At 41.1% G+C, this 230,448-nt stretch overlaps 10 protein-coding genes and 5 long non-coding RNA genes across 30 annotated transcripts; 6 read left to right on the forward strand and 9 right to left on the reverse strand.

Moving 5' to 3' along the window:
- The first annotated feature begins 6 nt into the window (after nt 1-6).
- Nucleotides 7-2,602, forward strand: LOC147303356 (uncharacterized). 2 transcript variants are annotated; one of them, XR_015126959.1, is made up of 4 exons: nt 7-122; nt 202-300; nt 2,228-2,251; nt 2,348-2,599. It is a non-coding gene; the product is annotated as an uncharacterized LOC147303356 (long non-coding RNA). The 2 variants fall into 2 exon arrangements; XR_015126958.1 differs by having other exon boundaries at nt 7-300; nt 2,348-2,602.
- A 2,922-nt stretch (nt 2,603-5,524) lies between these two features.
- Nucleotides 5,525-6,224, reverse strand: LOC147303357 (major histocompatibility complex class I-related protein 1-like). Its single transcript, XM_086281251.1, has 2 exons — nt 5,969-6,224; nt 5,525-5,862 (listed from the first exon to the last, which is right to left on the reverse strand). Exons 1-2 carry the CDS (start codon nt 6,207-6,209, stop codon nt 5,525-5,527), a joined length of 579 nt encoding a protein of 192 aa, XP_086137377.1. The 5' UTR covers nt 6,210-6,224.
- Nucleotides 6,225-16,101: 9,877 nt separating this feature from the next.
- Nucleotides 16,102-17,048, reverse strand: LOC147303358 (uncharacterized). The gene is made up of 2 exons (XR_015126957.1): nt 16,799-17,048; nt 16,102-16,687 (listed from the first exon to the last, which is right to left on the reverse strand). It is a non-coding gene; the product is annotated as an uncharacterized LOC147303358 (long non-coding RNA).
- An 18-nt stretch (nt 17,049-17,066) lies between these two features.
- Nucleotides 17,067-21,069, reverse strand: LOC147303359 (uncharacterized). 7 transcript variants are annotated; one of them, XM_086280864.1, is made up of 11 exons: nt 20,855-21,069; nt 20,228-20,253; nt 19,883-19,918; nt 19,652-19,684; nt 19,466-19,555; nt 18,786-19,054; nt 18,571-18,673; nt 18,208-18,310; nt 18,076-18,128; nt 17,890-17,968; nt 17,067-17,668 (listed from the first exon to the last, which is right to left on the reverse strand). In XM_086280864.1, the coding sequence occupies exons 6-11, from the start codon at nt 19,037-19,039 to the stop codon at nt 17,133-17,135; spliced, it is 1,128 nt and encodes a 375-aa protein (XP_086136990.1). In that variant the 5' UTR covers nt 19,040-19,054; nt 19,466-19,555; nt 19,652-19,684; nt 19,883-19,918; nt 20,228-20,253; nt 20,855-21,069; the 3' UTR covers nt 17,067-17,132. The 7 variants fall into 7 exon arrangements, with proteins under 7 accessions (XP_086136990.1, XP_086136993.1, XP_086136991.1 ...); XM_086280867.1 differs by having other exon boundaries at nt 18,786-18,874; nt 18,983-19,555; nt 20,855-21,068; XM_086280865.1 differs by having other exon boundaries at nt 18,786-19,555.
- A 5,837-nt stretch (nt 21,070-26,906) lies between these two features.
- LOC147303360 (major histocompatibility complex class I-related protein 1-like) lies at nt 26,907-42,051 on the forward strand. Of its 2 annotated transcripts, XM_086280879.1 has the most exons (7): nt 26,907-27,174; nt 29,091-29,357; nt 32,716-32,994; nt 35,008-35,310; nt 39,564-39,662; nt 39,785-39,802; nt 40,252-42,051. In XM_086280879.1, exons 1-7 carry the CDS (start codon nt 27,129-27,131, stop codon nt 40,299-40,301), a joined length of 1,062 nt encoding a protein of 353 aa, XP_086137005.1. In that variant the 5' UTR covers nt 26,907-27,128; the 3' UTR covers nt 40,302-42,051. The 2 variants fall into 2 exon arrangements, with proteins under 2 accessions (XP_086137005.1, XP_086137006.1); XM_086280880.1 differs by lacking the exon at nt 32,716-32,994.
- A 4,810-nt stretch (nt 42,052-46,861) lies between these two features.
- Nucleotides 46,862-62,245, forward strand: LOC147303361 (major histocompatibility complex class I-related protein 1-like). The gene is made up of 7 exons (XM_086280876.1): nt 46,862-47,130; nt 55,870-56,136; nt 56,289-56,567; nt 56,690-56,992; nt 57,297-57,395; nt 57,514-57,537; nt 58,063-62,245. The coding sequence occupies exons 1-7, from the start codon at nt 47,085-47,087 to the stop codon at nt 58,110-58,112; spliced, it is 1,068 nt and encodes a 355-aa protein (XP_086137002.1). The 5' UTR covers nt 46,862-47,084; the 3' UTR covers nt 58,113-62,245.
- A 3,035-nt stretch (nt 62,246-65,280) lies between these two features.
- LOC147303362 (major histocompatibility complex class I-related protein 1-like) lies at nt 65,281-68,591 on the forward strand. Its single transcript, XM_086280874.1, has 7 exons — nt 65,281-65,403; nt 66,321-66,581; nt 66,774-67,052; nt 67,174-67,491; nt 68,015-68,116; nt 68,203-68,220; nt 68,323-68,591. Exons 1-7 carry the CDS (start codon nt 65,343-65,345, stop codon nt 68,376-68,378), a joined length of 1,095 nt encoding a protein of 364 aa, XP_086137000.1. The 5' UTR covers nt 65,281-65,342; the 3' UTR covers nt 68,379-68,591.
- A 15,797-nt stretch (nt 68,592-84,388) lies between these two features.
- On the reverse strand, nt 84,389-104,151 carry LOC147303363 (major histocompatibility complex class I-related protein 1-like). 2 transcript variants are annotated; one of them, XM_086280871.1, is made up of 7 exons: nt 104,046-104,151; nt 102,971-103,051; nt 99,288-99,554; nt 88,328-88,600; nt 87,200-87,517; nt 85,916-86,020; nt 84,389-85,708 (listed from the first exon to the last, which is right to left on the reverse strand). In XM_086280871.1, exons 1-7 carry the CDS (start codon nt 104,095-104,097, stop codon nt 85,641-85,643), a joined length of 1,164 nt encoding a protein of 387 aa, XP_086136997.1. In that variant the 5' UTR covers nt 104,098-104,151; the 3' UTR covers nt 84,389-85,640. The 2 variants fall into 2 exon arrangements, with proteins under 2 accessions (XP_086136997.1, XP_086136998.1); XM_086280872.1 differs by having other exon boundaries at nt 102,971-103,332; nt 104,046-104,085.
- A 6,018-nt stretch (nt 104,152-110,169) lies between these two features.
- LOC147303364 (uncharacterized) lies at nt 110,170-128,313 on the reverse strand. The gene is made up of 3 exons (XR_015126966.1): nt 127,867-128,313; nt 127,662-127,742; nt 110,170-110,274 (listed from the first exon to the last, which is right to left on the reverse strand). It is a non-coding gene; the product is annotated as an uncharacterized LOC147303364 (long non-coding RNA).
- rxrba (retinoid x receptor, beta a) lies at nt 127,864-156,239 on the forward strand. 6 transcript variants are annotated; one of them, XM_086280857.1, is made up of 14 exons: nt 127,864-128,182; nt 128,972-129,120; nt 131,508-131,743; nt 132,264-132,417; nt 132,511-132,690; nt 135,450-135,470; nt 137,272-137,432; nt 137,674-137,803; nt 138,786-138,918; nt 141,530-141,565; nt 143,353-143,444; nt 143,580-143,685; nt 144,496-144,665; nt 156,090-156,239. In XM_086280857.1, exons 2-13 carry the CDS (start codon nt 129,105-129,107, stop codon nt 144,641-144,643), a joined length of 1,413 nt encoding a protein of 470 aa, XP_086136983.1. In that variant the 5' UTR covers nt 127,864-128,182; nt 128,972-129,104; the 3' UTR covers nt 144,644-144,665; nt 156,090-156,239. The 6 variants fall into 6 exon arrangements, with proteins under 6 accessions (XP_086136983.1, XP_086136982.1, XP_086136985.1 ...); XM_086280856.1 differs by lacking the exon at nt 156,090-156,239 and having other exon boundaries at nt 127,869-128,182; nt 144,496-150,433; XM_086280859.1 differs by lacking the exons at nt 141,530-141,565; nt 156,090-156,239 and having other exon boundaries at nt 127,876-128,182; nt 144,496-150,433.
- Nucleotides 156,240-167,966: 11,727 nt separating this feature from the next.
- Nucleotides 167,967-211,259, forward strand: col11a2 (collagen, type XI, alpha 2). The gene is made up of 65 exons (XM_086280904.1): nt 167,967-168,547; nt 179,359-179,520; nt 181,525-181,735; nt 181,932-182,094; nt 182,231-182,353; nt 185,841-186,707; nt 187,937-188,056; nt 190,730-190,945; nt 191,806-191,859; nt 192,781-192,822; nt 192,925-192,987; nt 193,134-193,208; nt 193,561-193,647; nt 193,993-194,049; nt 194,152-194,205; nt 194,351-194,404; nt 194,644-194,697; nt 194,995-195,048; nt 195,153-195,206; nt 195,311-195,355; nt 195,848-195,901; nt 196,580-196,624; nt 196,808-196,861; nt 197,029-197,073; nt 197,863-197,916; nt 198,014-198,058; nt 198,217-198,270; nt 198,381-198,425; nt 198,591-198,644; nt 198,836-198,943; nt 199,338-199,391; nt 199,480-199,533; nt 199,660-199,704; nt 199,908-199,961; nt 200,249-200,293; nt 200,397-200,450; nt 200,593-200,646; nt 201,066-201,119; nt 201,284-201,481; nt 201,603-201,656; nt 201,944-202,051; nt 202,139-202,246; nt 202,388-202,441; nt 202,568-202,621; nt 202,845-202,952; nt 203,086-203,139; nt 203,241-203,294; nt 203,477-203,530; nt 203,614-203,667; nt 203,781-203,888; nt 203,994-204,047; nt 204,213-204,266; nt 204,483-204,536; nt 204,915-204,968; nt 205,209-205,316; nt 205,444-205,497; nt 205,645-205,806; nt 205,906-205,959; nt 206,068-206,103; nt 206,201-206,254; nt 206,336-206,621; nt 206,772-206,881; nt 207,188-207,256; nt 207,405-207,641; nt 209,123-211,259. The coding sequence occupies exons 1-65, from the start codon at nt 168,430-168,432 to the stop codon at nt 209,267-209,269; spliced, it is 6,186 nt and encodes a 2,061-aa protein (XP_086137030.1). The 5' UTR covers nt 167,967-168,429; the 3' UTR covers nt 209,270-211,259.
- LOC147303367 (uncharacterized) lies at nt 200,438-204,584 on the reverse strand. The gene is made up of 4 exons (XR_015126965.1): nt 203,219-204,584; nt 202,474-203,101; nt 201,928-202,256; nt 200,438-201,664 (listed from the first exon to the last, which is right to left on the reverse strand). It is a non-coding gene; the product is annotated as an uncharacterized LOC147303367 (long non-coding RNA).
- Nucleotides 204,852-210,352, reverse strand: LOC147303368 (uncharacterized). The gene is made up of 4 exons (XR_015126961.1): nt 210,244-210,352; nt 209,072-209,265; nt 206,747-206,895; nt 204,852-204,993 (listed from the first exon to the last, which is right to left on the reverse strand). It is a non-coding gene; the product is annotated as an uncharacterized LOC147303368 (long non-coding RNA).
- A 1,291-nt stretch (nt 211,260-212,550) lies between the features above and the next one.
- hsd17b8 (hydroxysteroid (17-beta) dehydrogenase 8) lies at nt 212,551-216,606 on the reverse strand. 2 transcript variants are annotated; one of them, XM_086280892.1, is made up of 9 exons: nt 216,507-216,606; nt 215,412-215,614; nt 215,219-215,335; nt 214,904-214,999; nt 214,045-214,130; nt 213,884-213,968; nt 213,582-213,624; nt 212,842-212,916; nt 212,551-212,748 (listed from the first exon to the last, which is right to left on the reverse strand). In XM_086280892.1, the coding sequence occupies exons 1-9, from the start codon at nt 216,550-216,552 to the stop codon at nt 212,729-212,731; spliced, it is 771 nt and encodes a 256-aa protein (XP_086137018.1). In that variant the 5' UTR covers nt 216,553-216,606; the 3' UTR covers nt 212,551-212,728. The 2 variants fall into 2 exon arrangements, with proteins under 2 accessions (XP_086137018.1, XP_086137019.1); XM_086280893.1 differs by lacking the exon at nt 216,507-216,606 and adding an exon at nt 215,997-216,151.
- A 3,607-nt stretch (nt 216,607-220,213) lies between these two features.
- brd2a (bromodomain containing 2a) lies at nt 220,214-229,197 on the reverse strand. The gene is made up of 12 exons (XM_086280847.1): nt 227,054-229,197; nt 224,258-224,561; nt 224,034-224,171; nt 223,669-223,819; nt 223,380-223,579; nt 222,778-223,260; nt 222,559-222,687; nt 222,243-222,434; nt 221,889-222,148; nt 221,488-221,798; nt 221,255-221,380; nt 220,214-221,098 (listed from the first exon to the last, which is right to left on the reverse strand). The coding sequence occupies exons 1-12, from the start codon at nt 227,083-227,085 to the stop codon at nt 220,971-220,973; spliced, it is 2,454 nt and encodes an 817-aa protein (XP_086136973.1). The 5' UTR covers nt 227,086-229,197; the 3' UTR covers nt 220,214-220,970.
- Nucleotides 229,198-230,448: the final 1,251 nt, after the last annotated feature.

Raw genomic sequence — 230,448 nt, forward strand, 5'->3', positions numbered from 1 at the left:
GCAGTATAACATAAATTTGATGTCAAGACTTAAGTCATTATATATTTTTGAAGACTGGATATGGTGATTAACACTTTGTTTGTTTGTGTCTGCAATTCCAGTTGACGAAAGCAATCAAAAGAGTAAGCATGAGTTAAATTCATTTGAAATAAAAACTGAGTTAGATAATTTGTTGAGTAAAAACTTTCTTTATTTTTCCAGAAGACTTGGAGACATTGAAGTACTCCCCCATCGCTGCACTGGTTCTTGCTCTCATCCTTTGTTGTTTAACTGGAGTTCACTTTTACAAAACGAATACTGGTAAGCAAACAAAACATTTAACTCAAATCTTCACATTATATACATTATATAAATAGAACCTCAGGTCAGTACAAAAATTAACATTTGGTTGTTCAATGTGAGATGAACAACATAACATGACATATGTCAATTCAATTCAACTGTTTTCATATAGCACCGAGTCACAACAACACTCAGCCCGCTTTATGTTGTAAGTCAGAGACCTCAAAATAATACAGAGGAAACCCCTAAAATCTGTCGACAACCTATGAATAAGCATTTGGTGGCACTGGGAAGAAAAAAACACATTTTTGACAGGAAGAACCAAACTCAGGAAGGGGCAGTTATCTGCTGCAACCAGTTGAGGGTGGAGACAAACACAGGGAAACGGGCCAGAAGACACATTATGGAAGACAGCCAGAGTTTTATCTGTCCTAAGCACTGGAAACCTAAGTTCTGCTGTTTTACTCTTTTTAATGAGAAGAGACTATCTCCTGGTAATCCTTTAAAACTATTTGTTCAGTCTTTTTCTAATTGTTTTGTTATCAGCTTTAACATTAGAATGGTAACTGAGGCCTGTAAAGTAAAAAATCTAGCTCTTGGTTTGTTTGTTTTTGTGTGAACATGGCACAGTGTCATGATCCTGGGTTTTCAACCAGCGTTTTCCATTCTTACAATTTCTGTCTGTTCTCTGTTTCAACTAATTTAGGCTTGGTTTAATATTATGCTTTTGCTTAGGCTGTTTTCTCCTTTGTGTTTGTTTCTAGTTCCCCTTAGAGTGACAATTTATGTTTTAATCTCTATTCTTAATACCATGATTAGCTGGGTTGTGCTCTTGACTTCTGGTTTGTATTAATTCCTTATTACAGTTATCAGCAGTTCTCTGTTCCCATTGTCAAGTCATCCTCGTCCCTGTTTGTGTTTCCGTTTTTTGTTATTTCCCATTTTATTTTTTTAGTCTTTGTCCCCTGTGTGCTGTTTAATTTTTCCATGTCTTGTCCTCCTTAATTGTTGTCAGCTGTTTTCCCACCTATTGGCCATGTGCTTGTTACGGAGCCCCGCAGGGGATATGGGAGAAAAAAAAATTAAGACGGACTTTTGCGAGATCTCGCAAAAGTCCGTCTCAATTTTTAGCTTGTTGTCCTATGGCTCTATTTATTCTCTCTGTCTCCAACTGTTCATTGTGGTTTTGTACTGTTTGTCGGTCCTTGCGTTGCTCCATGCTATTTTTTGGATTATTGAACTTACGTTTCCTACAGCATTATCTGTTTGCTGCCACAACTACAATATAAGTTAGTTTCAGTTAAGTTAATGGTTTTCCTTGTCTGCATCTTGGTCTACGCCACAACCTTACACACCATTTGCCCTTCTAGTGAATTTGCTAGAATGTCCACACATTGCAAAGCTTGGCAATGGTTTCCCACAATACAGTGAATGAACAGAATAAAATGATTGACAATGAATGTTCCAGACCAGCAATCTGAAAAAATTGTTCTGCTTTGATAGGTGTTCACACTTACTTATAATCAGTTAATCACATGTATTTAATTAGCAGCATCTGGCTGTTACTTACTATCTTAACTCCTATTGAAGCAGTAAGGGTGTACTTAGATTCTCACAGGACTGCTTCTGCATTTTTGTTAAATAATGACATGGTATAATAATGTATGTCACGTATTGTTGCGTACCTGATGTTTACATTATATTCTGATATCTAGTCTTATAAGGGTTATGTTGACGGAAGTTTTACTTTTGTTTAACTATAATTGAACATAATGTTGTTCAGGCTGGAGCGTCATTTCCTGTATATTTCAGTACTTTGACACAACAAGGGAAAAGTGTTAAGATTACAATCAAAGTGGAAGCAGTATTAGAATAAATGTTTTTATAAACCTCTAAGTGTGAGAGTTCAACAAGGGGACAGAGACATTAATTTTTTGTGTTTCAGATTTCTCCATAATTCTTCGATCTGGTAAGTAAAGCATATTCTGTTATTCTTTCTTATGTGATCTATGCTATTAACGTGAAGATTTTTAGTCTTTGTGATAACCATTTGTTCTTCTGGTAGATTATGCGTTGAAATGGAGAGAGCCATTACCTGGAATACAATGGGGACCCTGAAACAGGACGTAATTATAAGACCTTGACTTTACATATTGAAGTATTAATGCATTTGTTTTTTATTTACCATTGATTGATTTGCACACTGATATTGTTTCGCTGACTTGTTGAATGGACATTATATGCCTCACTGCTTGAATGCAAACACAAGGCTGTGTTTGTATATTATTTCAGTACAAACTGTGTTTTGAATTTATCTTTGTACTGTGGATTCATAACTGTGTAGACTCACAAATTATCATGGTTAGTGCTGGCCAACCGTGGGGATGTGAGGAAGAAGGACCCAAATGCTGGACTCTTTATGATAAACAGTGCATTTATTTACAGTGGTGTAAATAATCCACAGAATAATAAGTCCCCGTATGTTCCCTTGACTCCCGTGTCGTGTCTTCCACCCACAAGTCTGTGCTCCGTGCTCTTCCCCTCCTGTGTGTCCTGGCACCCTGTGCTCTTGTCTTTCTACGCTCCTTCCTGGATAAAATAACAAAGAAGCAACCATCAGGACACTCAACCACTGTGGGTATGCACTCATTTAACTTGGCTCACAAAGACCACTGATGTGGAGTCTCACACAACAATCCCGCGCCGAGGAGCGCTTGGCCACACTCCCCGACAAGGCTTCATTAGCTGCAGGTGTGTGTGATCATCCGCTTCAGGCATGGCCAGCCTCCAGAGGGTAAATGGCCTGATTTGTAAATGTACAGCTTTTCTAGTCCCTAAGAACCCCAAAGCGCTTTACACAACCAGTCATCCACATATTCACACAATGGTGATGGCAAGCTACATTGTAGCCACAGCCACCCTGGGGTGCACTGACAGAGGCGAGGCTGCCGGACACTGGCGCCACCAGGCCCTCTGACCACCACCAATGACCGAGACTGTCCGAGCCGGGGCTCGAACCGGCAACCTTCCGATTACAAGGCAAACTCCCAACTCTTGAGCCACGATCGCCCCAGATGGGACATAACTACCAGGCCTGCCTGAAACCCAGTGCTCAGCCACACTCACAGACACACCCACTTGCCTATACATACAAGCATGGAGAACACAAGAACAGCAGTACAGTGCAGCAAACATACATTATATATCAGTCCATAACTGCTCATGGATCCTGGGTCGCTCAGATCCAGGTCCCTGACACAAATAAAACTATGGGGATGTTTGAGTAGTAAGTAATGTTAGAGCAGAAATGGAAATGGGTTTATGGCTGTCATTTCTTCAAAGCTTGATTTGTTTAAAAAAAAAAAGTTTTCATCCTAAGTCTAAGAGATGGCAGCAGAGACTCTGTAAATCTTTTGGCTGCTCCCTTTAGGGCTCACAGCAGATTTTTGTCAGTGCGACTTGTCATACAGTCCCGATCAAAAGTTTAAAGACCAGTTGAAAAATGGCAAAAAAATCATATTTTGCGTGGTTGGATCTTCACAAGGTTCCAAGTCGAGCTTCAACACGCAACAAGAAGAAATGAGAGTGAGACAAAACATTTTTTGAGCATGCAATTTATTGAAAACAACACTTAAACTGAAACAGGCCGTTTTAAAGCTGATCAGAAGTTTAGGACCACACCTGCAAAAAACCCCATAAACTCTCCAAAACAGAAATCAAAGTTCCAAACATGAACTCAATAATGAGTAGCTCCACCGTTATTGTTAATCACTTCAAAAATTCATTGTGGCATACTTGATGTAAGCGTTTCCATGAGGTGAGTGGGAACATTTCTCCAAGTGGTGAAGACGGCCACACGAAGGCAATCTACTGTATGGAACTGTTGTGTCTGGATATGTTCTAGCCTTTTTAAAGGTATAATACGAAGTGATTATCTTTTTGTGTTTACAAACACTGCCCCGCTCAACAAGTGAGCAGTGTCGGTCAAACCAGTTAGAAGATAAATATAGAGAAGCAGCATTAGCAAAAAGCCATGAATAATACATAATTATCAGAAATAACATGAAGTGACAAAGTAAATATAACATATTTTTAATCTGTCTAACTTATAAACTTTTTATGTTTTATCTATGTTATATATGTGGGATGGGATTTATGGGATTTGGACAGCTGCATTCAAAAAGAACATATTTCTTCTTCACATACTAAATGCCAAATTCTATAACCTGTTTGTGTGTTTTGATTTTTGAGCTGGCTGTATATATTTTTAAAAAGTGCAAATTTGGGAGTATGGATTAAAACACAAATTCAAAAAATAAACTCTGCATTTCCACGACTGAGATCTCACCTTTCTTCTTTGGTAACGACTGCCACGATTACCACAACTGCAATGGAAACGATAACTAGAACAACGATTGCAGCTCCAATGTCAGTGGGATTCTCTGTTGAATAGAATATGGAAGGACTTTAATAATAGATTTGTGCTGTTACTTAAGAATAAGTGAAGAACAAATCAGTAAGGACCTGGTAGTTGATGCATCTTATATCTCTGATTGAAATAATAAGATTTATCAGTTCCACAGTTGGTACCTTATTACTTTTTGCTCACTTCAGTTATCTATCATGTGTCCCCACTTCAGTGAACCATCTTACTGAGTTGTTAGTAGTAGAGATTTGATTAGTAAATGTGGTAAAATTGGTAAAAGGTCAACATATCCAATATTGTCTCAAGCAACTTACACCATTATAGAAAGAAATCATCAATCAATTAATACTCTGTGGGAAAGCACTTTGCAAAACTGAGCAGAAAAAAGAAAAGTTGACAGGAAGAAACAGAATCAGGGCCATGACATGCTTATCTGCCACAGCAAGCTGGGAGAAAGTTTTGAGTGAAAAGATGATCATGGAGACACAGCAAGCAACATAACACATAACACAGGAAGAGATAATTGGGCAGTCAGGTCTACAGACCTGGAACATGAAGTCACAGAGTCAGAGACAAATGCACAAAGGAGAGTAATTTGTGTTTGCTGTCTTTTGTACACAAGACAAAAAGTTTATTCCATTAATTTCAAGGGTTTTGATGTTAATATTATTATACGTATTATAATAACTGGTATTGATGAATGATTACAGTGCTTGGTGAGAATCTTGTTGTCCTCTTCTAAATAAATAATTCTAGCGATTATGTGGAACTACTGAGTGCCAACTCAGTATGATGCTTTACGTTAATACTGTAGTATTAATAACTACTGTGTAAAAATGCTCCAGTCTTACTCATATTGGTCCTAATCACTGCTCGGTCCAGTTTGGTGATGATGTCATTGTTCACACTATAGAACTGAAACACACAGTGGTACCTCTCCCAGTCTTCAGGTGTGACTGATGAAACATTGAGATCAACACTCGTCTGAAAGGTCCCATCATTGTTGGAAAGGATCTCTCCCAGATCCACACCTTCATGAAGCTCCTCTCCATCTTTCCTCCAGAACATCACGGCTCTGTCAGGATAGAAACCTGTAGCGTGGCAGCTGACTGGAGAGGAGGAAGACTTCTGAAGGAGAGACACTGAAGGAAGAACTGGAGAGAGACAGGCAGTTGTTAGATTCTCGTTTGAATTTGACTCTGCTTTAAAATGCCATACATTTTCTCTTTTACAACTTCACATGAGATTCTGTAATTTTACCTGCTGTCTGCAAAAGGTTTCTCCTGTAGTGCACATACTTCTTTAAAAGCCCAGGGCATTCATTGTAATTTAATCTAGGTTTTTCAGCATCCCATCTCAGTTTGGTGATGATAGCCTGTGGTTTTTGAGCGATCCATGTCAGTGTCTGTAGGTCCAATGATAGAAAGCCTTCTCCATCATATCCATACTGATTGAACCCATTAATCTCTTCAGTCTCATCATCCCATTCACATCCATTCATCCTTTGCAAAATATGAACACCTGAAAAGAGACACGGTGACAAAAAACACGGGAAATTAGTGAGATGTCAGCAGAGCTCATAGCCGATATCAGATCTTTGTCATCTGATACAGACACAAAAAAAGAGGATCTCCTGTTACTAACATAAAAACCAGTCTATCAACTTAAGGACAGTGTCGAAGTGTCGCTTTTTTCTGCTTTTATTCACTGTTCTTATTTTCTTTTCACTTGTCTTCATAAACAATAAATCTCATTACTATCTATTGCATTGTATGCAGTAGATAGTAATATGTATGCATATATATAAGACTTATATATACGTATACATATACAGCAGGATGCAAAAGTTTGGGCATCCCACTGTAGATAGTTTAGTAGATCCGCCTTTTGCAGAAATTACAGCCTCTAAATGCTTCCTGTAGGTTCCAATGAGAGTCTGGATTGTGGTTGAAGGTATTTTGGACCATTCCTCTTTACAAAACATCTCTAGTTCATTCAGGTCTGATGGCTTCTGAGCATGGACAGCTCTCTTTAACTTACACCACAGATTTTCAATAATATTCAGGTCTGGGGACTGAGATGGCCATTCCAGAACGTTGTACTTGTTCGTCTGCATGAATGTCTTAGTGGATTTTGAGCAGTGTTTCAGGTCGTTGTCTTGTTGAAAGATCAAGGCCCAGCACAGCTTCAGCTTTGTCACTGATTCCTGGACATTGGTATCCAGAATCTGCTGATACTGAGTGGAATCCATGTGTCACTCAACTTTGACAAGATTCCCAGTCCTTGCACTGGCCACTCAGTCTCCAGTGTCAGCTGCTCACTCGCTCTCTGCTCAGTCACCAGTGTCGGCTGTCCACTCTCTTTCAGCTCAGTCTCCAGTGTCACCTTCAGCTCAGTCTCCAGTGTCACTTTCAGCTCAGTCCCCTGTGCCCCCAGTGTCACCCGTAGCTCAGGCTCCAGTGCCTCCACTGTCACCCATAGCTCAGGCTCCAGTGCCTCCAGTGTCACCCGTAGCTCAGGCTCCAGTGCCTCCACTGTCACCCATAGCTCAGGCTCCAGTGCCTCCAGTGTCACCAGTAGCTCAGGCTCCAGAGTCACCGCTAGCTCCGTCACTCATTCTGTCACCAGTCTCACACATTCAATCTATGCAGGGAGGTAATCTAAGTTCCAATCAGGGAGTTTCTCGCGCTTTTGCAGCTTCGGGCACAGTTATGCACTCCAGGGCCTCCCCAGAAGCTAGGTTTCAGTCCCCGGCTGTTTCTGGACCCCTGAAGATTAAGCAGCCCTCAGAGAACTACTCTGTGTCAGCACCGTCTGGGCAGAGCTAGTGCCCAGCTCAGCACCAATTGCCTTCGTGTCTGCCAGTGGACTCCATGCCTGCTGGCTTTGTGATGGCTTCTGCTGGAGGGTCCGTGGGACCGCTCCGGCCTTCGTCTCCTGTCTCAGCTGGAGGGTCCAAGGGATCCGTCCAACCTGTTGCACCGCCGCCTGCAGCGCCTCCGTCTCCGGCTTCCACGCCGCCGCCTGCAGCGCCTCCGTCTCGGGGCTTCCATGCCGCCGCCTGCAGCGCCATTCTCGCCTGGTCCAGCTTCAGAGTCTTCAGCCTCGCCTGCAGCGGCCTCATCATCCTCGCCTGCAGCAGCCTTTGCTTCGCCTGGTCCAGCTTCAGCTTCTGCTTCGCCTCCAGCGTCGCCTGGTCCAGCCTCTGTGTCTTCGCCTCCAGTGTCGCCTGGTCCTGCCTTGTCTGGGTCTGCAGTTAACCGGCCACTTTCCAGGCTATTGGTCGGGCGCCATGGCCGTCGTGGGCGGCCCCCAGACCCCCTTCGCCTGAGTCGCCACCGTTGCCGTCCGCACGGTCGGCCCCCAGACCTCTTTCGCCTGAGTCGCCGCCGTTGCCGTCCGCATGGTCGACCCCCTGAACTGTTTCCACATTGCCGCCGTTGCCGTCCGCACGGTCGGCCCCCTGAACGGTTCGGGCTCCTGTTTTGTTTTGCTCCGAGAGTCCTCCGTCCTCGTGGCTGGTTCGTCTGTGTTGTTCCCCTCGGTCTCCCTGCGTCTCTCCGTCCGTCTCTCTGTGTATTTCCTCATAACTCCCCGCATCTTCGCTCTGGTTTGTTTTGTTAGTTTTGCCCAGTTTAGGTTTTCCAGTTTCATGTTCACCCGCCATTTCTGTTTGTATCTACTCCTATTCAATAAATACTCACCTGCACCAGAGCTGCCGCATTTTGGGTCCTAACTTCAACTCCACACGTCCACCACCCCGGACGTGACACTGCCAGTATTATGATTTATTATTGTTAGTATTATGAGACCTGCAACCAAATTGAAATGGCTAAAATATGTAAAACATGTCAAAACATTTTTTTTCTTTTTGGTTCAAACACAAAAATAAGCTTCTTCAGTCAGCATGTATTGATCAGTCTCATCAGTTTAAACCTGCGATCAGTCCTCTCTGTTCTCCATTATCAACTGCTTTGTGTTTTCATGAACACACTCAGTTTCACTGCTCTCACTCCATTATTTTCCTGAAAATCCTAGCTCCTGTACTGCTGAGCTCAGACTCATCATTGAGCTCTGCTCTCAAAAACTGACATAGTCCGTGTGTGATTTAAGTGCTTAAAGCTTTTAAAACATGTTTAGCGCCATCTTCTGTCAGAACAGAATGTGACATCATCGAGTTGGTTCAATCAAATTCATCACATTATTTATTCAACAGAATTCATTTAGTGACGACATTTTAACTTAAGTAAATTAAAAGTAAATATAATTTTTAATATTTTGCAGCCTTAGTTTTAGTAGAAATATTTTAGCGATTATTTAAGATGTAAGGAAATGAGTGCAAAAAGAGATCTAATTGAGAATGTTTTCATTTTATCATCAGGATACTTAACCTTAATCTACTAAAGTTTCTCAAATGTACCAAAAATGGTCATAGGCATGAGCCGATATAATCAACACCAGTGTTGTACAAATGCTAAAATATTGTATGGACAATGGGTCCAATATTGTAGCATTTGTACAACACTGGTGCTAAACAATTACTCTTAGGGGTCCTTTAAAGTTTGATAGCTTTTCACATATTGTTACTGTGACAATAAAAATACATAATTAATTTGAAGCAATATTTACAGTACTCAGCATTTTTGAAAAAAGCAACAGAGATCTACAGATACTTTAAAATCCCCTTCTTTTTCACCTACAGCAGGAATACCATCAGCTTGTATTAAACATTCAGAAGTTCAGAACTTCTAGCAGTGGAATTAGCCTTTATTTTTTAACCTTTTCAGTTTCTCCCTCAGAGTTTCCTGTTGGTCCTATTGTTGGAGGTGTTGTTTTACTCCCCCTTGGATTCTTCATCTGGAGAAGAAACAATAATGGTGAGATTTAGCAGATTTTTACTCCAATTATGAATTAGGGATTAAAGCTTTTAATAGTTATAAGTGCTGCAGTTATTTAGGTGATATTTTTAGTGAGTTATTTGATCATTTGTTTTTGGTAAGCTCCAACCTGTTGATCATTTTGTTTTTCATTCTTCTGTCTGTATTTCAGTGTTCCCACTTGAACACAGTGTGTAATCTCCCTGTAAAATGCAGCAACTTGATTTTACTTTCTGAGCAACTGATATTCTTTCACTGTAACAGGAGAAGTTTCATTTTCTCTTCATTTGTCTCGACAGGGGAGGAGTGAAGGTTGGAATTGATTTCAAGAGTGCTGTTGTTTCTGAATAGGGTGTAACAACCACTGAATCATGCAGCATACACACAGTATGTATACAGAACACAAACAGAATGACTGCTGGTTTACTCTGAGGACTCTGTAATCAGTCTGGTCAAAAGATCCACCAGCATGTTGATGGCATTAACTTCAAACAGCTCCAGGATCAGCAGAGCGGACACCTTTCATGTTTTTTCATTTTTCTGCATCTATAACATACATTTATTGAATTTATCTATAGCTTAAATTTATTTCATAATTAACTGTTTTGTAACAACAGCGACTTTTACTAGTTACTACGTTGTGTTGTCTTGTTTGTGTTGTGCGCAGTGCCGAAATGGGACAGTTTCCAGTTTTGTTGGACTATTGTACTAGGTATGACTGTGCAATAAAGAGTTATCTTATCTTTAAGACTGTCTATAAACACAACTTTATAGGTAGATCAAAGTTTATCACCTTCATTATGACCGTGGTTATATTGTTCAGTTTCAGTTTTATTTGTCATATGCAAGTTAGCACAGGGTCATCATGGCAATGAAATGTATTTGACGAGCAGCAGACAGTAAATGAGCAGTATAGTAAGTAAAAAAAATAGTAAGAGCAAAATGTTTATAAAATATAGTAAAAAGAAAAAAGTTAACAGGATAAATGTGTATATATATATATATATATATATATATATATATATATATATATATATATATATATATATATATCGAAGAATCCATAGGTCCGTCATCCTATCCTAAGACAGCACAGAGGCACTAATCATGGCAGCACAAGAACAAGCTCTGAGTACAAGATCCATAGAGGCTGGGGTCTATCACACCAGGCAAGACCCCAGGTGCAGGCTGTGTAAAGATGCCCCAGAGACAATCCAGCACATAACAGCAGGGTGCAAGATGCTATCAGGCAAGGCATACATGGAACGCCATAACCAAGTGGCCGGCATAGTGTACAGGAACATCTGTGCCGAGTATAATCTGGAAGTCCCGAGGTCAAAATGGGAGATGCCCCCAAGGGTGGTGGAGAATGACCGAGCTAAGATCCTGTGGGACTTCCAGATACAGACGGACAAAATGGTGGTGGCTAACCAACCGGACATAGTGGTGGTAGACAAACAGAAGAAGACGGCCGTAGTGATCGATGTAGCGGTTCCGAATGACAGCAATATCAGGAAGAAGGAACACGAGAAGCTGGAGAAATACCAAGGGCTCAGAGAAGAGCTCGAGAGGATGTGGAGGGTGAAGGTAACGGTGGTCCCCGTGGTAATCGGAGCACTAGGTGCGGTGACTCCCAAGCTAGGCGAGTGGCTCCAGCAGATCCCGGGAACAACATCGGAGATCTCTGTCCAGAAGAGCGCAGTCCTGGGAACAGCTAAGATACTGCGCAGGACCCTCAAGCTCCCAGGCCTCTGGTAGAGGACCCGAGCTTGAAGGATAAACCGCCCGCAGGGGCGTGCTGGGTGTTTTTTTTTGTTTTTTTTTATATATATATAACATGACTCCAAAAAGCAACTCAGCACACAGTTGGTCCACCTCCAGAGAAAAGATGGAAATCATTATCTTACAGAGCTGCTACTTGGACCACACCTGACCAGAACCACATTAACAGCTGAGGGTGTGCAGTTACATTTTAAAAATATTAAATATTTTTAGTCTGCAAAAAAGATTTGGAACAAATTTGGGGTTTTTCCATTAGCCATTTTCGATTACATTTTATTTAAATTTATTTTAAATGGCATTAGTCATTGCACTTGTCAGTATAATTAATTTTTAACCGAAGTGATAATCAGTGATGGAAATAACGGTGTTACTTTTTTCAGTAAATAGTAACCTAACTAATTGCTATTTCTATCGTTACAACGCCATTACCATTACTAACAAGAAAATGTGGTGGGGACACGTTACTATTTTTCGACACAAATGCGGTTGAAGCTTTCTTGAGCTTACCGGGAGCTAAGGGGGCCAAACAATCGCACAAGTGCTACTGATTGGCTGAGAAAGAAAAATAGTCATGTTAAACAAACCACAATTTAAGATGACCTAGCAACCCCGAGTGAAGCGTACCTCTACAGCTGAAAACAGATTGTATCCATACTTTGAGGATCTGCTGAATTGTTTTTAATGGCACTTTTTTTTTTTTTTTTTGATGAACTGCGGATGATGATGAATTCCTCTTTATTGTAGAAACAGTCCCTAAGCTGTTGTTGCTCATACTTACTGAGTTCCCTAGCTACTTCCTTACTATGTCAGTAAGCTTTTTGAAAAGGAAGCTGCTGTAGATTTAAAGAAACACCTTAATTGAAGCAAAGGCAAAAAAATTGGAATGAATTTTATGTGACTGTAAAGCCAACAATAAGTGAAAATCCAAAAACGCCTCCAATCCTAATGATCTTCCCCCTCTCTCTCTCTGTGTGTGTGTGTCCTCACAGAAGGAAGGTCACGACAGGAGCTTTTTTCAATCAGTTTTTTACAAGAAGTGTAGCTCATACAATGGTATAAATGTATTATTTGCGATACTTTATAAATATGAACCTCTAAAGATTTTGAGTTCGTGCACATTGTGAATCAAGAATCTAAATATTTGTATCACAATGATTTCTATAAAAGCATTTTGTTTATGGGGATAATGTGACAAATCTTTTGTGACCCTATTAATGATCAATGGTAATTGAAGAGGAACCCTGGCTCTGGACATTTTCATGACAAGTGACAGGGCTGACATCTACTAACGAGAGAACATGTTTTATCATCATAAACACGGTGATAAGACGCATCGTTAAAGCGTCACTTCAGTAATGTTGACTCATGTTTTTTAATAGATGACTTAAAACACTAAACTCTAATTTCTGTGGTTATTTTAAGTTTACAGAATATAACATGTGGTAAGACGACGAGTTTTACTTCTCATGTTATGTGTATCTATTTATCATGTATGCTACTTTGCTCTGTGGACTGTAAAATGTTTCATTGTGTTCATGAAATAAACCAGACTTTCACTGTCTGCATCTTTTACTGTTTTTCTGCTTTTGTTCACTCCAAGTTTGACAAAACCTACAGATATCCAGAGTTAACTCACTAACAATGTGGAGCAGTCTCAGTGTATTTAGCTGCTTTTTCCCTGAACACAACCAATCGAGAGAAACGCCTGTAGGCCTCACTTTGGTCATTTTGAACGCTGAAGGAGATTTGTTCAATAGACACCTTATACTAGTGTTTCCTGCACTTAATCCATCACTACTATGTTCTATATAAATCCAGATTCCTTTTATAGTTTGCAGTGAAATTTGTTAAACCGTTGCTTAATGGGACAGAAGTACAAGTCGCTCTTTACTAACACATTTGTAGATGAGTTTAATGCTGAACAACACAGCTAGCAGTCTCACACACTCTTTAGGTTATTCAAGTTTTGTGTGTGTAAGGGTTTAGTCTATCAAACCTTACCCTTTTCTCCTCAGTATCACAACAGTATGACTCCCAAAGTACGGCTCAGTAAACAACCTATGATTCTAAAGCCAGAACAGAAAGATACAGTTGGAAGATGAATGATTGCGTTTTTATGATGTGTAGTAAAACGACCCCCTCTTCTTCTTCTCTGTGTTGTTCTTGTGTGTGTGTGTGTGTGTGTGTGTGTGTGTGTGTGCGTGCCTTAGAAGTCAATTAATACATTAGCCATACTTAAAAAAACATCTGAATTTCATTTAGAACTGAGATTCTAAGTTGTAAGGAGGAATCTTATGCACAGCCAGAAACATGTTTCCCCACTTTCACAATGCTGAGGTGACAAATCCACAACCCCCAACAAATGGTTTATTACACGCAGGTGTGAAGGGCAAGCTTTACTTACACAGCCTCACACACAGTAGATTTTTAAAGTTTTTTCTGGGTACAGTGGTTTAGCCACAGATGCAACATCCACTTTTGATAAAGATCACTCCACCTGTTTATTTCTTAAGAAATTAAGCATCTTTATTAAGCTCTTATTTATACATGTCTACACATTAATAGACACCGTGTGCTCTGAGACATTATAGTCTTCTACTTCTGCTTCCATTGGTTTGCATTTTAACCTCCCAACCTTTCAGGTTGTTATGAACGGCTTATATTTCTAACATTTTGTGATGTAAAAGTGAACCATGTTTTTTTTTTTTTTTAAATTTTCTGTTTGATGGAAGGACTTAAGACACGAGTTATTTAAACAATTCTAAATGACAGTGTGATGGCCATAGTACTTTATGTGGGCCAAATGTGTTAAGGATAATGTTTATCAATGTAAAATTGCAAAGAACCTTTGAATAGATTATAACATTTTGTAAACAGATACCTCAGAAGCTGTACTGGTAGATCTATGTATGTAAGGTAAAACTTTCCACAGTACTTCCACTTAAGTAACTAAACACATAAAGTCACCCTTACCAATAATCCACTGCTCCTTGAAGAAAAAGTAGCACAAACAGACAACTGACTGAGCAATGATAAGTAGAGCTACCCGAGGCCGATACTCAAGCAGAAGAAAATTAAAAGTTGTTGTTTTTGTGGCTCGAAAAATTAAAGAAAGTATGTTTAATAATTCAACAAGACCCGCACCTTCAACACATGTACATTCAAATTTTGGAACAGGCTCAACATTGCTGCTGTTCAATAGTTTTTATCCGTTTGAAAAAGTCATTTTACGGCTTTAATGTTTCCAGCTGATAAGGAGAATGAGTGCGTTTCAAATGTGCGTCCAAAGGCTTTAAACATCTGCTTTGTCTGTAACGACAGTATCAAACTACAGAGCATTGTTTTTACTAAAATTCAACATTTTCCGATGAAAATTTGGCTACTTTTTTTTTTTCTTTACTGTAACACGCACCTCAATGCCATTTTTAGGATATTCTTGGTGATCACATTTTTTCATATTTATGCTTTTGGCACTGAGGGTATCTAATACGCATGTTGTCACTGTGTTTGTACTACCAGCTGTGAGCTCTGCTTTTGCTTTGAGCAGTCTGTTTTTATTTTGTCTCGTGAGTGTGTGTGTTTTTCAAACGAGATCCTCGTCAGTTTGATTTTGTTACCACAAACTTTGTGTGAAGTTCACAACAGAGGTAAAGAGATTTAAACACCCCAGTTTAAGGAGGCAGGCAGGGGTTGAACCAGCTGCACAGGGCTGGTGAAGCAGAGAGTGTCGGGGGGGAGATGTGCAACAGAAGCAGAGGGAACATTTTACAAGATGATAAATGGCAGCTTTAGATGATTAAGGATTTGTTGACAAGATTAAAAGACACGTCCGTCAGAGTTCAACAACATTACAGTTTGATTAAATAAAAAAGTTTTTAGACTACACAAGGTTCATTTTCTGGTATGAAGTGGCATGTTTGTGCTAATGCTGACATTGGGGCTCAGAGTTCCTCTGTGTGTATATATTTGTGAACGTTAACTTGGCTAATGTCCAAGGGTTTGACTGCTTTCCTGTTGGATTGTATCACAAAGAACAGGGATAAGAGCACCAGTGGCCGTGCACACCCTCATCTCTCTCCTTCACCCGATCATTAGTGTTGGAAACCGGCATTAGCTCAGAGTAGATTAGACTTCAGTATAGTGCAAGTGATTTGATTTCATGATTATTTGATTCAGTTTTTTCTGTGTTCAAGCTCAATTACTTTAATAAAATATGTTGAATTCAAACAAATAAATAAACAAATAAACTGTGGACATTACCCTTTTAAACCTTTCTGAAACAAGACAGGTAAAAACCAGTGTATAAAAGTTTACATAGGTATAAATAGCTCTAACACTTTACTCCAGCCTGGCGTCCACACATGTGGACATCACATTTTGGGTTATTTAGACCAAAATACTAAATCTTGATCAACAAGTGCCTGATATACAGTTATGAGGACATTATACTGCAACTGTTCTATCGAAATTTCAAATTAATGTCCTCATATGTGGCTCTCATTTTTCTCAGAAACAAAAATTAGGTAAAAAAAACAAAACCTGGTAATTCTTTCTTTTTACATTCATCGGGTTCCAATCGGCCCAAATATCAAAGAGAAATTAAAAATGCATGCCATGGAAGATTTCGGGTCTTAGGGGGTTAAAATGACCAGACCCCTCCGGCCTGTTTTCCAGGCCACTAAATTAAACCCAGTCAATTACCAATTGAACAGAATAAAAACCTACGAGGTCCACTAATAGTCCAAAAGTCCAAATCTTTAATAGAAAAGACAGGCAGAACTCAAACAAACAATAATCCAAACGAGGAGCATATATAAACACTGGAAAGTAAATAATTATAAGTTATTAAATCAGACTAATTAAATACAGTAAAACTAATAAGGGAAGACGAACACACGGGAAATAAAAATAACAGTGTAAACATACCAAAACTCAAAATAAAACAGGAAAGCTACTACAAACCGAGTGTGACACAATTACATTCATATTGAAACATATGTGATAATTTTCTTTCTTTGTAGCATTTTTAAGATATGTGTTAGAACAGTCATTATGCTGTTTGGATTAGGAACCAATCATTTTTGCCAAATAGTTAACACAAACTTAGAACAACAATGAACAATTTTCAAGATTCTGATTTACAGAACAAACAAAAGTCACAAAAGGTTTCATTATTTAAGAGACAAGATCAAGTTTTTCACACAGGAATGAAATGACAGAATCCAGTGCAGCGGGGCCAAAGGTGTGTGTCAGCAAACTGAAGGTTGAGGAATCAGTCAGCTCATGTTTAAGATTGTGTTGGATTTTGAGAAGAGTCTGTCTGTTATTAGAAAGTAAGATTAACAATGTTACACCAATAACCCAAAAATGACGGGGAAATGACAAATAATACCAAAAAAGATACAACTTTCATATTGTTTTACTAACTTACTTTGTCATATCAGCACTTGAATGGTCGATGCCTTTACAGACCATGTCTGTTGTGACATCGCAGGCCAATCTTCCGGCAAACCCGAGGGCTAGCTCCCCAGCCTCCTCTTCACTCAGAACACTAAACACTGTTACTTTAGTTTTGGCCTTCTTAGGCCTGTCAAGAATCATTGCGGGCAGTTTGGCTTTACGGCCCTAAAAAAGAAAAAGTGCAAACACCAAAAGAGCAGAGAGAGACACACACACGCGCACAAAGTTAATTAAATGCTTTTGTTTACATGGTGTAATTGTGTATATGTTGCAGCAAATGCACAATTTCCAGCCACATTGTCACTTCATTGATACGAGTAACCCGGATTTATTTCAGGTGACATCAAAATCACGAAATGTATACCTACCCCAATCAAACCTCTGAAAACATGAACTGACATGTTCTCTGCGTTGATTCTGCGCTTGATCTCGTCTTCTGTTATTGTGTAGGTTTTCTTTTTTGAGCTTGGTACAGATAAGCGACCATGCACTCTGTAAACTGTACTAGTTCCTTCTGAATCAGTTTGGAATTCTGTATCTGCATCGATCCTGTCAACATCATCAGCAGCAGCATTATCTGTACTCAGACTTGTGCCGTATACTTCTGCTTCTTTTTCTTTGTCTTCAGTCTGTGTACCTTCATCTCTGACTGTCAGTCTTCCTATCTCACTGTTACTTGTCGATTTGCTGCAGATGTTTTCTCCCTTAGGAACTTTTCCTTTGTCATTCGCTGCCTGATGCTTTCCCTGATGACATTCTTCACTGGCTACTTCTATTGCTCCTCCTGTATAGCCACCCACTATGCTGCACAACTCCTTTCCCTCTGCTGTGCTGCACTGTGCTGTTACATAAAGAAGAATGATATAAACAGCCCTATATCAATTTAATTGTGAAGAGAAATCCCCACAATACGACACAGTTATGTCTAAAATAGTTTTGTGTAAAAACTGGATCTTGAAACGTCCACTTTAATTACACAGTCCTGGTGTGCAAAGGCAAAATTACGAAAAAAAAATTCACTTTAAACATTTTTGGACATTGTTTAGTTATATTGTGACTTACTCTCACAGAAGATACAGATGCCACAAACAGACTTTGAACAACGCATGTGCTTGTATGCACCACATTTCTGGCACTGCACCTGTGAATTTAAAAAAAAAAAAGAAGAAGAAATAAACAAACAAAAAACAAATGAACAAAGTCCATTAAATAAACAATCTATATGGCTAAGGACATGTCATAGTGTACCCGGTCTTTGGCTGCAATCACACACCAGCACTGACTGCACTTCCTAGTTCGATCTGCAAAATATAATTTGTTTAAGTACAAGTTACATTTTCCAATGTTAGAGAAAAAGAAGGCAGCTAATTTTATCTTTACCTATTGAGGAAAATAAGTAGTGGCAAAGTCGGGACCTGAGCTTTGTGATTTCAGTGTTGTACTCCTCCACTTGTGTTTTACCGTCAATGAGAGATTGGGCAAACTAATAATTGACGAAGAAAAAAAAAAAAAAAAAAGAACAAAAAGAATTAGATTAACAAAGAAATGTTTGTTTGTTTTTAAACCCCCCCCCCCCGAGAAAAAAAAAAAAAAACAGAGCAACCAAAGCAAAGCATTACTGCTGAAATGGTTCAATCTACAAAAAAAATTGAGATTTTACCATCCTGCCTCTAAGGCTTTAAAAACTGAATAGGCAAAAATGTAAACATTACTTATATAGGTTAAAGCTATAGTTTTCAGTACCATTATGACATGCACTCCACATGAGTTCCCATCCTGTTGATGTGGGTGGCTCACATGTGACAAGGTCCACTCTCCAGCGCAGCCTCTTGCTGAAGCAAATGAGCTGAGAGATCGCAGTTATTACAAATAAAAAGCATATAGAGAAATCAATAACCACGTTCGGTAATGATTTCAATTAAATTAAATATGTTATGTTAAATATGTTAATTAATTACCTCCAGTTTTTCAACACCGCACTTTTTCTGACCTCCAACTCGCCAAATGAATTCATATAGACTATGGTCCTCTTGGGTATGTCACAAAACTGTTTTGTAAAAAGATGGATATGGTAGGCTTGGGCCTTGAGCTTTCCTAATGAGGGACACTGAAAAGTATCATGCACTAGAGAGAGTGCAAAATCTGTGCAACTTACAAACAAGGTCCAGTGGCTGCCGTTTTCCAGACAGGCTCCAATCAATTTCTCATACATCTGAAAGATGTTTTTCTGGAAATAAAAATAATGTGACAAGTATGTTTTTCTGTCAAGAATGACACTGCAAAACTGCAAAAGCTTGTCAGGTGAGACTTGTAATTAATTCTGCAGATACACAAACATATAGAAAGTGTCATTTTTGGTTTACATTAATTAATTTCTATAGTGTGTACAAAACAAATCAAGACCACAGACTCAACACGCACCACTCAATTTTTGGTGTTCTTTATCAGTTGGCCAAGACAGAAATGTTTTAATCTGTGTGCATTGCTTTTGAGCAAGTCTTTACACAGAAAAGGTTTCAGAAAGGTGTTTTTCAGGTTCTTCTGACAAGGCTTCAATTTTGGAAAATGCTGTTTGTTTATAGTGGCAACTTATAAACCCTTTGTGATAAGAACATAGTTACCACAGTCCAAGTCATACCTTCAAAAAGTATGCACTTTGTGCTCTTGTGGACCCATCCAAAATTTTTCCAGTGATTTGGCTTGGTATTGGATAAATGTGAGGGAAATTCTATAAAAATAACATAAATACACCTATGTTTTCAAATACATTACAAAAAACGTAAACATGCTATGTCATTATGATCAAACAAGCTTTTCAACATACCTCACACTGCAAATAGATTAGGCCATCTATTACCTTATAAAACAAATAAATAAATACATATAAATAAAAACAGAACTAAGGAATACGATTCATTAAGTAAATTGTACAATAAAGTGTATTTAAAGCAGAATTTAACATTAGTTTTATGACAACATAAAAGGATTTTTATGTCAAGAGGTACCTAATCTGAAATGTTAGTCTGGTCAAACAGGGATTTCAAACTTGAAATACCAATAGAGTTTGGTCCAGCTACTCCCACAAGGTAATCTGTGAGAAAGCATATGCTGTAGTCAACAGATATCATTTTCTTTTTGCATGCTGCAACCATCATCCATTTCAGTCTTCTAGGAGCTTTGTCTGGTTGTAGTTCTTTTTTCTCCTCCTCTCCCCTCATCTATTAATTAAATTGTTTTCTGACCTTCCTAACTGTTTCCGACCTGTCTTCCCAATGTGATGTTTAAGCAATATATGTATGGTCAGAAGGGGGTGAAATTTTCATTGCAGTTGTACGTGTAACATTGCATGTGATAATAAAAGGCTTGATTGGTTGATTATTCAACATGAGTTGACATTTACCTGACATTGTGAAGGAGTCACAGTTTCTGTAAGGGTGTAAGAACATAACATGTGGATTTGTTACACTTCTTTTTCACAAGTTAATAACAATCAATAATTTTCATTCCATTATTTACAAGCTATCACACGATGTCCCAGGGACAACATCTACACGATGTCCCAGGGACAACATTTACACGATGTCCCAGGGACAACATCTACACGATGTCCCAGGGCAACTTCTACATGATGTCCCAGGGACAACATTTACGCGATGTCCCTGGGACAACATTTACGCGATGTACCAGGACAAATTTGTAAATTTCTGGATTACTGTTAATCTCCATAGAATCAAGAACTCATGTCCAGTTTCACAGCTATGGACCAGTTAATTATGTTTCCAGGTGATAGTTTGATTCATAGATTCAGCACACAACCATAAGTCTAGGCCTTTTAGTCCAGATTCTCTTCACTTATGTTTGTAAAATGATCAGGGAAGCTACTGCAATTTTGCCTGACCCAACCCCCGGGCCACGAAACACCCAAAAAGTTGGGGAACGCTGGTCTAGAGAACACTGGTTAGCTAATGCTGTCGTCAAGTAGCAAACAAACAGCAAGCCAAGTGAGGAACATATGTATAATGCTTACCGTTTATTAAAGGAAAGTATCCTAAATTGACTTCAAATTCGGCGGACAGGCGGCGGTTTTTCGCTTCTTCACTTGTATTTCGAAATAATCGAAGGCGGGTATTTCGAAGTCGCAAAGGAATGACGTCACAAGAAGGTGATTGGTCACTTGCAATGTTGAACCTGGAACAACATTAATTATGATGATGTGGGAACAATGCTGACATGAGGAAATCAGATCGTCCATTTCAACTGCCAAAAGCAAAGTAAATCCTTTTTTTTTTTTTTTTTTTGTGTCCCGTTTGGATCTTTAGCCATCAGAATTGTTGTCTTAAGGCCAAGAAAGATGCCAAGCGGATTTATTTTACCAAGTGGATCATCATGGCCTTGCCATATTGGTCCATTTGATTGACCTTTATTATAATTATGAATTTATTTTATTTTCAGTTGCTACAAACGGGACAGACATGACTGGGGGATAGGACAGGGAGAAAGAATGAAAGAAAGAGAGGGAGAGAAAGAAAACCAAAGGGGAGAAGAGACGGTGAGAAGGGGGGGAAGAAAGAAAACAAACAAACAAAAAAACAAAACACCTGGGTCACCTGTATGGAGAAAAAAAACAGAAGAGAAAGCAAACAACAAAGAGCAACATAATAAAAAAAAAAGCACCATTACAATAAACTAGCTAGCAGTAGATATCAGTAGATACTAAATAAACAAAAGATATTGTGCAGCACGCAAGATAGACAGCGCACAATGTGCTTTGAGGCAGCAGCCAAGAATACCCGTGTGTACACCTGTGTGCATACCTGTGTGGATCAGCATGCTTGCATTCCAAAGGTTTCTCCATGTAACGATCTGCTAGGGAGTGTGGGGAGCCACAGCCCCGTCCTCCAGGGTATGAAGCAGGTATGGAGGAGATCAAAACTCCAGACATCCAGAGGCCCCCAGAACACAAGAGACCAAGGAAGACCCACAGAGGGGCAGCCTTTCTCCTGAGATTCCTTCCAAAAATTCTGTACACGGCAGTGTTTACCTGAAGAATAAACTGGACTGGAGTCACAATTCAAATGCTTTCTACAGGAAAGCGCAGAGCAGGCTGTACCTGCTGCAGAGGCTCAGGTCTTGTGGAAAGACTCTGAAGTTGCATTATTGCACAGCACAACAATCAGAAAATATGCCTGCAATGTTAATGCCTTATTATAGTGTTTTCAGTAGGAGAAACTTTTTGTCACTAATCCAAGTGACTTCTTCAGTATCAGCTGACTGCCCAACCTTATAAACAGTACATCTGAATGAACAATGGGCTGTGAGGTTAGTTTCTTGATGATTAGTGTAGAGGATGGAAATCAGCCAGGACGACTCATGAAACGTGGGCCGACATCTTGTTGAATATAGGTGTGTAAATCCAAAAATGTGCAGCAGGTCAATTGATCACAGCCTGTACAATAAGAAAATCTACGTAAGGTCTTTATAGAAATTATTGTGAGTTATTAGTCTTTTCCCCAACTGTTTTTAGGGACCTCTACCCCCCACTGAATCCCACTTTAACCTCTCTCTACACATTTTCCTGTTTAGAGGCAAACACACCCTATACAATGTAGGCAACAGAAAACCGATTTTGTTTTCCTTCTTGGTCTCTGCTGATGTTCTGCTTACGTGATTAACTTTTCACTGACATAAAGTTGGTATTTCCATCTACTAATATTATTTTATTATTACACTGATATAGCACAAAATCCAGCTAGCTTTGCATAAAAATATGTGGTAGAAATATTCTTCAGTGAGATACTTTTACTTTTTGGCAAGAGTCTGTACATTTTCACTTTCTCTTGAATAAAGAAATTTAATCTGTACTTCAACTTTCCCTAGAGTATTTTTCAACGCCATTATCTGGACTTCTACTTAAGCACACAAATATCTGTACTTTTGCCACCTCTGGTCAAATTGTAGTGTTACAAGTCCTTGGATCAGAGACATTAATCTTTGTCAGTTGTACCATGAGGTTTAATTATTCAGTGACTTAATCAGGACTGTCTTACAATGATTTCTGAATAAACTAGGCTAGTCTATTATTGAACAAAGGGAAATTAAGTCATAATTTCAATTTCCTCAGCTCTGTTCACAAAGAAGCATTTGTATTTTGCAAAATATCAGCAGTTTTAAAGACAGGGGAACAAAAGTGTATAACACAAATGTTTTTCAGTGACAGTAGGCAGATACTTCTTGTTGTATCAAATCTTAACACAGTGCAAACTCTATGGAAACTGGTAAAATGGTGGTTTCTTCATGTGGCACAGCTCAGTACTCATTGGCAGTGTTGGGACTAACGCGTTATTAAGTAACGCGTTACAGTAACTACGTTATTATTGTGGTAAAGAGCACGGTAACTAGTTATTATGCCAAAATCAGGAACGCGTTAGTCGTTACTGGGATTTAGATAGGGTCGTTACTCGTTACTTCGTGTGGTGGCTATCGCGGAGCTTCCACAGATTCAGCAACATTAGCAAGTGGTGGAGGCCAGCAGGTGGATGAAGGAAAGGGGACGCAGAAGGAAAAGAGACCCGAGGCGGCCGCCGGTCCAAGTGTGAACTGAACTTCAGGTAAGAAGTTATGACCTGCAGTCTCTCTGGGTCAGATATGAACCAAGTTTAGGTGGAGTTTATTTTCGTTATTCTGACTTTTTCCGTACTGCGTGCTAGCTAGCATGACGAAGTTTCTATACAGCTGGGTGGTGCTATGAAGTTAATGATGCTGAACTTTATTTTGTTCATAAGTTATTAGAGTCCGTCCCGTCTGGTTTTCAGAGAAAATACTATGCGTTTCTTATTGAGGTGAAAAGGAACAGTTTGTCCCGTAATTCAGCTACAATGAAAAAGGCACAAAGCTGGAGTTATTCTGTGTCTTTGCTGCACAGCTGCCTCTTCTTCTCTCATTCTCCCCCCTCCCTCTCCTGTTTCTACTTCAATCATGAAAACTGATCAATGATCAGCTGATTGGCTCTCTTGTTTGTTTATCTCCCACTTTGCGCCGAAAGAGGAAACCAGCGGATGTCGTGCTAAACAACAGCAGCACGTTTAAGCTTGATCAGCTGTTGTTAGTAGAAAGTAATATTAAATAAATTCTATCAGCTGATGTTTGCTGGAGCCACAGCTGTAAACCTGCTGGTCATGATATCGGTTTGTATATGTGGTGAGATGGAAACATGAAGGTGAAACCAGGAGATGTCCTTACTGAATCATCAGAGCTGAACAGGTGATGGAGAAACAGGTTTACCTTTTAGGTGACATAAATGAGTTGAAGGGAAGTTATGAACTGTTTCTGAGAGACAAATAACACCAGGATCCTTTTTTATGTAGCTGACAGCTGGTAACTGTGCAGGGGCGGGTCTAGCAAAGTTTTGCCAGGGGGGCCAGGTAGGGCATTAACAGGGAGATGTGGGCACAAAGAAATACTTTTCTTTCTTATTCTCATTTAAAATGTCTCGCTTTTAATAAATAATTATCTGAATCTTACAACAAACGATTGATTGATTGATGCATATATACCATCAGAACAGTGTACATCACTGTCACAACAGCGTTTGTTTTCATTCAAAGGCTTTATGATTTTTCCTATAATGGTGGGCCAGTCTCTAGTCAAAATGCCCGGGCCAATTTTTTGTCCCAGTCCAGCCATGTAAGCAGCTCATCTGCAGTCTGGTGTTGCCTACATCTTCCTATTCGGAAGGCAGAATTTCCGAGTTCTGAGTACAATCGAAAGCACCACGACTGCAGTTTTTGTGTTGGATGTAAAAGGCACACATGACACTGTGACGTAGGCTAGAATCATGGCAGCAGTCAATGACGGTCCAGGCGTGGGATTTCTCTCGTGGAAATATGCACATTATTTTTTCCTTTCTATTGGTAGGTGGCACAGTGCACTGTGGCAAGTAAGCAAGCTAGGAGACTGGCAAAGTTATGGAAGCAAGAGAATTCTGAGTAAAACCAAAGTTACTTTCCCTAGTAACTCGTTACTTTGAAAGTAACGAGTAACTTGAAGTAACTGACTTACTTTTGAGAGAAGTAACTAGTAATGTAACTAAGTTACTATTTTAAAGTAACTTACCCAACACTGCTCATTGGGCAAAAAACCAAAAACAAAACTGTGATATTTCCAGTTTCTGTAGGGTCTAAAAAGCTTCCATTATTATTTCTTTCAACATTTCTGTATTGCTTCACAGTGTTAGCTAATAACAAATTATACAGTGAGTGCAGAATTATTAGGCAAGTTGTATTTTTGAGGAATAATTTTATTATTGAACAACAACCATGTTCTGTATGAACCCAAAAAACTCATTAATATCAAAGCTGAATGTTTTTGGAAGTAGTTTTTAGTTTGTTTTTAGTTTTAGCTATTTTAGGGGGATATCTGTGTGTGCAGGTGACTATTACTGTGCATAATTATTAGGCAACTTAACAAAAAACAAATATATACCCATTTCAATTATTTATTTTTACCAGTGAAACCAATATAACATCTCCACATTCACAAATATACATTTCTGACATTCAAAAACAAATCAGCGACCAATATAGCCACCTTTCTTTGCAAGGACACTCAAAAGCCTGCCATCCATGGATTCTGTCAGTGTTTTGATCTGTTCACCATCAACATTGCGTGCAGCAGCAACCACAGCCTCCCAGACACTGTTCAGACAGGTGTACTGTTTTCCCTCCTTGTAAATCTCACATTTGATGATGGACCAGGTTCTCAATGGGGTCCAGATCAGGTGAACAAGGAGGCCATGTCATTAGTTTTTCTTCTTTTATACCCTTTCTTGCCAGCCACGCTGTGGAGTACTTGGACACGTGTGATGGAGCATTGTCCTGCATGAAAATCATGTTTTTCTTGAAGGATGCAGACTTCTTCCTGTACCACTGCTTGAAGAAGGTGTCTTCCAGAAACTGGCAGTAGGACTGGGAGTTGAGCTTGACTCCATCCTCAACCCGAAAAGGCCCCACAAGCTCATCTTTGATGATACCAGCCCAAACCAGTACTCCACCTCCACCTTGCTAGCGTCTGAGTCGCACTGGAGCTCTCTGCCCTTTACCAATCCAGCCACGGGCCCATCCATCTGGCCCATCAAGACTCACTCTCATTTCATCAGTCCATAAAACCTTAGAAAAACCAGTCTTGAGATATTTCTTGGCCCAGTCTTGACGTTTCAGCTTGTGTGTCTTGTTCAGTGGTGGTCGTCTTTCAGCCTTTCTTACCTTGGCCATGTCTCTGAGTATTGCACACCTTGTGCTTTTGGGCACTCCAGTGATGTTGCAGCTCTGAAATATGGCCAAACTGGTGGCAAGTGGCATCTTGGCAGCTGCACGCTTGACTGTTCATGGGCAGTTATTTTGCGCCTTGGTTTTTCCACACGCTTCTTGCGACCCTGTTGATTATTTTGAATGAAACGCTTGATTGTTCGATGATCACGCTTCAGAAGCTTTGCAATTTTGAGACTGCTGCATCCCTCTGCAAGATATCTCACTATTTTTGACTTTTCTGAGCCTGTCAAGTCCTTCTTTTGACCCATTTTGCCAAAGGAAAGGACGTTGCCTAATAATTATGCACACCTGATATAGGGTGTTGATGTCATTAGACCACACCCCTTCTCATTACAGAGATGCACATCACCTAATATGCTTAATTGGTAGTAGGCTTTCGAGCCTATACAGCTTGGAGTAAGACAACATGCATGAAGAGGATGATGTGGACAAAATACTCATTTGCCTAATAATTCTGCACTCCCTGTATATCATACTGTTCTGTTTGTTTGCTGTGGAGTTAACTGAAACCAGTGTTAACTAGATTATCTTTAACATGTTTCCGAGTAGTCCTCAGCAGATGATATGAGAACCACATTTTAAACAAATAATACCCTTAACCTATAAATCAAAAGTAAAAGTAATCTAAAAGCAGAAACATGATGAACAGGTTTTTAATTATAGGGGAATTTGACAGAGAGATGCTTCATGGGTGTGACTGAGAGGCAGTAAAAGCAACAACAAAGCAAACAGAAGCAGAAAGGTGTACTTCATGCCAAACTCTTAACCTGCTTTCTCACAAATGACACGGACAGCACGGAAAAGTCAATTTCCACACATTGGAGCTTTAACACTTTTGTAGTGAGGATCACAAGTCACAAGTAGTGAACAGATTAAGGAGGAAAATAAACACTGCAACACAAAACCAGGAAAAATCAACCTCAGCAAAAACTTCTCGTCTATAAATTATATGCTTTTCCTCTTTGTGTATTCAGCATGAAGTTTTTGCTGTTGCTGCTTTTCTGCCACATTTCATCTTCAGGTAAGACCTTTTAAATATTTTACTTTTTTCTTTTGCATTAAAAGCAGTGTCCTGCAGTTTCCTATGGTTTATGATACCCTGAGTGTGGACACTTTATTAAGTACACTTTGACAATGATAGTTTGGACTGATTCAACACTATTCAAGAAAAGATCCATTATTGGATTGAGATCTGGTGATTTTGGAGGCCATTTGAGTTTAGTGAACTCATTGTAATCTTGAAGAAATAAGTTTGATGGGATTTGACCTTTGTGACATAATGTTTTAGCCTGCTGGAAGCGCCCTTCAGAAGATGGGAACATGGTCCACATATCCATAAAGGGATAGACATGGTCTCCAACAATTCTCAGATGGGCTGTGGAGTTGAGTTGTTATTAAGATACTCAAGTTCCGTGATAAAATATCCCCGTTACCATTTCACCATTACCACAGTCTGAACTGTTGATACAAGGCAGGATACATCAATGCTTTTGTCAGGGTTTCTGGGTCTTTGACCCAGTATTCTTAGTTCATGTTCACTGTTTATATTCTGTCTGCTTCACCTCCTGTTTTATTGTGTTAGCCTTGGTCCATGTGCATTATGTTCCGTCCTCTTCCCATTATCATTAGTTCATTATGTTCAGCTGTGTACTCACCGGTCTCTCATTATCATCATTATCACCAGTCTGTGTATTTAAGCCCTCTGTTCTACCCATTCAATGTCGGGTCATTAATGATGTATGTCTGATGTCAATGTCGTCTGTATGTCCAGTCAGTCAGTCAGTCAGTCAGTCCTTTGTTCATTCGGTCAGCCAGCCATTTCCTCCCTCTGTACCGTTTGCTCACTCCTTCGGCAATAAACATCCACCTTCACCTACCTGCCTGTGAGTCCAGCGTTTGGGTCCTCCTTCTCTCATCCACGACACTACCCTTGACAGCTTTCATGTTCTCTATGCCAAATTCTGACTCTATCATCTGCATTTTGCATCACAAATCGAGACGTATTGGATCAGGCAATCTTTTTCCAATCTTCCGCTGCCAATTTTTGTGAATCCATGTAATCTATTGCCTCAGTTTCCTGTTCTTAGCTGAAATGAGTGGCAGCAAGTGTGTCCCATCTGCTTCAAGTTTTGATGTGATGTTTGTTCAAAAATGCTTTTTTACATGTATTGGTTTTAACAAGTTTTTCTTTGGGTTTCTGTTGTTTTTATCAGTTCAAAGCATTATGCTGTTTTCCTTTGACCTCTGACATCAGCAACTTTTTTTCACCCAGAGAAATGCCGGTCACTTGATATTTTCTTTTTTGGACCATTCTTTGTAAACTCTAGAGACAAATTTGTGGAAAATTCCTAGTAGATCAGCAGTTCTGAAATACTCAGACCAGTATGTCTTAGAGACTTCTCTCTTAGATCACCTTTCTTCCTCATTCTGATACTTAGTAAGAACTGTAAAGGTTCATGTATTTTTCTTTTTTAACCCTTCTCTTAAGTGTTTTAAGAGAAGACATTAGAAGTTGATTTTGTATTTCAAATTTTCTGAAATCTTGTGTTTATGTATGCAAATTCATCTTTATGCAAGTATGCATTAATGTTCCTATTTTAAAGCTTGTTTTCTTGGCAGTGTAATAATAAACACTGGAAATTACATATTTAGAAACAAACACACAGGCAAATTGTATTTACAGTTAAAATGTTGACCTAAAATGTTACCATACCATGTTTTTTGACATAAGGATTTTTACATCAGTTATATAATGGCATTTGCTACAATTTTACCCATTTACTGGATTTTGTTTAACTATGGTATCTAAATAGAATATTATCTCATCAATTTCCATACGTAACCAGTGGAAACAATATGTCTGTTGGGTGTTTAATTATCTGAAGACTTGTTATTAGATGCTTCTAGTGTCTCATTCTGATATTCTGTTCTGTACAGTAAAACACTCCATGACTATTTTTTTCACTGCATCTTCTGGAGTCCCAAACTTCCCGGAGGTTGTGGCTGTTATGCTGAATGATGATGTAGAGGTCGGTTACTGTGACAGCAAACTCAAAACAGCTATACCCAAACAGGACTGGATGGAAACATTAAGAGATGAGGATCCAAAGTACTGGAAGCTGTACACAGGGGAGTGCACAGTGCATCAGCAACTATTTAAAGAAGAATTTCATGTTGTGAAAAAGCGCTTAAACCAAACGGGAGGTTTGTGCATTGAAGTTTGTTGATTTGGTTTTGTTCCACTAAAATAGATTACTCAGTGTATACATTGCATATCCCTGCTGTAGCTGTCTGAAGTGGAATTAATTTAACAAAAATGTATACCATGATATATTTTATGGAGTACCAGAAGATTCATGCATATTAAAATAGCAAAAAGGATCGTGCTTCAGTAATGGAATGTGAAATAATATACACATAATATACACTTTAGTAAATTCATGTTGCACAATGTGAGGTGCACATTTAAGCAGCATTATTCATTATTGAAGAATGAGATAAATGCCTTTGCTTTAGGTTTTTCAAATTAATACCTGAGTGTTTCTTAGTTTTACACTAGTCAGTTTGTCAGTTTAATCGTTTTCCTTATGTAGTCAAGAAAGAAATTAGTGGCCAGGAACATTACTAGTAACAACTCATCATATTAAACAGGTGCACAAAAATAAAACCATAGATGCATATATTATCCTTAATGCTGAGAAATGAAACAGGGACAAGGTATTGAACAGGTTTACTGAAATTTATTTGTATACATATACACTATTTATATATATATATATATATATATATATATATATATATATATATATATATATATATATATATATATATATATATATATATATATATATATATATATGTGTATGTATGTATATATATATATATATATACATACATACAGTGGGGCAAAAAGTATTTAGTCAGCCACCGATTGTGCAAGTTCCCCCGCCTAAAATGATGACAGAGGTCAGTAATTTGCACCAGAGGTACACTTCAACTGTGAGAGACAGAATGTGAAAAAAAAAATCCATGAATCCACATGGTAGGATTTGTAAAGAATTTATTCGTAAATCAGGGTGGAAAATAAGTATTTGGTCAATAACAAAAATACAACTCAATACTTTGTAACATAACCTTTGTTGGCAATAACAGAGGTCAAACGTTTACTATAGGTCTTTACCAGGTTTGCACACAGTAGCTGGTATTTTGGCCCATTCCTCCATGCAGATCTTCTCGAGAGCAGTGATGTTTTGGGGCTGTCGCCGAGCAACACGGACTTTCAACTCCCGCCACAGATTTTCTATGGGGTTGAGGTCTGGAGACTGGCTAGGCCACTCCAGGACTTTCAAATGCTTCTTACGGAGCCACTCCTTTGTTGCCCGGGCGGTGTGTTTTGGATCATTGTCATGTTGGAAGACCCAGCCTCGTCTCATCTTCAAAGTTCTCACTGATGGAAGGAGGTTTTGGCTCAAAATCTCACGATACATGGCCCCATTCATTCTGTCCTTAACACGGATCAGTCGTCCTGTCCCCTTGGCAGAAAAACAGCCCCATAGCATGATGTTTCCACCCCCATGCTTCACAGTAGGTATGGTGTTCTTGGGATGCAACTCAGTATTCTTCTTCCTCCAAACACGACGAGTTGAGTTTATACCAAAAAGTTCTACTTTGGTTTCATCTGACCACATGACATTCTCCCAGTCTTCTGCTGTATCATCCATGTGCTCTCTGGCAAACTTCAGACGGGCCTGGACATGCACTGGCTTCAGCAGCGGAACACGTCTGGCACTGCGGGATTTGATTCCCTGCCGTTGTAGTGTGTTACTGATGGTGACCTTTGTTACTTTGGTCCCAGCTCTCTGCAGGTCATTCACCAGGTCCCCCCGTGTGGTTCTGGGATCTTTGCTCACCGTTCTCATGATCATTTTGACCCCACGGGATGAGATCTTGCGTGGAGCCCCAGATCGAGGGAGATTATCAGTGGTCTTGTATGTCTTCCATTTTCTGATGATTGCTCCCACAGTTGATTTTTTCACACCAAGCTGCTTGCCTATTATAGATTCACTCTTCCCAGTCTGGTGCAGGTCTACAATACTTTTCCTGGTGTCCTTCGAAAGCTCTTGGCCATGGCGGAGTTTGGAGTCTGACTGTTTGAGGCTGTGGACAGGTGTCTTTTATACAGATGATGAGTTCAAACAGGTGCCATTCATACAGGTAACGAGTGGGGGACAGAAAAGCTTCTTACAGAAGACGTTACAGGTCTGTGAGAGCCAGAGATTTTCCTTGTTTGAGGTGACCAAATACTTATTTTCCACCCTAATTTACGAATAAATCCTTTACAAATCCTACCATGTGAATTCATGGATTTTTTTTTCACATTCTGTCTCTCACAGTTGAAGTGTACCTCTGGTGCAAATTACTGACCTCTGTCATCATTTTAAGTGGGGGAACTTGCACAATCGGTGGCTGACTAAATACTTTTTTGCCCCACTGTATATATATATATATTAGGGGTGCAACAATACACAAAATTCACGGTTCGGTTCGGTTCGATACTTTGGTGTCACAGTTCGATATTTTTTCGATACAAAAAAATGTTCATGCCTTTTTAATTTGTCATTTATTAAAATTATAAATATATATTTTAACTCAAACGTACAGTTTTTAAATTTAATGTTGCTGAAACAACAAAGTCATAAAAAATAAATCTATCTGATCGAGAAATCACTCATCGTTGGAAAAAAGAGTTTATTACAGAGAAATGGCTCTTTCCAAAATAAAAGCTATACTATACGCTTCTTCTGGGCTATACTCTGAGCAGCATATTAAACATATCAGGTCCCCATAAGGAGAATCATGTGCTAACGGCTGTCTAAATGACTCGGGTAAAGTTTGTAGCATGCCTGCTTGTTGTTTTTGTCTGCTTCCACTTGTCTTTGCACTAGGATGATGTGCAGTCATATTCGTTGTGTTCCCACTAGTGCTGTCAGCGTTAATCTTGTTGAAATGACGTTAACGCCACAACACAGCAAATCTCCGTTAATGAGCTACCGCGGATCGCCCCGTGAGTGGGGCTGGACGGCCAACACGTTAAAAGAGCTAACTGCGCTAATGCACTAGTTCCCATGTAATTGAGCATTGCATGGCACATCCAACATACTGTTTTACTTTAGTCCATGACACGCTTACCTTCAGGGTCATACTTCACATGAAAACCAAAATAGTTCCAAACAGCAGATCTGAATGAGGGTGGGGGAGGTTCAGTTTGCCATGTTGCAAGGAGAGCTTAACTTCTGCCTCTCTAGCTTGCCCTGCACTCAGTGAATCTGCGTTCGACTACTCCGCCTAGGCTGCACTGTCGAGCGCAGATCCACTGAGCGCTCAACACAGACAGCATCGTTAGAAGGAAAGTTGATAAAATAAATTAAAAATGTTGTATTGTTCGATACATATGCGTACCGAACTGAAAGTACTGTATCGAACAGCTCAATATAGATACGAGTATCGTTGCACCCCTAATATATATGACTTTGGCTTACTGTAGTCTGTGTGTCTTTCTTAGCTGTCCACATTTACCAGAGACTGACTTCGTGTGAATGGGATGATGAGACTGACAAAGTCAGTGGTTTTAATCTGTATGGCTATGATGGAGAAGACTTCCTAACGTTTAACATGGAGACACAAACATGGATTGCCCCCAAACCACAGGCTGTCATTATAAAACATTTATGGGACAATGACAGTGCTCGAAATATCTTTTTTACAAATTACATCAACCAAGTTTGTGTTTATACACTAAAGACCAATCTGAAATATGGGATGAGCTTTCTGCTGAGAACAGGTAAATTAAAAACTTGATGTAGTTTCATGATTTATCATATATATATATATATATATATATTAGGGGTGCAACGATACACAAAATTCACGGTTCGGTTCGGTTCGATACTTTGGTGTCACGGTTCGATATTTTTTCGATACAAAAAAAATGTTCATGCCTTTTTAATTTGTCATTTATTAAAATTATAAATATATATTTTAACTCAAAAGTACAGTTTTTAAATTTAACCCTAACCCTTGTGCGTGTTTTTTATTTTGACAGCGAATGCGCACCACTTATGTGCACCCCTGGTTATTTAGCTCGTCATATTGCAGCCACAGAAATTATTTTGTCCATGAAACCATAAAGCTGCACTTTCTTTTTGCCTTATAGTCTGATTTGTCATAACTTCTCCGTTTTGTGGTAAGCTTTTCTTTGGCTGTCACTTCTTCACCCTGACCTGTCTTATTTGGCTCAGCAGAACTAAAATAATATAAAATATATATCATATATCCTGCTGCTTTTACACACGCACTCACATAAGCTCAGCGATTCTCTGTGCGATCAACCTCTCACATGTTCAAGCTTGCTGCGGGAGATTTCACTTGTCATGTTTGCATAGTAAGCCAACGATTAATAAGACAATGTCAGAGGAATTGGTGCACAAATTATCATCACTCACAGATCAGTGCTGTCGCTCTCTATACACAGTTCGCACGATTGCAAAGTGAAAGCAAAAAAACAAGCGCAAATTCAAACGCGATTTCAATATGTCACATATTGACAGTGGCTCACCGATGCCAATGACATAATTACCCAGCTACATTTCTGAAAGAATGCAAAAGCATTGACATATATTTTTCCTTTCTACAATAGCCCGACGGGCAGGGCAGAGATAGATTTTGGTAGCCCGACTGAAAAAATCGCTAGCCCCGGGACGTCGGGCTAGCGATATTGCGAGCCCTGTATCTGATTGAGGAATCACTCATCTTTGGAAAAGAGAGTTTATTACAGAGAAATGGCTCTTTCCAAAATAAAAGCTATACTATCCGCTTCTTCTGGGCTATATTCTCAGCAGCATATTAAACATATCAGGTCTCCATAAGGAGAATCCTGTGCTAACAGCTGTCTAAATGACTCGGCTAAAGTTTGTAGCATGCGTGCTTGTTGTTTTTGTCTGCTTCCACTTGTCTTTGCACTAGGATGATGTCGGCGTAAATGTGCAGTCATATTCGTTGTGTTCCCACTAGTGCTTTCAAGTTAATCTCGTTGAAATGACCTTAACGCCACAACACGGCAAATCTCCGTTAACGAGCTACCGCCGATCGCCCCGTGCATGGGGCTAGACGGCCAACACGTTAACGAGCTAACTGCGCTAATGCACTAGTTCCCATGTAATTGAGCATTGCATGGCACATCCAACATACTGTTTTACTTTAGTCCATGACTCGCTTACCTTCAGGGTCATACGTCACATGAAAACCAAAATAATTCCAAACGCCAGATCTGAATGAGGGTGGGAGAGGTCCATGTTGCAAGGAGAGCTTAACTTCTGTCTCGCTAGCTTGCCCTGCGCTCTTCCTTCTGACGCTGCTGTCTGTGTTGAGCGCTCAGTGAATCTGTGTTCGACTACCCCGCCTAGGCTGCACTCTCGAGCCTAGGCGGAGTAGTCGAACGCAGATTCACTGAGCGCTCAACACAGACAGCATCGTCAGAAGGAAAGTTGATAAAATAAATTACAAATTTTGTATTGTTCGATACATATGCGTACCGAACCGAAAGCACTGTATCGAACGGTTCAATATCGATACGAATATCGTTGCACCCCTAATATATATATATATATATATATATATATATATATATATATATATATATATATATATATATATATATATATATACTTATATATATATATATATATATATATATATATATATATATATATATATATATATATATATAGCCTGCATTAAAATAATCATGAAGCCTATGCTTCCAATTAACTGTTAATTGATCAAATTTTCTCTTTAGAGCTTCCCTCAGTGTCTCTCCTCCAGAGGACTCCCTCCTCTTCAGTCAACTGCCACGCTACAGGTTTCTACCCCCACGGGGCCATGATGTTCTGGAGAAGGAATGGAGAAGAGATTCATGAAGGTGTGAATCATGGAGAAATCCTGCCAAACCATGACGGCACTTTCCAGATGAGTGTTGACTTGGACCTTTCAACAGTGACACCTGAGGAATTCGGGAATTATGACTGTGTGTTTCAGCTTTCTGGTGTTAAAAAAGACATCATCACCAAACTGGACAAAGCCATGATCAGGACCAACTGGGGTAAGACTGGAATAGTCTTATAGATATGAGAAAGACATATTCAGTCTTTTGTATTTGCTCTGTAGTTCAAATGTTTTCTACTTTTGTAGAATCTTGAAGTTGTTTCTGACCAGGATATGTCCGTTATTGTGCTCAAAGGAGCTTGCAAAGAAAAGCGTCTGGACTTCTTTAAGTTACTTGAAGACATTTCACCTCTCATCCGAGAAGCTTCCTCAGTTCCAAGGTCAAATGGCGGAGAGTCCCAGATATAAACCCAGTGGGAGTAATTGTGTATCCATTGTGTATCAGTAATCCGTTATTGTGCATTTTACAAAATTATGTTGGACTTTTTTAATTTGTGCAATACCTTCAGAAATATCCTATCTAGTATGATGCTGAAAAACTAGTCCATCCATTTTTTCTTCCAAGCCTTACAGTTGTAAAAAATATCATTGTAATTAATTTATTATCAGGTTGTCCTTAAAACTAATTGGAAAACCTTCAGTGTTAACAAACAAATGGATTACACGACAGTCTTTTCCCGTTTCATTTGTTAGGCTATGCCCTCTCTATTTCTGGTAATTCCATGGAAACCCAAACAAAACACTCAATAAGACTCTAATGCCTGGTTCTCAATCTCACAGCCCATGTCATCCCTACTTGTGGGCCGCATAATGACGTGAAGAAATATTTTTAAAAATAATTATTACAAAAATATGTTAATATGAAGTCAATATGAGCAGTATTAGAGTCATAGCCCTAAAGAATGTAGCCTCATGGGCAGTGTAGTCCAAGCTGCAGGGAGAATGTGTGGGACTCCCCCTCCCGTTATGTGTGTGTGTGTGTGTGAGGGAGGGAGGGAGGGAGGGAGAAAAAGGAGAGTCGAAAAGTGTGAGTTGTCCCAGGCCCCAGGACATAATTAGGACAAAGTTTATAATAAAAAACAAAATGCTTTATTATTGTGGCGGGACGTGGTTTGCGATGCCATTGCAGGTGAGATGGACTCACCAGCACGGCATCTACAATCATGCCTTGATGGCTTAAATCCTGTGCTCTTTTTGTGTTATTGTTGTTTTTGGTGGTGATGTGTACGGATGGCAGTGGGAGAGCTGCAGCCGTTGAATGTACTGTTTTAGCAACCGTGTGATTATTATAAGGGTTGTATTGTATTGTAAGGGTGGACAGCTCGCGGGCAGGACCAACTCGGGATGAGCCGGAGGCTGGCGTGCCAGCGGGACCTGCCAAGCTGAAGACGGAGGTCGAGGTGCGCAGGGGTCTTGCAATGCCCGAGGGCGGCCGGTCCGGCCTGTCTTCCAACAAAGGCTGGCACGCTCCGTGGTCCTGTGTGCTGGCTGCCTGCCCAACTGCCAGTGAGCCCCGACTCACTTCCATGCCTGCTGCGCCACCACTGTTTGCCACCTGGGTGGCCACCGGACCAGCTCCGGGGTTGCTACTGGAGACGCGGGGGACCCCTGGAACCACGTCGTCACCGGCGTCACTGGATGCGCGGGCGACCGCCAGAGTGGACACTTCCCCATCGCTGGGCCCTGGCCTGGGGCGCTGATGGTCCAAGCCGATTCACTTGCCTCCTCGCAGAGGGGAGAGTAGGTTCGGCTGAATGCCCCGCAGGCTTCAGAGAGGCGATGGGGGTATATGGTGGGGCGATGCCGCTGCAGGTGAAATGCATTCAACTGCACAGCATCTACAGCTTAAAATCTGTGCTCTGCTTGTGTTGTTGGTGGTGATGTGTATGGCTGGCAGCAGGAGAGCTGCAGCCGCTGAATGTACTGTTACAGCAACCGTGTGATTATTGTATGAATAAATAATGCTGCAAGTCATGTAAATGCCAGCAGCATTAATGGAGCACTTTTTGACATTGCCTGCAGTACCATGGCACAGGCCAAGCAGATCAGGTGGACAACCGCTGCATCAGTGGCGTATACGAAACAGGTCTGGCGGAGCTGCAGTACCAGTGATTCTCCATCGAGGAGAATGGGAGATCCTAGGTAGCTTGCCAGGTAGCCGGTGTAGGCATTGACATGCTTTGGTAGGTTTTTGGGGAAGGAGTTTCTCGGGCAGCTTGGCTGGAAGCCGACGTCAATGGAGACCCTTGAACTGAGCAGGACCAGGCAGAGCACTGACCACAGGTTTGTACCTAGCTGGATCAGATGGTGCAGAGACCTCTGGTGGAGGCTGGACAGGTGGTTGATCAGGTAGTGGTGTGGAGGCTGCAAGTGGTTGAGCAAGTAGCGGGTGGAAGTCACAGAAACATGATAGAGAAACAGTCTTTAAATATTTTGAGGTGAGGTTAACAGTCTCAGTCCTAATTTTTGTAACCTCAGGAAGCTTGAGAAAAACTGTCAGTTTCACTCACCCCAGGTGTCCGCACCAACCGAGTGAACTGTAGACTCCGGTGGTGCTTTTTGAAGTCCTTTTTTTTTGCCTTGGTTAGGGTGGGGATGAACTTTGAAGCCATGTAGAGCTGGTGAAGGAGTGGATTGCTTGGAAAAATGGCTTCCACGACATTTAGCCCTACTGACCTAACTTTGAGGACAGAAGTCTAGGGGCCTTTCTCAATATGCGTACTTGTGCGTTTAACGTTTAAGTTATTTTCAAGCAAGAATGTAGCTGTGTAAACTTCAAATATCTGCTCGATTTATCAAGATATCATATATTTCCAAACGCGCTCCGACGTTTTCGGAGAGGTCTGTGACCCGCCAGCTCCATAGCAGACAGCGAGGTCGAGGATCATTAGCGGCGCATCGTTTTCACCCCCGTGGTCTTTTCGCTACTCAGGTTAAACAAACCCCAAACCCCAGTAGCTGTCTATTGTATTGAGTGTCCACTAAAATAAAAATAAAAGCGTTCTAACATCTCACCTGCTTGTATTTATTAAGGTATGTACATGTACACTATTTTTATTAATAGAGATTTCACTACTGAGGTTAAACATGATATATAAGTAACTTAGATCACTTCTAAATGTTAATGTTTGCTTTATTTCAGTGTTTTATTTGTTCCTGAGTAAACCGGTTTGGCTGTGATTAGAGTTAAGCTTCATAACATATTACTCACAGTTAAATTAAGAGGGGATGGCAGAAAAAACTCCGGACCTGTGACATCATCAAGTACGCTGGTGTTCCAATTGTACAAATCGCGAGTCCGTGCTCGCGTTCTCGGCAAGTCCGTACTCCCGTGCGGTCTCGGCAAGTCCGGCCTCGCCGAGAACGTTGACAGTGAGTTGAGTCTGCTGAGACCATTGTGATTGGTCTGTACCGTCATATCTGCTGCAGACAGCATGGAGTGAAGACAGTGTGGACCTAAATGTGGACTACAGAGACAGAGTAAGATGTTAACAAAAGATGAGCCTTTATTTTGGGTTGCACAACTCGACAAATAAAAGCATGGGAAGAATTTGTTAGAGCTAACAAAACCTAAACTGGGGAAAGCTAAAAACAAAAAACACAAATTGAATAGAAAAAAACCCCGCAAAAACCTGAATCACAAAACTTAGGACCTGGAACCATGAAACTTGAAAACACAAGGGACGCTAAGCAGACACACCAACAACAGACAGAGGAGAACAGATGACTAAATACATGTGGAAAACAAGGGGATGGGAAAAAAGAGGGAAACACGGCATAGGCTAATCAGAAACAATGAGACAGGAAGAAAAACAAAACTGAACATACTACACACAGGATGAGGGACTATCAAAATAAAACAGGAAAAACAGGAATAAAGAAACAAGGATGACTAGATGTAACACAAGGAACACAGCGGAGGCACAGTAACAAAACCTAGATACCTAACTAGATAACTAGATACCATAAAATAAGCAGAGAATAACTAAGGTAGCTAGATATACAAATGACTATACCAAGAAAAAATGCTAATATCAAGGGATATTCCAAAAACAAAAAAAGAAAAAGAAAAAAGAAACATGCTTGGTTCCCCAGACCCAGGATCATGACACCAACAGATGATCAAATAATCTCAGACCTTCCATCCATACTTTGTGAGTCTCTGTTCCTTCAATATTCACGCTGTTAATGTGGTTTGCAGTTTGTCAATCATGTTCACAAAATCTTTCTTTGGTTTTCAAATAGTGCCTATAATCTGCTATAGAACAAAAACAAAAAGCAATTGGTTGAAAAGAGGGTTAATGTGTGAGTCATGTCTTAAGGTACACTATCGAACCCTTTTTTCTATGAGGAGTCAATCATTACAATTCTTTGTTTCCTTTTTTTATTTGTTTGTTTTGTTTTGAACAGAGAAGCCCTTTGACACAACCAATTCCATCATCTCTGCTGTGGCTCCTCTTGCTGCCACCCTCATAGTGGCTGCTGCTTTCATTTGCAAAAAGAAGAAAGGTAAGATGAAAAAAACACCTATTCTCTTCTCATCTTCTCTACTTAAATTTGATGCTTGGAAAATTCAGCATTTCTCTGAAATGTAATAAATAAGGGAAATATTTTTTTTCCTCTTGTTTCAGCTGAATGCCCTCCCTGTCGTGAGTAAAACCTATTCATGTTTTTACTATAATGAATAGCAGATTAAGAGTGAAAAGTCCTCCTTTGTGAATAAGCAAAATGTCCATGCCCATGATTTCAAATAATAAGGACACTGTATCCATAAGATTTTGGACTACATCAGAAATCTCCTGCCCCTAATCCCTGTATATCACTGCAGTTTGACACATTTCAGATGACTCTTGCTGTAAACTGACAGAGTGGGGGGTGAGCACAGATGGCTTACATACCTGCTGTGCACAAACATTAAAAGTCCACTTACTTTCCATTGTATTTTGCCAAGTAAAACACAAAATACAAAAGTAAGGAAATACTAAGAGTAATGACAGACGTGACTAAGAGTTAAATGGTAATAAAAACATAATTATACCAGCTGTTTATTAAAGAAAATTATGCAGCGTACGTAAACTCAGTTTGTTTTTTCTTACAGCTCCTGACAACATCTCTGAACTCTCTGAGAAACTGAATCCAGAAGCCTGATAAACACTCTGCACACAGTAAATTACCTTAGAAGAGCAATAGGTTAGGTTGTGATATCAACTAAAAAACTTTCTTAAAATTCAATGGTCAATGGTCAATGGTAACTTTCTTGAACTTTCTTAAAATTCTTGAATATTTCTCCATTATATTTAAGAGTTACTGTAAAGTCTGCACTTCTGTATATATGTATAAGTATGTTGTGGGTAACTGTCTTACATTAATTTTTTGTTACATCTTGACATTGAAATTCTGTAGTATCATGCATACAAAATGGCCTGTATTGTATATGTCTGTGAAGGTTCTCAGTCATCCAGGTCATCGTAGTCAAAGGAGCTTGCAAAGAAAAGCATCTGGACTTCTTTAAGTTACTTGAAGACGTTTCACCTCTCATCCGAGAAGCTTCTTCAGTTCTAAGGTCAAATGGTGGAGAGTCCCAGATATAAGCCTAGTGGGAGTATCCCCCCACAGAGGGATAGCGCTTTACTTAGTCCCTAAGGACCCCAAAGCGATTTACACTACATTCTGTCATCCACCCATTCACACACACATTCACACACTGGTGATGGCAAGCTACATTGTAGCCACAGGCACCCTGGGCCCACTGACAGAGGCGAGGCTGCTGGACACTGGCGCCACCGGGCCCTCTGACCATGTACAAAAGTGCCAGAATTTAAAGAAACAACTTGTTTTACTATAATTAGTAGTGTATGAGAAAAAAAAGAAATGTGTTACATGAAATATAAACCAATGAGCTTGTGGTAGGACTTGACCTTCACAGCTAAAGAAGTGCAGGAGACAGATGCTAGCCAGTGTAGCGAGTGATTTATTCACCATCTTGTGACCAAACAATATTTACAAAAAAATAAAAAAACTCAACTCCATAATTAACTCAGTTCAAATAAACATAACTGAACTTAAATTAATGGAAATTAAGGTCAAAATGCACACAGCTACACTGACCTGATCCTTTTTCTGAACCCCTGTATTCATCTGCTTAAATAGACCATTCACCCCAGGACTATTCCATTAGGTAGGTAGGATGAACATTAACATACTCCAACCTATCCTACTACCCTTTACTAGCAAAAAAAAAAATCTCTACGGTATATTCAATACATATTGCACCAATAAATCCATATCTGTATAAACACAGTCTACAATCAGCTTTATTAAATTACCAAGATTCTCCCTCCTTCTTCACCTGGTCTCTTCTTGTGACCTCAGATTAACCAGGAAGCTATAAATAAAGGAAGTAAAACTATATTTTCTCCTTTTGTTCCTGGAACACAGGTAGGTAAGGTGAGTTCAGACTAAACCAATTAACAGTTGAAATAAATAACATGTTAACTTAACAAACTTTGATTTAAACCAAGATGTTATGTTAATAATCTATAAAAGAGCAAAACATAAACAAACCTGGGATAGTAGGTTTGCCTATTGCAGACTATATATGAAATATGGTTAAATCAAAACAAGAATGTTAACTAAGAATATGGACAAATGGTGTTCTCACCTAGTGATGGCCAAATTAAGCTTTCTGAAGTGTTGAAGCTTGTATTGAAAAACGGTTCATTTCTCGAAGCTTTTCAACACAGTCTTCTCTGGTGACATCTGGTGGCCAAAAATATGAAGAGCAGCTTGAATCTACAAAATGAAATGGACTGCTTCATTATGATTGCCCACTCTACAGAGTGGAATTCTGTTTCATATTGGGCCACCGTTGTGTTGCTTTGACCATGTATTGGTTATTTGGGTTTTGTTTTTTGTTTTTTTGTTTTGTTTTGTTTTTTGGGGGGGGGGGCTGAAAAAAAATGTTATGTTTAATCAATAATTTTGATCAATAATCTTTCCTTGTTTAAATATGCGCCATGGTGTGGTCTTTCTTTACTTGTGACTTCTTGATCTTGGTAAATAAAATAACTGAAAAATACATATAATAATATACAGCACACCAAGCATTTCACTACATATCGTACTGTGTATGACTGTGTACGTGACAAATAAAATTTGAATTTGAATTTGAATTATGGAGTATGCTTCTGCTGTGAGATCCTGCCTCCATGTACTTAGGAAATTAATCACTGGACAGCTGGACAGGTATGTTTATAAATATCATTATATTAGGCGAAATTTCTTATACATATTTCTGACCTAAGGGTTGGATTTATTGTGAATTGGAAAGGGAAAATGCTTATAAACAGGGCTGGGTGTCATCACTGATTCTAGAATCGATTCGATCCACGATTTGATTCAATTTGAATCGGGGAAATTTTGCCTCAGGCAGTCCAAAATATTATAATTCTGATCACTTATCAGTACATATCCATATTTTTATATCTATAAAAATAAAGCTGAGACTTCATCACAGGTGTAAACATCACAGCAGATTCCTTTGTGCCAAAGTAACTCAGAATAAAATACAGAAAAACATGAAGGCAATTTTCCTGGCCTGGCTTATGTGAGTACAAGAAAACAATGATTAGAGTACAATGTCCTGAAGTTTGCTTAGATGAGAGGGTCCAGCTCTAGATCACAGGAATAGGAAAGGATTTGTGAATGTCTGTGTGTTTTAGGTTGGTTTAGCTATAGGCCTGAGTCTCTGTGTAATTGTGTAGAGGGAGAGGCACTGGGGGTCTGCCTGTCATAAAAGAAAATAGGAAGCCACAGTTGGGGGATGCTAGGACTGTATGGAACAGATAGGAAAGAGAGGAGCAGTCTGTTACCCTTGTCCCTGAATAAAGGCTCATAACTGTCACAACTTAGAAGTAGGTTTGCAGGAGACCCTCCCCATGCTTAGCTGTAAAAGTAAGACAATAAGAGGCCAGTGGCCCAGTGGAAACTGCCAAATGGAAGTAGAGTGGGGGTCTCAGTGTTTGTAACCTGATAATTATGGTCTGGAGGGGAGATGGACTTTTATGACAGGCAGGGAGTCACATATACAGAGACACACACCCAGTGTTTTAACTGTTACGACACACAACTCACGTGCACACACGCACAGGTATGTGCGCGCACACAAGCACTCACCTGCTCGCACATACATACACAAACACAGTGTTTTGGGTTTATAACACATCATGTGGGTTTACGATTGGGGGTCGCTTCTATAAAACTGCTTGTAACAGACAAAGAAGTTGAGATTTTTGCAGAGGGACTGCCGGGCCCTGTATATCTCCCCTTGTGGAAGGTGCATGAGTGTCTGAAGATGAATAAAGGTTTTGTGAAATAACTACTGAGTTCCGGTGTCGTCTCTGGAGGCCTGAGTAATAAAAAGAACTGGGGTGAAACAGAAAACGGAACACTTTTCATAGCAGATAACCTTAACAATATTCTGCAATAGAAAAAAAACGGAAGAAAACCATGAATCAGCATATAAACATTACCTGATGCTGCTGAAGTAAAGCAGGGCAATGTCACAGAGGTTTAATTAGAGATACAGCTAAGCATTTTGCAATTTCGCATGATTTTAAAAAGTTTACATTTCTTCAGTATTTAACAGCAGAAACGAGACTTCCTTGTCGGAAGTCAGTACATAACGGTAGACTTGTGGGTAATAAGCAAGCGAAAAATGCACTGAGAGAGAGAGAGAGAGCTGTGCATGAAGCCCTGACGGCATGTCGGGGCTTCATGCACAGCATGCCATCGGGTCAGAAAGGCGACATCTCTCTGATTCTGACTCTGTGCTTGTCCTGCTAGACCTCAGTTCCGCAGTTGGATACTGCTGACCATAATATTCTATTAGAGCAATTGCTTTGTATCATATCTATCTAATAGACTCCAATTTGTTCATGTAAATGGAGAGTCCTCTTCACACACTAAGGTGAACTATGGTGTTCTACAGGGTTCAGTGCTAGGACCAATTTACATTATACATGCTTCCCCTAGGCAGTATCATTAGAAGACATAGTGTACATTTTCACTGCTATGCAGATGACACCCAGCTCTATTAGTTATTGTCAGCCCTGAAATATGGTATCTAACCAGATTCTTACTCTGGATGGCCAGTAACACTGTGAGGAACCTTGGAGTCAAGATATGTCCTTCATCGCACATATTAAACAAATATCTAAGACTGCGTTCTTCCATTTGCGCAACATCTCTAAAATTAGAAATATCCTGTCTCACAGTGACGCTGAAAAACTAGTTCATGCATTTATTACTTCCAGGCTGGACTACTGCAATTCATTATTATCAGGATGTCCTAAAAACTCGCTGAAAAGCCTTCAGCTAATCCAAAATGCTGCAGCAAGAGTACTGACAGGGACTAGAAAGAGAGAGCATATTTCTCCTGTTTTGGCTTCCTGTTAAATCCAGAATTGAATTTAAAATCTTGCATACAAGGTCTTAAATAATCAGGCCCCATCTTATCTGAATGACCTTGTAGTACCATATCACCCTATTAGAGCACTTCGCTCTCACACTGCAGGCTTACTTGTTGTTCCTAGAGTATTTAAAAGTAGAATGGGAGGCAGAGCCTTCAGTTTTAAGGCATTGATTGATGGGCATATCATAAAAATCTTCCTAAAGCCCGTTGAAAGACTCCCATTAGGCCAATCTGTATTTTTGGGGGGTTGGTTCATTTTAAGTTATCTTGTATCCTACAATGTTAAACCAGATGCTCACTCTTGACATTAATTTTGGTGGTTCTCCAAGTATTCATGCCATATAATTATTTGGCCAGCTGTCTTTCTTGACACAACCCACAGCTATATGAACTGGGGATATTTCATATGTTACACAAACGTGTAAACTGCACCTCTACATATCCACTCATTAACATGCAGCGCAACAAATATCCATTTTAAATGATGAAAAATTTATTTTTTTTAATGTTCTAGAACATTATTGCTCATATTTAATTAACCATCATGTTAAAAGTGCTTATTCGTTAAAGTAAAATGAAAATGAAACACTGAGTAGATGAGATTGCTTTTAAACCCTACATGCATTGTGTATTATATGACTGTTTGTAATGAACTTAAATAAACAATTTACATTTTTAAGCAATAAATTGCATTAACGGCCTCTCTTGGCATTGGTTCCTGGACCCTCTGCTCCACCCTCCACCTGCAGCTAAGCCAATGCAACATACCACTGTGGTAGAAGGAATTAACTTAAACAATTTAAATAAAATAATACCATGATGATAAATCAGCAACATACTAGATTATGTAACACAGAAATTGGCAGACTGGATATGATGCAATTCTTTTAAAAAAAAGATCATAGTTGACTTCTCTGTAACTTTCTTGAAAACCTAGAGGGTAAACACAAATGCAGAGAGAGTTCTAACATTGACTCACTCGATTGGTGCAAGTTGCATTATTGCACAGCACAACAATCAGAAAATATGCCTGCAATGTTAATGCCTTATTATATTGTTTTCAGTAGGAAAAACCTTTCGTCACTGATCCAAGTGACTTCTTCAGTATCAGCTGACTGCCCAACCTTATAAACAGTACATCTGAATGAACAATGGGCTGTGAGGTTAGTTTCTTGATGATTAGTGTAGAGGATGGAAATCAGCCAGGACGACTCATGAAACGTGGGCCAACATCTTGTTGAATATAAGTGTGTAAATCCAAAAACGTGCAGCAGGTCAATTGATCACAGCCTGTAAATCTACATAAGGTCTTTATAGAAATTATTGTGAGTCATTATTCTTTTCCCCAACTGTTTTTAGGGACCTCTACCCCCCACTGAATCCCACTTTAACCGCTTCTCTACTTATTTTCCTGTTTAGAGGCAAACACACCCTCTACAATGTAGGCAACAGAAAACAGATTTTGTTTTCCTTCTTGGTCTCTGCTCATGTTCTACTTACGTGATTAACTTTTCACTGACATAAAGTTGGTATTTCCATCTACTAATATTATTTTATTATTACACTGATATAGCACAAAATCCAGCTAGCTTTGCATAAAATATGTGGTAGAAATATTCTTCAATGAGATACTTTTACTTTTTGGCAAGAGTCTGTACATTTTCACTTTCACTTGAATAAAGAAGTTTAATCTGTACTTCAGCTTTTCCTAGAGTATTTTTCAACGCCATTATCTGGACTTCTACTTAAGCACACAAATATCTGTACTTTTGCCACCTCTGGTCAAATTGTAGTGTTACAAGTCATTGGATCAGAGACATTAATCTTTGTCAGTTGTACCATGCAGTTTAATCATTCAGTGACTTCATCAGGACTGTCTTACAATGATTTCTGAATAAGCAAAGCCTAGTATTGAACAAAGGGAAATTAAGTCATAATTTCTAATTCCTCAGCTTTTCTCTTTGTTTGTTTCCTGTGGAGTTAACTGAAACCAGTGTTAACTAGATTATCTTGAACATGTTTCTGAGTAGTCCTCAGCAGATGATATAAGAAATACCACATTTAAAACAAATAATACCCTTAACCTATGACTCAAAAGTAAAAGTAATCTAAAAGCAGAAACATGATGAACAGGTTTTTAATTATAGGGGAATTTGACAGAGAGATGCTTCATGGGTGTGACTGAGAGGCAGTAAAAGCAACAACAAAGCAAACAGAAGCAGAAAGGTGTACTTCATGCCAAACTCTTAACCTGCTTTCTCACAAATGACACGGACAGCACGGAAAAGTCAATTTCCACACATTGGAGCTTTAACACTTTTGTAGTGAGGATCACAAGTCACAAGTAGTGAACAGATTAAGGAGGAAAATAAACACTGCAACACAAAACCAGGAAAAATCAACCTCAGCAAAAAGTTCTCGTCTATAAATTATATGCTTTTCCTCTTTGTGTATTCAGCATGAAGTTTTTGCTGTTGCTGCTTTTCTGTCACATTTCATCTTCAGGTAAGACCTTTTAAATATTTTACTTTTTTCTTTTGCATTAAAAGCAGTGTCCTGCAGTTTCCTATGGTTTATGATACCCTGAGTGTGGACACTTTATTAAGTACACTTTGACAATGATAGTTTGGACTGATTCAACACTATTCAAGAAAAGATCCATTATTGGATTGAGATCTGGTGATTTTGGAGGCCATTTGAGTTTAGTGAACTCATTGTCTTTTGTGTCCACATACTATTGCATTTGTTCTGCATTTACCAGAAGCACTAGAGGGCGCTAGTGAGTATGTTGTTGTTGCATGTTGTTGTATGAAGAAAAAATAATAAAAAAAGAGTTATCTCCGGTGATCCTCTGTTCCTACCTGTGTGTGTGTGTGTGTGTGTGTAATGCCTGCTGAACCAACACCACACAAGTGGTGACGAGTGGTGATGAAGTTATAGCTCTGCTCTCTTTGCAACCCCCGGGTGTTTTCCTGGATTGTCCGGGCAAACTGAAAATTCCATTTGCTGCATGAAAAAAGTTGTTCAATAACTACTTGCCTGCGATCGGGGCTAATGACTTTGCTATGGAAAGGAAGAAGGACCTGCTCATTCACTGTTTGGGAACGGAGGGACAACGAATCTACAGTGCCTTACCACTCGCTAAGAATGATTGCGAGGGATCCATAAAGGCTTTCTAAACATACTTTCATCCTAAAGTCAATGTTGTTCCCCAGAGATACCGCTTCAGGCAACGAGCCCAAGCTGTCAGTGAGTCTACAGATCACTACGTTGCAGCAATGCGTGAGCTTGTGATACGATCTAAGTTTGGAGCTAATGAGAATGAAATGTTGCGGGAGAAGACAAATAATGTTCGTATACGTGAAAGACTGCTAATGGAGGAGGATTTGATGGTTGTTAGAACTTTGGAAATTTCTAGGCGTTACAGTAACTATGTTATTATTGTGGTAACGAGCACGGTAACTAGTTATTATGCCAAAATCAGGAACACGTTAATCGTTACTGGGATTTAGATAGGGTCGTTATTCGTCACTTCGTGTGGTGGCTATCGCGGAGCTTCCACAGATTCAGTAACATTAGCAAGTGGTGGAGGCCAGCAGGTGGATGAGGGAAAGGGGAGGCAGGAGGAGGAGAGACCCAGGCCACACCCACCAGGCCTGAAGGCGCCTGTAAACCAGTGTACATACACAACTGCACCCATACACACATACACACACTCATATCTACAAGCATGGAAAAGAGCAGCAGCAACACCAAAAATACATACACTCAACAAAAATATAAACGCAACACCTTTGTTACTGCTCCCATTCCCCATGGGATGGACGTAGAGACCCAAAATTCATTCCAGATACACAATATAACCATCCCTCCCAAACAGTGGTCACAAATCAGTCCAAATGTGTGGTAGTGGGCACATCTGCTATATTGAGATAATCCATCCCACCTCACAGGTGTGCCACATCAGGATGCTGATCTGACATCATGAGTAGTGCACAGGTGTACCTCAGACTGCCCACAACAAAAGGCCACCCTGGAATGTGCAGTTTTGTCTCACAGCAAAATGCCACAGATGCCACAAGCAATGAGGGAGCGTGCAATTGGCATGCTGACAGCAGGAATGTCAACCAGATCTGTCGCCCGTGCATTGAATGTTCATTTCTCAACCATAAGCCGTCTCCACAGGCGTTTCAGAGAATATGGCAGCACATCCAACCGGCCTCACAACCGCAGACCTCGTGTAACCACACCAGCCCAGGACCTCCACATCCAGCAGGTTCACCTCCAAGATCGTCTGAGACCAGCCACCCAGACAGCTGCTGGAACAATTGGTTTGCACAACCAAACAATTTCTGCACAAACTGTCAGAAACCGTCTCAGGGACGCTCAACTGCATGCCCGTCGTCCTCATCGGGGTCTTGACCTGACTCCAGCTCGTCGCCGTAACAGACTTGTGTGGGCAAATGCTCACATTCGATGGCGTCTGGCACGTTGGAGAGGTGTGCGCTTCACAGATGAATCATGGTTCACATTGTTCAGGGCAGATGGCAGCTGAGAATGTCCCAGTTCTTGCATGGCCAGCATACTCACCGGACATGTCACCCATTGAGCATGTTCGGGATGTGCTTGACCGGCGTATACGACAGCGTGTACCAGTTCCCACGAATATCCAACAACCTCGCACAGCCATTGAAGTGGAGTGGACCAACATTCCACAGGCCACAATTGACAATCTGATAGACTCCATGCGACGATGTGTTGCACTGCATGAGGCAAATGGTGGTCACACCAGATACTGACCGGATCTGGGTCCCCAGACCCCCAATAGCGCAAAAAACTGCACATTCCAGGGTGGCCTTTTGTTGTGGGCAGTCTGAGGTACACCTGTGCACTACTCATGATGTCAGATCAGCATCCTGATGTGGCACACCTGTGAGGTGGGATGGATTATCTCAATATAGCAGATGTGCCCACTACCACACATTTGGACTGATTTGTGACCACTGTTTGGGAGGGATGGTTATATTGTGTATCTGGAATGAATTTTAGGTCTCTACGTCCATCCCATGGGGAATGGGAGCAGTAACAAAGGTGTTGCGTTTATATTTTTGTTGAGTGTATGATATCACCAGTCCATGACTGCCCAGGGATCCTGGGTCGCTCAGACCCAGGACCCTGACAGTAGTTTATTTTCGTTGTGCTGACTTTTTTGTACTGCGTACTAGCAAGCATGACGGAGCTTCTATACAGCTGGGTGGGTGCTATGTTACTGATGTTGAACTTTTTTTTGTTCATAAGGTTGATTATTAGAGTTGTCAACCGTCCGCTAAAAACCGGAATCGTCTCGTATTCAGAGAAAATATTATGCGTTTTGTATTGAGGTGAAAAGGAATGCAGTTTGCCCCATACTTCAGCTACAATGAAAAAGACACAAAGCTGGAGTTATTCTGTGTCTTTACGCTGCAGCTGCCTCTTCTCCTCTCATTCTCTCCCCCTCTCTCTCCTGATGCTACTTCAATCATGAAACTGATCAATGATCAGCTGATCGGCTTTTCTCTCTTGTTTGTTTATCTCCTACTTTGTGCCAGAAAGAAGAAACCAGCGGAAGTCGCGTTAAACAACAGCAGCACGTTTAAGCTTGGTCATCTGTTGTTAGAATTTATTTAATATTAATTTCTAGTATCAGCTGATGTTTGCTGGAGCCACAGGTGTAAAGCTGCTGGTCATGATATCGGTTTGGTTATCTGGTGAGAGGGAAACATGAAGATGAAACCAGGAGATGTCCTTACTGAATCATCAGAGCTGTGATGGAGAAACAGGTTTACCTTTTAGGTGACATGAATGAGTTGAAGGGAAGTTATGAACTGTTTCTGAGAGACAAATAACACCAGGATCCCTTTTCTAAGTAGCTGACAGCTGGTAACTGTGCAGGGGCGGGTCTAGCAAAGTTTTGCCAGGGGGGCCAGGTAGGGCATTAACAGGGAGAGGGGGGCACAAAGAAATACTTTTCTTTCTTATTCTCATTTAAAATGTCTAGCTTTTAAAAAATAATTATCTGAATCTTACAACAAACGACTGATAGATTGATGCATATATACCATCAAAACAGTGTACATCACTGTCACAACAGCGTTTGTTTTCATTCAAAGGCTTTATGATTTTCCTATAATGGAGGACCGGTCTCGAGTCAAAACGGCCAGAGCGATTTTTTGTCCCAGTCCAGCCATGTATGCAGCTCATCTGCAGTCTGGTGTTGCCTACATCTTCCTATTCGGAAGGCAGAATTTCCGAGTTCTGAGTACAATCGAAAGCACCACGACTGCAGTTTTCGTGTTGGACGTAAAAAGCGCACATGATGCTGTGACGTAGGCTAGAATCATGGGGGCGGTCAACGACGGTCCAGGCGTGGGATTTCTCTCGTGGAAATATGCACATTATTTTTTCCTTTCTATTGGTAGGTGGCACAGTGCACTTGTGGAAAGTAAGCAAGCTAGAAGACTGGCACTCTTGCTGGGTATCCAGTTACGGAAGCAACACATTAACAAGAGAATTTTGAGTAAAACCAAAGTTACTTTCCCTGGTAACTAGTTACTTTGAAAGTAATGAGTAACTTGAAGTAACTGAGTTACTTTTGATAGAAAGTAACAGTTGCATTCGGATGTGCAAAGGACTTTGTACATAAAGTGAAGGTACGACCTGAAGTGAAGCCAATACAGCAGAAACTTCGACGCTTACCCCTGTCAGTCCTTGATGCTGTTTCCCCAGAATTCAAGAACCTTGAGGAATATGGCATCATAGAGAAAATCGATGCATCTGTAATCACTAGAAGAAAGACTGGTGGCATACGCATGTGCGTTGATTTGAGAGAACCTAACAAAGCAGTGGTCGTTGACAGTAATCCCTTGCCACTGATTGAGGACATACTGTCTGAGCTGTGTGGGGCTGTCATGTTCTCCACCCTAGATCTTAAATCCACCTACCATCAGCTAAAACTACATGAAGACAGTAGAGGGCTCACTGCTTCCATTACACATGAAGTACCAGTAGTGCAGAGTTCCCTACGGGTTAGGTTCGGGGCCTGCAGTGTTCCAAAAGATGATGACACAAATTCTACGTGGCCAAAAAGGGGTGCAATGCTATCTTGATGATGTCATCGTATATGGAACTTCAGAAGCTGAAAATGAGGCCAACCTGCGTGCTGTGTTACACAGAATCAACAATGCAGGACTGAAACTCAATGTTGACAAATGTCAACTCTGTCAAACTACTCTGATCTTTCTGGGTCAAAAGATCGGTCCAAAAGGTCTGCTGCCAGATGATTCTCATGTCACTGCTATCCTGCATGCTCCGACCTCTACTGATCCTGCAACCCTGCAAACATTTCTTGGTTTGAGTGCATGGTACAGCAAGTTTGTGCCAAATTACGTGATTATTAACTACTCAGTAGTTAATTGTGCACAGCCCTGCTCTGGTGATGTTCAACCCCTCAACAGATGCCTCAGACTACGGCGTCGGTGCTGTTTTGACTCAACTTGACAGTAATGATGTAGAACTGACTGTCGCATTTGCATCTTGCAGCCTGTCTGATGCAGAGAGGAAATACTCAATCGTTGAGAAGGAAGTCCTGGCTTGCATCTGGGCTGCTAAAAAATGGCGCACATGGCTCTGGGAACAGATCACGAAGCGCTTACAACACTGCTGACTACTAAGGGCAATAACAGAGCTGGTCTAGGCATAGCCAGATGGTCAGCTCGCATGTTGGAGTTTGACTATGAAGTGGAATATAGAACTGGGTCATTGAACCATGTTGCTGACTGTCTATCTAGGCTCCCAATTCCCGAGACAGACATGGCATGTGCAGAGGATGTGGAGTCAGTTGCATCCATCCTCACTGATCTGAGTGCTGTGTCTGAGGATGACTTCCAGACTTGTGGTCATGAACGAGCGCATCGTCAGAGGTACACATCGATTGCTAGTGCCTGAGTCATTGCAGAAAAAACTCACTGATATAGGTCATGAAACTCACCAAGGCATTGTACGTACCAAACAACACCTGAGGGAATTGTACTGGTAGCCCAAAATGGATTGTCAGATAGAGACAATGATAAAGAACTGTGCAACATGCAGACAGAATGACAAGTCCACAGTCACCCATGATGCTCCACTTCAACCCATTCCTCTACCAGCTGCTGCTTGGGAAAAGGTGTCTGCGGACATCATAGGCCCTTTTGAAATTGCCCCTTCTGTCTGTAGATTTGCCATCACATTGTAGACTACTGTAGTAAGTGGCCTGAAGTAGCTTTTGCTTGCCGAGCTGATGCAGCTACTATCATTCAGTTCCTTTCTTTAGCTTTCTCTCGTGAAGTGAATCCTAAGACATTGATAAGTGACAATGGCTCTCAATTTCTCTCTGCTGAGTTTGTTGACTTTCTCAAAAGCAGAAGAATCCAACATCTGAGATCCTCAGTGTATTACCCAAGAGCTAATGGGGAAGTTGAGAGATTCAATAGATGCATTAATGACTGCCTACAGACTGCATTGATTCAAGGACAGCCCTGGAAATCGTTCCTGAGAACTTACCTAATGGACTACAGAGCAACCCCTCATTCAACAACTGGAGTTTCCCCTTCAGAACTGCTCCATGGAGCAGTTCTTGTCCTGGTGACAAGGTCAATCTTCCGCTGCCAATTTTTGTGAATCCATGTAATCTATTGCCTCAGTTTCCTGTTCTTAGCTGAAATGAGTGGCAGCAGGTGTGTCACATCTGCTTCAAGTTTTGATGTAATGTTTGTTCATGTATTGGTTTTAACAAGTTTTTCTTTGGGTTTCTGTTGTTTTTATCAGTTCAAAGCATTATGGCTGTTTTCCTTTGACCTCTGACATCAGCAACTTATTTTCACCCAGAGAAATGCCAGACACTTGATTTTTTTTTTTTCTTTGGACCATTCTTTGTAAACTCTAGAGACAGATTTGTGGAAAATTCCTAGTAGATCAGTAGTTATGAAATACTCAGACCAGTATGTCTTAGAGACTTCTCTCTTAGATCAACTTTCTTCCTCTTTCTTGGTAAGAATACTCGGTAAGAACTTCTGGAAGTTGTCTTGACCATGTCTACATGCCTAATTGCACTAATTTGCTGACTTCTGATGGGTTGATTAAATATTTGTCTTCCTGATGAAGTGGTTGGTCAGTGTATGTGTTTTATGTCTTATAAGAGAGTAACATTTCTTGTGCAGTAATTCAGTTTTTTGATTTTCTCATACTTCTTGCATTAATCATTATTTATATGAAAGAGTTTTAATATTTATTAGTAAAAAAGTTATGTAATAAATGTGGTTACATTCATGTGTTTTTCTTTTTTTAAGCATTATCTTAAGACTTAAGAGAAGTTGATTAAAAAAATCAATTAATACATAAATAAAAAAAATATGGAACATCCACAGGCGACATCCACACAGGTTTTAATTAAAGAATACATTTTCTATTTCATATTGTCTGAAATTTTATGTTTACGTATGCAAATGAATCATTATCTAAGTATGCATAAATGTGCATATTATAAAACTCAAGTTTTCGTTGTTTTCATGGCATCATCCATCCATCCATCCATCCATCTTCTACCACTTATCCGGGCCCGGTTCGAGGGTCAGCAGCTTAAGCAGAGAAGCCCAGACCTCTCTCTCCCCAGCCACCTCCTCCATCCTTTCAGGAGGAAGACCAAGGCATTCCCAGGCAGCCAAGAGATATAATCTCTCTAGCATGTCCTGAGTCTGACCCAGGGCCTTCTCCCTGTGGGACATGCCCAGAACACCTCACCCAGGAGACGCCCAAGAGGAGTCCTAGTCAGATTCCAAATCACCTCAACTGGTTCCTTTTAAAGTGGAGGAGCAGTGGATCTACTCTGAGCCCATCTACTCTGAGCCCATCCCAGATGGCTGACCCTCTCACCCTATCTCTAAGGGAGAGGCCAGCCACCCTTTGGAGAAAGCACATTTCTGCCGCTTGTATCCGTAATCTGTTCCTTTCAGTCATGACCCTAGGTGAGGGCAGGGAACAAGATCAAACCATAAATTGAGAGCTTCACTTTTCAGTTCTTTCATCACCACAACAGACTGGTACACTGTCCACATCACTGGTGCCACAGTACCAATCTATCAGTCAATCAGCTGCTCCCTTCTCTCCACACTGGTAAACAAGACCCCAAGATACTTAAAGTCCTCCACTTGGGGCAGAAACTGATCCCCAACACTGAACGGGCACTCCACCCTTTTCCGGCTGAGGACCATGGTATCAGATTTAGAAGTGCTGATTCTTATTCCTCCTGCTTCACACTAGGCTGCAAACTGCTCCAGTGCAAGCTGGACGCCATCACCCAATGAAGCTAACAGAACCACATCATCTACAACAAGCAGAGATGAGATTCTGAGACCACCCTAGTGATAGTGATCGTTTGATATATGAACCTGCAGCGGAGTTTAGGTCCAGACACGGCTAGTGACGTCAGACTGAACAACCGGACTATATTGAGCCGGTACCTCTCCACTTTACGCACTAACTCAGTCTCCTTTCCCACCACAGAGGTGACATTCCATGTCCCAGTTGCTAGTTTCATTACCTGGGCCCTTTTTCAGGTAGGGCCTGGCTGGGCCATAGACTAAGGCTCAGCCACCAGATCCTTTCCCTCGGGTACCTTCCCCAGGCTGGGCTCCAGGGCATGGTGAACAGTTCCTTCAACTTTTTGCTCATAGAGGGGTTGTCTTCACACTTTGGTGATGAATATTATAAAACACCTATTTAAAAACACACAAGAAAATTGTACAGTGGAACCCCGACTTACGAATATCCCATTTAACGAAAAATTCAAGTTACGAAGGCACTTAACGGCAATATTTCTGCCCGTGTTACAGCAAAATGCACGAAATCCGCTGGCTCTGATTGGCTGAGCCCAGAATGCCTTCCGAATCATGTGACAACCCCCTTGGCTTTCGTACTTGGGCTTCGCTGTTCCACTTCAACGACGTATTGTTGTTGCAGTTAGCAATTAGCCTATAGCCTAACGTTCACTCAAAAGGCGCGATGGGTGCTTCGACTTACAAAAGACCCTCGGGAACGAATTAATTTTGTAAGTCGGGGTTCCACTGTATTTACAATTAAAATGTATGACCTAAAATGGTACCATACAAGGCCTGCATTGACATAAGGACAGTTACATCAGTTGATCTTGATATTCTGTTTAACTTACAGTAAAGCACTCAATGACTCTTTTCTTCACTGCATCTTCTGGAGTCCCAAACTTCCCGGAGGTTGTGGCTGTTATGCTGAATAATGATGTAGAGGTCGGTTACTGTGACAGCAAACTCAAAACAGCTATACCCAAACAGGACTGGATGGAAACATTAAGAGATGAGGATCCAAACTACTGGAAGTGGTACACTGGGGAGTGTACAGTGCATCAGCAATTCTTTAAAGAAGAATTTCTGTTTATGAAGAAGCGCCTAAATCAAACTGGAGGTGTGTTTCTGTAAATATTTATTGGAATCAGTTTTAATGCTTAAACTGTGTTACTCACAAAAATATCACTGACAGTAGTTGTTGCAGTCTGTGAGTCAGTATGTCACTGTGGCAATCAGTTTGTCATTTACCACACTTTTTACTTTTCTCAGCTGTCCATATTTTGCAAAGATTCAGTCGTTGTGAATGGGATGAGGAGACTGAAGAAGTCAATGGTTTTCATCAGTATGGATATGATGGAGAAGACTTTCTAACATTTAACCTCGAGACACAAACATGGATTGCTACAAAACCACAGGCTGTCATTACAAAACATTTATGGGACAAAGACAAATTCAACAATGATTTTTGGAAGAAATTCTTAAAACAAGTTTGTGTTGACTGCCTTAAGATGCATATGAGCTATGGGAGGAGCTTTCTGCTGAGAAGAGGTAAATTAACATACCGTAAGATAGTTTTGTGGATTTTATTAAAATTTCTCTTAGCCTACATTAAAATAGTTATTACGCATATGCTTCCAGCTAGCAGTTATTTGATCAATTTTTTTCTTTAGAGCTTCCCTCAGTGTCTCTCCTCCAGAAGACTCCCTCCTCTTCAGTCAGCTGCCACGCCACAGGTTTCTTCCCTCACAGGGCCATGATGTTCTGGAGAAGGAATGGAGAAGAGATTCATGAAGGTGTGAATCATGGAGAAATCCTGCCAAACCATGATGGGACTTTCCAGATGAGTGTTGACTTGGACCTTTCAACAGTGACACCTGAGGAGTTCAGGAATTATGACTGTGTGTTTCTGCTATCTGGTGTTAACAAAGTCATCATCACCAAACTGGAAAAAGCCATGATCAGAACCAACTGGAGTAAGACTAGAATAATGTGTGATAGATGTGAGAAATACACATGCATGTACATATGCTCAAATTGCATTAAATTGCAAATACGTTTAGTTTCACCACTCTTTTCGACCTACCGCCTTTCTGTTTCTTGTATACAATTAACAACCTGAACCCCCCGATTTTCTTCCAATGCATATACCCTGCTGCAGAACAAATATCACAAGGAGTGGTATCTGAAAGTATCTGACCTGTTTTTTTTTATATCAGTAGTTAGTCCTAGTAAACCTTTTCTTGTTTTTGTTTTTTTTCGTTGTTTCGTTTTGAACAGAGAAGCCCTTTGATATGACTATTTCCATCATCTCTGCTGTGGCTCCTCTTGCTGCCACCCTCATAGTGGCTGCTGCTTTCATTTGCAAAAAGAAGAAAGGTAAGAGGGAAAAAAATCACCTAATCTCTTCTCATCTTCTCTACTTAAATTTGATGCTTAGAAAATTCATTATATCTGAGAAATGTAGTAAATAAGGAAAATATTTTCTTTCCTCTAGTTTCTGCTGAATCCTCTCTCTGTCGTGAGTAAAACCTATTCATGTTTTTAATATAATGAATAGCAGATTAAGAGTGAAAGATGCTTCTTCACGAATAAGCAAAATGTGATGGACACAACAGTCAGATAATCTGAAGCTTATTGAGTGATCTAAATATTGTGTTACAATGACGGATACCCATGATTTCAAATAATTAGGACAGTGTATGCATAAGTAATACATGTAAGCCAAACATTCAGACTTCAGAGTACATCAGAAATCTCCTGCCAATAATTCCAGCATATCACTGCTGTTTGATGCACCTCAGATGATCTTTGCTGTAAACTGACAGAGTTGGCGGTGAGCACAGATGCCCTACATACCTGCTGTGCATAAACAGTAAAATTCCACTTAAACGATCTTTATTTTGCCAATGAGTAAAGAAATACTAAGAGTAATGACAGACTTGACTAACAGTTAAGAGTTAAATGGCAATAAAAACAACATTATACCAGCTATTTATTAAAGAAAATTGTGTAGCATAAGTAAACAGTTTCTTTTTTCTTACAGCTCCTGACAACATCTCTGAACTCTCTGAGAAATTGAATCCAGAAGCCTGATAAACACTCTGCATACAGTAAATTACCTTAGGAGAGCAATAGGTCGGATTCTGATATAAACCATTTCATATATTGTGTTTAATAGCACCTGAAACAAAAGTTCTGTTTCTCTAATTACTCCTGAATGGCAGTCTCCAAAGAAACTCCACTATTCCTGCAAAAAAGACCTTGGAAAATTCTTGAATATTTGTCCACTGCGTTTAAGAGTTACTGTAAAGTCTGCACTTAAGTATATGAAGTTGGTAAATGTCTTACACAAAATATTTTATTATATATTAATATATATATTGAAATTTTGTGGTATCATGCGTACAAAACTGCCAGAAGTTAAAAAAACAGATTGTCTTAGTGTAATTAGCAGTGAGGATGGATAATTCCGTCTAGGAATTATGCTATGTTAAGTGATCAAGTGTTATGTGGTGATAAATGCCATCATTGGCTATATTCAGAGGTAGCTTTTTTTAAATCAGTGAATCAAATCGTTTTAGACACTGCTATAAAAATTAAGGAACAATTTAAAAATACATCAGATTTTAATAGGTGAAAAAATCTGACTGGATATCTATACTGACATAGACCGGGTAATGTGTTATTAAAGAAAGGACGCCAGCCAGCCTGGGAACATTGAGTTTAAATAGGCCATGTTACAATTAACTCCAGTAATCCCCAAACCACATGGTGTACACAAGATGTGCAGGGAGTCATCAAGCTGATAAAGGGGTCCATCAGGCTTGGTTAGCCTGTGGGACTAGTAGACCAGGCAGAATGAGGTCCAGGTGATAACAAAAGTAAATACCCCAGTGTTAGAGGCCATGGAAAAAACTTTAATCTGCTTTAAAGTGAATCTGGGAAAATGCCAGGCATCTTAGCAGGAACAACAGTGCTCTGCTCACACAGTGTGCAGTATGAGTAGGGCGCTGTAGACTTCACTTGACTATACAGTGACAGTGGAAGGAATACTTTGGGACCTTCTTAGTTCCTTAATCTCGGTAGTCCCCCACTTCCAGATTAGCTGGAAGTAGTGGTTGCGGAGAGGGAGGTCTGGGTTTCTTTGCTTAGGCTTCTCCCCCTGCAAGCAAGTCCCAGTAAAGTAGAAGAATATTCATAGCTGGATGGAATGTAAACTTAACTGATAATGAAAGATGATGGAGAAAAAATATAGCAGGTATCAAAGGATAGAATGTGTTGTGATGATAAACGGGGACTGATTGAAAACTGGCTTTATTTTCTAAAAGACAAAATGCAGCAGAAAAATCAGTGGATACACACAGCAGCAGGAGTCAATGCGACTCTGGCCCACAATATATAAAAAACATTACTTTGAAGTCAAACGTAATAGTGGGGTAAAACTGAGACAAATATGAAGCAAAATACACCAAAAAATAAACTACTGATAATCACTTATAATATTTAAATTCCCACTAAGATGGATCAATCACAAAACACTTACTTGTACAAAAGTACATTTTCCAGTGATTCTTGAGATAAGGGACAAAACATGTCCGCAGATAAAACCCAATTTTGTGGTTAAAAATATGCATACAACTGTTAACCCAACTGCCTAAAAGACAAACCAAGGCAATGTTTATACAACAACATTATGATTTTGCATTTTTTATACATATATATTTATTTTAAATGGTACAATACATTACCAGTACCTTAAAAATCCATTGTCCAGAAGCAGGTGTGATAATATTAAAATACAGAAAAAAAATGAAAAGTAATGTAAAATTAAACATCATGGCTCTCGTCACTAAGTATTTAAGTCAATACCTTATATAATATCAAAATATGACATTGAAAATTTATTTTTACATATTTTTTAAGTGATTAAAATCGTGTCCAGAGTTTTTGTCAACACCATCAGATTTTTTTTAAAAGTACAAAAAAATCAGGAATTATTGTGGGTAGCTTACACTCTGAGGACCCCTTTACCACTTCCTGTTTGATACACATGCCATGAGGTCACTGCTGTGATATTTTTTTGATTTTTATTTCATTTATGGCATACGTTTCTGATAAAACTCTGTGTCACAACCATAGTGCGTCAACACCAAAGTCGATGTAATCCAAGATTTTTTTTTTTTTTTGTAAAAAGAGTTTCCTTTAGGTAGATTATAAAAGCCATAAGCAAATGATGAAAAACAAGATGGCTTCTGTCAGAAAAACATGTGTTATGAGAGAAAGAAGGGTATTTTGTCAACACCATCAGATGTCAACACCATCAGGATTTTTGTCTGACGGTGTTGACCCTTTTTCTAATGGTGTTGACAAATGCCACAAAAGTGTGCTATTCACCATTTATATTAAGTTTTTTTTAACTAATATTTCAGATGTATTACTTCCTCTGTATTTTACTGATATTTCTGCTTTACAGATGTGTCAAATATTATAAAATTTGCCTTATCTTGAATCTCATTGTTTATGTATACATTATTAATCCTGTAGGAAAATGCTTAGTCCTCTGCATTTAACCCATTCACTCAGTGATGCAGTGGGCAGCTACCAATCCAGGACAGCCGCTGTTCGTTGGATTTGAACGCCCAACCACATCACTATGTACCAGCCAGCCCAACTTCAGTAACCCTACAGAAGTCACTACTGTTTAGTTTTCTGTCTTCATTTATGTTGGACGTGGTAGCAGAGCTGGTATATCATGTTTAGGTGGAAACAAGCAATCTAACTTCTAACTCTGTTAAATTTCATATATTCTGTTTTCATGGATGCCTGGATGTTACACCTGGTAGAGCAGCCACACTGATCATTTTATTAAAGATGAAAGAATTTAGACAGTTTGTAACTCTCAGTGATGCCGCAGAGTTCCTTTGACTTTGGGATCTGCAGTGGAGTTTGGACCTGGAAACGGCTAATGACATCAGACTTAATGGCCGGATAGCATTTCTATTGCTTAATGCATAATTGTGTTGTGAATATTCATCCTTAATCTGTAAAAAAGCATAAGGTTCAGAAAAATTATAGTAATTACAAAATGGTACATTTCAGGCTAGAATGGCAAAGGGGAACCTGTCAGTAGAGGAACGAAAGAGAAGGAACAGGGATGATCAAAAAAGAAGGAGAGAAAATTTAACAGCCAGCCTGAGTTGAAGAAAGAGTTTCTCATAAAGGAAAGGGAAAGATGGAGAAATAGAGTGAAAAAGAGAAAAATAAAGAACATCAGTGATCTGAAAGAAAGAGAAAAAAGGCAGAAGAGAAGGTTTTGGAAAAAAGCACAGAGAGTCAAAAGGAAAGAAAGTCCAGCAGGGTCTAAACACACAACCACAGAGAACTTTAGGAATCAAGGAGTAGTAGGCAGCTACTTGCTGGTGAACTATTAAGATGTAGAACTTAACATGTGCAAAAACAGAATTGTTATGATGTGTCTTGTGATATTACATAAGTTGTTCAGGCTTAATGGTCATTTTGAAAGAAATAATATCTTGTTTTCTATTAGTGTGTCACCACCGTCAGATTTGTGTCAGCACCGTCAGCACCTTGTCAACTCCATAATATGGAGTTCTTGTTTATTTTTCTCTTTTGGAGAACCATATATTTTCCTCCCTCATGATCTTCCAATAAAAATACGTAATTTTCTCAATAAATGTGTCATTTGCATGCTGCTTAATATGATTGTTTCTTATAGAGATTAAATACAAGCTTCTGAAAATATGTATGACTGTAACTCTAATAATAAAAAGGAATAATAATATAATAACAATCTTACTTTTAAACATGATATAATTCGTTTGAATACATATGACCCCGGGCTGATGGTGGAATTGAACTCAGGACCTTCTTGCTGTGCAGCAGCAGTGCTAACTACCATGCCAGCGTGCTGCCTGTATTTGCACATACTTAAAGGACAAAATGCAGCAGCGAACTCAGTGGACACACAGCAGCAGGTCTCTCTTCATCCTTGTTTTGCACAAGTAAAAAACACAAATTGGTGGTATAATTAATAAAAGGCAGTCTCGAATAATATTTTCCTCATTCAAAGTAATCAAAAAAAACTTAGGGGCCCTTTAGCCCTAAGAACTAATACTTAGGAATGTTGCAATTAGGATGATTTGAAGTTCTGTCTCCACATGCTAATTTAACTGAAATCAGCCATGTTCTTGCCAACCAAATTACGCTTCGTCTTGTAAATAAATATTGTTTCATTAATGCTAGTTCAAATGTCTTTATGAGTTAATAAAATATGAAATTGTCAAATCACAATTGTTTTTCTTATTTTTTAAGTTACACATGAAGATAATGTAAGCTGTAAAATCAGCAAGTTAATTTACAAACAAAACTCTCAAAAGTGGCCCGGCTGTAGTAGGTCTCGACCTCCCGTTAGCTTCGAGATGGTGGGTGTCAGATCTCCGAAAACGTCGGAGCACTTTTGCAAATATGTGATGTCTTGTAAACCGAGCAGATATCTGACATCTACACAATTACATTCACGGCTCAAGATAGCTTAAAAGTGTATTTTGTGACCCAGAAAGAGTAATATTACAACTAAGTAGCTGCTGCCATTGTTGGAAGTCCGTCTTAATTTTTTTTTCTCCCATGTCCCCTGCGGGGCTCCATAGCATCGGCGGCTCACCCACATGTTGCAAAAAGGGCAGTGGGCTCGGTACTGAAGCACTCATCCTCGTCGCCAATTTGTTACGTTTGTAATTAGGTAGCGGAGGCGGCGTCTGGGTTCAGCACTTTATTTCAGGCTTTACAGCGGCACTCCATCTTTTCTCTCGCCTGCTTTCTTCTTCTCCCCTCTCTCTTATCAGCCTCATTAGCGGCACCTCTGGTCTGACAGGGTAACATCGTGTAATAATTTGCCTCCTTTGTTATAGAACCTTGTCATGCAACACAGAGCACCTGTATAAAAAAGCCCAAAGCCGACTGTACTTCCTCAGGAGGCTGAGGTCTTTTAACATCTGCAGGAAGCTCCTGAGGATGTTTTACCAGTCGGTGGTTGCTGGAGTACTTTTCAAATCAAATCAAATCAAATCAAAATTTATTTATATAGCACATATTAAAACAACAGTGTTGACCATAGTGCTTCACAATCAATAAAAACATGAGACAGATAAAACAAACAATAAAAGAGAACAACAACAATAGGTAACAACGCAACAAGCTAAAAACAGCCAACTAGACAGAATCAAAAGCCAAAGTAAAAAAATAAGTTTTAAGACGTAATTTAAAAGACTGGATAGACTCGGCAGTGCGAATATGAACGGGGAGGTTATTCCAGAGTCTGGGTGCCACGGATGCAAAGGCCCGGTCGCCTCTCAACTTCATTCGAGTCCTAGGTTGTCCTAGGAGCCTGTGGTTTGACGATCTAAGTGCTCTGTTGGGATTGTATGAATGGAGTAAATCAGAAAGATAACTGGGCGCTAAATTATTCAAAATATTAAAAGTGAACAAAAGAATTTTAAAATCTATACGATATTTAACAGGGAGCCAATGTAATTTGGCTAAGATTGGAGTTATGTGTTCATGAATTCTCGTACCTGTTAAAAGACGCGCAGCTGCATTTTGAATTAACTGGAGTCGGCAAAGAGAGGAGTGTTGAAGGCCCGAGTAGAGGGAGTTACAGTAGTCCAATCTAGATGTAATAAATGCGTGGATAAGCTTTTCAAGGTCCTTTAAAGGAAGGAACGGCTTTGCTTTGGAAATCTGACGCAACTGGTAAAAGCTGTTTTTTACCACGGTGGACACCTGTTTCTCGAGTTTAAAAGAGCCATCCAGGAACACTCTGAGGTTTCTTACAGTGGACGAAAGATGGCTAGCGAGAGGGCCTAGGGCATCAGCTAACTGGTCTAGTGGAGTGTGGCTACCAAAGACTATGATTTCGGTCTTATTCTCGTTCAATGTTCAAGTCCACAGCACTTGCTACAGTATTAAACAAAACCGGGAAGTGATCTGAAATCCCAGAGTCCTCTATGTCCGTGATGCAAATATCCAGACCATACTTTTCTATGCTGTGGTGTGCTGGGGGAGCAGCACAGCAAAGAAGGACTCATCCAGGCTGGAGAAACTGATCAGGAAGGCTGGCTCTGTGGTCGGCATGAAGCTGGACACTCTGGTGACAGTTGCAGAGAAAAGGACACTAAAGAAACTGATGGACATTATGGACAATGCTGGGCATCCTCTGCACACGGCCATAAACAACCAGAGGAGTCTGTTCAGTGACATGTTGCTACTTCCAAAGACAAGAACCAACAGACTTAAAAACTCCTTTGTCTCACACACCATCAAACTGTTTAACTCCTCTCTGGAGGGGAGAGGGAGAGGAAACAGGAGGACAATGGAGGGGTGGACAACTAAGCTGTAGTGCCTTTTCACTGTGCAATACTTTTTGTTAACATCCAACGGTTGGGTTCCCTTGCTCGAACCGGCAACCTTCCGATTACAAGACGAACTGCCAACTCTTGAGGCACGATCGCCCCAGAGAAAACACATGATGAAGTTCACCTGTTGTTCATTAGATAAAGCCCTATTACATGCATATACTCAGTAAAAATACAGTTCCTGATTTATTGTCTCTGACAGTTTGTTTTTTTATTATTCAGGTCCTAGAATGTGTTTGAAGATCTGATAGGTTGATTCTGGTTTTCAGTTTCTTTCAATATCACAGTGTTTCAGTGATATTGTCTGTACACAAAACCCTTAAAAATGCATATCTGAGTCACCAACCTCCTATAATAAATTTGTTCATCTAATATAGCTCCATTTAAACAGTACTTTTAGTCCAGTTTGAGAGTAGCATCCACTGTTTGATCCTAATTACAAATAAAACATAGAAATTTAATTATTTCTGTGCAAGAGTATTTATACCTCGATTGTCTGAACCCAGCAATAGGGGATTACTTTAGTTTTACTAAATAATAATTGTTTAAATTTTGGCTTTTTTTTTTCAATTGTTTTTATTAAGCTAGGTAACATTTGTGACTCAACTGAAGCAGCGGAAGTAGCATTAATAGAAAATAAATCTCTCTAAAGTATCTAAAAAAAAGAGTTTCAGTTCTGTCTTGTTTGTTCAATGTTTTCCCATGGCATGAACACTGGATGCCATGGGCAAAACAGGGAGACTGTAGGAGGCACACAGTCTGTTTAATGTTTAATTATTTCTGACTCAGAGAACTTTGGCCCAGCCTAACAGAACATAGACTTTGGACAAGTCACCTTACCACTCCCAGTTTTTTTTGTTCTGTTGTTTTTCTTGTGTTAGTGAACGTGAAAATGGAAAAAAAGATGAAGTGTGTGCTCATATTACTCCTCTGCTGCCATGCTGCATCTTCAGGTAAGATCATATTTCAAGTTTTTCTTTAAAAAATATTTCTCTTAACTTCAATCGCAAGACAAGACTTAGTTTTACTAAGAGCTGTCGCCATTTTACTCATTTGTTGGTGGAGAGTGTCAACAACTGACATGGACTACTAACACTACCTAACTTGTCAAAAAGGCACAGGGAGATATTTAAGCATATAGAAGATGGATTTTAGATCAGCAGCTGTGGCTATGCTTTTACAGATGTTTTGTATCTTCTCTTGTGACATCCTGTTGTTTTTAACTGCACTGTAGCTGACAGGAAAGCACTACAGAGTGTTATTAAATACAGCAATACAGCGCATTATACACGTACAGCTAGGTTATTTACAATTGTGAGAGTTAACTTATTCTAAAAGCAAATTACTTGATCTTTTATCTTTTATTTTATCTTTTCATCTTACACCATTGTCTGCACCAGTGGTGGAAGTTGCACTCTAGGGGAGCTGTGTGTTTGTGACAATAAAAGCATTCTGTTCTATACTATTGTTAAGGTGGTCAGTGGTGGAAGGATGATGTGTGCACCCCTGAAATGTCACAGTCAGAGTGTGTGTAGGAAACATGTTAGTATTATCAGTGAATGTACTTTTGCTGTAGATGTGGATTTCAGAATGTGCTATATTCATTTGTATAATGGTAATGTATGTTTGGAGTAGTAGTAGAGTTAACGAAGAATTAGTAATAGAACTGTAATTTTAGACAACACTAACAGTATTTCATAAATGAGCAGGTTTCCAGTGTTTTTTCCCTCTAAAACTTTGTTGTAGGTTAATTTTTCTGCAAAAATGATTAATCTGAAACAAGTTTTAATTTATATTTAAACTTCTTAAATTATATTAAAAACTACATAATAGGAGTGTCTCTTAATTCAAAGTCCTCCCAATTTTACAGTAAAACACTCCTTGAAGTTTTTCTGCACTGAAACCCCTGGAGTCCAGAGCATCCCAGAGTTTGTGGCTGTTGCATTTGTTGATGAAGTTCAGATAGGTGACTTCAATAATGTAAGAGGAGCAGAGCCAAAGAAAGACTGGATTAAATTCTTTGAGGATCATCCTGAGCACCTGGAGTGGTATAGTTCGATATCTAAGCAGAGTCATCAGGTCTTCAAGGCTAACATTGAAACTTTCAGGCAACGTTTAAACCAAACTGACGGTATGGATTTGTTTCACCTTTTTACTGTTGAAATATTGTAATGAATTTTTAAAAATCAGTTTAATTTTAATTTTAAAAGTATTTATTTTTGCATTTGCATTGTTTATTTGTAGTAAAGGTGTAGTTTCAAGTATTAGCTGTGCTGGCATCTTACTGGTTTATCACAGTTACTGTTGCTGTCTCTCTTTTCAGGTGTTCATATCATGCAGAGGATGAATGGCTGTGAGTGGGATGATGAGACTGGAGAGATTAATGGGTTCAATCAGTTTGGTTATGATGGAGAAGATTTTCTAGTTTTGGACCTGAAGACACTGACATGGATCACTCCAAAACCACAGGCTGTCATCACCAAACTGAGATGGGATGCTTATAAAGCTCGATTAGAAGGAAATAAAAACTTTTTAGGCCATCGGTGCCCTGAATTTTTAAAGCAGTATTTGCAGTATGGCAGGAGCTTTCTGCAGACAGCAGGTAGAATTAGAGAATCTGATTAAATGTAGTCAAATAGAATTCATATGTATTTCTTGCTTCAAATGTAGAATAGAATACATTAAAAAAAAAAAGAATGTAACAACTGCCAGTCTCTCTCCAGTTCTTCCCTCAGTGTCTCTCCTCCAGAAGTCTTCCTCCTCTCCAGTCAGCTGCCACGCTACAGGTTTCTATCCTAACAGAGCCGAGATGTTCTGGAGGAAAGATGGAGAGGAGCTTCATGAAGGTGTGGATCCTGGAGAGATCCTCCGCAACAATGATGGGACCTTCCAGATGAGTGTTGATTTGAAACTTTCATCAGACACGCCTGAAGAGTGGGAGAGGTATGACTGCGTGTTTCATCTCTCTGGTGTTGAGGATATTGTCACCAAACTGAATCAAGCACTGATCAGAACCAACCCAGAGGGGAACATTAGAAAAGGTGAGATAAAAAGACTCATTCATTAATTTTGTTTGCTGATGCTGTGGATTGTCTAAAACGTAATATTTTAATGTTTTGTCTTGTTTTTTGTTTGGACTCCAAGAAGAACAGCTGCTACTGTCTGAATAACTAATTGGGATCCTAAAAGAGTATTTTTTTAAATGTTTGGTTATCATGATATTAATGATAGTCTGTCTTTTGTTCCTTATATGCAAGTTGTGACTGCTGTTAACATTCCTGAGATAACCCTTTTTTTAAATCCATTGTTTAGACTAACTATGACAGGAATACTGGAACTTATACATTTGAAAGTTTACTTAAAATATTCACAATTTATATAAACGTTTGTTACTTCTTTTTTGCCTTAGAGTTGGGGAGCTGTTACTGAATTTATTTGGATGTGTTTTTCATCAGTAGAGCTTGATGTAGATGTTATAGTGCATTGTGATTTATAGATTAACTAGAGATGGATGGACGTCTGTTTTAACCTGCTTCATCTGCACATCTGTGTTTTACTGTGCAGAGACGCCGTCTGGCATGTTGATTTCCATCATTGCTTCAGTAGTTGTTGCTCTTATTCTCGTCCTCGTTGCTGTTGGTGTTGCTGTTTACAAAAAGAAAAAAGGTGAGAGATTCAAATGAGTTGAGCTGATTATCTAATAAGCAGTACAAAACTGATACGAAAATATTTATTTTTCCATTTTATTTCAGAAAGAAATACTGAACCATGTAAGTAAATTAATTTTCTTTGTTACTCTGGGTTGCATTGATACTGCATGTAAAAGCCAGTGCAAGATTAATGGGACTAACTTTATTTTTTGGACCTTACAGCTCCAGGTGACGTCTCTGAAATTGAGGAGTTGAGAAGTTCATATTTGAGAAACTGAATCCAAAGACCACACAGACAAACACACCACCTTCTTGACAAGTATACAAACCTCCAGTTAAGCAAGTTGAGTGCAAAGAAGATTGTTGGTCATTTTATTATTTTTATTAATAACAGTTTTTACATTTCTGGTATTTTTCTGATGAGCATGTGAATCAGAACTTGAATCAGCTCTTACTTAGTGATTAATAAATAATTGTGCTGGCAAAACTAATACTGCCTCCTTGTTTTTTCAGGTAATATTAATATTTATTTAATATTGTAACCTGCTGTTCTGATATCAATTCAGTCTTAAAAATTCCTCTGCAAAGTGATGTCTCAGGAAATTAGTACCTTTATTAGTATTTCATCCTGTTTTTTACCTGGAGACAGCGGTCGCCTCATTGTTCTCACACACAACACAAAACTATCCACAACGCTACACACTAACTAAAAAAGACAACACACTAACTACGCACTCCAAACATGCTAAATGTCACAAATCTCTCACATCTCAAAACTCTCTCTCTCTCTTTTTCTGCTGTCTTTGTTTCTTCCTCTCTTTCGACGTCACTCCTAAAACTTCCCCTCTGCCCCCCAGTAAAAAAAATGCGCGTATAAATTGTTTATCATGACTCTGGTTTTACGTGGCCGATTGTAGTGAAGTAGATTCTGGGGTAGGATCTCACATGATGTTCACGAATGCACCACTAACATCCACACCTTCCCAGCTGACAATTAGTGGGCTTATAAGAAACTGCTGCGCTTCACTACCAGATGGAGGCATTTGGCAGTATTGTCCATCCAAGGTGGCAACAAACACGAAAACACCAGACATTATAATACAGACTTATAATTTGCACCGACGTTTTTTCGAAATTCTATACGCGAAAAGTGAGCGCGAGAGCCCTCGGTGCACCTGCTTGATGCTGAAGTGAAAGTAAACTTTATTGTCATCTCCGCTACATACCAGTAGCGGGCGACATGGGCGGTTGCCCGGGGCGGCATCGTGGTGGGGGGCATCACGGGCATCGGCAAAAAAAAAATTTATACTCGTACTCATGCTGCCCCGACGTTAGTCAGCGCATTTTGTGAATGTCATGGGCACCGGTCGGCTTTCTATCGCACATTTGCTGGGAGTAAGAGCTTCCTCCGTTTGCGAGGTGCGCCTGCTACTTGCGGCACAGGGAGGAGAGGGCGGGGGATTCTCTGACCGGCTGGAGCAGCATCTAATAACCAACTCGCAAAATAAAACAAAATAAAAACAAACAAACAAATACGAAAACACCAGACATCATGATACAGAATTTAATTTGCACCGATGTTTTGTCGAAATTCTGTATGCGAAAAGTAAGCGCGAGAGCCCTCAGTGCGCCTGCTCGCTGCTGAAGTCAAAGTAAACTTTATTGTCATCTCTGCTACATACAGTCCAGTATATAGAGAGAGGAGACGACGAGGCTCCAGTTACAGCAGTCAGTGGCGTGTCCAGCGGGGTGGCCTGGGGCGGCACAGGCCACCCCCCCAACCAGACTGGCTACCCCAGGTGCCACCCCGAAGCTAAAACAATAAAATTCAATGAAATATCAAATGTACGATTATGGTTTCACAGTGAAGCTCAGATGTCCAAGGGTAAGTGAATGCAGCACCGGGTTTTGCACTATGAGCATCATGTTAGCAAAGGTAGGAGAGCCAAGCACGAAAGACGGCACCACAGAAAACATTTTTTCAGCGAAAGATTAACAAGTTAACATAGCTGGACTAGCCATCGGACATTTGCACAGTGGGCTGATGACTTATTTATTTATTTTTTTTGTAACAGCATGAACAATGAGAGGTGGTGGATTGCAGGCACGTGCAGAGGGGGAGGCTAGAGGGGCTTGAGCACCCGCCCCTTTCCTGATGGGTGCCCAAAGTGCCCTTTTGTTGAGGCAACTTTTTAAAGAAAAAAAATTATTATTTTTTATGTGTGTGTGCGTGCGTGCGGAGTCCTGTCTGTGCCCCTCAACAATAATATTTAACTATTAATCACAGTTTTGCTAAATAAAAGGATCTTCTTGCATCAGTCACATGATCACATTTAACCAATGATCGCCCTTGACGGCAGAACGCGCTGGTTACGAGCCGGGAACGAGCTCACAAAGAGCACGCGCATTTTTTCAGGTCCGGAGCTGTAAGAGAAACACAAGTTAACTCAGAGACACAGACTGATGCGACAAAACCAGTAAGTAGGTGTGCAGCGTACACTGTAGTGTGTAGCACACAGGAGTATTGGCTTATTACTTACACGTTGGTAAGTTGTCTTGTGGCAACTGACGAACAGCGTGACAAACATTACCTGTCCTTTTATTAACTGCACAAGTAGTGCTGGTCATAGCTGCTGGCTACCTGGCTGTCATGGGTCTGTAGCTCTGTCACCGTTTTAGGGAACATATTTAGTTTTAAAGTAAGTTTCCGGGCTTTTCCTGCCTTTCTGGAGGGATTATATTTCACTAAAAAACGATCTAATATGCATGTCCACATAATTATGCATTATTATAATTATAATATATTAAAAAACACACACTGTATTTTAAAGAACATACATTAAGAAGCAGATTATATTAGATTTATATTTTAAATAAGACAAAATTTGGATTTTACAGCAGTAAAATGATTGTATCTCTACAGTTTAAACATGTAATAAGCTTTGCCCCTGCACAGAGTGGATAGTGAAACAAATGGAATCATCATAATGACATTATTTCATATTTATTACTTCCCCCTCCTCTTTGCTTTATTATTGTAGCTCTAGTAATAAATAATAATGTAAGGATTCTGGATCAGCACCATGATGCCCATAGTATATTCAGTATTCTGAAGAAGGTCTGAAATGTCACTGTGTGTGCGTGCATGTGTGTGTTTTATTTAGATGGATTTTTAAAAAAAAATATTACTCATGATATAACATTGTCCAGACATGGCTGGTAAGGACATGAGGAGGAAACAGCAGGAGCTGTGTGAGGCTACTAAAGGCAGGGCTATAACGTTTTTCTGTCATCATTTTATTATAGATTAAGTGCAAGAGTTGTTAGGTGTGGATAATTAGATTATAGTTTATTGCAATAGCAAGTTGTGCCTTGTTCTCACATAGCAAGTGGAGAGTGATATATGAAATGATGGGATGGAAGGAAGAAGAGAAGCAAAGAGTGATTCACAGGCAGAGCCAAGTTTATTTCTCACAGTTTTTTGTTGCCTTATGGTTCCAAGCGCTGTCACCAATCTTTGCATTTTGTTATTATCTCATGACACTTGTTTAATCAGCTACCATCTCTCCTATGGACTTTTTAATGTCTACAGTCTCAGATCAACACAGCCCTGCCCTTCCCATATTAGATTCTTGATGAATGTGTGTTGTTGTTATTCAGCCTGGTTCAATGTGCCCCTTTTTAACTTTGAGCACCCGCCCCTTTAAACCTCTCTGCACGGCCCTGGTGGATTGGCCAGATGCAGGCTGATATGTAAAAATAACTCAGTTGTTTGGTGGTGGCTATGGCGGGGCTTCCACAGAGGCAACAGGTGGATGAGGGAAGGGGAGGCAGGAGGAGCAGAGACCCGAAGCGGCCGCCGGTTCGAGTATCAGGTGAACTGAACTTCAGGTAAGAAGTCATGACCTGCAGTCTATCTGGGTCAGATATAAACCAAGTTTAGGTGGAGTTTATTTTCGTTGTGCTGACTTTTTACAGTCAGTTACAATAACTCGTACTGCGTGAGCTAGCATGACGGAGTTTCTATACAGCTGTTCGGTTGCTATGATGTTACTGATAGTGAACTTTATTTTATTCATAAGGTTAGTTAGTAGAGTTGCCAACAGCTCCTTAAAAGATGGAATGGTCCCTCATTCAGAGAAAATATTATGCGTTTCGTATTGAGCTGAGAAGAGACGCAGTTTGTCCCGTACTTTAGCTAGAATGGGAAAAGACAAAAAGCTGGAGTTATTCTGTCTTTACGCTGCACAGCTGCCTCTTCTCTCATTCTCTCCCCCCCCCCTCCCTCTCCTGTTTGTACTTCAATCATGAAACTGATCAATGATCAGCTGATTGGCTTTTCTCTGTTGTTTATTTATCGCCCACTTTGTGCCAGAAACAGGAAACCAGCACGTTTAAGCTTGATCAGCTGTTGTTAGAATTTATTGAATATTCATTTCTAGTATCAGCTGATGTTTGCTGGAGCCACAGCTGTAAAGCTGCTGGTCATGATATCGGTTTGGATATGTGGTGAGAGGGAAACATGAAGATGAAACCAGGAGATGTCCTTACTGAATCATCAGAGCTGAACAGGTGATGGAGAAGCAGGTTTACCTTTTAGGTGACATGAATGAGTTGAAGGGAAGTTATGAACTGTTTCTGAGAGACAAATAACACCAGGATCCTTTTTCTAAGTAACTCTGTGAATTCTGGGAGAAAACTGACATTGGTTGGCTTTAAGCTTTTTGCAGACTGAACCTAACAACTGTTCTGACCTTTTTTGAACGGTGTTTTGTTATTCACTGTAATTAAATGCACTAAAGAGAGAAGTTCAGAACATGCAGAGTGAACTGTCATTATATTTTCCCAAACAGCTGATGTTTCTGGGTCTTAACAACCACCTGAGCCCAAGCACTATAACGGTGTGTTCACACCGAACGCGATGGATGCGAATAGAGCGTCAGGTTTACATGTAAAGTCAATGGAAAAGATAAGATAAGATAAGATAACCTTTATTAGTCCCACACGTGGGAAATTTGTTTTGTCACAGCAGGAAGTGGACAGTGCAAAAGTTATGATGCAAAAATTAGAATACAATAAGAATAAATACAGTACACAACTGTACAGAATAGAATAAAATAATATACTATATACAGTAGAATAAAATAGAATAAAAATATACAATAAGATAAAAATAGAATACAAATGCTATATACAACTGAGTAAAAATACAACGATGCCAGAAAAGATTATTGCACTTAGTGTTATTGCACATGTGTGGATGTGTGTGTTTGTTCAGTTAAAGTCTTTGTTGTGGAGTCTGACAGCAGTGGGGAGGAAAGACCTGCGAAATCTCTCCGTCCCACACCGTGGGTGCCGCAGTCTCCCACTGAAGGAGCTGCTCAGTGCTGTCACAGTCTGCTGCATGGGGTGGGAGATGTTGTCCAACAGGGATGACAGCTTAGCCGCCATTCTCCTGTCACTCACCACCTCCACTGGGTCCAGAGGGCATCCTAGAACAGAGCTGGCCCTTCGGATCAGCTTGTTCAGTCTCTTCCTGTCCCCAGCAGAGATGCTGCCGCCCCAGCAGACCACACCATAAAAGATAGCGGAAGCCACAACAGAGTCATAGAAGGTCTTCAGGAGTGGGCCCTCCACTCCAAATGACCTGAGTCTCCGCAGCAGGTACAGCCCGCTCTGCCCTTTCCTGTAGAGGGCGTCTGAGTTATGAGTCCAGTCCAGTCTGTTGTTCAGATAAACACCAAGGTACCTGTAGCTGTCCACAGCCTCGATGTCCATACCTTGGATGTTCAGTGGTTGCAGTGGAGAATGCTTGTGCCTGCGGAAGTCTACCACCAGCTCCTTGGTTTTACTGGCATTGATCTGGAGGTAGTTCAGCTGGCACCAGTCCACAAAGTCTTGAGTCAGTCCTCTGTACTCCTTGTCGTCCCCATCAGTGATGAGGCCGACTATTGTAGAGTCATCAGAGAACTTCTGCAGGAAGCACTGGGTGGAGTTGTGGGAGAAGTCTGCAGTGTAGATGGTGAAGAGGAACGGAGCCAGAACCGTTCCCTGTGGGGCCCCCGTACTGCAGACGACCCTGTCCGACACACAGCCCTGAGTTCTCACATACTGTGGTCGGTCGGTGAGGTAGTCCAAAATCCAGGTAGTGAGGTGATGGTCCACTCCTGAGTTCTCCAGCTTGTCCTTCAGAACCGAGGGAAGAATGGTGTTGAAGGCACTGGAGAAATCAAAGAACATGATTCTCACAGTGCTTCCAGCGGTCTCCAGGTGAGCGAGGGAACGATGTAGGAGGTGAATGACGGCATCATCCGCTCCAATGCCAGGCTGGTAGGCAAACTGAAGTGGGTCCAGTGATGAGCTTGTTAGGCGCCGAAGCTGAGCCAGGACCAACCGCTCCAGGGTCTTCATCAGGTGGGATGTCAGAGCCACCGGCCTATAGCTGTTGAGGTCCTTGGGGCGTGAAGTCTTTGGCACTGGAACAACACAGGAGGTTTTCCAGAGCTGTGGGACTCTTCCCAGCCTCAGGCTCAGGTTGAAGAGGTGCTCTATCACCCCACACAGTTGGTCCGCGCAGGACCTGACGACCCTCGAGCTGATGCCATCTGGACCCGCTGCCTTCTTGCCATTAATCCTCCTCAGTTCCCTCCTAACCTGGGTGGTTGAGAGAGACAGGCTGGAGCCTTGTGTTGAGTGTGTATTGGATGCTGTTGTTGGGGGTGGGGAGGAGTGAGCAGGGTGAATAGAGGAGGTGAGAAGTGTCTGAGGTGTCAGAGGTGGAACAGCAGCAGTGGGGGTGGGTGAGTCAGCAGCCGATGTTGGAGACTGTCTCATGGTTGAATCAAATCTGTTGAAGAAATGATTCAGTTCATTTGCCCATCTCACATCCCTCTCAGGCAGAGAGTTCTGATGTTTGTGGCCTGAGATGGTTCTGAGGCCTCTCCAGACTTCACCAACGTTGTTTTGCTGAAGCTGGTTCTCCATCTTCTGCCTGTAGCTGTCCTTCCCATTCCTTATCAGTCTCCTCAACTCTCTCTGCACCCTTTTCAGCTCCTCTTTGTCTTTGGATTTGAAGGCCCTCCTCTTCTGCTTGAGGATAGCTTTAATTTCTGGGGTAATCCAAGGTTTGTTGTTGGAGAAACACCGTACAGTCCTGGTAGGTACGGTGTTATCCACACAGAAATTAATATAGTCAGTAATGCATGTAGTAAGGCTGTCGATGTCCTCTCCGTGGTCGTCACAGATCACCTCCCACACAGTCGACTCAAAACAGTCCTTAAGAGCCTCCTCGCTCTCCTCTGACCATCTCTGTACTGTGCGGGTGGCTGGTGGCTCCCTGCGCACTAAGGGCTCATACACAGGGACAAGGTACACCAGGTTGTGGTCAGATTTGCCCAGTGGAGGGAGAGGTGATGAACTGTATGCCTCTTCTGCATTGGCATACAGTAAGTCCAGTGTTTTATTGTCTCTGGTTGAGCAGGTCACATACTGGGTGAAGGTGGGCAGTGTGGAGTCCAGTGAGGCATGATTGAAGTCCCCTGATATTATGAGAAGGGCTCTCGGAGATTGTGTTTGCAGTCTGCTGACCACTGAGTGGAGAGTGTCACAGGCTGCATCCGCGTTGGCCGAGGGGGGGACATACGCTGTTATCGCGATAACATGCGAGAACTCCTGGGGCAGGTAGTACGGACGCATGCTAACGGCTAACAGCTCAATGTCTCTGCTGCAGAGTTGTTCTTTCACAGTGATGTGCCCAGGGTTACACCATCTGTCGTTCACAAACACTGTCAGTCCCCCTCCTTTCCTCTTACCGCTCTCTCTCGTCCTGTCCACTCGCAGCATCTGAAATCCCGGTAGTGTCACGCTCGTGTCCGGAGTTAGCGGTGTTAGCCACGACTCCGTTAGCATCATGATGCTACATTGCCGGTACTCCCTCTGTGACCAGGTTAGCGACGTGAGCTCATCCATCTTATTGGGCAAAGATCTTACGTTTCCAATGATTACAGAAGGAAGAGATGGTCGATAACGTCTCCTTCTGGGGCGACGGCGCTCCTTCCCAGCACGACACCCCCGTCTTTTCCTCCTCAGCTCGCTGGGAATGTCGGGTCTGCCCGCCGACAGTACCGCTGCGGGACTCAACGCTAACAGCTGATCCTTACTGTAAACAAAGGATCCCTGCTCTGGGTCCCCAGACACGCGTGAAAAAAGTAGAAATAAACTAAGAAAAACGACCAGAACTAGCACAAAACGGTAGAACATGGTTGCAGGGTCTAATTACTGATACGTTAGTTATAAAAAAAATTACGAGAAGAAAAAGATAAGAAAGAAAGAAACTCAGAATGAGCAGAGCTGCTGTAACAGGCTGCTGCACACGGGGGGCGCCGGAAAAGCGCGATGACCCGCGATTGCGGCTCCCACGAAAATTCGGAAGCAGATTTGCGTCGCCAAAACGCCTGAAACGTGCGTCAGTCTAGCGTGTCTGGCGCGTTTAACTCGCGAATAAAACCACGCGTGTGAGTTTTTGTGTTGTATTTTGCGCATACGCGCGTTTCGGGTCTACCGCTCGAGTTGGAAAAATCTGAACTCCAGCGTCAAATCGCGCTGCGACAACCAATCAGGAACCTGGTGACGTGGCTGTGACCTAGGTCAAAGGGGCAGATCCAGCCAAAGCCCTTCATACTTCAATGGAGGGAAATAATAATAATAATAATAATAATAATAATAATGGATTGGATTTATATAGCGCTTTTCTAGGCACCCAAAGCGCTTTACAATCACTCTCACATTCATACACTGGTGGAGGCAAGCTACGGTTGTAGCCACAGCTGCCCTGGGGCAGGCTGACAGAAGCGAGGCTGCCATATCGCGCCATCGGCCCCTCTGGCCAACACCAGTAGGCAAGTAGGGTAAAGTGTCTTGCCCAAGGACACAACGACCAGGACAGAGAGCCCAGGGATCAAACCGGCGACCTTCCGGGTACTGATTCGATTCCCAACCCCCTGAGCCACGGTCGCCCTATAAAGCTAATCAATGCAGTACCAAACAACCCGGAGCCGTACGACACCAGCTGCTTTCTGTACCGAGACAGGAATAAAAAGGACCGAGCTTGGAGGAAGATATGTGAAGAGATCGGGCAACCTGGTAAGTTCATTCATTTCTCTTAAGTTTTCTCTAAAGTTTTCGCTGACCCGGGGAAGCCGCACAAAAGCTAGCAAGCCACCGCTATTTTCCCACTGACGTACAAATACCGTTCTGCTTTTATGCATGTTGTCATTTAGGAATATATTTTATTGTTTATTAATAAACAGCACACAGTGGTCCCGCTGTTCATCCGTCACTGCTTCGCTTTTTCGCTGATTTTTTATTGCACAGTACAGCATTGCATTCTGCAGCCTGATTGACAAATCTCCTTCGTGTCGTGTATCCTGCGCTTGCCAAATTTATCACGTTTGGTTTTGATAACCATCACGTCCAATAGAAAAAACAGCACAAAAACACCCATAACTATGACCCTCATTCGGAAATAGACACCTGCACCGTGAGGGAAAAAGGCGCACGAAAGTGGCAGGCAGATGAAGACAAAACGCGGCATAATACTTTTACGTTTTGCAATCTACAAAGGTTTGCACTTTGAGAATCAATTGTGAGAACTGTGACCAATGTTCATGTGTGTGGGGAAAACAGTGTATAAAGTGCGTGACCAGGGGCTAGTTATTCTGAGAACCCCTGCTGCAATAAATGAGGGACCACTGCCTACTCTACGATTATTATATTCAACCTGTTAACATTTAATACTGTATTGATAGAACCAACTGATTCTGCAGCAGAGCATCCCCTGTTGCTTCTCCTGGCTCCCCAGTCCCTGAGCTCCTGCTGCTGCACCACAGGTATGTAATTGTAGCATCAGATGTACGGTAAGCACTGATAGCTTTTTATTCGGTGGGATTCCCTTGTGATCACCTTTACTAAATGTCTACAACCAATCTGATTATATCCTGTTTGTTTTTTTTCGATGTTGAAATTAAAATCTAGTAGCAGTCTTCTCATTTCTTTGTGTTTTGTGCTGGCTCCAGAGCTCCACAGCACAGAGGAAAGCTCCAGCGCTCCTGGAATCCCTCTGTGATGGACCGCCAGTCTTCAGTTGCAGGCACAGCCATGAAATCGTCCACTAGATGGCCGTCGCTACCTGGGGGATGATCTGGCTCACCGTGGACACACCAACTTGAAAACTGAACGCGATGGTCCTGAAGGAGTCCCCGGTGGCAAGGAACCTGGACAAAATTGTTTAAAATTAGTATTATGTGTACTGCAGTTACAAAATACATTATTGAAATTACAAAATTACAAATTACACAACATAAATCTTACATAACGCATTTTGTAATTATAAGGATAATTACATGATATATATTAGATATAATCTAAAACAGTCTGCGGTGATTATATACAAATATTCAACTATCCCAGAATTAAACCAGGTCTAAATAAAAAGGAGTATGTATCACTACAAAGGTTAACTCAGTGGTCCTAATGCTACAGTTTGATATCAGCAAACACCGAGCGCATACATTGATGTGACACCACAGCCATGCTATCATTCAAACACTGATAACAGCATAAATCGAATTAAATCGGGACTTGATGAGAGCTTCTGAGTATCACTAGAAATACAGGGAGTGCAGAATTATTAGGCAAGTTGTATTTTTGAGGAATAATTTTATTATTGAACAACAACCATGTTCTCAATGAACCCAAAAAACTCATTAATATCAAAGCTGAATGTTTTTGGAAGTAGTTTTTAGTTTGTTTTTAGTTTTAGCTATTTTAGGGGGATATCTGTGTGTGCAGGTGACTATTACTGTGCACAATTATTAGGTAACTTAACAAAAAACAAATATATACCCATTTCAATTATTTATTTTTACCAGTGAAACCAATATAACATCTCCACATTCACAAATATACATTTCTGACATTCATAAACAAAACAAAAACAAATCAGCGACCAATATAGCCACCTTTCTTTGCAAGGACACTCAAAACCTGCCATCCATGGATTCTGTCAGTGTTTTGATCTGTTCACCATCAACATTGCGTGCAGCAGCAACCACAGCCTCCCAGACACTGTTCAGAGAGGTGTACTGTTTTCCCTCCTTGTAAATCTCACATTTGATGATGGACCACAGGTTCTCAATGGGGTTCAGATCAGGTGAACAAGGTGGCCATGTCATTAGTTTTTCTTCTTTTATACCCTTTCTTGCCAGCCACGCTGTGGAGTACTTGGACGCATGTGATGGAGCATTGTCCTGCATGAAAATCATGTTTTTCTTGAAGGATGCAGACTTCTTCCTGTACCACTGCTTGAAGAAGGTGTCTTCCAGAAACTGGCAGTAGGACTGGGAGTTGAGCTTGACTCCATCCTCAACCCGAAAAGGCCCCACAAGCTCATCTTTGATGATACCAGCCCAAACCAGTACTCCACCTCCACCTTGCTGGCGTCTGAGTCGGACTGGAGCTCTCTGCCCTTTACCAATCCAGCCACGGGCCCATCCATCTGGCCCATCAAGACTCACTCTCATTTCATCAGTCCATAAAACCTTAGAAAAACCAGTCTTGAGATATTTCTTGGCCCAGTCTTGACGTTTCAGCTTGTGTGTCTTGTTCAGTGGTGGTCGTCTTTCAGCCTTTCTTACCTTGGCCATGTCTCTGAGTATTGCGCACCTTGTGCTTTTGGGCACTCCAGTGATGTTGCAGCTCTGAAATATGGCCAAACTGGTGGCAAGTGGCATCTTGGCAGCTGCACGCTTGACTTTTCTCAGTTCATGGGCAGTTATTTTGCGCCTTGGTTTTTCCACACGCTTCTTGCGACCCTGTTGACTATTTTGAATGAAAAGCTTGATTGTTCGATGATCACGCTTCAGAAGCTTTGCAATTTTGAGACTGCTGCATCCCTCTGCAAGATATCTCACTATTTTTGACTTTTCTGAGCCTGTCAAGTCCTTCTTTTGACCCATTTTGCCAAAGGAAAGGACGTTGCCTAATAATTATGCACACCTGATATAGGGTGTTGATGTCATTAGACCACACCCCTTCTCATTACAGCGATGCACATCACCTAATATGCTTAATTGGTAGTAGGCTTTCGAGCCTATACAGCTTGGAGTAAGACAACATGCATGAAGAGGATGATGTGGACAAAATACTCATTTGCCTAATAATACTGCACTCCCTGTATTATAAACAGTCGTCTCCGTACCACAGTTTGCTATCAGTAAACACCGAGAGCATTCACTGTTAGCATAGCACATCCATGTTAGCAGTGTATAAATGGATGGTTTAGCATATATTAGCACAGGTATCAATAAAGGACTACCGTATTAAATACTTTTACTAACCTCAGGCAGATGGACAGGCGCTCTGCAGGTGGGATTGAGCGCCTGTAATTGGTGTCTAGGCGGGCGATTCTGGGACCGACGCGGGAAAGCAGGTCCTCAAACTGGCCGAGTGAAAGACGGCGATATCGCTGGAATCTGCCGTCATCCAGGCGCAGCTCCTGGAGCAAATGGTGAAACTTACCAAACTGCTCACGCCTCTGGAGGACCTGATGGACCCAGGTACGGCGAGGACGTCTTTTACGCCGCTGCTCTGCTCTCCACAGTACATAGAGAAGGGAGACTCTCTTCAAGCGCTAGCTCGACAGCTGCCATCTTGCAAAGATACCGTCTGGAACAACTTCCTCCCACATTCCTGGTTCACGCACGTCAAAATATCGATGGATTTTTCTTGGACACACGTTGAGGCGCGAATGTGCACGCGTCACATTAGGGGCGTTTGGGGCGTTTTTGTTTGCGTCCATCTCGTTCGGTGTGGCTCTGATATCTATTCTGTATGACTTAAAGCAGTTATGAAATGATGTGATTTTCTCACCCATCCATCCATCCATCCATCTTCATCCGCTTTATCCGGGGCCGGGTCGCAGGGGCAGCAGCCTAAGCAAAGAGGCCCAGACCTCCCTCTCCCCAGCCACCTCCTCCAGCTTATCCGGGGGAACACCAAGGCGTTCCCAGGCCAGCCGAGAAATCTAATCTCTCCAGCGTGTCCTGGGTCTGCCCCGGGGCCTCCTCCCGGTGGGACATGCCTGGAACACCTCACCCAGGAGGCGCCCAGGGGGCATCCTTGTCAGATGCCCGAACCACCTCAGCTGGCTCCTTTCGATGTGGAGCAGCAGCTGCTGTACTCTGAGCCCCTCCCGGATGGCCGAACTTCTCACCCTATCTCTAAGGGAGAGGCCAGCCACCCTTCGGAGGAAGCTCATTTCTGCCGCTTGTATCCGCGATCTCGTTCTTTCGGTCACTACCCACAGCTCGTGGCCATAGGTGAGGGTAGGGACGTAGATCGACCGGTAAATTGAGAGCTTCGCTTTTACACTCAGCTCCCTCTTCACCACGACGGACCGGTGCAGCGTCTGCATTACTGCAGCCGCAGCCCCAATCCGTCTGTCGATCTCCGGCTCCCTTCTCCCATCACTCGCGAACAAGACCCCGAGATACTTGAACTCCTCCACTTGGGGCAGGAACTCATCCCCGACCCGGAGTGGGCACTCCACCCTTTTCCGGCTGAGAACCATGGCCTCAGATTTGGAGGTGTTGTTCCTCATTCCCGCTGCTTCACACTCGGCTGCGAACTGTTCCAGTGCGAGCTGGAGGCCCTCACCCGATGAAGCCAACAGAACCACATCATCCGCAAAAATCAGAGATGAGATTCTGAGGCCACCAAAGCGAAAGCCCTACGCCACTTGGCTGCGCCTAGAAATCCTGTCCATAAAAATTATGAACAGAACCGGAGACAAAGGGCAGCCCTGGCGGAGCCCATCACCCACCGGGAACGAGTCCGACTTATTGCCGGCAATGCGAACCAAGCTCTTGCAACGGTTGTATAGGGATCGAATGGCCCGTAGCAATGGGCCAGACACCCCATACTCCCGCAACACCTCCCACAGGACACCCCGAGGGACACGGTCGAATGCCTTCTCCAAGTCCACAAAACACATGTAGACTGGTTGGGCAAACTCCCATGCACCCTCAAGTATCCTGGAGAGGATAAAGAGCTGGTCCAGTGTTCCGCGACCAGGACGAAAACCGCATTGTTCCTCCTGTATCCGAGGTTCGACTAGCGGACGAACTCTCCTTTCCAGCACCCTGGCATAGACTTTCCCAGGGAGGCTGAGGAGTGTGATCCCCCTGTAGTTGGAACACACCCTCCGGTCCCCCTTCTTAAAGATGGGGACCACCACCCTGGTCTGCCAGTCCACAGGTACTGCCCCTGATCTCCACGCAACATTGCAGAGGCGTGTCAACCAGGACAGCCCTACAACGTCCAGAGCCTTCAGGAACTCGGGGCGGACCTCATCAACACCAGGGGCTCTGCCACCAAGGAGTTGTTTAACTGCCTCAGTGACCTCGCCCCCGGAAATTGGCGGGTCATTCCCCTCATCCCCAGACTCTGCTTCCTCCTCGGAAGACGTGTCAGTAGGATTAAGGAGGTCCTCGAAGTATTCCTTCCACCGCCTGACAATTTTCTCAGTCGACGTCAGTAGCGCTCCGCCAGCACTATACACAGTGCAGGTAGAGCACCGCTTTCCCCTCCTGAGACGCCTGACGGTTTGCCAGAATCTCTTCGAGGCAGTCCGAAAGTCTTTTTCCATGGCCTCTCCAAACTCCTCCCACACCCGAGTTTTTGCTTCAGCCACTGCCCGAGCCGCATTCCGCTTGGCCTGTCGATACCTGTCGGCTGCCTCCGGAGTCCCACAGGCTAACCAAGCCTGATAGGACTCCTTCTTCAGCCTGGTGGCTCCCTTCACCTCTGTAATAAAGGAATATTTAATATATCAGTCTACTCTTCATTTTATCAGAAACAGTTATCACAGCATGTACATTTTCTTTGTCCACATATATGTAAGCATTGAGCCAAATGCAATAATGCCAACACATTAAACAAACAATATTTGTCTATTATATATAATACATCTATATATACACTGTAACAGATACTTGTCTTTAAGTGAAGATTTAAGGTGATAGATACTTATCAAATCACACAAAGCTCATGTAGAAACAAATGTACAAAATATGTTCTCCTTCATTTCTGCCAAACAAAGCTGTATGGAACGTTTCCAGCTGCTAGTATCATAGTTGCTAGGCAACCTGGGCAGCGCGACGGAGGCTAGACCGTCCCATTTCACAAGCCTACAAGCCTCGCACTTCCGGCCTCAGCGGTCTTTGAGTACGCGGCCCTTGAGGACCGTTAAGGCTGCTTACTTTAAGGCTGCAGACCCTGAATTGGGACACAGCCCCTGAATTGCGATACAACCATACATACATGTTTTGGTTCGTGCAACTGGTTCGTCCGGTTATTGTCTCCCCAGAAACATTTCCGTTGTGTTGTGTGTGCTTTTGCAGCATTTTTCTTTTTGCAGCGTTTTTCTTTTTGCAGCGTTTTTCTTTTTGCAGGTGTTTTTTTCTTTTTGCAGCGTTTTTCTTTTGGCAGCGTTTTTCTTTTTGCAAGTGTTTTTCTTTTTGCAAGTGTTTTTCTTTTTGCAGCATTTTTCTTTTTGCAGGTGTTTTTCTTTTTGCAGCATTTTTCTTTTTGCAAGTGTTTTCTGAAGTTGCAGTCCGTTTGGCCTCTCAGGGCCACCGTAGAAACAGTTATCACAGCTTGTACATTTTCTTTTTACACATATATGTAAGCATTGAGCCAAATGCAATAATGCCAACACATTAAACGAACAATATTTGTCTATTATATATAATACATCTATATATATACTGTCAAAGATACAGTGGAACCCCGACTTACGAAATTAATTTGTTCCAGAGGGTCTTTCGTAAGTCAAAATTTTCGTAAGTCAAAGCACCTTTTTCCATCGCCTTTTGAGTGAGGCGATGCTGGCTGAAGACAAAGTTCTTGGTGGAGGAGGTAGTGGCGGAGGTTGAAGAACGCACACGTATGCATGCATACATACGTACGTGTACATGTACATAACATTATGGAATTTAATTAAATTTTTTTTTAATTTTCTATTTTATCTATTTCGTTACACGGGCATTTTGCCGTACCATGGGCAGAAATATTGCCGTTAAGTGCCTTCGTAACTTGAATTTTTTTGTTAAATGGGGTCTTCGTAAGCCGGGGTTCCACTGTTCTTGTCAAAACGTTATCCGGTGTCCAATATATAAAGTAACGGCTCTAACATAGCATCACATCATTTCTTAAAAAACACACAACATCCTTATAAAATATGATTTAATGCTGTAAATTAACTTACCAAAAATATATAAAGCATACAAACACGACAGTTCTATTAATCCAAAATACTCCATGTTTATACAAGTGAAGAAAAGAAATACTGACTTTAATTTTCAGTTACATTCTGGTGCTGACACTTTGTACTTGAAGGATCTGTCCTCTCAGCATAGTAGTAATACAGAGTCGAACTGCCTGCAAATTGTGCTAGATTTGTTTAGTGTAAACTTACATGCAAGACATATTATTTCATCTTTTCCACCACTACCTTCCAAATATTGTAGAGATGTGTGGTTTAGGTCCAACCCTTTTAACCCCACCATAGAACGAACATGCCAGAGCTTAACTTTACATTTTTACATGCTGTAGTGACACTTCTTGTAGCATTTTAAGTTGCTATAAATCAATATAACTGTTATATCCTAAAGCTTAATAAACAAAAATAGATATTTGCAAATTTGCATATTTGTATAATAATTGCAAAATTAAATAAAAAAAACAGAATATGCATCAAAATAAACTATTTCCAACAGTACAGTTTAAGTTTTAAGTGTCCCAGGAACTATACAGAAAGGCATTAAGTCAAACATGACTTTTAATACCACCGGTGAACCTTTTGAAAGGCCCTGGTGGGAAAAGAACTACAATGACATCACTTCTCAGGTAATGGTGGACATGTGATAGTTCCTGCTGACAACATGACGTTTATTCCAGCAAGTTTCCAGATTATAACATTTTTGTTGTTGTGTGCGCTTTTAACTCAATTTTTGCAAAGCCATTAGTGCAAGGAAATGGCGACCTGGGACAAGTTGAATGCATGATATGTAACTACAACTTCTTCTTTTATATGCAAAAAACATTTTGCTCTAGTTTATTTGGTTGCAATTCTACCAGGATTTAAAAATTGTTATGCAAATGGGATCGCAGGCACTTCCATTTAGAAAGGTTAAATAGCTCTGTGTTTTTTGTGAGATTTTGCATATACCAACGCAAAATGATCACAGATCCATCCTGGCCAACCCACTGAAAATTTCCTAGTTCCGCACTGGACACGGACCCACTTTTCTCCACTTTCACACCACTCGTGGCTACATAAATGAATCATAAACATGAAGCTTCTTTCCAAACATCCTTTCAAAATAATAAGATGAAAAAAGATTTTCTAAAAAAAAAAAAAAAAAAATCAAGTTTATATAAAAGAACACAAGAGTTAAGTAAAAAAAAAAAAAAAAAGAACACTATATAGACGGTGCCGTGATGGTCTCTTGATTCAGTCTCACAGAGGCTTCAGTGCTGTTCTCAGGAACTGTAATGTCCACAGAAAAAAATAAAATATTTATAAATCATTGTTTCATGTCTGGATTTTGTGATTTTAAATTCCTTACAATCAAACTTTCTATTAAATAGGAAAGAAAAAAAGTCTAACATATACTATGCTGAGGAAATCATTTAACTGAGCCATGTACTGCAGCTGCTCACTGACTGATGAACTCAACTCCTTTAAATTGCTCACCTTTCTTATTTTTGTAAACAGCAAATCCAACAGCAGCAATGAGGACGAAAATAAGAAGAACCACCACTGTTGCAATGACTAGAGCTGTCATGTCACAGGGATTATCTGCTCCATTGAAAAACACAGAAGATAGAATTTGCATATTAAGCAGGTTAGAATAGAAGAAGTCCACCCTGTAGTATTCAGCTAGTTACTTTATAAACAACATAGGGGAGGTAAGGGGAGGTGATTAAACTATAATCTCTATAGGAGTCTGATGTAACCATACATACAATTGCCATGTAAAAGTGCTATGCCAGGCAGGAATAGGACCAAAATGCAGGACTTATGGGACAACGCAACGACGGGCAGAGGGAAACAAAGGGCTTAAATACACAAAGTATGACCAGGGTATCGGAAACAGTAGGGAAACACAGCTGGAGCATATCTGACATAATGAGGGAGGGAGGAAGAAAAACTGACAACACTGAACACAAGACTTGGAACTGTCAAAATAAAACAGGGAATATGAGATATTGACTAGGATTTGGACTTGACACTATGACATGGAGATATGATTGACTAGGGGGAGACAGAGAGGGAACATGGAGCACAGGGATGGCATAGAGACAGAAAACTAAAGACTAGGAACTATAAATATAGCACAAGCAGAAAACAATAATGAGAAGCAAAACCATGAAAACAAAATAAATCAAAGAATGTAAACTTAACCACAAACCTAAGTCACACACTGGGTTATAGACCCAGTAGTATGACAGAAATACTATACCTATAAGAACATGTTTTTCCGTTAAGCAGAGCAGATGCACTAAAATCATATTGTTACATTTCTAAAGTTTTTAGAGAAGCTCTTGTTTTCATTTGAATAACACCGCGTATATTCAGCAGCAGTTCCCCAAATATCAGGCCAAAAAATTAATAACCAAAGGTTTTATGGATTAAAGACACTTTGATTAATTTGAAATATGGAAGTTCAAAAATCACTGTCAGGATTTCAGGGTCTAACAGTGAAATTTAAAAAGTAGTTTGTTAACATTAACAACAGTAACAGCTTGTATATGTGGAACCAGAAAACACATTTATGACATACATTCACTGAAAATTAAATCAAATTAAAATTTTAGGATTCTTTATTCTCTTTTATGATCTCCGTTAGTTTTTATTCTGGTAATAACTAATTGACATCAGTGTCCAAACAAAAAACAGGACAAAAAATTCAAATATCAAACCACGGTATCTGCAGACAAAATAAATTAAATGCGTTTCTCGCAACTTTATCATTACCAGTTCTCTCTGCCTGGTTGGTTCTGGTTACTGTTTTATCCAGTTGGATGATATTCTCAAGACCAGAGAGTTGAAACACACAGTCATATCTGCTCCAGTCTTCAGGTGTGACTGATGAAACATTCAGATCAGCACTCATCTGGAAGGTCCAATCATTGTTGGGGAGGATGTCTCCAAGATCCACACCCTCATGAATCTCCACACCATCTTTTTTCCAGAACATCATGGCTTTGTCAGGATAGAAACCTGTAGCGTGGCAGGTGACTGGAGAGGAGGGAGTCTTCTGGAGGAGAGACACTGAGGGAAGAACTGGAGAGACTGGAAAGAGATGGCGTGAGAATGGATGGAAGTAAATATCAGAGGAAAAATTGGGAAAAACAGGAATGAAAAACAAAGATGAAGACATTTAATAAGGAGATATTAAGAAAATATATTTTATGAGAAGCATGTTTAGTGTACATATTAGATGAAAAAATAACACAGTAGCAACAGACAACATGTCTGGCTGGAACTCAAGTCAAATTTTTGAATTATTGAGTCATTAGAGCCAAAGAGTCACCGGCTTTTCAGCAGCTGTATAAGGCTGTATTATGGTATACTTATACCATAGTTTGTGTAAATGTCTTTCAACTATCAGTTTTAAGATCTACCAGCAGCCAAAATCACCAACAGGTTAAAATGGGAAAATGACCAAAATCATCAAAATAAATCTCTGGCATTCCATCAGTGCAAGCAAGGCAACCAAAAATGGATATCATTTGAAGGCAAAGTAAAAGTCATCCCTGTCCTTTCATCTCACACAACTTCTGTCCTAAAAGCTTCTCCCATGTCTGTTTGCATTACTGCAATCTTCTGGCCACAGTTGGCAGTTTGCTGGAATCAGGATTAACTCTGCTTAAGCATGATCCTACTGGGACCTGTGTGGACCATGTGTTTTCAGGGTATGTCTGTGTATTGTTAGACTGGAGCTTGTCATGCTGAGAGGCTGACAGCTTTTTTCTGATTGTTTGCATAAGTACGTAGTGGATAAACCTCTGGTCTGATGATTGTTACCAAAGGGATTTGTCTAGATAAAGAGTCACTTTTGCGACATGGAAAAACTGGCTTTAAGCTCAACGAGGCTTCTACCTGTTTTATTCAAGGCGCTGCTCCCATAGTCCAACAATAACTTCAATGTGTTTGGTATTACGTCACGGAGGAGGGTCTCTGCGTATGTAATTCTGTCACCACCCATCATCTGTTTTGCACTGTAAAACTCTGGTTTCAGTGGGATCCATGTCTTTGTATTTAGATTAAAATCAAAGATGCCTTCTCTGTCATAACCTAAATGTAAAAAGCTTGTCACCTCGCCAGAGTTTTTATTCCATTCATTGCCAATTATACACTGCAAAATGTGAACACCTGGAAAGACAAAGAAAAACAAAGACTGTAATTATCTGTGTTAATTGTACATTGTGATGCATTTCTGTTCTCAAAAGTCTGCATTGTGCTCATGAGTCATGTTAGATTATCTGTAAACCTTTATTGATATCTCTATTGGACCATAATTAGAATCACAGATGAATCAAAAGGAGGTCTGATGTGATTATTCAATATTAAAAGAAAAAGATTAAAGACTACAGGTAAAGACTATTCCAGCCCAGACGTCAGCTGATATATATCTAGACCAGGGGTCGGCAACCTGCGGCTCCAGAGCCGCATGAGGCTCTTTAGTCCATATAGTGCGGCTCTGCGTGGCTTGGGAAAATAAATTAGAAGTATTTAGCTGAAGTATATTTTATTTATGTTAGGTCTTTTTTAACTTGCAGTTCTAAATTGGAAGATTATTGTGATATTGAAATATAAAAATAAAATTATATTCTGTTATTTTGTCATTGCTCAAAATAAGCGTCACACTTTTCGGCGGTATACCCGCCGAAACGCCATGCATTTATTGAGACTTTCAACCCCAGGTAGGCCAATTATGGATCTTCGGATCCACATTATTTCAGCGGCTATTCTCCACCGTGAACTATGTTAAAAACAAACACCGCTAACGCCTCACAGATGACAGCTTACAGTCCTGCTTAAAGATAAAAGTGACTTAATACAGCCCCGATTTGCAGACGCTGTGCGCAGAGGCTCAGGAGCAGAAGTCCCATTGTAAACATATCACGGCAGACCCGATGATGTTTGCATGAACATGCTTTTCAGCATTTCTTTATTGACCATTTTTCACACACGGTTGCTGTACGCATACAGCCGGCTGTAACTTTGCAGCTCACAGCCCGACACACACCAACAACAGCAGAGAGAGCACAGACGTTAAGGCGGCAAGTCGTGATTGCGGGTGCCGTTCAGGTGCGTCCGCCTCCCCTGCAGCGGCGCTGCAGACCACGCCCCACCACACACATTAACCAGGTAAAATACATACTTAGGCAGAATTTTGCAAATATCTATTTTTCTTTTTTTTTTTAGCAGCATAGTGGGGTTTTTTTCAAATTATTTTTTAAAAGCCAGGTCAAGGCTCCAAAAGCCCAAAGGCGATATAAAGGTCGCAGCTCACAACAGTTTTTGTTTGCTACATGGATCATTTTAGTTCAGCTGGGTGTCTTTACTTTTGTTATATTTCTTTAAGAGATCAAAATGTGGTAATTACATAAATAAAATGTAATTTTCTCTATAGCACTTCATGGATTTCATAAGCAACACACCTTAGTTGTTGGCACAAAGCATAAAGGCAAAAAACATTATATACAGTGTTATCTTCATTTTAGATGTCAAAAAGTATTTGCAGCTCCCAGTGTTTTCTTTTGCGTGGAAACCGGGTCCAAATGGCTCTTTGGGTGTTAAAGGTTGCTGACCCCTGATCTAGACTATAAACTGTAAGAAGCAGAAAAAATGTTAAATGTTATAAAGGCAACAGCTAAATCTAACTAGTTTTTAAAAAGTTAAGATTTAGAATAATGAAGTAATTAGGACAAGTAAATGTATGTTTTACATCAGGATTCTTGGTCTCAATTAAGAAGCACAAAAGTAAGGCTGTAAATATCAAGCAAGCATGCAATTTGTTTATAAAGGGAAAAAAGAAATAAAGATGGGTTTTAAGACGTGTTTTTAAAAAAAATGGACAATGAAGGGCCCTCTCTTATGTGCTGGGGCAGGTTGGGAGCAGCAATAGAGAAGGCCCTGTCCCCTCTGAGCCTCCTATTGAACCTGGGAGCAGCTTGTCAGCTGACCGTGTTGCAGCCCGTTCTCACTCCCGAGGCGTAACATGTCGACGTTTTGTCACGTCCCGCGGCGTTCCTGAGGAACGCAAAAGGAGACCTTCAGCGTTGTTATGGTACGCGGCGGGTTATGGCTGGAATCCAGTGCAGCGACGCTCCCGCGGTAATAGACGTTCCAGCCCTGTATTCCAGCCCTAAACCTAACCTTATCCCTAGCTGTTAGATTTGTATTGTTGATTGTCATTTATGCTTAGAAATATTTACTTATATATGCTTAGAGTTTTGTAATTAGTTGTAGATTGGTAGAGGTTTTGATCCTTGATAGTCTGCAAACTTTGTGTGTATTAGACAGCACTTTGGGAGCATGAGAGGTCATACCGTGTCTTATTGTTTTATGGTAGGATTAACGTAGTTGCGTCTGTTCTAGTCTAAGTGCTCTTTGTTTAGATGAACTGCAGGACTTCCTCACCGTGTTATCTAGGATGAACCATCTAGGGTGAGGGGGAGGCTACCCTCTTCCTGACCAAGGATGTTTGACCCTTTGATCAGCAGTCCACACACACACACACACACACACACACACACACACACACACACACACACACACAGGCAAGGTACTCTTTGTGTGTATGTAGACGTCATATGTTAATGAACTTATGCATATTCATGTAACCTCAATAAAAGAACAGTGGTACGGGAGAACGGACGAGAGCAACTGGGGTCAAGCGAAGGAACGGTGCCTGTCCGGTTCTCTCCCGTGCACGAGAAACATGAAGAAGCTTGCCTACTTGTGTCTTGCTTTGCAGTGTAATTATATTGTCTTCAACGTTCCAGCGGATGGGTTCAAGCTACAAACCTAACATTAATTGGTCCTTCGATGCCGGCTCACTGGGATCGCATTCACCGAGGGGAGGAGGGACACGCTGAAAGACTGACGTCAGCCAGGAAGTTCCTGTGGATTCGCGGTCTATCTTTCTCCTCGATGAATGGCGATCGGCGGGATTCGAAGCTGATATTACACGCTAAGCAACGCCAAGTAAGTTTGAAGAGGCCGACTCTATAACCGTGTCGTTGTGCAGTCTCCGCCATTTTGTGAGGCGTTGAGAAGTTCGCTGCTTTGTGGAGCGATAACTGGGTTAGTGTCCCGAAAAAGAGGTTTTGGTTAAATCGCCCAAGGGTCCCAAGCGTCCGGTGAGTGTCCGGTTTTGAAATCGCCCTGGGTGTGTGTCCCGAGCGTCCCTTCATTGGGTTTTGTCGCGCGAGTGGGTGAGCGTCCCACAACTGGGTCAGGGTCCCGAGCGGTCCGGTGTGAGTCCGGAGTAGGCCTATTTTGTGTTGTTGTCATTGTTGTCGTCGTCGTCGTTTTTGTTGTTGTTGTTGTGTGAGTGTGTGCGGAGCAGAACACGTGGTCTGTGACACCGACTGTTGTTGTTATCATGGGTTTCTAAGCAACCAAGAGTGAGTTGGAGGGAGACAGACGTTTGTGCTGGACTTTGCTCCTGGCAGCTGACACAAAATGTTAACTCTTTAGCTTGCCCTGATCGACAACAGCCTGTGTGCCAGACCATAGACGTAATTGAGGTGGATAGTTGTTAAAAGTAATCTACATTAAGCTTGTGGTTGCTTAAATTCAGTACAATGACATGTGAGGTGAAGTGATATAGGTAAATATTTAAACTAATGAAGTGCATAGAGGCACTTGACCTGTGTGAAAGACTGTCGTCTTGTTATGAGCCATTGTTGAGATATGGAGCACACCTGTGAAAACAACTAATATGCTGAACCCTGTATGAAACATCTAAAAGTACATGATGGAGAAGCTGAATTGAATATGAAAGTGCAAGACTTTGCCGCTGTGGGCAGAGCAACTACTGTGTGATGTTGCGTTGCAGTTTTTTTTCTGAGCTGATGAGCAAGCTACACATTATCAGATCAAGAGCTGTCTGGGAACTACTCAAAGAGGGGGAAACAGAGAGTGTGCAGCGTTCCCGTGAGCAGTTTTCATGCACCTTGACTCGTGTGTGTGTGTGTAGCATCAGCATCATGTTTTTGTTTATTTGTTTTGTTGGGTTAAAAATAATTTAATAAACTGGTGATTATATTTATGGATCACCATGGTATCATCGGCCATGTGATTTATTTATGCAAATGAAAAAGAGGAAGAATTTATATTGTAGATGAAAAATAAATCATAGGGAAAAGGTTTTGTGTTGATCAGCCAAAAACAACCACGATTTTATTTTTTGCTTTTAAGAAAGGATTGTTCACAAAAACAGAGAGAGAGAGATGTGTGTTGATTAAGCAGCGATGATAATAATGAAAATGTCTTAGTTTGTCACTTTCAGGTGAAAAGCAGACCTGAATCAATTTTCCACATGCAGCAGTCGGAAGAAAGTTATATTTCAACATCATTGGAAACATGCAGGCCAAGTTTCTGGCTGACTTATTTACAGCGCCATGTGTCTCTCAACCTCACAAGCAAGCAAGCTCTCACCCCTCCCTGAAGACAAGGAATGCAGCTCCAAAGCAATAACATGATAAAGAGACAGCAGCAAGTCCTGAGCAAAGAGTCCCAGCAAAGCAGCAGCAATGTGGACAAACAGCATCAGAGAAGAAGAGCAAACCCATCATCCTGACTGATCGGATGGATGGCACTGTGTTTACAACAGGCTGTGACTTCACTGTGCATGTGAAGAAAACGTTTGAGGAGAACTGAACAGTTGGAGTTTGACATTTGCCACCTGTGGAGTAAAATGGCAAGAAGAGACAGTGGAATACAGGACAAAGCTGAAGGAGAACTGCCGGCTGTTGGACTGTTGAAGTGGGAGAGGACAACAGAGTGAGAGGACAACAGAGTGAGAAGACTAGGTGATAACACATAGGAATTATTTAATGTGGGAAATCAAAATTTGGGTTAGCAAACCTGGGAAAAACAAAACTGACTGCTTAAGTTGGAAAATTGTGAAGGAGTCTGAAACACTGCAAAAATAGAAACATATACAAAATCACACACACAAGCACAACATGCATTAACCCTACTAACACTTCCAAACACAAGAGAGCTCGTGAAGATTAGACAACATCTTAAGCGTGTGAGTCTGTTTATCATCTTGTCCAAGTCACCTCGTGTGATGCAAAAACCAGTGGACTCATAGCACATTAGTTAAGAAGTGATCAAATAATAGCAGAGAAATGTGTAGGAAAGGCAGAGAACATGCTCTGTTGGATATGCAGCTCCACAGACATGCATTAAACCTGCCTAATAACAAACACACATGCAATGAAAATTAGCTTGTTATCTTTCATCAGTGCTAAAATAGTGTCAATTTAGCAGACACTTGTTATCAAATGCTGAATTTATCCAATGCAAAAAATTGACTCTCTAGGTTGCAGGACAACAATTTAAACTTTTGTGGGAAAAAAGATTCTGGTTTGACCAACTAGTGATCAGATAATAAATTTAGTGTTAATATAGTAAATTGGGAGAAGCTTCCTGCTTGATTGATGCAGCACAAGTTTACTACAAATTTTACTGTATGAGGGAAATTCTCTTTTAGTGATAACATTTTGAACATGCTTTTCTGTCGTCCTGTCAACTTAGTGGGTTAATAGCCGATATGCAAATTATTTGACTGGTTTTTAGATTAATGAAAGGTGACTGAATTCTAGCACGAGTGAATGGGATGTGTTGGAGTTTGTTAGAGTGGAGACTCTAAAACACTGAGTTTCCTGTTTTGATGTGCGAGTGAATCCTGTATTTAGATACACAACTCTGAATACGTCAGAACAAACTTCTTTTGTGAAGTGCATGACAGCATGTCACATGTTTTATGATGAAGGGAAAAAGGAAAATTGAATAAAATAGATCTGTGGCCTAAATGAGTGAAGAGCACAGACCTGGTGATTAAACTCATAGTTATGTGGTGTGGTGTGTTGTGCAGCTGATGGTTGGTTTGGAGTGAATCTAGCTGATGATTCTTCTCCTGTTGTGAAGTTGATGAGGAGTTTGTGTCATGACTTAACAAGGCCTTTTTATTTTGATACTTTCACAGTGCACTGAAAGTTTGGTTTGATAATCTCTGTTATTTTTTATTTTTCATTTTTGAACAAGCACTGATTTTTGCTTGTGAATTTCTTTTCTTTGAGCAGATCTGCAAGTCGGGAATTAAAAGCGTTACACGTCGTCAAGACAATTGTTGCAAGTGAGTTTCTCCACATTTAAAATGGGCTCAGGAGAAAGCCACTTATTTGGGACAATTAGGAAATGAGAGTCCCCCCCAAAAAGGATTCAACGAGGAAATCCAGTCTAAATTATTTTTCTTTTTGAAATAACGTCGTTTTGCTGAGCGTGGAAACGAATGCGATGATAATTTCCACAATTAGCAAAAGAAGGAACCACTGAGTGAATGAGTAAGAATTTTAAAATAACTGACTGACTGAACATGATTGTGTGAAGTTAACCCCCACCTGACAAAGGTGCAGATGAACCCATGTGTTTCCTTTTACAGGAGCAGAAAGATGACAGCAACACCCGAGGTTGCATGATGATTTAACCTTTTAAATGCCATTTTCTGTGTCTGTGCATTTATCAGGTGTGTTATTCATAGGCTTGTGTTGCTCACAGAGATAACTGTGACAAAGTATGCATACGCCTGCGCAAGCGCTAATATTTGCATTTTCTTTTCTTACAGCATGCCAGTTCTTCATGTGAATTGATGATGCGATTTATACCAGGACAACTGGTTGATGTTTTTTCCTACTACAGGATTTCTGGGTTTATGTGTGAGGAAAACTGTGTTTACAGGTTATGAGTGGTGATGCTGTTGCATTGTGTTGATGGGAAAATGTGAAGGTTACTTTGATAATGTGAATAACATGTGTGAAATTTCCTGTGTTGAGAACTGGTGTTACTTCTTTCCACAGCTATAGATGGCTAACTTTATGGTCTTTTTATGGCACCTCTGGAACCTGTCGACCTGCGTCTGACCACCAATGGTCACTGTGTTGCTAATGTTTGTTTTTCTATGACTGCGTGTAGAGGATTCGGCAGAAGCGGACAAGTGACATGAGAAGAACAAATAAGAGATACAGTGTTTCTGGGATAGTTTGATATGGGCTCATTAGCTGGCCACTTTTGAGCCCATAGTAATATATAAGTGGAGTGACTTTGCTTAAGAGCAGTCACCGATTACATTAATGTTGCCTGAGTACATGGGATGATCCATGTCTGAGGCGACTTATGAAAATAATTGTAGTTTACTGATTTGAGAAAACCTGCACATGACACTTGTCTTGCTGATGTTGAATGCTTATTGTTCTTATGATACAATTGTTTACAGGTATGAAGTTTGATTTTACTTCCAGATTTTGCTTTCCAGGCCATGATGGTGTGTATGCAGGCTCCTGGGAGAGCCAGGTGTTAAGCATACTTAATATGCAAAACACACTAACATTTTTATTGCAGGATTATAGGTCCAGGGTGGTGCTGCTCCAGGGGAGGAGATGCCCTGATGTTGCCTGGGATATGATCTAGCTAATCTTTTTCTTTAAGACAGGAATCCAGGTTTGGTGTGTTGGCGCATGAGTGTGTCCATGCGTCAAGAGGTGGGGTCCAAGGAGTAACATTAAGCAATGTTTACTATTATTGTTGCAGTGATTTGTGTGATTAGCCGTTTTATTTACAAATATTAAACCTATGCAAGTGGTGCATCCATGTTCAGATGAGGCTTTGATGGCCTATAAGTGAAGTTCACTGAACTAAAGAATGTGGTTTGATGATTGTTGACATACTCTCCAAATAGTTTGTCTTCCTAGCAAGGAAATACAGGTGCAGCAGTAATCTCCTGAGAAATCTTCAGAGGCCCAGTGAGAAGCGCATAGCTGACAGGACCAGGCAGTGGTTGAGGTCAAAGGTCAAGCTGGTTGGGGCCCATCATGAGATCAGACCTTGGAGCCACAGCAAGGACCATTTTAACTGCCTGCAAAATAGCGAGAGACCCTCCTGGATTTATCAGAGCCACTGCAAGAGGTCGAGGTCCCAGGAAACCCCGGCACCCTCAAGACAGCACAATAGAGAAATCTCACACTTGGTTGTTTCAGTGGTGAGGGGGGAGTGCTGATTGAGCCCCCGTAGGGTAAGCTCGCACTTCAACCTCCAGCCTCTGATCAACTCTAGGGCAACCAAGTGCGAGGCGTGACGGACCTGTGTGCGACCAGGACCCTCTTGGTTACCTTGACTACGACGCTCATCCTTATAGGACCCCAGCTGGTGCCGGAAACAGCTGAACCAGGAGGAAGGCAGAGGAGATGGACACATGACAACTCTCACCTAAGAGAGACAGATCCAGCAGGCCCAAAATCAGGACTATGCATGACGAGAAGGAGTGCCTGAGAGGATCGTCCACAGGATGGGAGCTGAGGCCAGGAGAGAGGCTTCAGGAGGATCAGAGATCATCTTCAGCACAGCAGACATCACACAGAGAGCTGTGCTACTGAGCTTCCAGGAGATCAAGAGGAGACTTCCCACAGCAAGATGTTAAATAAAATGAAACATTCAATATTGACGCTGAGAAAGACAATTAAGGTGTACGACGTGCTCTGCCTTAAATCTTCAGCAGCGTTGGGATATGAAAACTCGAGGGATGAGGGGAGCGTGCCAAGCTCCATCGACAGCGCAGAAGGAGTTCGAGGATGACGTCATGATTCTGTGAAAAGCACAGGAACCAGAAGCTATGGTGGTGATAACAGCAGTTTCCTATGAACATCACCTAACGCTGTGCCACTGTACTGTGCATACGATGACACTCTGAAGGCTGCTGGGATCATAACAGCAGTAAGATGACGGAACCCAGCACCCTTTCCACAGAGAGCTTTTTCTGCAGAGCGTGGACAATTAAGGAGTCATAAATATCCCCCTCACAAGACGAAGGTCTGAAGTCAGGTGATGGGGGCTGGTAAGAGGCCATAAAACTAGAGTGCTGAGAAGTCTGCAGCTTGGAAATAGCTGAGACCCATGTTGACGAACAACAAAACCAACTGGTATGTTTGAATGTCTATTCTACATACATTTGGACTCTGGTCCTATGGACAGTGATGGAAACAACTGGAAGAGACATTCATGACGCCCTGCAGAGCTTAAACCACTCTGCAGAGAGACATGTGATGTGCACACCCGGAGGAAGCACCACCAAGCTGAGATGTTTTTGGAAATGTTATCTTCTTATTTTCACTATTAAATTAACAATTTGTTTGTTTGTGGGATGCAGTTTGCCATGAGATGAGATCAATGAGGAATGGGATAACTGCTAATACATTTGTTAAACTGTGTACCTTTTCAGTAATTTAGGGTGATTTGACATATGCTGAGTATAAAAAGGTTTGCATTGAAACTGTCAGACATGAGGTATTCATACCTGGGAACTTTTCAAGCATAAAGGTCAAAAAGGGGGGAAATGTTAGATTTGTATTGTTGATTGTCATTTATGCTTAGAAATATTTACTTATATATGCTTAGAGTTTTGTAATTAGTTGTAGATTGGTAGAGGTTTTGATCCTTGATAGTCTGCAAACTTTGTGTGTATTAGACAGCACTTTGGGAGCATGAGAGGTCATACCGTGTCTTATTGTTTTATGGTAGGATTAACGTAGTTGCGTCTGTTCTAGTCTAAGTGCTCTTTGTTTAGATGAACTGCAGGACTTCCTCACCGTGTTATCTAGGATGAACCATCTAGGGTGAGGGGGAGGCTACCCTCGTCCTGACCAAGGATGTTTGACCCTTTGATCAGCAGTCCACACACACACACACACACACACACACACACACACACACACACACACACACAGGCAAGGTACTCTTTGTGTGTATGTAGACGTCATATGTTAATGAACGTATGCATATTCATGTAACCTCAATAAAAGAACAGTGGTACGGGAGAACGGACGAGAGCAACTGGGGTCAAGCGAAGGAACGGTGCCTGTCCGGTTCTCTCCCGTGCACGAGAAACATGAAGAAGCTTGCCTACTTGTGTCTTGCTTTGCAGTGTAATTATATTGTCTTCAACGTTCCAGCGGATGGGTTCAAGCTACAAACCTATCACTAGCCCTGACCATAACCTTATTCCTGACCTTAACCAGGACTTTAATGATGTTAAATAGCATGTTTCTAAGCGATTTGAAGAAAAAGAGTGAACATGTGTACATTGAGTCCAGACGGTTCTCATATTTCCTCTTTTTTCCAAGGTCGTCATTTAGGAAAGTGGTGGGTAGGTGAAAACGTAATATGTTGACAATTTGTCACCTAGCGTAAAATGTTACGCTTTGGGAGTGAGAACGTGTTGCAGCAACATGGGGGGGATGATTAAAGATGAAGAAGCTCAGAGAGGTAAGGTGGGGCAAGATGATTTATGCATTTAAAAACAAACATAAGAATTTTAAAATGAACTCTAAGATATAAAGGCAGCCAATGGAGTGAAGCCAGGATCGGAGTTATGTGCTCTCTTTTGCAAGTTCCAGTTAAAAGTCGAGTAGAGCCATTTTGAACCAGCTGTAGACGAGAGAGAAGACATTGATCTCTCTCTAAAATACAGTGCATTACAGTAATCCAAACGAGATGAAAAAAAAAACCAAGGATTACAGTTTTAAAATGCGGCCTGGATAAAAAAGGTCTTACCATTGTCAAGTGCCTAAAGTGCTGAAAACTGGACAATAGCCCTAATTTGAGTGTCCAATTTAAAATCACAGTCCATCTTAAAAAAACAAGTTAGTAACAATAAGTTTAAAATACACTGACAATTTTTAATTAATTATTTTAATTAATTTTACATTAATCAGTTTTGTTTAGATATATCCATGATGATATGACAGAATCAAAGAAAATACTGTACCTCTGCTTTGGTTTAAATGTTGGTTCAAATCAGAAATCAAACTTGTGTAAATGATTGTCTGTGCCTCCAAACACTGCGTGAACCACTCCAAGATATCAGGTTTGTCATCAAATAATCTTTTCACCCAATCCTGTCTTGGTTCCAATATTTTCTTTCTGGCGTCACAATAAAACACTTCTATGCCATCAAGCACTCCAACATACATGTATTCTGACATGTTTGGGTGTCCAGAGCCTCCAGTGGCAAAATACTTCAGAATATTGCTCACTGCAGGACAAAAGTATATGATGTTAGTAAATAACTCAATAAAACATGCAGACATGATCAGAAATATGACTCATTATATATGCATCATAAGTGATATGACTTATGATGTAGTAAAAGTAACAGAAGTGTTTAATCAATATGGTAAATGAGAAATGTTGCTCGAGTAGTGAAAATGTCTAGATTTTGTGTGCACACGATCTAGCTTCGCAAAGAAAGAAAGTATTCCTGTCTAACCAGATTAAAAGGTATTGTGCTAAAATAAATAGAGTAGAATTACATGAAATGAATCAAATATATTAAGTGAAGTCTATTCATATGCAAATTCATTAGAAACCAGTTTGTCGTGTTAGGCTCGCATCAGGCGTGGGTATGTTTTTTTTCTTTCAGTGGTAGGATAAGGAAGTTGCATGTTGGTTTTGTTCTTTTCTTTCTACGTGCCCAGTCTTACTTATATGCAGTGTTGGGGAGTAACGGAATACATGTGCCGCCGTTACTTATTTAAAATACAAAATATGAGTAACTGTATTCCGTTACAGTTACTGTTTAAAAAGGTGGTATTAAGAATACAGTTACTTTGTTGAAATAAATGGATTACACGGCGGTACTTCCCTGTTTCATATTGTGGCGGGTCAGGACTGTTTAGGTTTTGTTTGAGAGCTATGTTCTGTTGTTCCAGGTGGCAGCGTTATGGTTGCCATGGTTACAGGGTGACGCTCTCTCTGTGTGTGTTTCCTGGGTGAGAGAGCGCCTTTTTGTTGTTGTTGTGCTAAGCTAAAAGGCAGAATGCTACAGGTATAGCTCTAAAGAATGTAGCATCATAGGCAGTGTAGTCCGTGCTGCAGGGAGAATGGACTGCCATACCCGTTATGTGTCTGTGAGCGAGGGAGGGAGAAAAAGGAAAAGTACGAGTTGTCATCGAGCAATAACGGGAGCTGGAAGCATGTAAATATAATAAAAACCCACTGCAGCCAAGAAGAGTGCCTGACGAGCCCAGTTGCAAGTAAGCTATTAAGACTCGACTGTACACTGTGCTGGTGTTTTCCTCCAAAAACAATAAGTTCCGTTGGAGCAGTCTTTCAACGCCTCTTTGTCTCTCGCAAGCAAAGTTGACCCACACAACAAAGTAAAGCTATTTTTTGGCTACGAGCCGACAGGGACCCCGATGTATTAGTCAGAGGTCCCTTTACTACGGTTCGGAGCCGCGGACCTTCAGTAACAGTAATAAATCACACAGCAATAGTACATTCATGTAGTTGTAAACAGCATGATAATATATTAAGTAATCCAAAGTATTCAGAATACGTTACTGTCATTGAGTAACGTAACGGAATACGTTACAAAATACATTTTGGGGCATGTATTTTGTAATCTGTAGTGGAATACATTTTAAAAGTAACCTTCCCAACACTGCTTATATGTAATTGGAAATACATAATAATTACACCAAACAAACAAAAAACGTTTAGTTCAGTTTATTACATAAAACATTGAGGGAGTGAATGGTGCTGTAAAAACCGGTAAAGTTTTGGCACAACTTAAAAAACCCAAGAAAATCAAGATCATTGTCATTTACAAATAAAGCATATCACCTCTAATTCTGATTTAAATCTAAAGATGCAATGTTTGTTGTGTGGGTGGGCAAAACACACAGGATAGGACAAGGCAGATCACAACACAGACAAAGGAAAATGCAGGGCTTGAATACACAGAGGGAGCAATCAGGGAATTGGAGGAGGGAAACACAGCTGGGACAAATCAGGGCTGCCGAGACAAGGGAAGCAAAACCAGATACAGTGGAGTGAGACACAGACTTTCAAAGTAAAACAGGAAACATAACACAGAGAAGCGGACTAGACAATGGGATACAACTGACAGGCGAGACAGAAAAACCATGGAACACAGAGACAGAAACCAGAAGACTAAAACTATAACATAAACCACACAAAGAACCTAAACTTAGAACAATCATATAACCCATTAGATAAAGAAAGCTAGAATTTAATGAAATAAACAAAATCAAAAAAACAAAAACGCAAAAACTGGGTCTAACAATATTCTTAGTAAGCAAGAATATTCCTTTTGTTTGTTTACAAACCTTATCTGAATCCCAAGGCCAGATAGGTATTGTGGAGGGGAAACTTTAGAATGCCCCCCTTATTTCAAAATTTCTATACACCTCAAAATTCATGATAAATGATTCTTCTCATCTTTACGTCCTTCAATCCCTAATTTGAAATCTTTAAAAGAAAATCCCCCAATGTCCACTAAAGTCATATTCAAGGATTGCTGATTTTCTTGGAGTTAAAAAACATACCAAATATAAAACAATAATTTGTTATTTCAAATGCAGTATTCTGAATAATGAATACATTCTCTTAACTTTATACTGCTCTGTAACATTTGTTTTAGTGAGTTTGATTCTGGAATTTTGGTTATGGTGAACCTGGATCTTGTTTACATGTTATTCACACAGGAAATGACAGTTGGACTCATGCAAACGTGTGAATGGAGCTCACACAGCAGTATCAGTCTTTCTCGTTTTAACTGATCTCTATCCCAGTAATCTTTCCAATAAGACAATATATATTTAATTACACTTTGGATACCAGGGTTTAAGTTATATGATAGTATATATTGGTCTTCACAACCGACAGCAATAATAATAATAATAATAATAATAATAAGAGAGAGGGTATATTTTCTTTTACACATATGTGTGTAATAAATAGAAGCGGTAGTATCAAAAGCAACAATTCACTCATTACAAATGACTCTTGCACATAAAAAAGGGGAATCCTCACAATGCCTAGAAGCAGCAGGCACCCCACCTGTCGAAACTGTGGTAAATCACAGTTGGATGTTCGGGTTATGTGACCTGTGTGTTCCAAACCACACTTCAGAGTAGTGTTTCAAAAGGTCTACGCTTCGGAAAGTTAACACAGTGTTGAAATATTAGTATCAAGCTTTTCAGGAGATATAGGAGACTCAGGAGACCTTACTTGAATCTCCTATAGAAACTCTTGTGAATCCTTGAGAAGAGGTCAAATCTCCTTTGTCTACAATTTCTCATTATTATTTATTACTTAAAAATCACCACAGGAGGTAGCAGTATCTGATTTGGCAGAGTTTGACACCAGATGCCCTGGCATTTCTCCAGCTGGAACTCAACCAGCAACCTTTAATCTTTTATTCATGTCAGAGCATTAATGTCTTTTTTAAAAGTAATTGTCCAACAGCCAAATAATTTTTTATCAGAGTACTGCATGTATTTGTCATGTCTGTTGCAAATCAGTTTTAAATCTTTTTAACTTCAACAGTTAGATTCACCTGTCTGCTGAGACATTTTAGCTGCATTTTACTAAGAATAGCATTGCCAAGTAAATTTTATATTTTTTGATTGTGGATCATGATCTTACCTGCAGATGCAGGGTGACAAAGAAGGAAGAGGATCATTAGCTTCACCACCATGTTCAGCGTGTTGGAGTTAAACTGAAGAACTAACAAGAGTCATTTGGTTTTACAGGCTTGTTTAGTTTGAAGGTATTTCCTGGTTCAGGTTACATTTTCAGGTGTGTTCAACTTCAGCAGAAACCAAACAAGCCTTCACTCTTACTCATACTATTTTAATTTGACTGCCAGCAGCTTCTTTTGTTCAATTAAAGAGGGTTAAAACGTGTTTGTACCTGTTCATGCCTGTATGCATGTGTGTGTCTATAAAACAGGTGGAGAAAAGAAGTTTCTTTATTTTATCTGTCCTGCAGCAGAGTGAACATCCCCTCTGTATAAAGAGATCATTTGAAGGAAATAAATAGAAGCGGTAGTATCAAAAGCAACAATTCACTCATTACAAATGACTCTTGCACATAAAAAAGGGGAATCCTCACAATGCCTAGAAGCAGCAGGCACCCCACCTGTCGAAACTGTGGTAGATCACAGTTGGATGTTCGGGTTATGTGACCTGTGTGTTCCAAACCACACTTCAGAGTAGTGTTTCAAAAGGTCTACGCTTCGGAAAGTTAACACAGTGTTGAAATATTAGTATCAAGCTTTTCAGGAGATATAGGAGACCTTACTTGAATCTCCTATAGAAACTCTTGTGAATCCTTGAGAAGAGGTCAAATCTCCTTTGTCTACAATTTCTCATTATTATTTATTACTTAAAAATCACCACAGGAGGTAGCAGTATCTGATTTGGCAGAGTTTGACACCAGATGCCCTGGCATTTCTCCAGCTGGAACTCAACCAGCAACCTTTAATCTTTTATTCATGTCAGAGCATTAATGTCTTTTTTAAAAGTAATTGTCCAACAGCCAAATAATTTTTTATCAGAGTACTGCATGTATTTGTCATGTCTGTTGCAAATCAGTTTTAAATCTTTTTAACTTCAACAGTTAGATTTACCCCTTCTGCTGAGACATTTTAGCTGCATTTTACTAAGAATAGCATTGCCAAGTAAATTTTATATTTTTTGATTGTGGATCATGTTCTTACCTGCAGATGCAGGGTGACAAAGAAGGAAGAGGATCATTAGCTTCACCACCATGTTCAGCGTGTTGGAGTTAAACTGAAGAACTAACAAGAGTCATTTGGTTTTACAGGCTTATTTAGTTTGAAGGTATTTCCTGGTTCAGGTTACATTTTCAGGTGTGTTCAACTTCAGCAGAAACCAAACAAGCCTTCACTCTTACTCATACTATTTTAATTTGACTGCCAGCAGCTTCTTTTGTTCAATTAAAGAGGGTTAAAACGTGTTTGTACCTGTTCATGCCTGTATGCATGTGTGTGTCTATAAAACAGGTGGAGAAAAGAAGTTTCTTTATTTTATCTGTCCTGCAGCAGAGTGAACATCCCCTCTGTATAAAGAGATCATTTGAAGGAAATGAACATGATTTATTGAAATACAGATTGTTACTAATCTATCCTTCATTAGCAGATTGGATTTGAACAATGTTATGAACTTGCTGGAGTCAAGATTTCAGTGGTAGCAGAGATGAACCAGGTGGAAATTTGGAAGATGATCTCCATCTAACAAGGATGAGGTAACGATGTGGAAGAGGCATGCTGTGCCATTATTAATCTAATGACAGAGGAGCACAATGAACAGAAGTTGGTTGGCTCACAGAAAGAAGAAAATGACTTTGGCGGAGTGATGATGAAAAAATTAAGTTTGACAGAACTCTGAACAGTAGATTGCTAGATGTCTGGGTCATCTCCAAAACTTCAGATCTTGTGGGGTGTTCCCGGTCTTCAGTTGCCAGTATTCATCAAAAGTGGTCCAAGGGAGGAACAGTGGTTAACCAGCAACTGGGTAATGGGTGGCTACACTCACGGATGCACATGGGGAACAAAGGCTCGCCCATGTGGTCCAATCCAACAGTTGAGCTGATGTAGCTTTAACTGCTAAAAAAAATGTTTTTTAAAATAACATAACATTACTGTAATCAAGTTACTTTTTCAAGTAATGAGTAAAGTAAGGGATTACTGTTGTAAAAAAGTAATTAGATTACTGTTACTTTCATATAAGCTCCCTGCGTTACTGCAATACTAAACGGTGATATTGTTTGTGAGAGTGTCTCTTGACAATGATGTAAGCGCATGCGATGTCCGTGGTAGAAACAGATGTGTGTAGATCACCAATGGATAATTTGGAGTATGGGAGAGCGTAAGACCATCCAGCATTTAAAGCTTTGAAGTACTGACCTTACTTTGAATTTGATTCAGTAAAAAGTGACAAAAAACCTGAGCGTCCACAGTACACTGCGTGGGAAGAAAACATCTTTCTACAGCATAAAATTATACTTCAAATCTGAGCAAGGTCCGAGCATGCTGCCACAGGAATGTTAAGCAAATCTCGTCAAGTCAAAGATTGTTGCATAAAATTTAATTTTTGCTTGATGGAATGTGCATAAAGTTAAAAGATTAAAACTCATAAAACAAGTTTTAAAAAGAAGCTTTTTCATTTGATTCAATATTATACGATGGATTGTCCAGACACAATAGAATTGGGCTGAAAGGTCTATTGCTTTATTACTGTAACAGAACCATGGTTGGTTCTACGGTTGCTGTTCACACGCGGCTGCGGCTTTCCAGTCACCAGTCGAACATGCACACCACCAACCGGTCCTGTGCGTCCACCTCCCTTGAAGCAGCACCACAGACAACCCCCAACCACATACGCCCATCGCCTGACTGAGGCCGGGGAGGCCAAACCTACTCCCCAAGCAGGCGGGAGAGGGGATCAGCCCTGACTCTCGGTGCCCCTGGCCCAGAGACAGAGGGCTGTGTTAGTTCAGGTGGCCACCCACTTATCCAGCAGTGGCGGTAACAAGGTGGGTCACCTGTGGTGGCCGTGGTTCTCCTGAAGTGATGGCCTCCAGTGGTGGCAGAGGGCACCCAAAGATTTTTTGGGTGGTGTTAATTACCTCCTGCTAAGCCTTCCTGTTCTCAGTAGTGGCCCCTGCATACCAAACACCCAGGCTGTAGGAGAGCATCCTCTTCACTGAGGAGTGGTAGAAGGCCAGCACAGCTTCTGGTCCAAGTTATTCTTCCCCAGGACACGGAGGAAGTGCAGCTGTTGCTGAGTCTTCTTTACCAGGGCTATGGAGTGTTGGATCCAGGTGAGATCAGCAGAGATGAGGGTGTGCAGAAACCTGAAGATCGAGGCAGATTCCATCCATTCTTCATTTCTAGTAAGAGGAGGTGGTCCTGTTTGGTGGTAAGGATGTCTGGGATTATGGTAGAGCATCCTCACGTAGCTCTTCCTTTTTTCCACATGGTTCAGTGCTCTTTGAAGGGTGAGAGTGATGGGATCCTTTGTGGACTAATTTGCTTTATAAGCAACCTGGTAGAGGTCAAAGGCAGTCTCTAATGTGCTGAGACACTATCCACTTGAAACAAAGAGGCTGCATAGCTGCAGACCAGTCAGGGACTCCATTCTCAACCCTGTCCACTGCTAAAAGTTCAGTAGACAGGAAAATAATGAGCACGTGAGCATCAGACCTGGATGACAAAGCAAAGAAAGAAGGTGGCCTGGCCTGATGGATCACATCTTCTTTTATATCAAGTGGATGGCCAGGTGCATGTGAGAAGCTTTTGTAGATGAAAAGGTTTTTATTATATTCCAAGTTTTTTCATTCCATGTCACTGTCTGCAGGTCATAATCACTGAAAATGAAAATATTTTTCCATTAAATTAAATACTTACAGAGTCTCCACCTCACAATATAACATATCTTGATTATGAATGCAGTTCAAATTAAATATATATATTGAAGATATTAAATGTTCAATATTCAATGTTCTGCAAATGGTAGCTCTAATTAATGCTATCGTTATTGCCCCCCTCCTCCCCCCATTCCCTGGACTTTTTTTTTGGGGGGGGGGGGGGGGGGGGGCAACAATAATACAAATAATAATAATAATAATAATAATAATAATAATGTGCGAAAACATACACACAGTCCTTTTCTTTTTATTTATTAAGTCACTCTTTTGCTCATACCTCTTGTTGCTACTTTAAGGTAAGTTATCCATTGTGCTGTGTTGGTTGTGTTGTGTTGTGTTGTGTTGTACATAGTGCCAACATAGGACAGTTTTTAATTTTGTTGTACTATTGTACTAGGTATGACTGTGCAATGACAATAAAGAGTTATCTTATATCTTATTTTAGAGATATGTTAGCTTAGCGACCTTCCAACATTTGTTCCCGCTTGCTTTGATTTGAACTTTTTCCAGCTTGTTTGCACACACAATAGTTAGCAACGAAAGATTATCCGTCCATCCATCCATTCATTTTCTTCCGCTTATCTGGGGCCGGGTTGCGGGGGCAGCAGCCCAAGCAGAGAAGCCCAGACCTGACCAATCCGGGTCACTGTGTGTTTGTGTGTAAGTGAGTTTAAATGTCAGGAACACTAAAATCCTTAATTTAACACCTATTTTAATGGATGTAGCAGCACTGGCCACAACAGTAGATTGTGCACCATTCCTTCACCCCCACCCCCACCCCACCCCACACAACTTATGCATGTGCATGGATGTGCTCATATGTGTGCATGATCTTCTGTACAAGGCATCATTACTAGTGCATGTGGAAAGGTGTCAGTGAAAACAGGTGGTAAAGACCCTTTCAAGATGGAAGCCTTGAGTCAGTACATGTGATGAGTGTTAAAACAATCTTGTCTTCAAAGGTTTGACATCAAAAACATCCTCCCCTGTAAACCTTTGCATCCCTTCTGTTAACAAATGTTCATGAGGAGATTGTACCAACAGCTATCTATTATTTGTTAGGGTTGAAAAGCCATGGGAAATGTAGCAGGTTAGTATGGGACTTGTTTCAAAAGGGCTTGTCATCAAAATCACCCCTCCCGCAGGAACATGCAACAAACTCATGTTTTCTCTCTAAGGTAGATACCAAAGTACCAAAGCACCCACCACGTGCAAAAATTGATAAAGTTGTTGAAATACTTTAAACAGTAGTCCTGTCATTATTTTTGTTAGAAATGTATGATTTATGAAGTTGCGTTAAATAAGTACATTTTTCTTCCCATGCCACCATGTAGTTTAACATTATAATTAAGATGCTCTGAGGCCAAATCAGAGGTGTGTGCATTTTATTATGTATTCTCTTTATAGAAAGCAGTTTTCCTTAAAGGAAATCATTTTCAGGAAGGCCTGTAGTTTTGCCTGTGAAACAGAGATCACTGTCCTAAACATTGGGTTCAATGTGGTCTCACTTTCCATTACCCGTATTGCTCATGGTTTAACACTCATTTTCATAAGATGACTTTTATGTCTAGAAATTAAAGTATTTAATTTTTCTTTGTTTGTTTTTAGCATGATACATCAGTTTCCATCCCAAAAATCAAAAAACTCTAAGAGCACCTCTTTTGTTTTTCTTTTTTAAAAGTTTTAAATCATAGAGTGAGCTGTAATACAGTTTTTGAGCGCTGCAGTAGATTTTTCTAATGTACAGGTTGTGATCAGCTGATCTGGGCTACTGTTGCCCTGAAGTTGCCCTGCTGTTTGTAAATGTCAGGGGTTGTGTGTGGAGGCGAGGAAGAGATGACCCAAGCACTGGACTCACGGTGCAGGATAATGGTGTTTTATTGTAGGTAGGCTGGATGAACAGAACATCAACTGAAACGACTGACTGGGTGACTGAACTAACTGGCTGACTGGACTGGACTGGACTGGACTGGACCGGCTGGCTGATTGACTAAACTGAACACGCATGCGGAAAGTCAAATGAGGTAATCATTCAGTAACCCGCTAAATGCTTTTGATGAATTAAATGTGTCTCCATAACAATGGTGTAAATAAACTTGCATTGTAATCAGTCACAAATTACAATACTAAAACAGGGCTCTATGTATACAGTCCACTCAAGTAAACCTGACTTTTCTGGGGCTGATTACATTTTCTCCACCTTGAGTGTTTAAGCCGTGAGACCAGTTTTCCCGTGCTTCACTCGCTACATCAGTTTGAAGAGGAAAAAGAACTCCACGGGACTCCGGTGTGAAAAGATGTAACAAAAGATTTATTCCACAGTTTGCATCTTACAGGAGTGGTCAGGTTTAACTTATCCTCAACAAAATAACCTACTACGGTAGGAAAACCGTGTGGCTCTGTTCTACCCTGCTGCCCCATCTCGCTTATGCCGTGTTAACTCCTTTTCTCTCTCTCTCCCCTCCCACACCGCATGCACTAATTTGCATACATCCGTGATGCCCGAATTTTACTATAAACACGAGTCTTTAAGGCACATGTATTCATGGTACTACGTAACCTAGTTCCACCATAAACATGCATCTATTTCCTAAAATTATTAATTACACAAACAAGCTTAACAACAGCAAAATATAAATACTAAAGCATGTGAACTATCTTAACTTGGCTCCCACATTGAGAATAGGTAAATACAATTTCAGCACCTCATAGTAAAACTCAAAGTCTTACAACAAAATTATTCATAGCAGTTCAGCATGGAGAGACCATTTTAAAAACTGAACGTGATTTAAAGAGAAACAGAGTTTGAGAAAGGAGAAATTTGTTAATTAGACTCTAATGAAGCAGGACAGGATCACCTGGAGTCTACACACTGGTGCACCAGTGTGTAGACTCCAGGTGATCTGGGATCTCATTGTGCCTTTCTGCTTTACTCTGCTGGTCTCTCATGTGTCCATGTAGTTCAATAGATGGCAGGTTGGGAATGTAACGATGAGACCGGGGATATTATTGCTCATCAACAGTACAGTTATGATGGAGAAGCCTTCATATCTTTGGCCCTGAAGACTCTAACATGGATTACTCCAAGGCCACAGGCTGTTGCCACCAAACATGAGTGGGATGGAGATAAATGCAGATATGAATTTTAACTTTTTTGTGAAAAGCAGATTATGTTTACAGTCACATGAATATTGAAATATAGGAAATTGGACTTTTTCTTGCAACTGTATTTACTGTAATTTGTTATAGACATGATTCAGAACCACAAACAAAGACTACAGGAATTTTTTTTTCAGATTTGCCAGTAGTTATTACCCCACTAAACACACAATATTAAACAATGACATTATATCTTGATCATATAAACACAAATATCTTTATTCTTTCAATTTCTCTGAATCTCCAGTTCCTCCCCCAGTGTCTCTCCTCCAGAATACTCCTTCCTCTCCAGTCAGCTGCCATGCTGCAGGTTTCTATCCTAACAGGGTCATGATGTTCTGGAGGAAAGATGGTGAAGAGATTAATGATGGTGTGAAAAAAGGAGAAATAATCCCAAACCATGATTGGACCTTCCACACAAGTGTCGATCTGAATGTTTAATTGGTCACATCTGAAGACAGGAGAAGATACCACTGTGTGTTTCAGCGCTCTGATGACAACATCATAACCAGACTTGACAATGAAATGATCAGAACAAACTGAGGTAAGTCTAAAATGAGATTTAGCAGTCTTTAACAATGCCAATGTGTTGTTTTAGTTCAACAGAGATCCAAACATTATTATCCTCATCATTGTTGATCTGGCTTTTCTTATTTTCATCATCATCACTTTCAGAGTCGAATTGACAAAAACAAAGAACAGTGGGAGACAGTTGTGTTTAATTATTTTAGAACTGTGTCTAAAACAGTCTACAAGAACTAAGTAAACTAACAACAGAGTACTTATGATGGAAGATGGGAAAATATTTTTTGCATTTCCCCAGTATTATCATTAGGCACTACTTAAAATGACTTATGTTGTACTTAAAATTATTTTCAGTATAATTTGTGTTTCCTTTCCTGTTAAAGTGGATGTGTTGCATTATTTAAAATTACTTACGCATGATTTAAATTTACCTATATACCTATATTATTTAGTTAGTTTTACCCCCATATTCTACTGTACTTACCTTCAGGTGTTTGTAAGTTAATAGAATTAGGTATAATTAGAGGGGACTTAATCCCTCAGTCACAGGCCACATTACCAAGTGTTACCATGAGGTCTCATCGTTGTTTATGATAATAATCATTTTTGATTAATATTGTTTTTAATATTGTCACCAGGGTCTCAGAATTTTCAAGCAAATCAAATACTTTAGTAATTTTAAAGTGAGTATCATCAGTATCTTTACAGAGGACAAAGAGGAGTGTCTTCACTAACACTGTGTTTCTGTCTTTACAGCTCCTCACAACAAGGCAAACGGACACTCCAGCCTGCATACCAATAATTAATGCATGCTGAGATACCAACTGTGTACACTTTTGTTAAACAACTTTCATAGTTAATTTGTCAAACTGTTACATTTTATGTGTTTTTTGGTGGGGGTTATCACAGCTCACACATCACAAACACAATATTCTAACATACTTCCCACCTTCATCTTTGAAGAAGAAAACTGTAAATAGCCAGAGAGTCTGTGTTCACCCGTAACGAGTTATTCACAGGTGAATGTTGAGTGTGGAGATGTTTCCATCAGCTGCCTCTAGCTTTATTCCAGTTTTACTACATTTTTAAAACATTATTCATTTGTTTGTATTGAACAATGACATCTACTGACTTTTTTAGATTTTAGACTTATTTTAAGCCCTGTAATTTTGACTATTGGACTTTTGGAGTCACTGTTTTCTAATGTGTAAGTGCAGTCTGGTTTTATATTATTTTAACTGAAATGTTAAACTTGCTATGTGGATTTCTGATACTTCTCTTTTGACTTCCCAATTATATTTTTCAAATTTCATCTTGTTCTAATATGATGCATAATCAGCTGATGAAAATAGATGTCATGAACAGAAACACACTAAATGTGTGAGAGTGAATGAAACCTGTAACAAACACATGCCACCCAACAATTTTCATTTAAATGAATCCTCAGGCTCAGTGTGTGTTTTTCCATGTTACCACCAGAGGGCAACACAAATCCGACATCTCTGCCATAGCGAAAGTCCCAACAGAGGAAACAGGCTGTCAGTGTGTTTCCACACCTCTGGCTTTTCAGAGGGTTTATGTTTTTTAAGGAAAACATTCAATGTGGCACTGAGATTAGTCTTTTATTGTTTTGTTGTGTTTTATTCTAGGGGAGTTATACCTATCAGAGGAAAGGTAGCTTCAGTCTTCTTGTTGTGAGAATAATGATCCAGTAAAATAATAAGTAGATATTCATCTATATTTGCTGATATATTTAGATTTAAAACTGGGGAAAGTAAATTATTTAAGTTAACATGATTCCGTATAAGTTGGAAAACTGTCTCAATCAAACACAGACATTCATGTTTTCTTACTAGAAGAGCACAGATGTAGTTTTTTGTGCCTTTGAACAGTTATTTTGTTGCTTTGTTTTTTCCTATTGATTTGCATCAATCTGATGACTTTATGTGCTGATAAACATCTTAATCAGTACAGCAGCTAAATACTTCCATTCCACAATTTTATACATTTTCTGGAACAAAAATATTACCAATTACATTGTGTTTGTAGATAGATACATAGATAGAGATAGATTCTCTTCTCTCTGGTTGTACTCACACACTCGTAGTACTGTTATTAGTTTTAGGGCTATTTTAGTCAAATCCAAAGTGCAGTTCAAACACTAAAAAACAATAAATGTTTTTTTCATAGTTGGAGAAACACAGGAAAGACAGATGTCAGACGCACTCCCAGACAGACAGACATTTGAATCAATCAATATCCTTGTCACTGAGTAAAGTCTACTTCAAGTTCACACGTTCTCAGGGGCGTCTGCAGCCGGCTGCTCATTTTGTCCAGGGGAACTCCGCTGACCCCTGAGCTGCTGCTGGGGATTGTCCTGATGCAAATCAGGAGGGAAAACCAATTCATCGCAGCACAATTCGATTAGACATCTGCATATTGAGCATCTGCACCCCTCGAAAATCTGCCAATACCTACCCTCCTCCCCCTCGCTGGCCCCCCATGAGGGTAGCCCCCACGACCCCGGGGCCAGCCTGTGTCCCTGCTCCCCACCCACCTCCCCTTGTCTCCCTCTCTTGTCCCCTCCTGACCCTGTCAGGCCCGGCTACAATACCTGACCCCGCCCCAGAGACGGGACAAGTGGAGTTCAAGGTAAATGTCCCTTTCTCTGCGTCCGTCTGCGGCCTGCCCTGTGTGGCCTCTGTCCGGCCGTTGTCCGATAATCACATGCACCGCGCTTTTTTTTCATGCTTTCTCACACACAGACACACACACACTCTTTTTTTTTTTTTAGAAGACATGACTTCATGACATGAAGGCTTTCCTTTCTCTGAAGCTCTTCCATTGTAATCATTTCTGGCTGCTGGCTCTTATTCAGACATTTCTGCTACTCTTTTTTTTTTTTTTATTGATTCATCAGCCTCTTTCAATGCTGAGGAAAAAAAGAGTGAGGATGTCAAGAACTGAGCCTTACCACACACAACGCATACCTTAAAATCTATTAGACATTAAATTATAAGTTTAAGCTTTTAAAGAAAGCAAAGCCTCAGAATGCATTCAAAAGATGATCAGATTTATTCACATTTACTGTTTCACACACACACAAAAGAAACTTTAGCTCTGTGGTGCAAACATGTTGCTACATGATGTGATACTCTGTGTCCACAACAAACTTTTACACTAAAAGCGATAAATGAATCTCTGAAAAGTCCAAAAGCTAACCATCCACGCGATGGTAACTTACAGACTGTGTCTAGATTTTAAGGTGTCCACCCTGATAATAAATGACTTTTGCTACTGACATATGAAATCATGTATGTGGCCAACACGACAAGGATCAATTTGAAAATAATTTCCTTGATATTTAACAGGGATGTTTAGGTTTAGATCTTTTGAATTTTTTACTGATGAAAGTTTTATTCCATCTTTGAGTCTTTTATTCTGCAGTGCTGTAGGATGCTGTTGTTGTAGAGGGGAAGAGATGTATGGTGTGAGCCACGTGCAGCAGACAGTTGTTCAGTTCAGATATTCCTTCCCCTCCTTTGTGTCTCTGATATGGACGCTGGGGTCAGTGCTGACCTGTATGTATGTCTTGTGATTTTGACATTACATTTTAAAACTGAAGCTGGAACTTGACACCACAGGCAGTGACTCTTATGTAACCTACCAGAGACAGACAAATGTTTGCAGGTGCATCGTAACTCTCCCAGCAACCACAGCAGTCTCTGTGGGTAAGATAAAGTCTTTATTAACTCAGTCTAACAGCCAGTCCAAACAGACAGAGACATCTGAGAGGACTGACTCTGGTGTTTAAAAATATATTTAAGATAATGATAGTAAATTTACCTTTTGCCTCGACCAGAATCAGGACAGTAGAGTTACTTTCTTTGTATCTGCGCAAAATTAGTTTTTATTTCTCTGACTGTTCATTAGGTCTCAGACGTGTTAAGCTTTGATCAATACAAAGACTCAAAGGAGAGGAAAACTTCAGCCTTTCTTCTTAAAAAGTGGAAGTAAAGGTTGAATAAGCTCAAAAACTTGGGTTTTGTAACAGAAACATTTGTTCCTGTGTTTTAATTTACTTTTTACAAAGAAGAAATGTAGTGTGAAACATTTATGCTGACAACAGCGCTCCAAGTCAGCAGAGAGGAACTCCACAGCCAGCAACAAATGAGAACAGGAAAGTCACTCTGAAAACGTGTTTAGTTTTGGTCATAGAAGCATTAAACACCACTAATGAAACAAACACTTGAATTTATCATGCAGAATTCAAAGTTAAATGAATTGAATACAGATCCCAATGGATATTTAAAGGCACTGGTATCACCATATAAGGTATAACAATGTATTTTATTTTTTAAAATAACTGAATATTAATGACTTTCTGCAACTTTCACACTTTGCACATCCATCCAGCAGATGGATTGGAATGATTGGCAAACTGGTTTTAGGACTTTAGCCATAGGTTAGAGACATCACTGCTGCTGTTTTTAACCTACTCTACTCATTATAAATGATTTATTCCTTAATCAATGAATGTGTCCCTGTGACTGATGGGCTTTTGAAGACTCGGGACTCGCTTCTATAGGACCAAAGAGCAGGCATGGACTTGTTTCATCCACCTGTACTTCAGTGAAATTTCTCCAAACATTTATTGTAGGAATTATGGAAGTTTAGGCTGTAAGAAAAACAAGAATGAAGAGGTCGTGTAGCATGAACACATCCATCACTAAACTATAAACACATGAAACAAGTTTGTACGTGTGCGTCATTGCATGTCTGTTGGTATGTGTGCCTCAGATGACTTTGAACCTCCTCTTTCTTATTCTTGGCAGGAAGTGAGCGTCAGCAGCTCTTGGTTGTAAAACTGCTTTTGGTCGCTCTCCCAGAGCGCAGTGGCAGGAGAGAGGACAGAGAATCTCTGTGTCACCTCGCTGTGGCACGGGATGTGAGGAGATCGCCGGGAATGTCAATAATCGCTCAAACCGAGGACGAGCTGCTGCCTGCTCTCAGTGCAACACAACGACCTGAATATCAATATGAGAGAAATTAAAACAAAACATTTCAAAATAAGTTGATAAATCCTGTAAAGGTGAGTCACGTGCCCCAGATTTATTCATACATGACACTAGAGCAGGGGAGGGCAACTCCAGGCCTCGAGTGCCGGTGTCCTGCATGTTTTAGACATCACCCTGGGTCAACACACATGATTAGTTCATTACCAGCCCTCTGGAGAACTTCAAGACATGTTGAGGAGGTAATTTAGCCATTTGAATCAGCTGTGTTTGATCAAGGACACATCTAAAACCTGCAGGACACCGGCACTCGAGGCCTGGAGTTGCTTACCCCTGCACTGGAGGAAGATCCACCAGAGATCTGCATTCATATTTAAGGGTTGATGGCACCATTGCATTCTTTCTTAAACTTCAATGTACTCTCACAGTCAATGTGCTTGCATTCCTTTATTGAATTTGTGATATGACAAATAGTGACTTTTTTCATATTGATAAACATGAAACATTGTGTTACAATCATGTAACCATTGTGCCCATCCATTTATCCAACCAGGGTCATGGTTGGACTTGGTTAGACGAGCTGACGCTGGGTAAACGGTGGTGTAAACCCTGGACAGGTCACCAGTTTGTCACTGGATTAACAGAGACCTGCAGCAAGTTTAGGAAAACAGAAAACCTAAAATGGATGTGAAAGCACACAAGAACGTGCCATCTCTCCACCGACCAGCACATTCACACCAATATCTGCTGTCCTTCCCTAACTGAACACTGTGTATTTATGTTGCTCCACTCACTGTGGAGCTTTTTAACACATTAAGGTTGATTCTGAGACTGTGGCTGAGTCTATCTGCACATATTTACTCCCCTGGGCATGCAACTATAAATGGAGCAAAACCATATGGTGACTACACAGTATACCTCTTTCCTCGCCTCATATACAGATCACACCTTTATAATTTAAATAGCAAAATTTAACCATCAGACATGTCAGTGTCATTGTAAGCTGTGTGGCAGGCTGGGGTAGGACCCAAACGCAGCACTCGGAGACAGAAAGCTTAGCTAAAGGCAGCAGCTTTATTGCTGGAAAATAAAAACTAAAACTAAGTAAATGACTGATGATAGAAACAAACAAAAGATGAACGAGAACTAAAAATCTTGCACTTGACTACTAACAACTAGATGAGACTTGACATTACATGATGTAGTTTGAGAACATGAAGCTTACCAGGAACGCACAGCAAAAATGGAAAACATAACAACAAACAGAGGATGGGGAACAGATGGGAACACAACTGGGACAAATCTGACACAACGAGACAAAGGGGAAGCAAAAGCACACTGGACAAGGACTATCAAAATGAAACAAGAAGCATGACAAATAGGTAGACGCAGACAACACACGTGAGCTTGAAACTGTGACTGGGGGAATGAAACACAGACAAGACTCACAACAAACAAGAAAACACTGGACAGTGAAGTAGAAGATAATCACCAAGAGCAAGAAAGTAACACAAGCACAAAAACCGAACCTGATACAAAACCAAGAAATATTACCCAAACTCAAAAACACACACACCCTGAGTCACCAGGACTGTGACAGTCACTGCCCCAGCTTCCACCTGTGGTCTACTGCAGGATATTTACTCATCACTCCTGAATTTTTAAAGCAAACATTTAAGGAGAATGATGAACTCAGACCATACATGCCAAAATATCCAAAAATTAAATTCTGTGTTTTTAATGAGCTTTTAAACACAACTATGTATTATGTGAGAGAGAAAAACTTCAAACCTGAAATTACACATTTATGACAGAATTTACTATTTTATACTGTATACTAGGTATCATGCATGCTGTCATTGTGATCCAGTATATGATGTATTTCCTGTGGTGCACAGGAAGTGGTTCTTCTAATGGTTTGGTTGGTTTGGTTGGCTTCTACTCCATACACAATGGAGTAGAAGCCGCAAGACAAGAGAAGTACATGTTCCTACCAAAGGATCTGCTCTCACTTTTAAGTAAAGAACTCACATCTCAGAAACTTTCCAATACTTAATAATGTATAAACATCACTATCAGAATCAGGCCTTTGCCGGTGAAAGCATTGTATGGATTTAAATTGTGAAAACGTGTTTTCTCCATTTTGAAAATTGATTGAGTTGTCAAAATCGCCGTCTGTTCGTTTTATCTGCTGTGGACCTCGAGGCTCAGCGTTCTCCCATCAGGACATTTTTGTAGCTACAACACAATGTTCAAAAGCTTTTGTCTCTCATCCTATTGCTGTGATCTGCGTCTCAGGGCTTGTGGACAAAAGGTGTCAAACGGAGCAGTGGACTTGGCCTGCCACATCCTCCCGAGCCTGCTCCTAATCCTATTAATGTGGGCTGCAGAGGAGTATGGATCCCGCACTCCTTTCATCCCGGCAACTATTAAAGTCTAAAGGGGCCCTATGTGTTTATTCTATGTATTTGTGTGTCTGTGTGTGTGTTCTTGTGTGTGTAATTGCATTGTAAGCGTCTTCTTATCCACGTTGTCATAATGTGTTATCCACTGATGCGGCTCGAGGTTGGCCGTCAATTTCGTTCGCTACGGGGCAGATGGACATTTCAATCTCTCGCTCTTTGCTGCTGCCATAGTTGAAAGCTTATGAGAGTCCAGTTCATGTAGTCCAATTTGACCTCACGTAGGCCCATCTATTTAAAACACTTCACAATGACCTATAAAAATTACAGATACATCCTGAAAATACCATGTTTCATGAATTTACAAACTGGGAATTCTAAGGAAAAAAAGAAAAAGAAAGAGCAATTCCAACTTGGACCTCAGGTTTTCTACAGTCTGCTTCAATAATTTTGAGCTAAGAGTGTCACACACACCTTCACATGACATGTAGAATATGTGTAATCTAAACTAAACAGTTTTTACATCTTCATGTGGAGCAGTAAAGATACTGCTCCTGTGTTAATCATGTTAGCAACACGAACGCCAGGAATAGCAGTGCATTTTATTGAAAAATTGGAGTTTTTAATGACTTGTGTGACCCATCGAGTGAACCAGACTGGAGCCTTTGGTGGGCCAGTTCTGACCTGTAGACTGTATGTTCACATCTTTCAGTCTGGCAGGTATGTGAGTGGGTACATTTTGCAAGAACAGCTGATTAGTTAGCTAGTTAGCTAGTACAATGTTTTATTTGTAGAAGCTAAACAATAAACGAGTTCATAAAAGTAACATAAGATCACAGACAGCTCACACTGGGTTGAAGGCCAGGGGAGTAACAGTGTGTTTTTAAAAGAGCTGCAACTGCAAAAGCATCTCAACACATGCAAACCTTTTTGCTTCGTGTCTGCACTAAAACCAGTCTAATGCCTTATTTGTCCCTGGTTATGAACATGATTCAGTTTTAATAACAGTATTAGTGTATCCATCTTGGTGTAGCTCTCATTTCATCATTACCAGCTTTATTATCAGACACCTTTTGTTGTGATACAGTCTCACTTTTACAAGATAAATAGTAATAAATACTATGATAAAGGCCTCAGTCTCACAAGGGTGTTTTTAGGTGTTACTTAAAATGTGTTAACTGTGACTTTAATCTATGAAATCAAACATTGAACTTTGATATTTTTCACACTCCAGCCTTTCATTTTAAAATCTTTTTAATGAGAAAATGGGGAAAAATATATTGTTTAAGGTATTTTCACACGTGAACGTCAGACATCATCAAAGTATTGTCCTTTCTGTCATGCAGGCAGCAGGAGAGGCTCCAGCTGAAAAGTTTTCTGACTGTTGAAGTACGGCATTTGGTGCAGGTGAGGGAGCTGCCTGGACAGAGTGAGCTGCCAAGTTAGAAACAACTTCATGACATTTTACTGAGTCGGATATTTGGATACCTGCCTGTTACAGAAAGAAAATCATGGGGTGAAGTTAAAGGTGAATTGTGTGCAGTGTCTATGAACAACTGAAGGTCAAATTATCTTCAGCACTTTCATTTTACATTTTAAATTTTGAGTTTTCCGCCAACACAAGCTCATATTTGAACATTACCAAAGGAAATACAAAAACTTCTGACTGAGCAGATTTTATTAGAAACACATGACATTTGCTAACAAACCAAATTCTCTGGTCTCAGGTTGTGCTTTTCATGTATGCCTTCCTTCAGTATTATTCTCTCACACACATATTTACTTTCTCACAGTTGATGCCAGTAAAATGAGGCTCCAACTGTGCAAACAGTCTTTAACAGATAGTCCTTCACTGCAAAGAAGCCTCCTCATTCGATTTTGATAAGCTTTAATCCATTTTTTTAACTTTTAAAGGTGCTGCTGGTCGCTCGCTGCAGTACATGGGCAGCAATTTGTGCATGAAAGAAAAGTTCTAGGTAATGATATGAGATGGGAAAAACATGTAGAAAATGGTTTTCCCATGCTGAGTGAAAGTTTGATTCATTACCTCCCTTCAGTTTGTCTCATTGTCTGCGAGCAGTTTTGAGGCCTAAAACGAAAGGAATGAAATGTTGTCCAAAGGGCCTTTTGTCTTTTTTGAGGTATCACTTATCCGGGTAAAGTGCAGACTGCGGCCACACAGACAGACACGCACTCACATGCAGCCGGCCACATCCTCTCAATAGTCGCATTTGCGTGTACATTGACCAGAGTCAATTGCCTGTCAAATGCAATGTGCGATTAGACACCAGTAAGGCCGAATGCAGCGCTGCCTCCCAGAGCCTGGACGCTGTGGGAGCCCTGCTCTGTGAACCCCACAGCCCCTCTCACTCCCTTCATCCACAGCGACCCCCCACCCCTCCGCCTCCACCTTTTTATCTCACCACCCCAGTTCAATGTTAATGTCCACTGGTGTCCACTCTTCGGATGTCTCCTTCTAGAGTGAAAAAAAATGAGAGAAGAAAGGATGAAAAAGAAAACGAAAATCAAACCTTCGCTCCTTCTTTTCTCACCCTGGCCTCCTCTTGTGTGCTGTCCAGCTGGCTGTGACCCTTGACCTCCTGACCCTTACTCCTGACCCCTGGACTCGTTCCCACGCCACGCCTTTTTGTGTCCACCTCGCCATGGCAACACCTTGGTCACCACTGCTGCCACGGTAACAGATGGACAGGGGCCTGGAAATAACTTCATTCAGCCCCGCCCGGAGGGGTGAGTACCATGGACAATCTGCCCGCACCCCCTTCCTCCCCTCCCTCCCATGTCTGAAACACATACACATCCTCAGACACACTCACTCACACACACACACACTCACTCTCTCTCGCACACACACACACACAGCGCGCCCCAACCCAACTCTGCCACCCTCTGTGCCACATTCTAACACCCCAATCCCTTTGGATCCATTCCCTCAGCAGGGGCCTCTGGGTATCAGGGCCTGATAGAGTCATTAACACAGAGATCCCAGATTCACCCTGGCATGCACACAGGACATACATGAGAATAAGAATAAGTTTCCGCTGTTGGCACAGAAAAGCGTGTAAAAAGACATCCTAAAGTCACCCACATATCCGATTTTACACCGGCGGTATTTATGGTTTTGGGGCGTAGGAGCGCAAACTTCTTTGCCGTGCTGTAATTATCTCTGCTTCTTTTATTAGCCCCATTGTTTTCTCACATCCTTCGATGAGAAAAGGGGCTCGGGGAGAGTTGTAAAGACACAGAGCTGAGCAGCGGGGGATCTGTTTGCCAACCCAGAGACAAGCGACAAACTGAAAAGAATCGCTGAAGAGCTCAATAAGGTGCACCGGGAAAATGAACTGCAACAGTTTCTGTGCTAATCAGTAACTAACCTCTAAACAAGGTTGCATGTGTTGTGACTTCTTTTATTTTGGGGAGGAACATCTCTTGGAGAGAGACACTGAATAGATGTAAGAGGAACAGTGTAATTACTCGTGCTGAATGGGGCCTGCACTGTGCTGGAGAACAGAGAGTTTATGCTGCTGAAACACTCTTTGTAAAGGGAGCTCTGATCCCAGCAAAGACACAAATAAACAAACAAAACGGAGACTACTGACACCGAGGTCTCCAATCTCATGGTTATCAAAATGGTATTCATCTGTGGCAATGGTGGCTTTGCAAAAAAAAAAAAAAAACCATTTAAGTGAGGTCAAACTTTAATTTCCCTTTAAAAAAAAGAGCATTATATCATGTTAGGTTCATTTTTAATGTTTTTTGGTGGAAATTTAGCTTCAAGCTTTTCAAATGAGTGTAGTTTGTTTTGTTTTTTTTGTGGTTAGACAAACTAGGCTGAGTGGAGAGCAGGTGAGGGGGGGGGGGGGCATCACAGGCAACCAGCAAAGCACTGACCATTGAGGCGAAATCAAGCAAAGCCACTTATTCAGTTTTTGGGATTTCGTATCCCCCTTACATCCCTGCATAGATCTGCATCCCACTGTCCCTCTACTCTCACACCCCCAACTCTCCCTCCCCTCCTGTGTCCAGCACCCCCTCATTCTACCCAGTCCCCCCAGACCCTTCATTTCTCTCCCCTCCCCTCCTCTCTGCCTCTCACCCATTTCATTGTACCAAAGGAGATTTTCTCCATTGAGGCCCAGTCTCTTAGGTAACCCCAGCGCTGCATGAAATGAGGAGAGGGAGAGAGCGAGAGACAGAGAATGAGAGAAACAGAAAGAGAGAGAGAGAGGGCGGGGAAATTGAGAAAGACAGGGGCGAAGGAAATGTAAAGGCGGAGGGAGGGCCGGACAGAAAGGGTTGAAGAAGGAGAGGAAGAAGGACGCCGGATCAGAGGAGGCAGAGGCAGAGAGAGTGAAAGATGGAGAAGTGGAACAAGTGCGGTCAGACGTCGACAGCGACGCCGCTGAAATTCGGCCCAGAGCCGAGGGAGGAAGACTGACTGGCGGAGATGTCCATCGCACATGTAAGGATGAACGCTCTGTGGCTGTGAGGGACTTCATCATATGCTTTTTGCTGTAATTGGTCGTCCAGATTTTAGGCCACGAAGGGTTCAAACACTGGGTGCTACTGCACTGTTGTCTTCTTGATTTTGTGTGCGTTTTGTTGTTGAGTTTTTGTATTTTTCCTTCTTTGTTTATTTGGGTTTTTTGCTGTTTCGTTCTCTTTTTTTTTCTTCCAGCAGATTTAAACTGTTTTAAATTTACACCTGTAAGTAGCCTGTGTGCTAACAGGAGCTGAAGAGCAAAGTTTGGGCCTTCAGGCCTGTTTTAATACCAGCACTTCATGGAGATTTGAAGCACAGTATTTTATTTAAAAGTGTAGGACAAATATTTTAAATGTAGGTATTAGTCAAGGAAGATAAACTTTATTGCAAAGTCAGTTTCATGGAAAAAGTTTCAGCCGCTCAGTCTGATGTTAATTCGTGACACAAATCATTTACTTTACAAACAAGACCAACGTCAAATGTTTTTAAGTTAAATATTGCAATATAAAACTCTCTTCCTCTTTATTTCAGCAGTTTAGACCATAATTAACACCTTTTTTTCACTTTTTTATAATTTTACTACATTTGTTGGATTTTCTGGTTTTGTGGTTTAACCACAAACTTTATCCTGAACAGAGACTTCAACTGTAAGGAGAGGACCTTCTGAAATGCTGCCATCCTTTGTGGCCATGCTACTCTGCACCTCAATGGTGGGCACACAGCACATGGGGTTCCCATGAATAGACCAGGCCTCACCAAAGACCACATCATTTGGATAAAGATGGGGTCCCACAGAAAGAGAAAACGCCTCACGGAGCGAATCAGATAAAGAGAAAATGTTGCGTACGGCAAATCAGATTAGAGCGGGTCAGAGCTTTAGTTTTTCGTTTGCAGGCCCTCCCACGTCCACCCGCCTGCATCGAACTCTGTGAAATTTACTACTGCTTCTGCTCATGTGTCTGATAATAATGTGCTCCACTGCTGTGCTGAGTTATCATCTCAGGCTTTTGTCTTCTTTGATCCGTGTGACCGTTGGGGGATTCACTTCTTCTTTTGTACAAGGTCACATCGCTGGCTCCCTTTGGACGGGCCTGCCCCCGGGTGGTGACCCCTTCGTTCATCATGGTGTCACCGGCACAGAGGACAAGCATGAGTTAAAGCTTTCTGTTTCTTTTCTCTTCTTTTTTTTTCTCTTCGCCTTCCCGCTCATTCCTGTGTGATGGGCTCACAATCCTTTTAGTTTTTTTTGTTCATCCTCCATTATGAAAGTAAAGCTCAACAAGTGGAGAAAAGATTTTTTGGGTGGACCAACACCAATCAGTCTCTGGCCTTAGTGGACTGAAGCCTACTTTAAGTAGGCTATGCACCCGAGTGTCCAAGTGTGCACACTTACGGATGACCAAGAAAAGGATGGAGGTCCGGAGCTGATTGTCCAAACGCAATTCTTGCATGTGCTTTTGTGAAACCAGGAGTTGTGGATGGACATCACGCCCCTGACCTCTGAAAATCAGCGAGGGAGAAACCACCTTTGATGGGCTCTAACCCGGCGGCTTTGCGGGTGGACGAGTGAAAGACACTGAAAGACAAACAGAGAAAGGAGCAGAGTGTGTGTTTATGTAAATGTAAAGCCCGTAAGAACCTCTCTTGACATTTTTTGGAGGTCAGCTTAACTTTTTCCCCCCCACGGGAGCATTATTTAGAAAACTGCTCAAAGGTTTCACTTGTGACAAATGACAAGCTCTTAAATTGTAAATATTTCAGTCAATCTAGGTGTGCAGTGAAGAGAAGCTGGTGAATAATTAATATCATCACTGATTTGAAAAGCACTGGCACCAAACAGAGGCAGCAGGTGGAAAGCAGCCAAAGGAATAGTAAAGAGAAAGAACTTCATCTTGAATTAATCTGGCCATTTACAAAACGCAAATAATGTGCACAATTGCTAAATAATGCAAACTTTCTCGGAGATGTGATTAAATCAATGCCAGTTGGCTGCCGGTGACATTTGGTTTCACTAATATGTATTTTTCTTTCCGCACAGGTGCAAAGTCTAAATGCTTGGAGATGCCTGGCAGTGCAGATCAGGAGGGTCCCATTTTGGAAAGGAGGTAAGAGTCTGTCTGTGGAGCAGAAAAGACTGAATAGCTCTCACCGCGTTAAGTACAGTTGAATGTGTCCGGTTCGCACTTCAGCACCAGAGTCTAGAGAGGGTCCTGCTAAATTTGCACTGGAAGGGGTGAGAGTGACAGAAAAGTAGAATGAATGAGGGGAGGGAGTTTGTGTGTGTTACTCTGTGTGCGCATATGTGTGTGTGTGTGTGTGTGTGTGTGTGTGTGTGTGTGTGTGTGTGTGTGTGTGTGTGTGTGTGTGTGTGTAGTCTCCTCCTCTGTGTTTGCCCCTGTGAGTTTGCTTCTGTGTGTTTCCCTCTGTTTGACAAAGTTCGAGGGGCCAGGCTTGGAGAAAGAAGAGGGAAAATGAGTGAAAGTAAAGGATTTGAATGAGGTGGAGGGAGAGAGGGAGCAAGCTGGGGAGTGGGATGAAAAAAGAAGGCAGGGATCTGACGGAGAGAGGGAGGGAGAGAAGGACAAGAGGACAGTTTTTGGAGGGAAAAGAAGAGCAAGCACCTTGAAATCTCTGTGGCGAGTTTGCTCGCTGCTTCACAGCACGAGTGGCGTAAATTGGTAAGATTTATAGATTGAAGCTGCAGGAAGCGACAACTCGGTCTGGAAATATGTACGGAGAAAGAGAAAGAGAGAGGGAGAGGCTGAGCGGGAGAGAGAGAGGGCGGGAGGGAGATCAAGAGCGAGGCTGCATTAATATGCTAATGGCCTGAGTGAATACACAACAGGCCCACTGACCAGGCTAATCACTGGTGGACACACACTGAGGCTAATCCCTCATGCAGCACTTACACACATGTGGTCACACGCATGCAGTTGCTCATGCAGATGTACTGTACAGTGCAGGTTAAAATACTGGGACAGTTCGTTTGCAGTGATTTGTCACAGGTTTGAAAGACTGAGCGTGAGGTCAAAGTTCAGGCTTTTATGAGTAATTTCAGGATCTTTTCTACCAGGTTGAATGCTCAGTGACAAAACACGAAATTCTGACTGCATTTAAACTGGAAATGGATTTCTTTTATTGCAGACTGAATGCACAGTCCAAACACAAAAACTGATGAATGTGAAGAGGACTGTGGGACGTAGACGAAGCAACTGAGTGCAGATGTTTTCCAGCTGGTGTTGTAAGTAGATTGACGTGATTTAATTTCATACTATCAGTATTAAATTTCAGATTACAGAGATATACTCAAAACATATTGTGTCACTGTGTTAGCAGACAAAAAAGGAAATCTCCTGAACCACTGAAATGCAGCTGTTGCTCTTATGTGTCTCGTCTGTGTTTTATCTTTGATATCACTGCCATGTGTGTAATTGTATTAAGAGTACCAATAATAAAACTACAATTTAAAAATTTGTGTTTGTGTTTCGATGTGTTTCTTCTTCTGGAGTTATGTGGTAAACTCTTGAGTTAAGTCTACATGTTATTGTATCAACCAATTAAGTTATTTTTCCTGTTGAAAACTGACAAATATGTTACAATTTATTTTCACACATAAGTAAGGATAACAGGTTTTGCTGGTTGTTGGTTTTGTCTCATTATTTAAATCACTAAAATTATTTATAATGTTTATGAAGTTAATTTAACTTACAGACAGTAGAAAAGGTCCACAAAGTTTATGAGATAATGTGGCAAAACACATTATTCTCTTAAAAGTATTCAACTGGAAAACAGTATCTGTCAGTGTTGCAATAAAATCTGGAGCATATTTATCACATCATGCTTTTTGTTGTCGTGTCATACCATTTTAGTCCCCTTGAGGGTGACAAAGCACCAACAAACTTAAAGAATTCAGCCACAGCAGATGGAAGGAAGAACCTGCTAAATTGGGAATCATGGGTTTTCCATTAGTTGTTTTTGAAACACAGTTTGTGAACACAGGAGCAGGCTTTTGTATAACACTGCTGTATAACACTGGGTTTGATCTCACTGCTGATTTCTGCATTAATAAAAACGGAAATTGTAAAAATGGAGGCAAAACATTCGGATCACACAGTTTAAGCCAGTTTAAACAGGGACTGATTCTCAGTAAATTTCCATATAAATGTTCAATCCCCACTGACATCAGGTTAAACCGATGACGTGAAAGGTGAATTAAGAGTGTGTACTTTATATCCCTTCATGCTAAACAGACTTTATCAAATTTGCTGACTACTTTTATAATCCTCGTTAGTCATGCATTAAATACTATTCCAGTTTGATGCCTGTTCTCACCCATTGCAATCATTGCATTCTGATTTTATTTACATTAAGTACATAATGTTCCAACTTTTTTGCACTAGGGTTTGTAAATTTGTAACATTCACAGACATTCTGGCTCTAATATTTCAAAATGTAACGGATTATTTCTTATATTTTATGTCAAAATGTAAGCAATGTCAAAACTGCAGTTCATTGATGGTATAATTAATTAATCTAGGTAAAATGCACAGGCTGGCAGACCACATGAAAGCAGAAAAGCATGACAGGGAACGTTTTTCACTCATTCTAAACTAATAAATCTGAACTCAGCCAGTTCAGCCAGCTAGTAATGTCGATACATCTCAGACACAAAAACTAAAAGCTGAGTAAGCTAACTAAACTAAGCTGTTACCTTGATAAACATTCCCAAAAGACTAATGTATGACAGATATATAAACATTAATTTTGGCAAAAGCAACAAAAACTGTGACAATTGTGAGTGCCAGCATTTCTTCACTGATGGATTTCTTCCATCAAGAAGAAATCTTGCATTTAACTAGTGTTAATGTATGAATAGAGGCATCTACGCTTGAGTCACCTTAGCACTGTGAAATCATTACAAATTATGTGACTTCTCCTCAGATCTCATTGCTGTTTCTTTTATGTTTATATAAACTGATTGTAGATGCTTCATCAAGTTCTAAATTATTTCCCTTTTACATAAAGCAACAGACTTTTCCAACATCCCTTTTTAAAAGGAAAATGGGAAAAAAGATCATCAATAACAGAAAACAAATCTGCTTGAACATTCTCTGTTGTTGCCAATGCAGCTGTTGAGAATATAAACTATTAATAACTTTCACAGCTGATATATTTACAATGAATAAAAAGTACATTTGTGGTAAACACAGCTGAATTTGCATTGTATTGGGACATGCATAGCTTTTTCTTGATAACACAAAGAAAAATCTTTTCTTTTTTACCTTTGCAGGTGCAAAGCAGCCACTAACATGTTTCTTTTTCAACCATCAGTCTCTTCTGTATGCCTTACATATCTGCACCTCCTGCAATAACAAAAGAATATTTTTGAATAATTAGGTAGTTAAGTGTTTTGAATACTGAATCTGACCACAAAGGCTATAAAGGATTATTATGATTAGCATTGATTTCTCAGTGTCTGCCAGTAACCTTTTCATCTATGCAGCTGACATACTGAGCTGAACTAGTCTTGACCTCTTGACCCTCTCGCTGGATGTTGTCTCCCTCACTCAGTGACATGTGGGGCACAACACTCCGCACAGTCCACGTCCTGCTTTAAGAAGCAAGGGAAGCCAGCGTTGAGCTGTGAGAGAGCACTAAGCCAAATCCTCCACCATCATCATCATGTTTTCATCCTTGCAGGGGGAGGGAGGGTTGACTACGAGGCAAAGTGGGGGGGAGAGACAGACACACACGAGGCCTAGTCGCCACATCTTTTCATGCGGAGAAGCTGAGCCGCTAAACCGTTAGTAACTTCCATTTATTTGCACGAAATATTTACTTAAAATATTCAGCATGTTTTTAAAAAGATTGCATAGTTAGGGGAAGAAGGACTGGGTGATGGGGTGGCTTGTTCTTGGTAGTTTCGCTCTCCTTCGAAGCTTTCGTGGTAACTAGCATGCTAGCCAAGTTACGTAGCTAAGTGTAGTTAGCTTTAGCGATAGGCTTGTTTTGCCAACTTAAACTATGCTTTTCACGCAATTTATTACCAGAGCTTGTTAGCTTTAACGGAAGTGTTAATCGGTCTAATGCCACTTGATTTTGATGTAATACAAGCCACTCTGCTTCTCGGTAGTCACAGACATTGCAAGTTAGCTAGGTTAGTTTACGAGCTTTGGCTAACGTTGGCTAGCGTGGAGAAACGATGGGTTGTTGCCATCTGTCTGGGCTCCATCTCATTTGGTTTGGGGTGTTTTATTCACCTCGTTGAACCAAGATAAGATGAGCAGTGTTTTGGGATCAGCATGCTGCTTATTTGCGGAATATAACACGGGTGTTTCGATCTGTACTGTAAAAGACAATCTTGGCATCAGCTGAGCAGCTGGCTGCTTTAAAACGTCCAGCTGTAACGTTACGTAAAATCACCTAAAATGCATCAAATACGCAAATATTTCTAATGCTAAGCACAGGTAGAATTCACAGCCGTGTAAAGATAGGAGCCACGATAGTTTTGTTTTGCATCTTTATGCCCAAATGGACCCTCTGTGTCACACTCCTGTTTTATACGGTGCTATTTCTCCTGTTGGAATTTCAGAGCCGTTTTTGGGTTCCCAAAAAAACTCCGGCCCGGGCCTCAGTCCGCGGTCTAGAGTTTGATATCGGGCTGTTAGAGACGGAAGCACGTCGGCTTGTAGCTGTCAGTCAGCCCCTGTGCCCCAACCACCATCATGGGAGACAGCAGAGGTAAGCAAAAGGAAGAACTAATGTGCAAAGATTAATCTTTCAGCACTGCAGACAGGATTATTGTCTAGATGACTTGCATCTGGAAACTAGTGTTAATAATAGATCAATGTTACATTATTATCTGTTGTAAAATCGTAGCTATGAAAGATATGTGGTATGAAGGAACAGAAACTAAAACAAGACTTGCTTAAACATCACAGTGCTAAAGCTTAAACAGATGTGTGTGTGTGTGTGTGTGTGTGTGTGTGTATATGGGTGGATGACTGGATGTGTGAAGCGCTTTGGGGTCCTCAGGGACTAGTAAAGCCCTATACAAATACAGCCGTTTACCATTTATGTGTTACATCTGACACAGCTGACCAGGTAGAAGTGTTTTGTTTTTTGTTTTTTTAAATAAATCAGTGTGTGGTGTCCAAAATATCATCTGCCATTCTTCTAAAAGTAAGTAGGTTTTAATAATTGTTTTACTGTTAAAAATAAAATCTCCCATTTGATTGAATCGGTGTTCAACTTGCCGGTTCTAATGTAGGAATAGAATTAACCAATGTACTATAAAAACATGTCAAAGCTAAAAAATAAATTATGTATATAATTCACTGTGAGGCAATCATAAAGTTGTTACTGTGCTAAAAAGAAGGCACTCTTCACTCTTTGATTCTGTTTTTCATTAACCTCGATCCAAAACGTTTCAGACTATCAGCACTTTGAACCTTTATTCCCAAGCCAGGAAAGTAATAACAACTCGTGCCAGTGATGGGGATTTATTTATTTATTTTCCCCTGAAATACATGAACAGCTGAGAAAGTATGCACCACTTAAAATTAAACACACACACAAATCTGAGTAATGTAAGGCACAATTCGTTGACTTTGTTGATTTGTTTTTGAAATAACTGTTTTCTTCCTGGCCTGCAGTAGATGATTTATGAGACAACGTGATTCCCTGATTTTTGTTCCTGGGGGGGGGGGGAAGGGGGGGGGGAGTGATTACATCAGACGGCAGCCAGTACATCGCCCACAGCAGCAAGAATGCAGCACAGCCAGCTGTAGAAGGGACAGACTAGTTTAAGGAATGATGATGGGGAAGAACACAATTTACATATTATTTCCAACAATATTTTGTGTCATTGTTTTTTTTAAAATAAATCTGATTGAAATTGCACAGTCAAATAGGGTCTTCAGACAAATGAGGTACATTTATTCATATTAATATTCATATTTTTTCACATATTGCACCAATAACATAGAACAAACACACATTTCTGCTAAAACTCATGCAAATTGCTGTAGTAAGAATTTTTATTTCCTTTAGAAATGTAAGGAATAACTACTGAGTTCGATTTGACTTAATTTCGCCCTAAAGTCAATGTTAAAAGCAAAGGGAAATTTATATCACCTCATCCACGATAACACAGGTATCTTTACGTATATAGAAATGGCATATCCTCCCGAGAACCAAAGAAAAAAAGTATCTTTCAGTTTAACGTTTTTTTTTTTTTTATAATTTCCTGCCTCTATGGAGCTAAAAGAGGCCACCCAGTCACACGAGATATCACTGGAAAGGTAAGGATGTCCTAAATTGAGCACATCAGGACTTAGTAGGGTAGCTTTAGTAATAAGTCAAAAGATATAGACCAAAAACAAATTTCCATTACAGAGGACATAAATGAATAGGCTGGGTCTCAGGAGGACATCATGATATAATTAAATGAGATGAGCCTGGGCACATCTGTTGTACGAGTAGGAGCCCCGTGTCTGCATCCAATGATAATTTACCGCTCAAAAAAGGAGCGTCTTCAGCAAGCTCCAACAAAGCACAGTGCTTTGCAAATTATGCAGGGAAGCTGTTCCTGATAACGGTGGAAACCACTTGAGGCCAAAACAAACTGTTGACTACAACCAAGCTGTGAAGGAGTCGATCCTACCTGCTGGTGACGTGTGACCCAAATGTAAACAAGTGACTCAACTGAGCTTTGCTGGGGCACTGATCCTTGCACTCCATATGACAGGAAGAACAAACGGTGGATGGACATTACTGATGGGGTTGCATGGTTGTAAAGCAGCTTATAAAAAAGCTTGATCCACGTTGCAACATCCCTTGTAGAAATAATGTTTTTAGTTTTGTCATGTGACAATATTGTGGAGCTCCTGATGACTTAAAGGCTTAAGTTACTTTAGGTATTGTTGAACTAAAGTGTTAAGCAGTTGTTTTATATTTTCTTAGTGTAAGCTCTCACGTAATGCAGTTTGTTTTCCATACTTTTCACACACATCTAACTGATGAAACATCACAGAGAAAGCCATCCATAGACTTAGGCATTTTTGCTGTGTGCTGTTATTATGAATAATGAAATTTACTGTGTTGTTCATCTTGCTGTCTCTTATCAGATTCCCACAGCCCAGACAGTTCGTCTGTGTCCTCCCCACCTTCGGGCCAGCGCTCCCCTCCGCTGGTTCCCTCAGCTGCAGCTTCCATGACCTCCCTGCCCCCCATCACCACTGCCGGGGTCAATAGCCCCATCAGCAGCATTGGTTCCCCCTTTTCTGTTATCAGCTCTTCGCTGGGGTCTCCCTGCCTACCTGGCACACCGTCAGTGGGTTACGGCCCAATTAGCAGCCCCCAGGTGACATTTTGCTTTGTTTAGTATGGTTCAGTACATGTGGATGTATCCGTCATTTTGTAGGATTTAGAGCTTGCTCCAGCTAAAGTGATGGCTAAACCAACTTTACTCTGTAAATCAGTGTCATTCAAAATATTTCACGTTGTATATGCTCAACATTAAACACAAAGTATTTAAAAAATGCTGTTTTTGCTTTAGTGTTTGTCTTTGATATCAGGAATGTTTGTTCTTTGTTATGAGCCCATTTATATTGTTTTCTGTTTTTTGTTATTTACATGGAAGATTCTAATAGCTGTCTGTTTTCAACCATATGGCAGAGAGAGAAGAGTAAGTAGGTTAAAAAATTAGTTGCAAAGGGCCCATGTTTCATTTTCAGTGTCCTCTAAAGTTTATAGTGCAGTCTAGATCGTAATATTAAACACAGTCTTTGGATTCTTACAGAGATGAAAAGGGAATAGTGAATAATGTATCATAAAAAGCCTGGTTGTCATTGCATTCTGCATCTTTTCTGTTGCTTTCTCAGATCAACTCAACAGTGTCGATGTCGGGGCTTCATGCAGTGAGCAGCTCCGATGATGTGAAACCTCCACTGGGCTTGAAACAGCTGTCATCTCACAGCCCTGGGCCGATGCTTTCCCAGAAACGTCTTTGTTCCATCTGTGGAGATAGATCCTCTGGTGAGTAGACGTCTAAAATACAGCTACTTTCTTTGTGTTGCCTCTGAGTTAGTTTCATCTATGATTAAAAGCAATTTTTCCCCTTTCTCTTAGGTAAGCATTATGGAGTCTACAGCTGTGAGGGCTGCAAAGGTTTCTTCAAAAGAACTGTGCGAAAAGACTTGACCTACACCTGTCGGGACAATAAAGACTGTATTGTGGATAAGAGACAGAGGAATCGCTGCCAGTACTGCCGCTATCAGAAGTGCCTGGCCATGGGCATGAAGAGAGAAGGTGAGCCAGCAGGAAAAGGCCTTGTAATCGGCTTGTTCTTAATCTTCTCTGTGTTATTCCTGTTTATCCAAACAAGTTTAGGTTAAATACACAAAGAGCCAAATATTCACACACAACATACTTTCTGCATCCTTTACAACTTGCAGTGTCCTAAAATCCATTATAAAATCACCAATTTCTTTTCTTTCTTTTTTTTTAAGGTTTAAAAGGTTTTTTACTGTTAATAGTTGAACAAGAGTGTTGCTGATTTAGCTTTGCAATCTATTCTTGTATAACAAAAGGCCAAGAGTAATGTCCTCAAAGTCGCTTTCAATTGGCCCAGTGTTGTGTTTCGGCCTTGGTGCCTTTGCTGCAGGAACCAGCATCTAAATTAAGTTCCATTTTAAACTTCCAAAAAAGTCCCTGCCTTGTACTTGTGAAAATGTAATGGGTGGGGTTTGCAGCAGTGATCATTTCTGACTGGTGGAGTAGCCAACATGAAGCAATTGAGCCAGCCCCTCACAGTCACACTGCGCAATAGTTTGTAAAAATCAGTTTGGTTACTTTAAAGTATGCCACAGAAATCTTTGGTTACTGTTTGTAAACACAGCATTGAATCTTGGCCCCTAATGTCCCCATTCAAAGGGTGAGAGAGAGAAATGGAGAGCAGCTTCAGTGAGCCGAAGCACGAGTGAAGGAACAGAGAGTGAAAACAAAGAAGTGAAAAGAGGAAATAAACATTTTTCTGAAATACAAATAAATAAGCTCACATCTCGGTACAACCCTGCTCAAAACTGGTGCTTTGCCAGATTTTGTGTGAAGTTATCAAAGTGCGCATTTCTTCCATTGTGGTTGCTCTGCTGTGTTTTTGTGTGCATTGTAGTTCAGTCTGACACAGCCTGAACACTACCTCAGACTTCATGCCTTGTTAACAGTTATTAAACAATAACAATGTTAAAATGGATGACATGGCAATTAGCACGAAACATCAAACGCCATTCAGAATTCTCACTGCTGTCCTTAAGAAACCTTTACAAACATCTACTAATCTGTATCTTGCCTTGTACAAGTGTCTTAACACTGAAAGTTACGTTATATCCATTTCAAGCCGGCCCATCTGAGATTATCTGCTGCTAAGCGTCTTAGAGTTGAGCAGTGTAAGTAAGCTAACCATATTGCACCCTGTGCTTTCTCGTGTCCTATTATTAGATTAGCACTGAATTCCTTAGCGTTGTACAATGCAAATTTTATGAACATTGATAATGACTTAATGCAAGTTAAATGTAAGGTATGTCACCACTGTTGTTGCTGATATTGTCACTGTGGTTGTGGAGTATTAAGACGGCACAGATTTAGGAATATTCGAGGCAGCATGCTTTCTGTGGGACCTAATGTCTGCATAATCTGCAGTTTCTGCAGCCTAACTCTGAGCCTAATTTTTTAACTTTACCCAACATTTTAAGAGCTATGATATACCATCCATCCGTCTTCATCCGCTTTATCCGAGGCCGGGTCGCGGCCTAAGCAGAGAGGCCCAGACCTCCCTCTCCCCAGCCACCTCCTCCAGCTTATCCGGGGGAACACCAAGGCGTTCCCAGGCCAGCCGAGAGATGATATACCATAAAAATACAATTAAACACATCTGCTTTCAAATATTCTTCCTTTAATTAAAGCTGTTTTCACACGTTAGCACTACTCCATGTGGTTTAGGGTGAGAAAGCTGCTTAGTGTGTTCAGTAGGCAGCACTAATGACATCATTTCAGTAGAGGTAAATCTTCTGGACTATGTACCAGAGTTATTTGCACATCACCACAGTCCACCTTTTTACAAGGGAAGTGGCAAGCTAACGACAGTGAGTCACGCTCACTGTGTTTGTGGTTTGTGCTGTGAAATAACAATATAGAGAAGTTGAGGGCTGCAATACATGTGTAAAAACTATTTAAAAACACACTTCTGTCTTAATCTGATGACGGTTTAACAAATTGGTCTCGTGCCTGTATAAGAACGCAGGTCAGTTAACAGTAACAGACACGATGGCAACCCCACTAGATCTGTCCAATCAGAGCAATCAAAATGGAAGGCATGCAAAAAATCAGAACCAATTCATATGAGATAACTTTATTGTATATTTTCCTCACCAGTCATAACAACAAAATAAATTATTCTTAACAAGCTTCCATGTGATTCCAGGCATCATTCGGTCGCTGCAAATTTGAGTAAAGCTGCTGGAAATGTTGCTGACGCAAATGTTGTATTTCTATCTGCTGCAGCATGATTGTCCGCGTGACACAAATTTCAACATTAGAAGTTATACGCAAAGCTTTGTGTAGCTGTCAGCGCTCCTTCTAATTTGAATAGAAGTAACTATTCTTCCTCTGTCTGCAGCTGTTTGCATGTACTTCTGCAAGGGAGTGTAATCTCTGCCTGACACTCAGATTAGAGAGCTAATCTCAAATCGTGCTGATTATGGAAAAGACTTGTATCTTAAAGGGACTGTAATGATCTCTTAAATTATATGCAACTTCCTCTGCTTTCTATTCTTGCCTGTTAAATGTCACAAATCATCCAAATCTAATTGATGAGCTTGATAAAGCAGCAATGCTACATATTCCATGACTGGAAAGGCTTTAATATGTGTACGATGGAGGATAGAAAGAGCGAGTAAAGAGTGGTAGAGAGGGAGATGGGGGTGGGTAAGCCTTGTAAACACTAACCCCTTTCCCCCTCTCTTCCTCTTTTTGTTTCCTCTCGATCTCTCTCCCCCACCCTCCTTCTGTAGTGGCCAAGATGAACGACAGATGTAAGGAGAAGAGGGAGGGAGGGGTGTGTGTCTGTGCCTGTATGAGTGAGCAGGAAGCAGAGATATTACATTGCCTATCAATTAGGAGCAGCTAGTTTAAAATATTTTTCCACTGTTTCTTGCCAGTGCTGAGAGGAGGACCAGTGCCAGCCTTGAATTACTTCCCCATGTGTTTTTAACCTTCATGGTTACAGGGAAAGTTTGCTGAGTATGCCCACTCGTTCAGTCATCGTTACACTAGTTTAAGTTACCTATTCTTTGCTCTTAACCAGGTGCAGCCCAGTAGAGTCACACTTACAGAAGAGGTCCTCAACCGTGTGGAAACATTTATTTAAGAATAAACTGATGCTTGGTAGTACCGTAGTAAGAATACTGTGAGGATACGTATCCAGATTCTTTTAATTAGCCAACCAGCTGTTGTCTTGCACTGCAGACAGACGCCACTTCACTGTCTCATACTGGAGCTGGCACTGGTAGTCCCGGTTCTGTTCTGCTCTGCCGCCTTAGTGAGCTAGCCGTAGTGGCAGATAACCAGTCCTCCACCTGCTGCGGTTTCTGGTTTCAGTAGCCTTCCAGCTCACAGCAGATCTCCCAGCAAGCAGAACCAGAACTACTGTCGCCAGCTTTAGTCCAGGATGGTGGACAAGAGAATCACTGGAGTGGCAGCTGAATGGCTTTAGGACTGCCACAACAGCAACTGGTTGTCAGCTTGTACACTTATGAAACAGGCTTTATTTTAAAAAAATCATATTACAAAATTCAGGTCAATGGCATAAATCTGGTACTTTAAACAAACCAAAGCGGCCAAGTCACATAATCTGCATCTGCTGATGTCTGTAGGATATCAGACTGTCAAAACATTTGACTGCAAATCATTTGTAACGGACTATGAATTTGATTATTTTAACGTAATTGTGCATTTATTTCTTTAAAAAAAAATCTGGTTACTGTGTATATTAAAAAACTCCCACAGAAATGGGTCATCTAAAGTGAATATAAAACCATATTTTTATTAAACACAGCTTTTTAATACCTCATGAAAAGGGAAAGTAGAGTTCATGGAATTATATTGATTGTATTTACATGGGCACTGTCTGCAATAACTAGATTGCTTGAATTTTATGAAAATAGAAACCTAGTTTTATTACAGCAGGGATTTAATAGTTCCAAAAACTTTGTTCCAGCCATTAACTGTTAATTGCCTGGAATTGGAATTCAATCTAGGAAAAAGCGCTTACACTCTGAGTTTGATTTCACTGTAATTTCTTCCTTATTGTCTATAAAATGGTTTGTTAATAATTTATGTGGTATGTCTTAATTGGTCTATTTCTGCCTTAGTTGTGGACCTGAAAGAAGTATGAAAGACAGTATGAGAGACTTTTTATGAACTGTGTATACATGTGCCTCTCTCTCCCTGCTGTTTGTTTCTTTTCATCTTTCAAAATTCATTTGAATCTTTCTGCTTCTTTCCTTTTGTATGCTCACCTCTTCCTACACCAATCTTTATCCCTCATTGTTCACACATTATCTGTTAATCTCCTTTTCTGCATCTCTCACTTTATTTACCTTGGCTCATTCTTTGTTTATTCTTGTTCTCCACATTTGCCTGCCTACCCAAATCATTTGCTTTCTCGGCCATTCCTCTGCTTGTGTACTTTTCCTCCTCTCATAATAACATACATTCACTCATTTTACCCACCTGCATTTTTTTCTCCTTTCTGCTCTTCCTACTTTTTCCTCCCTTCCAACCTTCTTCCCTTTTATTGTTTTCCCCTGTGTTCCTCTCTCCCTTGTCCTGCAGCTGTCCAAGAGGAGCGGCAGAGGAACAAGGATAGAGATGGTGACGTGGAGTCGACCAGTGCAGTCAACGAGGAGATGCCAGTAGAGAAGATTTTGGAAGCAGAGATGGCCGTAGAGCAGAAGACAGAGCTGCATGCAGATGGAAGTTCAGGCGGCAGCTCTGTGAGTAGCCTGGGGGTGGAAATAAACCCTTTAGATGTTTTTAACAATAGAAATAATTATCAAAGGAAGTCTGAGTTTAAACAAACTCTATAGCAGTTACACGTTTGTGTTTCTTGAGCTTTGCGTGATACAGTTACTGTTAGATGTCAGATTAGTTTTAATATTATTCACAGGCACATAGTAATGCATTAAAGCTGCAATGAAATCACTACCACTAATACTGTAAATCTGCTTATTTCAGCCCAACGATCCAGTCACCAACATCTGCCAGGCAGCAGACAAGCAGCTCTTCACGCTGGTGGAGTGGGCCAAGAGGATCCCTCATTTCTCAGAGCTGCCCCTGGATGACCAGGTCATCTTGCTACGTGCAGGTAAGTCAGACTGATTTGATCCGGTTTAATAACTCAGATGAGATTCTACTGGTTTTACTCTTAGTTAAAACTATCATGATATACTCCAACAGTTTTAAAAATGCACAAATAACAGGGCGGTTGTTGCAAACAATGAACATTTTTTGTGGTTCTTTGTAACAATGGCATTACAGTTTGATCTTCACCATGCATGGATTGATATAAAGTACACCGTATGGTCTATCCATCAAAATGTAAACATTTTAATCTTACATAATCTTTAGTTCTCAGGATTTTCTATATTGTGCTGTAACCCGATCTTAAAACTTCCAGTGCAGCTTTTAGCCTCACTTGTGCATCAAAGAAGAATGCAAACATCACTTTTGCTTATTAAAGAAATTCAGGAAACAATTTAACAATGTTAAGTTTAACTCTTTGATGTTATTTTGATTTCATTATTTTGGTTTTCAAGATCCATTGTTACGTCTTGTTCTCAATAAATTTCACACTGTGTCAGTAAAGATTTTCAACTTGAATAATTATTTCATCATGTTTCATTTAAGTGTTCCCATATTTATTTACTTATCTATTTATTGAGCAGTATATTTGATGCAGTTATTACAACAGCAGCCACTACAGCCAAGAAAAGCTAATCATAAACTTGCACACTATTTTTGCAAGGGTATTTGGCATTTTGTGCTTTTTGTGCTTTGTGAAGTACAGTAAATTTGGGTAATCTCTTGTTTCTGATGTGTTGTCACATTGAATGGATCCGTGTCTTTGATTTTGCACACATTTAATGATGAGTGTTCTGCCTGATCGCTCCCATTTTTCTGGGCTTTGCAGGAGCACAGTAGCTTGTGACCCACTGAGGCTGGGTTTGTGTGTCTTAGTCTTGAACTGGGGATCTGTCTCATGTATTAGCCACTGCAGTTTAATGTATTTGTTTTTTAAACATGAAATAAACCTCATTAAAGATACTGAGACACCAACTTTTCAACAGGCTGGAATGAGCTCCTGATTGCATCGTTCTCCCATCGCTCCATCTCGGTGAAGGACGGGATTTTACTTGCCACAGGCCTGCATGTCCACAGGAACAGTGCCCACAGTGCAGGTGTTGGAGCTATCTTTGACAGGTAATGCCACAATGTATGGAAACACAAATGGTGCAACTCTGATACACAAACAACATTTGGGACTCTCTGCAGCTTTAAGGAGAAGAAGGCATGAAACCAAAACATTGTGTTCACTAGAGGGTTTTAGCTTTGTTATATAAGTGCATTTTCAGAAGCCGTTCTACTTTGAATCTCAAGTGTACTACGTCTACATGTATGCAGTATAAAATCATGTACTACATAGTAAAATAAGCAGATCCTGGAAAGCCAAAATGAAATCCCTTTTGGTTTCTCTGGATAGTGAACAAGAATCGAGGTTACAGTGTTCATCTTTGGCTGGCTGCAGCTGCTGTGTTCTGCATTGGCTGTAATTGGCTGAGAGACTTTGCTTCTGTAGTGCTGCCTGTAGGATCACAGTGCATGCCAGGGAGGCTGGTGACTAATACTTAGCAATAGGCATGCATGCAAACTCCTGCACACTCAGTGGCATATCACTCATTGTATAATCTGGTAATGTGGTAATGGCTGGCAAATGTACAATCTTATGTGCAAATATGAAATGGAAATGTCTTTAAAAATATGTGACTATAATTTAATTACTGTGCAGAATGTTTTAGAGGCCGTAAGTATGTTAAAAGGTGTTAAATCTTCCCTTTTTATTATCCCCCCCCCCACACACACAATTTCAGTACGACTGGCTTAACATGCATAAACAGATTTAATTATAAGTTAAAGATGTCAAACTTTATGTTCTTTGAATTATCGGGCTTTAATATGGATGCAGATATACAAACAGACCCTTCTGGCACATTTATAAATGATTAAAGTTCTGGTGCAAACTCCAGTGTGTCTACAAGAAACCATCAGATCACAATCCACGTAGCGTTTATGACCGCAGGCCAAAGATTGAAAAGTTGCCAGCTTCATGAAGGAGGTATATTTCCCCGACTGACCGCCAAGTCGCACCCCAGGCATGTGTGGCTGCGCTGAGCGGGGGTTTTCCCCTCATAGCCGAGAGGTTTGCTGGACGAGGACCCAGAACAAAATGGTGCACTGTTTGTTTGCAGTTGATGCATTTAATACTTAGGTAAGGTGAAATAACGTGTTTCATGTCATGATGGGATGTCAGACGGCTTTTGCCTCGATTTTAAAAAACAGTATGCGTATTGCAGCTCTTGGTTAATCTTATCTAAAGTTTTGGCTTGATCACAGTGTTTTAATTCACAGTAGTTGCACATTAATAGATTACTAATTTGCTACAAATGGTTAATCCTGGCTTCAAATCCAGTTTAGTTCAAATCATGCTGGGCTTGTTGCAAATGGCTCAAAGGTCATTTTCTCATAGCACTGCTCTCTACTAGCAGCAGGCTTCTGTTTCCGCTTGGCATCAGCATCTGTTTGAGTCTACTGAACCATATTTTATGAAAGAGGATGTGGATATTTCTTTGTAACACATTACTCGCTGTAGACGTTTTGCTTTAATGGCCCTGAAGTGTAAAATACCACAAGCTCTTTAAAAAAAAAAAGAAAAGAAAGAAACTCCACACAAAACTCAAACTGAAAAACACATCATTTAACTACACGAACTAACGGACAAATTTCAGCAAACACAAAAGCTGAGCAGGTCCAGATTAATACGATGTAGGTTTAAAAGATGTAAGTCTTAATAGTACCATGACTCTGGTGTCTTATTTTGAAAGGTACCATCTTTCTTTTGAGTTTGGACAGGCAGAAAGTAAATTGATTATTGCACATCCTTTCCTGTTTGCTTTCCTGGTCAATGACCCTTTCCTAGAGCAAGCAGACCCAGTCCTTGCCTAGCAGTGTTTCATTCAGTTGAATACTAAATTATGGTCATTGCTGACCTCATTCAAAGAAGCTACTGAACTGTTAAATTTAGTATATTATTATGCTGCTACTGACTAGATGGCCAAGAGGAAAGATGACGCAATGAGCACACACACAGAAAAGAAGCACACAGTGACCTTTTGCCTACATACGCTCCACATTTATGTGAAAATAAATCGATGACAAAGGTAGAAAGCATCTCTGCTTTACTTTGTTGTTGTGTTTGTGCTGTTTTAAATGTGTTTTCTGTTTACTGATGTTTTATTTTCCTTTTTTGTGTGTGGTTAATTTGTTGTCCTAAATGTTGTATTCTGCTCGTCAAGCCTCTGTTCTTCATCCAACAGACACAGTTCAGTGACATTTACTCAGGTTACTTTGCAGATCTGTTAACATTTAGCTAGAAAAATCATTTAAACGTTGAAGGGCCCTTTCTGTAAGATGTTTTTCTGCTGTCCTGCATTTGGCTCATAAAATCTGTTACAGCCTGTGCTTGTTTTAATACATGTGCAAATCATTGAATACTATATACACACTATAATGTAATAAAGCACATCACATTTCTACCAGAGGTCCACATTTAGCAACATGTAACAGTACATGCACAATAAATTTTCAAATAAAGCAAACCTTAAACCAGACATCGCATTTAATACAACCATGTCACATCACATGTAAGCGTGGACTACCTGTGCACTACCTGTACAGCTGAAGGGCTCAGAACAGAAAGTACTGTACTGTAACTGTGTAATGACATTGTAATAACACATTGTGATTGAATACACAGGGCGCACAATGCCGAGGTTGGGGCCATATTTGACAGGTAATTACCCCACTACACAAACACTTTCCTTGAACCCCTCCTCTTTAAGTCTACCTTAAAACAAACAAACAAACGACGTGGAAACGTTGATGCTGTCAGACTTTCCTGCAGCCTTACAGCTGCAAGCCAGGTTCTTACAACAGGATACAAGTCTGAACATCACCTACTAAAATTGTAAATGATCGGCGTACTGTCAGACACCATGTGTTGTTTGTGGCTTTGAATGCATCCTGTCACTGAATGTTTTGCACTTTGGCACTTCATTTTCTTAGAACTTAAAGTATATTTAGGTTAGACGACTGCAGAGTGAAACTAAATGTGTGGACTGCCTTTGTGAACAGCAAATACTGTATTACCGAAGTCCTCGGTTAAAGTTTAGAGCCCCTAATTTATAGTGGAGGTGTTGTTGGCTGTCATCAGATGGGAAATACCCGTAGTATAAAAATAATGACACATACTCTGGGTGTACCCCATAAATTACTCCTCATTTCCTCCACTTTCTCAAGTAAAAAGGGGGGGGAAAGGCATTTATCCAGAGCGCTGCCGTGCATAAAACAATTGATTTGGCAGTGCATCGTAATGTTGGTTAAGGTGGTGTCTGTTTAACAAAAACAACCCTGTCATTAAAAACAGATGTTCGTTTCTGATCAAGGACGATGGAGAAGCAAATAAGCAGTCTCTAACAGTCATCACTTCTTCCTCTTACTCTATAATTGTATCCCATTCCTCTTTCACTCAGTTCGTTTACCTGGAGGGGAAACGCTTAATAGTTTAGATTGCAAAACGCAACATCTACTAAAGATTGATAAATGCATTGAATGAAATGTTTGAAAATGTTGTTATTGTGACATTTTCATGTTTAGGCGGTGTTTTTGTTAGTTGTTTGCATTTATTCATGCAGTTGTGAAAAATTAAAAATAGCCATTCTACTTTTAATTTTAAGAAATTATTTTAAAAGTGAGCATTTCATCAAAATGCTGGTGACAGTCCTAGAAAAGTAGTTTTTTTTTATCTTAAATTATGTTAAAAGGATTACTGTTAGGAATTACAGGGGATTATTTCCACCTCGGCCTCTGTGCAGCTCCTCAGTCCATCCACTGCCTGAAGCGAGCCGTTTTACCTCCTCTCACTGGTTGTGCCTTTCAAACAGGAGGCTTTAACAGCAGATGGGTGGGTCTGCTGTCCCCACAGCCACAGCTTTGTACTTGAAATGAAGAGTTAAAAAAGAAAAAAACTGTTTAACAGAGACAACAACCGGATATGTTCCCTTCACTAAATACATTTTGGGTTTATTCTCAAAAGCTTTGGTCCAAATTATGTGTCTGTGTTTGGTAAATGAAAAATATTTTTCTGACCCGAGTGTCTCTGCTCCATGAGCAGTTGAGGGAAAGACACAAATTAAAGTTTTAAACTAAACAAGAAATTACTAAAAACATTTTTATCTCCAGTCATTGTAGATTTTGACATTTGCCAGCCATTTTCATGACAGGACAGATTCAGTCACCGGTGCAGCTGCAGAACCAGCAGTGTTCAGCCATGGCCTAACTTACAGTCATTATATTAATAAGTAACCATAAATAGCAGTGGTTTTGCCATCTGGTCTCTCTGTTTCACTTAATATTGTCTTTTTCTCATGTATTTTCTCCTATTTTTATCGATTCCCCCTCTTTTTTTTTTATTCTTCACTGGCACAATCCTTTCTTTTTTCTCCCCCTCTCTCTCCCGGCTTTTTCCTACTGTCTCCATTTGGGACTTCTCTCTTTGCATATCTCTTGTCCTCTCTTCAGGGTTTTGACAGAGCTTGTTAGTAAAATGAGAGACATGCAAATGGACAAGACAGAGCTGGGCTGCCTTCGAGCAATCATTCTCTTCAATCCAGGTACATGGGCAGGTGCAATGTTGAAAATCATGTGAAAGTGTCATTGGGAAAACTAAAACAGACTCATTAAAGTCTGGAAAACTGAAGAAATTTTAAACTGTTGAAATAATGAAAATATTCTGTTTTTACCTGAAGATGCTAAGGGTTTGTCCAACTCCAGTGAGGTGGAGCTCCTAAGAGAGAGGGTGTACGCATCTCTGGAGTCTTACTGCAAACAGAAATATCCCGATCAGCAGGGAAGGTAAGATATTGCACATGTGACTACAGACAAGAGGTGAAGTCACTGTGGGCTCTGCTGTTTACACATACCCACGTACACTCATCACCGCTGCACAGAGCAGCTGATACAGTCTGCCTTTCTGAATTAGTCTCTGGGCTGTTACCAAACAAACTGAATGTTGTATCTTGATCAAATTTACTTGTGCTCATAGTGTGAAAACAGAAAAGTTATAAAACAGCCAAGAATCCTGGGCAGCATTTAATCAAGTCCTCTTAAATCCACTGACTTTGTTAAAATGAAACAACAATTTATAATTCATTTTTTTAGTTTAGTTGTATGAGATAACTCGGATTGGCATGAAGTAGTCGTATTGCTGATACCCCCAGGGATCAATAAAGTATTCTGATTCTGATCTTGTTACTTGAAACTCAATGCAAGAGTGGGGGCAGATTCTGTGTACTATAAGCATAACTTGAGCTGTACACTGTTAGATATTGTGATTATGGACAGATATTTTATGTATTCCAACTCGTGTTTTAAATGGTAAATGGTAAATGGCCTGTATTTATATAGCACTTTACTAGTCCCTAAGGACCCCAAAGCGCTTTACATATCCAGTCATCCACCCATTCACACACTGGTGATGGCAAGCTACATTGTTTTCACAAACTGTTAGTTCTGCTTAAATACATTATATTAACAGATTATCCAGGATGCTTTCGTTCTGCAATCTGAAAAATTATTCACAATTTTTCGTGCATTTTAATTGATTTTAAGACATTACCAGGTCAGTGGCCATTTTTGTCCCTCATCGTTCCTTCTGTTATACAGGTTTGCAAAGCTCCTCCTCCGGCTCCCGGCACTGCGCTCCATCGGTCTGAAGTGCCTGGAGCACTTGTTCTTCTTTAAACTGATTGGTGATACGCCCATTGACACCTTCCTGATGGAGATGCTAGAGGCGCCTCACCAGCTCACCTAGAGGAGGAGCCAGCTTTGTTCCGGTCAGGATCCAGTGCACACCAGGATTACCAACACGACCCCTCTGTGTTGGGTCATTGGCTCTTCTTGTTCTTCCTCACTTAACTGCAGCACCTGCTGGTGGACACACAAGAACACACATTCACCCTGGCTAATTGTCTACACACACACACGCATGCAGATTGCAACCATGGATTGACCTATGATGTAACTAATACACAGATAATATGGCTGTGAAAATAAGTTTCCTAATACTGAGACACACAGATTTTCACTTGTTTTCCCATATCCAGTTTTCCTCCATAGGGGTTATGACTCAAGGAATACACGCCCTTTTTATCTTATATATACAGTAAATGTCTTAATTTTAAGTTAGCCTTCCGTTTTCCCATCTTCAACTCGCAGTGGGTTTTTGCTTCTGTGTAACTGGTGTACCTCCCCCGTTTTTACTTGGGTTACTGCCAGTTGCACCTCTGCATATTATATCCATCACTAGCCGGTTAGTTATTCATGTTTGATTTTAGCTTGAAATCAGGTGCATAGCATTTCAATCAACTGTCCATCATCAAAAGTTTTTTTTTTTTTTTGTCAGGAGGTGCCCTGTAATGGACAGGCAGAAACACCCTCCCAACAAGCTCATCCAATCTTGTAAAAATTGAAATGTTTAATGCTTTTTATTCATGCTGAAACTTGTTTAAGTTTCTATTTTGAAGTACTGTACTCATGAAATGAGAGCTTTTTCCAAGGCTTTGAAATCCAGGAAAAAGGGGGCTGGGAGGACTCTGAACAGCCAAACATGGTCCTTCCCGCCCTGGTGCGCACAGCGGGCTTTGTAAGAAGAATGACTTGAATTTCTTTTCTTTTTAAGTTTTATTTTATCCTTTTCTCTACTTTGGCAGATGGTTTAAACAGCTTGAGGCTCACAGGAAGTACAGCTTCATGCAAAAAAAAAAAAAAAGAGTATTCATTTAACTTCCCATTCATTTAACGGCTCCTCTTGCTGGTGGTCATTTTTATGCACTTTTGTGAATTGTAACTGTGTAAATGTTTCTGTTTCCTAGAAATGACCATCTCAGACATCTAAGATGAACTTGAAGGTACTAAGTGTAGGATTTTCTTATTGTTGTGTTATTTTCAAATCCCATGTGGTGATTTGTTATAAAAGTTCGGTCACGTCCTGAACAAATAATCAGATTGGATGTTGGATTGGATGCTAACCTCTAATATACTGACTATATTACCGTTACTGTCTTGACGCAGCACAGCTGAACATCTCCATTTGTTATGGGTTTTTTGGGTTTTTTTAAAAGCAAAAATATTTTTTTAATCGATTGTGTGTTGAACACAAAAGAGGAAGATGATTTGAATTTCTCCCTGAGCAGTTCTGCATGTAACTGAACGGTCTGTCTAAACTGAGTGGCCTGCAGCTCAGGGAGACTCTTCAGTAAATTAACCCAGCAGTTATTGTAGTTTGAGAGGCATGCTGTGCTGCACCCATACTCTCTGTTAAAGCAGGGTTTGTGCAATACAAAAAGCAGCAGCTGAGATTTGCATAATTTGTCCATTGGCATAATTTTGCAGCCCACAGCTCGTTATAGATCTCGTGTTGAGGATGGAGATCGGTGAAGATGCCCCCATGTTTACAAAGATCCTCGTGTATGTCATGTTTCTCCTGGAATTAACTTGTGATTATATATAATGGAAATCCTACACCTACTACCTACTCTTTCAAAACTTTATTCACTGTGTATGGGCTCGGTGCTTGCAACCTTTTGTACAGTAGATGTAAATAATAGAAAAAATGGAGTCATGTGAAAACAAAGGCCTGTTCACACTTGAGAACGTCAGAGATGTGGCTCCACCAAACAAATTATAAAGCTCTATTTTTAGCTGTTGAATCAACATTGGACTGGATTCCCATGTGACAACCATTAAACCTTCACCATTGAACCTTTTGGAGCCCAGGGCCAAACCACACCTCAATGCTGCTTTTGCACCAACTTCTGCCAATGTTTCCTGTAGTTCTTGGTAATTGGTTGGCTGGATTTTGTTGACAATGGCACTTGACATTTACTGTGATTGAAATTTGTGAGCAACTGAATCTGAGAATTACAGTGAAAAGTCAAATGCAGCTACCACACGATCAGGAGATATTAAAACTATGAATTAAACCGTCTACACGTGCTCAAAGGCGAGCAATACTGGGGTACACATAAAGATTTTCTGCCATTTTTGTTAGTATTTAAAAGAGTGTTGACATTCTGAAGTATGTTTAGCCTTCTTTTTAGTCACCACATTGAATAGAAATTAGATACACATTTTGCAGTATCATTCTACAGGGAAGAGGCACAAGTGTCCTCTACCAGGTGCTAAATAACGAATACGGTCTTTTCATTTAAGACTTGCACATTTACATCAATGCAATTACAGTATGCAAGTACACAGACAAATCAGACAGCCGTTCTCCACTCTAGCTTAAAACTGAATCTCCCACTTGAAGTTTTCTTTTTCATTTTTTTTTTTTATGACCCCGGCCTTTATTTTAGTCTCCTTACTTTGGAAAATGAATACCAGCAAAGTGCTTGTACTTGTTGGCTGTGGCTGATAAGGCTCTGTGCTCTACCAGTCACAGCCAGAGTTAGTTTGTTTTGTAATTGTAGGAAGCAGTTTGCCTGGTGGAAGCAGTGGAAGTAGCTGTTGAATTTTGGGGTCTGCCAGCTACCAGAATGAGCAAAGAGCTTCCCGCCCTGCAAATAGTCCAAATACTACTTCTCAGAGAGGATCCGCGGCCTCCCCCATGTGATGTGGACATAGAGGCTGGCAGTTGACCTGTAAAACAGGTGTTGTGTTTAACATATAAGTTGGTCTAACCTTAGAGTTTGGTTTTGTTTCATTTCTTCTTTTTCCTTGCATACAAACGATCAACTCAACAAAGTAGTCTCCAGATGTCCATTAATTTCCTACATGCAGAGAAAGCTCATTCTCTTATGCACCATTGCTGACTCGTGTTATGTATTAGCAAGCAAAGCGGGATGGTGATAAGCTCATGATTTAGGTGAGATGCACGAGCATCTACCAGCATTCTTGTACTGTATAAGCTGTAGTATGGTCTCAGTGCTTTAGTGACTTGAGGTGGTTCAGATGAAATAATAGAGACTTGAGTGATTCTGCAGCCATTGAGCTTTGAAATCTGTGGTCTGGACACAGGTTTGGTTATCCTGAGACAGTTGGGCTGTGGATTAGGTTTTACCTTAAACAAGCTTTTTTTTCCCTCAGTGTGCCGCTCAGAGAGTATGCTGACTTCAGGATGTGTGATGGTGTGAATAATCTCCTCTTCTGGTTGGTTGATATCCTTGAAACTTTCTCTGCAGGATTTTAGCTTTGGAGCTTCCTCTGTTGAATGTTTAAGCCTGCTGCTACTGCACTGTGTTTATACCTTGGGATGGGAATCATTATACAGCCAGTCACAGTGCTGCAGGGTTCACTAGCTGACATTAAGTACTAGACACACATGCAGAGTTGACTGAACGGACGCCGATTTCTGTTGGTGATTCTTCAAAAGTCAAAATATGCAACTTGTATACTCATTGTGGTTCAACTTGTCATGCAATATATCTGTTGTGTTTCTGGCATTAGTTCATTTTAGCTTAGTCTGTTACATAACTTAATATTAATTGGCAGTAAAATCATTTAGGTATTCCCATCCCTCCATATAACAGCAATGTATTTAAGTTGTGCTATGCTATTTTTTACTTTACTTTTTGCTATGAGCTTAGCATTTAGAAGACAATAAACAGAAACAGTAAAACGGCGATACAGTCGTTGCAGGTTTTACGTGCTAAGACGTTTCAAGCTTTCAGGCTGTCTTGGCAAAAGCTGGTGGTTGGGTGTTTTTGTTTTTCAGCTTTTGTTTTAAGGTATGTGTGTAAGGTTTTATGCACATGTGTATGGAATCCTCTGCAGCTGCGCCTTTTGACTGGCAGAAACTGTAGCTTTGGCTGTGACTTGCTGAGCGCTGTTAAATAAATTAGTTGCGTGAAATAATAAAATGGTGCAGGAAAGGGAGCCAGGCTGGAGGGGTGATGAACTCGCTCATTGGCCCGATCCCTGTCAGTACAGCCCAGCCTCCTTCCTTCCTGTACTGCCCCATCTCCACTGCCTTTTTTTTTTTAACTTAACATTCAGTCACCCACGTGGGCTGAAAATTGTTGGGCTTTCCATCTGAATGGACTCGGACCGTTTGAAAAGGATGTGAAGCTTATCGTGGGACAAAGTGTTGGAGAGCTATGGCGAAGGGATCCCGTGGTGTGTTGTCCTCTTTGCTTACTTTACTTGACGGCAGAGCTGCGGCGATCTGTGGTCTCCACCGAGGGGCCTCGGGATTGCGCCGCACCGCCAAAAATGTTTGTCGTTGCAACCTTGTGCACTCAAGGCAGACGCATGCTGTGACCTTTTGACTGTGTAGCAGTATTGTTGTCGCCATCTTTGTTACATTTTGAAATGACTCACTTTTGAGAATAAAGACGTTGATTATAAATATGCTTTTTCCCCCCTGCGGGCTGTGACTGAAGATTTGATCACCGTGTCTGATTGGACGTTTTAACCCAGGCGCCAAGGCCCCTCCTGTTTGATCAGTGAGTGCTAAAGAGTGTGCTGTGCAGCCTCAAAACCGCCACCACCTTCACTGGTTTATTTATCACTGCCAAGCTGTTTGCAGCCATTTTTAAATGCAGGGCCACTCAGTCCCCAGCGCTTGTCTGTCATGTCATATGTTGTGATGCCCACCTCGGCCTGTCTGTGATGCTTACTAACGGGGGCCCTAATAAGAGTTGAATGATAGCACGTGTGGAGAGGGGACGTGCTGGTCACAGGAGAGAGTGGATCAGTGTTGTGGACCCTTCTGGGTGCTCAAGCTGTGCATTGGTGCTTAATAGCCTGAAAAGATCTGCTTTGGTTTATAAAGGAGAGGGGAATGCATCGATGAGTGAAATTAGGATAAGGAACGATTTAAGAGGGCTAGCCTAGCCTAGTCCTCCACCTGCTCTTAAGCTGGGTTTGGTTTGGTATTTTTGCTGCTGGGTGTTACCTGTCTGGCTAAAAGTGGACGTTTGAAAAGCTTTTCAGAGTCTGTTTTAGATTATGAGGGAGAAAATAGGGTTCTAACTTTAGAGAAAACAGTGCATAGCCCACTAAAATGCATAGGTGTGGTGAGCAGGATCTGGTTGCATTAACTTGATAGGAAGGATCAGCTGAACTGGATTTCTCCACTGAAGGAGAAGGTGGTTGTGTTTGAGGAACCGCGAAGAGTAGGTCAGAGAGCCGAGGAGGGAGGAGAAGAAGGGCAGGGACTTAAAGAACCCAGATCAGGTGTTCGGTTGTTGATCAAGAAGAAAAGCAGGAAAACTATTTTCCAGTAGATCTAGAATCTTCCTTAATTGTTTACTCTTCACTTTAAAAACTTCACACACAGTTTCTTTGTCTCGTTTCTTGTATCAGTCTTTTTCAATCTATGCTATTCATCTTTTGTTTATTACAAAGTATTAAACAAATACGAGAAGTGTAAAATCAGAATGGAAGAATCTGTCACTCGTTATTAATTTCTCTCTTTCTCTTGTGTCTGTTCTTTGTCCTGTTTGTATCTTACTCCATCGTACATGTGGAGCTGATTGACTATTGTGTGCTTTGGGGACTGAAAGAAGAAAAAAAAAATGAAACTTTTTTTTTTCAGTCATTAATTCTGAATCTCGTTTCTGTTTGTTGTATCATGAGTAAAGGTTTTAATACTGTACAAGTATAGTGTTTGTCTTTTTTTTTTTAAGTCTATAAGATGATAAAAGTTACCAGAGTGCACTCAGTTTCTTTTAAAACACCGACTGACCACAGATGTAAGGGAACGTGCCGCCTCCGCTCCGACTGCCTCGGGAAACGATATCCTCCTCAGTCCAGCAGGACCCCAGGGCCCCGAGTGACCACTGGCACCGCACTCCCATCTTTCCACCTCTAGAGGGAGCACTGACCTTTTTGTCCTGTCCAATTTTCTGCAACCGTGGTAAAATTGCTTTGCATTTCTTTCCCGGCCTACTTTGCACACCTTGACCAATAAGGATGCAGCAGACCTAAGATCAGAGCATGCTTTGCTGATAGGTTTCACCCGACACTGGTGGCTCTGTTCTCTCTGCTGCATATTTAAATGTTAAGAAAAATGTGGGTGTGAGTTTCTCTTAGAGATGTAGCCAGGGGAATGCTCTTTCACTTTTGTGCCACCTCCTTTTTTCTGTCTCCTCCCTCGTCTGACAGTCCATCAAAAAAATCTCCTTTTCCTCCTGACTAAGAGAAGCTTTAGCTCACTATGCAGAACCATCAGGATTTGTTTTAGGTCATGGTCACAACAACTTTAATCCTGAATATGTTTATAATCAACAGAAGTTTGCAGGGAGTCAGATAAATCAACTATTTTAGACCACCTGTTTTTTATAAGCCTGTTCAGAAACGCTAGTTATTCATGGGCACTTTTCATACCTGTAACTACTCTCCCTCTGAGGGATCTGTAACATGGGAAACCACACATTACCATAGAAGCATAACAATAATACTGTAGCTGCTTCTGTGTTTTTCAGTCTGGTTTATGCCAAAGATTACAGATTAGACTGGAGGTTTTTAAAAGCTGAAATATATGGGTCAGATTTTCAGAGTTTGTAACACTTTGCATCACTTCAGAGCAGAGAGGTGGTGAATAAGCTTCAAATCACTAGCTGGTCATGGTTATCCTGACTTGGATAAGTAAACTAAAACAGATTAGAAGGATGCCGAGCGTCACTTTGAATGCTACAGATGTTTGAGCCAAGTGTGCCACTCTGAGCGGCTCCTGAAGTACCACCTGCTGCCAGCAGAGGGCGCAGGCACAATAAGGTGTCTGTTCTGGGAGCTCAGTACAGCCAAGTCAGCAGCCTCTATTTAGAGAAGACCCTATAACCTCTCATCTTGGAGTGGTAGACAGTCAGTTTCCCAGTTTGATCCAGGAATATATTTGTCAAATGATGTTTATTTAGATTCCAAAAAAAGGTTTCCACCTGGTTAGAGTCACTATTTTCCCGTAAAGTTGTATTTTGACACTAAACACAGCATTTTGAAACTTCTGAAACATCACTTTTAGTGAATTAAAATAACAGCATTTAATTATAGCTGACCTTTAGCGTTGCGGTCTGTTTAAGTGTTTTGCAGCTATGCTGTTGCCTGGGCCTTTAACCTTTTCTAAGGCTCATTAGCATCTTCAGAGTTTGCTTTACTTCCTGCCTCACGTTTCCTTCCTCATCACAGTTTTGCCTCTGTTGTCTTGCTTTTCGTCCACTCTCTAATATTGACTGCCTGCATTTTGTCTCACTTTCTTTCCTGCTCTGTCCCCAATCTCCTCCTGGCTCTCCTGCCCTCTCACCCCTCCCCTCTCCTGTCTTCTATTTGAGGCTGAGGGCTGTAGAAAGACACCTTTATGCCAGGGGTCAGATTCCTCCTAATTCCTGCTTAGCGAATGTCGATTTTTTCACCGGGTAAATGTTTTTTCCCTGTGCTGAATAAACATGATGTGTTTGAAGTCACTTTTTGTGGATCCCGTGTGGTAGAATACCCCACACATCGTCCACACACACACACACACACACACACACACACACACACACACACACACACACACACACACACACACACACACACACACCTGAGGAGGACAGAGCTTTATTGAGCCTGTGTACTCTTTGGAGAGGCAAATATTACGCAGGAGGAGTACATGTCAGTTGTGTTTTCTGCTCACTGTTATTTTCTGTTCGGCCTACACAGTAAAATAAACACTATAATCCCCTTTGAGCTTTTTTACATGGTTTTTGTTGTTTTCTTAAAATCCATCTTAAACTCTGTGTATTTTATGCTAAAGCTCCGTTTACTGCAGATTTGTTAAGCATTACTAATACTGGTGACTGCAGGGACAAATAATTAGTAGTTTTTGGGGGTTTGCACCAGCATACACACAAAAGCAATGACCCTGTTCTTCCTACACCACAGAACACAAGTAGGAAAAGATCATTTAAAGACATCTCTCTATTTATAAGACAAAGTACAAACACTAGTAAACTAGAAGTGGATGAACTACTTTAGAAGCCAGTTAAAGTAAACATGTATTAGTGGGAAAGACTGTATATAGAAATAACATCACCACTGTGACGTCCATTGTTTGATTGACTCCACATCTTGAAGCCCCAGAATCATATTCACTCATGAAAACAGAAAAACACACGTGTCAGATAATCGCACGACAGAGACCTCAAAAAGCCCCAAGAGGCAAATCAAACCAGAAAGTTCCAGTTAACTCTGAGGTGAAGCTTTGCAGAGGAAACAAAACGGTATACGAGGCGATCACCTAAAGATTTCTGAAGCTTTAGGCGTTTACGCCATCAAGATTTTGCTTGCAAAAACTTGGATGTGACGAGATGTGGCAGCTTTGACTGTCAAACCGTGTCCTCATTAGGTGTGTAGTTTCATACGCAAGACAGTCTGTCATCTGGAAACATGGTGCGACCGCAATTTGAAAAATATACTTAATTTTTAATTCATTATGACCCAGAATTAGTGAGAGAGCCCATAAATGGGAGGGAGAGCGGGTAGTGTACTAATCATAACGTCGATGGTTTGAAACCCTGGCTCCCCTACTCATGGTAACCTTGGGCAAGATGCTGAGCCCCAAGTTGCCCCTGATGCCTTCATCGGGCAGAAGACATCTCTTAAAACAGAAATGGCTTCATTTTTCAAACCTGGAAATGCATCTGTATACATACAGGTGTCAAGGAGAAGGAAATGTATTTACAGGGACTTAAACCTTCCACCTTTACTTGGATGTTAACAGGTTATTTTCCCTGTTAAAGTTCATTTTAACAGAAAAGTCTGTAACTGTAGTTACTGTTGGAGCCAACCTCGTGTGGCCTTTAGGATGAAGTTTTTAATATGTGCGTGATTGACAGCACATAAAAGAATGAACATGATTAGACGTGGGTAGTGGCATCTAATGTATTTTGCGGATTTTACTGTGTCCTCTTGTTTATTCACCAACTGTGAATGAACAAACAGAGGATGAATGTGTATGGATCTGCAAAGGAGTCTGGGAGAACGAGTGCTGAGTGTTTATTATCCTCACATATGAAGCTGTTACAAAACTGGTGGTCCTCGCACAGATCCTGCAGCACCACCTCCCTGCTGACAGAAGGGAAACCGGGTGGTGTGGATCATCGGGGTCCATTATGGTGCTGTAGAGGGCGGTCACATTTTGTAAGCTACCTACTCTGAAAAAGTAAAATAAATGAAAACAAAAACATTTATCTTGCTAAACCATCCGCTGAATATAGTCGTCACAGTTTATTGTGATTAAATTAAACTTTTCTGTTAGGGGGCACCGGGTGGTACATGTTAGATTCTTGGAAACACTATTTCTGTCTCGTTTCAAGCTTAAAGTCACGTTTCTGTCTTTTTTATGTTGTGTTTTGGGACGGGGAGAAACGTTGGAATGAGTGGTGACAACATTTATAAAAGCCAAATTACTGGTCAGCCACTGTCCCCATGTTCTTTCAGGCGTAATGATATGCTAGGTTTTGGGCATACACAGACCAGCTCTGAGCCAGCGTGCACTTAGATGCCTGAGAGCGCCTCCTGAGCAGAGCTAAATCTGGGTGAAACTGAGAACGGGTCCCACACAAAGTATATAATTCTACATTTGAGGATAGTTGGTTTTGCTTTCAAATCAAAGGAACATGGCAGATAAATATATGTCAGGCTGAGAGGAAGACATCGTGGTGGTGCCAACTGGGTACGTAATCAAGAAATGTGCCCCAAACGTTTTAAACAGCTACGTTTTACGTGCAATTTGTGGTGTATTCTCCATTTTACAGTAAAGGTAAAAAACCTAAACCAGGAGAGAAAATCAAATCTAATCCTTTAAGCGTAGTGACTGCCTGTTTTGTCCATCTCAGTTCAAGTAACTGGTTCTACTGGTTTTTGTGTCACTTTCCAAAATAATCTGTCTTATAAAAATCATTCAGCCTTAAATTTTTATATTAAGACATCTAAACACCAAAAAAGTGGGAAAATATAAAATTTCAATAACACAAGATTTTCTTCCTACCTTTTTTTACATTTCTAGAAGTGCGACATGATTGGTCAGTGAAGGCAAACAAATGCAAGCAATGTTCATACTACCAAAGTATGGATCAGCTGTAGTAAATCTATTAAAGTCATGGACAAACTCCATCATCTTATTGATTTCAGTTAGAAATTGATCATTTTTTTCTAAAATATTAAAATTTAATAATAAAAATAATCTGTAGAGCTGCACGTTTCAACCCACCAATCGAGGAGGACCCTCGATTGATGGGTTCCAGTGTGCATGGAAGATTTGAAGCATTTCTAATGGAAATAACATCACGAAGCTCCGCCTCTTAATTTCACTGTAATGATGAGAGAGTGGGAAGTCTGTGTGTGGGAAGATTAACGAGCTCCTGACTGTTTGCCTGAACGTGAGAGGGGCGCGATGTGTCAGCGAGGGGGAACCAGTAGATGGAAGGAGGGAAACGTGGATTGGAAGACAGAAGAAGGAAGAGGGAGGGTCGTTTTTCATTTATGCTGCATCCTCGGCTGTTTTGCTCGTACAGTAATGACCCGGATGGGACTGAGCTGCAGGCAAAGATGAAAAGCTCTTTGATGAACAGACAGACTGGAATGAGCTCAGATTGTTTTCATTGCAGGTTTTCCCTGACCTCATTAACTGTGTCTGTGCACCAATACTGTGCATCTGTATGCTCGGCCTCATGTTTTGGAAGTTAGTAATTTGTTTTCCTCTTTTTGATCTTTTGTCTGTAGGACAGCCAAGTCTCACCAACACACAGGGGCGGGAATCATAGTGTAATAGTTACAGTACTGCTACAGTACTGTAACTGTGGGTTCATAATACATAACAACAGTACTGTGGTGCAGTGATGCTGCTATTATCAGTTTGTAAGCTTTCTGATTTACCTCTCACCTCTGTCCTCTATTTTCTCCCATCTAAGTTTGTCCTCAACACAAGTAGGATTAAATTAACTGACTGTTGCAATAAAAACATTTATTGTTGAAGTCAGTGTATCGATAATTGTATCACAAGAGGAAGTAATATGATAAATCACACTATGTAGGTTTTCTACCACCTTAGGTTCTCACTGTGTTCTCGTCTTCCGCCTCACTTGTTACACTTTGATCTGTTTTAATCTGCCGTTTTGTTGTCGTCTGTCCTCGATCTTATCTGCCTTCCTCGCTGCACCTCACCTTTGCTCTCGCCATCGTTCTCATATCCCAGATTTGTCTACTGTACCAGAGAGAAGGCCCTGGTCTCAGCAGCTTCCTGTCTCACAAAAGACCCTTCTGTTTCCCCCCTCTAGGTTTCCTCCTCTGCCTCCCCACCCACTCTTCAACACCCCTGTGGTACATTCCCCCCTCCTCGATGCATTCCTCGTTGACCTCGGCAGGCTGAGGAGTCCCTCTGTCAGTGAGCTCTGTGAGAGTGGGACTGAGCCTTCACTCGTCGGTGGAAGCAGCTGTTAAGTTCAGGTTAAGTAAATCTGCAGAGCGTGCCTTTAAAAGTGAGCCGAGTTATCTTTATTGTTGTTGCAACACAGGTTGTTGCAAACATGGGCCGATAGCACGATGATCACACTTACAATACTATAATATAATACTTAATTATCATATGCCAAACATGTCAAAATAAAAGTTAAATTATATGCAGGTGTGTCTGCTTTAAATCAAAGCTTAATGGAAATGTTTTATTTTTACTTGAACACACAAATGTTCAAGTACATCGAAGCTTCGTGTCGAGATAACAACACGACCTGGTTGCTGTACTGACTTCACCTGGTTTACCGACGGGTGCATCTCAAGTCTGTTAGTTGTCTGTTCAATCCAGCATCAACTGCAATCTCCACAAACTGATTCTGTTTATTAATGTGTCAAATCCTGGTGAAACTGGCACTCGAAGCTTTCTGGGTTCCTCTTGTAGTCTAAGTCCTATTGACCACTCATGCTTAAATGTCTGTTCATTACATTCAGGTAAACAATTTATGTGGAGATTAAAAAAGGGATTATATTGGCCAGAACTGCACAAGATTAGCATCATCTACATACTGAGGATTGTAACAGAAATGGAAAATCTCGTCCCGGATGTCTGGAGGCCCCGAAAAATTAGCCTTTTTCCCCAGAGGCTAGACCCCCAGAGGCTAGCTGATGGTTTCCCACATTGTAGAAAAACAAATGAACTTTATCTTTCAATGTCTACTCAGAGTCTTTGATTGGATTCAGGAGACAGACACTCACTCTACTAAGATCAGGCTTAAGGATGAGGTGACCCTGAGCCCTCCTATAGCTATGCTTCACTAGGCCTTGGCTGCAGGGGCTTCCCATGATGCACTGAGGTTTTCATCTTCAATCTTTCATCTACAATTTAAATAATGACAGATGCACCAGTGAGAAACTTCTCTCTGCTGTCCTGCTAAGACTCAGCATGATGCTAATTTTCCAAACTAACTGTGCTTGGTTTATGTTGTTTTTATGTAATTGCTACCAAACCTGAAGCTAAATCCCTTAATATGCCAAATTATAACCAATATAACCAATCCCTTAATATAACCAAATTTTATTGTCTCCTCCATTTTTCACTCAGGGTGACTGTTTCTCTCATTTGCCATCTTGAAATTTTAACGCATTTCGTGGAGGAGTTGAGTTCAGCAGCTGGTGTGAAAGGAGCCTTTAAGCTCCGCGCTTCAGCTGCGGCTCCTCCATCGTTCTTTGAAATGCTCAGCTGGGTCAGGCACAGCAAAGTGTCGACCTAATGGCAAACTGACCTTCACCTCCACCTCGCAGAGTCCAGCTGACTAGTCAGGGGTTACAGCTGGGCTTCACTGCCCTCTGTCCCTTCAACCAACCAAATACTCCTAATGCCTCACATTCTTGGTGCTTCTCCTCTTTCATTCTTTACAATGAAGAAGATGAGCTTGTTTTCATCTTTAAAGTGCTCCCCTGTCTTTGTAGAGCCAGTCAGCAGCTCCGTCTTTCACAGGGAGCTGCAGCTTGTACTGCTGGAAGTGTAATACCTCACCAACCAGGTTCCTACACAGGTTTATTTGCACTGCTGTTAATTTTTATGATATTCATTCAGTCATTTTAGTTTTCTTTCTTTTTAGGGAGTTCTACATGGGTTTGACTTGGCTTTTAGAACATTTTTCAGGCAGCGCCGCCTCACCAAACCACCCCAAGTTCAACCCCAATCCCAAAGAAGTTGGAAAACTGTGAAAAATGTGAACGCAGAGTGCAATGATTTGGAAAATTCATAAACTGATACTTATTTACTCATTTTGAAATTTGGTGGCACCAATAAGTTTGGAGAAGTTTGTGTCTACCACTCTCATTTTAACAACAGTCTCTAAACATCTGGGAACAGAGGAGTCCAGCTGCAGGACTTCTGGGAAATGCATCCCATTCTTGTCTGAGAGAGGATTATAGCTGCTCAACAGTCCTGATCGGTCCTTCTCTTTAGTCTGGAGCAGGGGTCTCCAACTCCAGGCCTCAAGTGCCGGTGTCCTGCAGGTTTTAGATCACACCTCAATCACATGATTAGTTCATTACCAGGCCTCTGGAGAACTTCAAGACATGTTAAAGTCATTTAGCCATTTGAATCAGCTGTGTTGGATCAAGGACACATCTAAAACCTGCAGGACACCGGCCCTTGAGGCCTGGAGTTGGAGACCCCTGGTCTGGAGGATGCAGCGTCCACGTTTTTCAAAAAGAATTTGAAGTTTAAGTTTGTCTGACTGTAGAACAATTTTTCACTTTTCCTCAGTCATTTCTAAATAGGTTCTCTAAGCCTTTTGATGATATCATGTTCTAGAGATGATAAGTTATTCAAAGACTTCACTATTTCATTTTGAGGATAATTGTTCTGAAATTGTTCCACGATTTGTAGACAGATTTTTTTTTTGCCGGTTGATTAAATGTTTCCCATTTTCACTTCTCAGAAACTCTGCCTCTATACGATGCTCTTTTCATACACAGTTTGTGACCAAATTACGCAGCTGTTGGGATGCTGTGAGAAATGTAAATAAACACAACGATTTGTAAATATCATAAACCTGCATTTTCTCCATCTGTGTCTTAGTACCACTTACTTTTCCAGCCTTTTGTTGCTCCCATCCCAAATTCTGTGAGATGTAAAATTCAAATGAGAAAATATTTTTCTCACTTTGTTTCATTGATTTTATTTACATTTTTCCAGCATCCTGAGGTTTTTATTTTCAGTAGCAATTCCAACAATGTTTGAAGGAGAACATTTATAACTGTATAAACATGTTGAGGTGGATTGTTTCCTGTTGAGTCACATGTGAGAAGGAAAATAGTGGAAAATATTCCAACCTGATTACTCAGACATGTATGAAGTTGATATGTTGTTTTTAGCTTTAAAGTAAACATGGAAAAGGATTCTCCACTTTGTAAAATACTTCATGAACATTTAGCTCATTGTGGAAAAACAGGGAAACTTTACAACTACAGCATCTGCTGTCCTCAGTTACCAAAGGAGGTAAACATGGAGGTAAACCTGCATCTGTCCTAAACACCAAACTCAAAATAACCATAAAACGCTTACATTTTAACATTTAAAAGGTTTATCTTTTTTTAAAAAAAATAAGTTGCATTATGATTATATTTAAATCCAGCACAAAGCTCTAACTTTTCTCTGGAAACAAGTTTTACTTTAGTGGGAAAAAACACAGAAAATGCAGTTTGGGGCATCTGAAAGTCTCCTGGAGAGGCACTACATATCCACCACCTTCATAAAATATGTAATTGTATTTGTGCTCGAACAGTATAACCATGACCACACCGAAGGATTATTTGTGTTTTCATGGGAACTAGCACTTTAGGACTGACTGAGGTCACCTTTGTGCTCTCATTCTGAGGGAAACTTCTCTAAACTTTACTGAAGGCTTCTGTCTGCCGGCTGCTGGGGTGACTTCATTTGTGGAAAACCGTGCAGCTTTAGCGACACAAAAATGTTGCTGTGTCACAGTCGCCGAGGTTCCACCTTGTGTTTTAGTCAGTAGGTCAGATGCATCTGCCCATCCTTGCAGCCACCCTCTCCCTCAGTTTTAGTCTGGAATCTCGATGTGTAAATACCTTTTGATCCCTCCTCCCTCCCTCTCTTTCTCCCTCCCCTCACCCTTGTCCGCGTTTTCCCTCTTTATCAATGGCCCTCATTCATTGCCTCTCACCCTGTGCATGCCTGTGTGCCCCTCACCACCAGCTCTCCCACTCTATTCATTGCTGTGACTTTCTTTCCTGCCTGTACCTTTCCACGGCCCTAACGTCCCCTCCCAGGCACTAGTTTCCTCAGCCTTCATGTGAGTCCTATCGCTCGCCACCATCTCTGGCTCTGTTTCATTTTAGGGATTTTGGTATTTAGATGCAAATCTAGATGTGGTTATTTGAGGCTTAGACAATATTCATTGGCATTTATGAGAGAAAAAATGAATCGCTGCTACTAATGTGCACGTTTTTCTGTGCCATTTCAGTGTCGGTTAGATGTGGATCTGTGGCCCCTGTGAAGCACAGTAAGGCTTGTAGTGGGCTGACTTTCAGCTCCTGACAATTTAATATTCCTTAGGTGAAACCGGCTGCTCAAATATATATATATAATTTTATGGCTCAGTATAGCATACCTTCTCTTTCTTGTTCATGCTATAGCCACAGTTCTTTCAGTTGCCTTTTATTAGCACAACTATTATGCACCACCTGGGCAAATTACCTTCTAACAGTGAGTAATTGTGCTAAATTGACCAAATCCTGGAGTTCTCCTATTGCTATATTTAACGTCAAACACTAAAGAAGCTGCCTTCAAACTCCCAGAAAAGAATTGCTAAGTGTTGAAAGAAAGTAATGGAATAGAAATGCTTAGAAAGGCACACACACGCCTTTTGTATTTTTTATTTTCTTTACTGTTCAGTTTATCGAATATCATCAAAGGACTTGTGTACTTTATAAATATACAGTGTGCTCATATATAAACCGTCCCTCTGTGTTGCACACATATGTGCTCTGTTATACATCAGCTGGCACGCAAACACTCACCCCACAGAGAAAAACACACCCACTTGTGTGCACCCTCGCTGTACCTCCTTCTCCCTCGTCTGCCCCACCGTCACCCCTCGTTGTCCTCCCTCCTCCTCCCCTGCCTATTTCGAGGTATGCGGTTAGCTGGGTGTGTTTGGTGGCCAGATTCAAAATCACTGAGCCATTCTCCAAAGAAATTTCCTCCTTTTTTTCCTTTTTACTGACCTGACTCAGCACACCTTCATACTGTTTTAGTAAGACGAGTGGAGTGTATTCAACACACACACACACACACACACACACACACACTCACTCTTTGGAGCCACTGCTGGTACCGAGAGTATCAGTCCACTCCCTTACTCTTTCCTCACAGCGAGCCCCTGCTCTGATCTATTTCAGTGTGTTGTGGCCAACAGGGTGTGTGTGCATTTGCAGCCCTGCCCAGTAAAATACAGACTTTTCAAGGAAGTCAGCAATATAATATGGTCGCTTTATTGTAATTACAAGGTTCTCCTTTTGGAAATGGCAGAGCGGAGAGAGGGCGAGCTGCCCACAGCCACTTGCTGAGTCCATCTCCTGAGCTAATGCCATCTCTTGCTCTCCCTCTGCAGACTTCCCTGTCTTGGTTTCGTTTATCCTTGAAGTCTCCCTTGCTTGTCTTGACTCAGATGTTGCCACACCATGTGGCTTTATCAGCTGTATACCAGCATTACAGCCAGCAAAGACTTTTCTGCTGTCTGATTGGATGAATTGTGAGAAATCTGTTCAGTGGGTGGCCACATCTGATGGAGCGCACCTTCAGGGAAACCTTGTGGCCTCTGGGCTCTTAAAACCCTTAAATTTCTGTCTGGAAAATTAGAAGGCTTCATTAATCCCTGCTCAGCTGACATTGAAGCTTAATTGAGTAATTACAGGGTTTGCACTGACCTGCCTCACAGGTTATTTCCTTTTTCTGGACAGAACATTGTAAGCACCTGCCTTTGGATGTCAGGGTATTTTCGCAGCCTCACCTCTTGTTAAAGTGGTCACGGGGATTTGCCATAAGTCTGTTTGAGGATGATGAAGTCATGCTGCGAGTGAAGGAATACGTGCAGTCCTAGTTCTTTGGAATTTGTGGTCATTCCATAACATGGATGCTTAGCGGACTGTGCTTCTGCAAGGGAACGCTCGCTTCTGCTGTACTTGGTAAAGGGTGTGGTCACACTGGATAAAACACACTGTATACTAAAGCTGAACAAGACGTTTTAAAACCCAAATTTGCAATTTTTCATGCTCTAAAAGCAACAAAATAATGAGATGTTATTGAGCTGCCACAAGAAAGTAAAAGATAAAATGTGTTGATTATAATTTTGATGGTGAACCCACAAATCAAATGTCTGCTTGTAAACATATACACGCACATTATTACATTTATTTTGCCTTGTAAATAGAAATTTACTCCTACACGGGTAAACTGGCTGCTTCGTGCACCACATAACAAGACCGGGCAACACCACCCGCGGTGACCGAATGTCTGAGGCCATCAGTCTTTCTGTCACCCTGTAGTTCACATCACACTACTTTCATCATCAAACTCTGTGGTCGTGCTGGCCAGTGATTCAAATGTCCAGCAGCCCAGGCTCTGACTGTACGGGTAGTTAGTCTAGACCACTAGAGACAACTTTGTGATGATATCAGACCAACTGCAAACTCAGTAAGTTGTCTGCTCACACCTTCCACTGACCTCGACTTCAATTGTATCTCAGCGACGCACCTGTGAAGTTTCAGAGCTCCATTTGGACAGTTTCTATTGCCATGACAAAATCTATCCACAGACACTGGCCAAAGTACTCAAAACCACCTTTGTGGTAGTTTCCACAACTCCAGGTGTCTCCAGGACAACATTTTTCCATGTTGACACACATACAGACAAACTCTCACAAGGTGACGGCAACACCGGCTAACAACTGAAGCCACATTATGCTGATCTGTGTAAGAAATGTAACTAAACAACTTAATGAACTGCTTTTCTTTTATTTCCTGCTGTTGTCCTGGTTTTAGTGTTTCCTCCAGTTTACTCTTTAAATCCAAAACTGCCCTGCAGAGGTGCACAGTGCCTCTGTAAGCCTAAGCACCTGCTCAAGCACCTGCATTTAGTTGCAGATACATGCGGTGGTTTGGATGTCAGAATACAGCGTACATGTTCAGTGGTTAACAAAACTATTATAGCTTGTTTTTTTCCAAATTAACATGTAAGACCATATTTTGCTGTTTTTAATCTGTTAAATTTCTGTTCCTCGTCGTATTACTAATTTCCACATTTGGGATCTGTGTTTAATTCTTCAACATTAACCCAACCGACGAGTTATTGTTATAAGTAAACTTTGTTATTATATCCTGTGTGGATGAGAATAGAAACTTTTGTTCTTAAGATGAGAAAACTGGCAACAAAAAGCAACACTTCAGTGAAAAACAAAGGGCAACAAACAAGAACACCACTCTGTCTGTGATTCAGCCATGAATACAACAAAAGCTCTCCACTTGAATGCTTTAGGTTAAGTGAATCAAAGCTGTATGTACAGTTAAAAGCAAACACATACCACAGATGTCTCTTGGGGTGTCTCTTTTTACGGCCCGTGGCATCTACTTTCAGAGCACAAGGAAGCCAGAAACAAACAGTCTGTCCTCAAAAACACTCGATCCAGTGTGTCTAGAAAGCCAAAATAAAACCCAGAGCGGCCGCACTGAGGGAGCGTTTCCTGGACTTTCTGATTTAGTACAAATACTCTTACAGAGAAAATAACAGCTCAGTAAAGCTGGACTGTAGATGATAGAGTAACTTTTGAGTGTATGGTATTTAGATGCCATTTCAATGCATTCAATTTACTAATATTTTGTGCTCAACTCTTTCTGATTTTTCAGCCTTGCAGCTGTTCTGCTGACCTCCACTTTTATTCCAACAAAGAAAACTTTCATGTTCTTCTTCTGCATCTGTGAACATGGAAAGCTATATTTTCCTTGGTTTTCATGTAATAATATTTAGGTCTAAAAGTGCCCGGGCCCATTTTCCTCATGATTCTTGATGGATAATTGATGGATGCAGCAGGCTTATTGATGGTTTCACTGAGTGATCACAGAATGGCCGGCCCTTCTCATCAGAGCTCACCCCTGCAGTTTCTTATGAGAGGGCAGTGCGCTTTCTTCTTTTAGCAGTCATTACTGCTGCACACAGGCTCAAACACGGACACGGTACTTAAAGCGTGTCCTTTTTCTCTTCACGTGAAATTTAGTATCAGGGTTTTTTTCATCACTGAACAAGTTTGATGCCCTCAGAAGAATTTTAAGCCAGAGCCAAAAGTAAATCACCAGAACTGTGATTTTAAATTATTTTATGTTCTTTAACTCAAATGTAATAAATATTACTAAATGATCAGAAATAACAAGAGGATGCAGAAATTTATGTCACATAAAGTCGCCCAATATTCATTGAATGCAGAGCAAAGGCCTAATCTGAGCCAGGGAGAGTCCCGTTGCTATACATGTTTTTCAAATGTAGATGGTGGAGTTAATCATTGTTTAAACCCATGATTTAAAAAATAATAAATAGAATAAATAAATAAGACAAATCCAGCATTGTCCATGATATATAACCACTGCTACTGTGGCAGCATCCACCCTCAGAGTTTCTGTACTGCAGTGTCAGCCGTCACTGGTGATGACCCTGAAGTATGGTTGCCTTAAAGTTATAAATCAAGAATAAAACCTATAAACAGTGAATTTAAACTTGATTAAAGCTAAACTGCATTTTTTATTGTCCAACAAACCTCTTGGAACTCAGCTTAGACTTTTAGAAATAAACGTTCTTAAAAATGTATTCTCGATGCTGAGTGATTATAATGTCAAATGATGTTAACATTAATTCAGGTGCTTTAGCAACATGTGGATATCAGACTGTTAACATGAGCCCCGTGTTTTTCCATCTTATTGATTCTACATATTTAATGTACTGTATGTGGAAAGCTCAGGCTCTTCTGTAAATGATGTCAGTCTGAGTTGGGAGATGTTTTGAGGAGGGTTTGACTGCTCAGCACATTTTCTGGGTGATGTTTGCTCTTTTATAAATGATCAGTATAAAATCGTAAAACATGTAAAAGAATAAACTGACACTTTCTAGTATTAATGTGCCCCAAACACAAGCATGAGGTTTACCCACCAACTGTAAAAATATGTGAGGAGTTTTTCAACTTGAAGAAAAGTTGGACCAACTTGACCTGATAGAAGTAAAAAGTGGAAACAAGATAGAAGTTTTGTCAACTTAACATTTTGAACCGTGTGCACGTTGTGTTAGCTAAAGCGTTTTTAATGACTTTATTAAATTTAAGAAAAAGTTGTGCAACTCTTTACAGAACTTTGTGGAGCCTCATTGAGCCCCAGTGAGGCTCTACAAAGTCTGAAAACTGCAATGACACACTTTCATATTCTGCAGCGCTCTCATGCAGCTCACAGGCTGCTGGAATGTGATTGGTTGTGCTTTTACATTCTAACTTTATTTATAAAAGTTGTGGTAAAAACAAACCTTTTTACAACTTGTTTTTCACGACCCGGATCCGCATTCATCTTTTAATGTTACAGTAATGGTTTATGGTGTTAGGGCCACAGATACTTCCTGGGAAATGCCTTTGCTTCCAGACATCACCCTCACACTCAGCAAAGTTGCCACACTGACATAAATATTTAGTTTTTAATATACACTCGTAGCATGCTTATGTTTAGTCTGCTGCCATAGTCCACTTCTTATCTGCACTGTAAGAAATACCTGAATCTCATTTTTCTTCAGTTGAGTCAGACTTACAGTGTTTTCAATGAATAACGCAGACATTGTCATGCAGTTTGGGCCATGCTGCTCGCTGCTGCATTTGAAGTATTTTAGTAAAAAACTCAGGGGGAAGGGAAAACGTCTGCACACCATTTAGCTCCAGTTTAGGAAGTGGAGTCCTAAAACAGACTTTTGCTACATGCCTGGTGACGATTTCATGATATAATTTTCCTGTAATTTAGGAATGGATCTGCTCACACTTCCTCTTTTTCTGCATTTAAATATAAACGTGCAATATTAAAACAGCGGGCAGTAGGTCACCTTGTGATTGGAAGTACGAGTATTTAATAAAGCAAAACCTTTATCATTCATTTGTCAACACACGTGACATCATATCAAACTGACTGAAAGTCACCTGAGCTGTGAGGTTTAACATTAGCAGAACATCAAAAAGAATTACGACATTGTGGTGATGAAAAATTGTTTTGTTTGCATGTTAAGTAAATAACTTATACCCTATTTTTCCTTTGTGTGCTGCCATTTCCACCAGGCCCTTTGAACAGTTGGTAGTGACGCCAGTTATCTGGGATTTAGCAGAGAATGCAAACACACCCCTGTTTTGCCCTCAGAGAATCACACAGAAATAGGAGAGAAGAAATGAAAGGTGGTGAGAAAGAGCGAGCAGTATGGAACATCAAGAGATAATTACAGTTGATTACTGCTTTTTGGATGTGAAGTCTGCATTCAAAGAAAGTGAGTAAGCATGGCTGTGTGGAGCGTTTACAGCAGGGCACACAGGCAGCTTTGAAATATACGTATAGCACATGTAGGCCAATGAAAGCAGCTTTGATTTTATATGAAAGGAATGTGTGTTTGATATTACTGCTTAACAGGGTTTGTGTTTGTTAAAGAGACTATTTCAACCCCCGTGCATGTAAAAAAAAAAGAAGAAGAAGAAGAAGCTGAGGTGTCTGAACACATATTTATTACTTTAGGTTTTTAATTTGAAATGTGAGAAGTGCTCGAGCAGTTTACACAGCAGCACGGGACGTCATAAACACCTGTTAGATACTGTAAAATATCTACTTCAGTGTCTTTGTACTACAATTTTTTAAAATTTATGATGTTCAGTTGCTCTTGACTCATCTCTGGTAATTTTGGAGATGACAGGTTGTGGTTTTGTTGGCAAAGAGTTCATTATGTCTTAAGGCAGCATTCCTTAGCCATTAAAAACATGCCAGTTATTTTCATCTTTGCATGATATTGTTAGTAAGGTACAAGAGTAAGGAGGGTAGCTACTAAAGATTCACTCAAACTGTGTTAACTTTGGTATTTAAATGTCCTGTGGTGACTCTTAAATCATCCTAAACCACATCAGCTTTTTGCACAGTTAAGGTCAAAATCTGCGATAATCAGATGTACAGTATTTACAAATATTAAAAGGCTGGAAATGTACATTAGTTCTTTCCATCCTCGTCTGGACCGCGCAGGAAAGGAGGGAGAGTGAATCATTCTTGAGCTTGAATCAAATCTGAGGAAGAAAGGCTGCCATCACATGGTGCCATCTACTGCAAGATGCACATGCAGGGCAGACAGATAGAGGTGGAGTCCTGACTGGCTGAAATCTGGATGGGAATTAATGGATAGTAATGAGTGATCCTCATTGGACATTTGTGCTGTTAAATAAATGGATGAGTACAATGTAAAACCATCAGGTTTACGTTCTTCAAGTGTCTCTGAAGCATAACTCAGAATTCTTCCAGTACTAAATTCATTTTTTGGGTTTATGCCTTGAGACTTTGGAGTCTCTGCATGTTTTCTTGCATGCAAACATTTTTTCCTTTTAAGCATCAGGCTTCATCATACTCTTCAGTTTCCCATCGCCATCCAACACCTGCAAAACAAGGCCACGTGGGGCTGACCAATCAGAATAAGGGTAGAACTTCGAGGATTTAGCCGAGGGGGCGTGGCTAGTAGCGCGGACAGACGTTTGATTGGCTGACTCAACGTTCATTCAGTTACTCTGCACAGCAGCCGTCTCATCCTCAGTTTACCTGAACAGCCCTGCTTGCTCTACAAAGCCTGCATTTACCTGTCGCAGGTACAGACGCAGAAAGCAGGAAGTGGCAAAGATAAATACTCATCTCAGTAATTTGGGCTTTTCAGAGGGAATCGAGACGAAGACAAAAAGGTTTCACTGACACTGAGTTAATAACTCAGAGTTAACAGAAAAGCTGAAACATCTTTGCAGCTCGATCATAAGAAAAGACCCAGTTTCCACTCCCAGACTCTCCTCGTACACGTACTTCTACGTGCGCCCGGCGCGCTATTACGCACGCCCTCTCCCTCCCTCTCCACCTTTGCCATTCTCTCTCTCTCTCTCCCCCTCTGTCTCTCTCTCCACACACACACACACACATACACAACCGCTCTCACTCTTCGTGGGAGAAAGTAAAGAAGGAGAGAGGGAAAGAGAGAGAAGGGAGAGAGAGCGTGATTCCAGGTCTCTCTCTGCTCTCTCCACTTTGGGTACTCGTACCCAATCTGAGTCAATGGGGCTTCAGTGCTAGGGATTAAACTTCAATATCAAATATATTTATTCACCCCAAACCCATTTTAGTCTTTAGGTTTGGTGCATTAATATAGGTAACTCATTAAGGAAGGTTTCCGGAGAAAGGTAAAGACGTCTCCAGAGGCGTGCTTTTTTGTCTGTTTCCTCACAGAAGGGTCAGTCGGGCTCCTCTCGTCGGCTGGCTTTCTGTGAGAGGATAACTTCCCCCATATCCCACATTTACAGCTGACCCAGGCCGGAGAACTACTGCAACACTATGGATATTGGAGCTTGTCCCTTCCGGAAGAAACGGAGACCATGGCGCATGGACTTCTCCTCCTTCGCCTTGGTAACCGTGGCGCTCGCCCTGTGCCAAACAACTGTGGTTCAAGCAGGTAAGACAGATTTTCCACTTTTTATTGGTGATGTTATTTTTATTCTTTAAATAACATTTAAAATATGGTTTCCTGTTTTTTTCTGTCTGAAACGCCATCTGTTTGAATAAACTGTGGCCGTAATGAGTCTGTATCTCTCCGTTATGGGACGTTTGCGCACCTGACGTGCTTCTTTACTTATTCCCAGAAGAATGAGGGCAGTAGTGCCCCATCAGTGGGCCCCACGGTATCCAAATATCTAAATCTGTTTGGTATTTGCTGCATGCAAGAATTACGTCTTTAGACGTTTATATTTTGAGGACTTAAAGGACTTATTCCTAAAACGCTCTTTTGTGACTTGTGTTTCTCTTTGGGGCCTGAATCTGAACCATACTAACGACTAACTGCTGATATCGAACTGATATTGGTCGGAAAATATTGATCAGGTGATAAAGAGGTGTCCGATTCTGAATCTGAAAAAAAGAACGTATATTCTCGGGCATTCTGTCTTTCTCTATGACCATTAACGGCCTTTATCAATTTAAAAAAATAATGCCTTCAAAGAAGCTGTTAATTTCCCATTCGTGGAATCTGTCTTCCTCTCTGCATTCAGACTTCTGACAGGTGTCATCATCTGTTCCTGTTACGAAACATACAGATATTTTTTATTTGTTTGTTTTAATCTGATCAGTTTCTTTGTGATTTTCCTCCGATCTGAACTCTATGTGCTCTGTATTAACCTGACCTTGTTATCTAGAGTTCCGAATAGTTCTGACAGGATGGTGCTCATTTCTGTGCCCCTACCCGGAGTGGGGCATGAGATAAAACGGTACAAAGTCCTGTTTGGTAGTTTCTGATGAGCTTTGTCGAATAAAACATTTGGTTTGTTGGATTCTAGTATTTTTAGGGTTTTTTTCTTTTATTCTGACTAAATATTGGATTCAGTGTGCACTGGGCTACCAGCTGGAACCATATGAATGTGTTTACCAGTTCAGCCTGTGCACCAGTCCATCCATCACTGCCTCTGGTTGTTCAAAGAGGAGGGATTTCTGAGGGATCTCAATAAGACAAAGTGAACTTTATTCCCAGCCAACACCCGGCTGGTTTTCCAGGATTATTTTAGTTTGGGATTTTAAACTGTGGACTTCATGAAGGAATGATCCGTATGCGCTGCTGTTCCTTGATAGACCGCTAGTCGTCTCAAGTTATTTTTAACAGAATCCATTTATCCGCGTTTATAGTCTGGATTAGTTCAGACAAAAATCATGCATTTGATGCTTTTTAGTTTTACCTGAAAAGAAACTCTTTTTTTTTTAAAGCGTGGCACAAAAAAGCTGTTTTAGCGCAAACTGCAACTATTTTCATAATAAAAAAAAATAGTTTTTCACTTTCTATTTGCGTTTTCATGAACTTTTATAATTTGAAGCAGTTGTTGCTTTGGACGTTAACAGGTTGGCTGTTGGCACAGTTGCAGCAGTTTACGGACCGCGGGGGCTTCTGTGGTATAACTCGCCTCCTCCACTGTATTCTTTGGCCGCGTTTCCAATTTCAGATTGCGAGAGGCGATTGCACCTTCCAGCCGTGTCCCGTGTGTATTTTGGAGGCGGGAGCCTGAGACATTTTTGCTTTTCATGAATAGGTTGTTATGCGGCGGAGCAGCTCGGTCGTCGGGGTTCGGAATTGAAAGCGAGCAGTATCTGCGCGTGTGTGCGCGCTTTGTGCACTTGTGTTTACGTATGTGCGTCTGCAAGCTATGGCTGTTTGTGTCCAGCTCAGGGTGTGGAAACGTATGCCTCATCTGCATGAATGTGCCTCTGTGTGCAGCAGCCCGGGTAGGCTGTGAGCGCTTATACACCAAATCACAGGGTTTCGTTTGCTGGTAGGAAAAAAGTTTTATAATCACCTGCTCTGTGATAATGTCAGCGTGACGCAAGTAAAACACTCACGCGACCTCTCAGGTCTGTGCTGCGTGCGCGTGTGGGGGTTCCTGCTCGCACTGGCCCCGTGCACGGACTGTTGCGCGTTTCTGTGTGCGTGGTGTGGCTCAGCAGCAGATGTCAGAGTAAACTGTAACAGCGCCACACTGCGGCGGTGAAATGCAGATTCAGAGGGGTGAAGATGGTCTGAATCCCAGATGTTTGCTCTCAGATGTGTCCTGAGAGAATGAAGACGTCGCCATCACCCAGAGAGCAACACGCCCAGAAACACATGAAAGCAGAGTTTTGTTCAAAGAAGCAGAAATTCAGAGGCCAATATTTTCTTGACATGGATGTTCCTCAACCCCATTTCAAAGGCGACCGCTCCTCAAAGGGCAGTCTGTCTCACTCAGGCTAAACATAACATACTCTGCTCTCTCTCCTTCCCTCACTGCCAGTGAATAGAGCCACTCTATGTGGCGGTGGAGCAGGAGCCTGACAGCTCATTCTTGTGATTGAATGGAAGTGTGTGGTATTTCAGCCGCACGTGACTCAGTTTAGCAGCATTAACCCCGTGCCCTTGGTTTTCTCCTGCCCTGTCATCATGTTCCCCTGGGCCCCTGATGTGACACATCTATCCTCTTTCCTCTGTTGTACTTTTTTTGCACACTTTTCTCAGAGGTTTTACACTTGGACATCAGGACCCTTCCCCCATTAAATATCTACATTTTACATCCAACAGCCATCACTTTAAAAATGAGATAACGAGCTCTGTCTAACCACAGTGGGGAAAAACTGGCAGTTACAATATCTGGTTTCGTTTTTTCTCAGAGACTTTGTAAAACAGTAAACTTTCAGCTGACTTGTGCCCTAAGTTGAGCCTTGCAGGCAGTTCTCATGCACCCTCTCATTCCATGTCTACTTTTGGGATGAATAAATCTCCACCAGTGCTTAAATCTAAACCTAACCATATGTAATGTAAAGTGTCTTTGGTGGTAGAACACGACGTGTGAGAGCAGTTTGCCTGAAATGTACAGTTCAGGGCAAACACAGCCCATGTTCTTAATGCCTGTCAGAATGCCATCTAATAGCCAGCAGTTCAAAAACTATTAACAAAGTGGAAGCTGAACAGTGACACAGATATCACAGCGCAGCCTACACATGCACGGTTTCCTTTTCATCTTTAACACTTCCTGTGTTTCCTGGATTCGAGCCTCCACAGGTTGTCCTCACTCTTGGATTGATGCGTTATTGAATCCAGTATTGTAACAAAATGTGTGACACGCTGACCTACTCTCTCAGTCTAGACAAGATTAAAGCATGCATACGTCAAAGCTGAGATATGCTGAAACACTCTCAGGCCTCATTTCTAACTCACGACATCCCCTCAGACGGTGAATATTTGAAATCCTTTCTCAGACAAAACCACATTAGCACTGCAGACTGGAGCGAGCTGAAGATAGTTGGTCTCGTTTCCACAGTTTTATAGGTGATGATTTAGCGGTTTGTGCGTGGGGATAGTCGTTCTTGGGAGACATTCTGTTTGAGCAGAAGATGTGCAAGAACGACGTGAGAGCGTGCCAACTTTATAATGACAGGCTGTCTGTATAGGATGCTATTCCTAGTCACTGTTATTTTGCTGCTTCAAGGAAGTTGATGTGGGAGGGTATGGAGAGCAGCTGTGTGATTTTACATGTAATGTTAATGTACATCTTTTTTCCAGACATCAATGTTGTCTATGCATTTGAAAATAGTTTTAAATTGTGGCTTTAACCAGTTATGTTTTTAGACTTCACTGGAAAATGCTACCCTGAAGCATGAACGATGACAGAAAAGCACTTTGAAGGTTTTTGGGGCTTTACATTTTCTTAATGCAGTAACCACCAGCTGTCCCACTTAATCCTGCCTCTAAATCTGTTTGTCTTTATTGAGCTCACAGGTGGAGTGGCATTTATGGAGTTTATCCCAGCGTGTATTGTGTGGAAGACAGGGAAAGTCAGAGTTAGATCTTAATTCTATAATAACGACAGAATTTCTAGTATTCAGAGTCGGTGTTTTCAGATTTACAGAGGTGTCTTCAGACTTTATCCCCTTCTTTCTTGGAGTTCTGAGGGTTGAATGCTTTAAATGTTGCAGTCCTGAAGGCATAATCTTCCCGCATAAGTAAGAATCTCAACACAACTTTACAACGAGTCAAAGTTCTCACGCATTCCCCCTGAAGTGGTGTTTACCCGCCGACGCCTCACATGTGTTCCTGCAGCTAAATTGTTGCCACAGAACACACGATGAGGGGGTGTGTGTGTGTGTGTGTGTGTGTGTGTGTGTGTGTGTGTGTGTGTGTGTGTGTGTTTGTTAGGGGATTTCCAACTGCTTACTGCTCCCATTCCTCTCTTTCTTATCGCCTCTTTGTCTGGTTCATTCTTACTTAAAGTGTTTGATTTATGGTAAATATATTATCTCTACTGTGGATAATTTCAGATCTGTGTTAGTTTACAGCATTTAAATGGTAAAATATAGATTGTGGGTAATGTGCAGTAGCAGTTTTCAGAAGGTCTCTCTGTGAAATGATCCAGTTTATGTGTGTGGAGTCTACAAACAGCTTTTATAACGAGAGAATTGTGTGAACCCACATGGACTGGCACTGATGCTCATTTTTCTTTCTCTGTTATAAAAGTGTTCAGTGTAACGAGTGCTTTTCAGTTAAAAGTGTAGATTGTGATGTGCGCTGTTCAGACTTGTGAAGAACATCCAGAGCTCAGCTGTGAAGGCCTCTCATTCAGCACAGGGGCACCAACGGTCTTAAGACTGCTGTCTAATTTGTGCCTTTTCTCTCTGTCTGCTCTGTGTGATAGTAAGTTACAGGGACTCACTCGTGACTGCCTCCTGCTCCGGGGCCTTCTGGTCCCGGGTAGGCCTTGTGGTGTCAGTAGTCACCCTCAGATCCAAACTGAGACTGCGGCCTGCAGCTTTGAAACCACACAAGACTCTGCATGATACACGTTGGCATCATCGGGGACGCACACGCAGACTGGCACAGACCACATAATGGCACACGGGGAGCTGCCGTACAGTAAATGTTGGCACTGCCCTGCAGTTACTTATAAACCACACGGAGACTGTGATTCATTAGTGCAGATACTCTAAACTTAGAGGCAGGTATTAAAAGCTGAAAACAAAGTATATGAGCTTAAGTATAAAGACAAAGAGATGCTTTGTTTGTTTTTTCAAAGGAATGATTGGACTTACAGTACAGTTAACACTCACTGAGCGCTGACTTTAAAGGACCATCATAGATGACAGGATAAGCAAAGAAAGCAAAAGAGACGCCCTTTAAAATAAGACCAAGTTTAGTAGAAATGTTACGACCCGGCTCAAAAGCTGCAAAATAAAAAATGGAGACGAATACCAGAGTGTTAGTGAGAAGAGGTTTTAGCTTAAAATGGCACAGCAGGCTGGCTGAACTGGCTGGTGCCACCAAGACAAAGACTAGTGAGCTCCTGGGAAGCTTGCCTCAGGTATGCTTTTATTCACACCTGAGTAGGCGTGGCCAATTATTACCAGCTGAACACATTGAGGAGATCAGGGGCTGCAGAGGGGCGTAACAACAAAGGTTTTTCTTATTTTCTTTCATATATGTACTGGTACAGTGGCAGATACTCATATTAAAAATAACATTATCATCTTCTACTTCAAATAACTTCACAAACTCGACTTGCTTTCTGGATCAGAGTAGGATGAATGGCAATAACTTGTATGTTTTAAGGGGATTAATTGTTCTTATTGAATTATGATATTCTTAATCCATGTGTGTTACCTCCAGTGTTAGTTGCTGACAGCAGAACAGACAGCAGCAGTTATCTGCTACTGTCTGTTCAGTTTCTTCTCTTTTTGGCCTCCTTCAGGTTTTCAGGGAGGATTTACTGACATCCGTGTGGTACAAAGGCGAGTCCTGCTTTGGTTTTCTCTCTTTCAGTTACAGATTGTGTCACATGGTGTAACATTTATGTTGCAAACAGCCACACACTGACTTACACCAAATAAATCATGTCAATTCAAATAACTCCCTTTTTACGGCACGGCTTCTCATAATGGATTTTCTGTCTGTATACACAGGCATTATAAATAAATCATAACTATAGAGCAGCATGTTGGAAATTATAACCTGGAGCCTGAGCTGCAAGCCTCCGTGGTCAGCAGGCTGGATGGAGACACAGCTGGTGATCACAGAACAAATTTTATGAGACAGTTTTTGAAAGTAGTTTTAATTTTTAATTTTTTAAAGAATTTTCTTATATGAGTGACTCTAAAGTGCTTATCTGTGTACATGTGTGTGTGTGTGTGTGTGTGTGTGTGTGTGTGTGTGTGTCCATTGTCAATATAGCACTTTTCTTGCTCTTTGTGTCTGACAACGTTGTAGTTGTGTAAAGGTGAGAGGTGAGAGGTCATAGTGTCAGCTGGAGTGTGTGTCTGGTATTTGGCACAGCTGTACCAGAAATACAAAGGGCATGCACACACACAGGCACACACACAGGCACACACACAGGCACACACACAAATAATCTTAGGCACAAAGCAGTGGAGAGGGAAGCAAGTGAACTCAGTCACCTGGTAAACCAGTTTCAACAAACAAAGCTACTGTGATATTTAATTTAATATTGATATTTAATATTTAACCCATAATTTTGTCTTTATTTCTTTTATTCTTTATTTTGATGTTTTAAACTTTTTAAACGTATCCAGAGTGTCCTTTGAGTCATTGTACGTCACGATAAACTCTAATCCAAGAAGCACTTGTACAGAATGAGTGGATGGATCGGACACGTGTCACTATGAGTCGCTTGTTACTAATGTTTAATATTTTTGGAGTTTTTTAAGGTCTTGTGCTCTTTATGAGGAACACAATGAGCTTAATTCCTTCTCTGTGCATGCTTTCCTCCCCAGTAATCCTCTTTCTGACGTTATGTGCAGACAGAGTTTAATCTGCGTGTCCAGCTGCTTTGTGTTTTCTGTTAAGTCAATGAAGCTGCTCGTTAGCAGAGTGTACCGACTCCTGTTAGCAGTTTATCTCACACTCCTGTGAGTGTGTCTGTTTGCACTGAGTGTGTACATGTAAACACATATGTGTGCTGGTGTGGCATGTGGGACTTCAACAGGCCTGACTGTGCTCATGTCACAGTTAGTTAAGTCTCTTTCGGCTCCATCTAGTGGTGACTCTGGGGAATTGCAGCAGTTGAAACCATGGAGGAGCTTATTGCAGTTTTAGCTGCACGAGTCATTTTACAGTGTGATCGCCACCCTGAGTATCACATGTGTTTCCTATCACAGTGGAAGAAGCTTGTGGTCTGCGTGTTTGGTCAGTTGTGGTTTGTGTGTAACTGGGTGGCTCCCAGTGTAACAGGGACAGGATTGTTTCAGTCGTGGGGCACCTGTTCAAAAATACATCTACTCCATGCTCCAGGCTCATTATACACTGAACAGCAAACCATTATTCCAGACTCGATGGTTTAAGGATAAAACACACAGACCGAGTCTGATAATCTTTTTAAAATATATTGTGGCAGTTTTCAGTTTCACTTAATAGATGTTTTCAGTGTTTACACTTGCTGTGTTCAAGATAGATAGATAGATAGATAGATAGATAGATAGATAGATAGATAGATAGATAGATAGATAGATAGATAGATAGATAGATAGATAGATGTTCTCTAAATGTTCAGGCTGTCAGTAGGTATACCTGTACAGGCTACTGTAATGTGCTCTCAGGTGGCTGGGAGCCCCGTTTCCTGTCTTAATGACAGCAGAGTAATTAGCCCACATTTACATCAAAAGGCTGCAGCCATCTGTTAGCGCTTATGGTACGAACGAGCAAGGAACTGGGAAGAGGAAGGAGAGAGAAGTGAAGAAGGAGAGCTTGTGCCCCTCGGCCGTCTGTTTTCTTACCTTGTCTAATTTCATTTTTGCCACTCCTCGTCTCACGTATAGGTGCAATTTTCTCTGTGTGTAGCTCTGTGGCCCAGCGTGTTATTTTTGTGGGTGCGTTTTTGTCCTGATTGTGGTCCTTTAGGCAGGAAGGGCCCCGTCTGCAAATGTGAGCTGGACAGGGAGTCGGGAACAGAGCGGCACATTGTACTGGGCGTACTGGGGGAGCTCGGGGTGCAATCCGATCCAGTATCCTGCCATCACAGAACCAAGCTGTCTGCTGTCACACACACACACACACACACACACCACTTTTGCCTGAACCTCTTCTCTGTCTTTTTGCTGCAAAGATCTGCAAAAGACTTCAAAGTTATGCAGATAAACAGATCAGCATCCTCCAGGTCCTGGAAAGTTTTTTAATTAAGGAAACTCCATTGAAAGTCAGGGAAAGTATGGAGCCTAGTTTTCTCCAGTTCGTTCTTTACCTCTTTTTACTTTATTATATCATGTACAGCTAGTGCCGTCGAGACACCTATGTCTGGAAATGAAAAATTAGAAAAGGCTAGAATTTTTTTATATTATTGAAGGACTCTTCTTCATATGTGTTTTCTGTTTTAACCTGTCTCATGTTTCCACTTTCACTAACTTCAAGCAGAGTGACGTTAATGGGCTGTGGTTGAGGAGCCAATATTAATGCACCGTTTGCTCTGTCTGAATAAATATTACAGTTTGTGGGCACGATCTCATAAACTGTGCCCCTGATAAACTGGGTGTCACCTAAACATATGCACCTCTGATGGGACGAGTGTGATTTGAGGAAACCACAGTGTAAACCTCATAAATGGCTGATAAACACAATAAACAGCCTCACAGTGTCACAGTACGAGCCGACTGTGGATCTTTATGTTTGACAGCAGCAGACAGGTGACACTGAGGATCTGTGCCAACTTAAAGTCATTTATGATGCTGATGTAGTCAAACTGTTTCTTTTTTCTGACTTTCTCGTTCACACTTTGAATGTGAAACTTTACTCCTGATTCTGTCTTCGGAAGTCTGATGAACTTTGTGCCTGATCGTTAGTTTAGGAAACACATGTCTCACACTGTGCGGTGATTTTTCACTTCTCTGCTGTTCACATGTTTGGCTGTGATGTCCACAGTGGCAACAGTGGCCCTGAGTGAGTGCCATGCTGTTATATGGTCCACTGTGCTTTTTAAACATGCTGAGGGTGGAATAATTACAGGTTGTCTATAAATAGGTCGTTATTTGAAGTACGTGGAAATGACGGTTTATTAATGTGGCTGCAGGGTGAAAAAAGTAAAAGAAACTTGTCATATAGAAGATGATACATCTCAAAAAAGTTTTTTTTTCTGTCATTTTTTTGTACCAGAGAAACGTGTCAGTGATGCTGTAAGTTTATTATGAGAGGTGCCACAGCAGGGCTGGCTGTAAATGAGTTTAATTGGTTGTTAACAGTAAAGTAAGCTCAAACACAGAGAGGCTCGCCAACACTGAGGGAGGATGGAACTGCCTCACTTTAAAACCTCAGTGAGATATGCTTTATAATTAGACTTCACTGGGTTTTTATGCAGGCCAGTTGTTTTCACGCCTTGGCAGCACTTGTGCCATGTGTATTTATTATTCTATCTAAGTGGACAGCAGAGTACCCAGCAGCTCTGAGCATTTCATAAGAAACAAACTTCACTGTTATTTTTTTAAGTCTTTAAATGAGAATCATGTACATTTGTATATAATAAAAAACTTCTGGACCTGCTACAGTGGCTGTATAACGTCTCCCTGATGCTGCCAACAAGCAGCCTTTTTAGGATTCAACACCAAGTATTATAAATATCAAACTATCCAGCCTTAAAACATGCCAATAATACAAATCAATACTTCAAAGATTCTGGTTTTAAGCAGAAATATTCCTGATGTACAGGGAGCAGCACTTCTGCTTCTGCTGTTACAGTTCTGTTTGTTAAAATTGATCATAAAGGGACTCACACCCTGAACCCCAGAGGTTCCTCAATGACACAGTGCCTTTGAGCAATGTGAGAAAGTCAGCCGCAGAAACAGACTGACTGACCTCCGATGTGGAGACGGGATGTGAGGCTGTGTGTGTGTGATTGTACGATGTTCAGGTATGTGTTGAATATTTGTCGAGCGAGCGCGTGCATTCCTGCGTGTACGTGTCAGGGGGGGACTGTGAAATGATTGTGTGGTGTCAGACAAATCTTCGTTTGACTCAGCGCGATCACGTCAACAGCCGCTTGTTTCAGCTGCTCGATAAGCGCGAGCAGAATAGACGCCACTGTCTACGCTCTGCATTAAACTGAGCTTTCCTGTACCTGCCCTGCACTGCTTCATATATGTGGCTTGGACCGCCGCCTGCTCGCTCTGACACAGGGCCTCCTTTCTTACATTAAACCTAAATGTACAGTGGCGGCCATTGTGGGCATCTGCTGGACCTGATCCTATATCACATTAGTGATTCGAGAACATTTAAGATCGACCTTTTTGATTCTCTGGGGAAAATTGCAAAGAATGACTGCAATGAAAAATAAAACTGCCCTTTTTTGTAAAATATTTGGTAATATTAAAAAGGTCTTTTCAGTTATTTCTATACAGCTTACAGGATGGACAGCCTTCCAGAAAGCTATTAGAGGAAACAGCTGAACTTACAATATTTAGGTCTGCTGTGGAGTAATCGTTCAAGGTGTGAGGCTGTTTTTTTCTCACTCAAGAAAAAGAGTTAAGTACTCTGTGCAGAAAAAGCTGTAATTCAGATTTTATCTCTTTAGTTTCCATTGTTCTGAAAGCTCCACAGACCAGTTTGTGTTAATGATGACTGTGTGTAAGGTGCTGATTTAGAGTCATGTTGCAGTATTTCTAGCAACTAAACCATCAGCCTTAAGATTTTACTTGTTTACTTAGTGAACGTCACGTCTTAAAAATAACCGTAATGACTGTTTTCTTTGCTTGTTTCTTTGTCATTAGACCCGGTCGATGTGTTACGGGCTCTGCAGGTTCCCTCTCTCCCTGAGGGTGTGAAGAAGGTCCCTGGCTTCTGCACATCCCGTCGCTCCAGCAGCCCCGATCATGCTTTCCGCATCACCAAGAAGGCCCAGATCTCCGCACCCACCAAGCAGCTCTTCTCAGGTAGGCCTCCACCCGGCTGGGCGTCAAAGTGTTAGAGTCTTTGGGCTGACTGGTTTGTAAAGAGCCTCAAGAATTGTTTTTAACCTTATACACAACCTAATTGTTTTTTGTTGTTGTTTTTACTTTACTTACTGAGGTGACTGACTTCTATAATATGATGTAAGAATAAAACGTAATGACATTATCAGAGGTATTCTCTCACACTTTTCTCAAGATGATTAAAGTAAAGCTGCAGAGTTCAGCCGTTCACGGGTGAATACACCTGATATGTCATCGATTCGGTTTACACGGTATTTTTCTTAAAAAATGCAAAATGGGTGCAACAATTTATTAAATGTGCAAACCTACATGCACAGTATGTATGAATATATGACACAAAAACAGCTTGAATATTTGATATGACTATCATTATTCTTCAACACAGTCTGAACTCTTAATTTAAGAAGTCTTTAGGACATTCAGAGCTCTCCTTCGGATGCTCTTCTCCGTTAAAGTGCATCCACGCTGGTTCGATAATGTTGAGTTCTGGGTTTATTCTGTCCAGGAATGCTTCACTGCTCCAGATAGTTTTCTTTTGACCGGTTACTTTCCTATTTTTTCACATCAAGGTTCACATCATGCAGTGATATATTTTTAGAAAGCAGCTCTTGTTGGTACAAAAATTTTAAGTCAAACTCTGTTATGTTTTTCAACTATTTCAAATGGGAACAAATTGAGTTTTGATGACAGTCTGGTGGTAACAAAGTGCCTGAGTTATTTTTAAACACAATTCTAGTTTATCCCACGAGTTTGGTGCCTTTTATACGCTTGAATGATTCACAGGTCAATTTAAAGTGGTTTAACAAACAAAAACATTCCTGTGAAAATGTTCGGATACAAGGACAGAAAAGGAGATAAAAAGCATGACTTCCTGAAATCGTGCAGAACTTTTACTCGAGACTAGAAACTGAACAAATATCTCTCTTTGGCAACATCTAAAGAAGTGAAGGGAGATTTTTGCACAGTCCTGCAGAACAACAGCTTTTATTGTAAAGCATTTAAGGAATCTTTTAAAGTATGAACATTATAATTATATGTGTAAAAACATTTTAGGCCAAGAGTTAAATGTTGTGAAGAGACTGTTTGTTTTTTGTAATTCCTCATAGGTGCCATCCAAAGAAACAAACCCAGTCTGCATGCAGACAGAAAAAAGTATTTTTCTTTCGTTCATAAATGTGCCATAAATCTGATCGTGTAGAAAGTAATTCATCCATGTCGTGAAGTTTTGCATCTTATACCCAATGTTAGGTCAGAACAGCTTCTGTTGTAATAATTATCTTTGCTAGCTGTATCAATATTGCACAGTATTACCGCCATATAGCAGATCTTATCTTATTTTAATATTTCAGATTGTTTGGGGGAAAGGAATTTAACATTTAAGGTAGTATTATTTAAACCTGTCCCACCTCACAGTGTAAAAACAGCATTGCATTTAATATTTACCATGAATTCCAGACAGGAAACCTGTAATTATCCTTACTGGTTGGTATCTGTTTGCACTGAGCTGCGTGGAGCAGCTGAGCCCTCTGCGTGATGCTCGTGGATATTAAGTATAATTATGTGTTTTCAGTGCAGGAGCAGAGTTAAAGTATGTGGAAAACCCACAACAAATTAACTTTAGAAGCTGCCTGACACCCCGGAGTGAGGGCAGAAAGGAGACGGTAGCACTTATGTGGCTGTGAATAAATCCTCAAAAGTCAAAGCTGATGTTCAGCCTTCTTTCTCCAGCTGTCATTATGTGATACACCATCTATGCCAGCTCCACATGGGATCATAGCGTGACATTATGTAACCACTTCACGCTAACATGTGTATTTAATAAATTAAAGCTCTTCATTAGTGTTATTTTCACATTTCTACCACTTTCTGACTCTATGTTTCTTTCCAGTCTGCACACCTGCTTCGCTCTTGTCATCTTTCCTCATCTACAAATATGATTAATACTTCCCTCGCTCTCATCCTCAGGTCGTTTCCCGGAGAATTTCTCCGTCATGGCTCTGGTTAAAGCCCAGGCTGGCCTCCAGGCCTTCCTCCTCTCCATCTACAGCGAGCAGGGCGTCCAGCAGCTGGGTATCGAACTGGGACGTTCACCTGTTTTCCTGTACGAGGACCAGAGCGGCAAGCCAGCTCCCGAGGACTACCCACTCTTCAAAGGCGTCAACCTGGCTGATGGCAAGTCAGTAACCAGCAACAACAACCAGTTTGTGACCAGTTGAAATGACATGATTGTGGTGGTGTAGGTGTGAATGGGACCAGTGTTTGCTGTGTGGAAACTCAATATTATTTTTTGTGGGGTTGCTGATGGCTGTTTATTTAGGGCTGTTCTCACGTTGCTCATTGAATTGCCTGTGGTTCCTCCTCCTCGTCTGTAGGTGGCATCGCATTGCTTTCTCTGTTTCCAAGAAGAATGTGACACTGCTGCTGGACTGCAAGAAGAAGATGACCCGCCCTCTGCCCAGGGGCAACAAGGCAGTGGTTGACACCAATGGCATCACAGTGTTTGGAGCCCGCCTGCTGGACGAGGAGGTGTTCCAGGTGAGGAGCTCGATCAAGATAAACTGTGATGTTACTGACTGGGTGGCAACAAAGTTTCAGCAGGAAAATCACACGTTTGTTCGTGTTTTGGTCACAGGAACAAGTTCTAATTATGTGTTTGTTTTTTCCTCCACAGGGAGACATCCAGCAGCTGATGATTGCCTCCAACCCTCAAGCTGCCTATGACTTCTGTGAACACTACAGCCCTGACTGTGACTCCCCTCTGCCCAAAACCCAAGCTCAGGACCCCAACACATACGTGAGTAACACCACAACAGAACAAGTCCAGAAACAGACATCAATTCATTAGTCATTTAATATCAAAAAATCTTCCCACAGTAACCTTTGTTAGAGTCGCATTCGTGGTGCTTTGTTAACACAAAGTAAATATAAAGTCCTGAGGAGCATCAGTTACAGCTCATTCACAAAACTGAGGGCTCGTCTGTAGCTCCGGTAAAAGATGCCCAAACAGAATCTCGGACTTTGTTTTGGATTTCTGTGACACTTCCTGTAGAAAGAAAACTTTTCACCGAATCCCAATAATTTAAATAAAAATGTATTTTGTAGCTATTGAAAGATAAAAAGCAGGAACAGGAGCGAAAACTGACCAGCCTGCTGAATGCTTACAATAAACTTTAAGCAGTCAGTGAATATCGCTGATCCTTGTGCAACATCCACCTTAAGTGCAAAGTAGTGCAAATATATCTCTGTTATATCCATCAGTTCCACTGCCTATGTTAAAGTTCTATCATTAGGATTATTAACTCTTTATTGTTTTTATTTATGTTACAACACAACATATTGAAAACATCTTGAGATCAGAAAAAAGTAAACAATATATTTTAAACCTTCTGGAAAAAGTTTTTAAGATTCTAAAAAGTCTAGCTGTCAAACTAAATCTACTACAAACTAAATCTACTAAAGTTCGTCTGAAAATGAAGTCCTCGGGTTCAGTTTGGGTCATCTGATGATGTCATCAAAGTGCTGCTCCCCCTTTCTGTCTTTCTCTCGCATCCTCGTCATCAGCAACAGTTTGTATCCATCCGCTTTCCTCCTCACCGCCACAGTCTGTGTCTCCCATTCGGTGACGTAAAGCAGAGGCGTTGTCATCGTTCCATCCCAGAGCTGTGATTTTACATTTTTTACACTTTTATGATTTTATGCTGTTGACTTCTTAGAGCAGTGGAACACAGAAAGGTAGGGGAATGAGGATGATACAAGCAAACATCAGTGTCTTTTGACATTTTTTATATATAATGAGTTGAAAGAAAAGGACCTGTTAGAACATAGAATTGTGTTAAATTTTGATTGGTTTTCAAGTATAAGAATTTGGCATCACGATGGCTTAAGGTGGAGCCTCTTTACTTACTGAGACTGGTTGTGCACGTTACATTAAGTACTATAGGCTTTGCAAGCTTACATTCATTAATTTCACTGTAAAACAAACTGATATTTGTGAGCTGGCAGTGACTGCATCGTCTGCATCCATCCAAAGTACACAGACTTTGTTTTAGAAGTTTGTCTGATGTTAAATCAGGATAAATTATCGGTCACTTCAGAGCTCCGACACTCCCAAACCCTGTCATGTTGATGCTGTTGAGATGACTTTTTCTTTTTTGGATGAATAGAAATCTCTGTGATTTTATTCATTGGCTTCCACTATTGCTTTGTTTTTGCTGTTTTCTCATTCATCCAGATTCTTGTGTACCGACATATGTAAACACTTTTTGACACAGATTCTGATGAGTGGGAAAAAAGTCAAAGATTTGTGTTTTCTCATCATCCTGTTTCCTGTCTCCTACTGTTGTTTATTCCCCCCGTCCCCAATGCTGCATCACATACTCTTCATCTTAACCTTCATTTATCCCTACATGGCCTCTAAAACCTCTCTCAACCTCCCTGTGGAAATCTAAACTCCTCTTCATGCGTTCTTCCTCTCGCTTTCGCGTTCCTTCCATCTGTCTCAGTACTTTGATGAGGAGCAGGATGACCATGAATACCCTTATTATTATGAGGAAACAACAGGCATTGCCTCCTCCTCCGCGACCCCCTCTCCCCAACCTGGGGCCCCCAACCAACAGGTAAAGAGGGAGCGAGAGTGAAGGAAAACACGAGCAGGGTTTGTGGAAGGGAGGGAGAATGAGAGGGAGAGAGAGGCATTTAAACCATAACTGGCTCATAATCCATCCTGTATTATTAGGTTTACAAGTGCTGGGATGTAATCGAAATTTTCTTACACGATAAATTATTTGTTTTATTTTTGCCTCTCTCGCTCTGCGCTCATTACTCCACACCCCCTTTTTGTTTTATTACATCAGCTTCTCTCGTTAATGCAGACATGTGATTACCTCCATCCCCATCACACAGGATTATTTTTGTCATTTACATGTTGTCATATATGTTGTGTGTTCACATGTGGCCAGGTGGGGGCACTGGGGCAGTGAGGGTGCAGCTGTGTTGTTTTATTTAGGTTACAAATGATGTCAAACACCTTCAAAGGGAGATTTTTGAATGAATTGCTGTGAGATAAAGTTGATATTTATATGATTTCATAATCATATAAACTGGACTTTAAGAGAGCGTTAAGATATTTAAAATTCTTGGATTACAGTGATTACATGTTAGATTACAGATGCAGTGGATTTCATGTTTGTCATGTTACCAGATACTAGGTGTGGTTTGTCATACATTGGGTAATCAGCTTATTTCACTTACAGAAGCTTTCCTGTGATCGCTCACTACATGGGGTTTAATGACACACACAGTCTTTGATGTCCTGTTACTGTTTTGCATGATTACTTCATTGTCTGGGAGGATGTTACCGCATGCACCTACTGTGCTTCTGCACCAAAAGTTTCTACATCAACGTCTGTGTAAATACGAGAATGTCAGTGCACGTGATTGTGTTAGTAAATGCATTCATGGTTGTTCCCCTGACCTTTGTGAGGAGGGTATATTCCTCTGTTTTCTCTTCATAACGTATTTTTGTAGGCGATTGTTTGTGAATACAGTTTTGATTTGCATGTATTTTATTGTAGCAGCATGGTGGTTAGAGTCATTGATCTACACAACTTTACACTTTGTGGTTTTATGTGACTAACACGCATTTGCATGCCAGACCGCCGTCCCTGCAACTTCTTTTGCATGACTAAACTGCAGCAGCCTTCTCTTACAGTTTGCTTGGTGCATTAATCACAACACAGCAGGTTTGGTATCAGCGTTATGTATGTTTGCGTGTACCTGTGTGTATGTGTGAGTGTTTTGCAGCCAGCTTTACCTGCCCCATCACGCTCTCAGTGCCTCTGCCAAACCACAGCCTCAGTTCTTATTAGCACAAAGATGCTGCTTTGTTATTTAGTATTGGGAATGGCATTATTGGAGAGATCAGCAAAAACAAACTCAAATAAATTGGTTCATAGACATGAAATATTTCATATTGTTTGGCCATCTTGGTGTAAATTCCATTTTTAATGCTTAAGTGGTGTCAGTGTACTTCTGTGCTGTATCCAGTAATGCCTGTACAGTCTCAGTAAATCATCCGAGCCTTAGCCATCTTTATGTCATTGTTTCTCAAAACATGCGTTCTTGTCTTTCTCTCTCCTTCTGTCATCCCTTGTTTGTGCTTTTCATCCCCCTCCCCATCTCCGTGTATCTTTGTCATCTTCTACTCTCTTTCATTGTCTTTGTCCATATTCACGTTTACATACAAAATAACATCTCAACCAAACAATAATCACGGCTATTAGAAGAAGGCAGTCACTGAAAAAACAGCACCTGCTAAACCCACACTTGTAAAATCCAAGCCCACTCCAGCTAAGCCCGTCAAGTCTGGATCATATAAACTCGTCATCAAGCCACCTATGCCCACCAAAGCTTCCAAGTCCTCCAAAGCAAAGCCCACTGCAGCAGACGTCCTCCTGTCTAAAATCAAACCAACCAAATCTAAGCCCACAGCTGCCCCAGCGAAGAATGGCAATGGCAAAACTGGCGCTGTGAAGAAAGCAAATGGTAATGCAAAAGCTACAACTGGAGCCAAACCAACACCTCAGGTCAAAGTAAATGGAAATGGCAATGGTAAGGTTGTAGCTGAGAAGAAAGCTCCTGTTACCTCGAAGGCTAGCAGCAATGGAAAAGTCACAACAGAGAAGAAAGCCAATGGAAACGGCAAAACGGCCACCGATGTTAAAGCAAAAGGTAACAGCAATGGTGGGGCTAAGGCTAATGGCAACCACAAAACTACAACAAAAATTCAAACAACTGTGGTCAAAGCCACCAAGGCACCTAAACCCACCAAAGCATCAAAACCAGGACCTACAAAATCTGCAGCCACCAAAGCTCCAAAAGTAAAAACCCAAAGCAAGGCAGACGTCAAAGACGTTAAAGCTGTGACCAAAGTCCCCCCGGTGAGCAAACGGGGGAATAACTTCGTCAGGGATTCCCCCCCGACGAAGTCAGTGGCAACATCTGCCCCAGTCCGACCGACTCCAGCCAGACCCACAAGAGTCAACAAAGTGCCGGATATAAAATCGCACAAACCTTTCCCACCGTTTGGCAACACAGCGCTGAGCGGAACTGGAGTCCCACCGAAGAAAGTTACCAACCGTTATCAGCAGGTACAGCAGGAGGCCGATGTTTGGGTTGGAACAGCCCGGGTCGTATGTCCCATCTTTCCAATCTCTTTTCCAGATCTTTCCATCATCCAGGATCTGCAGCAAAAGTTTTATGAAACCTCTTTTTTTTCCTGCTTTCTTTTGTGAATTCTTTGAACTTTCAGTAATTTTGATGCAAATCCTCGATGATGCAAAATCTGGCCTTCAGAATGGAAGCTGGTTCATACCAAGCTGTCTGTTCATATATCATATGATCTCCATGATCACACCAGCTTCCACATATGATATGGTACAGCGGTGCAAAGGGAAGCATGGCTAATTGAACGGTTTCACTGTTCTTTACTTCACTCCTACCTTCAAGCTGCTGAAACTGGATGTCAGAACATAAACGCACTCCAGCCCTCTGTTTCTTTCTTTCCGGGGAAACCTTTAACATACGGGTCTAATGAATGAGCATGGATTGCTATGGCACATAAATGCAACACATACTATCATATTTTACACACTTGCAACACATCAGACCTCCCTGTCACTCTGTCCTCTCTATGTTTTGGTTGTTTTTTGCGTACCTGTGTTTTCTCCCTGATCTCCGTCTCCCTGTCTGCTGTCATATTTTGTATCTCATGTGAGTTAAGCAGCTTCACAGAACTTTCCATTATGCTTTGCTTAAAATCAGAATTTCAGTAAATGTTCCATGCTGTGGAAAGCAGTGATTGACTTCACTGAATCGTGTTCTGTGAGGCTGTTAAATGGGGTTGTTTCACTGTTGTCTCATCCTGAGGTGAAACTAGTTCATCCCAGAGCATCATGTTATGATGTTTTCACCTGATGGGATGGCTAGAAGCTCTCAGTTCTACCACCAATACGATCATATTTCACCCTTTCTTAAGTCTTGGCTTGTGAGCTTTAAAAAGCAAAAATGGTTCAGCGAAGAAACGAAAAGAAATCTCACTACAGTTATCTCAATGACTCTCTAAATCTTGCGTAAGGCAACATTTATAGTCACTGAGATTCTGAAACGACCTGAAATTTCTTTTCAAAAATGGTTCTTTAAACTTTAAAGATGTGAGTTGCAGCTAAAAAGCTCTTTGCCTTTGCCAACCACAGTTTCATGTCTCATTTCTTCTTTTAACTCATCATGAACCAGAAGACTTTGAACTAACCACACTCTCTCAATCGAATTTGCTTACTTCCTCCCTGCTCCCCCACTTCCTGTCCACTTGACCAATTAGGATGTAGACACTGAATATTCTGAGGCTGGCCACACCCCTACAGAGACTGATTATTACTATGAGGAGACCTTCACACAGCCAGAGGGTGAGGTGGTTGGACAAGAAGAAAACGCTGTACAGGTAAAAAGAAGATGACACACTTATCAGAAACACACATCAAGTCAAGCTAGAGTCCACAGAACAGCTTAAATTTCACATATGAGTGTTTTAATAAAACCTCTGAGGGAGAGGAGGATGTGATTCCTGTGTGGTGGTGAGCCCAGTCTTTGTAGTGTAACAAAGTAGTTTAAGCTCTTTGTTTCTCCGTTTACTTTTCTAACCACTCATCACTGTTTTGTTGCCATCGATGTCACGTGACAAGACATAAGAAAAACCTCTTTCAAGACAGAATGCACCGCAATCATCCGAGTGTACCATCGGATATGTTTACGTGGTTCCCGTTTTTCCTAACAGCAAGAGTTTTGTTCTCATCTCGAGATCCACCATTGTCGTTATCTCGACATAAGAACAAGAATCTTGTGAAAACAAGATCCACATGAGAATATTTGATATGTGCTTAAGACCACAGCAAAAAAGAGATGAATTAAATGCATTCTTGTTTGAGAGAAAATCTAACTGTACTAAAGATCTAGATGATTTGCAAATTCATCACATTTTTGATTTTGTTTTGTTTTCCAGTTTTGATTTTTGCTGCGTTTTTTATCAGCATATGATTTAGAAACCAAATACCGACATTATTCATAATTATCAGGGAGGGTGTGTCAGATATATTAATGCAATGTGGATTTTTTTATATTAGAAAACTGTGCAGTAAATTCACTGGATTCTTGTTTGTTATTAAACTTACATGGTAAGTAAAAAAAAAAAGAAATAACATAGTTTTTGCTTTGCGTAGCAGCTCGTCTTCACAAAGTGTTTAACATCAGTTCTGTGTGTGCACGTACGATGCAAACATCACCATTAAAAGTGTTTTTACTAGAGATGGCACGATACCACTTTTTTATGTCCGATACCGATACCGATATCATAAATTTGGATATCTGCCGATACCGATATGAATCCGATATAGTGTTTTTTAATCAACAAAACTGTTTTTTAAATATCTTGCTGCATTTTGTATAAGTTCATACTCAAGTTTAAAACAACAACTACACTAAAGCTATTCTGTTATACCTGTATGCAAAAAAAAATATTTCATAGTTCAGCAATACTGATCAATCTAATAAACTTAAACCTACACCATCCTCCCTATTCTGGTATTTTAAAGAGTACTTAGCATAAATATTAAGCAACCTAACTAATAGGGTTCCAACTCCCAGCAACAACAAAAATAAAAAAATAAAAAATAGGGAACCACCCCTCACGCTCCACCTCATGATGCTTAATCGACGTAATCAACCTTAATTTGATGCAGTGTGAAAAAAAATGCACAGAAATCAATTATTTTTCAAGAAATATTAAATAGATTCAACATCTTTCTTCAACAAAATTGCAGACTGCACAGATGGTACCTTCCCAAAGGGAAAAAGTACTATAGCTTACTAGGGTATATATATTAGACTTAATAGTTACTATATACAGTAATGGACTTCTATTCATTTTGCATCAAATTGAAACTTTGGGTGTCAGATAATTATTTATTAAAAGCTAGACATTTTAAATGAGAATAAGAAAGAAAAGTATGTCTTTGTGCCCCCTTTTCCCAGTTAATGCCCTATCGGCCCCCCTGGCTAAACTTTGCTAGATCCGCCCCTGCACAGTTACCAGCGTCAGCTACGTAGAAAAAGATCCTGGAGTAGAAAGTAATATTAAATAAATTCTAACAACAGCTTATCAAGCTTAAACGTGCTGCTGCTGTTCAGCCGCTGGTTTCCTCTTTCTGGTGCAAAGTGGGCCAAAAACAAACTAGAGACACGGACTCGCGACAGAAAAGCCGATCAGCTGATCGTTAAGCAGTTTCATGATTGAAGTAGCAGCAGGAGAGGCAGTCGCTCCATATATCGTTTGTTAAGCTTAACGCAGGAATGCTTTACATTCAGAGATGGACTTACACACTTGCTTTACTTCTCTCGGGATAACTTTGTCGGAGATGAAATGCTGGGTTGCTAGCGAAGCTCCACATGCTATCCAGACCACCGACAGGTCCCCATGCCACAGCCGCTCTATCACGTGATGCATACTGCTCTGACGTGCTAACGTTCTGAGGTGAGTTAAGGCGTGTTGCAAGTTTTGTGAGGTGCTTTCGTGATATTTAATGGATCGGATTACATTTTTTATTTTTCTCCGATATCCGATCCAGTAATTTAGGTCAGTATCGGACCGATACCGATACGTAATATCGGATCGGTCCATCTCTAGTTTTTACTTCTCAAACTTTTACAATTGTGAGAACGTATTTGATCACCGGTCATCACGAGGGCTGATGTTAAAAAGCTTTGGTGAAATTATTCCAGAATAAACTAAACTTCAGATGATTAATGGAAGATTTAGGGTTTCCAGGATAAACCTGATCGCCTGTACGGTCTGCCAGATGTCTGTTTGTGTTCTCTCCCTCTGTGACTGTTTATTTATAAAAGGTAAGACTCACTTTTTTCTGTATGCTCCTCTTCCACCGCTGCTTTCCTCTCATTCTTTATTTCAATTCCACCCTGAACATTTCCCCGTCCTGCACACCTCTCCCCCTCTCTTTGACTATTCTCCTCGTCCTTTCTGCACCTTTTCTTTTCCTTTACTTGAATCATTCTCTCGTGCCCCTCCATCCATCCCGCTGTGGCTACGATAAACTCGTCGCAGCCTCAGGTGGAGCCAGCACTGGTGGGAGAAGAGGTAGACGCCGCCAAGGCGGGTGGTACTGGAGAAGAGCTCTTCACTGAGGAGTATGAGACTGGGGACGTGGGCCTTAAAGAGTACGACTATAACTACAGAGACTACAATGAACCATCACCAGAGACTGCAGAGGTTGATGGCAACATTGGCCCCGCCCTGTCCGCTGTGACAGACGAGGGAGGCGTAAGTCGCTTTGCTTCAGAGGCAAAAACACAAAAAACATTTCAACCAGCTCTACAAAGTATCGTGAAATTGCATTCAGTGTCCCGTCACGTGACTTGTTTGAGTTTGCACTGCAGAGAGAGATTATCTTACATTAAGCCTTACATTAATTCAGCTACTGATGTTTTGGTAGCTAATTTGCTAATTTGAATTCAAACACTGAACATTGCTTTGAGAACTGGCACAGAGATGATCCTCAAACATGGAGTTAAGAAGCCTCAGCTATCCAGACTGGATGCATCAACCATCATTCACCAAACCGTGAATTCAGAGTGGACGACATTCATGTAAAATTTGTTCACAGTCTCCGTTTTATAGCTTGCAAACTCAGTCAGTCACAGAGAAACGGACAGCGAATGCGTTTCAAGGCAAAGTTATCACAGCAGTGGTTGAAATGGGTTTTAATTTACAGTGTGTGTATTGAGCCTTACAGTAACTTATACTGTCACATATGCTCCATAAAGAGGCATTCAGAGGTGATCTTTTGCCCTGAATGTCGTTTTGAGTATATGTCTTTGTATTTTGGTGCCCAGCTCAGAGGATTCTGTATCTGTGCATAAATACGTCTGTAAGTCATGGACCAACAGTTTGGAGAGCTGCTGAATCAATGGTATTTGGATACAAACTTACACTTTAATTCAAGCAGAGCAGGTTTTCATTTTATTTTACTCTTTTATCAACTCTAGTACGATAATGTTTGACACATGTGTCAGTGCATGCAGTCAAAACACTGAAATCTGCTTTCAGTGACTTTGTGCACACTTTTTCTGCCTCGTGTGTGTGTACGTACTTGTTATTGACTGCATGTGTGTTTTCCTCAGGCTGCTGTTAGAGGCCAGAAAGGAGAAAAGGGCGAGCCTGCTGTCTTGGAGCCTGTGAGTCAATTCAACAGTTTTACCTGACCGGGTGTTTTGGGAGGGGGGGTTGTTTTACCAGAAGCTACAGGGAATTGCACTGGCAACCTTCCCCTTACTATCCTGCTCTTCACAGTAATCCAAGAAATACACTCACCAATTATTTTGTTAGGAGCTGCTTGTTACAGTCAGTTTGGACTTCCTTAATTCTTTAGATTCAGCAAGGTGCTGGAAACATTCCTCAGAGACTCTGGTGATGATAGCATCACACAGCTGCTGCAGATTTGCACATCTGTAATGCACATCCTCTGTGCTCTGTTGGACTGAGGTCTGGTGGCTGTGGAGATCATGTGAATACAGTAAACTCACTGTCTTATCCAAAAAAAAAAACAGTTTGAGGAAATCTGAGCTCTGTGCTTCATCTTCCTGCATTGTCATCAGACCAGGCAACATTTTTCCAGTTGTCCAGTTTTGATTGTAGTTTCCTGTTCTAAGCTCACAGGAGCACAGCCTGGTCTGCTCATCTGTTCAGGGTTCAACACAGTTTGCATTCAGTGATGCTTTGGTTGTAACTGGTGATTAATTGAGTTTTCTGTGCCTGCTGTCAGTTTGAAGCAGTCCTTATCCTCTGACTTCTGACATCATTGAGGCATCTTCTCCCAGAGAACTGCGCTCGCTGGATATTTTCTCTTTTTCAGACCACTGATTTGATGTTTGTGTTAACAAGCAGCTGGACCTGTGTACCTAACAAAGTGGCCAGTTAACCTTGTAGTTATACACATTTACCTTTACAAAGATATTTGTGGCGCTGTAGCTTGTGAGGCCAGTTAAGAAACGTTCTGAAGTGTTGCTCATTAGAGGATTAATGGAGTAGACATTAAGAGGACACTGATGGTGGAGGGTTTGTCTGTCTGTCTTTTTACTTTATTTTGGATTTTGCAGGGGATGCTGATTGAAGGACCTCCAGGACCTGAGGGACCTGCTGTAAGTTAATATTATTTCCAAATCTGTATTTTTCTCCATCTTAAAAAATAAATCCTCACTTTCTGTCGACAAATATTTGAACTCTTAATTTTTGTCTGGCAGGGTCCCACTGGACCTCCTGGATCTTCTGGACCTCCTGGTTCTGTCGGTGACCCCGGAGAGAGGGTGAGTATTTTTCCTTTATCTGAAGGTTTGTAGGCATGCATCTGAATCTGTGTGTTACACATGTGCTATACAAAAGGAGCTGAATTGATTATGTTTTTAAATTCTTATACTGGCCGACTCACCGTTGCCCCTCTGATATCCTGCAGGGCACTCCTGGTAGGCCTGGTCTTCCTGGAGCTGATGGGGTTCCTGGACCTCCTGGAACTTCACTCATGCTGCCTGTAAGTCACCTTTAACCTTTCAGCCTTTACTGATTATGGAAACTATCAGAATAGCTATAAATATGAGTCATATTTGGGCAAATGTTTTGTTTAAACCAGATCTGAATGTGTTTTAACTCTTTATTGTCGGTGTTGGTTTTTTATAAGCATTGAGATTTGGGTCTTTCAAAGTTGGATTATTTCGGGTTTTCCTCATTGAACACAGCTACAGTCTATAGGAATGCTCTCAGATGTTGAGTTGTTTGTTTATTCAAATGTTTATTCCTTGTTTTTTATATATATATGTTAGAGTAATTCCTGCGTCACTGTCACTGATCAGGTCTGAGTCTGAATGTTCGTTCTGTGTTTGCAGTTCCGCTTCGGGCAGAGCGGAGGAGACAAGGGGCCGGTCGTTTCTGCACAGGAGGCTCAGGCTGCAGCCATCTTATCCCAAGCCAGGGTCAGATATGAGTTTTTATTTCAGCTTTTCTATCTATGATGCTTTGTTTCGCCCTGGTATTGTCACCTTTTGTGAAATGACATTGTCTCCAATATTTTATTAAAACTGCACTTTGTTAATTATTTCGTTTTTCTATTTATGTTATGAAAACTCAGAATCAAAATAAGATTTTAATGTGGTCAGTAAGAGAACACAGAAAAGAGATGAGGTGTTATAAAAACACTGTGAACAGGACAGCAGGTATTCTGTGAACGTTAAGACGATGATCTTATCCAGGGAACATAAATATGCAAACAGAGTTTCTTCCTGAATCACTGCTATAAGCAGCTGTCGTGTTTTCTGTAGATGGCTCTGAAGGGGCCTCCTGGACCAATGGGATTCACCGGACGCCCTGGACCCCTGGTATGCTACCTTTCATTTGGATCATAATAATCGGTCTGTTCTCTAAGTGTATATGACATCGTCATTAGTAAAATGAGACTGAGACGATTGAGTCTCTTTCAGGGAAATCCAGGAAGTACTGGTTTGAAGGGAGAGCTTGGAGACCCCGGTCCTCAGGTAAATAACAACAGCTGTGTGTAAAATTATTAATGACTTTATTATTATTACTCCTGTATTGTGTTCTAAGTGAACCTTTTCAGCTCATGTCTGTGAGATCACAGTTATAACTGGCACTTCTGACGGGCCCCTGGTTTATTTTCAGGGTCCAAGGGGACCCCACGGTATGATGGGCCCTCCAGGCAAAGCAGGAAGAAGAGTGAGTATGAACAGCTGACATTTTTATCAAGATGTGTGTATCACTTGTCGTTGTAAATTTTATTTTTTAAGTTTTATGAGAGTAGGTGTCGTTTCAGGCCTGCAGTTCAGGCTGTCACCAGAAAGTTTTAAAACCTCTAAAAGCCAGTTTTTGTCCATCCAGACGCTCACCTGTGCTCCTGTTTAAGCTGTCTTTAAACGTAGGTTCACTTAAACATGTTCTTCCTCTGCTCCTCGCAGGGCCGTGCTGGAGCTGATGGTGCCAGAGGAATGCCAGGAGAGCCTGGAACTAAGGTACCCTCACTGCCTTTATTTAAACACCACCAGCCTGAAGCCTCCACCCTGTCTCTGTAGCTTTTTTATTGGTCCAATAAGAATGGATATTAAAACTTAAATACTGGTGTCATTTTGGTGCCAAAAGCTCGACACAGTCAGTTTGTTCTCCCTGATTATTCAGCTGTATCAAAGTCTTTCTCATGGATCCTGAGGCCTCAGCTGTGTGCTCATTGTTATTGTATTGAGATCGTTTCTGATGCATTTCTACTTTCTACAGTGAGATAATAGTAATGTTCATGTCTGTGTCTATCACAGGGCGACCGTGGTTTCGATGGTCTTCCTGGTCTGCCTGGTGATAAAGGACACAGGGTACGTCCAACAAACTCAAAAACAATGATTGTTTTTCAGTTATAATCTTTATTACCACTGTAGAATCATTTATTTACATCTGCTTCATCCTTATATTTTATTAGGGTGACTCTGGACCACTGGGACCACCAGGGGGCCCAGGAGAGGACGGAGAACGGGTACGCAGATCTGAGAATATTATAATATTAATATTACATCCAGATATTGTGTCACTGCTGATCAGCATCTTTTCATCCATAACGTGCTTCTTCTCTGTTTGCAGGGAGATGATGGAGACGTTGGACCCAGGGGTCTCCCAGGTGAACCAGTGAGTGTTTCAGTCACAGCCCAGCTGATTCTACACCTCCCACTATTTTCTATTTATATTCTACTCGTGCTTTTATTGTCTGTGTTTTAAATGGTCTCCCACATGCCTCTGTTTTTATATCTCACATAACAAGGTCACCTTTGCACCTGTTGTTTCATAATCATCACACTTTTATGATATTTTAGGGATCTTTACTGTAATTAATAATGTAGTGCAGTAACACAAAGATGGAGGAGGAGCCAACGTGCTTTTAGAATCACTGAAATAGGGAGTTGTGTTTTTTATGCAGCTAGTTGTGGGTCAGTCTTTTAGATTTGATAAAGAAGGAGAATGCAGATTACCTCTTTAAATAGCTCATTCTGTATTTATACTTTATATATTTATAAGTTCTCTTTCTTTATGTTTTTCCTTTCATTTCCATTAAAAACAATAGTATGTGTGAGTGAATGATCCTGGTTTGCATGACGCCTGTGTGTCCTTGTGTGTTTGCAGGGACCTCGTGGTTTGCTTGGACCCAAAGGTCCTCCAGGAATCCCCGGACCTCCTGTGAGTAGAAGCGATTTCACGCCCAGCCTTCTGCTGTTATTTTGGCTGCATTGTTTTACCCCACTCTGACCACTGAGCACCCACAGCACCACCTGAACCAACAGCCAGTAACCTGGTTTCATCCCAAATCTAAAAATGAACATGTGATGTTCCCACAGCCTCCTCAAAACATACCAACATGTAAAAAATGAATGCATGATATATTTAAACTTTCTGCTTGTTCTGCTAAAGTAAAGTTTTAGCTTTAGGGGAAGTTTACTCCATCAGTTTAATATGACAGAAGCAGGAACATCAGTGTTTTTGTTCCATGTATTTTTCTTACAGATTTTAAATATGTAATGTTAAACACAGTAAACACTTTTTATTACCTTACACTCTCACATTTGTTTTGAAATTTTATAACATGTTTAAGTACAAACCAGCGCTTTCAGACAAATACTCTGTGCACTTTTTTCCAAAGACTTGTGTAAAATTAGCCGACTGCACTTTAAATAGGAAGATGCCCACAAAGACAAACCTGCATCAACATCAAGATGTTTCGTTTTCTATGAGTGATGCTGAGCAAAGCACCAGAGATGATGTTTTCAGTTCCTGTTCCCTGGATGCTTTGACTAGAAGCTGACATTTAGACATTTATGGGGAATCGTTTTTAATTTCTTCCTCTCGATCTTCTCTCAGGGTGTTCGAGGAAACGATGGACCCCACGGTTCCAAAGGAAGCTTGGTCAGTAACAGTTTCCATGTTATCCTGTTATCGTGTGTATTTGAACATTTAAGATCAGAACTCAGAATGTTAACACAAAACTTTTCTTTTAGCTAGTTTCTGACAGATTCTCTCTTCCTCCTCTTTCCTTCACTTTGCCCTGCGCTGATCGTTATTCTCTCCTCTTCTGTTTCTGTCTCTCAGGGTCCCCAAGGTGAGCCAGGACCTCCAGGTCAGCAGGGAACCCCAGGAACTCAGGTGAGACAGAGAACACCTGGTCATTATCACGTACCTGACACGTGATAATGTATGGGAATAGCTATGCAGGAACATGCACACAAAGATAAAAGGAAAGATTAATGCTCAAATTGTAATAATTACATAAACTGATTAAAGGTCACGCGGTGTTTTGGGGTTTTTTGCAGGGAATGCCGGGACCTCAAGGGGCCATCGGACCCCCAGGAGAGAAAGTAAGACCTTAGATATTCATCATACTCTATTTAAAGTACATTTACATAATGAATGTTGGCTCTAAACAAGTATTCAACAATACACAGTCATATAATAGTTGGAATATTATTAATTCATTACATTATTCAACTCTATTCTCCAACTCTGACATTTAAATACTGCAGTGACGACACCGAGAAAGTAAACAAAGGGAGTCGGATGTGCTGTTGTCAGGAAGAGATCTTTAAACACCTGTTACAGCAGGAGTCTATTGGATGCTTAAGAATTATAGTAACCAATCAAACTCACACATCTCACAAAGGTGAAAATATGATGGTTGTTGTCAGAGATGATGATCTTATGCTATTCCACTTAAAAATGAATCTTCTAAATTAAGTTTGATATGAAGTGCAGGGTTTACCTCACGCACACACAGTACAGCACACAGCTGCCTGCATGAAGACTGCAGTCACTCTCATATAACCCGACAACCACATACAGCTGTGACCCACAGACACTCCAGCTGTGACAGTGACAGCATGAATATCTCTGAAACTAAAGTGAAATTGTGCAGCCTTACCTCATTCACATCGACACTTTCCCCACCGAGCAGTGGTATCAGCACTCTGAGTCTCATAGAATAACACTCGTTCTCTGTATCAGTGCACTTTTCTCTCGCTCACACTTCAACCATGTGAGTCTGTCGTACTCGTCAGCGACGAAGCAGAAAAGCGTGCTTCATTCAGATATGAGACGTTTCAAATAAGGAGCATTTATTGACCTTATATACACTTTGTCTCCTTCTCCAGGGTCCCACAGGAAAACCAGGTCTCCCAGGAATGCCTGGAGCTGATGGGCCTCCTGTATGTTTGTCTTTCTTTATATTGTTTATTAAGTTGAACCACCTAAAGCTGGGTGATGTCGTTTCTAAGCCTTAAACTCTCTGTTTTCATGTTACAGGGTCACCCAGGAAAGGAGGGGCCTCCTGGCACCAAGGGAAACCATGTGGGTGCCATAACTCCATCACTTTATATTACTTCATTCATATTACTATTATTATCCATCCTAACAGGAGACCTGTAACCTCTGTTAGGTTTGTCCTTGTGGTCGTAGTTACCACAGTGTGTGTGTTGTGCTGTAAACCTGCTTTCTTTGGTCTGCAGGGTCCTAACGGTCCTCAGGGAGCTATCGGCTATCCTGGTCCTCGGGGCGTCAAGGTCACTGCGCTTCATTTTTAATGTGTCGTAAAACAAATTAGCAAAGACATTTTTTAAATGTGATTTATTAGAATGCAAATGTATTGATTATGAAATTGTTGTGATCACAGGGAGAACAAGGCATCCGCGGCCTGAAAGGCCACAAAGGAGAGAAGGTAAATGAATAAATATCACGTTTACACAATAACATCGTGTTAATGTGCACATCTGGTGATTAAAAAAGGAAAACGGAGATATCATGTGACTGCATTTTATAATTAAAAACAAGGTTGGTGTCATGTACATCTATTCATTGTGTTTTTATTTGTTTTTGTTGCCAGGGAGAAGACGGCTTCCCGGGAATTAAAGGAGATTTCGGTGTCAAGGGAGAGAGGGTAAAGTGTGAATAATGAAGCAGCTGATTGGTCAGTTGGCTGGTTCTTTAATGTAACACTAGATGGCTGAATGAAGGACTGGATGGTCCAGATTTTTAATCTAACCCATGTTAATATTTGCTCTGAGTTATTGCTTTGTGTACAGCACAGATTTAATCTCACAGCTGTGTTTCCACTCTGATCTCTTACAGGGAGAGATTGGAGTATCAGGGCCCAGAGGAGAGGACGGCCCGGAGGGGCCAAAGGGTCGTGTTGGACCCCCCGGTGAGGTTGGAGCTATTGGACTGATTGGTGAGAAGGTATGAACTGTTTCATTACAGCAAGACTGCATAAAAGTAATTATTTTTTATTATTCAGACCATCATTTAATACTTTTATAACTTGTGTAAGAATTATATTTCACCTGTACCTGGGATCTGAAACAAGTATTTATTTGAATTTTTCTAAATATTTGAGGAGTTTTTTATGTTTTATTGATGTGAATTTCTCCATTAAACCTGACATTTAACTTTATAACATGAACTTTATTACAAGATAATGTGACTGTTACACCTGTGCATCATGTTGAGTGCTTCTCAGGTTTCTCACCTACATGCCAGCATTAATCAGTCATAACCAGCTGGTTTGTAGTGGAGCAGGTTAGAAAACGCAGTCACACCTGCTGCGATTGATGACGTCATCGTTTGTTTCCAGGGTAAACTCGGTGTACCTGGAGTTCCTGGATATCCTGGAAGACAAGGACCAAAGGTAAGAGAAGCACAAGCCTTTCATTAGCACTGAATCAGTGGTTGATCCTGATGGAACAGCTGATCCTGACATGTTGGTTTATTTTTAGGGATCTCTTGGATTCCCAGGATTCCCTGGTTCAAACGGCGAGAAGGGAACAAGGGTAAGACGACGTCTCTGTGGAAGACTCAGACATTTAAACCTAACAAGGATAAAGTTTCTCAGGTTATAACAAAAGTTCTAATGTTAACTAATGTTTACTGTTAACTGTCTGTCTGATTCTCTTCAGGGTACTTCCGGCAAACCAGGTCCGAGAGGACAGAGAGGCCCGACGGTACTTTTTCTGTTTATTATGCTCAGGGTTTAGAAGCTGCTCTGCTCACAGCCTTAAAGAATAACCTATCAGTACATCACCCATCATCAGTGTAACCTCTGGTGATCAGCAGAAACACAGTTTTCAGAGTTGTTTAATTGTTGCTTCATATGATTTGAGTGTATCGTAGTAACTTAACTATACGTGCTGTTTTTGACCATCAGGGCCCCCGAGGGCAGAGAGGGCCGAGGGGGGCCACGGGGAAACCAGGAGCAAAGGTTCGTCTGCACACCTGAAACAAACTGTCCACACTGTGATTTACTGATGAATCCTGTTTTCACTTCATATTTTACATGAATGTGTGAAAGAAATTACTCGTATCTCATCTTTATATAAATATTTGAACAAAAAAGTCAGAGCTGGATTTTTTTTTTTTAAACAAGACTTGCCTAAAACCCCTCGATGCCATTTACATTTATTGCTTTTGATTTTTGCCTGTAAATAATTTAAATAAAGAAAAGAAGAGTTTGTATTTAATTCATTCTTCTTTTATTGCTCCTGTCAGGGAACCTCAGGAAGTGATGGACCTCATGGTCCTCCTGGAGAGAGGGTGAGTGTTGAAGTTCACAGAAGTGTGTCCTGCTTGGAAAAACTTACTTTTAAATTTGAGTCAAATATTTAATGTTCTTACTTTACCACATGTGATTTCTCAGGGATTGCCAGGACCTCAGGGAGCCAATGGTTTCCCCGGACCAAAGGGACCTCCTGTAAGTAAACGTTTTCATTTACGGTTCCTCACAGACTGATTTTAGTAATGATACAAATTCAGGGTGATATCACTGAGCTATTAATAAAAAAACTGAGGTACTTTGTACAGTTTGATAAAATTGGTTTATTGTTTTATTACAGGGACCACCAGGAAAGGATGGCCTGCCAGGACATCCCGGACAGAGAGGAGAAGTTGTAAGTTAAATTTGTATTTTTTATTAATTTATTAATTTATTTTTCTTTCTTAGAGGTGCCTCCACCTGAGCTCACTGAGTGGAGCAGGTGGCCCATATGCCTTAAGGCTAATCCATAGATGTGGGTTTTAATCCAGACCACTGACTGCATGTCTTCCTCCCAGCTTTGCTGTCTTCTGTCTGTCTGAAGTATTTAAGTAGTGATCTGTGAAATTTAATGCACAGAGATGCTTGAATCTGTATTTATGGAGAAGAATTATTTGTGTTTTGTGTCAAATAAACAAAAAAGTCATCACAGCAGATTTTTCTTCATCTCAGTCGCAGACTGTGATGATGGTTGTGAGTGGACACGTCTTTGCCTTTCAGATCTGAGCGTCTGTGTTTTCTAGATCAACTGTTAACTGAGTTTGTGTCTTGCAGGGTTTCCAAGGTAAAATGGGTCCACCTGGGCCTCCTGGAGTTGTTGGACCTCAGGTGAGTTCATTCATCGTGGTGCACATACTGTTACTGCTACAGTAAATCACATCACGAGCCAACTTACACACTTCACTTCTCCATATTCACACCCTGCTGCTTTGCATTCTTCCTTCCATCATTGCTTTCTTCTTCTCTCAACCCTCTCCATGTCCATCTTCCAGGGCCCATCAGGAGAGACCGGCCCCATGGGCGAGCGTGGCCATCCCGGACCTCTAGGTCCACCTGGTGAGCAGGGGCTTCCTGGTCCCTCAGGGAAAGAGGGCACCAAGGGGGACCCTGGACCCACAGGACGGCCTGGAAAAGATGGTCCTCCAGGACTGAGAGGCTTCCCAGGAGAGAGAGGACTTCCTGGAACCCCTGTGAGTATAAATGATCCAGCATATGTCATCAAGCCAGGATCCAGGTGTTTAAGAAACATTTCTTATCTCAGTCATTAGAATAATAGTCTGATGATTATTCCTGCATGGTCATTTCTTCCAGGGTGGTGGAGGACTGAAGGGAGGCGAAGGACCTGCTGGACCTCCTGGACCTGCTGTAGGTTTCTGTTCATATTAAAAAACAACTCATTTAAAGAAATGTTCATAGTTCAGAAATAATGGATGCAAGTCTGGATCTTTCAGTTAAGTGAGGAGAGAACAGAACGTACTCTGAGTTTGGATGTTAACCATCATTGTATTTGTTTAATTTTTCAAGTCTCTCACTAGGAGATAGAAATCTTTTAAAAACTTTTAAAATCTGTTACTTATTCTTCCAACTTAAGAATGAATTATTCACTTAATGAAAACCTGCTGTGGTTGGTGCTGACCTCATGTATTTCTTAGGGGTCTCCTGGTGAGCGGGGACCAGCTGGTACTGCTGGACCCATCGGACCTCCTGGCAGACCAGGCCCTCAGGGCCCACCTGGACCAGCTGGAGAGAAGGGAGTCCCTGTGAGTCTTCCGGATGTGTTAATCAAATTTAGTCTGTCCAGCTAATGATGAAAATCAATTATTGATTTCTCTCTTTCTCCTGCTCAGGGTGAGAAAGGGCCCATTGGCCCAGCAGGTCGGGACGGAGTGCAGGGTCCTGTGGGTCTGCCCGGCCCTGCTGGAACAGCTGGAGTTCCTGGCGAGGACGGAGACAAGGCCAGTAACTCTAAGTAACAGAGATCACACCTTAGCTTAAGATTCTTGGAAAGCTGCAGGGTGAATGTTTCACCTCAGAAGGTGTCAAGAGTCAAAATAGCTCAGAGCGTAAAATAAAATGAATTTTATTTATTGTTTCAGGGTGAGGTTGGAGAGCCTGGGCAGAAGGGTGCCAAAGGAGCCAAAGGAGAGCATGTGAGTGACTTAAATCAGAGATTAATATTTACCTCTGATGGTAACGATCAGGATCTAATAATGCTGTTTCTCCCCTAATGATTGTTGTTTCTCTGTGTTCATGTGCTTGTTCCTGGTTATTTGCAGGGTCCTCCTGGTCCACCCGGGCCGCTCGGTCCTGTAGGTCAGCCTGGTCCAGCTGTGAGTAGAAACTCCTTGTTATTACAAGTGCATGCATTTGATGATAGCTGCAGTTTTTACTTTACAGATTTGATAAAGGTCTTGTTAAAATGAAAATGTAGTTATGTGATGAATATACAAGATTTTTCCAGATTTTAGTTTAGATCCATCCAGTCAGGAGAACAGCACATTAACTGTTCTTATGTCCTGCTTTTGTCCTTGTTCTTCTTCTTCTGTGGTGCAGGGTGCTGATGGAGATCTTGGACCGAGGGGGCAGCAGGGTCCTTTCGGAGCTAAAGGTGACGAGGGAACCCGAGGCTTCCCAGGAGCCCCAGGTCCCATCGGACTCCAGGTAAAAACCTTAAAATGTCAAAAAACAGCAACACTTCCTTTCTTTACGTTGGATTTGATGTAAATACTCGTGCAGTTCGAGCATCGCTCTTGTGCAAAGCTCCTAATCCAGAACTTTGACCTTTGCTCTGCAGGGACTGCCAGGACCATCTGGGGAGAAAGGAGAGACGGGAGATGTCGGACCTATGGTGAGTTTCACAAACACATGAATATTGTAATAACTGGTAATGACGTATGCAACAAAATAAATGAAATGATGATAAAAACCAAATCCTCTTTATGTTTCCAGGGTCCTCCAGGCCCTCCAGGACCCCGTGGCCCTGCTGGACCCAGCGGAGCTGACGTGAGTTTTTGGAGCTTTTACTGAACCTCTGTGAAACTCGCTCCTTTTCTATCAAGTTAATTTTAGCAGATTAAATTCTCATGAAACTCATGTTCAGCATTAATTAAAGTAGATTATCTGATACTTTTTCCTCCGAGTAACTGTTGATGGAAATTATTTGATCAGTTTTTGTCTGTTTTCAGGGTCCTCAAGGTCCTCCTGGTGGTATTGGTAATCCTGGGGCTGTTGGAGAGAAGGTGCAGTACTGAAGGAATATTTTTACAGCTTTGTGTCCAAAAACAGAAAAACTGGATTAAAATATGTGATATTTGTTCCACAGGGAGAGCCCGGTGAGGCCGGACCACCTGGAATCGTAGGAGAGGCTGGAAAGAAGGTGAACGATGTGATCTTAATGCTTTTTTGAGCCGATGCATCGGAGCTCATGCTGTCGCTGATATCTAAATATCATCCATGAGCAAACAAAGAGGTCTGTACTTCTGTGGACAGGGTCCTCGTGGAGAGCGCGGAGAGAAGGGAGAGGCGGGCCAACCTGGAACTGCTGGACCTGCCGGAGGACGAGGAGGACCAGGAGACGACGGGCCCAAAGGAAACCCAGTATGAGAACCGGACACACCAGAACATACACAGACTGCCGCACAGATCAGTGAGCACCGATCTCTTTACTGTGTTTAATCATTGATCTTTTTGTATTAATTTCAGGGTCCTGTTGGTTTCCCTGGTGATCCCGGCCCCCCTGGTGAGGTTGGACCCAGAGTAAGTGTCGTTTTTGAATGATTCACGTTTATTTATTTGCAGAGATGTTAAATGTGGCTCCACAGCTGCCGACAGTTCAGTTCAGCCTCTTCACTGCACGTTTGAGCTTCGTGCTGAACCGAACAACCCAAAGAAAACCTCTGACATCATCGTCTTTGTTTTTAGGGCCAGGATGGTGCTAAGGGAGAGAGAGGAGAGGACGGAGAAGCAGGAGAACCTGTGAGTAAAAAAGCAGAGATGCAGAAATGAAGGATTAGAAATGATCCAGCTCCTCACCCATGTGGAAAAGAAATAGTAAAAACTTATAAAATACTCATGAAAGTGGCCACTTTCTCATTACTTTCATATATTGTTTTAGTAAATATCCAAAACAGACAAGTTTCATTTATATAATTTTTCAAGGGATCAATCTTTTCATTCTGCCTCCTATCGCAGGGCACGCCCGGACCTCCTGGTGAGAACGGACCTCCTGGACCCCCAGGAAAGAGGGTAAGATCACTCAGTCTGATGGCAACCTGCTGCTGTGAAAAATCACTTAAGTAATTTTTTTAATGCTTCCAGCTTTTGAAAAAGGGTGAAAACAATCACAGAGTTTTGCAGTTTGACCTTTTATTTACCTGAGCATATAAGGTTGTGTTTACTGACCAGTCATGTTTAGAGTATCATCACCCAAACACCCAACCTGAGCGCAGCATCCTGGACACCATCAAACATTTATTCTGTTTCTTTCCTGCAGTCGTATTTAAATGGCCTCTATTTAAAATACAATTCATTCCTATGATTTAGTGAAAGCTTATTAACTTTGAAGGAATACAGTATTTTATCACTTATGTTCACTGATGCACTGTTACCTCATTTACATGTCAGGGTCCTGCTGGTGCAAGAGGAGCAGAGGGACGTCAGGGAGAGAAGGGAACCAAGGTGAGTCCTTCAGTTACTAAATGATCTGCACAGATCACAGTAAGTATAAGCTCTCAGATGATAAGACAAAACTATGTTTACATCTGATTACTGACCCTTTATTTCTAATAATGATTCTACAATAAATGATTAACTCTGTTTTTCTCAGATTCTTATCAATCTTATTTTTGTGATGCATAACTTTTACTGATGCAAAGAAGGAATCTTTGAATCGCGTTTCTTTGGCGTCACCCTTCACAGGGAGATCCAGGTGCAGTCGGTCCCCCAGGAAAGACGGGTCCTGTCGGCCCTCAGGGTCAACCAGGAAAACCAGGAACCGAAGGTCTTCGAGGACTCCCAGGATCAGTGGTCAGTTCAGTGTATCAGTCATTTTTGGGTTTATTCAAACAGCAACTAAACAAATTCACTGTGTGTGACACTTGTTGTTTGATGTGTTGCTGTTCACTCACTAAGTGTGTTAATAATTGTGTTTCAGGGTGGACAAGGATTACCAGGAGCTGCTGGAGAGAAAGGACCGCCTGGACCTTTGGTAAGAGCAAACACAAAGTTTGCACTTGATGCTCCGTCACGCTGCACTTTGCTCCTGCTGCCTTCTTTAATCCTCCATCTTTCCTCTTCTCGTCTGTCCTCCTGCTTTCGTCCTCTTCTTTTCTTTTCTCTGCTTCTCCTCCTGCAGGGACCGCCTGGTTTGCCCGGCCTGCGTGGAGACCCCGGAGCCAAGGGAGAGAAGGGTCACCAAGGTCTTATCGGTCTCATCGGACCTCCGGGAGAGCAGGGAGAGAAGGGAGACCGAGGCCTTCCTGGGCCTCAGGGATCCTCTGGACCCAAAGGAGAGACCGTAAGTTTGACCTCTGTCACACGATGAAGAGCAGGCAGTGAAACCTTTATTTTATTTGACTCTTTTTTATGGAAATGATTCTCATGTCTTGTAACACAGGGACTTCCTGGAGGCACCGGACCCCTCGGCCCTGCTGGTCCTCCTGGTCTTCCTGTAAGTATTTGTGCTGTTTTATTCCAGGAACATGACGTCATTCTTCCTCCTCCTGCTCCTGAAACCTGTCATTGAAGCCGTTTTATTAAAGTCTGACATCTTTTCCAGGGTCCTCAAGGTATCAAAGGAGCTAAGGGTTCATCTGTGAGTAACCACGCTAACATGAGTGCAGTGTCAGTAAAATTCAAAGATGAATCGATGTGATGATGTAATGCTTCTTTCCTTTTCCTGCTGGATTTAGGGAGGAGCTGGACCAAAGGGAGAAAAAGGAGTACAAGGACCTCCTGGACCTCCTGTTAGTACTCCACCTTTCTTCATTTAAATCTTCTCCGTGTGCTCTCTGAACTGCAGTTAATGATGTAAACTTGCTTCCCAGGGCCCACCTGGTGAGGTCATTCAGCCGCTGCCCATCCAGAGGAGTCCCAAGTCCAAACGCTCCATCGATGCCAGCCAGCTGGCGCCGGAGTTTGACCCTGACATGCCGGCATCTGACACCGCCGGCACAGAGTTCCTGATGGGCAGCGAAGGCATGGAGGAGATCTTTGGCTCTCTCAACTCCCTCCGTCAAGAGATCGAGACGATGCGTTTCCCTATGGGCACTCAGGACAGCCCCGCGCGCACCTGCCAGGACCTGAACCTCAGCCAGCCCGACCTCAAAGACGGTAACGGAAACAAACCACAAAACCCAAAACAAACCTGGCAGCTGATCCTGGCACTTATATCAGTACCAGGACGATGATGAATGAACATCTTTAAGAGTCAAAGTCAGACTTTTACATTTTCCCACCTCTTTTCTCTGTCGCCCCCTGCAGGAGAGTACTGGATCGACCCCAATCAGGGCTGCTCCAGAGACTCCTTCAAGGTCTTCTGTAACTTTAGTGCTGGAGAGACGTGTTTGTACCCGAGCAAGGACGTCAACACGGTCAGTCCAGCAATCTGCAAAAACAACAACTGTGTCAAAAAACATTATTATTAACTAAACTCATAATAATTTGGTTAAATCAACATGTTTGGGTTTCCGAAGCGTTTGTGGTGGTTTCTATTTTCTCATTTTATGTAAGAAAAAAAAATTATTTAACATTTATAACAAAACTAAGATGTCAGAGCAGTAATGTTGAGGAAATTTGCCACCCAGGTTTAAAAAAAGGTGTTTTTATCTGTCTGTGTGAAAACAGAGTTTAAATGAAACTTTAACTATAATGTGTGACGTGGATCATTGTGGTCACAGGTGGAGATGAGCTCCTGGGACAAAGAGACTCCAGGATCGTGGTACAGTCAGTTTTCCACTGGTAGTAAGGTTAGTAATTAAGTTTAATAGTTTAGTTCTTGACATGTTTAACCTTCTTTCCCTCGTTTGTTTGCATCCTTACACTCATCTTACACTTTTCCTCTTTGCTGCTTGTTGTCTTATCATTAAATCCTCTCCTTTCTCATCCTCCTCCCAGTTCTCCTACGTCGACTCCAACGGTGATCCCGTGGGCGTGGTCCAGCTGGGCTTCCTGCGCCTCTTGAGCGTCCAGGCCCGTCAGAACCTCACCTACCACTGCCACCGCTCCGTGGCCTGGGCAGACCAAAGCGCCGAGAACAACTACCAAAGGGCGCTGCACTTCCTGGGTGCCAACGACGAGGAGCTGAGCTATGAGACCAACCCGTACATCAAAGCCTTGATCGATGGCTGCTCTGTGAGTTCACACACATAAAACTACATCCAGACCTGTTAAAGGCTCCGTGTCACTGAAGGTGATGAGGAGCTGTCACATCTTTCCTCTGGACCATCGTAACCATGTATGATGGACCAGAGTTAGTCTGACCCTCATCCAGTCCTAGTAAATTAAGCTGCCTCTTTTTCTGTGATGTTGCAGTCACATTAGACAAAACAGTGTTTTTAGATGATTGCGATCTCATTACCTTGGAAATGGTTGCTTTGCAGACAGAGAGCAGGTCTACGACAACTCACAGTCAGTTGAAAACTTCTGTGCAACTTTGGTGCTGCTATAGTTTTTTTAGGACTATCACCACTACTTTGATCTTGTCCAGTTTCCTCAGATTTTTTAAGGACACACTGCACAGCATGCTGAGATATGTTTTCAACTAGTCGCTCTTTGGGAATCACAAAATACGATTTTCTGTCTGTTAAAGTGTCATTTTTTTAATTTTTCATAGATTCAGCCAAAGAAATGGAACAAACTGTCTAGAGTTGTCTGTTTTCTGTAGACAGAACACTGATTCATGCTGAGTCAGGTGCCTTTTTTATTCTTGATTGAATGATTGAATGTTTAACTGGTTTAACACCGATCTATGAACTCTGACCTGTTCCCTCTGAAAATGCTCAGGTACAAGGATGAACTGAAAGTAATGAAAAAGCAGACGATGTGCAAAGAAAAACTTTGACCACTTAAAAAATGTAAAGATAGTCTGACTCCAACGAGACAAACATGAAGAAATAAGAGCAGACTCGAGACTTTTGCATAGTTTAAACCAGAAATGCAACCAGATAAGTCGAGTCTGCTGTTTGCAAAGAAACACAAAACAGACGAGCTGTGCTCATCGATGCAGACTGACTCAGGTTAATTGCAGAATCTGGGCAAATTGTGTTTGTAGATGAACAAAAATTATTGGCAAACCTTCACCAATCTGTCTGAGAGTGACTGCAGTCGGTCCAAGTTGGACTGTGATTGGTTGGAGACAGTTCGCCTTACACCAGGCGGTCGCCTTGAGATCAAAAACATTCAATCATAAGTTGAGAGCAGCCGCTTTTTTACTTATTGTCACAAAGAGGTTGGAGTTTTATGTCGTGTGACTGAGCTGTTGGAGAAAGCACGAGAGTTTAACCCCACACTGTGTCACGTTCCTCATCAATAACAGACAGTTTTTCATTTTATGGGATCTTTGGGGTTGATTTAAATTTGAGAACGATCACTAATTACACTATGATGACAAACGGTTTCACATGTAGCTGCAAAACACAAGAGGAACATTTAGAGGATTTTATGAAGTGTTTAGCTGTTTGTTTTTGAGCGGGTACAACGGGAGAGTTTGTTTTATATAAGGAGAAGAACCACGTCTGCTCTAACTTCAGCCTAATGTGCCAACTTACACAGACTTTATAAACCTTTTTCATTTTGTGGTTTCCTGACGTGCGTGTCTCTGTGTCTCTCCTCAGTATCGTAAGGGCTTCGACAGGACGGTCCTGGAGATCAGCACGCCACAGCTGGAGCATCTTCCTCTGCGGGATATCAAGGTGTCAGACTTTGGGGAGAAAAACCAGCAGTTTGGTTTTGAAGTGGGACCTGTTTGTTTCCAAGCCTAAGAACACAAACACACACAATACATGCAAACACACACACACTTAGAGACACACTTATATATGAAAAAAACATTCATGCCCAGTAATTTGTAAATTAATTTGTAAATGATATAAAACACACACACACACACTTACATATACATGCAGTTGTTGTGAGACAAACACGCGCTCACAGTAAAGTGCGTGCCCGGGGAAACCAACATCCTCCCAACAGTTAATGGACGTCACAAAAACAAAAAAAAGAGGAGAGAAATCTGAAAAACTCGCGGAGAGGAGACCTTCGACCCGCCGCGCGAGACGAAGATAAAGCCAGGAGGGAGCGTTCTTCAACATAAAACAGTGTTTTCTTTAACGTCACCGACCTGAGAGCGAGCCGGCAACCTGAGGTCTGATGCCCCTCTACCTCCCCATCCAACATCTCCTCACAGAAACGGGTCACACTCATTCCCACTTCTCTAATCTACATTCACTCTGCAGGCAGCATGACTGACGGTCGTTCAGGCTGTGAGAGGCTCCCGTGCAGCCGCCTTTATCTGTGATGCAGTTAAAATCACATGAAAGCAAAACAGGAGACAAACGTGAGCATAAAAGAACAGCCAGAGGTCAGAAACGTTCCCCTGAGCTGTAGATGAGGCTCTTTGTGAGGTCATCAGGGGCGACTCTTCAGCCATGCTGTTTACAGAGTAACATTCAGATCTTTTTACACTTTAAGGAACCAAAGAATTAACGACACCGGCAGAAACACAGGGAACTGAGCACCGAGGTTAACGTGTGGCGAGGTGCAGGACAATCCCTCCTCCACCCGAGAGGAGCGAGACCGCGCTGAGCCGATGTGATGCATGCACGAGGCAGGAGAGACGTGTGATCAGTGAAATCAAAGCCATTCATTTTGTAAACTGTGCTAAATGCAGTGCTGTTGTATTTGCATGCTGCTGGTGCCTTTTTTTAAAGACCCGATTCTTTAAATCACTCCTCACCGAGGCCGCTAACACCACGCCGCTCCGGTGTTTGCTGAGTCTGGACTCTTTGTTGTTTTCCATCAGTGTTTAAACATGTCAGAGCTTCAGAGATTCCTCCTGTTTTTCCTGCAGCAGCAAATAAAAATGCACGCTTTTACTGACCTGTGTGGTAAGGTGCTAATTACACAAACGTGTCAAAGGTGTAGTGTCCACTCCGACTCCTTCCTGTAGTCTCTTCTAATTCATGAAGCTTGTACCTGGGGAAGATGTGCATTACATACCATTTGTACAGAAATAGTGATATTCTATTGTATTTATTTAAAACTAACAGGGTGCTTTGAGATTAAAAAAACAAGAACCAACCAATATTTCAGTCACATGTGGTTTGTATTTATTTCCTGCAGCTGACACTTGAAGGTCAAACTCACCGCGGTGCTCCGCCCTGTTCAAACTCCTTTTGTACGGAATAAAAATAAGAATCTGTGGCCACACGTTACTGTAAGATCCCGTCTTAGTGTTTGCATCGACTGTACTGTGCTGTTACATCCTGCTTCCACTGTAATGATTAAACGGTGACTCTCCACCTCTGTCACGTCCCTGTCCTTGCTGCTGTTTCACTTGTTGGCTTTTGCAGGTTTGCAATCACGGAACAACTTTTTACTTAAAGTCTGCATCGATCTGAGCTGTGATGGTAAAGATACTGAACCACCACGGGGGAGAGAGAGGCTGTGAGAGAGGCAGGGGGGCGAAGGTCGTCCGCCACTGTGGGATGGAAAGTGAAAAATGATGGGGCGATTTAATTCTGGGGTTCTGGTTTTATTTGTTTGTGCTTTTTTAAATATATATAGCAGGAAACCGGAGGATGGATGACCGAAAAAGCCAAAACCAAAAAAATCTGCCCTCCTCCAGAGAGAATGACCTCAACTATTTGTTTGTTTTTATTGTGTTGAAGCCGTTTCAACATAAAAATATGGTGCTGAAAAAAGAAAAAAGTATTTTATAATGTCTGTAAGTAATTTTTTTAAATTCTTGTTTCTGTAATATATAATCTTTTTAAAAAGAGCTGCTTGACTCTTGTTTTTCTTCCAAACTGCTGTCATGATTTTACTACACAGGGCCACAAGGTGTCGCTATTTGTCAAAGTACTTGTTCATAGGCAACAACATAGGGAACGATGTCTATTAATAATGTATTTTAAATGCTTTATTATTTAGCAGTTTAAAGAGCTCTACAGGTTTTCTTGGTAATTATGTTTTTATTTCTGTGCGTTTTTTAATTAATTTATCTTCTGGATCAGCTTCATGTTTTGTTTTTTGACTTACTTTAATGTATTTTCCCCAAATCCTTAGTAGCATAATCTGCATTGGTGACAATATTAATTTATTTCTTGGTAATATAACAAAATATCCTTAACTTCAAATTATTTATGTGCTCTCCATTAAATATTTATTATGGTCTACTTTAGTGATTGCTGTTTCTATTTGTTACTAGAAGGTGAAACAGCGACATCTTGTGGCCATTCTGAAATTATGCCCCTGTTTTCCTCTAGATCAGCATCAGTTCGGTTTCATCACTAGTCACAGACTTTTAAAGAACTGGGATTAACTCGTTAACCTCGTTAGCGTAACTTTGTTCTCTGCAAGTAATTATTTCAAAATGCTTTCAGACATTTTATGCGTTTGTGAGTAAAAGACAGGTTGTTGGAGAGCTGCTAGCTTCACTTTTTATAAAGACAAAAACGGAAACCTCAGTTTTTCTTTGCTCGAGTGTTTTGCAGACAGATTTTGGCATCGTTATTGTTTTCTCCTCCTCTCAGCAGCTGTATTTAAACTTCTAAAACCAAGTCAAGCCCAGCTGTGTCACTCAGAGGGGGACGTAATGTGCTGGTACGTCGTCTTTGAGATTATGGGTCCTGTTTCCAAACTCACATGTTTAGCTGAGAAACAGCATCTGCTGAAGACGACTCAAAGTGGAAACTGCTGTGGTTTCAACAATAAAAGACAGAAAAACTGCAGCACAGATGGAGCAAAGATGCTTCCGATTATGAAACAAACAGCCCTGAAAGGCCTGCCAGCACCTCGGCTCACAGCTCAGAGTTAAACACCTGCAACATCTGAGGACGCTCAGCCTTCAGGTTCAAACTGTGTGTGCTGACCTTTGACCTCCAACAATGTTTTTAAAGCCAGAGTTATTATGTAAACCTTCTCAGAGAAGACAGGAAGCCTGAGGAGGCTCTGGTGGTGATGATGGTGTGGAGACACTAAAAACTCAAAAGCATCTGGTTCAAATCCCAGCTGTGCCCCAAAAACACACAAACATGTTAAAACTTTTTTAAAGCTTCATTCAGATTCAACATTACATTCTAGTGTTTATTAAGACAACGTGTGACAGGTTCACATCAAAATTACAAAAACATTCACACAATCAAAATCAAGTCAAAAAATAATAATTACGTAGAAACTAGTCTCACAGTCTTCAGTCGGGCGCTCGCCGGACGGCTGATTTAACCCATGAAAAGTCCGCCTGACAAAGAAAGACAAGTCCTGATGTGTTGGTATTCTCGTTAAACTGAAAACATTTGTCATGTGAAATGAAAAGTTTATAGAGAAACTGCACCTGTCACTTCGATGCTGGCTCCGGTGATGTACTGAGAGTCGTCCGAGGCGAGGAAGGCGCAGACATCAGCGACCTCTGGAGGACACAAAGAGCCCATCAGCTGATCTTTTTAATGAATTAACTTTAGTTTGTTTTATGAGGCCATGCAAACGTTCACCTTCATGCCACCAACATTTTCTGAGTTACAGCTGTCAGAGAGCTGGGCTGAAATTATGCATTTTTTAAAATGCATTATTTGTTTCAGCATTTTTGAGCCCTCTAAACTTTTGTTTCAGAATTGAAAAACACATTTGTTTGAAAAAGTTCAACTCGTCAATCATTGTTTCCCCGCTGTGAGTGTCACAGTGTCAACTCTGAAACTGCATCATCCTAATGAAGCAGTGTAACAGAAACAGATGTTTGATCTGTTTCTCGTGATTCTCTGAGAAAAACGCAAAAAAGTGCATTTTGTCTGTATTTTGAACGGTTGTTTCACCGCGTGTGACAGTTTCAGTGTGACTCCTGTTTTCTAGCACAGTCCTATTTTAACACTCGTTAAAGTGGCTGATGACTCTAAAATGCAGAAACACTGATGTTCTCATGTTCCACATATATGTTTGGACAAATCCCACTCATCCAACAGCTTTGTGTTCATTTAAACGCAGCTGGTGTCGGTGTGGCCGGAGCAGAACGACACATCTATGAATCTGATGTCCTGGATGAAGAGTGACAGTGAAAAGCATCAGTGATATGAAACTGACCCGCCGGCTCGCCCATCCTTCCCAGAGGCACCAAGGACTCGATCTGAAACACAAACATGGCTGCAGCTTCACTGAGGAGCAGGAAGTAAATGAATATGTTGGCAGCTTTGTTTCAGTCACAATATTTTTACGAGTTTTTATGATGTTTAACAGCTCGCTGCAGTGATCAGACTCCAGGAAATTGTTTTAAAAAAAGGAAAAAACTAAATTCACGTCACATTCAGCAGGTACCTGTTTGTGTGTGTCTGTGTGGATGTCTGTGTGCGTGTGTGCACCTGTGTGTGCGTGCGTGCGTGTTGTACCTTGCTAATAACCTTCTCTGGCACTTTATCTGTCATTGGAGTCGTAATGAACCCTGGCAGCACGCAGTTACAGCGAATCCCAAACCTGGAGAGAGAGAGAGGCGGAGACACAGGTGAGTTTCCGGTCAGCTCATGCGCGTCGCTGCATCACTTTGTTTTACCTGCTGAGCTCTTTGGCAGCGGTCCTTGTTAAACCCTCGACTCCAGCTTTAGAGGCAGCGTAGTTAGCCTGACCGATGTTTCCTACCTGCAAACAACAACCACAACACAGACATGAGATAAAGGCCACATAAACCATAAAGGACCCGCAGAGAGAGGAACACCTGCAGTGGTTTTTAAAGCTGCTTCAGGAATACAATATCTTTCATGCATCTTTTACTTTGAAAACTTCAAGGCAACAAAAACTTCAGTAGACATCATCTGCAGGATGATGCACTGCACTTTTACCTGAAGCCAGCACAAACACAAGATCCAATTCTGAGTTGGAGCTTTTATTTACACAAATATATCAATTAAGATGTAAAAATAAAATGTAAATACAATTAATTTTAAACAGATGCGAAGAAACTCAAAGAAAAGTCAAGCAGGAAAATAAACTGACGCTGAAACTGTCGTGACTCGATCGTCTCACAGGACACTGACTGCATCTCGACTAGAGTGGAGCTGCAGGACGAGTCACTGCTGAGACTTCAGTCTGCTGTCAGCTCAGCTTCATTCTCAGAGTAAAAAATCAGAGTTTTATTAATAATGTGCAGGTTTGGAACCAGAGACATAAACAGGGCAGTTTATACAGACTGTAAACTCAAAGCCTGCCTACAGGTTTATGTTCGGGTGTTTTTTTACTTCTGTGTGTGTAAACAGAATAATGACCAATGAGATTTTTTTTCTGTCTTTAATTCTTTTTGTTATTTTATTTTCTCCCTTTAAATTAAACTAAAGAACAAAAATCTCCAACTTTGACTCATTTTTTTATGTTTCTGTACAAAACTGTGACCCAAACCGCGCCTGCTCGTATCTCACCTTTCCCACAATGCTGCCCACAGTAATGATGGATCCTTTGGGCGCTCCACAGGCCACCAGAGCCTGAGCGACCGCCTGAGTGATCAAGAATGAACCCTGGGAGAGAACAATGAAAAATGAATCCTTTCACTCTGATCTAACACAAGATTCAAATATATTTTTACCTGTGAGCTCGAGTGGATTTAATCACTAAAAGGAAACAAATAAACAGCCCGTCACTGTTCTGCTGTTCACATCATTTTAAACTGTGTTCAGTCGTCTCTCGGCCTGCAGTGTGAGATGGAGGAGAAGCTGCCAGGTGTCAGCGCCGCCTACCTTCAGGTTGATCTGGATGACTTTATCAAACTGCTCCTCCTCCATGTTGAGCAGGAAGTCGTCCTGAGTGATGCCGGCTGCGTTCACGCACACCGAGGGAGGCTGGAAGTACCGAGTCTGCAGGAGGAACGAGCTTACGTTAAAGAAGGAGGAGGAGGAAAAGACGAACGCACAGCAGGAGCGTTGTTCTCACCTGCACGCTCGTTACCAGCTTCTTGATGCTCTCTTTAGACGACACGTCCACTACAGCCGCCGTGTGGACCTGCCCTCTGAGGTTGCTCTGCAGACTCCCCAGCGTCTCATTGGCCGACTCCTCGCTGATGTCAGCGACCACCACGGAGGCGCCCTCAGAGGCCAAACGCTGGCACACCGCCCGCCCGATCCCACTGCCTCCACCTGGGTGGGAAGAGAGGAGCGTGAAGTCAGAGCAGGAGCAGAGAGGAGGAAACAGCAGCGTCTGAGGCGTCAGGAGCTCAGGATGTTTCTGAAATGAAAACAAAAGCCCCCACAAAAACATCTGGACTAGAGTTAGTCGTGAAAACACAACTGCAGGGCTCTCAGGTCCGCTCAAAGCTTCCTGCTCTGATTAAACATCCACATTTAATAGTTTAGGAGCTGCCTGCCTGGAAATGAACGTTTCTGATGTTTGCGTTTCCTGTTTTAAAATGAAAGGTTGCGATTTACTACAAATGACTTGAACACGAGGAGCAAATGACAGGAAACTAACCTGAGCTACAATAAGAAACATTATCTCCACTAAAACACAATATGAACTCACATTTTCTCCACAGGTGAAATTTATTATGCATCAGATGTTGAGCTGGAGCCTAAATTTTAATCTCTTTATAACCTGCAAGCAGCCTAAACTCTGAATAATTAATTAGTGTGCATTAAAAATAATGTATTGTTATCTTTGGGAATATTTGCTAGAGAAACTGACCGGAAGAAGGAGTGGGCTATATGAACGATCCTTTCCTGTCGTCAGTTTATTCCACGGCAACAATAACCGAGCTGCACAGATGCGTCTAATTATATATGAATCAGCTGCTGCTGAATACTTTGAACAGCTTCACATGATACAAAATAAATCTCCTTAGTCTGAACGTCAGTCTGAAACTTCACAGCTCCTCTGAACTCGCAGAGAAGTTTAATGAAGCGCGAGTTTCCTTCAGCTGCGGAGATAACGGAGAAAACCTCTCCCGGTTTAACGGAGCAAAAACATCTGAGACAAAAAGAAACTGTCGGGTTTATTTCTCTGTGAAGGATCCGTAATAAAACATAAACTAACCGGTGACCAGCGTCAACCTTGAGATGAGCCTTGTGGCAGCCGCCATGACAGTTTGCTGTTGTTGTAGTTTCAGGTTTGTCCATCAGGCGGCGATAAAAAACGGTGAAAAAAGGTAAACAGTGTTTAATGTAATGACCAAAACCCAACATCATCAGTAAAAGAATAAAAGCCAATACAGGCATTTTATTTTGAAATCGATACCGGTGTTGGGCCAAAAAGTGACCGTCTACCAAAAATGTTGTGTATGTTTTTATGTGTAACGTCTTTACCTAAAATGTCAAATAGACTGTAGTGAACAGGATTTACACAAAACAAATAAATGCCCTGTTTTTAGGCAACTTTATGACTGTATGATTATTGTTTCTACATTATAATCAATCCAAACTTTTGGCCACTTTTATGTTATATTTGTTGTTATTTCACTCTTAACAAAGAAATTTCCTTCATAACATGTTTCACAGATTATAGTCTAACATGTCATTTACAGCTGTTTAAATACCAGCGCAGCCACTGTGGAGCGCCACAGTAAGCGGAAACACGTCACCACCATAGTAGGCAGAAACACGTGACTTGCAAACCGCGCAAGTGGATCGTAAAGGTTGGAACAGAGTCATTCACCGTTAGTAGGAATCAACAAGTCCGCTTACACTGATCATGCGTTACAACATGGGAATATTTAAGTAAGAGAGCTGGAGTCTTTAAACCACATTTTGCATTAAAATATGATTTATTGTTGGCATCAGAGATGGAAAGAAACGAAGTAGAAATACTTTGTTACTGTACTTTAGTAGTAGACTTTTGGGGTATCTGTCCTTTACTTTGCTACTTTTTTGTTTCTACTTTTACTTTACCTTACTTTATACTTTTGTACTTTACGTATGTTTTGGAGCCTGTACTTTTTACTTCCACTTGAGTAAAAACATGAGTCAATACTTTTACTAGAGTCTTTTTAAACAGAGGTATCTATACTTTTACTTGAGTAAAGAAAAATGTGTTCTTTTGACACCTATGTAGCGGTCACTTTCAAATGTATTTGTTTTTTGCTTCTTATTGAACAAATTCACTTCACTACTTTTCACTGTCTGTAACATCAATGTAAACTGTTCCATTTACTGCACATTGCACTTTATTCATGTCTTTTATTGCCCAGTTAGTTAGTTTAGTTAGCCTTTATTAAATTGTATGTCAATACATACAATTTACAAAAGTATCTTGTAAAGTATCTTTTTGTAAAGACTTTTCTCCCCAAATCTATTACATGCAGTGTAAGTGTAACGTGTTGTTTCTGCTGAAACCTAAACTGTTTTGTTTTTTTTTTACATGCAAAATGTTTTTATCTCATAATTTCAACTTAATCTGTTGTCTAGTATATTTTCTCTGCTCTGTCAATGTGGTCAAAACGCAATTTAATTTTCGCTATTAAAGTCGAAGTCACACGTTTCCGCCTACTGTGGCGCTCCTCACCTTACAGTGGCTAAAGCCAGGTGCTCTTGTGGTTGCCACAATACCGGAAGTATTTACATGTGGCAGGATACCAGTGGTGTAAATACGTATTGTGGCCACTGGAGGGCAGTCAATCTCTGTTATCAGTCTGTTCAATTCAATTTTATTTATACAGCACCAAATCACAACAACAGTCACCTTAAGGCGCTTTATATTGTAACGTAGACCCTACAATCATATGACCCCCTATGAGCAAGCACTTTGGCGACAGTGGGAAGGAAAAACTCCCTTTTAACAGGAAGAAACCTCTGACAGAACCAGGCTCAGGGAGGGGCAGAGCCATCTGCTACGACTGGTTGGAGTGAGAGAAGGAAGACAGGATAAAGACATGCTGTGGAAGAGAGACAGAGGTTAATAACAGATATGATTCAATGCAGAGAGGTCTATTAATACATAGTGAGTGAGAAAGATGACTGAAGAAGAAACACTCAACGCATCAGTCTACACCGCAGTGAGAACTCAGAAACGTTTATAGTTTAGAATATAGTTAATTTTCCTCATTTACTGGGTAGATTTATTTAAATATTCTCATTAAATATCTTATGATCAGTAAATCTGACACTGATGTGCTGCAGAAACCTTTAGAGGAACATTTATATATTTAGCCACACATGGTTTTGATTTACAATCGTCTCCGTCATAATTCTGTTGTCTGTTTTTACTCTTGCACTTTTAAGTGTCTGTAAAAACTCTAGTCCAGCTTTTTCCTGAGAAATGAAAAAGAAATTTATCAGCAGCGTCAGCGATGTGCTGAAGTCCAGTTCACTGTGTCCTCTTTGCTCTATTTATTTTCCAAGAAGAGATCCTGTTGCCTGGTAACTTCTGACTGCTTCATCTGGTTTTCACTTTCATCTTTCAAGGAGCTTTCATGAAAAATGAGCCAAACTAGACTAAGAGCAAAAACTAATTCGGCTGCAACAGATAAAACACCTTAATTTACATAAAATCCAATTAAAATATCACAAAAATATCTTTACATGTTTTTGTCCCAGCTGTCAGCATCATTACTGAATACATTTAAAGGCTGATATAAATATATCATTAATAAAATGTTAATAAAAGGTTGTTTAATATTATTAAGACTCCCAAGTTAAGAATAGATTTTAAATGTGACACCAAATACTTAAATGATCTTCTGTGTTATTCTGGACTTTTATCTGTTGTCAAAAAACTCATGTTTGGAAGTTTCAGCTGGTCTGTGGGGTTACACAGTGCAGCAGGACTGTTTTGGAGTATTAAATGGATTTTGTCTTCTTGTTCCCTTTTATTTATTATTAGTAATAATTATTAATAATCAATATAAACATGTCAGAGAATCTCAGGATTTTTAATATGCAGGAAAACTGCTTGCAGCAGGATGCAGGCTGCACATGTGAGGATACATGAAGTCAGGCACTGTGAGAACGTCATTCAGAGGAACTCGATTTTAATGCTCAGTTCCAGTTGTGTGTTGTTCCCCTCTGTGATGAGAGCGTTTGTTTTAAAAAGTCCAGATTAGGGTTAAAAAGTTCTTTCAGCAAAAGAATAAACAAACTGCAGTTAATACTTTAATCTGCGCCTCTCTTTGATCGCCAAACTGAAAACTTTGATGTATTTTTTATGTCGTGTTGTTTGAACTCAGGATGTCAATAAAACGTTGCCAAAGTCGGTGAAAAGACGTCTCAGTTTATTTATGTACAGATGTTCAGGTGAAGCGATGGAGTACACAGGCTTCAGGGTTCTGACAAACTTCAGACTGAAAATACTTTAAAAAAGGAATCAAAGGGAAACAAAAACATGCTCAGAGGCTGTAGGTTATCTACACCTCCACAATCCCGACACGTAACCTGTCCACAAACGTTTGCTTTCAGTATGAAAAGTTTCTCCTTTTTAAAATTCCTCCTAAATAAATAATCCGCTGCAGAAGAACAGAAAACACACCTTACCCTAAAAATCACAAACTGGTTTAGTAGTACAAACAAAACGAAACAGTGCATCATCACAACAACACGAATCCATCGTCGGCGTCTACTCGATCAAAACAAACTCGCCGTCTCTAACCTGCTGTACTAAAGTTTAATCACACAAAGTAAAGTCAAATAAAACTGAAACTTTCAGCTGCCGTCGATCTCGAAGGCCGATTGTTTAAAGACAAACTTCTGGATTTAAAACCTCTCTGATCCGATGTTTTTGTGACTGAATTAAAGAAATCAGAGGAACAGATGTTATTGAGCACAGGACGAAACGCCCCCACAATTTATTAGCAGATTGGTCACATTAGAAAAAGCAACACGTTTACAGAGAAAAGGATGAGAAAACAGCTGACACAGAAACATTCATGCCCCTCCAACAGATGTGTGCAGATGTTCGTCAGCTCCTCTGTATCTCATGCGTTCTGAAGGTGCTTCTGTGTGCAGACCCACTTTTTCAACGCCTGCGTCAAAACTATGAAGAACGTCACGACGTCATTCGCACAGAAACACACACACAAATATTTCCCCTCTTTATCCACTCGGAAAAAAAAGAAAGAAACACAAACAAAAACGACTTCGCTCATGCCAGTTTCATTGTTCCCACAATGAGGGAATAAATTAGCTCCATAAAATGCTTCTTTATAAAAGAAATGTATTGAGTACTGTACACCTCGTCTATACAGCATAAAGACAGGGAGCACGGTGAGAAGGGAAAATTATCTCCAGAAATTAGACACATTCTGGCTCTAGCACCCTTATCCCTCCAACGCACGCCTCAATCTTCTTTATGTGCAGGAGATGGAGCGTCCCTCACTCCACCCGCCGAGGCCGGTTCTTCAGGGAGGAGAGCAGGAACCTCCTTCATGTCGGAGCTGAGCGCCGGGAACGCTCCATCTCTGCCGGGCTCGCCAGCCCTTCCTGCAGCTCCGTCAGCAGCTTTAAATAAGTTCAGTCCACTCGGGGGGAAAAGAGTCCAACGGGACATCTTTTCATATGAAGAGTCTGTCTCTCAGCCGGAGTCTGACTCACTTGTGTCTGAGGACGAGGACGAAGAGGATGATGAAGAAGAGTCAGAGGAGGAGCTACTGGCGCTGAGACGCGACGGCTGGGTGTGGGTGTCGGCTGCAGGCTTCTCGGCTGGAGGAAGAAAACAAAACAACATCAAGATGTGTTCAGAGGAAAACAAGAAAACTACATTATGCTCCATGGCTGTAGTTTTTGGTCATTTTTCAACACCGGGACCAGTTTAGTCGTTGTTGATAAAGTTTCACTCTTCAACCATGGACGACTTACGTTTGGTCTTCATCGGCTTCTTTCCAGAGTTGAGCTGACCGCTGACGTCCATCAGCCTTCTCTCCAGCTCCATCTGCTTCTCCAGAGCGAGCTCTTCCCGCGACTTTCCAGCACTGTTCTTACTCGCTGCAGACAGAAGACGAGAACATCAATGAGCTGGAGAACTTTAACCAAAGATCAACTAACCCAGTGCTTATTCATTTTCTTCCCAATGTTTTATGAGGTTCACTAACTGTAAGGCTTTCGGGGTTTCTTCCTCAGACACGTCATGACGTATCGCTCCAGCTCCCGCAGCGTCGACGGCTTCAGCGTCTCGAAGTCTATCTCAATCTCCTCGGGGTTGGTGTCTCGGAGCGACGGCTCACGGGACTGGATGATGTAAACGACACGGCCGAGCTTTTCGCCGGGCAGCTTGTTGATGTCCAGGCTGAGCTGGCGCTTCTCGTCGTACGACATAGGCGCCGTCTCCTCCTCTTCGTCTGAGTCAAAATGGCTCACGAGGGGATCGTGGGCCACCTGCGGGATGACGTTGGCCTTTTTGGATCTGTTGGAGGAAAGCAGGGAGTGTTTAACAAAATAAAAATGTGCACAATGCAGTCAACTCATAAACTGTCCAGTAGGTGGCAGCACTCACTTGCTCTTGTTGTTTTTCTTGCTCGGTGCCTTCTTCATCGGCATCACGGGGCAGGGCACACTCTTGCTCTTAGATTTTGGAGTTTTGGTCATTTTCGGGGTCTTGGGCGGCCTGACAGGTGTCACATCCTCCTCTATCCTCCGGTGCTTCTCTTTCTCAACCTTTTTCTTCTTCTTTTTGTCCTTCTTGTCTTTCTTCTTCTTGGGTTTGGCGATGGGGCCCTGTGAGAGTGCGGTGAGCTGCTCATGAACAGCTTTTAGCTGAAAGATCAAAAAAATAAAAAGATAAAATGGCATCAGTGCTGCGAACAACCGGTGTGTGAACATGTGTTTACAGACATGCTGCTGTACACACCTGCTCCTGCAGCTCTGCCAGACGGTTCGCCCTCTCCTCCTCAGAGTCGGAGCTTGGGCTGCTGTCGCTTTCCTCACTCTCGCTGCTGAGCTCACTCTCAGAGGAGGATGAAGAGGATGAGGAAGACGAGGAAGAGCTCGGTGGTGCTGGAGGCTCATCTGGCATTTTAGCAATACAGAACTCAAAAACATCCTGGAGAGAGAAAATGGTTTGGTTTAAAAAAAAATGCAACTGAAAATGAGAAGTAGAAGTTTCAAATTGCGAGAATTTAAAAGTTCCAATTAATTTTTTTAATCATTGAAATAAAGAAAATCACCTGGAGTTTTCTGGCCATGGCCACCACATCGTGGTCAGGAGGGTTGTACTTGTAGCAGTTGGAGAACATCAGTCTAACATCAGCGGAGAACTGGTGCGCCTCACGGTACTCTCTGCCGTCCATCTTTCGCTAAAACAACAAAAGAAAAGATTTTAGATAAACAGTCTCTGAACTTCAGTTTCAGAAGTGATAAATTCAGTCTGTGGAATGAATGCGTACCTTGATGGTGCTGAGGTCCATGGGCTGTTTAATGATGTCGTGGTAGTCGTGAAGACCGAGCGACGAGGCATCGACAGGCTTGTAAAACGGCCAGGCGTACGCGGCGTGCTTCTTCGACAGCAGCTCCTTCAGGACGCCGCTGCAGTAACGCATCTGAGGGCTCAGCTTGCTGCGGCGCACCGGCGGCGGCAGGATAGAATCTGGTAAGTCCTTCTTAGGAGGTTTGATGGGTCGTCCGCTCACTCCCCTCCTGTTCCCTCCTGCTCCTTTGGTGCCTACAACCACTGCTGGTCGGCCCATATTCATGTTGATATTCATTCCCATCCCCATGCCCATGCCGCTGTTGTGGTCCACCCTCAGAGAGGTCAGGGTTAGCGGTGAGTTGTGCCCCAGCCCCATGCCACTAACGCCCATCGTGCTCATTATAGGCATGGGTACGGTGGTCGGAGTGGTTGTGTCCGCTTTCCGCTTCACACCTTTTTTCTGTAGATGAGAAAAGAAGAACAGAGGAAGTCAGAGGAATCCCGTTTCATGTCTAGTCTCCATGAATTTTAGAACACATTCCAAAAATATAAATAGAAGAAGTCAAGCGTTACAGTTACCTTAGCCGTGGGCTGGGTGGGCAGGAGACCTGTGATTGTGGGCATGGTCTGCTCAGTCTGAAAGGCGTGGGGCATGCTCTTGGACAAAATGGTTTGTGGTGGGGTGGAGAGGATTGAGTCGGGCGTTTCTGGAGTGGGAGGCGAGTATGCTGACTGAGAGACAGCTGGGACTTGATGAGCTGTTGTCACGCCTCCAGAGACTGAAAGAGTGAAAGAGGAGAATCAGGCTGTGAAGTGACTGATCTTGTCCTGAGTGTACTACAGCTGCTGGCCTGACACATCTGCTCACCTGCATTGTTTTTCCCTTTTTTGCCATTTTTTGCAGACTTGCTGCGTGGAGGTGGGGGAGGCAGCTCCAACTCTTCCTGAGGCATCTGAGCCACCTTCTGCAGGAACGCCTTTTCCAGAGACTGAGCCATCAGCACGATGTCATCTGTCGGCTGCAGTGAAGGAAATTCACACAAAATGGTTTTAAAACAATGATATTAACACACTTTATACATAATACATTCATTAACTATAGTTAATAACTATAGGCAACATCTAAAGACATAATTATATACAGATACATAATATACAAGGGTAGTATTGCTCTAAATATTTTATACTATATATTTTTACAATTTTTGGTTATATTGACCAGGGCAGATTTACCTTGTTATAAATGTAGCAGTTGGTAAACATGGTGTTGAAGTCCTGCATGCACTCACTGGCACTGCGGTAGTAGTTATTTTCTAATCTCTTCTTAATTGTGCCCATGTCCATTGGATTTTTTATGATCTTGTGATAGTCCTGGAGGAAGAGAGGCATTTTCAGGGTAGGAAACATTCAAACTTCACTCTTTAAACAGGAACTGAAACCTGAAACTATACACTCACCGGCAGGCTGAGCTTGACAGCATCCACGGGTTCGTGAAAGGGCCAGGCAAAGTGGTGCCTCCACAAAGATTTGAGCAGGACTTTCTGCAGGAACTGCAGTTGGTTGGTCATCCTCCCCTGGCGGTTGGGGTCCTTCACCGGGGGCTGCGGGGGCCCGGAAGGGGTCATCTGGCTGTGGGGGGGCATTCCAGGACTCTCAAAGCCCTCGTAGAGCAGTGAAGGTTTTCGGATGCGTTTTCCAGCTGTGCCACAGTTCTGATCCATCATTATTCCCAACATACTGGCATCGGGCCCAACATGGGAGCTGCAGAGAGCACAGTTACAAAGGAACTGAGTATTTTGGTTTGAGCTGTGATGATGAAATTCTATTAAGTTTTTCTTCTCATTATAGAAAGGTTACAATGAATATTCTGTGCTGTACATCCTGGGATTACCATGTAAGCTAATCAACTTTCATAATAAATAAGTGTTCCCTTGTTGACGTATGCTTCCTGTTATCATGTCAAATTTGATACAAAGTCAAAAAGGATACTACACGTTTGTTAGCAAGCACCCATCTGCCTGACCCTGAGCGCTCACACTGGGTGAACTGGTACAAGCACTTCCTCTTCTACACGTCTCACTCAGACTTAAACCCAACACCCATTTCCATGCTTTTAAAAAAAAAAAAAACAACTTAGATTGCGGGAGGAGTTTAAGCTGCCATGTTACTGTAATGACTGGAATAGTGTAGAAAATTTACACACAAATTCTAATTCCTAACCTTGTCTACCACAAGCCACCCATTAGTCATTAACACAGGATTGTGATTATATATAAACAGAGCTTAGGGTACACATTAACTTGTCACAGTATTAACACTAAGCCACTCCTCCTTCTTGTTCTGTGTTTGACAGGTGCGAGACACCGACTATCTAAACTCGTTCTCTGCAACCATGACTGTACCTATGAGCGCCTGGTGACTTCAGAGTTATGTTTAGATGACAGGAGAAAACAGTTCTATACAAAAGTCACATTACCAATACGTAACACGACACTTTGCACCAGCGAAGGAAGACCATCTCTGTTGAACTCTGGTGTTGACCTGACTTACCATTGTGCCTCCATGTGTACCTTTAATAACACTAAGGTGTAAAGAAAGCATATCCTTATACACTCTAGAGCCAAACAGCATAGTTACGGGTACTGGATATAAGGTAACAGTAGTTGTAGTTTATGTCATTAACTGTGCAGTATTTTCAGAGTCTGGTTACTTGGATGGGGACTGTTGGTGGCATTAGCATCAAATCTACAGTGACACTAATGCTAGTATTTTTAATTTAAAAAGAAAAATGTAAAAACCAGCAATTCTGTTTATTCAGTTGTCCTCTTTCAGTGCTGCAAAGTATTGACTCACCATGATCCACCTTCACTGGCCCACCATCTGAACCACAAGACTTACAAGACTAACCAAGGCCAGAGGGGGTATTTAAGGTCACCCGCCTGAAAACTGGTTTCTACCAAAAGCCTGAAACAGCTGGTGTTGTATTATTGGATGCTGCACCATTACCATTAAGTCAAAACAGAAAATTGTTTTTTTTTTAAGTTCCACATTTAAGCAAACAGTGCAAGTAATATAACCATGGGGTTAGTAGCTTAAGTCTCCTATGCATAGCCTAAAGGTATGTTTGCACTGATCCACCCTACACACAAAATGTAAGAAGAATTAGCAACATGATACAACAAAAGGAGTGCAAAGCTATTGTAAACCAGTCATTTTAAATGATACAACTGTTGGAAACACATTTGACAGTTAGTGTACTTTATTATTAAAAAGGGAAATAATCGTGTACAAAATATAACAGCACTACAGCCCAAAAAATATTTAACAAATTAAGAGACAAAAAATAGATTCTCCATTAAAGTATTAAAAATTTATCATATTTAGAGACAGTTTTTTGGCATTATCGGATTAGTTCAAAATGATAGCAGCTGCTAACTACTGGGGCTAGTGTGCGCTGTAACCAGGCAACCAAGGGAAACACCCAACATATATACTAATAACCCTACATTAAAAATAACATTTACCAGAGACATTGACAGGCTCTCTGTATGTGTGACAATACTACTTTAATAATACATAAATAACTGGTAGTGGTGCTACTGATAACGGAGCGTTAGCCGTTATGCTACAATGGAGTCGTTACACCGGCGATCACAACAACCCCATGACCGCCACATGGCTACAACAACAAACCAGCGAAACACGCAGTGACTCTGCCGTGGCGGTGCGCACGACCCCCCTACGTATGTACTTGCACAACGATCAAGTTTAACTATGGTTTTGTGCTACACAAATGCCACATTTATACATTAGATAAAGCCTTCTTAAAAGATGCCAGGTCAGCATTGTCAATTGTCACTGTCAATAAACGCAGACATACAGCACCAAACGTGATACTTACGCGTCTCATGAGCAACCCTTTGGGCTCAGGCTAGAGCTAGTAATGCTAACTGCTAGACAGTGTGAGAGAGCGGCCAACGGCAGCCGAAAATGGCGCCGGCACAGCGCTCAACAGTCGCAGTTTGTTATGTTAAAAAGCCCAAAACAACCTTACTTCTTCCACATGAAAGTCACTTCTAATGCCTGTAACGACACGATAAAGTCCTTCCTGTAGCATACTCAGCGTCCACCTCTCTTCAACTGGCATTACAGCAAACAGGGTGCCCGTTCCGTTATATTTAAAATAAATAACCATAAATGTTCACAATATTCCGACTGATGGAAAGCTGAGAGTCAGTTATACCGGTAGATACCTGTCAATGGGCGGGTTAACAGCCATTTCCATCGGGATGGATCCGGATTCTGTTTTTAGCTACACTCAAACCAGGATCCGTCTCCAGTCGTCAGATCTCTCCGTTCCCCGCCACGGAGCTCTCTTTCAAATCTGCTTCGCTGAAATGGCGACTATGCGACTACACCCGGCTTTTTATAGACCCGTCGCAAAACCCATTGGACACACCACCCCAAAACGTCCCCGCCCCTTGGATTTCTACTGGCTGTTCACGACGTCAGTTAAAATGACCACACCCCTGGATACTGAAACTCTCCAACCTGCAATTCATGTAGCCTATTCGCAAGATTTTCCTGTCCGTCAAATAAGTTGCACAACACTATTGGTCCACCCTTCTACAGCCTTTAAGATATACTGTATGCAACTGGCTCCGCCATTATTATCCCTCCAGAAAGCGAGGGCAAGGAAGCCAGCCTGCTCCATATCATATTACATTACGTCAACGTGTTGAGAGCGACGACGGGTATTGGTCAAAGCTGCTGTAACGCGGGCTTTCAGGGTAAATACCATGAAGCCTATTGGTTGTTGCATCCAGTCACGCGTACCCTCGAAGAGCCAAGGGCTTCTTCCCACGAGCGTTGTACTAAACAGTACATCCGCATTTTTTTATCTAAGGGAAACGAAGCACAGCCGCCATCTTTAAGCACGTTGAGAGACAGTAATATGATCAAATAACCCTCAACTCAAAACACACAATGTCAAGAAAAACCTGTAAAACGCCGTATATTCGATTTACACGCGCAAACGGTGTAAGATCCCAACACTTGGTGAAGAAAGCGCCACAATTTTAACAGTCAGACCAGCCAAGTCTGTAAAACGAGGCCTCCACGACCCGCAGTTACACGCTGTGAAAGGGCGCAGATCAGGCCTTACACATAATTTAACTAAACGATGTTTGTGCTGAAGCCATCATTTACATCTTTCATCAGCAATAAAAACCTAACACGAACACCTATAAGGTCACAGAAACCAACGCCTGAATGACACAGCAGTTTTCATTAACAACCTCATCCAAAGCCTGATTAAATCAAGCTCCAACCGAAATATTTACAACTACGTTAACCAATACAGTCCAAGGGAATAATTAAATTAAAGATTGGACTATTGTTTTAAAGATTAAACCATCAAACCACACCTTTGTGGTTCAACCAAACAATAAAAGACCAAATAACATCAAGATAATAGTACAAAAATCGTACTTAATAAACCTATATAAGCGGCTTCTTTTTAAAAAAACAAAAAAACAAAAACGACTTAAACTCATTGAAACGACGACACACAAAAGGTTACCTAACCACTGCGCCCATCCCCCACACCAAGGTTACAAATTCTCTGCAATGTCACTGAAATACACGATACAGCACTGGCACATATTAATACAGATTCAAATATTTCTAACGTTTTCATAACATTGTGCTGTAAAAACAAACATTAAACTAAACATTTTTAAAAATATATATAAAAAATATAAAATGAATGTTGAGTATAAGTCAATAAAGTCTGGAATGTAAAGTAAGTAAGAAATTCCAATGATAAATCCCAAAATAATGCGAAACCTTTCTTCAAATTATCTTCTTGTCTTCCACCTCGATACTTTTTAACCAACACATTTCCCTCAAACATGTCCGCCTTCTTCCCCCATTCCCTGCGCAGGGTGGGGGAGGGGAGTCATGTGACGGCTCGTGCCCGTTCATCAAATCTGGACACGTGGCATTCTGCAAACACCGCGATAAAATGTGTTCAACGCGAGCCCGAGCTCATAAAAACACCGTGTCCATATCCAGAGAGACGCGCAGATTATTCGCCACAATTAGGCGAATAAAGTTGTCGAAATATCCGAACAAAGGACATACTTTCCGTAGGATTTGGCTCATTCTGATTGGCCAGGCGTGACCACGTGACTAAAAAACGATTGCAGTTTTATTGATTGCGCTGTTTGCCGAACTCTTGCACCTGTAATCCGTTTATGATCGCCGTAATAATCCACATCTCATTTGTCGGAGTTTGTCAAAGAAAAATACTGACATCTGTTTTTTTCTTCTGATCGTGATTGCTGTCGATCTGCGTCTGCGTTGCACCATGAAACATGGCGCATGCGCTTATCCCACGTAGACGCCTTGCCAACAATGCCCCCAGTGTGCGAGAGCGACGCTGATCCAGGAGCAGTTTTACCCATAAAATACGTTCTTGTGTTCTGCACTTAGTGTTCCCTGGAAGGAGGTGGGATTCAGCTGGAAGTGATGAGTGTTATTTTACAGATTAAAGCAGGAAAAGGGGATAAACTGGGGATTTTATATAAATAGTTTTTTAACAACAATTTAACTTGTTCTGACATTAAACTACAATCTATTCCTTCCCCTACCCTGTCCTATCTAGTATGTATGTCTCTTTAGACGCATATCCATCATCTCCGCTTTTGTCTCTATTTTTTAATGTAATTTTGAAAAATGTTTTTGGTATTTCTCTAGTCTTGTTATTTTTCAGGTATTATGTGCCTGTGGAGTGTTATGTGCACCTTAGTATTTGTATTTCAAATAAGATTTGAAAATGGACAATAAGCTTCACTGAAGTAGTCCCTGATGAGTCGAGACTTTTGCATCACGTTAAAGTGGAGTTATCATTTCACTGCTGGATTCCAATGAGATTATCAGACACGTAACTGTGTTATCAAAATAATAAAAGCAACATCTTTTGATCCCAGATTTCAGTTAGCATGTAATTCATTTAGACAGCAGTTATTTAAAACCATGTTCCCCAGGCACACTCAGGGAACAGCCGGTGATCTGTTGGATGTTAGATAAAAACTCAATCTGCACAATAAGGGTGTGATTATTGTGCAACCGGCCTGAAAATGTTGCACAGTGGATGGAAACTGAACTGCACATCCTGTATGTGATCATATCTTTGTATCGACTGACTGTTTATTGTTAAACAAATATTTTTACTGGTGAGCTTATAGAGGCAATATTGATAACGACAACAAAGATGCACATTTCATAAATTTGTTTACATAATTTTTCTTTATCAGTCTTGCAACTTTTGTAAATCACATTTTAAAAGTAAACACTTGCATTCACCAGTGCAAGCTGAAATTTGATAGGTGGTGTATATGTACTGCAGTATTTGTTGATAAGTATCTCATAGAAAATACAGATACTCTATTTATAGTACAGTTACTGACTTTGTCTTTCTTGGTTCTCACTATAAAGAATATAATTTTGACTGAGACACATGTTGTTGTTGATGTCATAAGTTTAATAGTCAGTGGAGCTTTTTAATCCTCTGTCCACTGCTAAACATTTATACATATTTGCAACTTTATCTTAAAAAGTTTTACTTTTAATTTTAAACATCTGA

Source organism: Aulonocara sp. 'chitande type north' Nkhata Bay, linkage group LG22, assembly GCF_057382095.1.
Source record: "Aulonocara sp. 'chitande type north' Nkhata Bay isolate Kocher_YH1m ecotype deep benthic linkage group LG22, A_spYH_male_GT1.1, whole genome shotgun sequence".
NCBI classification, from domain to species: domain Eukaryota; kingdom Metazoa; phylum Chordata; class Actinopteri; order Cichliformes; family Cichlidae; genus Aulonocara; species Aulonocara sp. 'chitande type north' Nkhata Bay.

What these genes read in the sequence shown, in the direction of transcription:
- brd2a (XM_086280847.1), bottom strand. Translation starts at nt 227,085, where the DNA reads ATGGAAATGGCTGTTAACCCGCCCATTGACAG. An exon ending in CCATGGCCAGAAAACTCCAG is followed by an intron (nt 222,435 to 222,558) that starts GTGATTTTCTTT and finishes TTCTCTCTCCAG; the next exon opens with GATGTTTTTGAGTTCTGTAT. An exon ending in GAAACCCCGAAAGCCTTACA is followed by an intron (nt 221,381 to 221,487) that starts GTTAGTGAACCT and finishes TTCTGTCTGCAG; the next exon opens with CGAGTAAGAACAGTGCTGGA.
- rxrba (XM_086280857.1), top strand. An exon ending in GCCCAATTAGCAGCCCCCAG is followed by an intron (nt 131,744 to 132,263) that starts GTGACATTTTGC and finishes TTGCTTTCTCAG; the next exon opens with ATCAACTCAACAGTGTCGAT. An exon ending in GGTCATCTTGCTACGTGCAG is followed by an intron (nt 137,804 to 138,785) that starts GTAAGTCAGACT and finishes ACTTTTCAACAG; the next exon opens with GCTGGAATGAGCTCCTGATT.
- LOC147303362 (XM_086280874.1), top strand. Translation starts at nt 65,343, where the DNA reads ATGGAAAAAAAGATGAAGTGTGTGCTCATATTACTCCTCTGCTGCCAT. An exon ending in GAGCTTTCTGCAGACAGCAG is followed by an intron (nt 67,053 to 67,173) that starts GTAGAATTAGAG and finishes GTCTCTCTCCAG; the next exon opens with TTCTTCCCTCAGTGTCTCTC. An exon ending in AGAGGGGAACATTAGAAAAG is followed by an intron (nt 67,492 to 68,014) that starts GTGAGATAAAAA and finishes TTTACTGTGCAG; the next exon opens with AGACGCCGTCTGGCATGTTG.
- LOC147303360 (XM_086280879.1), top strand. Translation starts at nt 27,129, where the DNA reads ATGAAGTTTTTGCTGTTGCTGCTTTTCTGCCACATTTCATCTTCAG. An exon ending in GCGCTTAAACCAAACGGGAG is followed by an intron (nt 29,358 to 32,715) that starts GTTTGTGCATTG and finishes TGTCTTTCTTAG; the next exon opens with CTGTCCACATTTACCAGAGA. An exon ending in CATGATCAGGACCAACTGGG is followed by an intron (nt 35,311 to 39,563) that starts GTAAGACTGGAA and finishes TGTTTTGAACAG; the next exon opens with AGAAGCCCTTTGACACAACC.
- col11a2 (XM_086280904.1), top strand. Translation starts at nt 168,430, where the DNA reads ATGGATATTGGAGCTTGTCCCTTCCGGAAGAAACGGAGACCATGGCGC. An exon ending in CCATCTTATCCCAAGCCAGG is followed by an intron (nt 193,648 to 193,992) that starts GTCAGATATGAG and finishes TGTTTTCTGTAG; the next exon opens with ATGGCTCTGAAGGGGCCTCC. An exon ending in CTGGCACCAAGGGAAACCAT is followed by an intron (nt 198,059 to 198,216) that starts GTGGGTGCCATA and finishes TTTGGTCTGCAG; the next exon opens with GGTCCTAACGGTCCTCAGGG.
- LOC147303361 (XM_086280876.1), top strand. Translation starts at nt 47,085, where the DNA reads ATGAAGTTTTTGCTGTTGCTGCTTTTCTGTCACATTTCATCTTCAG. An exon ending in GCGCCTAAATCAAACTGGAG is followed by an intron (nt 56,137 to 56,288) that starts GTGTGTTTCTGT and finishes TACTTTTCTCAG; the next exon opens with CTGTCCATATTTTGCAAAGA. An exon ending in CATGATCAGAACCAACTGGA is followed by an intron (nt 56,993 to 57,296) that starts GTAAGACTAGAA and finishes CGTTTTGAACAG; the next exon opens with AGAAGCCCTTTGATATGACT.
- LOC147303363 (XM_086280871.1), bottom strand. Translation starts at nt 104,097, where the DNA reads ATGGTGGTGAAGCTAATGATCCTCTTCCTTCTTTGTCACCCTGCATCT. An exon ending in TTGTCACCCTGCATCTGCAG is followed by an intron (nt 103,052 to 104,045) that starts GTAAGAACATGA and finishes GACTCTTGTTAG; the next exon opens with TTCTTCAGTTTAACTCCAAC. An exon ending in TTGTCACCCTGCATCTGCAG is followed by an intron (nt 99,555 to 102,970) that starts GTAAGATCATGA and finishes TTTGTCCTGCAG; the next exon opens with TGAGCAATATTCTGAAGTAT.
- LOC147303357 (XM_086281251.1), bottom strand. Translation starts at nt 6,209, where the DNA reads ATGAATGGATGTGAATGGGATGATGAGACTGAAGAGATTAATGGGTTC. An exon ending in AAACCTTTTGCAGACAGCAG is followed by an intron (nt 5,863 to 5,968) that starts GTAAAATTACAG and finishes GTCTCTCTCCAG; the next exon opens with TTCTTCCTTCAGTGTCTCTC.
- LOC147303359 (XM_086280862.1), bottom strand. Translation starts at nt 20,278, where the DNA reads ATGTTATGTTCTTACACCCTTACAGAAACTGTGACTCCTTCACAATGT. An exon ending in TGACTCCTTCACAATGTCAG is followed by an intron (nt 19,685 to 20,227) that starts GTAAATGTCAAC and finishes TTGTTTTATAAG; the next exon opens with GTAATAGATGGCCTAATCTA. An exon ending in TGATTGCAGCCAAAGACCGG is followed by an intron (nt 17,969 to 18,075) that starts GTACACTATGAC and finishes TTAAATTCACAG; the next exon opens with GTGCAGTGCCAGAAATGTGG.
- hsd17b8 (XM_086280892.1), bottom strand. Translation starts at nt 216,552, where the DNA reads ATGGCGGCTGCCACAAGGCTCATCTCAAGGTTGACGCTGGTCACCG. An exon ending in TCATCCAGATCAACCTGAAG is followed by an intron (nt 215,000 to 215,218) that starts GTAGGCGGCGCT and finishes GTTCTCTCCCAG; the next exon opens with GGTTCATTCTTGATCACTCA. An exon ending in GCTGCCAAAGAGCTCAGCAG is followed by an intron (nt 213,969 to 214,044) that starts GTAAAACAAAGT and finishes CTCTCTCTCCAG; the next exon opens with GTTTGGGATTCGCTGTAACT.